The sequence below is a fragment of the Botryllus schlosseri genome, chromosome 7, assembly GCF_051294905.1.
Source record: "Botryllus schlosseri isolate E-star chromosome 7, Bs_hap1, whole genome shotgun sequence".
NCBI lineage: Eukaryota > Metazoa > Chordata > Ascidiacea > Stolidobranchia > Styelidae > Botryllus > Botryllus schlosseri.
In genome coordinates this window covers 26,411,988-26,651,839 of record NC_137242.1, presented here as the reverse complement: position 1 = coordinate 26,651,839, position 239,852 = coordinate 26,411,988, and the positions used below count along the sequence as shown (strand labels likewise).

General features: G+C 40.1%; 9 protein-coding genes and 2 long non-coding RNA genes across 15 annotated transcripts; 2 read left to right on the top strand and 9 right to left on the bottom strand.

Moving 5' to 3' along the window:
- Positions 1 to 5,833: 5,833 nt before the first annotated feature.
- LOC145443181 (uncharacterized) lies at positions 5,834 to 10,548 on the bottom strand. Its single transcript, XM_080321171.1, has 2 exons — positions 10,417 to 10,548; positions 5,834 to 9,229 (listed from the first exon to the last, which is right to left on the bottom strand). Exon 2 carries the CDS (start codon positions 8,684 to 8,686, stop codon positions 6,143 to 6,145), a length of 2,544 nt encoding a protein of 847 aa, XP_080177297.1. The 5' UTR covers positions 8,687 to 9,229; positions 10,417 to 10,548; the 3' UTR covers positions 5,834 to 6,142.
- A 6,462-nt stretch (positions 10,549 to 17,010) lies between these two features.
- Positions 17,011 to 48,405, top strand: LOC145442757 (uncharacterized). Of its 5 annotated transcripts, none has more exons than XM_080320742.1 (4): positions 17,011 to 17,437; positions 45,940 to 46,008; positions 47,368 to 47,594; positions 48,143 to 48,405. In XM_080320742.1, exons 1-4 carry the CDS (start codon positions 17,155 to 17,157, stop codon positions 48,332 to 48,334), a joined length of 771 nt encoding a protein of 256 aa, XP_080176868.1. In that variant the 5' UTR covers positions 17,011 to 17,154; the 3' UTR covers positions 48,335 to 48,405. The 5 variants fall into 5 exon arrangements, with proteins under 5 accessions (XP_080176868.1, XP_080176871.1, XP_080176870.1 ...); XM_080320745.1 differs by lacking the exons at positions 45,940 to 46,008; positions 47,368 to 47,594; positions 48,143 to 48,405 and adding exons at positions 17,509 to 17,577; positions 20,826 to 21,052; positions 21,647 to 21,907 and having other exon boundaries at positions 17,012 to 17,437; XM_080320744.1 differs by lacking the exons at positions 17,011 to 17,437; positions 45,940 to 46,008; positions 47,368 to 47,594; positions 48,143 to 48,405 and adding exons at positions 29,693 to 32,164; positions 32,226 to 32,294; positions 38,425 to 38,651; positions 39,181 to 39,442.
- A 5,364-nt stretch (positions 48,406 to 53,769) lies between these two features.
- On the bottom strand, positions 53,770 to 57,647 carry LOC145443140 (importin-11-like). The gene has a single exon (XM_080321134.1). It carries the CDS (start codon positions 57,150 to 57,152, stop codon positions 54,222 to 54,224), a length of 2,931 nt encoding a protein of 976 aa, XP_080177260.1. The 5' UTR covers positions 57,153 to 57,647; the 3' UTR covers positions 53,770 to 54,221.
- Positions 57,648 to 69,991: 12,344 nt separating this feature from the next.
- Positions 69,992 to 98,849, top strand: LOC145442563 (uncharacterized). Its single transcript, XM_080320506.1, has 19 exons — positions 69,992 to 70,309; positions 72,568 to 72,624; positions 74,010 to 74,064; positions 74,626 to 75,432; positions 77,054 to 77,098; positions 77,578 to 77,683; positions 80,819 to 80,917; positions 81,677 to 81,780; positions 84,386 to 84,532; positions 85,762 to 85,914; positions 89,908 to 90,026; positions 90,853 to 90,972; positions 92,457 to 92,593; positions 93,018 to 93,139; positions 94,172 to 94,278; positions 94,356 to 94,464; positions 95,985 to 96,077; positions 97,932 to 98,034; positions 98,514 to 98,849. The coding sequence occupies exons 1-19, from the start codon at positions 70,301 to 70,303 to the stop codon at positions 98,623 to 98,625; spliced, it is 2,604 nt and encodes an 867-aa protein (XP_080176632.1). The 5' UTR covers positions 69,992 to 70,300; the 3' UTR covers positions 98,626 to 98,849.
- A 3,022-nt stretch (positions 98,850 to 101,871) lies between these two features.
- LOC145443822 (DENN domain-containing protein 3-like) lies at positions 101,872 to 144,925 on the bottom strand. The gene is made up of 32 exons (XM_080321785.1): positions 144,791 to 144,925; positions 142,992 to 143,118; positions 142,369 to 142,438; positions 140,753 to 140,880; positions 138,537 to 138,661; positions 137,145 to 137,305; positions 135,353 to 135,458; positions 133,138 to 133,260; positions 131,849 to 131,926; positions 131,649 to 131,789; positions 131,088 to 131,230; positions 130,293 to 130,448; positions 128,840 to 128,936; positions 126,498 to 126,616; positions 126,067 to 126,203; positions 124,765 to 124,857; positions 123,945 to 124,146; positions 122,779 to 122,960; positions 121,318 to 121,475; positions 117,285 to 117,490; positions 116,334 to 116,464; positions 115,689 to 115,796; positions 114,509 to 114,595; positions 114,336 to 114,442; positions 113,413 to 113,491; positions 111,814 to 111,929; positions 109,529 to 109,674; positions 107,663 to 107,805; positions 106,561 to 106,685; positions 105,632 to 105,787; positions 104,844 to 104,962; positions 101,872 to 102,867 (listed from the first exon to the last, which is right to left on the bottom strand). Exons 1-32 carry the CDS (start codon positions 144,914 to 144,916, stop codon positions 102,798 to 102,800), a joined length of 4,065 nt encoding a protein of 1,354 aa, XP_080177911.1. The 5' UTR covers positions 144,917 to 144,925; the 3' UTR covers positions 101,872 to 102,797.
- Positions 144,926 to 144,975: 50 nt separating this feature from the next.
- LOC145443823 (general transcription factor IIH subunit 1-like) lies at positions 144,976 to 149,288 on the bottom strand. The gene has a single exon (XM_080321786.1). The coding sequence runs from the start codon at positions 149,160 to 149,162 to the stop codon at positions 147,534 to 147,536; it is 1,629 nt and encodes a 542-aa protein (XP_080177912.1). The 5' UTR covers positions 149,163 to 149,288; the 3' UTR covers positions 144,976 to 147,533.
- Positions 149,289 to 151,875: 2,587 nt separating this feature from the next.
- On the bottom strand, positions 151,876 to 171,187 carry LOC145443839 (actinia tenebrosa protease inhibitors-like). The gene is made up of 7 exons (XM_080321798.1): positions 170,969 to 171,187; positions 161,509 to 161,685; positions 159,142 to 159,303; positions 154,646 to 154,825; positions 153,503 to 153,865; positions 152,247 to 152,408; positions 151,876 to 152,132 (listed from the first exon to the last, which is right to left on the bottom strand). The coding sequence occupies exons 1-7, from the start codon at positions 171,063 to 171,065 to the stop codon at positions 151,969 to 151,971; spliced, it is 1,305 nt and encodes a 434-aa protein (XP_080177924.1). The 5' UTR covers positions 171,066 to 171,187; the 3' UTR covers positions 151,876 to 151,968.
- A 1,004-nt stretch (positions 171,188 to 172,191) lies between these two features.
- Positions 172,192 to 198,879, bottom strand: LOC145443838 (polypeptide N-acetylgalactosaminyltransferase 4-like). The gene is made up of 11 exons (XM_080321797.1): positions 198,229 to 198,879; positions 187,723 to 187,943; positions 186,683 to 186,849; positions 184,680 to 184,829; positions 184,486 to 184,612; positions 183,532 to 183,745; positions 182,663 to 182,851; positions 181,907 to 182,041; positions 180,372 to 180,482; positions 177,841 to 177,987; positions 172,192 to 176,642 (listed from the first exon to the last, which is right to left on the bottom strand). The coding sequence occupies exons 1-11, from the start codon at positions 198,499 to 198,501 to the stop codon at positions 176,517 to 176,519; spliced, it is 1,860 nt and encodes a 619-aa protein (XP_080177923.1). The 5' UTR covers positions 198,502 to 198,879; the 3' UTR covers positions 172,192 to 176,516.
- Positions 198,880 to 214,331: 15,452 nt separating this feature from the next.
- Positions 214,332 to 216,045, bottom strand: LOC145443168 (GPN-loop GTPase 3-like). Its single transcript, XM_080321159.1, has one exon. It carries the CDS (start codon positions 215,306 to 215,308, stop codon positions 214,457 to 214,459), a length of 852 nt encoding a protein of 283 aa, XP_080177285.1. The 5' UTR covers positions 215,309 to 216,045; the 3' UTR covers positions 214,332 to 214,456.
- Positions 216,046 to 221,462: 5,417 nt separating this feature from the next.
- On the bottom strand, positions 221,463 to 225,760 carry LOC145443317 (uncharacterized). The gene is made up of 3 exons (XR_013916389.1): positions 225,605 to 225,760; positions 224,135 to 224,309; positions 221,463 to 221,883 (listed from the first exon to the last, which is right to left on the bottom strand). It is a non-coding gene; the product is annotated as an uncharacterized LOC145443317 (long non-coding RNA).
- Positions 225,761 to 237,023: 11,263 nt separating this feature from the next.
- Positions 237,024 to 238,819, bottom strand: LOC145442242 (uncharacterized). The gene is made up of 2 exons (XR_013915993.1): positions 237,746 to 238,819; positions 237,024 to 237,634 (listed from the first exon to the last, which is right to left on the bottom strand). It is a non-coding gene; the product is annotated as an uncharacterized LOC145442242 (long non-coding RNA).
- Positions 238,820 to 239,852: the final 1,033 nt, after the last annotated feature.

Sequence of the window (239,852 nt, the reverse complement as noted above, 5' to 3'; positions counted from 1 at the left end):
TCTTCTGTTCTGTACAAAATCAAAATTAATTGCTCACACCAAATGACAAAATGTAAATGGGTGTGCTCAAAGTCGGGGGATGAGGATTCAGTCATGGCCATGTTCTTAAGTGACCATTGAAGGTCGATACACAAAATGTCGATCAAAATGAGAAAGGATGGTAGAATCACGGAAATAGCCGAGCCCTATGGCTCACATCACTACTTCTGTATTCCCGTTCCGACAGAGGATCATGTTAGAATTGGTATGGTAAGGTAGTGTCTGTTCTGGTATGGACTTCTGGCTGTTGCAAGATTCATCTGCAGTAGATAAATGGTTATACCAACATATGAACACAGATATTCAGCATTGAAAAGATATTGTAACGGGCAAAATTACCAGAGTGTTACAATTGCCCCTGACACGCTCGACCATGATTAATGTCTCAGTATGGTACCTTCCCGGCGATGCAAGTCCTAGTTTACCTATCATCACGGTAGACTATGGTAACATAGTTCCAGCTACATATATTACGTTGTAACCACTTGAGGTATTATTCTTCTGAACAAATTATTCCAGACCAGAAAATAGTTACTCGAGTGTCAAAATTTTTTTTTTTTAATTATTCCGGGGTTTCGCGTCATAGCTCAACGTAACTTCAGGTATGTTAGGAGACATAACTACCGCATGTGCGCTCAAAATATGAAGGCGATTTCTCCATCCTACTAGCCGTGGGTCGATTGTTACATTTGCCCCGTGTTACATTTGTCCCCGGTCTCTCCTAAATCATATGTATTTTACTTTAGGTCTGTCTTTCTATAGATAACTAACCTCCGTAGGTTAGTTATCTATAGTCTTTCATTTTGATTTATCGAGAGACGACGAGTACTCAACAATCAAATATCCACAGAAAATATATATCGGGCGATGCACGATGAAAAATTTCAAGTTGAACCCATCTGCTAAAAATACCCCATGTAATATTAATTTACGAAAAATTTCGATGATTCAGATATATAGCTGAATCCTAAAGTTAGCGTAATAGAGTTATGCTAACATTATTGGTACGTTTTATTTAATGGTAAATTGATACATACATTATCACGATCCACGGAGCAAATAGGAAAGGAAAGGACGTAGTTTAATTTTGTCCTTGATGTTTTTGCGGCTTATACACCGACTCATGATACACATACACGCGATCTGCGCATATGCATACCATGAGTACATGATGTGCATATGCCGCTGGACAAGGAAGTACAGATATAGCCTTTACAGCTTTCTACGTCATGCACCACCCCTCCATGCTATCCCAGTAATGCATGAGCGCCAAGCAGGGAAGCCATGGATACCAGTGTTACTAATCAGGTCTTTGGTCTGATCCCGGCCTGGAATCGAGCCCACGACCTACCGATCAAGAAGCAGGACGCTTAACCATTACGCTATCTTTTCATCATCATGCTCATACTAGGAAAATAGCAGAGTTGTAAACAGTCACACAGTTCGGAGTCACAAGTTCGTTTGACTTTTATAGTATAGACTTGAGTCAAGTCGAGTCATTTTCAATTCTAAATTTTATCAAATGAATCGAGTCAACGAAAACTTGTAAACAGTCACACAGTTCGGAGTCACAAGTTCGTTTGACTTTTATAGTATAGACTTGAGTCAAGTCGAGTCATTTTCAATTCTAAATTTTATCAATGAATCGAGTCAACGAAAACTTGTCACTCGAGTCATCACAAGCCTGGAAATTGTAAGATTGAAATAACTTCTAAAATTCATGTCAAGAAAAAGTAGTATTCATATGCTAATGCTACATACTGCTCCCATGAAGAAATAAGACCCCAGAATCGTGGTTTTAACTCTGATGGATCCAATCAGACGTGGATGTGGATATGTCCAGATTTTCTGAAGAACAAGTGGTCATATTTGCGTCATTCACGGCCTTTATTTAAGGCTTTTCTCAATGACGAAATATACGAGAATGACAGACCCATGATAAACCGGTATGAATTCTGTTACAACACGTCATTAGAACGTCGGTTTTCAATCCTGGGAGGTGGTGTAAAAAACTCATGGGAGAGTGACATTTGTTTTCCTAGTTGTTCTAGTTCTTGACTGCGACTATGGTTCCTTGTGCTCGAATGGTTTTGAAAATTAATTGAATAAAACATGAATCATACTGAAGTCCCATTTTTCAACATTTGTTTTGAATTCACTATTTATTTTATACACGACCATAGAAACAGCATCCTGCAAGCTTCAAAAGTTATATATCATCAAAAGGACACCCCTTGTGTCGCCACAGTTCCCTCCTGATCACCATCATCATTGATTTATTAGCAATTTTATCAGCTCAATACACCACAAAAAATGCGATACATTGAAAAGACAGGAAGATGTCGAAGCGACTTGGAGTAGTCTATGGAATCAAACACCCACCTGATATGTTTGGAGCCATAGAAAATGAACGAATTGAAGCGAACTGAACACCAAAGAAACAAGACGCGTTTACGCCATTCGAAACTTGATATATTTTCAAGACTGCCGAGGATCAGTGTGCGCCTTGCACAACACGACGTTGCTTTGTTTGGTGGGTTGGCTCATTTCCATCGTTATCGATTTATGTTTCTATGTTCGTAGATTCATTTTTACAAAGCCTAGTTGTACAGGTATGGTCGAAATAATACGAAATTATCTAACACTGGCGCGGAGCGTGCAATATTTTATTTGTATGCCTGCATAAACGATACATATTTGAACTTTTCTTATCATCCATGCTCGTCACTATGAGCATCATTTCAAAACACCACACGACTTCTATACATTGAAAAGATAGGAAAGTGTCGAAGCGACTTGGAGTAGTCTTTGAAATCAGACACCCGTCGAGCCTAGGCGATATAAATATAAGGCATGCACACATGATGGAAAGATATAAGAATTAAGGAATGACATAAAACGACCAGTGATGCAAATGAATGACGCATGTGTCGATAGGCGAGGTTAATATGTCCGTTTGAGGTCCGGTAATCCTGAGGGCTGATTAGTATCCGTACTCTTAAGTCGTCATATTGGGTAATAGGCTTCTCGAATATTCGTCTCGGCTCGAAGCCTGAAAATATTTGATTCCTTATCGAATCATCAGGTATTCGATTTTTCGCAGCCTTCCCCGAGTCTAGAACTATAGATTACAACCCACGTAGAAACGAAAAACACGTGATTGCTAGATTGCGCGTCCGGAAAAGGCTAGCATACCTACAATATAGAGCAGGACGTGGATCGGAGTCTTATTGGATATCCGGCCGGATTTTCTCATTTTTGGCCGGAACCGGTTCGGAGCCGGGTCAGCATTTTTTCTGATGTTCAATTGTTATTGAAGAGCACGGCTGTGGTAACTAGTAACAAACCACCAACCACGCGCCAGTAGCTGTCAATCCAATGCGCAAATAGATGAGCCATATTTGTAAATCACGGAATCGCGATCCGAATTTATACATTGTCATAATTTCAACACAAACATCTAGTGCTGCCAGTGAGCGACTATCTAGTACAGAGGTCTCAAACTCAAATGAGCTCGCGGGCCAATTTCCTAGTTTTGATGATGCCGCGGGCCGCAGCACCAATAATGAGGATATTCAATGTATTATTTCCAAATAGGCCTTTTTTGACGGGACCTTGTAGACAGGCATTCCACAATCATCTTAGATATGTAATTTACTATTGTAATATTCACGCTTGACACGGAAAATATTCATATTATCAAAATTTGAAGAAAATTTGTTTCGCGGCGGGCATAATTTTTTTTAATGAATGAGTTATAGACATCATAGGAGAGGATGCATCTTGCATGCACCCTTTGTGATTCTAATGAGATTTCTCGTTGCCCCTGTCCATTTTCAACACAATTTCTGATGATCAGAAAGCCCATTCACATAAAGTCGCGCATACCGCCAATACTATTTTCCAGTTGAATAAATAGGCCAGAAAAATATTCCACAGCATATAGGCCTAATTCCACAATGCATCTCGTACACCCTGATTTGGTGCTTCGTACCCCGATGGGGTCTACGGACCCTGGTTAAGAACCCCTGAAATAGAAATGTCCAATCGGCAAAGAGTTCATTGGTGTAACAGCTGTAGAGCGTACTAATATCTTTCTCGACACCGATAATAAAATGGATAAAGAGAACAAACAACACTCAACATGTAACCAACTATACGTTATGGGGGTCACAGAATGCCATTGTTGCCATACTGACCTGATTAGATAGCTACATATCCTACGCAACGCAAGCAACGATGTTGTGATATATTACTGTTCCCCATGACAGTTTCATAGATTTTTTCGTCTGCAGGAATACCAAGTCGCCGTTCCCAGTCCTAAATCCTTCTCTGATTTTACCGTTTGACCCGACTACACTCAAGTCATTTTTAATAACTCACCAAGTCAATCTCAAATCGAGTAATTTTACGAGAAGGTCGCACCACACCACACCAAATCACAATTTTCAGTCACGAATGATCAAGGGTCCTGTTTTATCATTATGAATTAGAAATGTGACGTAATAGCAGATCTTCTACTGCTACTGCTACTACTTCTACTACTATACTACTTTTAAAAGTGATGTGCTAGTGAAGTTTTACGAGATTTCAGTGATCTTTATAGTAGTTTTAGGTTGAACTTAAAGATCTTATATCTAAAAAAGATATATGGCACGTTAATATATTGTTGAATAGTTGAAATTCTAAAATGCCGTCGCGGGCCGCGTGTTTGAGACCTCTGATCTAGTACGTTTGGCATTGCAGGAAAAGGGCAGCCTTGTGAAATCATGTTCATTGAAATAAACCACATGCCAAGTTGACATAATTACTTCAGATGGGAATGGACTTGGTCTTTTAGTTCTTAATTTCGTGTTTGTTTTGTTGTTTTTCAGTAGCAGCCTGTGAGTATTTAATTTCACGTGTTTTTGTTGCAATATATCCCACATCTCGTACCCTGTGATCTACCGTTTCTGTAGTTCACTTGAAAAATATATTTGGTTGGTGTTTTTTGGGTATTCAGGTGTTTGTCGACTACTATACTATGGTCATTTACGCCAGACCGATATTCTTAATTTTCATTCCGTAATAACACGGCCCACTTCTAGGCTTTTCGTAATACACCACTTACGCGGATGAGGTGGCGAGGAGGAGCCTAGATAAACCTCCAACACTTAGGTATAGAAATTCAGAAGTCGACCTCGGTCGGACTGGAGCCCGCAACCCATTGATGTTGAAGCTGCGTATAATACCGATGCGCTATCTCGCAACACATAGAAATAGTTACTATTAGATGATTAGTATTACCGGATTTTTTAGGATCGGACTAATGCCATTTCAAGAACCCGGCCTAGGCGTCGGAGTAGAGAATTGAAAAACAGGATCGCAGTCGGTCCAGAGAATTTGTGGATCCACCCCGCATACTGCTGCAATATAGACTAAGTGGCGACTACAAATATCTTGCCCAAAATACCCGTAGGCCAGTTGTATATTGTGATGTATGACGGAGTTCAATCTAAGGCAGAGGTCTCAAACTCAGATGTGCTCGCGGGCCAGTTGTCCAGTTTTGACGACGCCGCGGGCCGCAGAATTTTTTATAGGTATTCTATGTCTTTCCAAGTAGGCCTTATTTGGTGGGAATGAATTGTCCTATTGAAAGTGAGCCGATCCAGCAGACTGGCAGTAAACACACATCGTCAAAATGTGATTTACTCTTGTATCAATTGAGGCCTGGCACGAAAAGAATCATCACATTTATACCTATTTGAATAGAATTGTTGTTTAGCTGATTGGTGGTACAAAACTTGAACACGGCTTTTAACAGTAAATTCATATTTATTGACTCAAAGAACTTTTCGCGTGCCTCTTATCAAGAGCAACCGGCACGATAAAGGATGCAGAACAGAGATGGATTCAAAACCAAATGGCGAATTGTGACGCAATAATGAAAATTTCTAAATAACATGAATGGAAATTCAACCATAGCAACAATGCGGCGCATATAGCAACAAGCAACTTCAAGAAGTACTGCCCGTGAGGAATAACATACAAATGCAATGAGACAATGCAGCAACACAGAATAAAAATTGTACAGAAATACGGACGAACAGCTAAGCAACAACAACTAGTGTGAGATTTTAAGATTATACAAAAATTCTTTCTGTCGACAAAGGACCGGGTTGTTGAGTTTGATGAAAGTGGATTCCAAAGCTGTTAAATGAAATATGGTTCTACCCTTGGACAAAACTGAAAACATGTCGTCTGAATAGTTTGAGGCGCAAGACGGGTTGTCGATCAAATGCTGGCCAATTGAAGAACTGCATGCCAACACTTGGCTGTACGATTGGGATTTTGATGTGTGTTTCTGTTTACATTGCTGAGTGATATTCTCAGAATCAGGAGACTGCGATGCCGATCTTATCCCCTTAGGAACATGCTGTTTGATACGCTCTAGCAAGCGTTGGGATGTGCGTCCCACGTACCGACTGTCACAGTGGCATTTGTATTCATATATGACCATACTTTGATGAAAAGCAGGCAGCACATCCTTTCGCGTGTTGGGCAGAATTTGTTTCGTTGTATATACAATCCTCGCATTAACAGTGTTGTAACATGATTCGACGCATGATCTGATTGATTTGGTGAATCTATTGGAAACAGAGCCAAGCCAAGGAAGGTGTATGTACACCGGGCATTTGTTAGGGCCGAAAACTGTAGGTTGTCTGAATTTGCGCATTTTCTCCGCAATGGCAGAGTCAGTGATGCTATCGGGATATCCATTTTTGGACAAAATGGATCTAATCCAATTTAATTCTGCGGACAATTTGTCTTCAGAGCAAATCATAAGTGCTCGATGCACAAGGGTAGAGATCAAATTTAATTTACGCTTTTTCGGACAAAAGGAGTTCCACCTAGCATAATGACCGGTGAATGTTGGCTTCCGATAAACTGATGTGGTGAATTGATGACCCGTTTTTTCTACCAAAACATCAAGAAACGGTAGGGAACTGTTTTGTTCTTTATCTACTGTGAATTTGAGGGATTGATGCATTGAATTTAACGTATCGAAAAAGGCATCACACTGTCGCTCACTTTGAAAAACCACAAACGTATCATCAACGTATCGATAATACATAAGAGGTTTATCAGAGTCCGAAAATAACTTATTCTCGTGGAACCCGACAAAAATATTAGCGAGGGTGGGTCCCAATGGTGAACCCATGGCAATGCCGTCAGATTGCTTATACATCATGTCGTTGAAACTAAATTCAACCGACGAAGTTGATATTTCAAGCAACTCCAAGAATATTTCCCGCGGAATTGGAGGAGGTTCAAGCTCACCATTGTAAAGAGTGTCAGCGCAAATATTGAAAGTTTCAGTCAATGGCACATTGGTAAATAAACTAACAATATCGAATGAGCTCATATATACATCATTGGGATCAAGAACGAAATTTCGAATTTTCTCAACAAATGTGAATGAGTCACTCAAGCAATTATTTGAATAAACAGACCGGACGGGTTCGATTATTGCGTTTAGCCATTTTGCTAAACTATGTTGTGCCGAACCAGACATAGAAAGAATTGGACGCAGTGGTGTATTAGCTTTGTGTATTTTCGGCAAGCCATACATACGCGGTCTTTGTGATCCACACGGTCTGATGAATTCATAGACTTCTTTAGGGATAACCTTCTGATTCTTTAGAGCTAGTAGACGACGCTGTAGTTTACCCTCATTCTTTTTCGTATTATCATTCGAACTCGATGGTCCGAGAGAAATGAACTTGGAGGAATCTTGAAGAATGCTCTCCATCTTTTGGCAATAGTCTGCTTTGTTGAGAATGACTACTCCGTTACCTTTGTCCGGTTTTGTTATATAAATATTCTTGTTGGAGCGAAGTGATTTAATAGCTTGCCAACATTCCTTGGTCATTAAAAAATCACCAACGTCAACAGGAGTTCCACAGTATGCGTGGGCTAAGTCACTCAACCTAGCTTTCAAACTTGAATACTTCTCTCGGCTATTCGCGTTGTGATGCGCAAGTTGAGCCAGTAATACTTCAAATTCGGAAAATATCTCTTCACGCTTCACATTCGTAGGCGGCATGCAGAAGTCCAAGCCGTGCGAGAGCACAAATCTTTCCGATTTCGTGAGCTCATAGTCCGAAAGGTTATGAATCAAGTTATCGTCCACATTAGATTTTCCAAATCGGTGTTGGAATAAAAATTGTAAGTTGCGTTCATTCTTCACTTGGTTTTGCTTTTCTTTTTGAGCATCAATAATAGCAAGGTAGCGGCAAAATCGGATAAGATCAAATATCGACAAAAACTCTCTGGCGTTCTGATCTAGAGAACGGCAAATTTTCCGTACGTAAATTAAAGTTGAACGGTCTTTTTCAATTTCGTCACGAAGAAATGCTCGTTCTATCCTCGGATTATGCCTAGCACGAGAATTTTCAATCCTTGCCTTCATGAACTTGGGTAGAGTGCGCATGTTGATGCAATTCGTCAAGAAGTCAATTGATGCTCGTAAAGCTCTGATTCTTCCTCTCACTTTGACTATCCGATTAAGCAACTTAATCTGAGAGTCACTGTACCTCTTCCGAAAATACTTGAATAGCTGATTGGTGGTACAAAACTTGAACACGGCTTTTAACAGTAAATTCATATTTATTGACTCGAAGAACTTTTCGCGTGCCTCTTATCAAGAGCAACCGGCACGATAAAGGATGCAGAACAGAGATGGATTCAAAACCAAATGGCGAATTGTGACGCAATAATGAAAATTTCTAAATAACATGAATGGAAATTCAACCATAGCAACAATGCGGCGCATATAGCAACAAGCAACTTCAAGAAGTACTGCCCGTGAGGAATAACATACAAATGCAATGAGACAATGCAGCAACACAGAATAAAAATTGTACAGAAATACGGACGAACAGCTAAGCAACAACAACTAGTGTGAGATTTTAAGATTATACAAAAATTCTTTCTGTCGACAAAGGACCGGGTTGTTGAGTTTGATGAAAGTGGATTCCAAAGCTGTTAAATGAAATATGGTTCTACCCTTGGACAAAACTGAAAACATGTCGTCTGAATAGTTTGAGGCGCAAGACGGGTTGTCGATCAAATGCTGGCCAATTGAAGAACTGCATGCCAACACTTGGCTGTACGATTGGGATTTTGATGTGTGTTTCTGTTTACATTGCTGAGTGATATTCTCAGAATCAGGAGACTGCGATGCCGATCTTATCCCCTTAGGAACATGCTGTTTGATACGCTCTAGCAAGCGTTGGGATGTGCGTCCCACGTACCGACTGTCACAGTGGCATTTGTATTCATATATGACCATACTTTGATGAAAAGCTGGCAGCACATCCTTTCGCGTGTTGGGCAGAATTTGTTTCGTTGTATATACAATCCTCGCATTAACAGTGTTGTAACATGATTCGACGCATGATCTGATTGATTTGGTGAATCTATTGGAAACAGAGCCAAGCCAAGGAAGGTGTATGTACACCGGGCATTTGTTAGGGCCGAAAACTGTAGGTTGTCTGAATTTGCGCATTTTCTCCGCAATGGCAGAGTCAGTGATGCTATCGGGATATCCATTTTTGGACAAAATGGATCTAATCCAATTTAATTCTGCGGACAATTTGTCTTTAGAGCAAATCATAAGTGCTCGATGCACAAGGGTAGAGATCAAATTTAATTTACGCTTTTTCGGACAAAAGGAGTTCCACCTAGCATAATGACCGGTGAATGTTGGCTTCCGATAAACTGATGTGGTGAATTGATGACCCGTTTTTTCTACCAAAACATCAAGAAACGGTAGGGAACTGTTTTGTTCTTTATCTACTGTGAATTTGAGGGATTGATGCATTGAATTTAACGTATCGAAAAAGGCATCACACTGTCGCTCACTTTGAAAAACCACAAACGTATCATCAACGTATCGATAATACATAAGAGGTTTATCAGAGTCCGAAAATAACTTATTCTCGTGGAACCCGACAAAAATATTAGCGAGGGTGGGTCCCAATGGTGAACCCATGGCAATGCCGTCAGATTGCTTATACATCATGTCGTTGAAACTAAATTCAACCGACGAAGTTGATATTTCAAGCAACTCCAATACACAAAGCTAATACACCACTGCGTCCAATTCTTTCTATGTCTGGTTCGGCACAACATAGTTTAGCAAAATGGCTAAACGCAATAATCGAACCCGTCCGGTCTGTTTATTCAAATAATTTCTTGAGTGACTCATTCACATTTGTTGAGAAAATTCGAAATTTCGTTCTTGATCCCAATGATGTATATATGAGCTCATTCGATATTGTTAGTTTATTTACCAATGTGCCATTGACTGAAACTTTCAATATTTGCGCTGACACTCTTTACAATGGTGAGCTTGAACCTCCTCCAATTCCGCGGGAAATATTCTTGGAGTTGCTTGAAATATCAACTTCGTCGGTTGAATTTAGTTTCAACGACATGATGTATAAGCAATCTGACGGCATTGCCATGGGTTCACCATTGGGACCCACCCTCGCTAATATTTTTGTCGGGTTCCACGAGAATAAGTTATTTTCGGACTCTGATAAACCTCTTATGTATTATCGATACGTTGATGATACGTTTGTGGTTTTTCAAAGTGAGCGACAGTGTGATGCCTTTTTCGATACGTTAAATTCAATGCATCAATCCCTCAAATTCACAGTAGATAAAGAACAAAACAGTTCCCTACCGTTTCTTGATGTTTTGGTAGAAAAAACGGGTCATCAATTCACCACATCAGTTTATCGGAAGCCAACATTCACCGGTCATTATGCTAGGTGGAACTCCTTTTGTCCGAAAAAGCGTAAATTAAATTTGATCTCTACCCTTGTGCATCGAGCACTTATGATTTGCTCTGAAGACAAATTGTCCGCAGAATTAAATTGGATTAGATCCATTTGGTCCAAAAATGGATATCCCGATAGCATCACTGACTCTGCCATTGCGGAGAAAATGCGCAAATTCAGACAACCTACAGTTTTCGGCCCTAACAAATGCCCGGTGTACATACACCTTCCTTGGCTTGGCTCTGTTTCCAATAGATTCACCAAATCAATCAGACCATGCGTCGAATCATGTTACAACACTGTTAATGCGAGGATTGTATATACAACGAAACAAATTCTGCCCAACACGCGAAAGGATGTGCTGCCTGCTTTTCATCAAAGTATGGTCATATATGAATACAAATGCCACTGTGACGGTCGGTACGTGGGACGCACATCCCAACGCTTGCTAGAGCGTATCAAACAGCATGTTCCTAAGGGGATAAGATCGGCATCGCAGTCTCCTGATTCTGAGAATATCACTCAGCAATGTAAACAGAAACACACATCAAAATCCCAATCGTACAGCCAAGTGTTGGCATGCAGTTCTTCAATTGGCCAGCATTTGATCGACAACCCGTCTTGCGCCTCAAACTATTCAGACGACATGTTTTCAGTTTTGTCCAAGGGTAGAACCATATTTCATTTAACAGCTTTGGAATCCACTTTCATCAAACTCAACAACCCGGTCCTTTGTCGACAGAAAGAATTTTTGTATAATCTTAAAATCTCACACTAGTTGTTGTTGCTTAGCTGTTCGTCCGTATTTCTGTACAATTTTTATTCTGTGTTGCTGCATTGTCTCATTGCATTTGTATGTTATTCCTCACGGGCAGTACTTCTTGAAGTTGCTTGTTGCTATATACGCCGCATTGTTGCTATGGTTGAATTTCCATTCATGTTATTTAGAAATTTTCATTATTGCGTCACAATTCGCCATTTGGTTTTGAATCCATCTCTGTTCTGCATCCTTTATCGTGCCGGTTGCTCTTGATAAGAGGCACGCGAAAAGTTCTTCGAGTCAATAAATATGAATTTACTGTTAAAAGCCGTGTTCAAGAATTGTTGTTGTACTTGATATATATTAATTATAAGATATAGACACCATATGGGTGGACAAATGTATGATGCCATCATAAAAGCTATCGGGTTATAATTTTGCAGCTACTATGAATATTTTGAATTGAACAGATTGATAATAGAGACTGATCTGATATCAAAACATTTTTAGGTTGAGCATTGTAATTCCAATCCAGGATTCGCGTATACTTCTGATAAGTAGGCCTAGGCTATTTATTAATCTCATGGCCAAATATCGTCAAATAATATAAATATATTAATGAATGTGTCCTAGCGATTGAAATATCGGAACGCCGAACGGCCCATTGTTGTTACATCGATGGAGCGTAACATTGCCTTTAAGTGACCTTACATAATAACATGATTTAACGAACAAAAATGTATAACTAACAGATTGCCAATGGTTTCCATAACTACTTGCTAAGATAGCGAAATACCAAGCTGCGACCTTCTGATCTATTACTGTTCCCCTGATACGCGATTAGTTCTGTTGCGTCCATGGTTCTAACAAATTCACGGCATTCCGAGTCACTCCGAGTTCAGTCGAGTCATTTTCATTTTGTCATCGAGTTAGCCCGAGTCTGAGTAATTCTAAGAAAGCTCGCGTCCTAGTCAAACTCACAAATTTCAGTGACGAATCGTCTAAGGGTCAGGTTTTGTCATCATGAATTGGAAATGTGACGAAATAGTGAATCTTCCACTGCATGGTAGCGCTTGCATTTGATTTGATAGTGAAGTTTGATGAATAGTTTCAAGCTTTCGGTGTCGTCTCGGACCGCACTAAATGCTCTGGCGGGCCGCATGCGTGTTTGAGACCTTAAGGTATCTTCCAAAATTTCTGAAACTCCCGCGTTCACAATGTTGAGTTGAATTAGTTAACATTATTGATTGAAATAATTACGTATTCATTACGAAGGCCAACACGAAAGCTTGAGACGATTTTGGTAGGTTTTAGCCTATTGACTAGACTTGACCGTTTCAACCAGCAATACCAATGAATAAGGACTATCGAATGTGTCGATCGTTCGCTACTGCTCCATACGACCTAGCTAATACCAAGTAAGTACAAAGTAGAAATTCTAGCCCCGGTTTTGCCTTAAGAAGGGTGAAAACTATCGAGTAGAATTGGAAGTAGTCTAGAATCATACCTACTTGAGTAAGTACTGCAAATAGGCAAAACCTACTTGAATACCAGAAACAGTACAAGTACTTCGTTATTGTCCACCTCTGCTTCAGTGTTATGCAGTAAAAGTATATTAGTCTTACTCCTTAGTAAACTTTTGCTTTAGTGGTAGAAATTCATCATCCAAGATTCGGTCACGAATAAGACAATTTTGTTACATAAAATATGAAAATTTTGACGGTATAAAATAATTTTTGACAACATATTTCCGTCATGTATGTAAATAGGCGTGGTCGCACATAATTTTAGAATTGCACAACTTTTCTTCATTTCTGGTTAGAATTGTCTGTCATGGCGAAGTAGTTAGGCCTGATATAACTTTTTGACTTTAAAACTGACAAATGTTTACATGAAAAAATTGATATAAGAACCATTGCCCAAGCCGTCTTGCTTCAGTTAGGATATTGTGGTACTTTCAGCATAACACCATGTCAATCTATTTGTTTCATTTGACCGTTTATGATTTACAATGAGCAAACAACGGGCCTATAACGGTGGGCCTATAAAGTAGGTTACATTATGAAAAATTTTGACTTTTTTTCACCGTCAAGAAAATCGCCCTAGTCTTAATCAACACAATTCATGTGCTGGTTAAAGATATTTTGGTCCGTTTATGAAAGGGGTCGGAAGCTTTTTTCGTCAAAGGATCCATGTTTACCCTATCATTTCAACTGTCAATGTGAATCCGCTGTGCCGTCACAATCAAAGATTCGCGACGTCATGCATAATAAAAACAATAGAAAAAAATGTTTTACACATGTTCTTTTTTAATTGATTTTTTTTTATTGTAACACTAGATAGAACACTACTAGTAGGGCTGGGCACAATGATTCGAGTACTAGCATCTGAATCGAGCATTAATTTTAATGAGAAAGTTTTACACATGTTTGTTTTAAATTGATTTTTGTTTCAAATGTAACACTCGATAGAACACTACTAGCAGGGCTGGGCACAATGAATCGAGTACTCGAATCTGAATCTACCATTAATTTTAATGATTCGAGTCGAGAAGTAACAGAAGATTTTTTCGAGTACTGGAATTATACGCTCCTGTTGGATAATCCCGCTTGTGCGAAAAATTATCGCGACGACAGATTTCGCGTCGTCGGAAGGGACCATTCACACTTTCATTTGTTTGCCTTGGAGTCGACTTTTATCAGAATACACCAGCCATTACTGTGTCTACAAAAGAAGTTCGTTAACCATCTAAAAATAGCACATCGCTCTCTTATTCTAAATTTCATGCTGGTGACGTCATATTTTGTGATACGATTGTTGATATACAATGTTACTTACAATTCTCTACTGCTGACGATTACCCCTGAGGAGTGTCAGCCGACAATATTCGGGTTCATTTCAATATGAATATACTCCTCAATTGTATTTGGTTACTGTAGCCTACATCAGTTTTTTGTAACCGAACCGCGGGGAAACTTTGCGATTTGTTTGCTGGCAAGGAATTTTAATCCTACCACTGGCTGCTGCATGCTACATCGCAACTCAAAAACGATTACAAGCATTCGGTTTTGGTGACTCTGCTTGTGTTGGCTGTGCGTAATGGCAAAATCAGTAAAGTAGGTATAAGCGGATTACAAGCGACTACTGGCTTTACACAGCTCCATGAAGTTCCATGAAGGAGCGACACAATCATATGTCGCTGCTCATGATACCGGTGAAATTAGCGTTGAGTTATTGAGTATTCTGTTGACTTCGAAAATGACTACGCGGGTTCGATTCTGGTGGCTCTGCCTGTATGGCTTGTGCGTATTGACAACTCCACTAAATCAAGAGGCATTGCTATAGGACAGTAGGTTTTGAACTGAGGATGTGACGTGACAGGATCAAAAGAGATTGCGCGATACCGTCCGTGCGTCATGGACAAATATGCCTTCGTGATCTCGGAAAGATAAAGTGTTATCTCTAATAAAAATCGAAATTAATTCCTGCCGCAAGTATAATATTATTTTATAATTCTTTCATTGAATATTCTGATTGCGTCGTCGTAAAAACGTATATTTTTTGCGATGCTAAATTAAAATAGTCCGAGCCATCAAGACAACCACGTCCCCATGTCGGTGGCGTATAATTCGTTCCTCGTCTAGTTTTCATCCTGGCTATGACTTTGGTTGACTACATGCTCGTATTGATTTCGTCATCGAAGTGACGTAAGAATTCGGTATTTTGCACGAGACCACATTGTGTCGCATTCTTTTCCTCGAGTATGATTTTGAACCGCAATAGTTACAGTAAATGGCTAGAAAGCGAACCGATCACAGGCCAAACAAGACTCATTTGCGTCATTCCAAACTTTACCTCATTCCAACCCAACAGCGGATTGGCGCCAGAGAGTTTGATAACGCGAATCTGTGTAGTGTGTTTGGAAGCTCATTCGGATGAATATCGAGAGGCCTTCATAGATTCTTCATAGGTTCTTCATAGATTCAGATTGTGTCTCACTATATTACTGTGCAGCATAACGGGTAACTTTAGAACATCAATAGTATATGGAGGAGAAAGTCGGTAAATCTCCAATTTTTTGTATATGTATGATTCTAGTAGATGTCCAACATGAATATGATTGATCTGGCAGAGCGGGTACAGCTAGTACAGGGGTTCTCAAACAGTGGGCCGCACGAGCATTTTGGAGAGAACCACAGATAGGGTTGCACTTAAAACAAAATCAATTTAAAACAGACATGTTTAAAACATGGCACTTGTTATTTCTGAAGTAACCAAGTATTTCGGCAGCGTCATATGTGGTATGCTGTTGAAAAGGGTATGTAATAAACTCGGAATGAACTGTATTTGATGTATAATTGAGGTATACTTCGGCAGGACGTATTACTGCAAATTATTATCAATTATTATCAACATCCACCACAACGAATCGCAGTGGATTGGGGATTTTGCGCCGCACGTGAATCTTTGGAGTCTGATTAAAACGTCCTGCTTGAAATCATTGTACATAATGTAGCATTGTAGCATTGAACTGAATATTCTGACATCGCAACTTCAGTAAATACAATACATATTTTGTACATGTGCAGCTTGCATATACAAAGTCTTTCTCCACCTCTCTGTATAGTATCCAATTGACCAAAGAATTGATTGAAACCGATCCAGAATGATTATCTTATTCCTCACCATAGTGGAATTAAACTATAGGTGGAACTTGAACATCTTCGTTGCATGTCTCTAGAGGTATACATTTAAATATGATAAGTAGAAGAAAATCAGCGTATTTTGAAGAAATAGACATATCAGTACCGGCGATTGCCACATATTAAACAGGACTTGGCCGCAGCCAAAAAGGGTTGAGAACCTCTGAGCTATTACCACACTAACTGCAAACCTCATATATGTGGAAATTCTATCACATATTCATATGGGGATATCACTAATAATCCGGTATCGCGTGTATCCATCAGTGCGGAACGGATCGGCAAATTCTCTGGTCCGACACCGATCCTGTTTTTCAATTCTCTGGTCCAGGTCCGATCCGGCTCAGGCCGTATCAGAAAAAGCACTGATCTGGCTCGGGTCAAAAATGAAAAAGTCCCTCCGGATATCCAATCCAGCACCGTTTCATGCTCCACCCTACGACGGTACGGTGGCTTCCGTGAATTTATAAATGTGGGTCGTTTTTTTCGCACCGCCTTGGCAGTTACCGACGCATGGTTATTAGTTATTCAATTACAAAAGTCATGCTTATTAATTAAGATCAAAAAAGTAATGATCCGGCTTCGATCCGGCTCCGGCCAAAATTGAAAAATCCGGCCGGATGTCCAATCCGGCTCCGGTCCATACTCCGCACTAGATTGTATGCGCTGTATGGACGTGTTAGATTCGTGGATTATAGTAAGTATTTTGTGCAACAGATATTAACGACGGGGAACAATTGATAACAATAGACTTATTTCCGAGCTAATTTGTGATCGAAAGGTATTTTGCACTCCCAAGTTGCATTTGTATCCTACACCCACGATGAATGCATTGACAATATCTCTGCTGATCGCATCCACCGTGTATTCGAATATCGTGTCATCGCAACCGCAACACCCATCCGGGTGCTTGAATATCTGGAGGGCGCATCAAGCTTTCTGTCCGAACGAAGTACTGTCACCGGAGGCTCCATTCGAGACCACTCAAGGCGCCCCTGGCAAGAGGGGGCCAAAAGGTGAAAAGGGCGTACAGGGTGCTCGTGGACCCCGTGGAATTGCGGATCGCGAATGGATCGCAGACGTCGTGCGAGAAGAAGTGCGTGCCGGTGCGTCATTCACAATGGATCAAACCGAAGTATACACTTGCCATTGATATTGATATTAAATACTGTTTCAGGCCTGAGGTCATGCACGGATGCTCTATCGGAAGCAAACAAGAGAATCCAACAGCTGGAGGATAGAGAAGGTGTGTTTCTATATGAATACCCTGCGTAAAGATGCGAAACCACATCTGACAGCAGGTTTTAAATCCTAAAAGGTAAAGATGCCCTCGCGCATTCTGAGTAGGCTACAACTAGCGACCATAATTTTGCAAGCTACTGGATCTCCAAAATGCGCAACTAGAACTACAACCAGAATCTAAATCGCACACTTCGTCCCCCCTCCAATTGAGAGGTTCGGGATGCGGCAGTTACGACCCTGGCTAGAACTACTCACTCACAACTAGCGTTATAATTGATTAAATAACTAACTAACTAAAACACAGCTCCTTAATAACCTATATTATAAATTACTGAACTGCAAATGCATGAGCTAAGAAATATTGGCGATATAGTCAGTATTTCAATAGGACGGGAAAAGTAGTTTGGCATCACACAACAGAAAACCGATATCACGATTCACGTCGACGCATGTTTTTTAGTTTTCATACAACTAAATTATTTTCAAAATCTGGAACTAGAACTGGAACTACTCAAAAAACAGTTAGTTTGACCAACAACTAACTAGATCGGTAGTTTCCTCTAATCTAACCGTGAACCACTTATGTTGCGGACTTTCAGCATACAAATATGCGCTACTCGCCACCCCAAACCCCTAATCAGGACCGTAACTGCCGCACCCCAAAACTCATAATTGGGGGAGGGCGAGCTCGAAGGGGGCCCAAAATTATTTCGTGAATTAGCATAAATTATAGAGTATTTTTTGAAAATTTATGCAACTTTTAAAAATTAAATTAAAAAATTAAAAAAATTTTCGCGCTATTCGCGATTTCAAGGTGCAAAATATCATGATTTTTTGGTACTCTTCCCCCAAGAAAAGAACACGAAAGATTTTTAGAAATGGACATATCGGCGTTGGCCAATACCGCGACACGACCCACGAAGACATAAAACGATTTAGGACAGTGGTTCCCAACGTGGGCGATATCGCCCCCCAGGGGGCGATTTGGCGGTCTAGGGGGGCGAAAATAACGAAGGGGGCGATAGGGGGGCGAAAATGGAAGAAGGGGGCGGTAGGGGGCGATAGCGCGTTAAAGCGGCTATATTGGAGTCGAGACCGTAACTACCGCATCCCTAACTTTCCAATTGGGGGTGGGGGCCCAAACTTATTGAGTGAATTAGCAATAATTAAAGAGTAATCTTTTAGAAATTTTTAGAGCTGCGCGCGATTTAATAATATCATACATCTAGATTTTGGGGTACCCGTCACCCAACAAAAATACGCATGATTTATGGAAATGGTAGACTTCGGAGTCGGCCATTACTGCGCCACAACGCACCAAGACATATGAAGTTACAAGCCATGTAGCATGCGACTCCGAGAAGTTTGCCAGAATGATCAGCAGCGAGAAGGCCTTAGACGAAAAGGAATGCCCTTGTGCTGACCGAAAACTTCGATATACATACAGATATGTTTAATTGTCCATAGGCACCTCAATGGCTGGCGTCGAATGTTCCTGTCTTGGCGACCTTAACCCTACAGGACAAAGGCCATCCCGCGAGGAAAAAATTATTTGCCAGTACAGAAATACCAATTTGAAATCATGTGCGTCTTTTAGTTTGGTACGTCTTGACGATTTCAATATCTTCTGACATAGCAGATATAGGAGGTCACAAAATAGCACCATGTTACGAAGTCAATATAACAACGATTCCGCCCGAAGATGTTTAATTATTATTTAGGGGTCCTACCTTTTCCAGCACACCACACTCAGCTCTACCGGTAAATCTGATTACGCGAGCAGAAAGAGGATAAAAAATTGATAGCATTATATATGCAATTCCCGACCATATTGACAGATTCAAACATGAATTATATAAATTTGTCGCGCTTCGTGCGTTTAGGCGAAATACGGTTACTCACCAAACACTACATGAAATAGGGTATAGCTGATATGTAGCGACAAAAGGCTCACAGGCTGAGGGGGTCTGGGGTTTGGTTTATCACCCTATTGGGCCAAAGACCTATGTTTGGGGAGCTGAAGAAGTGCTGTTTATATTTTCCTAATATTTGGGGGGCGATGATCGGTGTGTAGCTTCAAAAGGGGGCGATGAGTCATAAAAGGTTGGGAACCACTGATTTAGGACATATTACATGCGACTCCAAGAAGTGTGCCAGAACGATCGGCAGCGTAAAAACCTTGGCCGAAAAGGACCGCCCTTATACGCTGACCGAAAACTTCGTTATATATACAAAATACATATAGCTTTAATTGTCCATAGCCTAGGCGCCTAAATGACTGGCGCCGAATGTTCCTGTCTTAGCAATCTGAACCTCAGAAGACGAATTCCATCCCGCGGGGAAAAATTATACGCTAGTGAAGAAAAACCAATTTGAAATCGTGTGCGTCTTTTAGTTTGGTACGTTTGCCCGATTCCATATTTTTTGATATAGCAGACAGGAGGTCACGAAATAACATCATGTAACGAAGTCATACTTACGGGTCCGCCCGCCTAAGATGTGTAATTATCATTTACGGGCCCTACAGTTTCCAAGACACCTCACTCAGCTCTACCGGTAAATCTAATAAAGTGAGCAGAGAGGACAAGAAATTGATAGCAATATATATGCGATTCCCGATCTTATTGACCGATTTTATCATTAATTATCGAAAATTTTAGCGCTTAGCGCTGGCTCACTAAACACTAAACAGTACGGCTGATTTCGTGGCAAAAGCAATCAACAAGATGAATGAGGGGGGTCCGTCGGTTACCGGAGTCGGTTTATCACCCTATGGGAGTACAAGACCCAAGTTTTTTTGGGACCTGACGAAGTGCTGTTTCGTTCCTGCCAACGGGTATACGCCCGAAGATGTTTAATATTTATTGAGGGGTCCTATACCTTTTTAATTACATCTCACTCAGCTCTACCGGTAAATCTGAATACGTCAGCAGTAGGGGATAAAATTTGATAGCAATATATATGCAATCTCCGATGATACTGACCGATTTAATCATGAATTATTGAAATTGTTCGCGCTCCGCGCGTCTAGGCGGGAATGGGAGGCCCACTAAACGGACACCCAATATAGATGACAAGTAGGCCGAAAGAGCGGGGAGACAAGGGGGTCTTGGGGGCGAAGCCCCCCAGAAGTCCGGTTTATCACCCTGTGGGGGGTACAAGACCAACGTTTTGGGGGGGGCTGACGAAGTGCTGTTACGGCTCTGCCCCTAATACTTTGACTGCTTTTAAATAGAGCAAATCATTTATCAGGACTCTGTCCGGTAAAGCATGACGGCCAGTGCTTTTGGATGGAAGTGCGATACGAACGAATCAGGTTCGAAGAAGCAAGGTCGATCTGCGCGGCACGTGGAGGGAAACCGGCGATGATATATTCTGAATCGCACTACGACATGATCACAAGATACTTAAGAAGCTTGATATCGCCAGAAACGAGTGATAATATTCACGCATGGCTGGGATTGACGTTTCGGTCGCAAGTATGTATTTCCGAGCCGGTATAAGCAGACTTGGACAAATACATAATTCTACTTGTCTACTCTAATAAGGCTAATTAGGAGTGATATACCGATAATCAAATTATATTATAATTTGTGAAGTGTTTCGATGCCCCCGCTTTAATTCTAGTCTAACTTCTGGATTCCTGAACATGCCGCAGAAGAACTGTATACCGGTGCGGAAAGGGTCAATCTTGGTGCACATACATTTTCCATTCGTTTGAGAACGAAATCCAATTTCATACGAACTGAACTTGATTTTTGTTGTATTACTTTCGAATTCAGATTTCAATTCAGTTCCCCAAATTTTTGTGAATGCATCAATTCTAACTGTAATCGAATGTCGGAAAAACTGTGTATTTAATTCTAATCCTTCTAATCTAATTTGGAACCGAAACTGAAAATTGTCTAGTTGCCCAACTCTGGGTAATCACAGAATGAACTGCGCAGAAGTCCATTTCCAAACCGTGATTTCGTTTTTTGATCGAATGATCTCCTCTATAAGTGTGGTCCTCTGACAATAGCCATTTGATTGGCCAACTAAGATATGCAATAATTGTGTTTATTTGGCTTTAGTCGCGGAGTGTTCATCTCTCTAACGGAACGGGGTCTACGTACGTGAAGTGGTACACTGGTTATCCTCGCGTCGAAAGGTGTTGTACTATTGGACTCACGGTCACATCATCCTGGGATTCCAGCAGCCAGAATATGTGGAACACTGGTCCGTCGAGCAGGGCAAGGGGTGTTGTCTGCGAAAAATGATATCGTTCAGCGTTCAAACATTAGGAACATCAGTTTGCATATTTTGATGCATTTAAAATAAAGTCAGATATCCGAGATGTACCAGTCGCAAAACATAAAGTCAGGAAGGTCGGTGATGAAACTCTCGCGAAAATCTTTCGGCTGTTCAGTATCATACCCGGGACCGTAACTTCTGCATCCCAAACCCCAACAGTTCGGGGGGGAGCTCAAAGGGTGCCCAAACTTATTTCGCGAATAAACATAAATAATGGAGTATTTTTTTGAAAATTTATGCAACTTTATTCAATTTTCTGTTTTGATTTAATGTTGCCAGGTATCTTGATTATTGGGTACCCTTTCCCCCAAAAAAGTACGCTTGATTTATAGAACAAGACATTTCGGCTTCGGCCATTATCGCTCCACGACACACCAAGACATATCAAGTTTTAGGCCATTTAACATTTCCGACAACGTAAAGTGCGCCAGAACGATCGGCAGCGAGAAAACCTTGGTCGAAAAGGACTGCCGTTATCCTGACCGAAAACGTCGATATATATACATAAATGCTTAATTGTCTATAGGTGCCTATATGAAACGTCTCTGCGCATAAAAAATCCGAAGTTATGACCTTTTTCTTAGTCGTTGCGCACTGTTGTTCAAGGGACCGCGATGTGAGTTGGTGAGTGCGCGCAGTCTCCTGAAAAATCAGAGGAAACATTACGCCGAATGTCTCTGTCCTGGCAATCTGAACCCCACAAGACAATTGTCATCCCGCAGAGAAAAATTATTTAAGTCAGCGAAGAAAGTCCAATTAGGAATCGTGTGCGTCTTTTAGTTTAGTACGTTTTGGCGATTTCAATATCTTTTGACATCGCAAACAGGAGGTCACGAAATAACATGATGTAACGAAGTCATTATACCAACGGGACCACCCGAATATGTTTTATTATTATTTAGAGTGGCGGCAAGATCGCAATGTTGCAATATGATGCAGTTGATTTGTAAGTCATAAAGCAGTGTTGGGATCAAGGCACGATCTTAAAGTCACAAGTCATTTCGAGTCATTGCTCATTTTGACTCGAATCAAGTCAAGTCACACAACGGGTGATCTGAAGATGATAACCGCTGACTGTAAATATGCTGCATATCTATGTTGGGCTGATTAAAGATATTTTGGTCCGTTTATAACAGGGGTAGGAAGGAATTTTCGACAAAGTAGCCTTATCTTTCAAAAGTCAATGTCAATTCGTTGTAGCGTCACAATTAAAGATCCGCGACGTCGTGACAAAAAAAACAATAAAAAAACATGTTTTAAGCAAACATGTTTGTTTTAAATTGATTCATATTGTATATGCCACTCTAGATAGAATAGGCCTACTACTAGTTGTCGACGACGACGCAATCTCTAATCACTTCGTTTGCGGACATTGTCTTTGTGGCATATTAGCGGAGTGTGAGTAGAAGCAGACTGCACAATCGTTGTATGACTGGCTATACTATCACAGGTTATAATCAACGGGCCTAAAACATGTACTTAAAGGTAGGGCGACTTCGTCGACACCGATTACTTGATGATTTAAAATTGATTCGAATATTTTACTTCGAGCTACGATTCAATCCAGAAGTTTGAAACCCCGAGTGAAGTCGCGTTTAGCCACTTTTGCGAAGTGACTGAAGCGAGTCAAGTCAATTCATCTAAACAAAGTTGACTCGAGTCTGCCCAACACTACCATAACGTAAATATAGAAATTAGTAACCCATCTCCTTTCGTTGTTATCCAAAAAGTAAACTGGGATATTGTAATCTTGGAGAATGGCCAGATCGAAGATGGAGGAAAATAAATGCAAGGATTTTAAGGGGACTAGCAAGTCAAAAACCTAACTTGCGGATGGCTACTCCAATCACCATGAAATAATCACAGTCGCTAGATGTCGATATGCTATGCTAGAGTTATCGGACGAAACATGAGGGAAATCAAAGGGAAATAAAATTGAAATTTTGCAGTTTTTGGGTATTGTTTAGGTGAAATACGGCCATAAAGTGACAGCATAGATACAATGATAATATTTCCAATCAGAAGAAAAGTTGGATTTTTTTCAACTTTTTGAGTTGCTACTCCCCTTAAAGCTGTAATCCTCGGTTCATTATTTTCTTCACGGACATAATTGGGAGCGGGACGTGAGAAGAACGTCAAAGCTTTTGCTGGACCGCATAAAACAGCATGTCCCGAGATTTATTAGAACACGCGCATCACGCTCGGTTAAAAGCTCACCTTTGATTCATCCCCTCAACCTTGATGCTGAGCAATCAAAAGCCATAGATTTTGCCATTGGAACAAACCTGTTGGATAATCTCGCTTGTGCGAAAAATTATCGAGACGACAAATTTTGAATCGTTGGGGTGGTTCACACTTTCACTAGGGAGCTTTATTTGAGTCGACTTCTATCAAAATAACCAACCAAGGCTGTGTCAACAGAAGGAACTCATGTACCATCTAAAAATAGTAGGCTACATTGAACGGTCCCTTACTCGCTTCAACGGTACACATACTAAAACCGGTACGATACAGAGAAGAATGGCATGGCTCCGGCGCAAAGCGCCACTGTCGTTGTTGTGTGATATTATTAATATTTACTTTATGGTCAATTGGTCATATACGGAGACGTACGAAAATATGCCTTACCCCTGGCAACGCTAATGCGTTGGAACTGATATTTTAGTTATTGACATCCAAAATTTTGCGGTCTCGCCAATTAAATTTATGATTGGCCTTGTCAGTTCATAATAAACTACCGGAGTACCTGCGTAATTTATTTTTGATTATATAACTAATTTCGAGAATTACCTACGGGCCACTCAAAACGGGTAGGCTGAACCTACTAGTGAAATTAGGGTTGGCGAGTTGTTGACTATAGTCTGTTCTGACGTTGAAAATGGCTACAAAGGTTTGCCCCCATAACTGGTGGCTCTACTGGTATGGCTTGTGCGTAATGATGGCTACCTCACTAAAACTAGCGGCATCAATATAGTGCAATAGTTTTTGAACTGGGGAGATGGCGTAACAGTTACTGTGCGTCATGGACAAAGGTGATATCGGAGAACGGTGTCATCACTGATTAAAAACCAAAATTACTTCCTGTTGCAAGCATCATATAATTTTTTAATTTCTGCCTTGAATATTGCGATTGCTTTATCGTGATAAAGTTTATCTTTTGCGATGCAATATTATAATAGTCCGGTCAGCAAGATATTATCACGTCCCCGTATCGGTGACGAAATTAATTTCTCACCTTGTTTCTATTCTACGACTGAATCATGTCGACATGACTGTATACGGGTGTTATTCAGTGGCGGCTCGTCCTATAGGGCAACTGGGGCATTGCCCCACCTAAAATTCTGTTCAATAACAGTTCTTTACCATTTATAGACGCACAACAATCTATATATACCAAAATCACGGCGAAAATCGTATTCTTCTTGTCCTTTCGCTTGTAAATGCCCAAGCCCATATATAGCGAAGTCTCTGCGAAAATCGAATTCTCTTCCGTGTTTTCGCTTTGCGAATGCCTAGCCGGGGCATGCCCCAGTAGCGCTCATAACAAGCTTTCACTGTCTATTCTCTCAAATCCGCGCACAATAAAGAAACAGTGATTTACTCTCTCCTATTCATAAAATTACCGAGCAACCGGGGCAACATAGCCTGGTTGCCCTTAAGGTGTGATGTAACAATCGTATCTATATCTGAACTCGGTTACCGTCATATGCGTTTAGTCGACCTTTGCTGGTATAGGTCGATTTTGATGGTGTTTCACACCATGATAATTCTTGAAACTTGGTATGTCATGTCGTGATGGTGGTATTTATTAACACTGTCCCAAGTTTCAGGGTTTCTACTTAAAGTTTAGGGTAGTAATTCCGTTTCCGAAGTTGAGTGTGTGCTGATCCGTCATGTATCGGAAACAGATTTTACTCAAAAGCCGGTATTGGTATCCGTTGATTTTGACGATGTTCCATACCGAGATCGGTCATGACATTTGGTACGGTAAGTCTTAATGTTAGTATCGAACGCTGTACCAAGTTTCAAGTTTGTCACTGTACTTTGTTAGTGGTAATTTCGTTTCCTAAGTCGAGTGAGAGCTGACTCGTCATTTATCGCAAACATATTTTACGCAAAGCCGGTATTGGTCTCCATTGATTTTAACGATGCTCCTTACCTAGATCCGTCATGAGCTTTAGCACGGTATGTCCTGATTTTCGTATCGAACGCTGTGTCAAGTCTCAAGGTTGGCACTCAATGATTAGGGCAGCAATTTCGTTATCAAGGTCGAGTATTGCGGATTTCACGCAAAAGCCGATGTATCTGTGTTAACGCTAACTGTGTTCCATACTGAGATAGGTGATGAGATGATGATATCATGAAACAGTTCACTAACATCCTCGGTTTGCTTTCAAATATTTACTTTTATTTTATATTCTCCCATGTCACTTTCACCGTGAAATTGTGGCCTTCAGGCCATTTGCTTACAATTACAACCACTGTCAAGCGCGATAGTTGTTTCGTTTTCGATGGCGGCTAACAGCTGATCGCTTGATCAGCCTATTTCTGAGTAAATTTTACGAAAAAATCGGTGTTGGTCTGTTCGTATTAATTTTGACAGTGTACCATACCGAAAACGGTCATGAGGCTACTTCTCGATGATTTCATGTAACAGTGTACCAAGTTTTCGGCTTTCATCCACGTATTTATTCGGTAATATATATTCCAAAGGCGATTTTGCAGCAGACATATAGACACTATAGACCAGGGCTGGCCAACCTTTTCAGCCAAAGGGCCACATTCGGTTGACGAACTGTTGCGCGGGCCACTAGCCGTGCAAGGCGCGAAAAATTTTCCTAGTTCACAGGTCAATAATATTGTCACCTGACTATATTGCGGGCCTGCTGTATATCGCTTGGCTCAGTTTGCAAGGACTGGGCTATCGGCGTCTGGACATATATCGATATCGAAAGTTTCGACCAACATGCGTCAATCATTTTCTGCCTAGGTTTCATAGTCGACAGTCTTTCTGCGAGTGCAAACACAAAGTCGCATATGTTGAACGACACTATCTCTCGTAATCGCGAATATAGTTAGATTCAATCTGATATATTAGGAGTTTTTTCATTTTCACAATGGGGCAACAATATTAAAAGCAAGAAATCGAGTGACAACATGTTGCGCAAAGCGTGTAGAAATTTTTTACTTTTGATAAATCTATCGCAAATCATTCTGCTTTATTGTAGTGTACGAAGATCTACCAATATATGACTCACTCATGGATCTGCCAATGCGTCGGAACTGATATTTTAGTCATCACATCTCAAGTATTGCGGCAAGACTAATCAAATTTTCTGTTGCCCTCACAAGTTCACAATCGGTGCAATCGGAAATTATCTCGCGGGCCATTCAAAACCTTCTCGCGGGCCACGGGTTGGCCGGCCCTGCTATAGACCGTAAGCCGTATGTGTCGTATGACAGTCTCCAGCCTCAAGGCCAAAATCTTCTATGCTGTACCGGGACCGAATTTTCGAGGCTGCTATCCGTAGTTCTTCAGAATGATGTTTTGGATTCAATATGACATGTTAAATAGTATATTCATATTGAAATGATCCCGAATATTTTCGGCTGACACTCGTCAGGGGTAATCGTCAGCAACTAGTAGAGAATTGGAAAGAACATTGTATATCAACAATCGTATCACAAAATATGACGTCACCAGCATGACATGTCCAATCTATGAGATAACAATTGCGTATGTGTCCGAACTCGTTGACCTTTCCAGTTAGGCTTACGCAATCTCTCGAGTTATAGTCATTTCCATTCCTGCAGATAATTAGTCAGGTATAGTGCGAACATGAACCGTGTCGAATCTTTGTTCCGTACGCCGTTTACGCAGTTACCACACTTCAAGTCACGGCTCACCGGCAGACCTCTCGCGGCACATACGTTAAAATCACTGTTGACGGGAAGTTCGTGTTACCGTAGTGGCGTAGTCCGTACCACCAAGTTACTTGTTTACGTTGGAAAACGCCCTTGTGACGTCATCTTGATAAAAAGTCGCTTGCAGCCCTTGCCCCACCACCCGATATTGTCACGAGCCGCCACTGGTGTTATTGTAAGTCCATAGACTATTGAGCCTGGTGTTGAATTCGTATTACTCACCCAAATAATGTAATTTAGCGTGCGAAGTGGTTTGGTGCAGAAAATCATAGCGGTTAAGCGCCACTAACCCCACATAGGCCTCCTACAACAACAACAACAACAACAACAACTGGTAACGACGATGGTTCATGCTCAATTAGCTTACCTCGGTATCTTCAGTGTCGTATATTTACATCACAAATCGCAGCGTCACGTGATTTTATAAAATTCAAACCTAACGGGTTCAAATGGATATGACGTAGCATTGCAATGGTCGAATTAAGCGGAAAAACGGCTTTGTACGAATGAAGCGGAAAATCAATTGTTCATTTCATGTCATGCGTAAAGGGAGACAACGCATTAACTATACTGTACTGCTGGGTTATAAATGAATTACAGCTTCCCTACACTGTAGTAATCGGTACCGATCGCGGAAATCAATGCAATCATGCAGTTGCATGCAGCTTGGCGCATCTGAAATTCATTCATTGCGCAACAGTACAGTATTTGAAATGCGTTTCTCCGCTTAATGCGGTCAGGAGTGACCGGAACCAAAGTTTTCGAATGAAGCGGAGTCGTCTGTACATAGATTCATGCATGCGCCCATGCTGTAAATCTGCGCTTCTAAAAGTATGTGTATAATTCAGGGTTCATTGGTTCAATTTAGGCCTACATTGTGCGTGTGTCTTGGCAGATAAAAATATATAATCTGAACATTGCTTGATTGATTGATTGATTGATTGATTGATTAATTGATTGATGTATTTTGAGTTCAACCTCTTCCGCGTCGGGACACGTGAAGACATGAAATTTTGGCTAACACAGGCTGGGCAAAGTGCGAAGCCAAAAATATCAACGGTGATCAAACCTTGGACAAAATTGACCGTCGCTCGTTGGCCAAAACCTTCGATATTTATATGTCCGGTCGGTGACATGCAGGGATGTGGATTCGAAGTCGAAGTCGGTGTCGTAGTTTGGCTAACTTTTCGCTTAATGGAGTTGGAGTCTCAATTTTTTTAGCGCGCATTGTAGTCGGAGTCGGAGTCGCAGTCGTGAAAACTATAGTGGCTGGAGTCGGAGTCGTGGAAAAAATAATGACTGGAGTCGGGGTCGGAGTTTGTGAATATGACCTGACTCTGACTCTAACTTATTTTTTATGAAAACAATTGCTTTCAAAGGTATCTTTAAATTACTAAAAATATCTAAGATAGGATTTTTCTGTACCATCAATCACTGTTTTTAGTAAATTAAATAATTGTTAAATTGATGTAAATATAACCAAACGCTGCTTCCCACATGACAAAATTAAAAATATTTGTAGTGTAGCTCAGGTGCTTGGGTCGAACAAATGGTTAAGAAAGACTGCAAGTCCTATACTAGTCCTTGAATACTTGACTAAGTGCATGTAGACTGGACATATGCTATTTGATTACTTCCTAAATTTGGTCTCTGACCAATGTTTATTAGTAGTGAGAATGTATGTGCTGGTAATCAGTATATTTTGTAATGAGAAAATTAGTAAGTTACAACTCTGTATTACTTGCTGAATCATACACAAGAGCTACACTTCGACTGTTTTATCTACATGTTAATGATACAGGATTGGATATATGTCATGTTTGAATGATTCATACATTTATTGGGGTATTAGAAAGTCCATGTTATAAAAACTTATAAAATATGAAAAAGAAAGGATATTTAGAAATGCTTTCTTCCATGTTAATTGCATGGTGAATAATGCTGTGCCACAAAGAAACATTTTGCATGTCATCGTTAATCATGTGTTTAATGGTCATATGATAGTCATTTAACCGTCACAGCGACATATAATTTTAATAGTCAGAGTCGGAGTCGGAGTCAGTACGTACAGAGACTTAGGAGTCGGAGTTGAAGTCAGTATAATAAACTGTCTGGAGTTGGAGTCGGTGGTAAATTTACCGACTCCACAGCCTTGTGAAATGGTCAGTACCGAATATATAGACCAATCCTTGCAATCCGAGTAGTCAGTACTACAAATGCAGTGCAAATGCTACCCCAGGAGAAATTACTGCACCCCAATTTGAAATCGCGTTTGTCAGTCATGTTTCATAGAGCTGCGTTGCGTGCAACTGGGGTTGCATTTAAAACAAAAACCAATTTAAGACAAGCATGTTTAAAACAAGGCCCTAATTTAAAACACGTTTTTTATTGTTGTTTTTTGTTTGTTTCTTAAGCCATGACGTCACGAATATTCAATTGTGACGTCATAGTGGATTGACATTGACAATAGAATATATATAGGGTAAATATAGCTCCTTTGACGAAATATCTGTACTATTAATGTTGCACCGACTATTTTGAGGGTTCCAACCGTCCCATATTGATATACGTCGGCTATATCTGCATGGTGGTAATTGTCTGTAGGCTCATACAATATGTTTTTGGAAAGCATTTACACAATTATGGCCTAATTTTACAACAACAACAATAACAACAAAAAAACACAATTTTTTTAAAAGCTTTTTTTAAAACGCTGATCTGATTTTAACAAAGTGTTTTAAAACACCGTTTGTTTCAAATGCAGCCCTGTTTTCTATGCGTTCTCTATTTCATACATGCCCGTAAATACCTAACATATTGAAAAAATGTATTCCTTTTGATGTCTAGCTTCGGTCTGTGCCAATAAAATTAGGATTTCGGTCGAGGTCTAAAAAGTCTAAATACCATTGCCGGTAATGGACGTTATTATATTATGACAACTTCAGAACGCGAAATCACGTTGGTGGAATGCTTTGAAATAAAGACGGTGCATGAGGTCGTGACAACAACGCTAAAGGCGCACAACACGACATAATGCTGCAGAGCAATGAGCTAAAAAGCAAACCGACCACAATGCAAACAAGACTCAGTTGCGTCACTCCAATCTTTACCCCCATTTTAATCCGAAAGAGGTAGTAGCGCACGGTAGTCAGAGAACGCGAAGCTGCGTGGCGTCATTCGGATGAACATCGAGAGGCATCTGCGTTCTTCATAGATTCAGATCGTGTCTTACTGTGAGACGTAACGGAATTTGTGAGAACTTCTACTGTACATAAAAAGGAGAAGCCAGTCGAGAAAATTTCTTAGTATTGTGAACAATTTATATATTAGGATTATAGTGGATATCTTACATAAATGCCATTGATCTTAGAGAGGGGTGTAGCTGGTGAAACCGCGTATCTAGATCTTGTAAAATACTCGGCATATTTTTTGAAATGTTACCTATTCATTTGTGGATATCGGTAATACTGCATCACCTGTTCGCGATGTATGAAATTGGTAAATTTGCCATAGATATCAAGTAGTATTTTTGTGTTATAAATATTAACGTCAGTACTATTTTAGTGTGAATAATATCTTATTTTTCGGGTAATTTAAAAGAATTTGGTCAAAAAGGATTTCGCACGTCCAAGTTACATTTGTCTCCTATGCACTCATGATTAGGGCTGGACACAGTGATTCGTGTGTTAATTCTGATTATTCGAGTCGAATAGCGAAAGAGATGATTTCGAGTACTAAAATTATGTGCTCCCTGACACTAAGATCAGCTAAAATTGTAGTCTCGATGGTATTTTTCACTGTGGCAGCCTCGAAACATCGGTGGGTCGTATTGCAGCTTACGAAACTTGCACTACAAAGCTCAAAAATTAGTGGAAATGGCACATCTGTGAAGCATCATTAAATCACAGTGCTATGAAAAAACCATGGTCCAAATTTGATGTGGTATAAAATAAGTGACACTATATTCTTTTTGGTCACATAAAAGGGACATAATTAAACCTTCCACATCTTTCATACGGTTATGGCGTCATAATGAGTGATACTTGAATGTTCGACTCGACTCTCAGGTTTTCGGTTTTGTCCACCCATGTTCAATATATTTATAATCGCGGTGCTGATAGCATCAATCGTGCTTTCGAATTTCGTGTCATCCCAACAGCAACATTCTTCCGGATGTTTGAATATCTGGAGGGCGCAGCAAGCGTTTTGTCCGAATGAATTACTAACACGGGAGGCTCCCTTCGAGTCCACTCAAGGCGCCCCTGGCAAGAGGGGGGCAAAAGGTGAAAAGGGCGAACAGGGTGTTCGTGGACCCCGTGGCATTGCGGATCGCGAATGGATCGCAGACGTTGTGCGAGAAGAAGTGCGTGCAGGTGCGTCATTCTCAATGCATCAAACCGAATTATAGCCTACACTTATCGAATACTATTTTAGGCCTGAGGTCGTGCTCGGATGCTCTGTCGGAAGCAAACGAGAGAATCAAGCAGCTGGAGGAGAGTGAAGGTGTGTTTATACATAAATAACCTACGAAAGATGCGAAACAACACCAACCAGCAGGTTCTGAAATCTAAAGTTGCCCTCGCGCGGTGGGACTATAACCAGCGACCACACTTGTGCAAACTACTATATCTAATGCGTAACCAGTACCGTCAGGGTTGTAATGAATCGAGTGGCGATTGTCTGGTGACTCGGCTTGAATCGAGCCGAATCGACTCGAGTCAATTTGTCTCGGATGACGTCATATGACTTTCGACTGGGTCTACCAAGACAGGCATTTCATTGAAATTACGAAAAATAGTATAGTTATCACACTATAATATTTCGTCTATCAATACTGGTACTTGAAAATGCTACCAGAAACTGTTAAAAGTGAGGAAAATTAGAATATTATGAATTCGAAGCATTCGATATCACCTATCAGCAGAGGTTGTTACTGGTCAGTAACGAAATACTTCTAATTTTTGGAAGTACTCAAGTAGTTTTCCTCTACTTCTGGTACTTACTCCAGTAGAACTCATTTTCTAGTACTTCTACTTCTACTTCGTAATATTTTGTGATCTATTTACTTACTTTTCGCTATTTTCAGTTTGTCAAGTAAAAGTAGTGTAATCCCCCAATACGAAAGATAGCCTGAGGAATTTCGTGACTGTTTTCACGGAGTACCAACATTATATATTCATAAAAGTCAAGGAAAGCCCAGAAATTTTGTTGCACTTCGCGCACAGAAGTTATGGAATGACAAATATGTTTTCACGAAAGTATCAGTGAATATAATTTAGGTACCAGATTGTACCGATCACAACGCATTGTCGCCCACATCAAATATTTTATCACAGTAAATATGGCCCACCATAACGTTTGAAACTACCGTTTCGCAATCTAGCAATCACCTGTCATTTCGTAATCTAGCAGCACATGAGGTGTCCTGCTAATCTTGAAAATCCGGATTTTTTTAACGTAACGCCTGTTTTAGCAGATCACCTTTGAAGCTTTATGGACAATAGACATGAAATATATTTTCCGCTTTTTAGAAGTGGTATTTGTATTTTACTTTCAATTCCGAGTATCATACATACATGTTGATTGTAGAAGCATAAAAACAAGCGTAGTAATGCCTTTGTTTCCTGAAAATAAAGCTTCACTAAATTTAACTGTTACGATCCGCAATATTTGTTATCAACGTATAATAATCTTGTTGAAACCGTATCCAATACAACTTCTCCGTATTGCTCTCCGCCTAAACTTGGGGCCTTACAATATAGGGTAGGGCGCCATGCCATGATATTCTCCAAAACGGGGTCTTCTAGTAAACAAATAGTCGGTATTGCATTTTCATATCAATACAATAATTTGCATCCCATGATACGAAAGAATGCTTTTTCATTCGAAAATTGATACCTCCTATAGCAGTGGTCGGGAACCTTTTTTGTCCGAAGAGCCATATTTGCCCTATTTTTTCCATCTCAACTCCCAAAGAGCCATACATGTCAATCAACTGTTACGTCACAATTGAAAATTCGTGACGTCATGGTAGTACTAATTCGAAGTCACTACATGATGGGACTCCTCGTGCGCGCCATATTTTCTCTGTAAAAAGTGGTACTTATTGTTCGAAAATAAAGCTCGAAGCGAGAGGTAAGGCACAGACGGGCCAAGCCTCACCATCGATAACGCAATTCATCGTAGGTAGCTTAGAATATATTATAACTGATATTAATCGAATGTGACTGTCACACTGATTCCGAAATCCTAAATACTTCCCAATTCTCAAAGTATTCGGCGGTAAAATAACGTTGCGCTACACGCATACATTTTATCGCCGGTTCTACACAGAGCTATATACTTACCAATCAAGAACGTGGATAGCTAGCCGATGGCGTTGTTTTTTTTTTAATTCGAATTTGTAATTGTGGATGTCACATCCAAAGCAGTTCATTTCACGCAGTAGATCAGGAATATAATGTGTATATGAAAACTGCACTTTGAAATGGGCGTCTTCGCCATGTCTGCTATGCTCTTTGATTAATCAACGTGTCGCACAATGCAAGACTTCGAGTCAGGTACATAGGATTTGTGAGTGATATTGGCCGCCGGAGTGACAGTCACTAATATTAGATGATTTTGAAAACAGGGTGTCCGTCCGAGCCCCTAAACCCGAAGAGGGCATTGTCTTTACCTCTCAAAGACATGTTTATACTGCCCCAAGAATAATTATTTTGTCCGTGATGAAAATTTACCAACAAGTCGCTGAAATATTGATCAACTCAGTACAAAAATAAATATTTGGGAAAGAGCCATATCTTATACCCAAAAGAGCCATATATGGCTCGCGAGCCATAGGTTCCCGACCACTGTCCTATAGGATGCATCAATACGAATCAAGTTCTCTGCACCTTCTGCATAGCTCAATTTGCAGCTTTTGATAGTCCATGCGAATGAATTAAGACTTTTTTCAAAACTACCTACCTACTTGAGTAAATTTAAAGTCAGTCAATTCTACTTCGACTTCAAGTAGTTTTAGGTGGCTTATGGAAGAAGTGCTTCTACTAGTAGTTGAGTAGATCTTTTCCTCGCTACTTCTACTTCTACTTGAGTAGCTTTCTTGACTACTTTGACCACCTCTGCCAATCAGAGTTGTAAAAAGTGGGTTTCACATGACATAAACTCGGAACTGAACAGAACAGTCACGTAATGACTTGGGTGGCGAGATAGCGTAATCCACAGCTGCAACACTAATGGATTGCGGGTTCGAGTCCGACCGAGGTCGACTCCAGAATTCGTACTTAAGTGTTGGAGGTTTATCTAAGCTCTTCCTCGCCATATCATCCGTGTAAGGTTGTCTTATAAAAATTCTAGAAGTGTTACGAGCTTGCGTCTGCAGCTACGGAAGAAATATGGAGAAAATTGGCCTGGTGTTAATGACCATAGTAGTCGACAAACACCATGAATACCGCAACAAGTAAACAATGACTTGGGTTCTTACTCGAGTCAAAACACTATGACTCGGACTCGACACTCTATTCCAGTGGTTCTCAACCGGGGGTCCGCCAAGCATTTTCAGGGGGTACGCGAAGCCTCTAAATTTGAAAAATTAGTGATAACGTAATTTGTGTTTTTTTTTTATTATTGAAAGCATGAGACAGTTTTCTTTCACAATTGCTAAAACTTCAGGACTCACATTATTAGAATAGTCGTCTGACATAAAATAGCCTATCCTACTGTCCAAACTCCTTTCAATTCCCAAATTTCCAATAGTCTACTGAAATTCCTGATATTTTTCCGGATCTCTCCGAATGGAGGGATTGAAACAATGCTAAGAAATCCATTTTCCTGTGATATACACAACCACTATTCCAGAATAACTTTAAGATGAGATGCTAGATAGAAATGACGCTAGGCTGGATGTTAAATGTTCATTAAATACTCTGCTTCTCAATTTTGGTGCCATGTATGTGGCGAACACACACAACGGTGTCGTCGGAACCGATACGCGTTAATATTACACTCCTCAGCGCCTATCTTTGTGGAAATATTTTCGGCACTCGTTCATATCAAATCGAAGATGAGGATTTTCAAGACCATAGATACAGCTGCAAAGTTCGCTTCGAAATAATAAAAGTATACCCAATTTCTACATATAGGCTAATATTATGTTATTTCCACGAAAAGTCATTTTGTTGGTATTTCTCACAAGCCTACGGTTAATACACAAGGCTGATGAAGGTTGCTCGATAATTGGGCTAATTTTGAACGAAAACTTGTGGGGGTCCGCGAAATTGCGTGAAGGTTCAAAAGGGGTTCGCAAAGACAAAAAGGTTGAGAACAATAGCTCTATACCGTGATTTGGACTAGGATTTGACTCGGTGGTGAATTGAAAATGACTCGACTTGACTCGAGTCAAAACTATAAAAGTGAGATTGACTTGTGACTCGGAACCTTGTGACTTGGTGAACCTTCAAACACTAAAATTCGCCCTAAATTCAATTACGACAACTGTCATGTAACGTTAGAAACTCAATTTAATGATACCTTTTTGATAAGCTATTTGAACATGGTTCTATTGAAGTTTCTGGAAGGCGACGTTCGCGAAGTACTGTTATACGTGACATTGCAATAGGCTCTATTATAATGCAAAGGATTGCTTAATTGAAGTTTGTTTACAGGTCTCTGTAGCTTTCACATATAGCTTGTCCGAAAGGAGTTGCAGATACTTGGAAAAAAAAGGCCAGAAACTGTTTGGGCTGAGGAAAGTTACTATATTATGAATGCGAGCCATTCTATATCACTCGAGCAGAGTTGAAAAAAAGTGGGTGGAGTCGGATTGAGCTCAAAACTGAACAGCTAGTGAACACAGGGATTTGGACTCGGACACGAGTCCCAACATTATGACGCAGTCTCGACCCTCTACTCACGGACTTGTACTCGGACTTGACTCGGTGGTGAATTGAAACCTACTCGACTCAACTCGAGTCAAAACTTTAACTGTGAGATTGACTTGTTACTCGGAACCTTGTAACTTGGTTTTGATCCCCAAAGCCCATCCTCTGTCTGCATCACTGTTAGTAGCCATGGCTCTGAGCTAGCAATGGTCACAAGAACATCCAACAACAAAACGACGGTATCGCGATTTACGCCAAACGACGACACTTATTTTCTGGTTGTTCTGCAACTATATTGTTTTCAAAATGCGCATCTAGATCTAGAGCTAGAGCTAGAGCTACTCACTTTTCAAAATCCGCAACTAGAACTACTCAAAACCAGCAGTTAGATGACAGTCCACTAACTAAATCAGAGGTCTCAAACACGCGGCCCGCGGGCCGCATGCGGCCCGCCAGAGCATTTTGTGCGGCCCGCGACGACATTTTAGATTTTTATTAATTTGACAAAATATAAGTGTCACATATATCTTTTCAGGTTATAGAGGGGAAATTCCCTCTTAAATTGCTCCGAAAGCCTTAAACTATTCATCAAACTTCACTATCACATCAATTGCAGGCGCTACCATGCAGTGGAACATTCACTATTTCGCCATATTTCGAATTCATGATGACAAAACCGGACCCTTAGACGATTCTAGACTGAAATTTGTGAGATGGACTTGGACGCGACCTTTCTTAGAATTACTCAGACTCGGGCTAACTCGATGGCAAAAGGAAAATGACTCGAGTGGACTTGTAGTGACTCGGAATGCCGTAAATTTGTTAGAACCATGGACGCAACAAACTAATCGCGTGTCAGGGAAATATAGTAATAAATCAGAAGGTCGCAGCTTGGTACTTCGATAATTAAGCAAGTAGTTATGGCGACCATTGGCAATCTGTTAGTTACATCTTTGGTCGCTAAACCATGGTATTAAGGCCACTGAAAGGTATCGAGTACTGCAGTGGTACGCTCCAACGATGTATAACAGCATTGGGCCGTTCGGCGTTCCGACATTTCAATCACTAGGACACATTCATTAATATATTTATATTATATTTATATTTTTTCCACTCCTATATTTGAAGATATTTGGCCATGAGATTAATAGCCCACTTATCAGAAGTATACCTGAATCCTGGATTGGAATTACAATGCTCAACTTAAAAATGTTTTGATATCATAGATCAGTCTCTATTATCAATCTGTTGGATTCAAAATATTCATAGTAGCTGCAAAATTATACCCCGATAGCTTTAATGATGGCATCATACATTTGTCCGCCCATATGGTGTCTATATCTTATAGTTAATATATATCAAGTACAACAACAATTTTATTCAAATAGTTATAAATGTGATGATTCTTTTCGTGCCAGTCCTAAATTGATACAAACGTAAATCACATTTTGACGACGTGTGTTTACTGTCAGTCTGCTGGATCGGCTCCCTTTCAATAGGAAAATTAATTCCCGCCACATAAGGCCTACTTCTAAAGACATAGAATACCCCTATAAATGCTGCGGCCCGCGGCGTCGTCAAAACTGGAAAACTGGCCCGCAAGCACATTTGAGTTTGAGACCTCTGAACTAAATCGATAGTTTATACAAGTCTGTCCGCGACCTATTTGTGTTGCGACCCATTAGCGTAGCCTACAAGTACGCCCAATCCATCCATACTTTGACTGCTTTCAAACAGAGCAAATCATTTATCAGGACTCTGTCCGGTAAAGCATGACGGCACGTGCTTTTGGGTGGAAGTGCGATACGAGGGGATCAGGTTGGAAGAAGCAGGGCCGATTTGCGCGGCACGTGGAGGGAAACCGGCTGTGATCTATTCGGAATCGCACTACGACATGATCACCAGATACATGAGAAGCATGATAGCGCCGAAAACGACTGATTATATTAACGCATGGCTGGGATTGACGTATCGGTTGGAAGTACGTATTTCCGAGCCGGTTTTTAAGCAGACTTGGACAATTAGATAATTTTAGTTGTCTACTCTAATTATACTAATTAGGAGCAAAATGCCGATAATCTATGAATCTAGTATAATTTTCGAAATGTTTCTAAGCTCTCACTTTAATTCTAATCTAATTTCTGGTTTCCTGTACATGCTGCAGGAGAACTGTATACTGGTCTTTTGAGAATGAACTCCAGTTTCATATGAACTGAAGTTGATTTTTGTTGTATTACTTTCGAATTCGGATTTCAATTCAATTTCCAAGTTTTTGTGAATTCAGTAATTCTATCTGTAATCTAATGTGGAAAAACGGGTCTAATCTAATTTGGAAAGCTGGAAATTTTCTAGTTGTCCAACTCTTGAATAAGCACAAAATAAATCATACAGAAGTGCAATTTACAGGATGTGATTTCGTTTTTGATCGAACAATCTCTTCCATTAGTGTGCGCCTGTGGTTACAGCCATTTGAATGGCCAAATGCAATAATTGCGGTTATTTGGCTTTAGTCGCAGAGTGTTCATCTCTCTAACGGCACGGCGGCACCGTACGTGAAGTGGTACACTGGTTATCCTGTCGTCCGAAGTTGTTGTTCTATTATCCTCTACGTCAAAACATCCTGGAGTTCCAGCAGCCAGAATATGCGGAACGTTAATCCACCGAGCACGGCGCGAGGTGTTGTCTGCGAAAAGTGATATCATTCGGAGTTCAACCATTTGGAACAATTTATATTTTTGAGGCATTTAAAAATAAAGTTGGGAATCCGAGGTGTATACTGTATATGCATGCAGTCTGAAAACATACAGGAAGGTCGGCGATGATACTCTCGTTGCGGCTGTTCAGTTTCATACCATCTGCAGAATTGCCAATCTACGAAACAAAGTTGCATCGTGCGGATGCAGTACAGCTTACTGGTGAAAACATATAGAGCAGGGGAGGGTAGTAACTATAGTAGGGTTGTCCAAAATTTGGAAAATCTTACAAATCCTCCGTTGTAATGTCTTATTTTATAGATTATTGAGAAAAAAACGACACTGAGCGTGAAAGAAGCTCACAGGAAGGCCGTTAAGATTTCGTGCAAAGCGTTTGAAAGTAGCTGCCGAAGAATGGGCGTGCCACCGACCATAGAACGGCGAGAAGACTATAGTAATCACGATACAACAGCTCTTGATTGGCTAATCGGCTACGCTTCAATGACCACGGCAGCAGCAGCTTGCTGATTAGGTCATCATCATCATTGGTTTATTAGCAATTTTATCAGTTCAATACACCACAAAAATGCGATACAATGAAAAGACAGGAAGATGTCGAAGCGACAAGGAGTAGTCTATGGAATCTGACACCCACCTTGGCCTAGGCGATGTAAAGAGGAGGCATGCACACTGAATGAAGGTAAAGAATATAGTATAGAAAAAGAATGCGACAAGAAATAGGGCGGCATGTCATGGGAAGCGAGATCGATAGGTCAGTCGTGGTCCGGTAATCTTGAGGATGGACTGTATTTATTTAGTAGTAATTGCTTGTATTTCGACTTGAATGTGGACATGCTCGTCGACTGTCGGATGGCCGGCGGGATACTGTTCCACACAGTGATCAAGGAGTCTGCTACCGGCGGCTATTCTGAATGCGCATTGAATGTAGGCTGACAGATAATGATTTAGGATTGATTCAGGGTATGTTGAGGTGCGAAATACATGATGAACAAACAACAGCTGTTACACAAAAACGGCTAAAGCATGACCGCTTTATTGTGAAGGAAACCGCCTTAGCGTACATGTCTTGTTTTCAACGAGGGAAAGCATTGGCGCTTATGCAAGTGGCGGCGGATTCCTAGTTTCAGAAAGGATATGTCATTATTGAATACAAATATGAAGCTTAACAATGAAACTATAATTTGTGTGATCTTATTGGGCTCAGGTTGCAGCACATAGTTGAAGTTTTGAAAGCTCTAAGGATCGGCTGAATCAGCGGGTTATGCTTGGCCCTTGTCAGATGCTTGCATCAAACTGTATTCACTTGCAAGTGTTGTCAAAGTCCTTGATGATAACGCAGAAAAGAGGTGTAAAAGTAGGCGCATACTATGCTGGACATGATATGTCAAAGTCCTTAATAATCGCGCAGAAAAGGGGTGTAAAGGTAAGCACAGACAATGCTGCATAGTGCATAGTATCCAGCATAGTTTGTAATATCACGCATAGTCTATGCTTGCATTTAAACCTCGTTTCTGCGTCATCATTGGGGACTTTGAAAACACTTACAAGTGAATTCAATTTGCTGTAAACATTTGATAAGTGCCAAGCCTAACCGTCTGATTCAGCCGATCCCTAGAGCAGTGGTTCTTAACCTGGGGGTAATTACCCCCAAAGGGGTAACTTACCAATTTTGAGGGGGGGTAATTCATATTGACGTTTTTTATATACTTATAACGCTGCACTAAAGTATTTTCAAACGTATAAATATGAATGTGTAGGCTAACATATTTTTGAGAGCTTGTATATATATTTCGTTTCACTTAACACACCATGCCTGCTGTGATATCATGGTAACCATCAGTGATTTTGATTATGAATAACATGGCCGAATTTAGTTTAGTATAGTGCTAGGTAAATCCAATTTATTTTGAAGTAGTGCGGATCATATATTTTTGCGCATGCTGGCAAATTGAAAAACAACAATTGGCGTCTAAGTTTAGCTTTGCACCAATAATGCAGTAGCAATATTGTAGAAATATACTTGTTAGTATTGAAAAGTGTCGTGGTCTAGTTTCGTCAGTAAAGTTAAGTCTCAAATCATCAAAATGCCTTCAAAGAAACGAGTAGAAGATTTTGGAATCTTTTGAGTTCACCTTCAAAATAGATAACCAATCTCTGTCACAACGCATTGAACTTTTTGATTGAATTTCCTTTAACTTATTGCTGTGAAGTAGATTTTTTTTATAGTATTTATCTAAACGAAAAAAGTTTGCGATTGGCAGTTACACGAGATGCTGTCTGTTATCCTGATTTGTCTAGATTTCACCACTGGATAACACAAAAACAGCATCAACCTTCCCATTGACTTTATATTTTTAACAGGCATTTAGGTGTACATTATGACGTCATCTTGGCGCTGTTTTACAATTGATTGAGTGCAAGCTGTAATTTGTAATTTTTTGAAGAGGGGTAATTGCATCTCGTCATTTCCTCTTGGGGGTAACGATATGAAAAAGGTTAAGAACAACTGCCCTAGAGCATTTAAAACTTCCAACTATGTACTACAACCTGAGCCCAATAAGATCACACAAATTATAGTGTCATTGTAAAGCTTTATATTTGTATTCAATAATGACATATCCTTTCTGAAACTAGGAATCCGTCGCCACTTGCATAAGCGCCTATGCTCTCCCTCGTTGAAAACAAGGCATATAGGCTACGGCGGTTTCCTTCACCATAAAGCGGTCATGCTTTAGAAGTTTTTGTGAAGCAGTTGTTGTTTGTTCATCATGTATTTCGTACCTCGACACACCCTGAATCAATCCTAAATCATTATCTGTCAACCTACATACAATGCGCATTCAGAATCGCCAGCGGTAGCAGTCTCCTTGATGAAATTACCAAGCTGCTGCTGCCGTGCCTCATTGCAAGCATATAGCCAATTAGCCAATCAAGACCCCTTGTTTCGTGATTAATAGTCTTCTAGCCGTTCTATGGTTTCTATGGCCCGTTCTTCGACAGCTACTTTCAAACGCTTTGCACGAAATCTTAACGGCCTTACTGTGACCTTGTTTTAGGCCCAGTGTCGTTTTTTATCAATAATCTGTAGAGTGTAGAATAAGACATTACAGCGGAGGATAAGTAAGATTTTCCAAATTATGGACAGCCCTAGTAACTATAGTAATCTACTTGCTTATTCATTATGTATATCACATCATACACCATGATTGACGAAAATAAATTTAGGTGCAAATTCTCTTCCATAGTTTGCTGATTTGCATTCCATATCTCTTCGTCGCACTTTGTGAGGTAGGACTAGAGCCTGAACCAATTATCAGTTTGCCTTTGTAATATCGACTCGATTTCACCATTGGAAAGAGATATCGATATCACCCGATGGAGTAAATATAAATTCTCATATATAGTAGGCTGATCCTTAAAAATCGAATTTTGGAAAGTTGTTGATCTGACCTTGCCAAAATGTGTCGTTCGGGTAAAAAAACACCATGTGTGAAATTTAATTGCTAAAGCGTCGTATGTTTATTTTAAATCCTCTTCCCTGTGTTGTTCGTATAATTATGGTGCAAAAAAGCCCAGAGGAAGACCTGACGAAGAACTCATACTATGAATGAAAAGAGCACGGAGGGAGCGTTGTAGAATCATTAGGGTTACCATACGTCCTCTTTTAAGAGGATTTGTCCTCTTTTTGACGTTTTTGAAAGTGTCCTCGGAGGACGCCCATAAATGTCTTCTTTTGTTGAGAATTTGGTTAAATACAGGGCAAAATCCGACTGAGATACTATATAAATCAGCACAGAAGTAAGCTCCGGTGGGTATTTCGGGAGCTGATCCGAAAAGTTAAGTCTGAAAATTTTGAAAAAGTTTCCTCTTTTCATATTTCCAAAATATGGTAACCCTAAGAAACATGATATTGTCTGATAACCTGCGAGAGTCGTAAGCCTGAGTCCAACGCAAGTTGTGGCTTTCGTATATACTTAACTAGCAGTGGCGGACGCCTGATCCTGCGTTAGTTCTCGGTCCGAGAGCTCAACGATGAATGCGACGACAAGTGTCACAAATAGATGCATTGGTCGATTGAATATGAACATTAGAATAGCGTATGAGACACATGAGGAATATTTATGGATGCAAGCGTTTAAACGCAGGGATATCTAGAACTAGATACCCTTGGTTTATACATAGCGCGACAGACGATCACGTGTCGGGACGTGCAATGTACCATACTACTGTCATGGTATAAAGTTCGATGTGTTGGGTACTATAGCCAATAAGCGATTCACACAGATAACTGGTTAGGATAATATGGCATGATTATGAAAATGTGCCCACTTTAGTGTTATGATAAACTTTGCGCCATTGTCTTCTCTAGAAAGCTCTAACGTGCGTGTGCAATACTTGGGCAGGATCGAACTAGCGAAAGAACGGGGCGGTAACCGCCGCACCCCATATTTTTCGCATGCCCAGAAATGAATCTAACTGTATTCGTTGTAAAAAAACGTATAGTCATAGTATCGCTTTCGGAGAAAGTTATGGTGCTTTATACTGAGGGAGCAAATTGCGTGTGCGGGACTGTTAAACACGGTCCTTTCCGCACCAAGTCACATGAATACATAAACGTTTGACGAACAAGCGGCTGGGTAAAGTGCGGTGTCAAAAAATTAGCGGCAATAGAACCTCGGTCCAAAATATCCGTCATAAGCGGTCAAAAACGTCGATATTGATATGGTCGTCGACATGGTCGGCCCCGGATAGGCCAGTTCTTGTAATCTGAGCCCCACTATACGTATGCGGCTCGCAAGGAAAATAATAAAACCTCTAATTTGAAATTGCGTGCGTTGCGTAGAAGAGGTTGTCTAAACAGTGAACATTCTCTATTTCATACATACCCGTAAAACGTGGCCTCCTAACATTAAAAATGCGTTATTTCAATGCCAGAGATTTGGATCGTGGGATGTTAATAAAACTCAGATTTGGGTCGCTGTCTAAAATTTTAAGAACCAGTTTTATAAGGTGTGTGAATCGCGCGGGGCCCCTAGCTAGAAGCACCTGCAATAGCAACAACTTCAGACAAAGACAAGACAAAGACAATTCGCCTATACCCTTTCTAATATCAACCCGCTTCTCTATATACGCATGACTGGTCTTTCCAACCGGAGGTCACACGCACACCAGCGCGGTTACACCTGACCTCGTTTGAACTCAACTGTGGATTAGCGCAGGCTAGTTGAATAACGCGAAGCTGTTTAGTATGTTTTGATAGCTCATACGGATGAATATCGAAAGGCTTTCGCTGAATTTGCGGTCTTCCTAGATTGATATTGTGTCTAACTGTGCGACTTAACGCAAAATGTTAGAACATACTAAAAGAGAAGCATGTTGGAAATATTTTGGAATTGTTATAAATTTATATATTCGTATTATAGGGGAGGTCGGATGGATGTCATTGATTTTAGAGAAGGGTTTAGCTGGTGCAACCGCGTCTCTAAATTTTGTCAAATACTTGGCAATCTTTTTGAAATGTTGCCGATCTATATCTTTAATTCGGTATGTCACCTATTCGCGCTGGATGAAATTCGTAACTTTGTCATGCATATCAAGTAGTATATTTGTGTTATAAATATTAACGTCAGTACTATTTTAGTGGGAATAATATCTTATTTTTTCGGGTAATTTGCTAGAATTTGGCCAAAAAGAATTTCGCACTCCCAAGTTCCATTCGTCACCTATATGCACTCATGATTAGGAATGAACACAATGATTCGAGTGTTCGAATTTTAATCAAGTATTAATACTAATGATTTGAGTCGAATAGCATAGATGAGTTTATCGAGTACTAAAATTATACGCTCCTTGGCACTAAGATCGGCTAAAAGTATAGTTTCGATCATATTTTTTACTGTGGAAGCGTCGAAACATTGATTGGACGTATCGCAGCATACGAAACAACTTACACTGCAAAGCTCAAACTTTACAGGAAATGAATCTATTAACTGCCACCAAACCACAGTGGAATGAAAAGGCATGGTCCAAATTTAAACTGATATAGAATAATAGTGACATACATATTTAAACTTTGCACATCTTCCATACGGTTATGGCGTCATAATGAGTAATACTTGAATGTTCGACTCGAAGCCTAATAGACAACTCGATTTAGGATCGAATCACTCAGGTACTCGACTTTGGCCAGCTCTACCATGTTGAAAATATTCGTAATCGCGGTACTGATATCATGCATCGTGTCTACCAATCTCGTGTCATCCCAACCGCAACACCCATCCGGATGCTTGAATATCCGGAGGGCGCATCAAGCTTTCTGTCCGAATGAATTACTGACACCAGAGTCTCCATTCGAGTCCACACAAGGTGCCCCTGGCAAGAGGGGGGCAAAAGGTGAAAAGGGTGATCAGGGTGCTCGTGGACCCCGTGGCATTGCGGATCGCGAATGGATTACTGACGTCGTGCGAGAAGAAGTGCGTACAGGTGCGTCATTCTGCATCAGACCGAATTATACACTTGATAGCCGACTGCCATGTGGGTTGAATACTGTTTCAGGCCTAAAGTCGTGTACGGATGCTCTCTCGGAAGCAAACGAGAGAATCAAGCAGCTGGAGGAGAGAGAAGGTGTGTTCATATATAACTAACATACGTGAAGATGCGACATAACCTCGAACCGTTGGATCTGAAGTTTCAAAATACGCAACCAGAACTACTCACTTTTCAAAACTCGCAACTAAAACTAGAACTAGAACTGCTACTATGGTTGCATTTAAAACAATTGGTGATTTAAAACACTACGTTTAAACGTGTTACATGTTTTGAACAGTGTTTTAAAACATTGCCATTTTAAAAATAACAAAATTGTGTTTTTCTGTCAAAAGTTGTACAGCTCTTCCATACTTGTGCAAACACTTTCGAAAAAACATGTAGTATATGAGGCTACGGCTGATTTCCACCCGATACAGTCAACGTCCACAATATGGAATGGTTGGAACCCTGGAAATCGTCGGCGGTTCAAGAGTTATAGCACGTAGTTTTAGACCAGTGGTTCCCAACGTGGGCGATATCACCCCCCCCCCCCCCCCAGGGGGCGATTTGGCGGTCTAGGGGGGCGAAAATGATGAAGGGGCGACAGGTGGGCGAAAATGAACAAGGGGGGCGACGGGGGGCGAAAATAGCGAAGGGGGCGATAGGGGGGCGATGACCTTTTTTTTTAGTCAATCCACGGAAATTTAGTTCCAAAAGTATGTCAAATTAGACATCGCGGCGAAAATTTTACCTTTTTTTTTTAGTCAACCCGCCGGTGATTACAGTTTGTATGCCCAATTTTCGGTACACAAAATTTGGGGGGCGATGATCGGTGTTGACCTTGAAAAGGGGGCGATGGGTCGAAAAAGGTTGGGAACCATTGTTTTACACCATTGGTACAGAATGGATGTTCTGATGATAATGAGCGCCGACCGTAAAAATGCTGCGTTACAATTTAGACATGGTCAAACATATATTTTGGCCCGTTTAAGACAGAGGTCGGAAGGATGACTTTTTCGACAAAGGAGTCACATTTATCGCAATTTTCTATTGACCATGTCATTCCATCGTGACGTCGCAATTAAAAATTCGCTACGTCATGTCTAATAGAAAAATGTTTCAAACATGACTGATTTTTGTTTGCCCTGACTTAGGGTTACCATACGTCTGAGCTAGAAATTCCTTCACGAACATCACACAACATAACACCGGTATCGCGATTCGTGCCAAACGACGTCAAGTGTTTTCTAGTTGTGAACTATGGAGCTAGAACAACTAAATTTTACAATTCCGCCACCAGAACTAGAACTACTCAAAAAACAGTAGTTAGATGACCGTCAACTCACTGGATAAATATTTTGTACAAGTCTGCCCGCGGCTCATAAACGTAGCCTACAAATACGCCCAATCTATCTATACTTTGACAGTTGTCAAACAGAGCAAATCCTTTGTCAGGACTCTGTCCGGTAAAGTATGACGGCAAGTGCTTTTGGATGGAAGTGCGATACGAACGAACCAGGGTCGAAGAAGCAGGGCCGATCTGCGCGGCACGTGGAGGTAAACCGGCTGCGATCTACTCGGAATCGCACCTCGACATGATCACGAGGTACATGAGAAGCTTGATAACGCCGAATACGGATGATTGGATTAACGCATGGCTAGGATTGACGTATCGGTCACAAGTTTGTATTTCCGAGATGATATAAGCAGACTTGGACAACCAGATAATTCTAGTTGTGTAATTAGAGCGAAGTTTCGTGAAATTTCTTATGTCCTCGTTTTAATTCTGGGCCTAATCTAATTTATTGTTTCCTGAAAAGGCTACAGGAGAACTGCGTATACGTCAATGCAGAACGAGTCAACCTTGGTCTACAAGTAGGCCTACAGATATTTGCCATTCTCATGCTTGTGAGAATGAGAACTCTAATTTGATATGAACTAAACTTGATTTTTGTTGTATTACTTTCGAATACGCATTTTAATTCAATTTCCAAGTGTTTGTGAATTCACTAATTCTGTAATTGTAATCCAATGTCGACAAAAATTGGTGTAGCTATAATTCCAATTCTAATCTGATCTTAAAATTGAAAATATAGCATAGTGTCCAATTTACTAGCTAATATTTTCTTTTTTGTGCGAATCATATTATCTGTTATTATAGTTAGCCTGTAGTGTTAGGCATTTGAATGACCAACAAAATTGTGCACTAACTGGGGTTATTTCGCTTTAGTCGCAGAGTGTTCATCTCTCCAACGGCACAGCGGCTCCGTACGTGAAGTGGTATACTCGTGGTGGTTTTCCGCGCGCCGACTCTTGTTGTTCTATTGTCCTCCTGGTCAGGAACTTTGTGGATCAGAGCAATCAGAATATGTGGAACGCTGATCCGTCGTATAAGACAAGGGGTGTTGTCTGCGAAAAATGAAGTCGTTCATCATTCGGACCACTTTGAATTTACCGGGGCATTTCAAAATAAAGTCAGGAATGCGCAGTGTATGCAGTCGCAAAGAATTATTGTCACGAGCTTGGGCGATGCGATACTCTCGCATAAAGGTTCGACTTTTCAGTTTCATATCATCAGATGAAATGCGCCTCCGCAGATTAAGATTACATCGTGCAGATGCGGTACAGTTTACGGGTGTTACATGTGAAACCATAGATCAGAGGTGAGCAGCCGCGGAACCAGCATGCTTTTATTGAAAGTGAAATCACGAGGCGTCGTTGCTATAATTGTGATAAGGGGCAGTATAAAGCACGGCTGCTATATATAAAGATTGAATCACTAAATCAATTTAGGTGCAAATTCTCCTCGACCATTTGGTGATTTGCATTTAATATCTGCCCATCGTACTTCATCAGTTATGATTATGACTTGATCCCGACCAATTTATCGGTTCGCCGATAATATTGAGTCGATATCACGATATGGGATGGTTTTTAACCCTCAAAAAAGTCGGTTCAACGGCTGTAGTACGTGGATATTTCGTCAAAGGAGCAATATTTCTCTATTTTTTCAATTGTTGATGTCAATCCACTATGACGTTAAAATTGAATATTCGTGACGTCAGGACTGAACAAAAAAACAATAAAAAACATGTTTTGACAAGGGCCTTGTTTTAAACATATGTTGGTTTTAAACTGATTATTCTTTTAAATGCAACCCTAGATATCACACTCTGAAAGAAATATCGGTATGGGTAATTTGAGGTAAAATCGGCAACATTCGTCACGTCACTGCATGGTTGTAGAGACTGCTATAACGACTGCCATACTGGGAGAATTGATGTGCTTCTAATAACTCACAGTTGTCCACGATGCATCCTTTCTAGTTTATTTCGCGCCCAATCATTGCAATGGCTGTAATGGTAGGTATTGAGCCTATACGCCACCAGTTTTATCTCCGTGCTCTCACGATTTCTTCGCGGTCTCGCCCGCCTGGGTATTGAGCACACGACCTACCGATTAAGCATTCGTACGCTCTGTCATTACGCAATATCGCTGGGTAGACAAGTAAAGATTCTCACTCACTCTCTCTCTCTCTCTCAGTGTCTTTCTCTCTCTCTGCCTAGACCCTCCCTCAGAGCATTGAAACCTCGATTAGTTGCATCACGGAAAACGGAACACGCAGTACAAACCTACGCACGTTAGTGGTGATGACAGCTATGTGAAGTTGTGAATATGATCAACCCGCACTATTGTCACCTTTTTGCTATCACGACCGCATTTCGATTACTTAAGTAGCCTACTGCCGCATTCCAAGACATAGCCGTAATGAACTAACTAGACGTCAAATACACATGTCTATTTCCGGTGAACTCCGGACTAATCTACATTTTGATATCGGCTTACTATACGCACCGAAATCGCGAGTGGTCATGTTTGAATAGTTACTGACATTCGTTATTGTCGCGAATGAATTTCGTTATTCATATTAGTAGGTTCACATATTACTATCAAACATTTATCCTTTCTCAAACCATGTGATCAGACTCATTGATAAGATGAGTTGAGAGAGGCAGTGTTTTCGAAAGTTTAGGGCAAGTTTTAAATGATGATGATCTTTGGGTTGGCCAATTGTTAATGGTCACTTTGTTGCATGCTGTTATTGCTTGACCTCCCATCAGGATTGTCGGTATATTGGAAATATATTGGAATCCCTCGAACGTACCGGAAACAATATTTCTTTCGTGAGAAGCATCACGATTCCAAGATGGTATTTCTATATGGGGCGCATAATTTTCTTCTACTGCTCGCATCTGTACTGTGGGGCTCAGATTGCAGACGGCGCTACTATATTTAAATCGAGAAATGAAGAATGCCTATGGCAGACCTAAGCAAAGTGCGGGCCAAATGCGGCCCGCGAAAGGTTTTTGGGAACTCAAAACATAAAACCTACTTTTGAATGTTGTTGTGTGAACTAAAACCATAGGCTGTATAAACTGGATAGTGAACTGGTTTAATTTGAAGCCTGTTCATTGATATTCCACGATTACGCTGCTTATGTACCTGGCAGCATGCGTGATCCAGATTCAAAATAAAATCAATGTAGCAAAGTATGAGCAGCATGCGGTCCCGTACAAGCCTTCTTGAGGCTCTCATGGACTTTACTTCTACCTGTTCTGGTGATATAGCCTAAACTTCTATAGATATTTTTAAGTGACGAGCTAATGACCATAAAAGTTTACTAGCATCGAGATAACGGCTAATAGCCGTAAGTTCAATTCTACTCCGCGTATATTCGCAGGCAATGTAAGTCCATAATGGGTGGAAAATAGGTGAATTTACCAGATGTAAATCAGTGTTGCGGCCCTTTCATGTATCGAATTTTACCTTGAAAATGAGTTAAATTCACCATTGCACTATCGCATTACGGCTGTTCAAAAATAACCTTTTTTTCAGATTCCAGCCATTCACTTATTAAATTGTCAGGTTATCCTGAAAAATGCTGCACACCAAATTTGGTATAAGCCTCCGCAGATTTGAGTCACATTTGGTGTGCATCGTTTTTTTAGGCAACCTGACGATTTATTCACGTAGCGAGAAAGATTTGGGAAAAAAAGTTTTTTAACAGCCCTAACATTGTACATATGCTAATGGTCGTTATACGTACTTGAGCATTATTTCATGCGGCTCCACGCGTACTCTGAAGTTCGAAATGCGGCTCTGACCTCAATAAAGGTTGGGAACCACTGGTTTAGAGCCTTGAATATTTGTATACTGGAGTCAGGGGTAAACCCGTCATTTTAGTTTGTGCGGAGCAGGTGGACGAGATTAAGGATTTTAATTAAAGTCGCTCGTATGATAAAAACACGTAGACAGAGACTCGGTCAAGGAAGGGCGAATTTCAGAAGAACTGCAAGCTTCCATAAACATCATAAGGCTATTTCACCAACCTGCACAGTGCACACTGCTCTGAAGGCATCGACTATATAGACAATAAGCTTTGTACCATCCCAAATACATTTTACTGCAGGGGTTCTCAAACTGGGAGGCGTGAAAGCATCTGAGGGGCACGAAGCCGCAGTGAAACAAAAATATTTCGCGCTCGGCGCGATTCACCCCCCAGGTCATGGTTATTACACTGTGTATTGTCAGACTTTGGTATTTGAGAATTTTCTCAGCAAGGGCCATAAACCTTCCATGATATCAAACTGTCCATTGAGATTACTAGCATTCTGATTTCTCTCATTAATAACATTTTGGGATATAGCGATAAGGGGGGAGTGTCTAAAAAAAGTTTGAGAATCCATTGTTTAGTGTCTTAGAAGAACGTGGATAGAGATTTAAAGAGAGCCAAAAATGTATCATGTTTAACATTGTTTCGAATCATGACGGTAAATAAATATTTTTTAACCAGCATCCGTCCCTTTAACTCATTACCTAACATCAACAGACTCACTGAGCAGCATTTATTAACCATGTCATTTAGAAATCCAATTAAAATGTGCTGGAGAATATAGCTAAAAAATTTCACTCGGCCCGCCAACGTATTTTCTAGTTCTGATTTGGCCCGCGGAGAAAAATAATTGCCGACCCCTGGCCGATGGCATTGAATCGCGCATAGCGCGAAGAAAATTTCAAGATTATAGTTACAATATCTCAAAAATTCGGGAGTCAATTTGTAAATTCAATTTGCCTGTTGACGGCCGCCAACACATATTAACGGCCGCACATAATTGGTTCTATACGGCCGCAGGTTGGCCATACCCCCTGGTCGAGAACTGTAATCTACGACTGTAGGCTATATATGATTGACGGGGAATATCGATATATTTCTTACAGCTTACAGATGTCCAGTCCAGATGCAGCCTTTCTAGCTTTTTTCATATCCAAACATAGCAATAGCTGTTTGGAATATATAAACGCTAGGAAATTCGGGATATGCGCCTTAAGCTAGATGCTATATATCATTTGAATATGGGGGTTTATTGGTGAAGGTGCTATTTGATGTTGTTATTGGTATTTGCCTAAAAATCCGAATTCGGCCAACGCTCGTCATAAGAGCGTGTAAATCCCTCTCTAAAAAATATTTAGGCTACTACTCTCGGCTCGTATCATTACAATTCATAGGCCTACTCGAAAAAAGGACACATATTTTACAAATCGCAAAACTTATGAAATGGAACGAGACTACGGGTTAGGCCTGTGTGAAAATTTTTGACCGGAAATATTGTTATGTTACCGAATTTACTCCCAACAAAATGAAAAAAGGTCATTTGTCCGAATCCACTATACCGGGAGACCCGCTGTAAGGTTATTTTCTAATTTTTTAGTCATCCATGCAGACACGGATGTAGAAATACAGATTCAGCGTCATTTATGGCGTGTTTTTCAGTTCTGCCTGGACAAACGCCAGCCCGTCAGATCCAAAAGGCCAGAAGCGACCAACCCGTGGCCCGCGGGATAATTCTCGAAATTGGTAAAAATATTTAAAAAATAATTACCAAAACCAAAATTTGATTAGGATTTTGATGACTAAAATATCAGTTCCGACGCATTGGCGTAGCCAGGGGCCAGCCACATTTTTCGTAGATCGTCTTTTATGACCATATGAAGTACAATATTTCGCATATTAGCCGAAATCTTCTTGCCAAATGACCCACCAGTATGCAGGGGCGAGCCTCGATATATGCAGGTTACGTTATTATTGACTGAATTTATTCAATAAGTTTGAGAAGAGATTCGCGCTGCGCGCGGCTAGGTCGTGGATGGGCACTATAAATCTTATGTCATAATTGTTGTTGATTTTTATGCGTAATATTCTAAGTATTGTTTCCCCGTTACCTAATCCTATCGGAAGACTAAAAAAAGGTTAACAACATTCAAGTGGCCCGTGCAATAGTTCGCAAATCTCATGTGGGCCTTTCGCCGAAAAGGTCGGCCACCCCTGTTTTAGGCAAAATCAGGCCTAGAATACTATAGTCATCACCAATGTTCCCTCTAATCTGCGCAAATGCGCAGTGCTGACACGGTCTCTGCGCACAGAAATTATGTGTTGCACACAAAAAAATCCGAAGGGAAGACCTTTTTTTAGTCGTTACGCACTGTCGTGCAAGGGTCTGCGCGGTGAGTTGGTGAGTGTGCGCAGGCTCGTCAACAATTAGAGGGAACATTGGTTATCACTTCACCTTTTTACTTACTTGAAAATCGTTACTTCCACTGGAGTACCAAACAGATATACGACAGTTTCTGGCCCAATTTGTCGCGTGTCGTGCGCAATGACTCGAGTCAAGCCATTTTCCATATTTAAGAATATGACTCGAGCCGCCGAAAAACTGCGACTCGAGTCATTACAACTCTGTCAATATTCTCAGCTCTAACTCTGTCGCCACAGCTTGACGGTCGGCACAGAAACGAGTATAAAAGCATATTAAAACTTTTATTGTCAACAGCGCAAGCGCATTCTCACATAAAACAGCGTTCAAAATCACACTAACTTCATCATTACTCATTCCGGACAAGATGATTCGAGAGATGATTTTTTTGAGTAATGTAATTATATTCTTCTTGCCACTAAGAGTTCATTTATCAACGAGAAGTATAGCTTCAATACTATTTTCCACAGTGGAAGCCAGAAACCTAGAAATATTTTATCGCAGCATACGAAACATGTAGTGAAAATGACATATCTGTAAAGTCGTTATCTATAGGCACGATCGAAAAAATACACACTGACATTGTATTCTTTGCGTGCGCAGGAAAGGACCATATTTCAATTTTCCACATATTTCATACTCTTATAACGTCAAATACTATACTCAAAAGCCGAATACTCGAACCACTAAGTACTCAATCTTGCTCAGCGCTAATCATCACGGAGCAGACAGAAACCCTTTGAATTCCTTAACAGTATCAGAATCAACAGCAGACATGAGTTGGGAAAAATGATCATGCGACATAGCATTCCGCAAAGACTCCATTTTGACAGCGGCATACAAAGGCAAAGAAGCATAAGACACAATCCCAAGTTTTCGCATTTCCCTCTTGCGTTTATCATGCTGTGATTCAACACTGTCACCGTTGTCATGAAACAGACCATCTTCGATGTGAATATGAGTGTCTTTACCATGCTCATCGCAGACATCATACAGAATTTGCACCACGGCGCAAACAATATTCGCGAAAACGTTTGCGACAACAGGGATTTCATGGATATTTGACGATAAAGTCATCAGAGCTAACGCCAATAGCTTTCGTCTGTCAATCTCAACAACGGTGTCGATGCTATCGCACCATTTCTTGATAAAATTCTGCAGAATCGAGTCAAAATCGTGCATATGATCCTCGCCTATTTGCTTAATTATTCCCAGAAAAGTCGCGGTGCTTTTAACGCAAATGTGTGCCGCTAATGAAAAGTTAGCGGACAACAGAACCGAGTCAGAGTCGGTAAGAGTCATTTCAAATGCTCGCTTGCAATAAGCGAGACAACACAACGATAAATCTTCACTAGACACTTGAATAAAAATGGACACCAAATCGCTAAGTAAAACCAAGCATTCGTTTCGTACATCCGACGTTAAACTAGTAAAACATTGATCAAGTTTTTGCCCATATTCTTGAAGAAAAGGCGGGCCGTACAGTAGGACGTAGTTTTCTAGGATTTGAAAAGATGTCCGTAAAGTTTCAGAACCAAATTCCAAAATAGGAAAAATGTTCGTAAAAAGTAAAAAAAATTCTCGATTCGGATGTTTGCAGTGTTGCATCGCAGCTAACCATAATTCAAGCCCGTCGTCGAGTAGGTATACATGACCGGGGTTATTCAGATCTGTACTATCGCGGACTAACGGAATAGTAAGGTGATTGATGGAGTCGCTTTTTTCGCCAAGACCGTATATAAACACAATGATCATATTCATAATCGCACATTTTAACATGTCATGATTTTCTTTAGTAGCGTGGTCCCACATATTCGGGATGATACCGGATATAGTTGGGGCATAAGGGGCTACAGCGCCACCGAGTCTTTCTATAAGAAAACTGATTACGTTCAACACACGCATTTTCGTATCGCAACTTTCAACGTCAAGCAGAAGCTCATATAATCCTTGAAAAGATCCGTTTTGGTATTCTTGAAATATGGCGATGTCGAATTCGAAATCATCAAGTATATGTTGCATTGCTTGAGAAGCCGTTATCCTTACAGCCATGTCGAAGTTTTTTTGCATGGACGCGACCACAAACATGTAAAGCGAAGAACGTACGCTATCAGTTAGCTTGACTTCGCAAAATTGTGAAACCAGCCATAATACTCTTCGGTGTATCAATTTACCGTGAGCCTCATTTTGCACTGAATTCACTTCTGGAAGTAGCTTGTTCGTAAACCAATGTTCAAAATTGATATCTTCCGAAACATTGTACACAGCGAGTCCGATCATGTAGTAAACTGCTTCTTTTCGCACCATGCATTCCAACATTGAAGTACATCCTTTCAAAATAATTTGCAACATCGGATTGTTATCTGAATTAGCAACTGAATCAACACTTAAATCTTGGACTACATCAAGCATTTTCAGCAAGTTGGGCACTAGTAGGTCTGTAAATTTTTGTAATAATGTGAGAGACAGCATTTCCGCGCTAGGCCTCATGTTGTACTCCCAAGATTCTCCGTATTCATCACAGCAAAATTCTTCCGCATCCTCCTCCCAGGACATCAAATCTTGCTCTTTGAGAGGCAGGTAGTGACAGACTAATGATTGAAACAAAGTTTCAATAGCCGGACTAATTTTTGAAAAATCTGAATTTTCCAAAAATACTTCTGAAAAATTCGGATTATCGACGATCGATTTGCAAGCGTTCGTACATTTAACCACAAACTTCTCATCAAATTCGCTTTTAATGTTGCCGATGTGACTGTGAATGTACTCACAAAAGATAGACATTGTCTTTTGAGCGCCCATGTTGTATGATTGTGCTCCTACTGATAACAAGGCATCCAATATTTTGATATATATGATCGACAATTTTTTGCAATATTCACCCTTTTTGGCGTCAATAAATTGAGTTATTTTCGTTATTTCGTACAAGTTTTTGAATGAAACTTCGTACAACTTGGTTAATTTGTCTCTGTCATATTCTTGAATCATATGGAGTATTATTTTCGTGATCAACACACAGTTTTCAATGAGAGACTCTGCAAAACTGTGTTTGCTTTCGCTTTGAAAAAGGTTTGTTAGCGATTCATGACTGGATGTCCAAAATTGAAATACTCCGTCGAATGCATCATTGCAGAATTTAGAAAACACTTCCTTTGCGTGCGGCAGCTTTTTCAAAGACAATGTCTTTATTACATGCTTCAGTGCGGATAAGCATCGGGTCTGATGAAACGTGTCTTGCGAAGTTGATATTCCGTTGAACAGAAATGGCATTAAAGACTGCCATTGGTCTGGGTAGTCCATTCTCGCTATTTTGGATATCACAACGAATAATTGCTTAGCAACTTGGTTGACTGGCTCCCCCAAACATTGTAAAATATTGCTTCTAATTTCCTTTTTTGTATCGGGAGTCAATGATAATGAGGAGCAAGATCTCCAACACTTGTCAATACCATTTTTCAGGTATATAACCGACATCCAGCGCGCTGACCATTCGATATCGTGCATTCTGCATAGTCCGCTCAATTTGAGATAAAACTTTTCCTCGTTTTCTCTCTGCTTGAGCCATTCTTCGGCGCATTTGACTTTTGCTGGATCCTGGCTGGTCGCAAATTGCAGAGCTTTGATTAGCTCTTGAATATTGACGTCCATTGATCAGTAATATTTACTGAAAATTCACTATGAATTATAAAGTTATCAGAGCAAAATTCAACGCCAGACTCGGACAAGTAGATAACGCTATTGTTGTCCGATTATAGCCTACTAATTATAAAGCAAAATGCAGGTAATCCAACTCTAATTTATAATTTGTGAAATGTTTCAATTCCAATCTAATTTCTGGTTTTCCTGAAAATGCTACGGAAGAACTGTAATGTGCAAAACGAGCCAAGCTTGCTGTACAGACATTTGCTATTCTCATGCTTATGAGAACGAACAATGTCTTGAAGGTTGAAAGCTGAAATTGATTTTTGTAGTAGGCCTATGTTTCTTCTAATTCGGAATATATATAATTAGATTTCCAAGATTCTTCGATTTCAGAAATTATAATCATAATCTAATCTGGAAAGACTGTGTAGTTATAATTCTAATCTAATTTGTAAAAGCTGAAAATTTACTGCCTGCCCAAGCTCACTGCCTCATGCCGTCATGCGCGCTTGCGCGGCGCTTCTTACCATGGAATCGCACTCGGATTTGCAGATTTTAACCGGAGTTCGATTTACGATTTTGCGAAACTGGATTCGAATTTCGAACCACCGAGCAGTATAGAAATTAGAAAAGCGCTGATAGGAATTCCTTTTAACGAAATATATTGGTATAATGCCATTTTAATGATATCCAATAAGGAGTTGGTAAACCCGATAAGGCCTTCGTGAGTCGTATATTTTGTCGTGTGAACGTAGATATCAAAGTATAAATCGTACGATGTTTGGTGCGGTTGCCCGACATATGAGCATGCGACACAACGAAAAACGACAGTTTAGCATGCGACGCTATAGCATGAGGACACATTAGCATGGTAACACATGAGCATAGGGACACATGAGCATGGGGACACATGCGCATGGGGACATATCAGCATGGTGAAACATGAGCAAGGCGACACATGGGCATGGAAACATATTAGCATGCGACACTTGAGCATGGTTACACATTAGCATGGGGACTAATCAACATGGTTACACATGGGCATGGTACCAAGTGAGCATGGGGGCACATAACCATTGGGACACTTCAGCATGTTGACACTTGTGCATGGTGATATATGAGCATGGTGACATGTTAGCATGGTGACAAATGAGCATGGGGACACTTGCGCATGCGACACTTGTGCATACGACACTTGAGCATGCGACACTTGGGCATGCGACACTTGAGCATGCGACACTTGAGCATGCGACACTTGAGCATGCGACACTTGAGCATGCGACACTTGAGCATGAGACACTTGAGCATGCGACACTTGAGCATGCGACACTTGGGCATGCGACACTTGGGCATGCGACACTTGGGCATGCGACACTTGAGCATGCGACACTTGAGCATTTGTCATTTCTTAGTGTGTAGTTAACTAGCGTCAAAATCATGGATTTATACCAGTCCGAAAATGATATATCTCCCCTCCTCCAACCCTAATATCCCCCCTCCCAACTTTGATACCCATCACCTCAACACTAATCTTGGGATACCGTAACCCTAACGCAAAGCCTAATCCTAACCCTAACTCTAACCCTAATCTTGGGATACCTTAACACCTTAACCCTAACCCTAACCAACCCTAATATCCCCCCTCCCAACCCTAATACTCAATACTCATCACCCCCAACCCTAATGTTGGGATACCTTAACCCTAACCCTAACCCTAACCAACCCTAATATCCCCCTCCCAACCCTAATACTCATCACCCCCAACCCTAATCTTGGGATACCTTGACTCTAACCCTAACCAACCCTAATATCCATCCCCCCAACCCTAATCTTGGGAAACCTTAACTCCAACATGGACCCTAATAATAACCCTAACCTAACCTAACCCTAATCCTAACCCTAAGCTAATCCTAAGCTAACCCTAATCCTAACCCTAACCTAACCATAATCATAACCCTAACCCACCTCCAACCCTAATGTCCCCCCTACCCACCCACGGCACGTAAAACTAAAATAATATAACAAGTCCCGTGTCGAAATGCGAATTTGCAATCGCTTTCGTCACACAAAAGGATATATTCTTTTAGTTCGTCTGATACGTGTAAACGATTCCAATATATGTGGAGCAATGACAACCTTTATCGCTTTACCGTGATATTTGGAGCTTTTCAGACAAATCTATACGGTCACATGCTAAAGTGTCGCATGCTCAAAAGTCGCTTAAGACACGCAAGTGTCGCATGCTCAAGTGTCACATGCTCAAGTGTCGCATGCTCAAGTGTCGCATGCTCAAGTGTCGCATGCCCAAGTGTCGCATGCCCAAGTGTCGCATGCTCAAGTGTAGCATGCCCACATGCTCAAATGTCGCATGCTCAAGTGTCGCATGCTCAAGTGTCGCATGCTCAAGTGTCGCATGCTCAAGTGTCGCATGCCCAAATGTCGCATGCCCAAGTGTCGTATGCTCAAGTGTCTGCATATCCACGTGTCGCATGCTCAAGTGTCTGCATGTAGACGTGTCGCATGCTCAAGTGTCGCATGCGTACATGACCCCATGCTCATGTGCACATTTGCTCTTATGTCCCCATGCCCATGTGTCCATATGCGCATGTGTGCCCATGCTCTTGTGTACCCATGCTCATGTGTCGTCAAGGCTCATGTATCGCATGCTCATGTGTCACCATGCTCAAGTGGCACTTATTAAATTGTCACCATGTTGACGTGTCCCTATGCTCACGTGTATCCATGCTCGTGTGTCCCTATACTTATGTGTCCCCATGCTAATATGTCCTCATGTTAATATGTCCCTGTGCTGATATGTCTACATGCCCACGAGTCGCCATGACCAAAAGTCGCTATGCTCAAGTGTCGCATGCTCAAATGTCGCTTGCTATTGTGTCGCATGCTAATATGTCCACGTACCGTTTGGTGCATGTAATCTGTTGTGGTTATGATATAGGTACGGATGTAATACAGCGTACATATGCATTCATGATTATTAGCTGATTCGGAAGTCGATATACATTCATGGTTATTTCGATGATTCGGAAGTCGATAGACATTCATAAGTATTTCGCTGGTTAGGTGGAGTAGAGATATCGCATTTTGAACCGTACGTGATTGGCAATAAAGTTACAAGTCGTGGAGACAGAAACAAAATATATTCGTCAGTGTGATCCATCGAATACGTGTGCAATAGACAGGTCGTGGTACGTCAGCCAACAAGGCCGTAAGGCGTGGTTACGCCGGTCCGTCGAACGAAAGAAGAAACACAATTATACAACTACAAAAGTTCGCTCTGCGTTAAACCGGATATTGTCTTTGACAAAACGACTAATTTATTATGTATTTGAAGGTAGAATTATTAAATCCGCACAGTGCTCTTGGGCAACGTTTCGCTCTATTGCTCCCGATTCCAGCATGAGCATTGAGCATGAGCATGAGCATTATTTTGAGCATATCAGTATAGAAATTAAACATGGAACGGCAACGACCGATTTTGCAGCTTCGTTCCGCTTCGCCGGGGCTGGAGTGGAGTATTGTTTTGCGTAAGCGACTGTAGGATTTCTGGCAATCCAAAAGCTATCTTCCCGAGCGCGGAAATTATTGAATCTGGTCTTGATCGAAAGCTACTGTTGCGCCGATTCCGAAAATATAAATTAAAATATTGATCGGGCACTGATCCGCCTAGAATCTGTCCTCCAAGTCTGAAATATCGGCATTGTTTACAACAATCGGGTAACCGCAACACAATGACCACAACGATGACCCGTTGAGACTCTCCGATTGTTCGAACAATGCCGATGTTTCAAGCTTGGAGGACGGATTCTAGGTGGATCAGTGCCTGATAATTATTTTAATTTATATTTTCGGAATCGGCGCAACAGTAGCTTTCGATCAAGACCAGATTCAATATTTTCTGCGCTCGGGAAGATAGCTTTTGGATAGCCAGAAATCCTACGGTCGCTTTCGCAAAACAATTCTCCGCTCCAGCCCCGGCGAAGCGGAACGAAGCTGCAAAATCGGTCGTTGCCGTTCCATGTTTAATTTCTATAATATCAGTCTAGAAATGCAACCGTCGAATGGCAACGACCGATTTTGCAACTTCGTTCCGCTTCGCTGAAGCTTTACTCAGACTTACTTTACGGCAGCTACTGTAGGATTTCGGGCAATCCAAAAGTTGTCTTCCAGCGCTCAGAATTTACTGAATCTGGTCTTGATCGAAAGCTACTCTCGCACTGATTCCGGAAATGTAAATGAAAATATGATCAGGCACTGAACCGTATAGAATTCGCCCTCCAAGTCTAAATTATCCGCCTTGTCCGAACAATCGAAGAGCCGCAATGGGTCATTGTTATGCGGTCATCTGATTGTTCTGAACAATGCAGATTTTAGATGTTGAGGTTGAATTTTCATCTAAGTACGGAGCCTGGCCATATTTCGATTGATATGTCATTGTTTTGCAGTCATCTGATTGTTCTGAACAATGCAGATTTTAGATGTTGAGGTTGATTTTTCATCTAAGTACGGAGCCTGGCCATATTTCGATTGATATTTTCGAAATCAGTGCAACAGTTGCTTTTGATCAAGACCGGAATCAGTAAATTCTGAGCTCTGGAAGACAACTTTTGGATTGCCCGAAATTTTACAGTAGCTGCCGTAAAATAAGTTTGAGTAGGCTAAAGCTTTAGCGAAGCGGAACGAAGCTACAAAATCGGTCGTTGCCATTCCACGTTTACATTCTATATCAGCGATGGATATATAGCTCAGTGGCAGATATTGATTTCTGATAATCCGAATCCGTCCGACAGCTTGAGTCTCTGAGGAACCATCCGTCCGAATCCGAACAATCTCAACCAAAAATCCACACGAATCCGAATAAAGCCACCAAAAATCCAAATCGAATAGCTTTTCCGGAGAATCCTAATTGTACAGCTGAGCTGTGAGTAGTTTTTACAGAGGCTAAGCTTGGAGTGGAGTGGAATGAAATGAGTGAAGTACTTTAGTACTTTTGGCGTTTCGACAACTCCCCACCAACGTACTAACTATCTACCGTAATCTTCTTATCATTAGTTTAAAGCTCGCTATTGCATATTAAATTATCTTATTCAAGATCATTAAGAATGTATTCTCGTCACCATAGAGCTATATTTTGAAAAAAGCCTATTGTTGTTTTGTTTCATTGTATATGCTACAATCATATTAACAAGCTGTATACTTGCGTTAAAACGTTATTTTTCTGATCACACTGTCAACAATGAAAACCGTCCTTCACTTGTTGCTTTTTTTTGTTAACTTTTGTTTATTTCGTTGTTGTGCCACTCGACTGAGAGACGAAATCGATTAATATTATTATTAGTATTGCCAAATGAGATTCCGGCCTTGAAGACTTCAGTCGTATCGGGTCTCCGAGTCTATATACCGTGTATAGTTAGGAAAATATTTTTAAAAAATATGTAGGCCTACAAGTGGACGTGAATGTTTTTTTTTGTGGTTTACGAGTTTCCTGGATGTGTCAACAGGATTTACACTGCGCAGACTCGTTTATTTCACTGAAAAAGTTGAAAATGCATCATCGAAAAAAATATATTCTTGGGTGTTTTCAAATCTGCAAAAATCAAACCCGATATCCAAAAATAAACAGACCTGGTTATACCCATCACAGGACATCTACCGGCTACTGAATAAACCATTCAATAATTTTCGGAGCCAGAACATTGTTGACAGTGAGCTCGGGAGCTGAAGCCGAATCTATAGGAGCTCCGGAGCTGGAACTTGAGCAGTTCAAAATTGACAACTGCTTCAAAACCTGGAAAATAGCTATGTGATTTTCCAGCGCCCACTTCAATTGCTTACTTGCATTGAGAATATACTTTGTTGGGCTGATTGATTACCGTACGAATAAATCATCCGACGAAGGTATTATACAAACGGGTCAGCCGAAGATAATAATTAATTACGGGCTTGACATCTTATAAGAACCCTCACTCAATACTGCCGGTAAATCTTATTACGTGGGCAGAGAGAGAATAAAAATTTGTTAGCAATGTACATGTAATTCCCGATGATATTGACCGATTTAATAATTAATTATAGACTATTTTGGCGCTCCGGGCGTTTAGGTGGTTTAACTGGCTCACTAAACATGACAACAAGTGTCGCTGAAAACTAGCCGCATAACGTGTGGCCGGACGGGGGTCTGGTAGGTAAAGCCCCTCAGAAGTTTGGTTAATCACCGGACGGGGGGCCAACAACCAACGTTTTTGGGTGACTGACGAAGTCTCGTTTCGGTCCTGTACCTACGTGATTCCATTTGTGCAGTTTACGATCCGTCAAGACATCAAATGAATTAAAAGGTGGTTTGATTTACACCGGTGCTAGATTACAGAGATTACAGAGGCTTCTGCGCCTATGGTCGCCACACGATCATTTCGCGTGCCTCGCAAAAGCATATATATAGGCTACTCGCTGTCGATACGGACATCTGCGTGAATTGTTTCCATATTGTCATGTTTAGTTTCACTATTATCGAGCGTGTCTAATATGTTGCAATGAGGAGTCGCATTATGTGCGTGAATTGTTTCAATATTGTCCTGTTTAGTTTCACTATTATAGAGCGTGTCTAATATATTGCAATAAGGAGTCGCATTATGTGCGTGAATTGTTTCAATATTGTCATGTTTAGTTTCACTATTATCGAGCATGTCTAATACATGTTGCAATAAGGAGACGCATTATTTCGAAGGGTAGGCCTATTGGTGCGTAGCACCAAGTGAGTACGGGTTATCAACCTGGCAAAAATATCCCGTTCACCCTATTCCCTACAGAACTGATGAAACGAGCGGCTCCTAAAATTCCGATGAATTCTGACTACTTTGGAATTCAGATGTCTTTTGCTTTTGTAGCAATTGGGCTACACAAAGACACATTGTCGTAACAGCACTTCGTCAGCCCCCTCAATAATAATCAAACATCTTCGGGCGTATGCACGTTGACAAGTACGAAACCACACTTCGTCTGTCCCCCCTAAAATAATTGGGTCTTGGGCTCCCATAGGCTGATACACCTACCCCCAATCACGTTGTTTGCTTCTGCCACGAAATTAGTCGAACTGTCTACAGCAGTGGTTCCCAACCTTTTTCGCCCCATCGCCCCCTTTTCAAGGTCAACAGCGATCACCGCCCCCCAAATTTTGTGTACCGAAAATTGGGCATACAAACTGTAATCACCAGCGGGTTGACTAATAAAAAATAAAAAAAAAAAGAAGGTCAAATTTTTGGCACGATGTCTAATTTTACACACTTTTGTAACTAAATTTTCGTGTGGGTTGACTAAAAAAAAAAAAAAAGGTTAGCCGATTTGTCGCGTTATCGCCCCCCTATGGCCCCCTTCGCTATTTTCGCCCCCCATCGCCCCCTTTGTCCATTTTCGCCCCCCTGTCGCCCCTTCGTCATTTTCGCCCCCCTAGACCGCCAAATCGCCCCCTGGGGGGCGATATCGCCCACGTTGGGAACCACTGGTCTACAGTGAGCCAGCGCGAAGCGCGAACTTTTTCGATAATCCATGATATAATCGGTCAATAAGATCGGGGATTGCATATATATTGCTATCAATTTCTTTTCCTCTCTGCTCACGTAATCATATTTACCGGTAGAGCTGAGTGAGGTGTTTTGAAAACTGAAGGGCGCGTTTATATATGACTCCGTAACATGATGTTATTTCTTCACCTCTGTCTCCTATATCAAAAAATACAGAATCTCCCAAACTAAAAGACGCACACGATCTCAAATTATTATTTCTCCACTGTCATAAAATTTATACCTACGGGATGTTATTTGTCTTTTGAGGTTCAGATTGCCGAGACAGTAACATTCGGCGTAAGTCATAGTCATGTATTTTGTACATATAACGAAGTTTTCGGTCGGCATAAGGGCAATCCTTTTCGGCCAAGGTTTTCTCGTTGCCGATCGTTCTGTTACACTTCCTGGAGTCGCATGTTACGTGTCCTAAAACTTTATATGTCTTGGTGCATCGTGACGCGGTAATGGCGAGCGCCGATATGCCCATTGCTATAAATTTTGCGTATTTTTCGTGGTGGAAGAATAGCCAAAAATCAAGATATTTGGCAATCTGATATCGCGCGTAGCGAGAAAATTATTTGGAAAAGTTGCATAAATTTTCAAAAAATACTCTGTAACTTAAGCTAATTCATGAAATAATTTTGGGCCCCTTCGAGTTTGCCCCCCCCCCAATTGGGGGGTTTGGGGTAAGGTAGTTACGGTCCTGCACAGACAAAACGCTGTTACCATGACAGTGGCATCGTGCACAGTAGCGCAGAAAGAGCTAGTCCTCGTGATTTTAGGGCTGGGCAAAATCGAGTAACTGAGTGATTCGATTCTGAATCACGAAATATGCTTCGAGTCGAGCCGGGTAATCGAGTGTCACCCATTATGACGTCAGAACATGATGTAATACGTCAACGTTCAAATATGTACCGTTTATGCCCCCACAAAGAATATAATGCCTGTTATCCATCTCATTGTGATACTTTGGTATTTTTTCGGCCCTACCGATTTCACTCACTTGGTGACAATGCTGTGGGATAATCGTGACTTCAAAAATGTGCTACGTCCAGTAACCTTCGTAACTTTGTACTATATGTTTCGTATGCTACGATACCGCCAATCAAGCTTTCAAGGCTTCAACAGTGAAAATTAGTATCGAAACTATAATTCCCGTAGATAAATTAGCCTACACTGGCGAGAAGCGTATAATTTCAGTACTCGAAAAAATTATCTTTTACTACTCGACTCGAATCATTAGAATTAACGCTCGATTCAGATTCGAGTACTCGAGTAGTTTTCACCATCTTCATTACCCGGTGGTAAGGATAAAGAAATTATATTGAAAACGTGTAGCACATAACAAGCTGGGGATGGATCATGTTCTGATTGCATTTTCCGCTATTGTCAATTGATTTCTCGCACAGTCAAGAATATTGAGATTCGCTTAACTCGTAACTTGATTTTTTATGATACGAAGGTAAACACGACCATCGTTCAGTTTTCACATATCAACACCTGAAAGATCGCTGTTCTTCATTTCTTTGGCGGCATATCAGTCTGATTTCGAACAATTTGCAACCAATCAATCATCCCGCAACCATGATCATTATTATATTGCCTTCGCGCCATTCAGAGGGGGCCAGTTCGAGTTTTACTTATGCGTTTTATTTAAAATCAAGCTTTGCGATATGCGGCTCGAACACGAAATAGGTCTGTTCAAACTTGATATAGCATTTCTATTGAACACGCATATTATGATCGCAGCGGTCCATTATCATCCACATTCATTCCGTGCCATTGATGTGTGATCAAGTCCCCACCTAGACTGCAAGATGTTTTGAGTTTCGCCATCAACAATTCAATATTGACGATTTTGAAAGATGCAGAAAACGACACCTTTACCAAAAACGCAGACCATAGTCACCAAAGCCATAGATATGCGCACGTAGCCGTGGATGCGGCTCAAGTATCTCAAATATCGGCTACACTTTTGACGACAGTGGATTGTTCGATCCACCATATGTGTCAGTCATTTGTTTATCTGTGTATTTCGTTGCCATATTCACGCCTAGTTGCCTTCCCAAGTGTCGGACCGCGACGGATTCCGCACAGCAGAGTTACGGCTTTGTTGGAGTGTGACCGTAATCAGTCAGCCCGAACTAATGCAGCGTACGCCAATGTAGAGAAGCTCATAACTGCAGGTAAACGCATAGGGTATATATATATATATCGGCTTTTCAATTAGATAAAATAAAAATGAAAAGGGCAAAAGAAAACAGGAAACAAAAAACATCGAGACACTGGACTGGATAACGAATGATTCGCATATCTTTATCGATTATGATTATTCGTGATTGAGTATGATAGCAGTGGAGGGGAAGAATACACGACGTATCGAGCCGAATGGAACGTTCCGTATGCGCTCGGTAAGCTCAGCGTTATTGCCAGGCCCTGGTAAAATTACGCCTACAACGAAGCAGTGACTACCGCGGTCCAATATAGCACAGCGAATACTACGTTCCAAGAACAAATGAACATTTATCGTAATTAAGGCTTTGCAGCTTTTAACAGCAAATAAAAACTGGCAGCAAATGTCAGGAGAGAGGTCAGACGTGACGAAGCAAATATAGATCGAAACCCACGGCGACGATCTCCGGATTTACTTACGATTTCGAACTACCCGAAATATATTATATGAAGTATTGTTTATGGCGCGTAACTATGCTACGGAAGACCGACGGTTGCATAATTTAGTTATTCTTGGAGTAGGCTATATGAAACTTCTTCGAATATTTGCGTGCATATTACTATACACGCGCCTTGCTGCTGCCCCAAGTAGGTCTTGCATTAGTGGTATTTTTCGCCGTGGTTGTTCGAGCCAATAAAGCAAAGCATTCCCAGATTATAATTTACTCGGATACATTTGCAAAGTTGCGAACGACCGCACGAAACTCACAAGCCAACCTGAACATGTTGCAAAACCGCTTGTAATGATAGTTTCGCAGCATATAGGCCTGCTCGTCGTCAATTCGTCGTCACTAAATTGCTTACCCTTCTACGTCACCTTGTATTACTTTTCATTTAGCGTGCAATGTGGATGCCTCTCTCTTTCGTTTTCTAGGCCAAGATTAGTGTCTGATTCATGAGACTACCTCATTGCGACACATTCCTATCCCTTCGTTTTATCACAATCTTGACGGGTTTTGAAAATTTGATGTTTCTAAATACATGATAGAACGAGAAATTGGTCGGCATTTGAGTGAGGATATTTCATTTCAGGTGCGTAAAATTATACCGGTGGCGTGTTCAGTATGTTCACTGTCATTACGAAAGGCAACTCCTTGTTTCATTTGAATGTCTTTGAATCAACAATTGTTCAATTGATCAATTCCAATTGATCTCAACAATGGTCATTCATGTAATATACTTACGAGTCTCCTCGTATTTGATTTCTTTTGCGTACGCCTTCAACCGTTTTTACCTTTAACGCTGCCGTCATAGTACCGCTCATTGCAGCGCTTGTTATGAGCATTGCTATGATGCGAATTTCATAGTCTGTCGCTCTAATCGCCTCTTCATTCTTTCACATGTTGCTTTCACTTTCTAATGTGTTGGAATTTTTCGAGTGCTTATAATTCGTGACGAGGCACCCAAAACGTCTTCCAGTTTCTATAACTTCATCAAAACAGCAATAGACAGTTACTTGTTGTTACTGCACGAAAAACTTGCCGAAGACCTGGCAAGCAATTCCTGCCAAGGAAGTAAGATACAACCCAGGCGGCAGAAAAGCAAAGTTACTGCATCCCTGGAATACGTTTTAGTGCAGTGCTTCCCTAATATATTGGGTTTCGAAACATCTGTAAATGTTACGCTACAGTTTTCTATCCGTGTATTATATGGCACCACCAAATTTATCTTGCCATTCACGACTTCATGGCTTCGGCTGCGGCTTCTCAACGGTGGCTGTAGATCAGTGGTCGGGAACCTATGGCTAGCGAGCCATATATGGCTCTTTCGGGTATATGATATGGCTCTTTAAGAAATTTTCAATTTTGTACCTAATTTATCAATATTAAAGCAACTCGTTGGTAAATTTTCATGACGACGATAATAATTATTCTCATTGCAGCATAAACATGTCGGCGACTAACACCACTCGCGAATTCGATCTAACCACCATCGCGCGCCTAAAAATCCTGGATTGCACGATACCTTGATTGACGAAAGAGAAAAGCAGACATGACGACACTTGATGGCAAACTCATTTTTCAAATACACATTGTCTACCTACCTATCTACTCCGAGAAATAAAATGTCTTGGAAGTGACATTCACAATTAAAAATTAACTATTAAAACGACGCCATAGCTATCCATTTTCTTGATTGGTTAGTAGCTTTTGAGCACCGCCGTAAACATTACGTTACGCCAAATATTTTAGAAGTCGCGATCGACACTTGGATTTTCAGAATCAAAGCGACAATTACATTAATAATTAATTAATATCAGTGATCATAAATTCTAAGCTATTTACGACGAGTTGCGCTGTTACACACAGGTAAGGCTTGGCCCGCCTGTACGTCATCTGAGCCTTACCTCTTCTTTGGCGCTTTATTTGCGAACAATAAATATGAAAATTCCGTGATTTTTGGAATAAAAATGTTCATAATCTGGTCATTCATAAACATCGATAGAAGATACCAATAACCATTGACGGGTTCACAATTTTCTTCACTCATCCCTGACGACATATGAGGCCCTGCCTCACTTGCCTCCCCTAACCACACGTCACTGACGTATCACACGGTGTGTATGTACTGCTGTAGTAACCATGTTTGGATCCACCAACCTATGTGGGCAGAAAAATATGGCGTTCACTACGAATCCCATATATTAGTGCTACCAATACGTCCTGGATGTTCAACGGTAACGTAACAGTTGATTGACATGTATGTCTCTTTGGGAGTTACAATAGACAATATTGGGCCAATATGGCTCTTCGGTCGAAAAAGGTTCCCGACCACTGCTGTAGATAAATCCACGTTTTGAACAGGCTGTAAATGTACACTCCAAACGCTAATGCGTGTGACCTTGTTACCAATAAAGCCAAGACTTCATATAATAATATCTTATATGCAAGCCTGACTTTCTCAATAATAGTAAATTGTATATGTGTGCAATAATACTCGTTATTCCTTTCATATGTTTTTCATCGGTCGTATCTCATCGTTGATTACACAATACAACATTCGGAAATGTGTCGCGAACTGAAAAAGGCTGGGAAGTGCTACAGCTTTAGTGGGTACATAAGCAAAGAAAGATAAATGGAAGTGTCCGATTTGAGTGGAGTTATTGCGGTTAGTGGAGTCTCCCATTATTAGGTATAGTCCACACAAATCACAGCGGTAGAGTCCCGTGTTTTCTTGCTAGTCAGTGAAAACGTCTTTCGATAAAATGAAGAGAATCGAAACTGCACCCCGATATAATTATAGTATCTTCAGAGGATTTGAGAGGAAGTAGATATAACTTACTTCCGCAAATGTATAAAAAGTGGCGAGGTTTAGTCTTCACTCCAGACGCCAAGCATTGAAGACATGGCTGAGGTAAGGAACATAGCCTAAACGTAGCGAACGCAGTTTAAGTGAACATATTCCAGTAATAACATCAAAGTGGAAACAAACGCCCGGAAGAATGTGTTTGTGCACAATTTATAGCAATTTATAATAAATAATCAGCGATGAAACTGCTCCAAACTTATGAAGAGTTGATAATGCTTTTTTCAAATTGAATTTACATTACGCCATTCGTCTTCCGAAGTGAACTACTGTCGATGAAGAAGGGTATAATGAGGTAAAGGAAGATTTTTCAAAATGCAGCAAATAAAATAGGTATGGTGCACAGGTCGCCAACTCAAAACGAGTTGCGGGTCACTTTTCCAATTTCGCGGAGGCCGCGGTCATAGGAATGGAATATCGAGACAAAATAGGCTACACAGTTGAGCGGCCAGGTTCTAAACTTTACGTCGGTACAACGCCGTGCTCTCCAGCATGTTCGGTTGGCATTGTTTCCACAAAAAGTATTTATTTAAAAAGTATTTTGAACCATGGGCTGCGCAGGATACCCGAAAACGTTTTTCAGCGACTAAGGAGTCGATACATTGGTTATAGCGAGACAGTTACTAGTCTATCTTCTCCTGAAATTTGACCTTGTGGAGAAGCCCTGAGCCGTTTTTAAGCGCCTCGGTCTCGGCATTGTCTGGGTCATTGCACGTCAAGCCAATCTGTCCATTCGTATCATCTGATTCTACCTCGACGGAAAGCTTTTGCCATCACCGAAGGCGTTTCTGCTGATGAGGAATAGTGATGTCGGTCACAGGCGAATAGCTTACCTTAAAACAACAACAACAACAACAACAACAACAACAACGATATTTTGAAACTGAAATCGATTTCAGCATTTTTCGAAATCTCAGCATATCTCGAAAATATGACCTCGCGGGACGAGTGTTGGAGACCCCTGGTATGGTGGAACAAGGTTTTAAAACAGTACTGGTCACATGTGGTTAGGGAGCTAAATCTAAGCATAGAAAAAACACAAGTTATCAGTTAACAAATTAAGGAGACGACATCGAATCTACATGTATAAGAGAACCACCCTTTCGTCGTGAAATTACCGGATAACTACTGCAGATTACTGCAATAACAAAATAAAGCTAAACTCGATTCAATGAACCCTCCGTAAGGACAGCATCATCTGAAACTTTCCATAGTCAAAAGCAATACACAATCCTGTGGAGTGTGGATGAATAGTTGTCTTCAAATATTGATATAGCTTTGAATGTTCATGATACCTTGAAAAATCATCCTCCATGCCAGCATGAAACACCAATAGATCATCGTTATTGCAGCACGTAAATGAAAGAAACCTTTCAATCCGAATTGCTCAACATGAAACATTGCCCTCGTGCGTCGAGCGTTCAACGATAACAAGTGGTTACTGTGAAGTGAACGCGAACTTTTTTGAAAGGTTCTATGTTGGGGGCAGCCAACCCGTGGTCAGGGAGAAGGTTCTGATCGATCCGCTATAATTTCCGAAATTAGGCTTAAGTACACTTAATTGACAACCTGCATGTAATATATTTCGTTCTTGCTGTTGTGTTATTGCCGGCAAAGCCCACAGCAGAGAGGCACGAAATATTCGCATAGTAAAAGAAGAATATTTCGAGAAAATTCTCTAACAAAGCAATTAATTTTTTTAATTGACATGGTGTGGACTCGTTTAGTGCTGAATTTCTTTTCTAGTTGCCACGCAGAGAGTGGTCCCAACTTGAAATGCTAAGGATTTCAACGAAACATTATATGGACGTGAAAAAATGTCATAGATGTAAAATGTCGACAGTGAAGAACCTACCAAGGTTCGCAAGCGAACGTACAAATTTCGAGGTTAACACGGAAAACGCGAAAGCGAACATCACGTTCACGCGACCAGCATAGTTATACCATATGTATATCCATTACAAATTTAACCATGTTCCACAAAATAGATGGTAAGCGAATATATTTATAATGACCAAATTATACCGAAATTTGCCCACACCCGTATATTAGAGCAGCCCAACTTGAATTGAGCGACTGTTTATCACATTGGATCTAATTGCATTTGTGTTATTGTAGCTTGTGATAATCCGGAAAAATCGCTCTTCAATTTGCATGTCCGTCTAAATTAGGCTACTCATTTGGTTCCTCGTACAACTCTGTGCCCGTCGGTCACTACTGTTGCTACACCGTTGGGAATGCTCCGAGTCAAATATACAGGATAGTTAAAAGTTTTTTAACATGAACCTGATCATTTATCCTTTCAGACTTTAGATATGTCAAAAGATTTGTCCGAATTCGCGCGTGATCTGAGGCTCCATTTGGTGAGTGATCCAGTTATCTTCATTTCATAAAACTCTTTACATCAGTGGTCGGGAACCTTTTTTTGTCCGAAGAGCCATATTTGCCCTAGTTTTTCCATCTCAACTCCCAAAGAGCCATACATGTCGATCAAATGCTATTTCACAATTGAAAATTCGTGACGTCAGCACTAATTCGAACTCACTACATGGGATTCCTCGTGTGCGGCATACATTTTCTCTGTAAAAACTGGTATTTATTGCTCGAAAATAAAGCTCAAAACGACACGTAAGGCACAGACGGGTCAGGCCTCACCATTGATAACGCAATTCATCGTAGGTCGCTTAGAATTTATTATAACTGATATTAATCGAATCTGATTGTCACACTTATTCCGAAAACCAAAATACTTATCGACTTCTCAATTCTCAAAGTATTCGGCGGTAACATAACTTTGCGCTACACGCATGCATTTTATCGCCGGTACTACACAGAGCTATATACATACCAATCAAGAACGTGGATAGCTATGGCGTCTTTTTTAATTCGAGTTTGTAATTGTGAATGTCACATCCACAACAGTTCATTTCGCGCCGTAGATCAGGAATACAGTGTGTATTCGAAAACTGCGCTTTGAAATGGGCGTCGCCATGTCTGCTATGCTCTTTGATTAAACAACGTATCGCACAACGCAAGACTTCTTCGTTAAACACTGCAGTCACGACACCAATGGTTGCTGGTTCGAGTCTCGACTCTGCCATGTTTCTATGTGTCGGAGGTTTATCTGGGCTCCTCATCGCCGATCCCGCAATAAATACAGCGCCTTGAAAAGCCCAGAAGAAGAGAGAGCCGAACTCTGGAAAGATGGCAGCTAAAGACCAGAAAAACGAAGCAAGAACGCAAAAGACCTTGTGTTAATGCAATTAATGTGCTGGGCGCAAATAACCATATAGGCGATAAGCGCCAATGTTGTGAATAAAACAAACAAACAAACGCAAGACTTCAAGACTTCAAGTCTTGCGTTGTGAGTGATATTGGCCACCAGCGTGACAGTCACTCAAATTTGATGATTTTGAAAACAGGGGGTCCGAGCCCCTAAACCCGAAGATGACATTGTCCTTACCTCTCAAAGACATGTTTATACTGCCACAAGAATAAATATTTTGAGGAAAATTTACCAACAAGTCGCTGCAATATTGATCAATTCAGTACAAAAATGAATATTTCGCAAATAGCCATATGTTATACAGAAAAGAGCCATAAATGGCTCGCGAGTCATAGGTTCCCGACCACTGCTTTACATGTTGGTCACTATACTGATGGCATGCAGTCCGGAATGCTACGAGTGAATAAAATATGATACCTACTTATGAAATTTTAATATGAACCTGATCATTTTTCTTTTCAGTCTTCAAATATTTCAAACCATTCAACCGACGCCGCACGTGATCCGAGCCAAAATGGTAAGAACAAGAACCCATTTTACAGCCATTCAATCTGGATGTCGTCATGCCAAATTAACCGTATAGGATAACTCTGTAAAATCTCATGCAATTTGAGACCACAAACAATACAATAAACGTCTATGGATATTTTATCATTTTCGGCGTCTAATACTGAAATGATATTGCAATTGTTTTTTTCATAGCTTGAGCCATTGCAATTAATGAATATTCATACATCATGTTATCACTCGAATAACATTTACAGGAATAAGTAACAGTTTATTTGAATTTTCGTAATTTTGGTGTAAGTTGAGATTGCTATAACAGTATGTTTGATTCTTGAAACATCTCTCTGCATATGGACTAGAGAATTATCACGAAACACCTTCAAATCTTTTATTCAATTACACAGCTTTGGTCAGTTAGATGTGCATATTATTAGTCGCTGTTCCAATTGTCGTATTTTGTACCACCAGTAACTATTATAATTTAGTCATATGGTAGGCCCGCCGACTGTAAATTTTACAGACTAGCTCAAACACATATTTATATAACTAAATACATATATATTTATCACAGACATGTTTTGGATTCAGCCCGACAAATTACGAATACACTATCGTGACCAACCTTTCACTCACCATGCCAACGGTTACGAAATATATACTGGGTGGAAATATTTTGAAGACGGTGTTAGCCAGCAGGTGTCCATAAAGATGTATAAACAAAGTCAAAGAGCTTGGAAGGAATCTGAATTATTGAAGTCTTTCAAACATGATCATATCATTAAATTCATCGACGCTGGCGATTATAACCTCGGCCCTTTTCAATCTTACATCGTAACGGACCACTTCTCGCAGAATGTAGAAGGGTTTGTTAAGGACTGTGGCAACGACAATTTGAAGAAATTCAAATCCATCTTCCAGCAGCTACTTGATGGCTTATTCTACATCCACTGGCGCCGTGTTATTCATGGCTCCCTTCATCCGAGTAACATTGTGATTTGCCCGTCGGGAGCAGTGAAAATTTCCGATTTTGGTCATGCATCGATTGCGCCTACAACAATCGCTTCAATTGGAAACGGCTACCAACCTCCTGAGATACTTCTGGGAAACAGAGATGTAGAAACTTCGGCTGATGTCTTTTCCCTGGGAATTGTGATGGCGTTCATCATTTCTAAAGGGAAACACCCTTTCGGGGACCCCAACGAGCAGTGTTTCAACATCAAAAATAAGGCACCACCCAACCTTTCTATTATCCCCTATCTTGATCCTGAATTAGTTTACACAAGGGGTCAGGTGTCGGATTTACTTAGAATAATGCTTCTCAAAAGTCCAAGCAGTCGACCAGCAGCGGATAAAATTGCGAAGGACGCATTATTTCAAGGTAACTGCGGTTGATGTCATTTTAGTTGTTAATGTTGTTATTATTGTTGTTGTTAATTAATATCCATTAAGGATGGTTGTGGGTGTTTGTTAGTTTGGCAAAACTCGATGGTTTTGTTCTCCATATCCACTATAATTGCTTGCCTTAAATCAGTGGTTCACACCAGTGGGGAATTCCATGGTTTCTGATGGGGAATAGACGCATTTGGTAAACATTATAGCCTATACATGACAGTCTACATATTTACGGCGACACCTGCGCGATTACCGTTACCAGTAAACTGCTTTGGAATGTATGTATCGAAAATTATATTGCGTGTTGTTCACAAAAGCTCATTTAAACTCCAGATAACTAGTGATGGCGTCACAAACTCGCATCCAGCACTACCAGTATGACGTGATATAACGCTTTCGCTAAATTTTGGGGGTTTCCGGTATCGGTTCACAATTACGTTTTATGTTGCAGTTATAGGCGATTGTCTTGCGCAGCGGTGCCACTCCTAGTGTCTTAACACTAGATCTACTGTTTTTTCAGCCGTCAGTGTTCTAGTGTTTTTTTCGCACAATTTTGCTGATCTAGTGTTTTTCTGCAATTGTGCGAACAAGGAATATTCTAACATTAGACTACTAAATTATACGCTAAATTTATCGCTAATAAGGCGATTTGGTGTCTCTGGATGTGTTTGTTTTCAACAATTCTATGTGGCGGTACAGTAACAAGTATATTACGTATCAGGGTGCGCTGTGAATCCGTACTTTCGAGTGAAAGTCTCGAAAAATATCAAGAGCGATTTCGCTATAATGCTATCTCATGGCATCTTGGCTCTAATCTCTTGGCATTGCTACATTCCGCTACATGCATGGAAAGGACGTATGCTGCACATGGACACCTCCCCATTGTTTGGTTGAAGATGTAGCCTACGGTAGTGAGCAAGATGCCACACATAAGATACTTATGTTTGATCGATGGTGTACAATCGAAAGATAATTTTTATGATGCCGTATAATTCGAAAGCGATAATATTTGATTTTTTCTTACCGTGTTGAATTCGTTTCATTAATTTTCGTTGAATAATCATGCAGCATATCAATTCGTTTCAGTAATTTCCGTTGAATTTTTCCTGCAATTTACTAATCTAGTGTTTTTTCGCCAATCTAGAGTTCTTCACGACACAATCTTGTGTTTTTCCACGAATCTAGAGTGGCAACACTGGTCTTGCGTACTGGTATTAATGTTTGTCTTGTGTACGCGAACAAGCAAATAGCTGCTCCGTAATGAAAAAAGTTTTAGGTAGTGGGGAACGAAGACTAGGAATAAATCTCAAGTGGGGAATGAAGCAAAAAGGTTGGGAACCACTGCCTTGGATACCTGTCTTATTTGTTTTGTTGGTGATGCACTTTGCCGACGGCTATGGTCGACGCTATTCCTTATATGATTTCTGATCTGCAGTTGTCGCGCGGGCAACTTTCTTCGATTATAGGTTTTGAATATGATATGAAAAATGTGCGCGTGAAGTGCTGCTTCTACATTATTGCAACGCACTTGCACGCGTTTGCCTGCCATCCCAATTGTAAATAAGTTCACTGATCTGTTTGTCTTCTGAGTGGACGTTACATTACAGATAATCAAAGCCAAGGATGGATGGATATTTTCATATTTGATCCAGGTATATGGATATGCTACAATTTACTTATTTTTCACGTTGTATAATCTCCCGCTGAATTTCCAACACTTATCGCAAACAAACTACATTTTAAACGGTACCGGTACAATAGCGGATTGTTCATTTTGATATCGGGCCTAATGATTTTACATGTATCAAATAACCGGCGAGGAAAGGTGATTTTGTTTATTGCAACAGCCCAGTAATATCTACAGTTTCTATTTTCAAGTTAGGAGTTTCAAGATATCCCTGCAACTGCTCATAATCAATTTCAATGAATCCCATTACTGTGGTTTTGCACGTAATATTTCAATGTTTCGCATATTAGTGGAAAACAGCATTGCAATGAAGTCGAAAATTGCAAGATGATTCTGCTGGCATCAATTTAAAGCGACATGGAGTCGCAGCAGGGACTTGGAACAGCGACATGTTAATCAGGAATATGATGTTGCCGATCCCTTAAGCTATTTTTTGCCTTGCAGTCTTGCCAATTGACGATCGCTTTGTTGCGAGTAAAAATTATGAAGCCCATTCACTCACGGAGCTTTCATTCTGCAAGGGAGCTGTTATCATGATCCAAGAAAAACCGTATGTATCATTTGTAGTGTATATGCGTGACTATATTTCCCTTCTTCCCGCCGATATTTCTTATCTGAGCAGGGGTAGGTAGACCTACATCGAACATACAATTGAAAAGATATTGCCATGCTGATTTGGAGATGCTATTCAGATCGCAATAGACAGAGATGGTCAAAGTAGTCAACCAAATCAGTCAAATAGGGTAGAGTTTCCTAGCTTTAACTACTACTCAAGTAAGTAAGTATAGTTTCGGAAAAGTCAAAAGTACCCTTTAATGGACGACTAACCGGCAAGCTTCTGTATTCGGATATCGCAGACAGCTGTATACGTAGGCTACTGCTATATCACAGGAGGCTTCCAGTTTCGTCGTATAATCGTCAGAAACTGGTAGAGAATAAGAAAGAACATTGTTTATAAACAATCGCATCGTCCCTGGATTTATCAGAACACGTGCATCACGCTCGGTAAAACGCTCACCCTTAACTCATCCACTCAAGCTTGATGCTGACTGATCGAAGACCATTAATCGGCAAACATCTGCTGGATAATCCGATTTGTGCGAATTATTATAGAGACGACAAATTTCGTGTTATTGGGAGCAGACATGGGGTAATCGCGATTAGTAATCGTAATCGATTACGACGATTACAGCATTTTTACGTAATCGTAATCGCAATCGATTACATTCGAAAAAATCCCGAAGTAATCGTAATCGTAATCGACTACTTCCCATATTTAATCGATTTCTTTGTGAAAGAACGATTACTTTTTACTTGTACAAGAACTGTGACATAAACTGAACACTCGTGAACAAGGAAAAGATATTATACCAGTTATTGAGAGCACAAACGTCTGATTTCCAAATGCCACTGCTCATTATTACGTCAGAGGTAGCCTATTAGCTTTGCTCGTCTTTGCGTAGAAAGTGACCGCACATAGTAAATAGACATTCGATGTACATTAGTGTGATTGTAAGAAAACCCACCGTGCTGTATATCGGTTTATCAATACATTTCAGACGCCACTACCTCGCATCAGGATAATTGATCATAATCACCTCTCTGCCTAAGTTAAAATAGCAACTTTTGTATTGATGTTTGGTTATGCTTCGTTAAACTATAGAATGTAATAGTTCTAATTCTATAGTTAAATGCCGTTTCACCGTTGTTGCTTGGCGAGCAGTAGGCCTATATGGTACGAACGTACAGCAGACAAAGGTTTAAAATTTTGTACTCGTCAAATAAAACATTACGGTTTCCACAACGAAGCATTAAAATCAACAGCTGCTGATATAGATCATAACTGGGCCGTTGTTTTGCCGTTTCTCGTAATGACAGCTTGCAGCATTACATTATCACATTAAGTTGAAGGCAGAATTTTATGTTCACTTTCTGTTAATCTCATATTATTCTACTCAAAACGGTCGCCAATCGCTATTTCACGATTCTTTACTGAACATTTGGACCTGCCGCCATAGCCATCGGCTTATATACCATGTTTGCGTGGGTTGTAGCTAGAATCAGGATCAAAACAGCAAAAGCGTCCCCCAACCAAACTTTGGTATTGGGCCCCCATAGGGTAGTCAATTTTGAAGTTGAAGATTTAATTTCGTCAATAATATTGGTAATTGCATTATATTGCATTTTTAATCCTATCTCAGCACCCGATGGTCAGATTAACCTGAAGAGTGGGGGGCGTAATTCATAATTATAACGTATGGTATCTTGCAATAATTACTTTATTGTATGTTGGTAATTCGTGACCTCCGGTCTGTTATATAGCCAAAAGATATTGATTGTAGCGGCCCAAACAGCAGACTAAAAGAAAAACTTGCGTGAGACCACTGAGACGCACGCACAAATTGTCATGTCAAATGCTCTGTGGGTGCCCGTGTGGAATTTGCATCGTGGGCTCAGATTGGAAGGAATGGACTGTTAGTCACGCCCACCCAGCGCGGCTATTAACAATGGACACATACCCTAAGTTTTGGCCAATGTCTCTTGGCCGAAACTGCATATGTCTTTCGATGTGTCGAGGAGCGGTATTGACTGGCACCTAAATGCCTATTACTATTAATTATGCACGCTTTATTTCTTGAGGGGGAGACGTATGCATTTCGAAATCAAGCTATCTAGAGACATTTAAATCGCAAAGCTCAAAGAGAAATTCCAAGTTAATGAAATCTCTCGAAGATACTCTATAATTTATGTTCGTTTACAAAATACTTTTGAGTCCCTTCCAACCACGCTCTCCACCCTATTGGGGAATTAGTGGTGCGGCAGTTATGGACATGGCAAGAATGCAAATCATTGGGTGCGATAAACTATAGATAAACCGTCCTTTATAAAATGGGCAATGGGTACATTATGACGTAACAAGGAAATGTCCGTTCCATCTTTTTTAAAGACAGTTGTTATATCATTGGGCCTTTCCAGCGCAATCCATGTATTGTCTTCCAATATAACTACTACGATACAAAATAAATGTAATCGTGAGTAATCGTGATTACTTTTCCAATGTAATCGTAATCGTAATCGACTACTTCTCGATTTTGCTGTAATCGTAATCGTAATCGTAATCGCGTGATTCAGAAGTAATCGTAATCGCAATCGATTACATTCATGAAGTAATCACCCCATGTCTGATTGGGAGGGGCCGTTCACACTTCCACTTATGTGACTTGGAGTCGACTTTTATCAAAATGCACCAACCGAAACTCTGTCAACAGAAGGAGTTCGTGTACCACCTGGGAATAGTGCACTGAACGCTCTGTCAATCGAAGTTTCATGCTGGTGAAGTCATATTTTGTGATACGATTGTTGATATACAATATTCTTTCTTATTCTCGACTAATTGCTGACGATTACCCCTGCGGAATGTCAGCCGAAAATATTTGGGTTCCATTTCAATATGAATATACTATTCAATTGCACACTGAAGTTCTGTACCTCGAAGAACCTCTTTAAAACTATAAATGTGAGATTGACTTGTGACTCGGAACCTTGTGACTTGGGTACGACCCAGATATCTTTGTCGGTTAATGGGAACCATAGGTCTATTTAGTTTCGACCTGAATCGTGATCTATTTGGAATGCTGTCATATTTATAGGCCGATTATGTGATTTCGGATATTGTGTCTTGCAGTGAGGGAATATTCTGGAAAGGTCGTCACCTCCTGTCTGGGAAAATCTTGGATGTGCCAAAGTCATTCCTGATGCCGGCATCCAGCTTGCAGTGTCAGAAGTGAGTCTTTGAAAGAAGAAATATATCATAGAATAGTGTTATCGCAATATGGAACAATTCCATTCCATTGGGGGATGGAATTAGCCAACCGCAGTGAAATTTTTGTAAAAGAACTACTCATAAATGCCATTGCAGCGAAGTTGTTTGTATTATATAATCGATCTCTGTTCGGGGAATCCACCAATGATATAGTTGAATTTCTAGGCCGTATTTTAATTTCTCGTTTTGCGCAGTTAATGTTTAATGTTTAATGTTTGTCAGTTGAAGTACGCCAGTACAATGATACAATAAAAATAACAGTAAGAGAGAAGTGAAAACGTATTGATGTGTTACGAATAAGTATACCCTATGAACAGTAATAAAAGCACAATAAAGATAGGCAGGCACAGTGCCGCATCACTGAAAAACGGGCAAGCTAAAGAGCGAAGACTCATCCAATGATATGAGCTGTATACAAAATCGACATGTCGATACGATCAGCTAAATTAAACACAGGCTGTTGGCCTATGATTAATTATCATCATGAATGTTGACAACAATTCTAATTTCAATTACAGTTTTATATTGATGAACGTGACGTAAGATACAGCTATAGCAGTTTCTGATGTTGTCAGGGGATGCTTTACTTCTCACGAGTTCGCCCAATTAACATTGCCCCGACCTTCACAACTATGCTCATGAAGAGATGAATATGATGTGGATCCTGATAAGTCAGGTGCAAACGTTTTGTGGTCTTGAAAGTCGTATTTTCTATTGCAGGTGGTTTTTCGGCAGGCTGGATGTAAGGCATGCAGTGCGCTTGCTCTCTCGTAACGGGAATAAGGCCGGTACATTTCTTGTGCGAGAAAATGAGGACAGTGAAGGTAGGTAAATTCAGATGGCAGATCCACCCGCTGCCTACCTGTTCCATAACACCGTCTCACGAGATCCTAAGACAGCATCGAACTGATTAGCATTATTGAATATTGGCAATCACTTTTTTCAACATAACTGACCAAAGAACTGGACTCCATCCTATGATTTACACAAATTATACATCCATTGCAGTCGATGAATTGGGGGAACGCATTTTACCAAGAAATTTGAATAAAGATAGAGGTGGATCAAAAGATCTACCAATAATATACTATTTGTGCATAAAACCTGATGTATAGCACAATTTAGGTTTCCAATAACCACGGAGCGGCAAACTTGACAATGCCATAGATGACCTATCAATTTGGTGCCAAATTGTGTCAACCACTGCTAGTTGAGTGGAATTCAAATTAAGACGTCCATAATATATTACTAGGGTTACCTCTTATCATATTTTGGAATCGGGAAAGAAAGACACTTTTTCAAAATTTTCAAACTCAGGATTTCGGAGAGAAATCTTGAAAAAATGGTAAATTTTTCTCACTTCGTGGTCGGTTGACTAAAAACAAAGTTATCTTTCCGGCTCAGCTGTCGAAATACCCGCCGGAGCTTTACTTCGGTGCTAATGTACGGTCTCTCAGTCCAATTAGACAGTAAATTCGACCAGAATTCTCGAAAAAGAGGACATTTGGGCGTCCGCGGAGGACATTTTCAAACCCGGAGAACGTCTGGTAACCCTATATAATACGGCAATATACATACTAATAATCATGTGTCTCTTTGTCGCACGCCACAAGGACAGATTGTGTAATTTGTCAACCCAAAATGATAGAAGAATAGAAGACTTTTTGTAAAGATTATCTGCTGTGATTCTCGAGTGTGACTACTAGAGTGTCTGCATGTTTTGCAATCGATTACAATCGCGAAAACAAAAAAAAAATACATTGTGTGACTGATGTTTGAACATTATTGTCCGCTTTTCTGGTGACGGGTGAATCAACCGTTGTCTTGTACTCATTGCCAGATAACATTCCAAACCAAAAAGTGTCTACTGCCAATTTACTGTGGGGTTTAATATATTTCCTGTGATTGGATTCGGCCAACCTGCTCAGATTGTTCAAGTTGACCCATTCCGGAATTTGCAACGTAGTGGAAACGAGTTTCAACACGCTGTTCTTTCGATACATCATCGCTGGCGCCAATTGTATAGGATGATAACTAGGGCAAGTTTCTGTTGCACTCAAATCCGTGGAAAGTTACACTTATTTCTCCCAAAAGTCGCTGTATAACGTTGCATTTATCGAAAATTTTCTTGAAATTATTTGGGTATGAGATAATCGAATGGTTCCGTTGTATAGCCCAACAGTTTATGATTTGAATAGTATATTCATATTGAAATGAAACCCGAATATTTTCCGCTGACACTCGTCAGGGGTAATCGTCAGCAACTAGTAGAGAATAGCAATGGACATTGCATATCAACAATCGTATCACAAAATATGACGTCACCAGCATGAAACTTCGAATGAGAGAGCGTTCAGTGCACTATTCCTAGGTGGTACACGAACTCCTTCTGTTGACAGAGTTTCGGTTGGTGTACTTTGATAAAAGTCGACACCATGGCATACAAGTGGAAGTGTGAACAGCCCCTCCCAATAACTCGAAATTTGTCGTCTCTATAATCATTCGCACACATCGGATTATCCAACAGATGTTTGCCGATTGCAGAATTAATCGCCTTCGATCAGTAAGCATCAAGCGTGAGTGGATGAGTTAAGGGTGAGCTTCACACCGAGCGTGATGCACGTGTTCTGATAAATCTAGGGATATGCTGGTTCATGCGTTCCTGCAGACGCAGTTTTTGATTTGTAAGGTGTCTGATTGTTCCGATTCTTTCTTGGCTATTTAATCGATCATGCAAGCATTTTATGTACTTTAGGCTCGAAAAGTGCATGACAGCATTTCGCTTTTTTTTGGCACTTTCCAATTTTACAGACGCCCTGGCGAGACCAACGAAAATTAAATTTTTCCGGCATGAAAATACGGAAGAATTCGTTTTTCGCAAAAAGCCAAACAGTTAAGCGATAACACACCCCTCATCTCATTCATCCCTGCCTTGAACTGTAATTTTAACCGATTATCGAGGTTGTCGCTTCTTACCTGCACAATATCGAATGCATCGTGAAAAGCACAGTGTTTAACTAACTAAGTTATATCACGAAAACTTGACCTTGAAAGACTAGAAACAAACTGCTTTTATCAGGGCGGGCTTGGCCAGAAATCAAGCCATATATTCGCTTTGTTTCTGTTCGGGCACTGTCGTGCTAGGCTGGGGTTGTTGAGCTGCTAGCTTACAAGTCTACCGTTGCCTGATATAAGATAACATTGAGACGCATCTCATGTCTCATCACATAGCTCTTCGTTTTGCAAATCAAAGAGAATATAATCATGTTAGAAATAGTTTAATGTCATGTTTTTTAAATCACCCCTTTACATTTGGCGCAATACTTGCTAAAAGGTGTATGAAAAAGATAACATTTTTTGAGCATCGAGGAGACGAAATTTCCTGCCAAGACCAATTGAGCAAGTGACTTACATTGATTGATTTTTAAGGCAACTACTACCTATCGATTCTGGAAAATAGCGGAACGAACCTCTGCGTCAAGCATTACCCCATTAACAGCTATCAAGATGCTAAATATGGCCTGTCCTCAACACAACGATTTGAATGTTTGGATGAGCTTGTGAGATACCACCAAAGTACGTATGACTTTACCATATTATATTTCATCCAATCAATATTGATATCACACTTGGGTTTGTCGTAATGTTGGGTACAAATTGGTACATCTTCTCCTCTAGCACTAGGTGATATGATGTGAATAGACTCCTTTCATTTAAGAATTGAATACATTCCTACTTTACATTTTATGTTTTTGCAGCCTTTTTGTTGTATTCATGAAACCAGATCAGGTAGTCTCGTTGCCCAGATTCGACTTCATCTGATGACTAATATCCATGTGGAATTTATCTTTTCATGTACATATATTTCGGTTCCTGAAATTCATAACACCATCGCTTCGTATGATTGTTTCATTGTTCGCAAGGTATAATCAGAGATAGTCAAAGAGGTGGTTGAGTTTAGTCAAGAGGGCGTAAATACCAATACTCAAATACATGGATTTTGACGATAGGCCAAAACTACCTGAAGTAGAAGTTGACATCGAAAATCTTGAAAGCACTTGATTTTGTAGCTCGGAAAATGTGATTGCACTAGGCGTTGCAAATTTTTATAAGTGAATATCGTATGAGAATTTTCGCAATTCCATGATAAATTTTTGCTACATATAGGCTTATTATGAAGCGTCACTTACAGGCGACATTCCCATATTTTCACACATTGTGTGATCAAGAGACCACATAGCTTGAATCTAATTTCGTTACTGAATCTCTCTGTATAATAATGTTCGATAGGAATTGCAGGGTTCTCGATATTACAATTAAATCATACCTTAATTTTACTACTAGGTTCATCCACTCATAATGAAACTACGTGGGTGTCGGTAATAATTATGATGTTTAGGGCTTGGTCTACCGAGTCCAGCACTCGAAATTGAGTCGAGTAATAATTGCAGTGATGCGACAGTGATGAAGTACTACCCGTATGTTGGTAATCTATGCAGTAGTTGTATTGAGCTATTAATAGTCACGGAACAGTGATTTCCATCCAGCAGGTTCGCCCCTCACAATGGGGACAGAGATCTACGCAATAGTCATAGTTCAGATAAGCGAAACAATTTGTATGACATCTAGGATTATAATCAGTCAGGTAATCGATTTTGTCCTGCCCCAATTATTATGTTGTTCATTACGCTACTGCTGTGTACACATTTCTTTTGATGTGTTCGGCGTTTATTTCAATGTTCAATGTGAATATTCTTTAAGAGACCCGTTGAGTTACGAGCAATGTCTGTGACACTATTCTTCAGGTAACGTGTCTGACTATGACTTGAAAACAATCTGCCCTATAAACGAAATTCTTGCTGAAACTTCAATGATGATTGATGATGTCAACACTCCAAAAAGGCTACTACGGAATAAGGTGAAAATCAGCGACGGACATTTCGGCGAATTGTGGAAAGGTAGTCTTTATTAGATTTTTTAAGCTGGAACAATTTATGTTTGTCGAATGCATGCATGTGAAATTTTCAATGTCATAGTATACAACCTTGTTTCCATTGACGGCTACACGTCGAATACTTCTATCGGGTGACCTATGGCGTACGGTCACATGTCAGCGGATAACAGTAAAGGGCCATATGAACGCCTAATAAACCTATCTTTTTTCATTTGAATATTGGGGGACTAAGAATCGCGAAGAGACCTCGCGGTTTATGATTCGCCAATGCATGCTTGTGAAGCACATTCCTCAGGATAGTTTTTAATAGTAGAAGCAAAACGCCTGACCCCATAAATATAGGGCGGTGCGTGTCCCGGGCATAACAACCTCTCGCGACCACTTTTGGTAGAACCATCTGTATTTACGCGCCATTACATTCTGTGTCTCCGTGCTCTAAAGATTTTTCGGGGTAGCGATTCATTTTTGTGTGCCTGCACGTTTAGAATAATTCGTAATGGCAGCGAGAAGGGCATCGAGTAGACCAATTCACGACAAAACGTGAAGGTGAGTTCACATCAGCGCCATAGGGCCACAGACTGTTGGAAAACTATAAGAAGCATCAAACCAATAAAGTTCAATTTAACTGATTGTTCTGTTATAACGCAGAAGGTCATGGCCAATAATCCAAGTATCAGCTTCAGCTTGATGATATTGACGATTGGGAAATTGGGTAATACCCAGTGTTGGAATGACTCGAGTCATGACTTGACTCGAGTCACTTTGCAAAAATGACTTGACTCGACGCCTCAGAAATGCGGATTGACTCGTGACTCGGAGCAAAATTCACGAGTCAATTTCAAGTCATTAAGTAAACAATGTCGATTAAATCACCCTATATTATTATGTGTTGGTTGTTAGCGATACGCCGGTGTCACTTGTGAGAGCAACCAGTCTTCAATAATTGTAAGTTTCACTGATCATCCATTGTTACATCACAAATAAATTGAACGCTTACGAAACCACCACACCTACGTTGTCGTAGTAGCAGTAGATTTATCTAATCGCATCGTATCTTTGTTTCTTAGGCAACTTAGTGCTTACATTGCGTAGTGCTCACCTTTACCAACACTTTTGTATGATTCAAATCGAACGAATATAGTTTATGCCTTTATATTCTCACGGAGGTATAGGTGCAGCACCGTAACTGCCGCACCCCAAACCCCCCAAATGGGGGGGGGCGAGCTCAACGGGGGCCCAAAATTATTTCGTGAATTAGCATAAATAATAAAATATTTTTTGAAAATTTATGCCAATTTTTCAAAATTTTTTCGCGCTGCGCGCGAATTCAAGAAGCCATTTATCTTTATTATTAGAGGCCATTACCGCGCTACGACGCACCAAGACCTACAATCAAGTTTTAGGCAATATAACATGCGACTCCAAGAAGTGTGCCAGAACGATCGGCAGCGAGAAAACCCTTGGCCGAAAAGGTCTATGCCCTTATGCTGACCGAAGACTGCGTTCTATATATAAAATACACATAGGTTTAATTGTACATAGGCGCCTAAATGACCGACGCCGAATGTTCCTGTCTTTGCAATCTGAACCTCACAAGACAAATACCATCCCGCTGGGAAAAAATTTACGCCAGTGAAGAAATACCAATTTGAAATCGTGTGCGTCTCTTAGTTTAGAAGCCTACGCTTGGGCGATTCTATATGCTTTGATATAGCAGACTGGAAGTTACGAAATAACATCATGTAACGAAGTCATATCAACGGGTCCGCCCGCCAGAAGATGTTTAATTATTATTTGCGGGCCATCCCGTTTTCAAGACACTTCACTCAGCTCTACCGGTAAATCTAATTACGTGAGTAGAGAGGAAAATAAATTGATAGCATGATATATATGCAATCGCCGATCTGATTGACCGATTTTATCATAAATTATCGAAAATTTTCGCGCTTTGCGCTGGCTCACAATACAGTACAGATGATTTCATGACAAACGCGAACAACGTGATGGGGGGGGTCGTTTTATCACCCTATGGGAGCCCAAGACCCACGTTTTTGGGGGCCTGACGAGGTGCTGTTTCGTTCCTGCCAACGGGTATACGCTTGAAGATGCTTAATTATTAATGGAGTGGTCCTACCTTTTCAAACACACCTCACTCAGCTCTACCGGCAAATGTGATTACGTGAGCAGAGAGAAGATAAAAATTGATAACAATATAGGCAATTCCCGATCATACGGACCGATTCAATCATGAATTGTAGAAATTTTTCCGCGCTTCGCGCGCTTAGGCGACAAAATTTGATTCACTCAACCAATTCCCAATGAATATGATAAATAGCGTTAAACAGTGTATCGCCGGAGGGGGGTCTGGGGGGCGAAGCCCCCCAGAAGTTTGGTCTATAACCCTATGGGGGGCCCAAGACCAAAGTTTTGGGGGGGGGCCTGACGAAGTGCTGTTACGGCCCTGTATAGGTGGGTAGTGGCTATTGTACGACATCAATTTCTTCAACTTCTCGAGGCTTCGTATTCGATCCTTTATATTGGCTGATAAAATCAGACTGTAGCATGTAGCTATACAGTTACTCACGTATTTTATTATCAGTTATACGTGTGCGTGAGGGATACAACACCTTTTTGCATGAATATTTAACTTTATAATCGTCATTTGATTCAAGATAAATTGCCAATTAATCTATTCTTCACACAGTTAGCAAAATGTAATGACTTTGGATCATCACATATACTTCGAAAATTCAATTTGACTCGAATCGTGACTTGACTCGTGACTTGACTTGACTTGACTCGACTTGATTCGAGTCACCTCCAAAAAACGAGTGACTTGACTTGACTCGAGACACCTTTGAAAATCGATTGACTTGACTTGACTCGAGTCCAAATGTGCAATGACTCGAGATGACTCGTGACTCGAAGGTAGTGACTTGATCCCAACACTGGTAATACCTGCCATAATCTCACTCGATGGCGATTAAAATTTTCATGGAATGACGAACGTTATCCGTTCGAAGTCAAGCGGAAAATAGTTGCAGCTCATAATTCCAAATAAAGAATATATTTGCACTAATCACGATTGAAAATATATGATCATTTTCTCTTAGTTCCTAGCTAGAGGTTTTCATTGCCATCTGAGGTAATATCAGTGCCTAAAACGATACCTGCTGACTAAAAAAAGGTTGCAATACTTCCTCACAACTCTCATCACAGCCTGATTACTGCTGGGGGAAAATTATTAGCCCTCATGTCGTCCTTGTGGCTTTTGTGACATGCGGTGAGCTAGGGGTTGCATTTAAAACAAAAATCAATTTAAAACAAATATGGATGGCATTGATTGTAGCTTTACAGCGTCCTCTCGCGGTGCTCGTTCTGATGCTACTCGAATATGGGGTGTCCAGTCAATACCGAGAATGCTATTAGCGAGAATGCTATTACCGAGAAGGACAATACCGAGAATGGACATTACCGAGAATTGACAATACCGAGAATGGACATTACCGAGAATGGACACCACCGAGAATGGACACCACCGAAAATGCAATATATACAATGCAGGCGTGTTATGCACATGAACAGGTCGTGTGTGTGCATCACGGCGTGGCGACATTCGGTATCGATTCTCAGGTATAAATTTCTCGACAATGTCCGCCCCAGTAAGCTAGATTCTTGGCATTGACCATTCTCTCTCACCGAGCGAGATAGTGTAATGGGTATGCGTCCAGCTTCTCGATCATTAGGTCGTGGGTTCAATCCCGGCAGCATCAGACCAAATACCTGGTTAGTAGCCTACAACTGGCATCTATGGCTGCCCCGCTTGACACCCAGCATTTCTAGGATAGCGTAAAGGGGTTGTGCAAGACTTACGACGCTATGTCCGCACATTGCCTTGTACAGCGGCGTATGCGAATCATGGAATCATGACTGTGAATAGTCATTTTAGTAATAGTCTGTATGTGAACTCATAAAAAACATGAAATTGCATTGCCAGGAATATGGGATGGACAAACGGAAGTATCGATTAAAAAGTTGAATTTCATCGTCAACGACTTCGCTGCTCTCCACATGAAGACGCTGCGACACGAAAATATCATCCGATTTCACGCTCTGGTAAATTTTATGAATCTGATGACAATGGAATAGGCCTACCTGTGTAGAGAATATACATTTGCGTACAAAGACACTTTTCGGAGCTTAAAACTTGATTGTGTATACCAACAATATAGTTTTATCAGGATATTGATTTTAACAAAAGATCATCAGCAAATCCAGACTTTGAAATGCGGCATTTAAAAATTGAGGTTCAAAAAGAATAACGTCGTATATAAAACACAAATCAATGTAAGTGGGCAATGAGCTTGAAGAAGCATTGCACTCTAAAAATGATGTGGTCTCAAATTGAAGGGCAAAACGAAAAAAACTTCGGCCGCAGCCATTTTCTTCAGAACGCCACCGTAATGGAGCTGCGATTTATTGAAATTTCCACAGGGAATTCACGCTCCAGCAGTCACGCAGAGATGGAACTTTATATAGTTGTCAGCCGATGTTATGAAGAAAATATGGCGTACACGCCAAGGCGGTTTAGGTATCGCGTTCAGCGGAAGATGTTCAGTGAGATTTATGTCGAAATCGGGCCTAGTGTATTCTCATATATCATGAACATATTTATTCATTTTCTGTAGAATGATTTATAGATTTCATTTTGTTTCATGAGTTATTAACTCCCCATTAGTGTCAACGAATTGGACGATCGGCAACGAATATTCCCACATCACACGATGCAGATTTAATAAGGTGGACAAATGGATATACCAGGAATTGTCATAACTTGATTTATGCTGAACTGCGCGTAATATAAATCATAAGAACACTAAATTGACCCCACAATTATCGTAATTTCACGGCAAGACGCATGGACGCCTAATTTTGCTTCTAGATACCCGAACAGCCTACGTGGATTGTGGTGGAGTTGTTCGGCGTTGGAAACCTACACAATTACTTGATTAACCGACGTAAATGTTGCAACTCGATGGACTTTGTCGATATGTCTGCGCAGGTAAATATATAATAAGATAGGCCTATATGTGTGTTATTTATCGATTATGAATAAGTAAAGTATTCCAACAACATAATAACGAATAGCTCTGCACGATGAATAATTGCATTACAGGGACAGTGGTCGATTTCACTCAAGTCACGAGGTGAAATGACCTTGTTGTCGTTGCACCATTTTCCCCCATCAATCACCCATCCAGCGAGATTCCAAAACAGCATTCACAATAGATTTTGAACTTTTACGATGGTTATAGTTACTTCATTTTCTTGTACTTTCTGAATCAATACCGAGTATTGGTTTTTTGTCGCTTTTCAACTTCGAATAATTTTCTAGGGACACTGCACAGGTGATAAATAATGCAGAACACAACACAAATCATTGCAATCCTCAGCTTACCTTCTCAGTAGAGATGGTGTGAACCTCTGAAAGGTTCAGGTTCGTGTGAACGCGAACCTTTTTGAAAGGTTCTGTGTGAACGCGAACGTGAACCTCATGACGTCACGTGACGACATATTGCTAATTCCAACCCTATCTTTCAATGAAGTGATAGCCTATATTAATGTACACGATACCCAGCGACGACTCGGGCCACATATTGCCACAATGCCGAAGTACATATTGGCGTTTTAGGTCGCTAAATGTATCAACTGAGGCAATCAGATGATATAATACTCCCATAAAATCAATATCACCCGTCGCGTTGCCTACAATTTCGACGAGGACTTGCCAGGGAATATAAGCTTACGCCTTAACGGTCTTGGCCATACCGGGCAATGTATTCGGCCTCTGAGTGTTGCTACATTGATATTGAGCAGAGTGTAAAACAGGCTGTAGCCAATACCTCAGTCGCACAGATTTGGGTTTAATGATACAGTAAACATATAAAGACAAGATCCCGCACGCCTGCTAGATTTGTTACATTAAAAAACGATATCAATCTTATTGATTGGTTGAATAAGCATCATTCGCTGACTACATGTAGTGTATTTTGCCCGTGATCTTGTGTGATTGCGGGTTAAGCTCATAGCAGAGAGTCACTAAATATTCACAAACGGAAAGCTGGATATTTCGAGCAAACTTTTGTAACGAAGCAAGTAAAATTTTTGAGATTGTCAAGGTGCATGCTCGTTTTGTGTTGATTTTTTTTTATGCTGCCAGCGCCATGCATGGAGTGACCCGCAGTTAAAATGCAATAAATTCGAACCAAAGATGTCATAATGAAGTTGAAATTGTAATATATGAAAAAGGTTCACAGTGCAGAACCTACCAAGGGTCTGTTGTGAACGCGAACCTGTAAATTTCCGAGGTTCACACACAGAACGCGAACGTGAACCTCACGTTCACACCATCCCTACTTCTCAGTATCCAGGTGTCCAGTTCAAATGCAATATCATCCTGATTTTAGTTCGATAAATTGTCGAAGCAAAAACGATAAGCCGATTTCATTGTACCATTATATACATGAATACATCGCTCATCTCTAGATTGCCGATGGAATGGCCTACCTTGAAAAGATGAATTTCGTCCACGGTCGCTTATGTGCGGAAAGCGTTCTTATTGATGATCGCCGAATATGCAAAATCGACGATTACGGTTTGGAACCTGTGTCCCATATGCGACGGTGTGTAAAAAGCAGCATTTGAATTTCGAGATTTTGACCAACCGACGTAAATGCAAATTGTTTTGAATGAAATCTTCTCAATGAAACTGTTCCGTTGCTCCAATCAAATGAGGATATCGAATGGGTGCTTTATCGGGATCTCTGTCAAACGCTAAACGTATAGTTGACCCGGTAACTGTTGGTATAATAGACCTGTCATCTTTGGTGTGTAAACTATCAATCGCAACTGCAATTAATTGAAGGATGTATTGTCACGGTTGAGCGAAGCACATCATCATTTCTCTTAAGCCGTAGGAGATTAGTTGTTTGCCCTTGTCTCAAACATACCCTTACCGCATATAGACATTAGCCTATATATTTGAAGGATGTGCTAATTAATTGCCGTAATATTGTAACGATTCAAATAACCATCTCCTTCCTGCAGCCCCTTAGCAGAACGTTTCCAGAAAAATGAAGCGACAAACGAAAAGTTCACAACAAAGTCAGATGTACGGGACTTCGGGGCAGTACTATTTGAGATGTTCACCGGCCGTGATCCACATTCAGGTATTTCAGTAATGAAGATTGTGGCAACTGCCGGTTATTTATTGATAGTTTTCAGCATCACACTTTGATAGTCTACACCATGGTTACCAAACTCAAGAAAATCCCTGGCCGGACCAATCAAATGATTCCAAAATGATACCTCAACACCCATGTCCTTACTCTTGACTGGAATTCTTTATAATCAAGACTATAGATCAGGGGCGAGCAACTTCTCCAGTCGGCGGGACTGATATGGGAAAATGAAGTACTTGGCCGGCCGGATTACAGAATCGATACATTAATCGCGGTTTATCGACGTACGCATATACAAGGAATAAATCGTATTTAATGTAAACTTCAACTTCAAAGCATAGAGACCAAAATAGTATTTAATGAATTGGCTAACCTAATGTTCTTCATTAGCTGTTGAGGTGAAACAGACATCTGTCGTCGATCAAAGTTGTCAACAAGTTCGCTAAGCTCAGGCTGCATGTCGGATGTAGAATCAGTTATATTGGAACGCAGCCTTGTCTTGCTAATGTTCATGGTCGAAAATGTTTGCTCGCAAATGTATATAGACCCGAACAAAACAAGTAGTTTCATGACCATCTTTCTCAGGTTCGGAAACTTGGATTCATTCTGTGACCCATAAAAGTTTTCAATATACTTTCAGATTGGAATTAAACTGTTAGGACATAAACTACTCTGCGGGCCGCTCAAAATCCGGCCCGTGCGCCGTATGTGGCCCGCCCCTGCTATAGATAATAGTATATCTAGATATTGAACGCGAATGACGTGAGTTGGACAGATCTGAAGCTGACAGTTATCGTGCGCGGTAGATGTATACGACTGCCAAATGTAGTAAAAGTAGCCACCCATATATATGATGGAAAATTACAGAATCCCTAAAATTTATGCATTATTCACCCACGAAAATTGCTTGGGTAGCATCTTGCAATAATGGTGTCCTTCTCATTCACTAATGGCATTGCAATTTATCTATCTAATGCTCAACCTTCTCGGCTATTTGAGTTTATGTTTCTTCGTTGCAAGAAAATAAGACATCGCCGCCCGATGAATTTCCAAATGATATATTCGACCTGTTTCTGGCATGCATAGAAGAATGCCCGACTAAACGACCGACGTTCAATGACGTGAAGGTTAGCGGGTTGCTTAGATTTGTTGTGAGTTGGAATAGATCTGAAATTCTACATTGCGTTGCGTTTCATTATTATAGATGTTGCTGACTGAAAGTTACAGGAAACTTTCATACAATCGTGACCTTCAGACGGATGATTCGTCTTCCAGTGAATTTGACAGTTCCGATGACACCTTGCTAGATTCTGGTACTGTGAAGATATCTTCTATCACACATAATGATGTCGGTTTATGATTTTTAAATGATTACCAATAGAAAATATTTCCAACTCAATAAATCGACGATAATAGAATGCTCAAATATTAGGAATGTTCAACTTTTTACCTAGATCCAGCTTGGTGCTTCGTGCGACGGCAACCAAAAAGTCAATAAATTATCAGGACCGAGACTGCCATCGCCAACCCCAATAGGGAAGGCCGGTAAATCTTGAAGGGGCAGAATTATTTCGTGAAGTCGGATATTATATTATCGATTGATTATTCATGAAGTTTTTGTCTCCCATCACACGATACTGTGTACTCAAAACGTCGTGATTTTAATATAGATACCTCACCTTCAAGCGATATTATTATTATTAAAGAAATGAGTTCAACTGTGTTTACAGTTACGACAGATTGGTATATTGTTGGTATCGCTTCAGGCAGGTCTGGTGCTTCAGTCTGGCGGTGCGATAACTTCTGATGTAGGGCTATATACTGTATTAGCGACCGGCATTTCGGCTAATAAATGGTCTCAACCACGTGGCATGGACTGGACATGGTTTAATATGTATTGTAAAGTAAAGTGTATATTATACGTGCCCGTATTTTTCGAAGTCATCTCCTCTATCAGTTTTACGGTAACTCTGATCTCATTAGCTGGAAATTACCGGTAATTGAGAAAACTCATATATCGGCCTTGTTTGAATTTCACGCGTAGAGCGACATGAGAGCCTATGTTTTGCAAGGCGAAAGATACATACATATTTTTGCATTCTTTACCTAATACGGCTAATTCGTGAATGGTGCTATGCTTCTCAGGAAGAACATAGGACTGCTGAAATATGGGCCCACGTAATCCAACACATTCGCAGCGAACACATCGTTTTGTAGCAAAACTCTCACATGCTCAAGAAAGCTGTTCTGCGATTATTTTCGTTACTCGCTAATTACTGTAGTGGTGCTGTCTTAATTGTTTTTGAAGAAGTAAAATCTTGCCATAATTGTTTAAATACTTTCCAAAAAACATGTTGTATGAGCCTACGGACAATTACCACCCGACCTTTAGCCGACGTATACGATATGGGATGGTTGGAACCCTCAAAATAGTCGTTTTACCAGCTATAGTACGTAGATATTTCGTCAAAGGAGTTATATTTACCCTGTATTTTCAATTGTCAATATCAATCCACGATTACGTCACAATTAAATATTCGTGACATCATGGCCCGAAAAAAACACAATAAATGCATGTTTTAAACAAGGGCCTTGTTTCAAACGTGTTGTTTCAAATTGATTTCTGATTCAAATGCAACCCTCTACCTACTTCATTTCGCTGTTAAACTCTGGTTTACCGCGAGTGAACGTGGTCGCAAATTGCACTACTAATGTGTCAGATTGTCTCAGATATCTGACAAGAAGAGGTTTCTACGTCATGTAATGTCTCAACGGTTGTTGCTGTTCTTAGTATGCAAATATAGTGATCGTTTACTATGATCTTTTACACAAGGTCCGCAGACTCTGGAAATTCGTCACGATCACAATTCACTGCCGGTGAGGATAACAAATGCGACCACTGCCAAAATAATTCGGAGATCTGAAAGTAAGTTTGCGATCCGAAACGGTATGACAAAGTTTGCCACTGTCTTTTTCAACTCAACACGTTGGGTCGTATGGCGTTGACAATGATTTAAAAAGTGCTCGAGTCTCGTTAATATTGCGCGTCTTACATAAAACAGTATCGTGATATCCGATTCTGCGCAGGCGTCCATGAAGTCTAGAATGAGCTTTTTGCAGTCTTATTAGTATTGATAAAATTATTCGCTTTGATATGTTGCAGCTTGGGATGAGTTATTGCGAAGCAAATATTTCACGATATTTTGATTTGTCATCTGATTGAATGAAGTCGTCATTCCCAACAGTATTCCGCGATTTGCGATCTCAGCTCCTTGGCTGAGAGCGAGATTTTCGGCTACGTGATCCGTTTGCTCGTTTTGCCCAACTGCCTGTGTCCCAGAATCCGCATGAGACGAGTAGTTAAGCTGTGCTGCGGTAGATTTCCGCAAAACAAAAAGAATAATGTCAGTAATTAAAGCATTTTGATATCGGCGTTTGACTATGGCCGATGTAGCACTTAGCCCAGTGGTACTCAATCGGGGAGTGCGAGGCCCCCTAGGGGTTCGCGAAGCAATCTCAGGGGGTCCACGAAACGTCTACATTTGCAAAATGATTGATAACCTGATATGTATTTTCTTAATTACGGTAATCACTAGACAGTTTTGCTTCATAACTGATGCTAAAACGTTGAGACTCCCATCATCAGAATGGGTAGCCTATCTGAGGTGACATAAACTACTGTACAAATTCATTTTATTCGGGAAATTGCCAATAGGCCACTGATACAACGTATTCCTGTTTTTAGAGATGTTGTGGTTTATGACCAAAATAAAACTTCGGAGTTGTAAGGTCAATCAGGCTTTGACTTCAAAATGTTTGCGAGACATTTTAGATTTGAAGTTGTCCTCTCAGCTGTTCGAACTAGAGATTCCAGACTTTTCTTTCCCAACCTGTCCAAATATAGTGATCGAAACCAGGCCAAGGAATACACGTTCCCGCGTGATTGACATAACCACTATTCCCGAATATCTCCAGGAAGAGCCGGTAGGTAGAAATGACCTGGCTGGGCGTGATATGTACGGTAATAAATGGGTATCTCCATGTTGTCGCCATTATGTTGCAATCATACCTAAAGGTGTCGTTGGAAGTGTTACTCGTTAATATTACATTAGCCACCACATATCATTGCGAAAATGACTTTCAGGCACTCGTTCATATCAAATCGATTTTCAAGACACGACCACGTATTTCATGAAATACAGCTACAGAATTCGCTTTAAAATAATCAAAGTCATACAAATTTTACATATAGTATGACCATATTTTTACAGAAAAGTTTATTTGTTGTTGTTTATCAGTAGCGTAGCCTATACAGGTAATGTTTACATAAACCAGATGACGGTTGCGCGATAATCGAGCTAACTCAGAACTAAAACTTGTGGGGGTCCGCGAGGTCCGCGGGATCCGTGACGGTACGAAATAAGTTCGCGAAGACAAAAAAGGTGAAGAAACGCTGATGTAGTGTGTCCATTGTCCAACCTTCTTGGCCAAAGGGAAGCTTGCGATACTCGAATAAATGTGCCGGTCACTGCAGTGTTGATGATATTTTAGTGATATGCCAATTGCCGGAGTGCAATGAGGCCGCGGCGTTAGGAATTGGCGCTGGACGAAAGTGGTGATCTTCTATCATCCCAAATTTCGCAGATAGAGCTGACTCGAGTCATCGAACACTACGGGCGGATACCGTTGGCTATTTGGTCGAAGATATGTTTTTGTGCCTGTAGCATGGGTGAAATGATTGGTGCGATAAAAATAAAACTAATAGTTGTATTCTTTATAGGCTCAACGGACCGGACATATCGTGTACTGTACGATTACATCGCCCAAGACGGATCAGAGTTGAATGTCAAGACTGGCGACAAATTGAACCTTATGGAACACGGGTATGCTGACTTCTGTCGATTCTTCATTCAGTTGATTTTGCACCAGGCATGCCGAGGCAAAGTTTGTTAAAAAGTTCACCGTAAATGATGATGACGGCCGAGAGTAAAACGTTGAATAACGATGTAGTCCTGCTCAAAGATAGCTCTTGGTTCGTTTAGGACAGATGTCGAAAGACTTTTTCGTCAAAGGAGCCATATTGACCGTATATTTTCAATTGTCAAAGTCAATCCACTGTGATGCCACAATTAGATGTTCGTGACGGAACGGTTAAACCAATAAACATTAAAAAATCGTCTTTTGAACAACGACCATGTTTTAAGCATGTTTGTTTTAAACCTATTTTTGTTTCTAATGCATATATATCATATTGGCATGGCTTAAGAGGGATTTAATGCACTAATGGGTTTGAGATATATATATATCCGGCTTTATTTCGACTTGTCAAATCGTAAGATGACATGTTACCATTTCATTCAAGGGACGACGGTTGGAGTATGGTCAGAAGAGCCGGTGGAGGTGACGAGGGTCTGGTTCCAACTACATATATTGAGAAAGTGTTTGATTACATGAAGATGGGCGAAATTAATTAGATGTGTGAACGTTTGCTTGAAATTATTTTTGTATATTGAATTCAGTATCAGAGTGGTATTGGATTTATCATAAAATTATCATTTCTATTCTCTCAAATGTATACGCTTACAGTACGACATCGCCACGAACTGCTTATTGTTGTTTTTGGTATTGACGGCGATTCGATTACCATGGTCATTTACACCAGGCCGATATTTTAAATATATGATTCACGATCTGCCTACATTGTAGCACGGCCACTTTCGTTCAAGGCTTTTGTAAGTGTAACACAACGCTAACGCACATTACGCGGTGATCAGCAACCTTGATACACCTTCAAGACTTATAGGTTGGAATTCTCGAGTTCACCTCGTTCGGACGCAAACTCGCAACCAATTGACATTGTAGCTGTGTAACGTAGGCTGCGCTGTCTCGCCTCTCAGACTGAGTAAATAATCATCGGCTTATGAAATACTGAATCAGTCAGAATTTATTAATCTATTTGTAATTTACACTGGCCATGTATGTGCTAGCGGCAGTAGGACAAGCGGGGCGCATTGTCCAATCTATGATTCTGGGCTGTATCATCAATCAATCTTCAGATTATATTTTCATCTGCCCAAGACACACACAATGTACAGTACATATGCGATAGACATACAATGCGATGTAGTGAACAGATAGCGGGATGCCGAACGACCAACCAGTTGGGGTCTCTTGAACTGGCATCCACCTCGACCTAGTGTCCGATGTCACAGTCTTCTTCGATGTTATTCTTTCTTCGTCGGTCATTTTTTAGAAGCTATTTCTTGTACTTTTCTCGTTCTTTATCGGGCATTTTTTCTGGGCTTTTTTGTCGCCATAAGAACAGCGACACGAGAGACGGAGAGTCAAGAATAACACGGGCCGCCTGCTTGAATGGCGCCGATACTCACCACTACTCTATGTCCCCATCTCATCATTGGAACTTGATATTTATAGAGGCCACGCAATGCATATAGCGGAATTCCAGAGGGAATCGCGGTACCTGGTGCGTTTTCGCTTGAAAATGCTTATAGCGGAGGCGCGCCTTTTCTTACCCCAGTGCCCATATACCTTGTGTATAATTTCAAAGTAAGTCATAATAAAACGAGCAACGATTTGGTTTCCTCATTCATCTTGCTAGAGGAAATTAATGAGCAGTATGAGCACATGGGGCAAATTTTGATTCACTTTGTAACTATCTGGATTTTTCTCTTATAGCTGTAATTATACATTAGAATGCAACAATTGTATCTGATCATATATCGTACTTGTATCTGTTTGTGGGATTAAATCTTTATTACCAGTTGATCCATATATGAAGAGAGAATACGAATCGCATTGAATCTTTGCTGCGTAGTGTGTATAAACGCCGTTTATGGAGTTTTGCTTAGAGCAACTATATTACAGTTTGGAAGACTCGGTTTGCAAACTCCGTATCAGCCTAGATATTGTTAATTTGCGCAATCATGCCCAATTTGCCCATCACTTTATGGTCATATCGAAGATCTACGATAAATGTAGCTTGCTACGCCAATGCTTCGGAACTGATATTTTAGTCACCAACATCCCAGATAAGGCCAGGCTAATAAAATTTTTGGTTGGCCTTACAATAATTTACATGGGCAATTCATTTTTTATAATGCAGGTAATTTCGCTGGGGCCACTCAAATTCTTCTCGTGGGTCACGGGTCAGCCGCCCGTGCCCTAGAAATCCAGTAATGTCCATTCTCGGTAATAGCATTCTCGGTAATGTCCATCTCGGTAATAGCATTCTCGGTAATAGTATGGAACCGCTAGAGGTCGTAGGGCCACTTAGGAAAGAATATTACTACTAGAGTTACTGGATGTCTAGGGCACGGGCGAATGACCCGTGACCCGCGAGAAGAATTTGAGTGGCCCCAGCGAAATTACCTGCATTATAAAAAATGAATTGCCCATGTAAATTATTGTAAGGCCAACCAAAAATTTCATTAGCCTGGCCTTATCTGGGATGTTGGTGACTAAAATATCAGTTCCGAAGCATTGGCGTAGCAAGCTACATTTATCGTAGATCTTCGATATGGTTCCATACTATTACCGAGAATGCTATTACCGAGATGGACATTACCGAGAATGCTATTACCGAGAATGGACATAACCGAGAATGGTCAATGCCAAGAATCTAGCTTAATGTAACGGACGTTGCCGAAAAATTTATACCTGAGAATCGATACCGAATGTGGCAACGCCGTGATGCACACATACGACCTGTTCATATACATAACATGCATGCATTGCATACGTTGCATTCTCGGTAATGTCCATTCTCGGTATTGTCCATTCTCGGTAATGTCCATTCTCGGTATTGTCCTTCTCGGTAATAGCATTCTCGGTATTGACCGAACACCCGACGTAGCAACTCAGCAGCGCCATCTCGCGTAGGGTAACCCCTAACGCTACACCATGAAAATTTCACAGCTGCTAGGTGTCGTTATGCTGTCAACCAAACGTCACAAATCGTAGATCTAGTTTCCAGAATTTGACAAGAAAAGTAGTCCTCCGACACGCGAATCACCGTTCACCTTTCCTGATCCAATGCCTGGTTACGAAGTTGAAGGACGGACCTACGTGTCGCTTAAATTTGAAGGATTATGTTACACTCATCTTGGGAAAGTTCGTTTTGAAATTTCAAATTTAATTTTTTTTTCTAACGTTTGCCATGAACTTGTGTAGCTCACACCATGGTATACCTAGGCCAAACAAAAATTATCAAAATATAGATATGGATGTTGGCTTTTCAAAAAAAACCACGAGTGAGTAAATTACGACAAAATAAGTTTCGTACGAATTTTTGGTTTCTGATGAAGTGATGTAACGAAATTTTTCAACAGAGAAAAATGCTATTGAACATTTTCGCAATAAAAGAAAACACCAATGGTACGCCCAATGAAATTTCGCAATTTTTTCTCATTTTTTGGTGAGATAGGGCCATGACGTACAAACACAGGTATCATGGTAATATTTGAAACCAAAAACAATAATTTGAAAATTAGGATACGATTATTTTTCCAATTTTGCAGTTTGCTAGTCCAGCCGAAAATACATTTACAGAACAAGCTACTTCGTCTCAAGATATTCTAACAATATTCAAACCTTTTCGTATTCCTTATCAAATCCTTACCTTCATGCTGCGGTATCTCCAAATGCGTTGCTACAACAGACGAGTCTCCTCCACGCTATTCTGAGCTAATTAAAGCGACGCATTTATCAGTTCGCAAAATTTATTAGAGCTTTTCACATATAGTTTCAAAGATATACCAAATGTTTTTTATTCTTCCGGGGAACAATAGCGACGCTAGAAAATGTATGTAGCAAGCACGAATGTACGCAGAAACATAACGAGAATCACTACAAGGCAGGCAATATATCTCAAATAACAAAATAATCCCGGGCATCATCTCAAACGTACCATGCTCACACAAATGTTGACGCCGAGACAACAAAAGTACTATTAAAAACGGCATACTAGGTTCTACACGATAATACAAAAAAATCAAAATAATTACACCAAGTTCTCAAATTAAATCTCAAGCGATGGACGTTAGTTGAAATTCTTTGACCACCGACTAGGGCTGAGCACAATGGTTCGAGTATTTCAATCTGAATCGAGTATCAATAGTAATGACTAGAGTCGAGTCGGGATAGACTTTTTTTGAGTACTGAAATAACACCGCCCTTTCCCCAAAATTTTATTACATGCGAGAATTACAGTCTTGAGTGCTTTCTCCTTCTCGTACCCTGGACTCGGACTCACTGACTTCGACTTGACTCAGCAGTGAATTGAAAATGACTTGATTTGACTGGAGTAAAAACTATAAAGGTGAGATTGGCTTGTGACTTGACTATAACCCTGGTGATACTAGAAGACTCGACTCAAACCCAGCAACTTGAATTAGAATCATATCACTCAGGTACTTGACTTTGTGCAGCCCTAGTTATTAAATTACCGTGTCAAGTTGTGTTTGACAGTAGGAGTTCAGGAAGTTAGAAAGTACAAAAAACAATACGTCAGCAACGTATATTCGTCTTGGGTTTAACAAAATATGCAGAACACAGTGTCGTTGTCGAAGCATAGAAAATGGAACTGATTGTGATCGCACGCGTGGTTGTAATCAACAGCTTGTTTGAACTATTGCTTTTTATTCTGCCGCCAAAGGACTAATTTCCCATCGCCCTCTCCAGCGGCACTTATCATATACCTGAAAGCAAATAAAAACGAGAGTTAAATTTAAGAGTCAACGAAGAATCCAATAATGAATGTACATCAGGGGCGGGCAACTTCTTCAGTCGGCGGGCCGGATATAGGAAAATTTAGTACTTGGCGGGCCGGATTGCTGAATCGATACATTATTCGCCCATTTATCCACATTCCACATATACAAGGAATAAATCGTCTTTATTGAATGTATTTTAACGACAACGATAATGGTGAAGACAATGTGGATTTGAGAATAACATTGTCATACAGGCACCGCCATGTCTGCATCTCACTGATCATGATCAATCAACACACGGTGCAATCCCTAATTAAGATTTCAAGGCGTTCGATAGGCCCGGTTACATTAATTAGCCAAGATATCAATTCATTAAGGTTGAGTAGGCGACGGGATAGCGTTGTTGTTCAACTGCGTGTGGCCAATTAATCTCGATATTGAATTCATGCGGCCCGCGTCCTCTATGAAATTTGAAAAGTGGCCTGCGATCCGTTTTGAGTTGGCGACCCCTGGCATAAGCGGTGCCTTGCCTAAAAGTGCGCCGTGAAGAAATATCAGCCTGGTGCAAATGACCATTGTAGTCGACAAAAATGATGATAACCACAGACGGCATTATGGTTGAGTGCATCGTAAATGCCGATAATACAAGTCTTCTCGCTTCGACGAACTTACGCATAAGCTGCACTCTCGCAACGCTGCGCATACACGTGTATAATGACATACAGTCTCTAAAATTTGATGAGTAAGCAAGTAGTGCGGAATCTCGGCAGACTGGGGCCGCGGGCCACATTATCATGTAAGACGGAAAATTATCCGGGGGCCAGACAAAATCCCTTCGCGGGCCGTATGTTGCCCACCCCTGATGTACATGTACATGTACATGTACATTGTACATACTATATAACTATGTCGTACTATGTAACTAAAAATAAAGCACTGAAATACTATGAAAATGGTTAGTGACGCTGGTTCTAAATTCCAATAATCTAATTCTAATCAAATTTGTGAAATGCTCCTATGTTCTCATTAACTAATTTATAGTTTTCCTGAAAATGCTTCAGGACAACTGTATAGTGTAACGATTCAAACTTGGTGTACAGAAATTTGCTATTCTCGTGCTCAGGACCGTCAGTGCCGCACCCCAAACCCACCAATGGGGGTGCGAGCTCAAAGGCGGCCTAAAATTTGTGAATGAACATAAATCATAGAGAATTCTTTTGAAAATTTATGCAACTCTGTTGAAATTTTTGTTGCGATATAAATTTGCCATATATCTTCATTATTGGCTGATAGAAATGGGCATTTCGGCGTCGGCCGCTAACACGCCACGACGTATGAAGTTTTAGGCCATCTAATGTGCGACTCCGAGAAGTGTGCCAGCACGGTCGTTGGCCGAAAAGGACTACCCTTATGCTGACTGAAAACTTTGATACATATACATATGTGTTTAATTGTCCAATGTCCATAGGTGCCTAAATGGTTGGCGCCGAATGTTCCTGTCCTGGAAATCTGAAGCCCAAAAGATAAATGCCATTCTGCAGAGAAAACTAATTTGCTAGTGAAGAAATAACAATTTGAAATCCTATGCGTCTTTTAGTTCAGTACGTTTGGGCGATTTCAATATCTTTTTACATAGCAGACAGGAGGTCACGAAATAACATCATGTAACGATGTCATTATACCAACTGACCCCCCAGAATATGTTTATGAATTATTTACGGGCCCCACATTTTCCAAGACAACACCTCACTCTGGTCTACCGGTAAATCTGATTATGTTGCCAGAGAGAGGACAAAATTTGACGGCAATGTATATACAATTCCCGATATTATTGACCGCTTTAATCATGATTATAGAAAAATGTTGTGCTTGGCGCGATTAGGCGATACCAACTGACTCAAGTTTTATTTAACACCCTATAGGGGGCCCATGACCAACGTGTCGGGGAAATAGTGACTTGCCTGTTTTCCAGTGCGGAGATAGCGGTGACCGGACCGCCGTGAGCTTTAATCGTGGCCTCCTGCCTCGGTTCGGCCGTGTTGAAAATGATGATTTCGCCGTCCGTGTTTCCGGCCCACAGCTGCCCAAAACAAAGCAGATAACGCACATGTTATGATCATTGTTAATAATTGAATTAGAATTAAAAATGAAATGAAGACTATAATCTGAGATATATACTAGGGCCAAGTTTCCAATTTTATTCACATGGTTCCGAGTCACAAGTCAATCTCACTTTTATAGTTTTGACTCGAGTCAAGTCGAGTCATTTTCAATTCACCCCTGAGTCGAGTGTCAAGTCCGAGTCATAGTGTTGTGACTGGAGTCCGAGTCAAAGTCATTACATTCATTGTTCAGTTTTCAGTTTCAATCTGGTTCAACCCACTTCAAATCTGCTCGAGTGACATAGAATGGCTCACGTTCACGGTATAGTAATTTTCCTCGGTCTTAGCAGTTTCTGGCGCTATTTTCCCAGTATCGGGATTGAATGACAAAATACCAAAATGTATGCCTTGGCCGTCGTAGTCTCGAGTCATGTGACTTGGTTCGAGTCACCCACAATGACTCGAGTTGAAGTCAAGTCAATACAAAATTGACTCGATCATGACTCGAGTCATTGCAACCCTGATTTCTAGTGATTAAACTAACTATATGAAGTTATTGTTTTGTGTAGCTTTCACATTTCTGTGTCGAGACCATTCTCTGATACTTCCTCCAGATATACCGCTCACTGAGAAGTAAGAAAGCTTACCTTTCCGTTATACTTTAACATGCAAGTGATGCCCGTGTCGGAAATAACCCCGGCTAGTTTCGGCCTGGTTACGGCCCCCGTTCTCCGAGTGGGGTACGTACTAGAAAAGTCCACATCCCACGCGTATATTGCTCCGTGATCATCTCCGGCCCAAATCTTGAAGATAAATTATGACGCCATTAAACCAAGGAAAATTACAACTGTGTGCCCAGTTCTAACTTGGGAAACTGGAAAATTTTCAGCCTTTTTAAATTGGTTAGAATTAGAAGGATAGCTACACAGTTTTTACCAAACTAGATTAGAATATGAATTGCTGAATTCACATTAGCACGAGAATGGCAAATGTCTGAACAGCAAGCCGGACTCGTTTCGCATTGGACAGGGTTGCAGGAAGCCAGACTATTTGATATGGGAGCATACAATCATTTGACATATTAGATTAGAATTAGAATACTGGCATTTCACTTTAGTTACACAACTAACAACTACTAATATCTACCTGTCCAAGTCTGGTCAGGCCATATCACGCACGGATTTGGTCAAAGTAGTTTACATTGCAACTCGCTAGATAATTACGATTAAACTAATTACAGCAAAATACATGTAATCTAATTCTAATCTAATTCCTGGTTTCCCAGAAAATGCTACAGGAGAATTGTAATGTGGAGCAGAAAGAAAGCTTGCCGTGCAGACATTAGGCATTCTCATGCTTACGATATTGAACTTAACCTAATTCCGATTCCAAGTTTTCGCGAATTCAAAAATTATAATCTAATTTCGAAAAACTATGTTTCTGTACCTGAAATTCTAGTCTAATTTCGAGAAAAACGGTACAACTAGAATAAATCTGTGTAGCTTTAATTCTAATAGTACTCTTATTTTGGAAATCTGAAAATGTCCTAGTAGCCCATCTCTGCATGACATCCTACCTCATCTGTGTCTGCCGCGGCCATGCACGATAAATTGGCAGACTGTATGGCGGGAGATTGCCCGGACTCGAAACGAAGAAGCTGGTTGCCGTCGTAATCGCACATCACGACGTGAATAGAGGTACCTACAGCGAAAAATTGCAGAAAGATGTCATTTTGAACGCGGCCTGTGATTACTACATTGGTATTTATGGCGATCATACGCTTCAGGGTCTTGGAAAATACTTTGGATTTAGAAACTCTACAGTTCCACACCCTGATTGGCAAAAGATGGTGATTTTATATGCAAACGGCTGCTATTTTGTCATGGGAACATTTCTACGACCGAGTAAAATTGAGTACCCCAGAGATTGGAACCCAAATCGAGCATTAAGCTTCAGGCCGAGTCCTGGTTTCCAGGCATATATCGTCGTAGCTATTGACCCTTTTACACATTTTAGAAAAGTAACTTAATGTAAAGTTCTCATTTTATTTCGACCACATCTTCGCCCAGGGTTAATAGGGCTGTTGGAATAAAATTGCACATCTAACTTACTAGCCGATTAAATCGTCACGTTACCTAAAAAAAATGTTGCACACCAACTTCGAATCTATTCCGACCGGTAATCGCAAAGCTTTTACAGTTTGGAAATTTTAATTTATCATGAGAGAACCTGACGATTTAATCGCCTAGCAAGCGAGATTTGGAGAAAAAGTTTTTTCTGAACAGCCCTAACCTTCGCAACAATGTGATAAATATAAACATAGTCAATGTATTGCCGAGAAAAGATGAAAAACTCACAAAAACTTGATTTTCTACAAATTTGAAATGTGGACACAAGGTAACGTCGATTCCATAAATCCACAGGAACGATATATTTGTTACCAAAAAAAGCAACCCTTCCTACTTGATTTGAATCATTATGATTGATTCCAAATAGTATATAATTTTAACGGGACTTTTTACAAAAATTCCCATCATTATAGAACATGGATGAAGATTTGGACATGAAACGGATGAATTCTGGATTTGGATTGTAAAATATTAAATATGTCAGGAATACATGAAAAAAGGATCATAGATAAACGCCCAGCATGCTTCAAAATGCAGTTATCATCTTACAACAGCAAAGCAGCTCCTTGAATTTCATGATGGCGACCAAATGAACGGGCTCGTCGTAACCTTGGAAAGTCTTGTGGACTTGAATAGGATCGGGTTGCCAGATGATGACTTTTCCAGAGCGATCGGCGCTGGCTATGAATCCGCTGTAAGCATAATACGTTAACATCGAAAAAAGGACATCAAGATATCATGTCAATAGGGTCATACGTTAAATTTGAGATATGATGCATGATGCACTTGGAAAACCAATTACAGTTGTGTAATTAGACGAATTCGGGCGAAATTCCTGTAATCTAATTCTGCTTTTACTGAGAACTGTATTGTGTGAAACGAGCCAAGCTTGCTGTACAGACGTTGGCCATTCTCAAGCTTATGAGGACTAACTCTGGTTTGCAGGTATGTAATGGCTCGAGTCACGATTTTTTGGTGACTCGACTTGACGCAAGTCCTGTTTTCAAATGCGCAAAATGACACAACTCGAGTCGATTATTTTTATCGACTCGACTTGCACTCGAGTCATTGTGCATGACTCGAACCAAGTCATATGACTCGAGACTAGGACGGCCAAGACAGACGTTTCATTGTAACTTCGAAGAATAGAAAAGTCACCACATATTTGGTATTTTGTCTATCTGTCCTGATACTTGGAAATAGGGCTAAAAGCTGTTAAAACTGAGGAAAATAAGAATATTATAATTGCGAGCCGTTCTATATCAAACGGATTGAACTGAAAACTGAACAGTGAACAAAATGATTTGGACTCAGACTCGAGTCAAAACGCTATGACTCGGACTTGGCCCTCGGCTCACCGACTCGGACTTGACTCGGTGGTGAATTGAAAATGACTCGACTTGACTCGAGTCAAAACCACAAAAGTGAGATTGACTTGTGACTCGGAACCTTGTGACTTGGGTATAACCCTGCTGATTTGACATGAGCTGACCTTTTGAGTTTTGTTGTGTTTGTTTGTAATTCGGAATAATTTGAATTTATTTCAATTTCCAAGTTTCAGCGGATTCATCAATTTAATTCTAATCTAATTTGGAAATGTTCGATGGATTAGAAATTGACTCGCGAATTTATCCTCGACTCACAATCAATTTAATATTTTTGCTACATCGAATGCGAGTCAAGTCTTTTTACAGTTATGACTCCGAGTAGAGTCAAGGCATTCATAAAACGCGACTCGAGTCAACCACACCAGAATTGGCCAACTCAAAAATCTCCAGCTTTTCTAAATTAAATTCGAATTAAAATAATAGCTACACAACAGTTTTTTTCAAACTTTGATTAGAATTAGAATCAGAATTACTATATTCTTGACAAAATCTTTGAAAAAGAATGCAATTCAATTCAATCAAAAAGAAATACAATAAAAATTAATTTGACTCCATACCAAATCATTCATTCTCAGACGCATGAGAGCAGAAAATGCCAGTACACCAAATATCTCTCTCAGATATTAGATTAGAATTAAACTGAGGGCAGAGAAACATTTCACAAATTAGATTATTATAGTCATATTGAAAATCTAAAAACAGTACATTGAGCTTAAGCGCTCTCTCCGCACCGATTATTCGAAATTTCATGCAGGTGATGTATTTGGTGCTACGATTGTTGATATACGTTGTTCTTTCCGATTCTCTACCGGTTGCTGACGATTACCCCTGACGAGTGTCAACTGGACATATCCAGATTAATTTCAGTATGAATATACTATTCATTTGCATATTGTAGTTCTCTACCTCCAAGAAGCTCTTCAAATCAGATTAAAATAAGGTCGTAGGCGTTCGACATTATCTAGCTGTCCAAGTCACAACCCAACACTGATGTAATCCGCTTTTGAACAGTAACTGGATGATTTACTTGCTTGCTCCTATGATGTCCACAATGACGTCTTGGTGATCGTGCAATATCCTGGTAATTTTCATGGTGGCCAAGGACAGAACGTAAATGTTGCCATCTTCGCCGCCGATCCAAATTTCTTTGTGTTCAATCAGGTGCATGCAGACCTACCGCAGCAAAATGAAGAGGGCATGAAGCTAGAGCAAACTTGTACAAATATACAACTACAACTACCACTAGGACTAATCCCTCAAGAAGATTTCAAACTCGTAACTAGAACGAGAACTTCTCAGTTTCCAAAATTCGCAAATAGAACTAGAACTACTCACTTTTAAAAAACTCGCAACTAGATCTAGAACTAGAGAGAGAGAGAGAGATGATATTCTTTCTCGCCTGCACCATCGAGATGCTTTGGCGACGGAGTTGTGATACGGCCCCATGAGGTCATCTAGTCTGCGCCCCCGTTATTTTTTCTCCTCCATGCTATCCGTGATTGCTGAGCGCCTAGCAGGATAGCTGCGGATACCATTTTTCGAGTCTTTGGTATGACCCGGCCGGGGATCGAACCCACGACCTACCGCTCGAGAAGCCGGACGCATAACCATTACACTATCTCGCTCGCTCGAACCAACGATTTTAAAGGGGCACTGCACTCAAAAAATGATGTGGTCTCAAATTGAAGAGCAGAACGAAAAAAAAATTTTGGCCGCAGCCGTTTTCTTCAGAACGCCACCGTAATGGAGCTGCAATTTATTGAAATTTCCAGAGTTGCAGCAGTCGCGGCTCCGGATAATCTCTTAACCCGTTACATGGCACGATGACTTCATCGTCGCACTTGCTCGACGCGATTACGCAGAGGACGAACTTTAGATAGTTGTCAGTCGATGTTATGAATGACTCATGTCTTGCACACCAAGGCGGCGCTCAACGTACGGTGTTAGGTCAGGAGGATTTGTGTCTGGAGCTTGTCACGACTCTATAGTATTTGCCAGTTGAATGATACTGAGATGCCGTTACAGTTGTATATTGATGCAGATACAGCTGTCATTTTCAAGATGTATTATTGACTGCACAGTGCACAACCTTTGGAGTAGTGGTCTTGCGGAAGATACAGACACATGATATTTGTTAGACATATTTGCTTCAGAACATCGGCTGACAACTATCTGAAGCTCGTCCTCTGCGTGACTGCGTAATCGCGTCGAGCAAGTGCGACGATGAAGTCGTCGTGCCATGTAACGGGTTAAGAGATTATCCGGAGCCGCGACTGCTGCAACTCTGGAAATTTCAATAAATTGCAGCTCCATTACGGTGGCGTTCTGAAGAAAACGGCTGCGGCCAAAAATTTTTTTTCGTTCTGCTCTTCAATTTGAGACCACATCATTTTTTGAGTGCAGTGCCCCTTTAAAAATCTGCAACTAATTAACTGAAACACGACTAGTTAGATTTTGAACTGAATTGAAAATGAAATATTGGAGAGAGAATCGGCATTTCAAAAGTTTGGAACCCCCAGTTTTAGTTCACATTTAGCTCAGTCATTGTGCAATCGTCATCTGTCTTGTGCAAATATCACCTGTAGGCTTGTGATAAACAGCAACAAAATGACTTTTTTTTGTAAATAACATCGTACGATTCATGTTTCATTTGAGAATACTTTTGTTATTTCAAAGAGAATTCTGTAGCTGCATTCCTTGAAATACGCAGTCGTGTTTTGAAAATCAGTCGATTTGATATGAACGAGTGCCGAAAATCCTTTTCCACTAAGATATGTGACAGAGAATGTAATAATAACGAGTGCCACATCCGACGACACCTTTGGGTATGATCGCAGCATCTAGCTATGGCACCAAAATTGAGAAACATATTTTACTGTACATATAATGTCCACTGTCCAGCCTAGTCATTTCTATCTAGCCGCTCATCTTGAAGATATTCCGAAATAGCGGTTATGTTTGCATCATGTTTTCGAGTGCAATTGTCACATAAGAACCGAGTGAAATATCAGGGTAACTGAATATATTTTCAACGATTGCCACTATCTTGAGTATCTCAGTCTTTTTGCAATAATCGCAGAGACATCTTGTAATTTCGACTGCATCAACCACCGATTAACTGCTAAAAGTATACGGCTCTTCGACCGAATTTACATTTGGAAACTACCTGCGTGAATATTTTTCGAATGTTTCATTTTCTACTTCCAAATTAAGTTTGACATGTCCTGAATCACTGCTTCTTGTTATAATTTGGTAGAAGACCCCACCGAAATCCCAGCACGTACGTAGCAATGTATCAAAGATTATTCTAACCGGTTTGGTATCCCATTCCTTGATCGGTTGAGAATCCAAGTCCCAAGTCGTGGTGTCGAGTAGACGTAATTTTCCAGAATCGAGCATCGTAAATACCAATGGTGTTTCATCGATCCCTGTGGCATTTCAAGAAAGAGAAATGATTTCAGGTTTCAAATCTCAGCAATGTGTGTCGTAAATAGCAAATAGTATTTTTGAATGACACGTCGGGACAGCGATTAGAACTGTAAAGTAATCAACCATCACGGTTGCCAGCGAATCCGGCACCTGGCATCCCCTAATCCTAGTCCTAACCTACGCCTGCCGTAACACCGACAATAATTTCCCGAATATAGTACGCCCCCATGTATAATACGCACCCTTAAAATCCGTGTAAATTCTGGGAAAAAGCTTGTACCCATGTATAGTACGCACCCTGCATTCGCAGAACATGAATAGTTGTGTTTTAGTATTTGATGTCATTATGTTTTGCGATGTCACTGTTGAACAATCATGACATAACCATCGCTAATCATTATACATTAACAGCATTGTCTCTAAACGTTAGTAGATAGCAGCAGAAGTCTGCGAGGCCGGCGACGCGATAGTTCAGGCCAGCCACATCTTGCGCACGAGGCGTATTACAGATAAAAATTGCTCAAGCCAACGATTATGTCGTGCGCACCACGCCTGTAGGAGATGCGACTGTGGTGTTTAGGCCAGCGATTACATCTTGTACACATGGCGTGTTGTTAATGCGATTGTTCAGGCCTGTCGTTGACGCGATGAATAAGTGAGAATTGCCGCCCGCGCGTGCAGCAATCAATGACCTTAATTTCGCTCGCGTACGAACCGCAAACCCACTCAGCAGGAGATCGCTTGCTGTTGTGCAGCTCAGACCCTAATTGGCAACACGCTTCTAAGCTAATTGGCAGCGCGTAACAGTGATAATACGAATTACGGGGCATGATGGCTGAATGTGATGCGCGATTAAAACAAACATGAAGAATGGTGTGATTTCAAGTTATAATTCGAGGGAGGTTTTTTTCAAGGCTTGTTGCACCCATGCATAATACGCACCCCCGATTTTAGGACAAAAAATCAGGAACATTTTGCGCATTATACATGAAAAATTACGGTAATTCCCAAGCAGTTACCCAAATACATTAATATATAGTGAGTGCAGAGTGCCAAATTCCATAATATAATATTCAGCAAAACATTCATTTTCGAATTCATTATTACAATATCGGTACATCGCTTTCATAATAATATTAGTTATTACATTAACGATGCCAAATTCACCACGTGCCGAATTCAACATGCCGAAGATAGTATATCCCAATTCACTGTCATATTCAGACACATTCATCTTCAAATTTCGATGCTTGGTTTTCATAATAATATTAGTTATGACATTTTTGCTGGCAAGTTTACCTAGTGCCAAATTCACCAGGTGCCTTATATCATAATTGACGCTCCTATTCAGTCAAACATTCATTTCCGATTTTTATTAATACAATATCGATGCATCCTTTTCATAATAACAATATACTTTACATTTCTGATGCAATATTCACTGGTCACTGAAATCATGAGCCATTTATTGACAAAAGGTACCTGCTGCTGAATACGTCATCGCACAGACGCCAGATTTCTTGCTTTCTTTCGGAGATAAATCTTTTAACATCAGCAACATCTATCAAGATCATAAACGTGTTACTGAGGACATAGCGTTACCTGACCCAACGCCATATGTGACGCCTAGAGACAAATTGTTGTCTCAAATTGACAAAGATGGTAGCCTGTAAAAGAGGTGATCAAATCTCGGTGTTTTGCTCTGGTCGGTAGGCAATGTAGTCTCGTCACTGAATAAATACCTTTGACCAAGGTTGTAATGACTCGAGTCAGACTCGAGTCATGATTTTTTGGTGATTCCACTGGACTTGAGTCCTTTTTTCAAATGTGTGAATTGACTCGACTCAAGTCAATTTGAGTATTGACTCGACTTGTACTCGAGTCATTGTGCATGTCTCAAACAAAGTCATATGACTCCAGACTAGGACGGCCAAGACAGACATTTCATGGTAACTTCGAAGGATAGTAAAAGCACCCATCATTGATATTTCGTTTATCTGTCCTGATACTTGGAAAATAGGGCCAGAAACTGTTAGGACTGAGGAAAATTGCGATATTGTGAATGCCAGCCATTCTGTATCACTGGAGCAGAGTTGAAAAAAGTGAGTTGAACCGTATTGAACTGAAAATTGAACAGTGAGCAAAATGACTTGGACTCGGACTCGAGTCACAACCCTCTACTAGCTGACTCGGACTTGACTCGAGTCAAAACTATAGAAGTGAAATTGACTTGTGACATGAAACCCTGCTTTCAACAGTACATTCATCGCAGCATAATCTATTGCTTGCCTCTTAACCAGAGTGAAGAGCAAAATAAAAATCATATAGAAACAGAGATATAAATTAAAGCATGTTTAGCAATGTGGAACAAAACCTGACAATTGCAACTTGTCAACTAGACATACCTGTTGCGTTTCTGGCGAGAACGCCGTCAGCTCTCCGTTTTTCCTTTGCGACTCGAACTTACAGAGCTTGCCCATCCATTCCAAGGCCTCCAACGGTTTCATCAAGTCTGCAAAACCGACACGCGATAAAACGTCGTCCATGATCGATCGCGTTTAAGTAAAAACGAAGGCACCTTCTTCTGTTACTGACGAATGGAACGCGTCGGCTATGAGTACGTTGTGCGCGGCAGACTTCAAAGCGAGATTGTCGTCGTATTGATCTGAACAAATTTGAAAACTGAGAAAAAAACGTCTCCTTCTTCAAGAAAGACTTATAGAATTGTTTCATTGTTGCTAAATGGTCCTGGTACGATTTATTTTCATGTTACCTCCAGAGTCAAATCGATATCGGATTCCACCGATTGCCCCGGTCAGTGGCATGTCGAAGGGAGGTTTGAGGGGGTCACATGTCGAATATAGCATCTAATATTTGCTAATTTATCAGTAGGTTTTATTTTGTATAACAGTAAAACATGGTGCTTAATGCTTAAAGGGGCACTGTACTCTAAAAGTGATGTGGTCTCAAATTTCAGTGCAAAATGCAGTGCCATTACGGTGGCGTTCCAAAGAAAAAGGCTGCGACCAAATTTTTTTGCCGCACTTCAATTTGAGAGCACATCATTTTTAGAGTGCAATGCCCCTTTAATGTGATGCTGTTGTCAAATCCACATTGCCTTCCTAATCCTTGGAGGCGAGAATTGAACTACGTTGGAATCAATGTTCCCTCTAAATTTTGACGAGTCTGCGCGCACTCACCAGTTCACTGCGCGTTCCCTTGTAGAACAGTGTGTAACGACTAAAAAAATGTCATCACTTCGGATTTTTGTGCGCAGAGACCATGTCAGCACTGCGCCATTGCGAACATGCGCACCTTAGAGGGAACATCAGTTAGAAGTGACTTGCACAATTCAAATTATGCACCTAGCCATCTACATTCGCAATTGTTTGGTAGTTTGCAGCCGCTAAAATACAGGTTTGTTGCGAAACGTTATGTCGCCGCAGAATTCGAGAATTGAGTCTAGGTATAGTAGGAATGTTAACCTAATGATATCAGCCAACCAGTTAGTCTGTCGCTGAAGTTACTATCCAGGTTTATAGGAGATCATTGAACAATGAACATGCGTGCTGGCATTTGAGGACTGGTTATCCTCACGTGTGTAAGTTATAAGGAAGATATCAGTCTTATGAGGCGTATATGATGTTTCTATGACTCCCTACTCGAAGCTTACCACTTCACTCGGGATCATATCTATTAGGTACTCGATTATGCCACCTATTGTAGATGGCATCTTTTCCACTGCAAAGTTCACATACCCTGGGACCTTTTCCTCCCCGCGATGACTTCGTTAATGAGATGAATCCAAACGTTGGATCGCGACTTTAAACCAATCTTAAACGTCGGGTCTGTTCTCATGCCAGTGTCTGCAATATAATAAAAGATATCAGTGGGAATTGAAACCGCCCGTTTCTTACAAGAAGACCAATCACATTACTAATATCAATATGTTTGTTCACAATCACATTTCCTTGAATTATTTATCCATTAAACAATCAAGAAATCAATTATCTTAGTAGTAAGTTCCAAGTAATTCATATCGTTTATGGACCTCAAGGGGGGTTAAAGCAGTCACTGACATTACCAACTAAGTAGAATAAAAATCTCTACTCAATTACGGGCAAAAGTAGCAAAATAGTTTCAAAAACCAGATTTGGTCACAGTTCGAGAGAATTTCAGTGGAGATAGGAATTTTCAAAATTGCAAGTTGCATCTTCGAAACTTGCGCAAAATGATTATTGACACTACAAATAGCTGCCATAATTTCAAATTAAAATTCATTTCATTCAGTTACTGGGTCAAATGGGTCATGACCTGCTGTAGCCAATGATGCAAGTACTAAACCGACGACAATAAATAGCGAAGAGTATTTATAAATCAAAACAATTTCGATAATATCGAACTTTGTTGAATGATGTAGAGCGCCGGTGTGCTGGACAGGAAATTCTTGATTTTTCCTTCCTTCAGATACAGAACGTCTTGCAACGGAATCAGAGCCTTGCATTCTCTATTGCCGTTCCCGATGAAGAGAATCCTAGCAAACAACGATATGTTAGCGGGCAAAGAAACTGTGCGGCAGGCTATTATTTTGAATGTGTTTGCGGTCTCATAATAGCAATGGGACATGGTATATTTTTGTCTTTGATGTTTTTGCATGATATACACCGACTCATGATATACATGCACACGATCTGTGCATATGCATACCATGAGTGTATGATGTGCATATGAGGGTTGTAATGACTCGAGTCATGACTCAACTTGACTCGAGTCAATCTGTGTATTGATTCGACTTGGACTCGAGTCATTGCGCATGACTCGAACCAAGTCATATGACTCGAGACTAAGACGGCAAAGACCGACATTTCATTGTCATTTCGAAGAATAGTAAAGTAATCACATTATTGGGATTACGTCTATTGGTACTGGTACTTCAAAATGCGACCAGAAACTTCAAATGTGAAGAAAATCAGTATATTATAAATGCGAACCCTTCGATATCACCAAACAGAGTTAAAAAAGTGGGTTTAATAAGACTTCAACTGGAAACTGAGCAGTCAACACAAAGACTTGGAGTCGGACTAGAGTCATAACACCATGACTCGGACTCGAAACTCTGCTCGATGACTCGTACTTGACTCGGTGGTGAATAGAAAATGACTCAACTTGACTCGAGTCAAAACTATGAAAGTGAGATTGACTTGTGACTCGGAGCCTTGTGACATGGTTACAACCCTGGTGCATATGTAGCTGGACAAGAAAGGTGCAGAAATAGCCTTGCAAGGCTTTCTAAGTCTTGCAACACCTCTCCAGTTACTTGATATGCATCAGCTCTATAGCACCAATAATCTAACCTTGTTGTGGTAAGAACCAGACGGCCATTTCCTTTACTGGACAGGACAATCCCGGATATCTTTATAATCTCTTCTCGTTCTGGCAACGTCAGGAACTGATCGGCGCTGCCCGCCGGGTCTGACGAGCTGCGTTTGATAAGTTCAGGTGGCAGACGGCATGTATCTTCTCCGAGTGTCTTCTGAGCCTTCTTACATTCCGTCCTTAGCTTGATAACGAGAAATAAAACTTCAACCGAGAAGAATTCGTATGTACAGCACACGACCAAAAACTTACTGTTACTCTCGGGTGAAATATTGTGACTCGAGTCATTACTAGGTCAAGTTTTCGCAACTTTTTTTTTACAACTTGCGGCAGATTCCTAAATACTCAGAGGTTACGTAGTATGGATGGTGTTATAACCCGATCGAAACGGCCGGCCTCAAGTCCAAATTTCAATGCATTTAGTAAAATGTTCATAAAATCCGAACCACGGGAGTTGAGCTGACACCCAATATATCGCTGTAATCGTGAAACAGCCGCCCAACCAACTGAGCTACTCTCAAAGCGAGAGAGAAACAGGTGATGCCCCTATACCAAGAAGTGTTCTCAACTTTTAGAAAATAAAAGAGAATTTGATTTTTGAATTTGCGACTACGTCATACAAAGACCTGCTCGGGATAGAATCATCGCCTGACTGATTTCGCAAGGATATCAGGATTCTAAAATGACCTGAGTGAGGTTCTTACGATAATACAATCGAGAGTAACGACCGCTGATATAGCGATGGCTACAGTTGGATATAGCGCGATTGATGCCAGGCGTCTCGCATTCGGCGCACATACACGCGCCGTGAGTTATTCTAGTATCGACGACGTTCAATGATTCATTTCACCGCGCCGGTGTATATATTAGCTTTGTACGAGTTACTAAGTACTAGATAGTGCTTTGTCGAAACACACCTTGCTCTTGTATAACAACTAGAACTGAATATATAGTGGTTGGATTGACAGGTAGTCATACCTGCAATATAAAATACAGTGTTTCACTGATTTGAAAAAAGATTAGGTCATATTATGCAAGCCTTTTATCGATAATCGTGATGTACACAATCGCTTTGAGACAAGGGCTGTCTATTGAACAAATAGGCATTTTGAAAACCCAGTGTTCACGACATGCGCACCGCAGCAATCAGCTTCGAAGTGCACAACTCGACCGCTGACTCTACACACCTATTTTATTCGCTAATTTGACATTGGACATTGGACATTCAGCCATATTTTGCTTTTGTTCTCTACCATGGGCCAGATCTGAAACATTTTCACCAGAAGTGAAGCCATTTACGGACATAACTTTGCTGTCATATCGATTGCGCGTTGGAGATCTTGTAGCTCGTTGCACATTATCATGCTGGTAATGCTGTATTAGTATAAAAAGCAGCAATCGATATGCGTATTCTGCAACAGCGAATCTGCGCTAATCACAACAGCAAATATATTACCGCGTGTTATTGTTTGGGTAATAACATAGTAACGCGGACGTTCAAATGATTCATTTCACAACGTCGGTATATGTAATCGCTTGTCTATCCTTTGTACGAGTTAGTGCCATGTGTTGAAACTAACATTGCTGTTGTACAACACGCGCATCGCAGCAATCAGTTTCGAAGTGCGTTCGTGACCGCAGACTCTACATACCTCGATCCGCTAAATTGAAAATCGACATTCAACCATATTTTTGTAAAAGAATTTATTGCATGGCGCAATATATCATGAAATAATGCACCACGTGTGTAATGCAATAGCAAATCGAAATAATAACAAACCAGCACATCTAGCACCAACACATGGAAAAACGTAAGAAACCATTATAGCATTGGCAACTGAAGTTATTGCAATTATATTCGTTGCCCACACTGCAATGATAATAGGTCAACTGCTTTGACAGAGTTACGCCGAATTTTCTTGCCTCTCTCGTGAATCATGGACGAATAAAATACTTTGAATCAAGAAAGTGCTTTGATTAGATGGAACCGGGATTTGATGCCTGGCTTTGCTGGTCGTCAAATTTTCATAAATGACCAGCGCGTTGTGGACGGAAATCTCGAGCAGACACGAAAATACCTTTCAATACCAGAATCGCGACCGGAGCATTGATGTGCCAGTGCATTTCTTTTTATTCGCTACTACGGGAAATACGTGAAACATTTCCACCAGAAGTGAAGCCATTTACGGACATAAATTTGCTGTCATATCAATAGCGGAGATCTTGTAGCTCGCTGAAGAACATCATGGCAGTATTGGTGTATTAGTATGAATAGCAAAAATATTCAATATGCGTAATCTTCAACAGCAACAGAAAATACATTGCTAAAACCCGCGCATGTTATTTCGTAACATAATTTTACTTCCAGTTCGAAGAATCTTCTGTGCGACTAATTTTTGATTATAAGTATTCCAATAGATGGGCAATGGGCCTAACCAGCACATGTTAGGAGAAAAGATCTGCAAATGAATTTGATGTCTCGGAGATGCGCTGATTTAGGTCACGGGCGCTGGTTTATCTCACGCGCGCACATTCACGCGAACGTCGTGGCGAATTGTATTTTGCGCAAAACGTTTTTATGTATTCAATCTGCATTTTGAACAGGCTATTCGATAGTATAAGATGTTATTTATGGCTCGACGTATGCGTATTGATAATAGCTATCCATCTGTTATAGTTGTAATTGTCTACGACCAGAACAACCCAGGAAATTTTGGATTAAGTAAAGCGTGTTTGTGAAAATACGCTCAGTAATCATTAATGAGTGTGCCGTTTCGATCGGGTTAAGCTGTTAGGATGAATCTTATATTGCAACGTTTTGCAAGTTTTTCCGATTATTTATGCAACCAACTTTTTACTGAAAATATTTGGCACTATATGCGAAAAGATCGCTTGATTATTTCACTGTCGTTTGAATTTGAGGTCCGTTCTGATATGACGTACAATCGTACATTCAGGCTAGACCGCCGAGACTTATATTTTCACCGGGTCAATTTTTTCAGGCCATTGATTTTGTTGAAGTTGCCAACACTGAGTTTTGCTACAGTGCCTTGGATACGGAACGATTAGAGCAGGGGTTACCAACGTGAGGACCAGATGAGTAGCCCGGGAGCCTGTTTTAAAAATAGCAGCATTTACCAATATTCATCAGATTATTACCAGTGAGCTTTTAAATATATAGATTGATTGATTTAGCTATTCTTGTTTAAATCACACCAACATGTAACTTACAAATGACAATACATATATATATATGTTATATATATATATAAACACTTAAAATGATGATATCAAATATACTCAATTACAACTTGTTATATACACAAACACTGAACAGTGAACACGCCTCACTAATGAACATCTGGAACACTCACTCAGAGTTGCAGTGTCAAGTTACACCAGAGTACAGGGCACTAGTTGTTAGCATTCAACGCCAGGCCTCCAACTGACTGATATAGGAACAGATAACATGATGTCCAGTCCAACGCGTGACATGATTTATTTTAAAATTTGAGCTACCGTACTGCTGTTGCATAATTTTTATTAACATGTTGCGAAGTAATTCGTGATTTCTTAAAAAGTCTTGGTGGCTAGCTAGTTGAAATGAGACGTTGTGATTTAAAAGACTCTCTTTGAAGTCCTTCGCAATGTGATTCCTGCCCAGTTCTATGCATGTCACAGCGGAAATTCAGTCTGATACGGGTAAACGGCGGGAGTAAATGGTAGATTGTCGATTCAATCAGTACTTAGAAGAAGCCCTTGGTTGCAAAAAGGTTGGTGACCCCTGGATTAGAGTATCTATTATTCTAATCATTACAAGGAACTTGTCCATAAATGCAACTTTCTAGTGCTACTTTGGTGAAAATTAAATGTAACTTTTTACTGCAACTTTCCACGGAATTGACTGCAACACGAACTTGCCATATTCATTACAAATCCTGAAACTATCACTTGGTGTCGGGGATTGAAACGTAAACCGCGTCACACATGTTAAGCAGGCCATAACCCTACCTGTTGCCATGTCTGGTTAAAAGCGTTGAATATTTCGGGTTCCACTTCTCCCAGACACGAATCCGAGCATTGGCAGAGCGCTTCGAACAGGGTGTCGATAACGTATTGGTCGGTCGTCACCTCCTCTCTCTCCAAGACAAAGGCGAAAGGCTCTTTGCCTGAAATAAGCGTCAAATTACCGAGGAATATTCAACATTCAATATCTTTGTTTGATGCCTCAATTTAAAGATTTTTGGGCTTCTTTTCGAAAATTCCAAATATCGTGGTACATCAGAGAATCTGTGACGGCACAGAAAATCCAATATCTCATTCATAGTCTCAACCAGGGTGGTAACGACTTGATTGGTGACTCGACTAGACTCGAGACATTTTCTCAAATGCGTGAAACCATTCGACTCGACTCAAGTCTACTTTAGTATTGACTCGAGACTAGGACTGCCAAGACAGACATTTCATTGTAACTTCGAAGAATAGTAAAGTCACCACACGGTTGGTATTTCGTACCCGTCAGTCCTGGCACGTGCAAATAGGGCCAGAAACTGTTAAAACTAAGGAAAATTACTATTTTATGAATTGCGAGCCATTCTATATCACTCAAACAGAGCTGAAAAAGTGAGTTGAAACGGAATGAACTGAAAACTGATCATTGAACATAATGACTTGGACTCGAACTCGAGTCAAAACACTGAATCGGACTCAATCCTCTGCCAGTAGACTTGGACTCAGACTTGACTGGGTGGTGAATTGAAAATGACTCGACTTGACTCGAGTCAAAACAATAAAAGTGAGATTGACTTGTGACTCGGAACCTTGTGACTTGGTCACAACCCTGGTCTTGACCACCCAGTAGAGGCGAAGTTATTGGTGTTCAAAATTTAAGATTGAAAGAATTTGCCACCGTAAATATTATTATTTTCCAAATACAACACTTTGTACTTCAATAGCCTAACCTCGCTTCCACCAGGTGGAATTGAGTCCAATTTGCTGTGAACCGTTTTTCAGACAACCTAACAGTTTCATGGGGTGGCCAGTGAAAAAATTCTATATTTATTTTAAATAAATAAATCAAAAACACCTTTCCCCTATGGCAATGCCTCTATCGGTTGGAATTGAGCCCAAAATTGGTATGCGGCTTATTGAAAATCTAATAATTTTATCAATCTGACAAGAAAGTTATTTTTGAACAGCCTTGTAAAAACACTTAATTTTCACAATATGGAATTTGAAAAATCTGAAGGATTCTAGAGATGAGATCGCATCGCTTTTATGAGTGAAATTATCATAAAAAACTGTATGTATCACGGTAATTAAATATTAAATATCATATTCAAAAATTGCACCCAATTTTAGATTCCTCATTCATTTCGTCTTTATAACTAAAATTCTATTGCAATAGTGAAAGCAGCCCTTTCCGATCAACTGCAGCTTACGTACGTCGCATTTTATTAACAAAACACATACTCAACGAATACACGGCTGTGTTGTCATCTGTGAAGTAGGATCTCATCTGATGCCGGACCACAGACATGGTTCTTCCGGCAGATGCTTTTGTGGTAGGCGGCGTCATGTTCCGATGAAGAGAATGCTGCTGTACGGTGCGGAACTCCTGCGGGTTCAGAGCTGCCGCCACTCTTTTCAATATCCTAATAGCAAAACGTAGACGTGGTTAGTATGGCTGGACATAATTCTAGTCCTTGAATCTGATTCGAGTATCAATTCTAAAGAATAAGTCAGTTAGAGATAGATGATTTTGAGTACTGAAATTATATGTTCCTTGCCATTCAAAGTTGATTAATAAACGAGAATTACAGTTTCGATACAATTTTATTAGCGAGGTAGTCTTCAGACATCAGTTGGTCGGATCGCAGCATACGACACATACCACAAAAGCTACTCATGTTACTGGAAAAAAGGCATCTGTGAAGTTGTGATCAACCCACAACATTGTCACAAAATGCAATGAAATAAATATGGTTGAAAAATACAAAATTATCTTTAATGCGGTGAAGAACTGACATTGTTTTCTTTCTCGCACATTCCGTGCTCTTTTGAGGTGGCGACGTGTGATACGCAAATACTCAACTCGAAACCAAATACTCTAGAGTCAGGATTGAATCACTCAGGATCTATCTTTTGTACAGTGCTAATCATGAGTGGACAATGGACATATCTTTTACAATTTACAGTTAAATCTCTTGCATTCCTCACAATGCACTGCACACGCATACGACTAAAGCAAATAGAGCATAGAAATACGCCAATGTTAGAGCCATCGTTTTACTTTTTCCGTTTTCAATGGGCCAATTGTTGCCACAGTTTGCGAATACAGGTGTTGCTGAGTGAGATAGAGACCGTATGATCCGTAATACAATGTAGGCTATACTATGGTGCACAGGCTGGATAAAAAGCATTCCATTGAAAAATAGGTGTAGATTTGAAGGTTGAGCGAACATACGCGAACAAAGGGTTTGAATCCTGATATGACTAAAATTGAGTTTGACCTTAGCTTAGAATAGTGGTTCTCAAACTTTGTTAGACACGTCTCCCTTTATATTAGTGAAAAATTTCGGCTTCCAGAAAACCCCCGAGACATCGCACCACTGATACACACATACAGCTCTACCCACTTTTCAGGATAATATCTGGCGTCTTCTTTCGCCGTCGCGTTCAGGTCCTTCAAGCCCGCGACCAAATCGTTCTGCGCCAAATGATAGACTCCGCGCAGCAGCAACAGGGCGGCACGATGCAAAGATCGAAACTGAGAATTGTCGGAATCCAGTTTGCTCAAGCGCTCCGTGATCACCCCGATGCAGCGTTGGTAGAAGTGCTCTAAAAACAGGTTTCATGAGTATTTTGATGAGTCGCACACAATCATTTGGGCTGCGTTAAATCAAGTCCAGCCCTAATTGTTACACATGCCATCAGGATCAGGTCACAACAAGGGTTATCACAATGACCTCCAGAAAATTACAATAACTCATCAGTTCCAGGCAAAACATCCAAAATTGAGCAGAAAATATATCAAATTATATGCAATCTTAATCTTTACGTGACAGTTTCTCATATTACAGAATTGCACCGAATTTATACCGTGTAATTAGAAGAAAATAGCTGCCATGTTGCAGCAATTTGCATTAATAAGAATCGCGCAGAGATCAATTATTGGCAATGCTTGGAATGGCCAAGAGTTTTTCTTGAAGCGATTTGAACTTGTGTCTCAATGAAAATATCATGTAAACCAGCAATTCGCTGAAGCAAATATAAATACACTTTCAAGATGCTGGGGAGATTGTTTCATCGCTCTCCATGACAATATTGCAGCAATGGCTAATATTAAAATTCATAACGCCATGCTATTCATAATTTAACTCAGTGTTGACTGAGCTGTATTGTTCTGGCCTTGCAAATGCGATAACATACTATAAGCATATTTGGAAGGTAACTTACTGGCGTTGAAATTTGTTCCTTGCACCGGAAAACTCGGCAGAACCAGACTCAGTTCGTGCGTGTTTTCACAGACTTCTGAGCCATTTCCAGCGCCTGAAAAAATATTCCTACCTTATTTTTTGACACAAGTGAGTCGGAGTTTCACTCAACTTTCTATTAATCCAGTTGTAGTTATATATCAGCAAAATAATATCATAATTTGAATTCTATCATAACAGAATTATACTATATCTATATTGTGTAAATTTAAGTAGACTATAGCACAAACATTAGAATATTGGCTTTGCAGTCTAAGGTAATGAAAAAAAACTAAACACGGCCTCTTGGATAGGGCAAAATCTAATTACCGTAATTTTCTATGCATAATCCGCAAAATTTTCACGATTTTTTGCCCTAAAATCGGGGGGTGTGTATTATACATGGGAACAAAACGCTTGAAAAAATCTCCCTCGAAAAAAATTTGAAATCACACCTTTCTTCATGTTTGTTTCCACTCGCGCATCACTTTCAGCCATCGCGACCAGTAATTCGTATTATCAGTGTAACGTGCTACCAATTAGCAAAAAGCGTGTTGCCAATTAACGAGAGTCGTCTGCACAGCACCCAATCTCCTGCTTAATTGGTTTGCCGTTTGCACGCGAGCGAAATTAGGTCATTCATTGATTGCTGAACGCGCGCTCGGCAATCTTCGCTAATTTATAGACAGATCATGTGCGCGAAATATAATCGCTTGCGTAATCAGTCCACCTCCAACAGGCGTCTCGTGGTGTGCACGACATTACTGTTGGCCTGAGCAATCGCATCTGACCTCGCGCGCAAGATGTCGCATCACCGGCCTCGCAGGTTTTAGCTGCTATCTACTATCGTGTAGAGGCAATACCGTTACTTGTATAATGATTAGCAATCGCATCTGTAACAGGCCTGGTGCGCAAGACGTCGTATCGCGTCGCCAGCCTCGCAGGCTTTGGCTGCTCTGTACTATCGTTTAGAGACAATGCCGTTAATTGCATATTGATTAGCGATGGTTATGTCATGATTTTTCGACAGTGACATCGCAAAACAGAACAACATCGAGTACCAAAACACAGCTCTTCATGTACTGTGAATGCAGGGTGCGTACTATACATGGGTACAGGCTTTTTCCCACAATTTGCATGCATTTAAAGGGTGCGTATTATACATGGGGGCGTACTATACTTCGAAAATTACGGTAAGCACAGTACTCCGAAGTAAAAGTACTTCATCACTGAGCAGTGAGCACATCTGAAAATAACATCCTACTGTTAACCCATACTCACTCACTTATTTTTCGTATCGTTGGCGATTGCTGTATTTCGGAAAAATGATTTGTCGACAGATTGCCCGGGAAAAACATCGAGCTTCTCTTTGATGAAGAATTGAACGTGACTGAACTTTCCGAATTAGATCTCCGCGCCTCCCTGCACAAGAATAACGCGAAAACACAATTTCGTTACATGGTCTCGGCAGAATCAAAGAATGTTATCTCCATTTTTTTCAAATTCATAGAAAATCAAGTTTCTGTAAAGTTTTCATTCTTTTTAGCCATAATTTGTCTATGATTATGTTTGTCACATTGTTTTAAAGCTAATCATGGCCAATATTTGGCCGAAAGCAATTGAAAACTTTACATAAAGTTGATTTTCTCAAAACGTGTAAAATGGACATTAGCAGCTTTGATTCCACAGTGACGACATCTGGAAATAACTGCCTACCTTGAGAGTTTATTCGCCAAGATAAATTCGGTTCTTTTTTCCGCGACAGCGTTGAAATGATCTGACTTGCGGTGAAGTCTTTCGCGTATAAAACGGCGGAACATGTACGATTTGGACACCTGGATTATATTAAACGACTAGATTCATAAAAAATCCTTCCGCCCCGGGAACATCGTTCGAGAGAACTGTCATTATACCGGTAACACATGCGTTATTGGCACTGAAAATCCTTCAGACGTATGCCTACTCAATTACAATTCAAGCAAGATTAATCAGCCCTTACGTATTTCATATTTTCGGCTGACACTCGTCAGGGGTAATCGTCAGCAACTAGTAGAGAATTGGAAAGAACATTGTATTGGAAAGACGAATGTTGATATACAAAGTTCTTTTCAATTCTCGGCTAGTTGCTGATGATTACCCCTGAAGAGTGTCAAACGAATATATTCAGGTTTATTTCAATATCAATGCCATTGTATACCGGTATTGAAGTTCTGTACCTCCAATAGTCTAAACAGCTGAGTAAATATATTACAGCATAACTATATATATATATTAAGATATTAGATTGTGTTCAATTTAAAAAGGGTAGGATGACAGTAGATGGGTACATCCTTGGTGACACATCACCATTGATAGCCTGGAAAGTCAAATGCATTAAAATAAATCCATCCAAAGTGACATAGTTAGTGCATGGCTACTAGTATTACCTATGTTAGTGAGACATACATGCATGATAAGGCAATTGTGTGATATCAAGCAAACACAAACATCCGTACAAGACTGGTACATTCACATGGTCATTTTATCATTGTAAAATCATAGATAAGAAAGTAAGCCTGTTGTGTGCACAGACGCATCAGGACATTTACCCAGTGGTGAGAAGTAGATAAGGTGTTATTTCATTGCAATGACGTATATTTCTAATTCATGGTGACACGACATCATAGTTATTTATAAAACTAGCCTTTGTGCAGAGTTCATGAACTGATCACATAAGCTAGGAATCTAGGATTGCTTCCGCCTGGACGAATGATAAGATAAGACACCTGTTCATTTCCTCTGGACTCAGGACTCAGTTTGGATTTATGTGACACGATATTCTAATATTTGAGTAACGAATAATAATTTTCGGTATTGAAATTCGCTGCTTTTAGCGCAAGATGGATTCCTCCTGGAGAATGACTATGCTAAGAAAAGTTGTGTCGTATACAGAGAAACGACTGGTAATTAGGGCTGAACAAAATGATTTCAGTACTGCAACTTGAATAGAGCATTACGGTAATTCTAAAGCTTCGCGTTCAGTAGTGAAAGATTATTCACCGTTTTCACTAAGTGTTAGGAAATTTGTATGGTCGTGAAAATAACAAATCATCATTAATGTGATGTAGAGCTGACATTATATTCTTAATGGTCACAAAAAGGTGCATATTTCAACTTTCGACTTCTTTGATACAGTTGTGATGTCCTAACGAGTGAACAAATACATTATGTCACATTTACTGATTACAAAACACAATATTTACGACAAGATGCACGCAGTCCACATGACACATGACAACCACAGGCATGAAGTCGAATTTCCCAAATGTAAACATCATGCCCAAAACAAAGATCTGTTATGACATCATACAGCACCATGACATAACAAAGACATTCGAAACTTACTGTGTATTGTCATCCTCAATCCCTGGTCGACATGTTATTTACATTGAGAAACACACAAAGCATAATAGAACTAAGAGTAGCCTACTGTGCATATTATATTAGAGGCCTACTCAGACTCACTCTCAAAGCCTAATGAAATGAGATTAATACTGGAAGCAAGCAAAAAATTGATAAATGAGCAGCAGCTGATTAGTTTCTCATGTGAATTCCTGATATGGTTGACAATGCCCAATGAATTGATATCACACTTGTCAAACTACTGGATTTTCAAAACACGCAACTAGAACTAGAACTACTCAATTTTCAAAATCCGCAACTACGATTAGACCTAGAACTACTCGCTTTCAAAATCAGGAACTAGAACTACTTGAATTACCCAGTAGTTAGTTAACTATAACAAGATTGGTAGTTTGTACAAAGCTGATTTGCACGGGATAAAATATTTTAATCCGACCATTGTGCTGATACCTCTCTATTGAACTGAACCCAGACAGTCTATCACAGTTCAGCAGTCACCGAATACAGTAACAAGTGATAATAAATCAACACGATTCAATACAACGCAGTACAATAGATAACTGTGACATATTTTCGAAGGATTGCATTGTGATATCGCACACCTAAACCAAGTGAGCAATAGTGCATTGCAAGTTGCAACACAGCACGGTACGTACCTTGATGTAAAAAGGAGAATCAGTGGGGTTTATACTTTCCAAAAATTTATTCGCGTTGAATTTCTGATGTTCGTAGTCTAGATACTGCAGGGTCGACCTGAAAATTGATAAAAAAGTTTTGTTAAGTGTCAAGGCAAAAAGGCATACTCAATGGAATAAATCTCATAGATAAGGCACTCAGGTAAGACTCAAGCGGGCATCAAGCTTAAGAACAAATAATTCGGTTTCTTTCATTATATGATTTCCCAAGATTGATATTGAATTTAGTATGGTAAATATTCACACCCACCAACGAGAGAAATGCGTGTACTATATGCAGGGTCGTAGTGACGTCCTCATTTCTAAGATTTCTTACCATTTTCGAGGGCAATGTCTTATAAAGCTACGTTGTGCTTGAGAATTGCATTGAGGTCGAGATAAGCAAAATTGATAACATTATTCTTAGTTAACAGTCTTGGGTGATCTTAGTTTTTGGTCAATGTTGATGGCAACTGGTGGCAATTGCAGTAGATATTAAGGTTTTAATATACCTAATAAGTAGGACGATTTTTTTACCTAAAAACGGAAGATTTTGAACTAAAAAACCTAAAAACCTTAATTTTGACCAAACGTATACAAATTCGGTGTTTTTCCACATCATGTTAAAATTGTACTACTTATCTTCATTTCTAGTTGGAACTGTCTGTCCTTACGAAGTAGTTTGGCATGAAAAAAATAACTTTTTTGTCTCAAAAACTGACAAACTTTTACATGAAAAAAATTTCTTTTAACAAAATCTAGACCTATGAAGAATTCCAAAAGTTACATCATGCATTATGGTAGAAATAAGAAAAAAAAATTGTAGTACAACGAAAGATACTTTCCTACATTCTCGGGTGGAAAGTGTCTGTGCTTACTATGTAGTTGCCGAGAATGTCCGGGAGAAAGAACGTTCTACAGCAGCAGTTATTGGCTGACAATACTGAAGTTGTGCGTACACTGCCGGTGACACACCGTGTAGATTTATTCTGACAATGGTGCCTACATCACAATTTTTCATCACGCACATCTTGATATAAGAACCATGCAATGCCCACCCAGTCTTGCTTCAATTGGTATATTGCGGTTCATTGAACATAAGACCATCTCAACCTATTTGTTTCATTTGAATGTCTATGATTCACAATGAGCAGACAATGAGCCGTCTATAACGGTAGGCCTATAAAGTAGGCCACAAGCTGTAAAATGTCAAATGATAAGTTTGCCGACAGTGCAAAATCTACGATACAAACAAAAATCAGGATGCGAAAAAGTTTCAACTTTGTAAACAATTTCGACATTTTTTGACCTAACGATACAATTTTGACCAAATTTTGACTTTTTTTTGACATCACCCTGCTAATAAGATCCGTGCCTCAACATCATTAATAGCACATTATTCCTACAAGCCACCTGTTAGCTTGCACAACCATACCCAAATATGTCGACCATGAACTCCATGAAAATGTCCAAAATCTTCCGATTGACGCTTTGCCGAATCTCGAGATTATGTTCCCGGATTTCCTCGAGCGTGACCGGGTTGACCTGACACACCGAGGTGACGGAATTGTGCAGTTGAAAATCTCCCAGTCTGAATATAACGAAAAAGTCAAGAAAAACATTGCTTCCTCCGAGAATTTATAACTCATTTCAGATGTGGTCACAGGTAAGCAACAAAGTACATCCACTCTTTCAGAGTATTCAATACAGTTTACCTACTCGTAATACTTACTATGTGGTTCCGGTTTTCCGCCACTTCCACATAAAATACTTTTCGGCAAAACTTTTTACTTTTCAAACTTGAAGATTTTTTAGTAGAAAGCAGGGTTGGGGTGTGTTTCCACCATGCTTATAAGTGATATTCACAACTTGACAATGTTATGGGGTTGCAAGTAAACGTTGAAAAAATTTTTTTACTAAATGTAAATTGTCTAACCCTAATAGCAGGGTTGTAATGACTCGAGTTCGACTCACGTCGCGAATTTTTTGGTGACTCGAATTGACACAGTGAATTTAATAACTTGGACTCGGACGCGAGTCAACACACGACGACTCGGACTCGACCCTCAACTCATAAACTTAGACTTGACTCGGTGGTGAATTGAAAATGACTCGACTCAACTCGAGTCAAAACTATAAAAGTGAGATTGACTTATGACTCGGAACCCTGCGACTTGGTATACAGTCCTGCAACGCAGTGACCTAGGTGACAGCAACAATCATCACAAACCTGACTAATAGATTCTGGACGGCGAAATCTGGCATGCCCAATGCAAACTGACCGATACAGCCACCGTCTGTCTCTGTAGAGGTGTTGGAATTGGTTTGTATAGTGCCGTGATCCAGGTCCACAAGGAAGAGGTCGTTTTCAATCTAGAAAATCATAAGAACAGCTTTCAAATATAAATATCTTCTTGGAGGTATAGAGCTTCAATATACAACTAAAATCGTATATTGATGTGAACCCAAATATTTTCGGCTGACGCTCGTCAGGGGTAATCTTCAGCAACTAGTAGAGAATTGGAGAGAACATTGTATATCAACAATCGTATCACAAAATATGACGTCACCAACATTGAACGCTGTCTTATTTGAGATTTCATTCCATGTTGGTGACGTCATATTTTGTGATACAATTGTCGATATACAATGTTCTTTCCAATTCTCTACTAGCAGCTGACGAATACCCCTGCTGATCAACAGCCGAAAATATACTGCTTCATTTCGATATGCCTATATTATTCAATCGTATATCCCACAAAAATAGGCATGCATCCGATTACTATCTCACCATTTCAACCTGGGCCCTGTGCCTCGAGTGGCAGCCCATCATGAAAATGCCGGGGCACTCCACGAAGCCTACGATTTCGGAAAACAGCGTCGGAATGTACTGGTGTTCCCAGTTGAAAGGACGGATGTAGCGTAGGAAACACTGTAGAAACGCGAGAGTTGAAATCTCAGAAATTAATACACGGGATGACGAAGACCCACCTCCATCACGAGAGGAATCAACGTGAAGTCCGAGGAGAAGAATACGATACGCTGTTCGTGCATAATGCAGGCCAAAACCTAGATAGAAACGTATTTCCGAAATATTACATTCAGACTAGGGTTACAAGACGTCCTCCGTTAGGAGGATTTGACCCTTTTCAGGAAATCGAAAATGTACTCCGAGGACGCCCAAATATCATCCTTTTTGGAAATTCGTCCTGCTTTATAGCTTTGACAGCCAGGCAATGGCACAGGCGATACTAAAAAACAGCATGAATGGCGTGAAATCTGGGATCTGGACGTTCGAGTGCATCTTTCGGGTGTCGAGTTGAAAAAATGACCAGTTTTTCGAGTGAACACCACAGTAATTCCTGTGAAGATTTTCAAATTACTTGTTTTCTTGACGATATTATATATTTTGTGATTCTGTCACGATATGGGAACCCGAATTTAGACAGAATTAAGACAACTGCTCTGAACAGACCCTTGGAGGTCAGGAACTTCAATAGGGCTACACAATTGACCATTATATAGATGTTGAAATAAAACTGCTGAAACTCTCACCAGGGGTATTCATCAGCGGCTGGTACGGAATTGGAAAGAACGTTGTAAACCGTCAATCGTATCACCAAATATGACGTCACCCTCATGACATTTCGAATAACCGAGGCGAGCAGATAGCCAAAGCATAATGTGCTATTTTTAAATTATACACAAAATCATATAGGCACAAACAAGGTTGGGTATTTTGATAAAAGTCGACTCCAAGGCACACAATTGAAAGAAATGTACAACTTCTTTACATACATCCATTCAATGATCGTTATCTAGTAGCCTACAGTGCCGTTCAACCAGGTATATGTCAGGTTTTATCAGGATTTTAGAAGGGTGTACCACTTCCATGGGTGTACTGTACAAGGGTATGCCAGATGCAGCAACTAGAGCTCAATGCAAATAGCAGCTAATACGCCGTCTGATGACCTTTTATTGACAACAAGGCTAGACTGTTTACAATGATTTGAGTATTCAGTTAAAATTGCAGACACTAATTTGCCGTCATATATTAATCCTTACATAAGCTGAAACTGCATACAAAACCGACCACATATGTATTTACACTTGTCCAAAAGTTAAACAAGACTATAATCACATGCTGTGGCACACGTTAGGGACAGGTGAGGTCACTGATAACACCCACTGCATGTGTCGCCAGAACAAATATTATTTGCAGCACCGCGACATAATAAAGCACAACAAATAAAATATTTCGTCATAGAACAGATACTTACGTTCATGAGAACAGCTGGCTGTTTTAAAAATACAAAGAGCGGCAATCTCAAGTCAATATCGATGATGTTTTCGTGGGTAGTCGATGGCGGCAATATAACGGGTAGTGTTCCCAAGGAAAAACGCTGAAATGTAATTATGTAACTAAAAATAGACGCATGATACCGGTATACCCGTTAATAGATGATTTGATTTTTGACCGTAAGCCAACTCTACTAAGCAGATTTGGACGACTACAAAATTTTCAGCTATTACAAATTAGATTAGAATTTAAATAATAAATTCATAAAAACTTGTGAATTTAATTTAATTCCCAATTAGAAAGAATATAACAAACATCAAGGTTAGTTGATATCAAATCATTCTCAAAAGCACTAGAATGGACATATCTGTACATCAAGCTTGATTTGTTTCGCACTATGCACTTTAAACTATAGGCTACTGCCATACATGGAGCATTTTCAAGAAAACCAGAACTTAGATTCGAATTAAAATGGGATAATAGAAACATTCAAGAAATTAGATTGAAACCGTCATGTCACTAAAATTCCCGCCACCAAGTAAAAATGATCCGATATCATGTGATGTAATATCCTAATGTTTGCAGTGAGTAGCGTAAGAAAAGTGTCACTGCCTTTGTACACGCAGTGGAATTGAACCTGACATTATCAATTGCACCTCATACGATAGCGAATACAGAACATCCCTATTAAAGGGTAGAGATGTTTCACAGTAGGCTCTATTGTGAGGCAGGGAAGCGCTGGCCTAACTAAATATTATTATCATAACATAAGTCATGCTCAATCGCATCTCAGATATTTCTCAAATTTTCAGCTGTCGAAAATCAGGAATACTGATCCTGTTACAGGGAAGCGTCGCAATATCCAGTTGAATTACCCAACAATGAATTTGTTCACCGATCAGACTTCCACTGCCAGAAAATTCTAGTTCTTTTATCGAGCTAATAGAGCAATATATAGTTAATCTAATTCGAATGTAATTTATGAAATGTTTCTGTGCTTTACTATAGACTGATAATAATCTAGATAGTTCTAATTGTCTAGTTCTAGTTGTTTAATTATAGGCCTACTAATTATGGAATGGACGTCGTTTATTTTTGTCCTTGATGTTTTTTGCGGCATATACACCAACTCATGATACACATATACACGATCTGCGCATATGCATACCATGAGTGCATGATGGGCATATGCCGCTGGACAAGGAAATGCAGATACAGCCGTTACGGCTTTCTAAGTCATGCACCACCCCTCCATGCTATCCCAGTAATGCATGAGCGCCAAGCAGGGAAGTCATGGATACCGGTGTTACTAATCAGGTCTTTGGTCTGACCCGGTCGGGGATTGAACCCACGACCTACCGATCAAGAAGCCGGACGCTTCACCATTACGCTACCTTAGAGCGAATTGTCTACAATAATCTATTTGTGAAACATTTCTATGCCTTAATTTCAATTCTAATCTAAGTTCAGGTTTTTCTGAAAATGCTACAGGATAACGGAATCAAAACGAGCCAAGCTTGACGTAGAGACATTTACCAATCTCATGCTTATGATAATCAACTGTGATTTTTGTCGTATTTCCTGTTAATTCGGAATTTCGTTCAATTTCCGAGTGTTTGTGAATTCAGCAGGGTTATAATGACTTGAGTCGCGACTTTTGGTGACTTGACTTGGCTCGAGTCATTTTTTCAAATGCGTATTATGACTCGACTCGAGTCAATTTCTCTATTGACTCGACTCGTACTTGAGTCATTGTGCATGACTCGAACCAAGTCATATGACTCGAGACTAGGACGACCAAGAAAGACATTTCATTGTAACTTTGAAGAATAGTAAAGTTGCCACGTTATTGGTGTTTCGTCTTAAAAGTCCTGACACTAGGAAAATAGGGCCAGAAACTGTTAAGACTGACGAACATTACGATATCAGGAATGCGAGCCATTCTATATCACTCAAGTTGAGTTCAAAAAGTGGATAGAAATGAAAACTGAACAGTGAACTTAATCACTTGGACTCGGACTTGACTCGGTGGTGACTTGAAAATAACTCGAGTCAAAACTACAAAAGTGAGACTGACTTGTGACTCGGAACCTACAACCCTGGAAATCAGTAATTCTAATTGTACTTGAATTCGGAAATAAACAGTGTGCAGCTATCAGCCTAATTTTTATTTAGTTTCGATACAACATACTTACGATTCTAACGGAAGGCGGCGGGCAAACAACGAGCGATAGGTTGGTAACGTATTTTTCCACAATATTTCTCAGCGGCAATTTCGAGGATAAGTAATCTTTGTGCAAACTGAAAAATAAAATGCGTTAAATCGGCCGTACATTCGCAATCTCGATAAAAGTATACAAGGCAAATTTCAATCTTTTTAATATTCCCGTTCAAAGAAACTCATGGAGTTTCAATACACAATTGAATAATAATTCATAATGATATAAACCCGAATTTTTTCGGCTGACACTCGTCAGGAGTAATCGTCAGCAACTAGCAGCTAGAATTGGAAAGAACATTGTAAATCAAAAGTCATATCAAAAAATACAACGTCACTGGCTTATGCGCGATTTTTGATATACAAAGTTCTTCGAATTTTCTTCTAGTTACTGACGATCACTCCTGACAAGTGTCAGTCGAAAATATTCAAGTTTAATCCAATACGAGCAAGATGATATTATGCAATTATCATTTAAGTATGGTGGTCAGTGTTTAAAGTAGTTAGTGTTACAGTTCTAGCAGAGGTGGAAGTAGCTCCATAAATTGTGCTTGATTACAGGGTTGTAACCTAGTCACAAGTTAGTCTTACCGTACTTTTATAGTGTTGACTCGAGTCAAGTCCGAGCCATTGTGTTATGACTCAAGTCCGAGTCGGAGTCATTGAGTGTTCACTGTTCAGTTTCGAGTCAAAATCTTGTTAAACCAATTTTCTAGAACTTTGCCATGTGACATCAAATGCTTCACCTTCATAATTTACTAATGTTCTTCACTGTTAACAGTTTCTGGTCGCATTTCCAAGTACCAGTGCTAATAGACGAAATACCAATAGCGTGTTGACTTTGCTATTCTTCGAAATTACAATGAAATGTCGGTCTTCAATGTCCAAGGACATGACTCGAGTACAAGTCGAGTCAATACACAGATTGACTCAGGTCGGGGCCAGTCATTTTCCCCCACCATTTCATGGGGTTGACGGTCAAATTTGAATTTTTTTAAAGGGTACTGCACTCTAAAAATGATGTGGTCTCAAATTGAAGGGCAAAACTAAATAAAATTTCTAGCCGCAGCCGTTTTCTTCAGAATGCCACCGTAATGGAGCTGCAATTTATTGAAATTTTGATAGCAACTTCACGCGCCAGCACTTACGCAGAGATCAAACTTTATATAGTTGTCAGCCGATGTTATGAAGGAAATATGTCGTACACGGCCTATGTCTTGAAGAAATAGAATACACTAGGCCCGATTTTGACACAAATCTTCTGACTCAACATCTTCCGTTTAACGCGGTATCTAAACCACCTTGGCGTGTACGACATATTTCTTTTATAACATCGGCTGACAACTATATAAAGTTCGATCTCTGCGTGACTGCTGGAGCGTGATGTTGCTATCGAAATTTCAATCAATTGCAGCTTCATTACGGTGGCGTTCTGAAGAAAACGGCTGCGGCCAAAATTTTTATTTCGTTTTGCCCTTCAATTTGAGACCTCATCATTTTTAGAGTGCAGTGCCCCTTTAATTATTTCGTAATTAATTTAAAATTTTCAAACTACTGTGCGTTCACATATCTGGCAGTTGAAATCGAGCCAAATTGGGTGTGCAGCAACTTTTTCGGCGACCTTACAATTAGATCAGTGAATCGCAGAAATCCAGAAAAATCAATCAATCAAAAGTCAATTTTTAGCAACCCTACTGACCAATTTCTAAAATGCCAGTACGGTACTTCACATGCAAGTAGCTGCTTACAAAGTCAGCGAGATCACCCACCAGGATAAAGCGTCCTTGAAAACGCTCAGATACGGCTCGGTAGAAATGAAACACACGCAGCAGGGAACGTAGCACGAGTGCGGCCCGTGGTCGTTGCCGTTCACGATATTCCGTTTGTCGGGATTCGAGTTGATTTCTAACGACCAGTATTCAGCGCCGGTCTGAAAGTTAAATTTGAGTGTCAAATGTTAACATCATGTCATGAGAACGTATTCCTGACATTGGCATCAGTCGAAATATAATCTCCGATACATACATAGCCTACATAGTTTTCTTTTCAATAAAACCCGAATTCACAACTTGATATTTTGTTTATCTTGTTTCGCTTAGATAAAACTTCAACTTGATGTTCTGCCGAAAACTGGTTGGTACGAAACTGCCCAAAAATTACTTTCGCCGTGCTATTATCGAATTCATGTCGCGCATCAACCATTTTACAATTTTGAATATTATATTCATATTGAAATGAATCCGAATATTTTCGGCTGACACTCGTCAGAGGTGATCGTCAGCAACTAGACCTCATATTTTGTGATACGATTGTTGATATACAATGTTCTTTCCAATTCTCTGCTAGTTGCTAACGATTACCCCTGACGAGTGTCAGCCGAAAATATTCGGGTTCATTTCAATATGGATATACATTTCAATTGTATATCAAAGTTTTGTACCTCCAAGAAGCTCAACAACCAATTTGATAACAGTAAACAAAAACAAAAATCACATTTAAATTTAGTTATGGTAAGGTTACCATATTTTGGGATCCAAAAAAAGAGGCCAATTTGTACAAATCACGAATGTTAGATTACCGGACTAAAAAACAGGAGATTTGAGAATTTTGATGGGAAATACTCTGGTGTTGACTAAAAAAAGGTCATTTTTCCAGCTCGACTCCCGAAACACCCGCTTTATGACAATACCGGTGTGTGGACCAAAAAAAAGTTCAATTTTCCATTCCGAACATCCTGATGCCGGATTTCGCATCGTTTATGGAGTTTATCCGATGTCAAACCTATAAAGGAGGACATTTCGGCATCCTCGGAGGACAATTTCGATTTCCTGAAAATGGAGTACAAATCCTCCTAAAATATGACGTATGGCAACCCTATTTATGGTGCTTAGTGGAATTTTAGTTGCCAATATTATTAATTATTATTAAAATATGATTCCATCAAATTAATTATTCTACAAGGCGTGACAGTACAGCGAGTACAAAAGGTGTGTGATTATAAAAAGGTTGGGAATCCCTGTTCTAAATAACATACGCATTACAATTTGCAAGCTTCACAAACAAATTTCTGGAATCGGATGATAATAAGATGATAATACATGCAAAAAACTTGAGCATTATAAAAACACTCTACGTTATACGGGTCACAACAATAGATATACCTTGATAGCGTAGAATTGACGGTAAAACGTTAATATAACAGCGTAATGACGAAATCCATCAATGTCTGTCAGCACTGATACGTGAATTGATGATTTTTCCTGCGCTTTGTGCACCTTTGACTCATCTGAAACGGATGCATGAAATGCAAGCGTGAGTATCGTCACAAGTAAGTGGCCAAGCTCGAGTTCATGAGAGATTTGATTTACGGACATGTATTCAGACATGTATTCAGATAACGGTATTTAAAATGTATCGACCAATCAGGTCTTATGACCTTGGTTTGACAACTAGAAAATTTAGACTACAATTTGAATCACAGCTACACAGTTTTTCCAAATCAGAATTAGAATCACTGAATTCGCAAAAACTTGGGCATTGAATTAAATACCCAATTAGGCAATTACAAAGAATTACAACAAAAATTAAATTCACAAATTACATCAAAATTGGATTACCAGAATTTCACTCCAATTAGGCTAGTCCAGTTATATCCAATTCTGTCTGGAACCTTCTTATATGAAAATATAAGGCACCAAACACACACACATAGAGAGAGAGAGAGAGAAAGAGAGGTTATTCAGCGTTGTAAGTGATAGTAAATACCATCCGAACATGAGCGTATTCATCACCGAAGCCAAAATCGGAACTAATGGCCAAAAATATTGAACCAATTTAAAATAATATCATTATAATTTCTCAATCACTTGGGACTTAACGGTGCATTCAAGATTGTAATGACTCGACTTATTATGGAAAATAACTCGACTTAGGGCTATTTGCGTGTGTTTTGACTCAACTTGACTCGAGTCACCGGGCATGATTCAACCAAGTCATATGACTGGGAACTCGGACGGAAAAACGGACTCAAAGAATAGTAAGCTGCCAAATTATTGGTAATTCGTCATGACTGGTGTTTGTAAAAAAACAGCCACAATTTGTGTGAAGTGAGAAAATTGGTATATTATGAATCAACATCATCAAAAGAAAGTGTAAAATTGAGTCGGACAGGATTGAACGAGAAATAGAAACACAATGACTCGGACTCGAGTCACAATAGTGTGACTCGACTCAGCGTTGAGTTGAAAATGACTCAACTTGACTCGAGTCAAAATTATAAAAGTCGAATCAACTTGTGACACGTGACCTTGTGACTCGGTTACAACCCTGCATTCATTGTGATTGACCAGATGTTGAATGCTTACAGGACAGTATTATAACATCAATTAGCTGGATCGTACAAACTTTTGTGCACGTAAATTCGTATTGAAATCAAGTCCATGTCTATTTTCATTATAATTTGCTGCCATGGTTGTAATTCAATAAGCAATTTGGGAAGAGGATGATTAGAAAGCAATCAGCATTCTGAAATTTAGGGCAATTTTTTTACATGTCAAAAAAAGTCAAAATTAGGTCAAAATTTTAGAGTTAGGTCAAAGTCAAAATATATTTACAACCTGCATTTTGTTTGTATTTGTATCGTAGATGTTGCACTGTCGGTGGACTTATCGTTTGATATTTTACAGCTTGTAGCCTACTTTATAGGCCTACCGTTGCAGACGGCCCATTGTCTGCTCATTGTGAATCATAAGCGGTCAAATGAAACAAATAGGTTGACATGGTATTATGCTCAATGTACCGCCATATCCCAACTGAATCAAGACTGCGTGGGCATTGCATGGTTCTTATATCAAGAAGCGCATGATGAAAAATTATGATGTAGACACCATTGCCAGAATGAAGCAACATGGTTTGTCACCAGCAGTGTACGCACAACTTCAGTGTTGTCAGCCAACAACTGCTGCTGTTGAACGTTCTTTCTCCATTCTTGGCAAGCTACTTAGTAAGGACAGACACTTTCTAACCGAGAATGTAGAAAGTATCTTACGTTATACTACAACAGATTTTAATTATTTCTACCATCATACGTGATGTAGTCTAGCTACTGGAATTCTTCATAGGGCCAGATTTCGTTCAAATCAAGTTTTTTCATAAAAAATTTGTCAATTTTTGAGTCAAACAAGTTTTTCAGGCCAAACTACTTCCTAAGGACAGACAGTTCGAACCAGAAATGAAGATAAGTAGTACAATTATAACATTATGTGGGAAAACACCTAATTTGCCTTAAGGTCAAAAATGTAAAAATTTTGATATTTCAGGTTAAAATCTTCAGTTTGTTAGGTCCAAAAAAAGTGCCCTACCCATAACACAAACCTACCAGGCAAACAAACGCTCGGCATATTGCCAAGAAAATCTGTGGAGACGGGCACCTCTTCACGTCTATTGGCTTTTTTCCGCAATCTTCTCACCGACAAACCTCTTTGCAACGATTTTCCTTTAGGCTGTCTGTAAATATCAGTACATCATCTTGTACATGACACACCTACTACATACAATTGTACATAAGGGTTGTTCAGAAATAACTATTTTTTCCAGAGTCAGGGGATACACTGATTATATTGTTAGGTTGCCTAAAAAACGCTGCACACCAAATTTGGCTCGATTCCAACTGGTAGATATGAACGGTGAGTTTGGGAATTTTCAATTAATTATGAAAAATATTTCAAATGTTAGTGCCAACCCCATGACATTGTTGAGTTGTCTACAAAAATAATGTAAACTAATTTGACAAAAATCCAACCCGTAGAGAAGCAAAGTTTTTTTGAGTTTTCCATTAGTAAATTCTAGGATTACCCGTCGTCGTCTCAGGCCATTTTTGCGAATCCGAAATTTTCAACTGCAATAACTGCAATAACTTCGCTTCTACCAGTTTGAAGTGAGCAATATTGGTAAGCATTGTTTTTTTAGACAATTTAACAATTTCATGGGGAGGAAAGTCAAATTTGAAATTTATTATAAAACTCCTATACGTTCACAGATACCAGTTGGAATCGACCAAATTTGGTGTACAGCATTTTTTAGGCAACCTAGCAATTCAATCAGTGAATCCCCGGAATCTGGAAAAAAAGTTATTTGTGAACAAGCCTATTCAAGGCTACATATATTGTCTCAATGGGCAATAGACAAAGCTGGTAGAAGAAATATCATAATTCCTTAATTTGAAACATTAGGCCTACTAACCGTTTGGCAGTAGCAGAACAAAAACTCTGCTGACAAGCCATACCACAATAAATTTCACTCAAATTTGTTAATACTGGGTCCTATAAATATTTACAAAATCCATCTCCCCAATAGCCTGCAAATAAAACGGCACTGGTTTTGAATAAATCATTGTGTTAGAGTAAACGTGAATAGCTGTCTTTTGACTACACCAATGGTTGACGATGTTTGTTAACCTTTATATATTCAGAGCAGAGTAGTGATGGGCGTGCCGGTTCTACTAGCTAACTAAAATTGTTATTGAAAATGTGCGTCAAATTACTCTGTTACTGGCCATCTACGGTGTAAACTGATACATCGGTAGTAAATTTCTTATCGACTACTGTAAACTAATCTTACGACACACGCGAAGCATTGAATTGGTCAATATCAAATCCGTTTGAAATTTTCAAGGCATAAAGGAATACTTCATACGATTTCAATATGTTTGCCAATTTAGTAATTATAATCTAATTGGGAAAAAACTGTGTAGCTAATTCAGGCCTTTAGCTAGGCCCTATAATCCGAACTCTAATCTAATTTGGAAAAAATGTGTAGCTATAATTCTAATTGTAATCTGATTTGGAAAAAAACGTGTGGCTATAAATCTAATTCTATTCTTACTTGGAAAAGCTGAAAATATTACAGTGGTTCCATTTTCATTTCAAATTTATGCCGGCATAAGGAATTTTATTTATAGTTGGAAAATGCTACTGTAAAATTCAGAAGGGTTACCTGTCTTGTTTCACTATGGACGCGTTTCTTCGCTTCAACGAAAATTTCTTAAAGCTAGTCACCTGTGCGTCTGCGGAAAAACATATCATCAAACTTGTATCTGGAATAACGAAGTGCAAATACTCTCAAGGAAATATTGGGTGTTGTCAGGACTCGGGGTTGTAATGATTAGAGTCATAATTTTTGGTGACATTTTCCTAAATACGAAAAATGACTCGACTCAAAGCATGTCACGTTGTGTACTGACTCGATTTGGACTCGAGTCATTGGGCATGACTCAACCAAGTCACATGACTCCAGACAAATCGGACCTGAAACTGTCTGTTATCTGTTCGTTGCACCCAGGCAGAGTTGTTAACACGAGTTGACATAAACAGTATGACTCGGCCTCCGACTCGAGTCTCAACACTACGACTCTGACTCGACTCGATGCTGAATTCATAATGACTCGAACTGACTCGAGTCAAATCAATAGGAGTAAGATTGACTTTTGACTCGGTTACAACCCTGCTATGACTGGAACTCAGACTTGACTCAATGGTGAATTCAAAATGACTCGAGTCAAATCAATAAGAGTAAGATTGACTTGTGACTTGGCTACAACCCTGGGTGTAGTTACGTACCATTGGAGTCGCCGTTAGTGCTAATTCCTTTATCGTTGCTGTCTTGAGGTCCTGCTAGGATGTCTAGCAAATGTCCTTTGAAGTTGCAATCAAAAAGCGACGTGGTTGGCGGTTCATCCTCATAATCCTAAAGGTTTAATGAAATGTGATAAGTGGGGCGATTTTCTTTGAAATGTCAAAAAAAAGTCAAAATAAAGTCAAAATTGTAGCGGTAGATCAAAAAATGTCAAATTTGTTAACAAAGTCAAATTTTTTTGCAACCTGTATTCCGTTTGTGTCGTAGATTTTGCACTGTCGCTGAACTTATAATTTGACATTTTACAGCTGGTAGCCTACTTTGTAGGCTTGCCGTTGTAGACAGCCCATTGTCCCCTCATTGTGAATCATAAACATTCAAATGAAACAAATAGGTTGACATGGTGTAATGCTCAACGTACCGCGATATCCTAACTGAAGCAAGACTGCATAGGCATTGCATGGTTCTTATCAAGAAGCGTTTAATGAAAATTGTGATGTAGACACCATTGTCAGAATGAAGCAACACGGTTTGTCACCAGCAGTGTATGCACAACTTCAGTGTTGTCAGCAAACAACTGCTGCTGTTGAACGTTCTTTCTCCATTCTTGACAAGCTACTTAGTAAGGACAGACACTTTCTACCCGAGAATGTAGGAAAGGGTAGTTCGTTGTACTACAACAAAAATTTAAAATTATTTCTACCATACCGGTAATACGTGAAACAAAGTTTTTACATGTAAAGATTTGTCAGTTTTTGAGTCAAAAATGTTTTTTCAGGTCAAGCTACTTCGTAAGGACAGACAGTTCGAACCAGAATGAAGATAAGTAGTACAATTCTAACATTATGTGGGAAAACATCTAATTTGCATACGTTAGGTCAAAATCAAAAAAAAATTGCCCTAGTAAAAAGGGATATGTAAGCGAAGGAGGTCACAGTAGCCATTGATAAGTTAACCGCAAGTATAAGTAACGCGGTAAATTTCTCTTCAATTATAAGTAGTCACAGGGATTTACAGAGACTTGTCATTTGTCATAAAGTAGAAAATATTTGAAAATCACTCAGGTTGTAAGTATGGTATATCAACTAATGCAGCCACTAATAGGTGCGATTTCGATCTATCTACTGATCCTGCTTCCCAATTAACAAAATATGATGAAATATAAAAAGTAATTAGTTTGACTACATTACAAATTGAAGCGGAAGTGGTCAAAAACACTAAGTTTAATATACCGGCACACTGTTTGGAATATTAGCGTTTTTTAACACCGGTATAAGTGTGGACTGCGAAAGCTTATGAAAAAAGTAACGTGACCTGCTTGGGGTAAAGATTAGGCACCCTAGGATACGGGGTATCGCTCATCTACAAATCTCAAAATAATATGTCAACATAAAATCATGATTATCTAGGATAATAATAAAATTAGCCAGTATTTATGTAGCTAATCAAGTCATCCACAAATGCAGTGTGCAATTTCAGACACTAATGCCTATGTAGCCTACTATACAGGCCTACATTGCACTGTAGTTAAGTTTATCTTCAATTTCACTTAGGTTACAATCAGGACAGCAAAACAAAGGTAGGCCATATTGTGGAAAAGTATTTATCGTTTGGAAAGCTCAAGTTTAATAGCAAGGGAGCATTTAGGTCAAGATTTATCTGCAAGAATTGTTTACTGAAATCAATCCGAATTCAAATTTATACGATAGGAGAAACATGCAGGTAATACAAATAATGATAGACGAAGAAGAATAAACGGCAAAAGCATGCAACAACTGCATACCTGTCTTATTTTTCGAATTTGCAACCCTGTTTCATTATCCATTCCGACAATAACTGCGACTTCCAGCAATCGGTTCTGTAAACCAAGCGACGCCAATCCATCTCCATCCGTCTTCTTATCCGACATTACGAAGATCGATGAAAGATTACTTTACCATACTGTGCGTGTCTAAAGCACTAAAAAGCCTGAAACATGAGGCACAAAAATGCCCGTCAAATTGTATCAAAATGTGAATGCTCAGTTCTCAAAAAGGCGCTCTCGATTCAAGATAACGTGAATACTGCACAAAACAGTACCATGACCGGGTGGTTATTCCTAGGATACTGTCTCGTTAATTATCGGCTGGCTATACTTCCCACTGGGAGTGACTCACTGCTGTGTATTATGATGCATCATTAAGCCCATAGGCAACAGCCTACTTAAGGAAAGTACCTAATTCCAGTAACAGCAAGTTTACGACTAGACATATAGGAAACCAACGTAATTTGTGCCATCCAATAAATATTATGTGATTCGGGCGAAATTTCATGAATATGCATGGTAATAAGCTACAGTTAGTTAAATATTGTAATTTCGAAGCAACATAGAAGCAATCTTGCTTAGAAGGTTTCTATGATGAACAGTAACATTTTCAATTCGTGATAACAATCCAATCTAGAACCATTGCTTTTTATTTAGACACGGTATTTGCAATCAATGTCAGGTCCAGCCGAGGCTACAAAAAGCAGTAACGACACAGTGCAGCATTGCTTAAAAGGTCTCGATTGATAATAATTGCCTAACATACTCAAATTTCGAAGTATAACCGCGATATCACTGCTATTTATCAGAATCAAGTGTCAGCTACTAAGACAGGACTGCCCAACATACAGCTGTTCAAAAAAAAACTTTTCCTTCAGATTTCACTGGCTAGGCCTACTTGATAAAATAGTTAGGTTGGTTAAAAAAAACGCTACACACCAACTTCGGTTCCATTTCAACAAGTAGAAGCGAGATTCGTGTAGAAAGATTTGAATTAATCATTAAAAACAAAAACAAAAAAATTTCAAAATTTTTCTGCCTACTCCATAAAATTGTGAGGCTGTCAGTAGAGATGATGCGCACCAAATTTGGCTCAGTTCCAACCACTAGAAGGGAAGTTATTGCAGTTGAAAAATTTGGATTTGAATAAAATAGTATTTACGGTGACTAAATCTTTAATTATTTACCATAAAATCAAGGAATTAGAAATTTTTCTACTGCAATAACTTCGCTTCTAGTTCTTGGAATTGAGTCAAATTTGGTGTGCACCATCTCTACTAACAGCCTCACAATTTTATGGAGTTGGCAGAAAAATTTTGAAATTTTATATTTTTAATGATAAATTCAAAACTTTCTACTGCAAGAATCTCGCTTCTACTGGTTGGAATGGAGTCAAAGTAGGTGTGCAGCGTTTTTTTAACCAACCTAACAATTTTATCAAGTAGCCAGTGAAATCTGAAGGAAAAGTTTTTTCTTTTGAACAGCCCTGCTACACAGTCAACACAAGTAGACAATCTAAAAATTCGGTTATGCTGTGAAAACAATACAGAACTGGGGATTTGTGTGTCTTAAGGTCTGGACACATGGAGTACTCCAATCGGAATCGAGAAATAATTTTAATAATTCAAGTCGAGTAATGAGAGATGAATTTTCGAGTACTCAAAATTTACGCTCCGTGCCACTGAGAGGTAATTTATCAATGAGAATAATAGTTTTAATAGTATTTTCTACCGTGGAAGCCTTGAAACCAAATTGGTTGTATCGCAGTATATAAAACATACAGTACAAAGCCCTGCATATAAATTCCTTTTTTTCCGGATCCCGGGGATTCACTGATTAAATTGTTAGGTCGCCTAAAAAAACGCTGCTCACCAAATTTGGCTCCATTCCAATCAGTGTACGCCGACGCAGAACCAATTGAGATTTTTGAATTTATTTCGAGTTTTACTGTCAACCTTATAAAGCTGTTTAGCTGTCTACCAAAACGATGCACAACAAATTTTACGCAATTCCAACCCGTAGAAGAGAAGTTATTTGAGTTTTTTATTCATAATTCTGGGATTTTCCCCCGTCCATGCTATTTTTGCAAATCCAAAACTTTCAGCAGTAATAACTTCGCTTCTACGGGTTGGGATTGCGTCGAATTTGTTTTGCATCGTTTTTGTAGACAGCTCAACAATTTCATTGGGTTGACAGTAAAATTTGAAAGAAAAAAAATGAATTGAGCCAAATTTGGTGTGCAGCGTTATTTTTTTAGGCAACCTAACAGTTTTATCGAGTAGCCAGTGAAATTTGAAAAAAAAAAGTGATTTTTGAACACCCCATACGTGTATTAGTGGAAATGACATATTTGTGTGATGATCAACTTACAGCATTATCACAAAGTACAACGAAATAGTTGAGGTCGCTAAAAAACATCATATCTTTATTGGAGTATAGACCTGCATGAAATTATTTGTGGACGCATAAAAGGCACATACGGTGTCCCACTCTCCAGATGGCGTGACAATGAAAGATGCTCTAGTTCTAGACTCGAAGCTTATTACCCGATTCACAATCAAACCACACAGGTACTCAATTTTGAGAAGCCCTAGTTCTCATAGAAACGTCGCTTGCTACGGTGACTCAAATCAAAATCATTCCAGATTTCGCGATATTTTAGTTCAGATATTTTCAGAAAAGTGGTCCTATAAGTGAAGCAGTACACGCACACTTCGGCAGCCTATCTTCTTCTAGCCCGACTATTCCACGCGTTGAATTTCCTCACAGCGGTATCAATCATTTCTTGTATGTGTTCCGCGACGTTGACCTCGACGCGATTTTTTGCCAGAGTCTGACGGAAAGACTGCAGCTTTTCACGGTCGAAATTCAACAAGCTGGCGTTCATACGGACTAGTTTTTCTTGCAGAAAAGGAGTGTTGGCAGGGAAACAAGACCAAAAATGACGCAGAAGCTCGGACGACGACGCGTACAAATGCTGTAATTCGGTTTTGAGGTTTTCGGGGAGGATGTGGTCGATGAAATTATCATCTACACCGACTCTGCTGCGCGAATCTTGAGATAAATCTTTCAAAGCTTGACTGGCGTCCGCGGAAGTTAATACTTGCGAAAAACGTGGTTTGTACGAAGCGCATTGATTCACGACGGCTTGCAGTCCTTGCGACAATGTCTTGTTGTTTAATTCGCTGTGCGTCTCACTCAAAACAGTCGGACCATGGCTGTACCGGTCGGAATGTTGCAGACTTAAAGTCGAATTTACAGTACTTGATACGTCTGCCAAATCATCACACACAGTAGCTTCATGCAGCTTAATCCTTTTAGTGACCACTTCATTATTTTCTGTGCCATTGTTAGCAATTTCTTTGTCATTCTGGCTTATTGACGAAGTCAGCACCATTGCGCTTTGATGATTGAATCTTTTTATGATTGCTTGATTTTGAATCTGCGTACTCGATTGTTTGGTTTTGCCTGTCGGCGGTAAAGTTTCTTTGCTTACTCCATATCCTTCTGCTTTTGAAAAGTCTTCCACCTCCAAATTTAGAAGATTTACAAATGGGTCTTTCAAACCGTTTTTCATCAATGACAGTAGATCTTGATTATCTTTTTTCACGCAATCGGAGAATAAATCTTTGCTGGTAAGGTTTACGCGATCACGGTGGAAGTAATGAGATTGGAAAAAACTGATCCAAAATTCTTTTTCTGTCATTTTATCTGGGACTTTATCAAGATACTTTTTACGTACTGCCGGGAAAGTGCGGAAAATCGATTCAATTTTGTCCGCTGTCAGATTATATCTTAATCCATTACATCCGTCAGATTGAGGTTTAACGTCAGCCAAAAAAGAGGCAGAAACGCCTACCGGTTGTTTTGTATCACCTATATTTTTAGCGGATAGTTTATCTGCGTGTGACGCCCAGAATTCTTCAGGCGTTATAGCTTGTGTGCTGACGAGATCTTTGTACATTTGAAACATTTCAGGGTCTTCCTGTAGCAATCTGTTTTTTTCTTCTAATTCTTTATCGATACGGCGACGAAATCTAGGCAGCATTTCAGCTAAAATGTCTTTGACTTTATTGCGCTTCTCTTTGGCCGCATTTTGATCGGATTCCGCGAAGTGAAACGTTCTGGCTTCTCCACTCAGAAGCACAATTTGTAGTTGTATCTTCGATTTTCCTTCCTGGCTTACTTTCTGGCATTTTATGTCCGAATAAGGGTGACTGACATCGAATTGATCTTTGCTCTGCGGACACCACGCTATACGTTCGGACATCAAATATAATACTCCATCTCGTTTTTTGTAGCGGACCTGACTAGCCATGAAATGGACATCTTCTGCCGATTTCGAAGCCATCTAATTGTATCTTGTTCAATCTATTACAAATTTAAGGACTTGGTGACCTCGACGCTTATATTACGAGTACCGCCAACAACGGGTAATAAAAGAATGCGGACTGAAAGATAAAAATATAACAAGGGGAATACCCATATCCGTGAAAGTTGCAAAGTCGCTCGAGTGTAGAAAACCTTATTATTAGCGTCCTCGCGTTTTATGAAGCTTTTTATCACTTCGAGATACTATAATATTTGCATTACAAAGACAAGATAAGTCCAAACGACAAAGTGAATTGAATTAATCAATTGCACTCCCACCATAGTTAAAAATAATAATAAAAATAAGAAAGAAATGATAACACCATCATTACGTAGCGATGCCATATTTTGGAAATCTGAAAAGAGGACACTTTTAAAAAATTTTCAGACATGCAATGCTGGAGGACAATCCTGAAAATGGTCATGACCATTCATGACCTGAAAAATTGACCATAGTAATCGATAAACACCATAATACCACATACAGCAACAACAGCCAGCAGAGAGAGAGAGAGAGAGAGTCTTTATTTTCATTAAACCAAAATACATAACACACGGCCGTGGTGGTGGTACAGAAAATATGCATGCACAGTATTCGGTATTAGATTAGATAGGAATGATCGATAAGACCGTGAAGGTCATCTAGTCTGATCACGCCAGCATCAAACAGGTACACTTGACTCTAAACAGTCTGGCTGTAAAAAATGTTACAGTAGTTGAAAAAAATAAAATAGAAGAAAAATTAAACGATGGTAGCAAATGATCAATGAAGCAATGTCTGGGCGAGGTAGGGCAACAGTATTAGTGTAGCGATAATAGGTGATCAAGTAGGGCTTTTTTTGAATCTATTATAGGGCAATTCACGGATATGTGGTGGTAATGCATTCCAGATGATAGGTCCCGATGTAGTCGATGGACCTCTTAGTTAAGTTGCTATTGGGTGGGGGTAAGTAGATGACGAGGATCTCGTGTAATGGGAGTGGACATTTTTAGCAGGCATGAAAAAGTCATCAAAGCATATCACATTTACCGATGTTTCGGTCAGGGATATCTAGAACTGGAACTAGAACTAGTTCTAGATATCCCTGGTTTCGGTAAATGGATTACCATGTTAAAATTGCCTCTCCACTGCCTCTCTACATACTTTACTGTCGTCTCAAACGTTTGATTAATTCGGTTGATTTATTTGCATCTCGTAGTTTGAGAAATTGTGCCCGTCAGAATAGTCAGATGGTCAGAATCAAATGTTGTTTCAAATTGCGGCAGCAAAGCTTTTCATTTTTTTTTGTATTGATTTGGTCATGTCATTGGTATGAATGACTTGAGACCGAAATTATGAATGATTTGTATCTAACTGCGCAACTGCGCAACTGCGCATAGATGACGAAGCTACAACAGCATGAGCTGTATTTTTTTTCAAATGAGCACTGAAAGTTGGAGTTCTAATCTAAAATCACAATTGTGATTCTAACTAACAACTAAGTCATTTACGTTTTGATTTTCTTCGATATTTAGAAACCGAAACGTTTCTAAATACGTTGGTTTCGACTTTCGAGGACGGGCTATTGCGCCAGCAATAAAATATTTATCAATATTGATATAGCCTACGTCACTCGATGCCTTGGCGGGCCGCACAAAATGTTGTCACGGACCGCATGCAGCCCGCGCGCTGTAATTGCTGCCTACCCCTGCGTTATCTTGTCGGTAAATGGGAAACCCTCCATTGATTGATATGGTGATATAGGCCTATTTGACCCTAGGAACAGGACCGAAACAGCACTGCGTCAAATATAAATTTGTATTTCTTCACTCGCAAATATTTTCACCCTTCGGGATGACATTTGTCTTGTGGAGTTCAGATTGCCAGGGCAGGAACATTCGACTCCTGCCATTTAGTGCCTATATGGACAATTAAACATATACGTATATATATCGAAGTTTTCGGTCAGCATAAGGGCAGAGTCCTTTTCGGACAAGGGTTTTCTCGCTGCCGATCGCTCTGGCACACTTTTCGGAGTCGCATGTTACATGGCCTAAAACTTCATGTCTTAGTGAGTCGTGGCGCAGTAATGGCCGACGCCGAAATGCTTATTTCTATAAATCACATGCATCTTTTTTCCTGGGGAATTGTACCGAATAATCAAGATATTTGACCACTTGAAATCGGGCATAGCGCGAAAACTTTTGAAAAAGTTGACTAAATTTTCAAAAAAATATTCCATAATTTATGTTAATTCACGAAATAAGTTTGCGACCCCTTCGAGCTCACCCCTCCCAAACGGGGCGGTTTGGTGTGCGGCAGTTACGGTCCTGCCTAGGAATATTTCACCACTGTTGTTGGTTTCCGTTTATGTGATATATAATTTCTCCCGGTCGTTGAGCTAACCCTGGGTGATATTCATCTCGCCTATAGGCTAGTCGAGCCTGTTTAGGCTATCTGGTAGCGATGATTGATAATCTTCAGCTTGACGTAAAATGCATTCGGCAATATTAATATACATTTCGCGGAAATAATCTTGAACTGAACTAATGACTTATCAGCAATTGCAGAATGTTGTAAATTACATCAAATGTCACCCTACTCAAAATGCTTCCGTGGCCCACTCGCTAAGAACCATAGTGTGCTACTCGTCATGTACGATGTAGGTACTTCTGCGTATTTCACATCCTCGGCGTTGCATGAATCAGATCACTTGACATCAATGAAACATTCGTATTCATGCAAACATATCGTATATCCAATATAATTTTTTTTCTTCATAAATCAAGGATGGTGTCTTGGTTGTTCACTGGCATCGTCGATAACACTCCGCGGGCGATTCGAATCTGTTTCTGTTCCCTCTGCAGCCCCCGTACACGAACTCGTCGCATTTATTCGTGGTCCTGTTGTAGGCATAACGTAGCTGGAACCCCAAACACGGACCGCGTGCACTCTTCTCAGCGCATCCAACTGCAAAATGAAATAATTACAGTAGCTATAGTCATAGCCAAAACATTGTCTGAAAATACACGGATATGGGCATTCAATGCAGCATGAATATCATAGGCTTGAAGCGCAACTTACTGCAAGTGTTCTGGCACATGGTACTCGTCAGGAATCGATTCCGATTTCCGCCCATACCGCGGTAGAGGAAGGCCTGGCACCGCCCAGACGCGATATTATACCACCATCGTATCGCAGACTCGTTAGACCGAGTTCCTTCGTCGAGAGATTCGGCGCACGGGCCTAACAATAAAAAAGCGGTATCAGTATCTGTTTATTGATAAATTGATCAGATCATAACACTACAAGACCGCGATGCAATGAAAAGATTGAAAGGTGTCGAAACGACTTGGAGTAGTCTTTGAAATCAGACACCCACCTGGACATTTTAAACATTTGATCGCTCTTGAATTAATTTTTGAATCTTTTCTAAACGTCCATCTCATATACGGGACATTTCCGTTGTCGTAGGCCAGATCTTATCAACTGGGGTTCACACTAAGCCCAAGGGATCAATGTTTTGTTTGGTTCGAAATAATGTTGTAGGCCTAAAGTTGATATTAGACAAGCCTATGTGTTTATGGGTCATACTTCTTCAATTGGATTCAGAAAATGAATATATGAAAAGCGCCCGAGCGAGTATGTTTCAAGTATTACATTTGGTCGAGAGGGCGCACACTCTCAGCAGCTAATAGGTGGTGGTTATACTTTAGGATTTGCGTGGTGGTCTTTTTGGCTAAAGAAAAATGTAAAAAGACCACCAATAGGTGCAAGTAAACCAGTTGCTCTTAACGTTGGCTTCAGCGACCCCCTGGTTTGAAGTTTCAAGGGGACGGAAACACTCAGTGGCAATATGGGGGTGCTGACGAAAAATAGCGTATCAGTGGATGCTGTATAGTAGGCTAGCTATTGTTTGGCATAGCTATAGCGCTATATATCCCGGAGTTCTTGTTGCGAATATGTCTTTGAAAAAGATTTTTCAAATTTCAAGCTTCGCGCGAAATGTATCCGACAATGTAATGTTAGCAGTACGTTTGTACAAATGCATTGGTTATTACAATAGGTGTAAAATGTTGATTAAGTGCCTCATGCGATAAGGCTTTTAGTTCGCAAAGTCTTCCTTAGCACACTTCCATTGCACTATATCCCATGCGCTTGCTTGTGAGCAAGATTTCAAATGAAGTGAACTTAATTTTTGTTGCTGATCATTCCAGTAATTCAATAAAGTATAAGTTTTTTTCTTGCGACTTCAGTAATGCTAATGGTGATCAACTTGGAAAAGCTGCGAAATTGCTAGTTGCCCAAATCTGCCTGCGAATTTACGATATTGAACTCACTTTTTTCAGGGCAATTCAGATTACACTCCTCCACGCTTCTGAAGTTATTCGCGTTACCCCCGGTTCCGCTGTACGCGAAAAACTTACACGCCCCGGCCCCCACATCATAATAAAACCTATCCTGCGTCTCGGCCTCGTTGGTACGCGTCATCATCGCCTCCCCGGCTTTCGGTAAGCTGCAAGTGTTGAGAACTTGCGTCTTGGGGCATTGCAACTCGCACTCGACTTTGGAGTCGAAATTGTTGTCGTTTCCCAGGCAGCCTCCGTAGCGGAAGGTCCGGCATTGGCCAGACACTTCGTCGTAGTGCCATTTGGTGACGTTGGATTGGCAAGGGCCGTGGTCGGCTGGGAATCTGCATAGGTCTGAAGAAATTGATGCGATTGTCAGTATTAGTTTATCGACAATTTCAAGACACTACAAGACTGCGATACAATGAAAAGATAGGAAAGCGTCGAAACGACTTGGAGCATAGTCTTTGAAATCAGACACCCAGCAGGGCTGAGGCGATGTAAAGAAGAGGCGTGTACACTGGTTGGAAAGAAATAATGGAAAACATAAAAAAAGACTAGTGAGCAAAAGTAATGGGGCATGTGGCGATAAGCGAAGTCGATATGTCAGATCGTGGTCCGATAATCTTGAGGGCCGGATAGCCGGTGAGATGCTGTTCCACACTGCAGCTCCGGCATACTTAACAGAGCGCTGCGTTTTCTTGTATTCCGTTCTGATCATATGGTTCGTCGGCGACGCGCATGTGTTGTAGGCTACTAGTGCACTTTTGATTCCGGAATGAAGTAGTCGTTACAATTTGTGGGAAGGTGGCCGGAAAGGGACTGATACATAAACTTGGCAATTTCTAGCTTCCTCACATCTTCTATGTTTAGAACACGAAGTATTTTGAGTAGCGATTAATCAGTTTCACACTCAGACGAGCCCTTGAAGTCTCGGCAATGATACTGATAATCTGATTTTGTAGGTTTTGGAGTGGGTCAACTGTATTCTTGTGGCAGTATGCCAGCAAGGAATTTCGTATTGTAACTTAATTTAAGAATCACTGATGTAGATCGACGACCTTTGTTTAGTTATCAGCTCCCAAAATCTTGCACTCTTGGTACTAAAAAAAACTAGGAACCACTGCTACGTACCTTCGAGCGGGCAACTCTGCTTGCATTGGTCCTTCGTTTTGAAGTTATTGTTATTTCCATTTTCGCCGCTGTACACGAACGGCTTGCAGCTCCAAGACCATGTGCTGAAAACCCATCTAATATCGTAATTCGGGTTCTGAGCGTTGCCGGAGAATTCCTTTTCGAGACATATGTCGTTTGCTGCGAGAATATGCGTATACCCGTTCGGTAAAATGAATGGTAAAAAGAAAATTATGTGGACAGCAGAATAGGTGTATAATTTAGGGTTGGGAGCAATGATCCAAGTACCGTAATTTTCCGAATATAGTGTGTGCGCCCCCCTCCCCCCCCCCCATGTATAATACGCAGTACGCACCCTTAAAATGGCGTGTAAATTCTGGGGAAAAAGCCTGTACGCATCCTGCATTCGCAGTACATGAATAGTTACGTTTTAGTATACGATGTCATTCTGTTTTGCGATGTCACTGTTGAACAATCATGACATAACCATCGCTAATCATTATACGCATAACGGCATTGTTTCAAAACGATAGTAGATAGCAGCCAAAGCCTGCGAGGTCCGCGACGCGATAGTTCAGGCCAGCGACGACATCTTGCGCACGAGGCCTATTATAGATGCGATTGCTCAGGTAAACGATTATGTCGTGCGCACCAGGCCTGTTGGAGATGCGACTACAGTGTTTAGGCCAGCGGTTACATCTTGCGCACATGGCGTGTTGTTAATGCGATTGTTCAGGTATAGAAATTAAACATGGAACGGCAACGACCGATTTTGCATCTTCGTTCCGCTTCGCCGAGGCTGGAGTGGAGAATTGTTTTGCGTAAGCGACTGTAGGATATCTGGTAATCCAAAAGCTATCTTTCCGAGCGCAGAAATTACTGAATTTGGTCTTGATCGAAAGCTACTGTTGCACCGATTCCAAAAATATAAATTAAAATATTGATCAGGCACTGATCCACCTAGAATATGTCCTACAAATCTGAAATATCGCCATTGTTCAGAACAATCGGGTAACCGCAGCACAATGGCCATAACAATGACCCGTTGCGACTCTCCGATTGTTCGAACAATGCCGATATTTCAGACTTGGAGGACGGATTCTAGGTGGATCAGTGCCTGATCATTATTTTAATTTATATTTTCGGAATCGGTGCAACAGTAGCTTTCGATCAAGACCAGATTCAGTAATTTCTGCGCTCGGAAAGATAGCTTTTGGATTGCCAGAAATCCTACAGTCGCTTACGCAAAACAATTCTCCACTCCAGCCTCGGCGAAGCGGAACGAAGCTGCAAAATCGGTCGTTGCCGTTCCATGTTTAATTTCTATAGATCAGGTCTGTCGTCGACGCGATAAATTAGCGAGCATTGCCGCGTGCGCGTGCAGCATCATCCAATGACGTAATTTCGCTCGCGTACAAACGGCAATCCAACTCGGCAGGAGATCGCCTGCTGTTCTACAGCGCAGACGCTAATTGACAACACGCTTCTCTCTAATTGGCAGCGCGTAACACTGACAATACGAATTACGGTGCATGATGGCTGAATGTGATGCGCGATTAAAACATACACGAAGAAATGGTGATTTCAAGTTACGTTTCGAGGGAGATTTTTTTCAAGGCTTGTTGTACCCATGCATAATACGCACCCTCGATTTTATGGCCAAAAAATCGGTAAAATTTTGCGCATTTACTTGAACCTAATATTAACTCTAAGGATTCGAGACGAGTAGTGAGTAATGCTTTTTTTTTTCGAGTACTGAAATTATACTCCCATTGCCACTAAACGGTGGCAATGTATCAACGAGAATTATTGGTTCGATACTATTTTCCACAGTGGATGACTTGGAATCTCTGTTATTCATATCACATCATGCGAGACGTAGTGCAAAGCTTCACACGTTAGTGGAATGACATCTGTCTAGTCGTGACCAACCAAGAGCACTGTCACAATGTTCAATGAAATAGAGATGGTCGAAAATATCGAAATTGTCTTTGTGGTCGCATAAAAGCTACACATTTGAATTTTACACACCATTTAAGCATTAAGTGTTAATCGAATACCCCACTGGACTCGAAGGCAAATTCTTGATTCAGAATGGAGTGCTCGTATCATTGTGATCACCTCTACTCATGATATTACAGAAACGTGAATAAAAGTCTAAGAAATCAGTAATTATGTTAAGCACTCGATTTTTACGATTGTTGATATACGATGTTCTTTTGAATTCTCTATACTAGTTGCTGACGATTACCCCTGACGAGTGTCAGCCGAAAATATTCGGGTTCATTTCAAGATGAATATACTATTCAATTGTATATCGAAGTTCTGTACCTCCAAGAAGCTGTTCTATTTTTATTGTGTAGCCTATTATGAGCCATCCCCTAGATTTGGCAGGTCTTAGCCGCGACTAAGTATTCGATATTGGGTCAAATTTCTCGTGGTTTATTCTAAGATCGTTTGCAAATGTCCGACTGCCAGTGAAGAGCGTAATGCAGATTTGTTTACAATCGTTTTCTGACTTCATCGAGATTCGGGAAAAAGTTACGTTGCCAAATCAAACACTTCCCGTGACAACACTTCTGTTCACGTTCTGTTGCGTTGTTGTGTTGAGTATTTAGGACTTTCTCCGAGCGTAATGCAATCAAACATTGTATATTCTTTCTGACAGCATTTCTTGCAACAAGTTATCACAAGGGCAAGTTTTTATTGCACCTAAATCGGGCGAAAGTTCCACTTCATTCAGGGCATCTGGTTGTTTCGTTTCTTTCGTCGCTTTTCAATCGATCATGAATACAGTTTGTGTTTGAAACCTACATGCCAGCATTTCGCTGTCAGCTCCAGCAGAGCTGTAAAATTTGGTACTTTCCCATTTCACGGACGGCCTGGCGAGACCACCGAAAATTACATGTTTGCCGGTACGCAGCAAAAAATTAACGCAATGTGGAAATAATTTTCCGCAAAAATCCGAACAGCAAAGCGATAACCCATAAAACAAGGCAAATACCACGTCCAATCCCCCCGGTGTGCAAACTTGACCCAAGGCATTGCAGCAAAACTCAGTATCGGCGATTTTAACAGAATCAATAGCCTGGAAAGGTGACCCAGTGAAAATGTAATTATCAGCGGTTTAGCTTGGGCGTCCGTCAAAGGGAAAAGGACCTCAAATTCAAACAACTTTGAATCAATCAAGCGATATATTTATATATAGTTGAGGCACTGCAGTGATTCGCTGTGATTTTTGAACTTCTAGCCTGCAAGCCATTGCTTCATAGATAACATTAAGGTGCAGTTAATCCATCACATAGCTCTTTGTTGAGCAAACCAAAGAGAGAAAGCTCCTAGAAATAGTTTCACAGCATGTTTTTTAAATCACGCCTCTACATTTTGCGCAATACGTGATATAAGTTGCAGTAAAAACTGACATGAAAAAACACTAAAAGTTGCAAAAAGTTGCAATATAAAACTTCTTCAAACAGCTTAAAACACCATATTACATGCATTCTGAGTATTTAGGAAGCTCCCGGAAGCTGTAAAAAAAGTGGCACAAGATGCAAAAACCTGCCCTAGTTATCACTTAGACTGGGCGATAATTTCTGGCATTCCCAAAACGCTACAGGAAAACTGTATAGTACGTAACGAGCCAATCTTGCTGTACAGACATTTTTCAATCTCGTGCTCATGAGACTGAACTCTTGATTTGATATAAGCTGAGCTTGATTTCGATTCCAAGTTATCGCGATTTCAGTAATTCTAATTCGAACCTAGCTTGGAAAAGCTGTGGAGCTATAATTATAATTCAAATTATTCATAATAATAATAATTCAAAATAAACTGTGTACCGAACATTTTCATTCTACTCTAATTTGGAAAAAGTTGTGTCACTATAATTCTAATTCTTATCTAATTTGGAAAAAGCTGTGTAGCTATAATTCTAGTTCTAGTCTAATTCGAAATAAACTGTTTATCTATAATCGTAATTCTAATCAAACTTGAAAAAGCGTGTACCTACAATTCTAATTTTAACATAATTTGCAAAAAGCTGTGTAGCTATAGGGTTACCATACACGTCCTCTTTTAAGAAGATTTGTCCTCTTTTATGACTTTTTTGAAAGTGTCCCCGGGGGACGACCAAATGTCCTCTTTTTTGAGATCTTTGGTTGAATATAGGATCAAATTCGACTGAGATACAGTGAATCAGCACTGAAGTAACGTTCGGGTCGGTATTTCGGGAGCTGGGTTGGAAAGTTTGAAGTATTTTTCAGTGAACCGACCACGAAGTGTGTAAAATTTACCATTTTCTCAGGATTTTCCTCCGGTTTTGCTAGTCTCAAAATTTTGAAAAAGTGTCCTCTTTTCAGATTTCCAAAAGATGGTAACCCTATGTGTAGCTATAATTGTAAACATAGTCTAATTCGAAATAGACTGTGCACTGTGCAGGTATCATTCTAAATTGGGAAATCTGAAAATATTCTAACTGTCCTCCAACAGCTACTTACCATCTGGGCAAGACCGTCGGCATTCTTCAATGCTGTCAAAGTTGTTGGCGTTCGGCTCACAACCTCCAAACGTGAAAGGCTGACATTTGCCGGCATCCTTATTGAAGAAATAAGCGGTCTTCGCGGCCTCGCACGGGCCGACCTTTTTCGGCAGACTGCAAACTACAATTGAGAAGGATAATTGAAGACAGATTCAATCTTCTGTACGAAATTGGGGTGGAACCATCGGAAATAGTGGAGCTATTTGAGATTACTTTGCGATCGGCATCTGTGCAATCCACCCTTAATTGTGCAAAATAAATCCGAGCCATTGATCTCGTAACTATATGAATTGCCGATTTGGCAACCAGATATTTATAGATAATTCGAGTTGTCGCATCAGACCAGAGGTGGTCAGTAACGAAGTACTTCTACTTTTTGAAAGTACTCAAGTAGTTTTCCTCTACTTCTGGTACTTACTCAAGTAGATCTGATTTTATCTACTTCTACTTCGTAATATTTTGTGATCTACTTACCTATTTTTCGCTGTTTTCAGTTTGTCAAGTAGAAGTAGTTTAATCCCCAATACGAAAGATAGCCTGAGGAATTTCGGGGCTGTTTTCACGGAGTACCAACATTTAATATTCATAAAAGTCAAGTAAAGCCCAGTAATTTTGTTGCGCTTAGCGCACAGTAGTTCTGGAGTGACAAATATGTTTTCAGGAAAGTAACAGTGAATATAATTTAGGTACCGGATTGCTTGGTTTCGCTCACACCGCATTGTCGCCCAAATCAAATATTTCATCACAGTAAATATGGCCCACCATAACGTTTGAAACTACCGTTTTGTAATCTAGCAATTACCAATCATATCGTAATCTAGCAGCTCATTACATGTCTTGCTAATCTGGAAAATCCAGCTTTTTTAACGTTACACCTGTTTTACCAGATCACCTTTGAATCTTTATGGACAAAAGACATGAAGAATAGTTTTCGCTTTTTAGAAGTAGTTTTTGTATTTCACTTTCAATTGCGAGTATCATACTTTGAGCTCTAATTACTTGCAGTTCTTTTGTCTGCAGAACATACATGTTGAAGCATAGAAGCAAGTGTAGTAATGCCTCTATTTTCCGAAAATAAAGCTACACTAAATATAACTTTTACGTTAGACAATATTTGTTATTAACGTATACCACTATCGAAAAGTGATGAAACCGTATCCGATAAAACTTCTACGTGTTGCTCTTCGCCTAAACTGGGGGCCTTATAATGTGGGGTAGGGCGCCATGCCACGATACTCTCTAAAACGGGGTCTTCTAGTAAACAAAGGGTTAGTATCACATTTTCATATCAATAATATAATTTGCATCCCATTATGCGAAAAAATGCTTATTCTGTCGAAAATTCATACCTCCTGGGATGCATCAATACGAATCAAGCTCTCTGCATCTTCCGCATAGCTCAATTCGCAGCTTTTGACAGTCCATGCGAACGAATTAAGACTGTTTTCAAAACTACTTATTTACTTGAGTAGATTTAAAGTCAGTCAATTCTACTTCTACTTCAAGTAGTTTTAGGTGGCTAATTGAAAAAGTACTTATACTCGTACTTGAGCAGATTTTTTTCGTGGCTACTTCTAATTCTACTTGAGTAGCTTTCATGACTACTTTGACCACCTCTGCATCAGACTAATTAGTGCGAAATACCGGTATTTAATTCGAATCTAATTTGTGAAATGTTTCTACGCTCTAATTTTAATTCCGATCTAGTTTTCCTGATAATGCTATATAGGAGAACTGAATCGTGCGGTACAAGACAACGCATTTACTATAGTTCTTACGAGAATGATTTCTTATTTGTTTTGTTGTATTCCTTTATGATTCGGAAATCGATTCAATTTCCAAGTTTGTTTGTGAATACAATACTTCCAATTCTATATTAGAACCCTCGAAATCGTCGTCGGTCCAACAGTTATCTCACGTAGTTTAGATCATTGTTCGGGAATGGATGCTCTGGTGATGATGAACACCGACCGTAAAATTGATGCATTAAGAGGTAGTCTTGGTTTAAGACATTTTGGTCCGTCTATCACCGGGGTCCGAAGACCTTTCGTCAAAGGAGCCATATGTATCCTATATTTTCAATTGTCATGGCCGAAAAAACATGTTTTAAATAAGGGTCATGTTTTAAACATGTTTGTTTTAAATTGATTTGTTTTTTAGTTCCCGCGATCGGTTGCTATTTATTCGCCCAGTTGATACGATGATTTCACACACAAAGGCGATGCAAACATACCCTAAACTACTTTCCACTCTACGTAATCGAAAGAAGGAATCTTGAAAAGCTCAAACTAATTCTAGCTCTCCAAGTTTGATCAATTGATCATACCGTTTCGGCATTTTCTCTGGCAGTCCGCCAGATTTTCGAATCTGTTGTTATTACCCCCGCAGCCCCTGTACAGGAACGGTCTGCAAACCGCTTCTCCTGAGTCGTAATAGTAACTCGGGGTAAATTTACATTCGCACCCGGCCTGGCACGAGCCTTCTTCCATCTCTTCGAAACAAGCTGAAAGGGAAACAGTACGATTGAAATGAGGCCATCAGTGCCTAATCAGTATCAGGTTAATGATATTTTCATCATTTCAAAACCCCACAAGACTGCGACATAATATGATAGGAAGGTGTTGCAACGACTTGGAGTAGTCTCTGAATTCTGACACCAACTCGGGCCTAGACGATGTAAATAACAGTCATGCGCACTGGATAAAAAGAAATAAGAGTGCCATAAAACGACTAGTGATGAGGCGTGTGTCGATAGACGAAGGTAATATGTCAGATCGAGGTTAATCGACACTAGATCCCTTCATTGTGTTAAATTAATCTGATCGTTAGGTTATGGCACGATAAACAGTACTTGGTTCGTTTTAATACAATATGAGTGACTATGATGAAACAAAGTCGATCCAACCATTCATAGGCGCCGAGTTACGGGGTGGCGGCCACCCCATATAGTAGGATTAAACGCCCGCCATCTGCGATTTTAAATCATCAGCTCTGTCAATTAGCGAGTTCGTGGTAGCGCGTAAATACCAACTATTTACCATTAACCATTACGCGCGCGAATAATTGAATACGCAGCTTCGTCGGCGACGACGAACTAGTGCTTAAAACACTCCAATAAATTGTAATCAGTGATTACTGATTAATCGTAATCAGACAATCGAATCAGCCTCGTTTACGACGTCGATTTCGACACGCTTGCGCTGAGAAACACCATCTTCTCTCTCGACCAGACGAGCGAATTCACGTTCTCCTTCTTTTAATGAAATTGTATTTGTGAATTGTGACCATATTCGTTTGCAAAATAATTCTTGAGTTAGTTCCGTGATAGTCTCTTTAATTGGAGGCTTGGAGCGCGAAATAGGACAGTGTGTTTGTGCATGCCTACGAATTGAAAGTCATTCATGCGCAAAGTGCGCATCTTCATTACTCTAACAAGGCTTTGGGAAATGCAACAATGCAGCTCAAACGTCGTTATAATGTACAAACAATTGTCGCGATGTCAGACTTGGAACCCCATTGTGCTCTACGCAAGTTGAGGAATTACTGATTAGATGCGCGCTTTCTCGTTTGCTATCATCTGTAGGCTACTAATTCTTGTCTGCTTTATACACTCGTATTCCCTCGGCGTCACTTGTCACTGTTTGATTTGCTATTAATGCTGCGCATTGTGCAGTGAGCGGCGTGGAATTACGTTGTCAAATATTGATGCAACACGAGGTTCTCGGTGGAGCAAATTTTGAATTTATTCGATTAGTTTGAACGGGAACCTTCTATGTTCCAATAAACTTCGTTGCTGGGCGGACTGTATCGAGCGCAACCATATCGCGGATCGAATTTCAAATCTTTGGGATATGTATTTCTATTGATAAGGTCGGGGCATGCGCCCATATTGCTCTCACTGCAATAACACGTGGATAATTAAAAGCGCACCATTTTACGATCAAATTCGACTGGCTGATCGGGGCCTGCGTAGACTGTAGGCCCCGGGCTGATATATCTTGCGCGTTGTCGGCATTAAAACTCCAGGTGCGTAGCCAATGACTTTCTCATTTATAACTAGAAATCCCGTCCTTTTGAAATGCCAATTCACTAATTCGTATTATCGATGCTGCGTGCTGCAAATTAGCGAGAATCATTAATTTGTATGCGAAATGGATCATCGATATCTCATGTGCACTATCGGCGGTGGTTTGATTTAGCGCTTCCGCATGCAGGCCTGCTACCGTCCGCAGGAACACTTTCACCAAACAGTAACCAACTCTGAGTGTAATATTGTTTGTTTTTATGTATCTTTTTGATTAAAACTTATGACCACGTCTGAACAAATTGCGCTCGTTGCCATTGCCGAATCTGGGTATTTAGGTATGACTAGCGGTCTAGCCAGGGTTGCAATGACTCGAGTCATGACTCGACTCGAGTCAGACTCGAGTCGCGATTTTTTGGTGACTCGACTTGACTCGGGTCATTTTCTTAAAAATGAAAAATGACTCGACTCGAGTCAATTTGTGTATTGACTCGACTTGTACTCGAGTCATTGCGTATGACTCGGACCAAGTCATATGACTCGAGACTGAGTCCAGCAAGACAGGCATTTCATTGTAATTTCGAAGAATAGTAAAGTTATCACACTATTGTTATTTCGTCTATCAGTACTGGTACTTGAAATGCTACCAAAAATTGTTAAAACTGAGAAAAATCAGTATATTATGAATGCGAAGCTATCGATATCACCGAGCAAAGCTGTAAAAAGTGGGTTTCACATGACATTGCCTCGAAACTGATCAGTCAACACAATGACTTGGACTCGGACTCGAGTCAAAACACTATGACTCGGACTCGACACTCTACTCCGTGACTTGGAATCGGACTTGACTCGGTGGTGAAATGAAAATGACTCGACTTGACTCGATAGTCAAAACTATAAAAGTGAGATTGACTTGTGACTCGGAACCTCATGACTTGGTTACAACCCTGGGTCTAGCGCACCCTGTAATTGTAATTATTGCAGGTTTGCGGTATGTCTGCAATTTCGTTATCAGCGCAGCCTTGCCGCCCGTTTGTACAGTCCGACAAAATTGATCACTACTATGTACTTCGCACAGCGTACTGATGCTGATTTCAGTAAACTAACGATCCTTATTAGATGTACAAATTCGACCTCATCGTTGGAAACGCACCCTGTAATTGTAATTATTGCAGGTTTGCGGCATGTCTGCAATTTCGTTATCAGCGCAGCCTTGCCGCCCGTTTGTACAGTCCGACAAAATTGATCACTACTATGTACTTCGCACAGCGTACTGATGCTGATTTCAGCAAACTAACGATCCTTATTAGATGTACAAATTCGACCTCATCGTTGGAAACGCACCCTGTAATTGTAATTATTGCAGGTTTGCGGCATGTCTGCAATTTCGTTATCAGCGCAGCCTTGCCGCCCGTTTGTACAGTCCGACAAAATTGATCACTACTGTGTACTTCGCACAGCGTACTGATGCTGATTTCAGCAAACTAACGATCCTTATTAGATGTACAAATTCGACCTCATCGTTAGAAACGCAGATTTCATCGCGCGCTCTGAGAGACACCATCTCCTATCGCGATTTGACGGCCCAATATACGTTCACCTTCTACACATTAAAGTGCATTATTTGCATGGATGAGGGCCGCAAGCCGCGTTTAGAATATTTTGTGAACCATTTTTGTGATAAATATTCTCGGAGCGCAAAGTTGAACGGTGTTTTATTGTGCGTGACTGCTAGTTGGAATTTATTCCAGTGCCCATAATATTAATCCAATTATGCTTTGCGAACGTAAATCGGGAAATGCAGCAATGCAGTCAAAATCGATGTTTTAATCAGCAACCAATTGTCGCGATGGGAGCTACTCAATACTAAGTAATTACTAGGGCAAGTTTTTGCAACTTTTTTTTACAGCTTCCGGCAGCTTCCTAAATACTCGTAAGATATATAAAATGCTGTTTTAAGCTGTTTGAAGGAATCTTATGGTGCAACTTTTTGCAACTTTTGTCCATTTTTTCATGCAACTTTTTGCAACATTTTGCAACTTTCTCGATTTTTCATGAAAGTATTTTCGATTTCGGTGAAATACACGACCAAATTCGACTGAAACACCGTAAATCAGCACCGAAGTAATGCTTTTACATGTATTTCGGGAGCTGAGCCGGAAAATTGACCTTTTTTTTAGTCAACCTAGCAAAATGTGGTCAAAATGCAACTTCTGCAACTTTGTTCAAATTAAAAAAATAAATGCAACTTTCTCAGGTTTTTAGTGCAACAACAACTTGCCCTAGTAATTACTGATTGGCCGCGCGCGTTTGTAATCATCATTCTTGTCTGTTTTTTCGTGTTCCAGAATTGTCGCGCCGTGTTACTGCTCAGTCCAGCCACGAACGATGAGTGCGCGGCAATCAATGACCTAATTTCGTAATCATCTCAGCCGGAGATCGCGTTGCATTGTGCGATGCGATATGCGTGCACAGACGAATCTCGCTAATTTGTCGCGGCCCCGCGTAACACTGATAATACGACTTGTTGAATTGCAACTGAATATTAGCGTCGGAATGGTCATTTCAAAAGGACGGGATTTTTTGTTTCAAAAGGAGGGGGTTTCAACGCCCCCTGGCTACGCGCCTGCCGCCACCCCATGCAAAAATAACAGCCGGCGCCTATTTATCCATTAACAATCGACAATGTACTCATATAAGGCCGCGTCTGCCTTGTATTTTGCTTCCGTAAAATAGCGTCTGTCTAAAACGGAATGACATGGGAAGGTTTTCTGCATATAGCTGAAAGCTTTTCGCTTCTCAGTTCGTACTGCTTCGTGGAGTACGTTTATCCGGTGAAAACAGCCTTTCAGCCCTCGACGAATTACTGTATTATTTTAACCTATATGTGTGTTTTACTCTACAATATAGAAAATACTAATTCTTGAATGGTTTGGTATCGAAACAGTACGATTCAATACAACTTGAAAGTATAACTAACGCGCGTTTTATGTGAGCAGTGCTGATTTCTGCCGTACAGCGAAGCTGCAAACATAGCAGATTAGCGGCATTTTCAATGATTTAGAACCAATTGATTTTCCGCTGAATTCGGAGCGGAGCGAAACTTTCCGCGCAGTCGACTGTACTGTACGACGTACGTGCGGTACAGATAATACATGGAGTTCGGGTCTCAATACAAAACTATAACATACCGCCAAAGTCCGTAAATATAGAAGCATTGAACGGTCAATTTGATACCCAACTACTGATCAATTAAAATGAAAAACATATAATGTAGATTGTAGATTAGGAACCTATAAATCAGGGGTGTCAAACTCAATTCATGCCAAAATGATACGTTCAAATTCATTGCTACGTTTTACAGTGCAATGTTTCATTATTAACAAGCCTGTACATTGTACACTGTACATCAGTGGTTCTTAACATCGCCTCCAGCGCCCCCCGAGGGGCGCTGGCGATTTTGAAGGGGGCGGAAACGCTCGGGGGGCGATATGGGGGTGCTGAAGAAAAATGCTTTAGATGATGTGGTAGTAGGATATATTCTTAATGAGTATTCCGAACAAATTAACATTCCACAAAACATGTCAAGCCCCGAAATTTTTGGTCGCGCTACGCGACGTTTCCTGTTTACCTATATGTAGTGGGTTATTATAATTCATATACAACGAATTGCGCGCACTTTAGAACACCAATTTCCCGTTACTTAAAACACTGCCGTCACACTTGCTAGGGTTATTTTCAACAAAATGTTTCAAATTAGGTAATATATCCCTCAGCGCACAGCGAGTGAACATCGAAGAAGGAGGCACTGTATATCACTTTTGATTGAGAGTGAAAACCCTTGTACATAAAATTAGTTTTGACGCTTTGTGCGCGAAATGAATAACTAAATATACTTGTATTTGAGAGCTATAAAATCAAATCGTCAGAATATTTCGTCATCGTATCAAAAAGGATGATACTATCTCGTGTTGTGGCCCACAATCTCACATGAACGTTATATAAGCTAAGTTGATTTGTTTGGAATACATTCATGGTAAAATTAATAACTGGGTACTGTAGTAAATTCAATGTGAGCAGATATATGCATCCAATTCTCAGTTGACTTACTTATAGTTACACAAAGCACTAAGACAAAATCCAATACAACCTTGATTTGAACCTGAATATGCCACAGACAATTATTATATGGTTTATTATAGTCGAATGGTCCTCGAGCGCGATTAAAGCGCGAAATACTTCCAATACCAAAGTCCCAAAAAGACCGACTGAACTTTGACCTCTTGCCAAGACCGAAACTGCTGCAACCCAAATCCCCAATCGGTTAGCTCGGAGGATGCCCTAAATTATTTCGGTGAATGAACATAAATTAAACATCATGTTTTTACGACTCCCCACGATGCACGTAGACATATTAAGTTCCGGTGAATATGGGACTCCGAGAAATATGTCAAAAAGATCGTCAGCGAGAAAACCTTAGCTGAAGAGGATTGCCCTTGTGTTGAGCGTGAACTTCGATACATATATAAGTCTAATCGTCCGTAGGTGCTTAAATCGCTCGTGCCGCATTATCATGTCGTCGCAATCTGCACCCCCAGGGACAAATGACAGTCCTTACAATATGTGGAGGGGGGCGCTGGAGGAAAAAAGGTTAAGAACACTGCTGTACATGTACAATTGTACAGTGTACCTGTACAGTTTTCATAATACTACGGATCACGGGGACTCCATTCTAGCAATGTTATTCAATATTCACAAACAGAGGAATTGACATAAGTACATTGATTTGTCGACTACATTTATAATTCCCTTAAACAGTGGCTGTAATATACGGTGTCATGACGATTTGGGTTGGCATAACTCTACGAATTTCTGTACTACACATCGGGTACGTTAAAGAAATTCATAGAAATATGAATGTGCTTTGAAAGAATCACATTTGATGGATATATAACCAAATGGCTTGTGAGGCTGGAGAGACTTTGAGTAAGATGTTATATAGCATGGACACGAATGTTTGTTTGGTATTCCTTGAGCAATGCGTTGCTCACGTACAGCGCTTTCGTCATTTTCAATTCACTACCGAGTCAAATCCGAGTCCAAGTCAGCGAACAGAGGGTCGAGTCATTGTGTTGACTGCTCAGTTTCCAGTTCAGGTCTTGTTAAATCCACTTTTTATAACTCTGATTGCTGATATCGAATGGATCGCATTTATAATATACTAGTTTTCCTTGCTTTTAGCAGTTTCTGGTCGCATTTTCAAGTACTAGTACCAATAGACGAAATCCCAAAAGTGAGTTGAGTTTACTTTACTATCCTTCGAAATAACAATGAAATGTCGGTCTAGGCCGTCTGAGTCTCGAGTCACATGACTTGGTTCGAGTCATGCGCAATGACTCGAGTTCAAGTCGAGTCAATACACAGATTGACTCGAGTCGAATCGAGTCATTTCCGAATTTTGAGAAAATGACTCGAGTCAAGTCGAGTCATCAGAAAATCGTGACTCGAGTCATTACAATCCTGGTGAACATGCCTTGATAAATTATTCCTTTGTGAGTATTTCTTAATAAAAATCTCTAATTTTTTATAGACAAGTGCTTAATAGCAAAATATTTTTTACATTTTCTCAGCATTGCTCCGCGGGCCGGATGAAATGTTTGACACCACTTCCGTAAACAGTTGCACAATCAGGGCCGTGCCGACTTGCGCTGTGGCCCAGCAGCGTACCATATCGATATTGGGTTCGCTGAAAACACGGATTTCCGTCCAATATAAGTCTACGTATTCGGGGTCAATAGCTACAAATGGACAAGAACGCCGCATGCGTCCGCGACTTGAAAGTGTCACCCGGGCACTCTTTTGTTGGAGTTCGTAATAGGGCGAAGCGGATCGACAAATTTTCTGGTCCTACTCCGATCCTGTTCTTTAAAGCTCTAATCCGACTCCGGTCAGACTCCTAGGCCGTATTCTAGAAATGACCGTGATCCGGTGCGAAAAAATCCGATAATATAATGATTATCTACTCACATGATGGTATCGAATATTGATTGCAACAATGGAAACATGAAATTAAAAACTCAAAGACCAAACCCAACCCTTATCTGAAGTAATTATGCCAACTTGGACTTAACATGTGGTTTATTTCCATGAACGTCTCGCTTGCCGTATCAGAAAAAGTACCGATCCGGCTCCGTTCAAAAATCCAGCCGGATATCCAATCCGGCTCCAGTCCATGCTCCGCCCTAGTTCCTATGTCAGTGGTTCTCAACCTTTTTTTCGCGGACCCCTTTGAACAATTACGGACCACGCGAACCCCGCAAGTTTTAATTCAAATTTACCTCAATTATCAGGCAACCGTTATCGGTTTTGAACACAGTAACTGTAGGTTAGTGATATCAATCAGCAACAAAATGCCCTTTCTTGAAAATAACACCACACTATTTTATGTAGAAATTGGGAAGACTTGCGTTATTTCAAAGCGAATGCTGTAGCTACATTTCTTGAAATACGCTGTCGTATCTTGAAAATCCGCACCGTCGTGTCATTTACACAAACATAGGCGGTGCAAAATGTAATAGTAACGCGTAAAGCTTCCAAAGACACCTTTGCGTAAGATTTCAACATATATATGGCACCAAAATTGAAAAACATATTTTTAATAAACATAAAACGTCCAGTCAAGTCATTTCTATCTATAGCAGCTCATCTTGAAGTTATTCTGGAACAGCTGTTATGTATATCATAGGAGAAAATGAATTTTTGCAAACAAATTTTTTCCAAAACCACAACAAAACATCTCTTAACAGCAATATGTTTGTATCAATGGGCAATTGGAAATTTGGCAATTAAAATGAGTTTTCACAGTAGACTATTTTATCTCAGACGGTCATTCTGTTCATGTGAGTCCTGAAGTTTCAGCAGTTATATGAAGCGATACTTCCTCGTGATTTCTATAATTAAAAATATACCAATTAGGTTATAACCAATGTCCTATATATATTACCATTTCTATCCAAACCCTCTCTAGTCGTGTATTGCTAATGCTATAGTAACTTATCACTGTATCAGTTATCACTGTATTTTGACTTGGAATCAATGTCAATTGCCAAACTCTTGTATGTTTGCAATGTTATTATTATTCTCGCCACATTTGAAATACGGCGTCAAAGTTAATGTCAATGTGTTATCGTTTCGTCGCTGTGACGACAAAATCGACATTCAGCGCGAACTGAAGCGTATTTCTCAACAATATTGCACTGTAGTTTCGGTCGGTACTATTGTGCTATGCTATTATGTACGTTGCGTTGCTGCAAAAGTGAATACGGTGTTAAATTATGGCAGTATATTGAGTTAATTTCAAAGGGCGTTTGATGCTTGTCCATTCCAAGTTATCATTTTTTTAGTTTTTATTACGTGTGTAATGTGTATGTTGTGTATGCTTCCTCTTTACATCGCCTAAGCCCGGGTGGGTGTCTGATCTCACAGACTACTCCAGTTCGTTTCGACACCTCCCTATCTTTTCATTGTATCGCAATCTCGTGGTGTATTGATCTAATAAAATTGTTAATAATAATAAACTGAACTTGAATTTCAATCTCATAGTGACGCCAACAACATCAATCCTAGATCTACAAATGCCCCTATATTCCCATTGCCTTATAGATACCCTAAAAGTTATAGTAGCATAGGTCAAACTAAACTAGTACAATTCGTTATCGCGGCATGTAGGCAGAAAACGTAATGAATGTTAATATCAACTTACCGCTGGGCTTCACTTTGTTGAAAATACACGTCGCCGGGTTGAACAGCAAGGCTGATAAAGCTAATGCGCCCAACATGATGGGCTGCTTCTGCGACATCACGACCAGCTAAGGATGGAGGCCTGCGACAAGCGTCAAGTTCTAAGTATTTAATAACAAGACGCCCTTGACTAGAAATGCATTGAAACTGAGATTATTGATGACTGAAAACTTTAAAGGGTTCCCTAATAATAGATGCGAGATCATGTTAAGCCATCATACGGAAAAATAGCCTGAGGCGTTTCAATAAGCCAAATCAATTTCTCACCAAAGGCGACCTTAAATCGAATCTCATTATGACGAATGACTGCGATACGCGTACGAGAGACCATACGTAACTATCAACTACAATTACAACTTCCCTAGGCACTTGCCGGAAATCGTCACACACGGACACTCCGCACGGTACTGGTCCGGCCAAACCAAAACAAACGATGACGTCTTGATATACGATATTGGTGATGCTAAGATTAGCAACCTTCGCAGCGAGCAAGCGTGATCGAGTGCTGGAATGGTATTTGGCTACAGGCTACAGCGAATTCGGTATTATAGGCTACATGGGACAATAATCATTACGGTCGAAGACAAACTGTGCCTCGTAGGTGTCATCTCATAGTAGCCTTACTCGGGAAAAGCCGAGTTCGATTTTCAACTACAAACATCTCAGTTCCATTCATCCTCTCTATTTGAGCTTTCCGGAATCTGATTAGTATTTCAGTATCTGCAAAAACTTGGACATTGAATTGAATTAAAACACAAATCAAGGTATGTTCATATCAGATCAGAGTTCACACCGGGATTAGATTAGACTTAAATTGAGAGCACGGAAAATTTTTACAAAATAGATCATAATTAAACTATGTATTTCGCAGAAAGCAGTTCATTAATAGGCCTACTATATTGTCCTGGTTCTGATTAATGACTAACAGTACAGTTTTCAAGGATTGCTGCGAAGTAGGCCTATACTTCAATGATACTAACTAAAACATTGTCCTTGTGAACCCTGCAATCCTCAATGGCTCATTTTCTAAGCTAGTAAGCGAATCGTTGCACCCAACACCCTGCAGTAGCGTTTCTATGACCCTAAACTCATTCGCATTAGACGCTACGTGATGTTCGACTGGTGTACCCTCGCACTAAACAACTGTGGTGTTTTGAAGGTAAGAAAGATAAATATACGAAAAACCAGTGAGCAGTATTATTTATCATTTCGCGGTAATTCTACATCGATACTAAATCGCACCCCACGGCAATGTGACAGTGTCCATGTTGCAAATATAACATTCACCGAAACTGCGATAAACTGTAGGGGTATATATATCTCAAAGCGATTGCAAATTATTATTAATCGACAGTTACGATACTATATTTATACGCGGGGAATAAAATAGACTAGTCGCTGAAATGTTGAATATGAGGGAACAATTTTCGTATCAGCGCGACATATGGGAAAGGTACCAATAAGCTATTTTGTCATTATCTTCTCGTGTTACCTACATATACGATTTGTAATATTTGCAGTCTGCTAGTAACAAAGTATCTATGAATTGTGATACAAAAAGTTTACGATGCACTTCAAGGTTACCTTGTTGCGAGTGCAAGGCAAAAATTTAGAATAATGTATGTCGGTCCGGAATTGGGTTGCATTCAAAACAAAAATCTATTTTTGAAAAACATCCTTAAAATATGGCCCATTGGCCCGATTTAAAACACGTTTTTATTGTGTTTTTTATTTATTTATTTTTGAGTCAGGAGCTCAAGGACATTGTGACGTAGCAATGGATCGACATTGACAATTGAAGATACAGGGTAAATAGGGTTGCTCGATGAAAAAGGCTTCCGACCCCGTCTTAAACGGACCGAAGATATCTCTGACCAGGACTACATCGCAGCATCATCATCAGAACATCCTTTTCGAACCAATGATATATGTGCGCTATAACGGCTGAATGAAGATTTCGACGGTTCCAACCAGTGTTGCCAACCTCGCGGTTTTCCCGCGAATTTGGGCTTGTCGTTTTCGCGATTCGCGGTTTATTTTCAGGAGTCGCGGGTTGCTTGTTTTTGGGCTTGTTTGATTTTTTATCAAACATGTATGGTGAGCCTGTTAACAAGTTGTATTTGCAGTTTTTGACACCAATCTTGCAACAATTCAACAAAATCAACAAGCTTTTTCAGTCCGAATCTGGAGATCATCTAAAAATACAGGATTATCTGTTACTATTCTTTCGCTCGTTGGTGTCAAGGTTTGTGATACCCTCGTACAAAATGTTTGCTGTACCGACTTTAAACCGACGAAATGCATGCTGGAGCGGTTTAATGAAAGCATGTTTCACGACACTGTGGATGTTGGACAGGAAAATGACATCTTTTAACATGTTAGGCCTATATCTGAGTGAATTGTATTGTAAATACAATGTTTTGCATTCTAAAAATTGTTGCTTGTTTTTGGGCTTGTCTCGGCTGAAAATTCGCTTGTTTTGGGCTTGTGGCTTGTGGCCTGTGGCAACACTGGTTCCAACCATTCCATATCGTATACGTCGCCTATATCGGGGGCATGACTATACAACGTTTGAAAAAAACGCAATTTCATTTTTATAAAAAGGCATTTTTAAACACTCTTTAAAACACATTTTAAACGAAGTGTTTTGAAACGACTTATGTTTTAAAATCAACCCTAAATGTAACGGCCCGGATAGAGTGGCTAATACAAAACAAGCATTCATGACATCCATGAAATGAATCCTTGAAAATCGAGTTAAAATACAACTCAATGATGATCAATAAGCGTAATCACTATTCAAGCAGCACGGGGTCTATTTGGCTTTACTGAATGCCCGTCTAATGTAGGGAGATAAACTGCTAATATATAGACTAAAGTACATTCATTCCAGTACATAAATATGTATAAGCGCAATATATGCTGCTAACATGAATAGGCGACTAGCAATACAGTATTCACGACAAAAGATTTCGAAATTCAATATTGTACTGAGCAGACTAAATATATCATACAACTATAATTTCCAAAACGAAAAATTGAATAATGTATTCTTATCGAAATGAACCCGACATATTTTCAACGGACACTCGTCACGGGAGCCGAGAAGATTCTCGTTTATTTCAATATGAATATATTGAAGTTCTGTATCTGCAAGAAATTATTCAAAACGAAACATATTGGTAACGTTACAATTTCTACAAGATACACTCAAGACCTAAAATAAATGCATGTTGCGACAGTGGGAGCTACATGCAATCGAAATTTGGAATTATTTTCATTGAAAAGCAGGTCAATTTTTCGGAAATTTCCCACATTTGGTTACTGTGACAAGACTTGGACAACTAGAATATTTTCAGATTTACCAAAATATTATATAAATATAGTTTCACAGTTTTATTTTCAAAAAAGATTATAATTAGAATAACCGTATTCGCGAAAACTTTTAAATTGAACCAAGTTGAGTTCATATCAAACTAGAGTTAGTTCTTATAAGCATGAGAACAGACATTAGTCAAAAGTCTGTACAGCGAGCTTGGCTCGTTACGCATTATACTGTTCTCCTGTAGCATTTTCAGGAAACCCAGAAATTGGATTAGTATTAAAACGAGAGTCATGGAAACATTTCACTAATTAGATTAGAATTAGATATTACCACCATTTCGCTCCAATTATTGTACTTAGACAATGTATTTATCTGGTTGTCCAGGTCTGCAATCTCCGGCAAATCCCAGTTACCACAAGATAGGTCAAGCACGTGACAGCTCTTCCACGGTGCTGCAATTACTAATGTAAGCCTCAAGAATGGAACCATGTCGACAAGTTGCACATTGTAAATCGAATCAAATCGCAAGCCAGATCTATACAAAGAAGGGCATGGGGTAGTCGCAGTTAGCACATATCCACCACATTGCTACGAATGACAGCCATAATGTGCACGAGCCCGGATGTACGAGTTCATAGAAATCCGCCGCTGCAATGTGATATGTAGTCATCTGCGTGGACTGTGTTTATCACGGGGTGTCATGGTGCCAATACAAGTCACGCGATGACAGCGTACAGTAACAAGCCTTGATAAGGAGATACGCGTCTTTTATGCGATCACAGAGAATATGATGCCAGTTCTACATCACATTAATGATATCTGTTTATAGTTTTTCGACTGTAACTATGTCATACTCTACTTTGTGACAATGCTGTGTGTTGATGGCGACTTCACAGATTTGTCATTTCCAGTAACATGCATAGCTTTGTACTACATGTTTTCGTATGCTGCGATACAACCCATCGAGTTTTCAAGGAGTTCCATTGTGGAAAATAGTATCGAAACTATAATTCTCGTTGATAAATTTACTCTTAGTGGTAAGAATCTTTTAATTCCATTATTCGTCATCATCTCTCTCTAATTGACTCGAATCGCATTAATCCGAATCTTGAGTACTCGAATCATCGTACCCCGAGCTTCTCACAACACGCCCAGCAAGTGACGCTTACCAAGGAGATGCAATTATGTACTAGATTTCACAGTGCGTATCAATTCAAGGGTGAAGAGTAGAAGGGAATAAACACGTATTGATTTGACATCACCCTACTTCAGGTTCGCACTTCTTGCATATTGCACTTGGGGAGGAAGAGTGGATTTCGATCGATTTTTATAGTCAGTAAGAGCGAGCAAAATAAAGGATAGTGGACATCAGCGTGTCATTACGCGGGTTACATTAATTTTACGGGGAACTATTGCAATGCCATCAAGTACTATTTCGAATCATTAGGGCCCCTACTTCCCAGTATAACGAGTTTAACACTTCCAAACCCTCATTTACTTCAACTTCAATGGTCCTTTTTGTGTAAAACACAGGAAAGACGATTGAGCATGGATCAGTTCGATTGCTGTAGCTACACTCTTACACTGTGATTTTACACCCAAATGGTGGTAGGCCTATGCAGAATCAGAGCCTTATAGATCAGAATTATACCGCGGCGTAAATCAAACACAACATTTCAATCCAAATGATGCTTGACAAACTAAAACAAGCACAGGATGTAGGATTTATTACAATGCTTTGCAGCACGAATCAATCACAGCCGTCTCTAGTATTACAGTTGGTTTCAATATTGCCCTTTCACGGACCCCAGTTTAAGAACCCCTTCAGTGTGTAGCTCTTACTGATAGAAATAAATGAGAATGTAGTTTTTCCCGTTGGTAAATTGAAGGTTCGATCAGATATTTTTCAAGAAATTTGGCTGCTAATTGTTGCAATGTACATTGTGAAGGGATTTCTACCAGAAGCGTCATTAGTTGTATCAAATTATGTAGCAAAATGTACGCTTTGAACACTACTAAAACTATCTGCGCGCAGGCTACCACGTTTATATGAAATATCTGGTGTCGTTAACCAGCCTTTAACCAGATTTCCGCTTGATATGTCACCCCCTCCTGAATCTTATAGGCTTTTGACTTGCGGCCCGGAGTCGCTACCATGTCGTTGTGCTGATGATAGTACAATTTCCTAGTCAGTTATCAGCGCTTTATGGCGCCATAATTGAGCCAGCGTGTCGAGGCATGGCCGCATTTGAATTGTCATCTCAACTGCTTCCATACAGCGACCGGTGTCCAAGTGTCGGAATTGCCCACTCTGTTATTGAAGACAATAAAACCAAGATTAGATTATAGCAATGAATTAGTTTACAGCAATAGGCTTTATAAATGGCAATTTAATTGTAGACTTTAGAGTACGTACAACAATTATTAGCGTAATTAGAGAAATTAGAACAAAATGCCGGTAATCTAATTTTAATCTAATTTGTGAAATGTGTCTATGCTCTCATTTTAATTACAACCTATTTCTGGTTTTCCTGAAAATGCTACAGGATAACTGTATCGTGCGAAACAAGCCAAAAATGGCGAACAGACATTCGCCATTCTACTGGTTATGAGAATTAACTCGTTATTGGATATATGAACAGAACTTGGTTTTTTGTTGTATGTCCTTTTAATTCCAAATTTCATTCAATTTCTACGTTTTCGCGAATTCAGTATTTTCAATTCTCACCTAACTTGAAAAAATTGTCCAACCACGCTTCAATAAAAGTGATTTGCTCAACTTATCCGAGCAATTTGATCGACTTTTATGTGGTACGAGTTTAATGGCACTATATCAACTCCACTCAAAAGATCCCGCAGCCAAAAGCAAATATTCGGGAATTACTGATCTATATTCGGCTATTGGTGTTTTTCGTGGTAACGTTTGTACTCGTGTCAGATATAGCCTACCTAGCACACCCACAAACTACTAAAAGTGATACTTAGAGATAGCCCGCAACATTGTATACATCTACTTTATCGTAGTACACTCAAGTGGATTACACCTACTTGCAATACTTAATCGATTGGTTACATCATTAGACTACTTTCAATTCTGCTCAAGGCAAAACTATTTACTTTTTGATTTTGTAAAGTAGAAAGTAGTTTACGGGTATGTTTGCATGTGTAAAATTTTATTAGCATTTGGACGAAATAGCCCACGCATGACTGCATAGTGCATATTAATTTATTTTCGAAAATCACACCTATTAGTCGGGTGGTTCCCAACGTGGGTGATATCAAATCAGATTTTTCTTCTCATAATCATAAGAATAGCAAATGTCTGTACAGCAAGCTTGAGTCATTTAGCGCGACACAATTCTCCTGCAGCATTTTCAGGATAACCAGAAATTAGATTCGAATTCGAATTAGCGCTAAGAAACATTTCAAAAACTGGATCAGAACTAGATGATCGTAATTTTACTCTAATCTATCTAGCGGTCCAAGTCTGATAATCAGCTTACACATACCTGCGTGAATTCCCATTTCTGTGCGGCCGGCACTGATCCGTGCGGGTAAATGCACGATTTCGTTACAATATTCGACCCACTCGGCTCTAGACACAGTTCTTTAACGAAGTCTTGTCGTATTTCTCCTTGCCGTGTGAGCATGTAATCCTGGAATAGAAACCATCGATCAATACCGGGGTTACTCAACTATTATATTAAGCAAAGGCCCAGTTACAAAAGTTTAAAATTTGCATGTCCGTTACGACTCTCATGAATCTACATTCTACAGTCGCACAAATGTAATCAGGTATAACTATCAGTGATGAGCGGATAGTGCTTTTCGAGACTCCGAATTCCTCCGACAACTTTAGTGTCTGAGGAACATTCCCTCCGACTCCGTAGAGCTCAATCCCAGACTCCGAGATACTCCGATGAATCTCGTCAAGTATCCGAAACAGTGGCAAGCATGGTACATGGTACACATGGTACAACATGGTACATGTGATCATATGGTTGGCCTCATAGTATTGTTTACTCTCCAGTCCAGGGCCGTAACAGCACTTCGCCAGCCCCCCCCAAAACTTTGGTCGTGGGCCCCCCATAGGGTTATAAACCGAACTTCTGGGGGGCGAAGCCCCCCAGACCCCCCTCCGGCGATGCCCTGTTCACCGCTATTTATGATATACGTTGGCTGTTTGTGTACTGAATCTGCTTTTGTCGCCTAAGCGCGCGAAGCGCGCGAAATTTCTAGTATTAATGACTGAATCGGTCAGTATGATCGGGAATTGCATATATATTGTCATCAATTTTTATCTTCTCTCAGCTCACGTAATCAGATTTGCCGGTAGAGCTGAGTGAGGTGTGTTTGAAAAGGTAGGAACACTCAATAATAATTGAACATCTTCGGGCGTATACTCGTTGGTAGGAACGAAACAGCACCTCGTCAGGCCCCCAAAAACGTGGGTCTTGGGCTTCCATAGGGTGATGAAACGACCCCTCCATCACGTTGTTCGCGTATGTCACGAAATCATCTGTACTATATTGTGAGCCAGCGCGAGGCGCGAAAATTTTCGATAATTTATGATAAAATCGGTCAATCAGATCGGCGATTGCATATGCTATCAATTTATTGTCCTCTCTACTCACGTAATTTGATTTACCGGTAGAGCTGAGTGAAGTGTCTTGAAATCGGGAGGGCCCGTAAATAATAATTAAACATCTTAGGGCGGGCGGACCCGTTGATATGACTTCGTTACATGATGTTATTTCGTAACTTCCAGTCTGCTATATCAAAAAATATAGACTCGCCCAAACGTAGGCTTCTAAACTAAGAAACGCACGCGATTTCAAATTGGTATTTCTTCACTGGCATAACATTTTTCCCAGCGGGATGGTATTTGTCTTGTGAGGTTCAGATTGCAAAGACAGGAACATTCGGCGCCAGTCATTTAGGCGCCTATGGACAATTAAACCTATATGTATTTTGTATATATAACGAAGTCTCTGGTTATGAAAGGGCATAGACCCTTTTTGCCAAGGTTTTCTCGCTGCCGATCGTTCTGGCACACCTCTTGGAGTCGCATGTTATGGCCTAAAACTTGATTGTATGTCTTGGTGAGTTGTGGCGCGGTAATGGCCCAATACCCAAAATAAAGATACACGGCTATACTCGAAATCGCGCGCTGCGCTTGCATAAATAAAAATAAAATACTCTATGATTTATGCTAATTCACGAAAAAATTTTGGGCCCCCTTCGAGCTCGGCCCCCCCCCCCCCGCCAATTGGGGGGTTTGGGGTGCGGCAGTTACGGTGCTGCTCCAGTCCCCAATTGCACTGCATGGTTGATTTTTATGCACTTGACAATCATTTTTGCATGTTACCCGTCATGTTCCAACTTTACAAGGTGTCAACTGTCTGTGTTTTGGTTTGTAATCATATCATAATCAATAGTGTATTCTCGTCAGAGCTATCCAAAGATATCGGGGACAAAAGTTACAATACTCCGAAATTCTCCGAAAAAATATCTGTAGTAAACTCCGACTCCACTCCGACTGTCACAAAATCGGAAAAACTCCGCTCCGAATCCACTCCGACCCCCCTCCGATGCTCATCACTGATAACTATACAAAATCCGGTAAAGCGGTATTAGCAAAAGCAATAAGCGAGTGTATATGTAGTTCGGTTAGTCATAGCGGTAGTGGGAGAATTTGCAGTTTTGTATTAAGCTAGTTCTTTAAATCTAGGTTCTAAAGTGGTGGGTGCGGTGCGAAGGCAGTGGTGAAGGTATTCACTTTATAGTCATAGAGATGCGAAATCTATTCTTTATAAAGTTCGTGCTTGAAAATCCTTACTCACTGCACTGTGTTTGTTGCAAATCAACGACAAAATGAATTTGTTTTTGTTAAAAAGCTAACTCTAAATACTGAGATAAGGTCAAGATGCAGTACTAAAAATGTCGGCATTCGGACCACCGTTCACCAGTTGAGGAGGCGTAAATAAAACTACATTAACTGCTCATATAGTGCGGAAAGTAAATCAGTTAATTCACACACCTGATTACCGCCTTGCCCGTGGCAAACGTACAAGCCTGTCTTTACTCCTAGCTGTCCGTTTTGGTTGCCGGAGTCCATGCAATACCTTCCGTTTTGCGCCTCGCTATGCCACTGTAATAGGAAATCACATAGATAACGACTCATCCTGTTTAGTGATCTGAAAACGTCATTATAGATGAATTTGCAATAGGCGACAGGCATGGATATAGGGACAACCCACAAAAAGCAATAAGAAGACATCAATTTTCAACGATTTAAAGAATGTATAGGAGGGGGAATTAGATTAGAATTATTAAACTCGCGAAAAATTTTGATCAAATTTTTACTTACATTAAATTCCGACTTAAAAATAAATACAACAATGCCTGCACACCAAGCTTGGCCCGTTTCGCGCTATACGGTTCTCCTATAGCATTTTCGGGAAAACCACAAAAATTACGACGCTTCATTTCTGCAAGCAGGTGTGTCCCCATATCACAAAAGACGCCGTACAGTCGGTAGTTGAATAATGTGACGTTTGCAAGTCGACCGATCCCCAACCGCGACTTTGGGTTGGTAGCGAACTGAGCGTGACCGAAGACTGGGAGAGATTAGCGACTCATGTTACGCACCTCGCGAACGGTAAGAAGTATTTAACAATCATCGATTGCGGTCCAAGCAGGTGCGCCGTGTGGAGAGAGATCAAGGACGAATCGGATATGGTGATTACGAAGGCTTTGGAAGACATTTTCTCGAGATACGGGCCGCCTCGACAATTGCTGTGTGACAATGCGCAATCTTTCCGATCGCATCGTTTGAGACAATTTTGCAATGTCTGGATTTGGAATTTAGATGTGCATATCGACCGTCGGGAAATGCGATCATTGAGCGACACCACAGAACGATCAAGACCATGAATGCAAGAACGGGAGTGAGTATACAAGAGTGTGTTTTTGGTATAATTTGTCTTCGCAGTGTAGCACGGACTTGGTACCGACTGAGAAGATATTCTCACGTACATGGCGTAACCCCTTCCTGGAATCGTCAGAAGAGACGACCGTAAGCCGATCCGAGTCCAAGGTGCACGACTTGTCCGTTGAAGACCATGTCTGGGTGAAGCCGGCGAACAGCCGATGCACGACAAAATGGAACATTGGTAAGATTACTAACATACTTTCAGATCATAAAGTGGAGGTTGACGGCATCCCGAGGCACATCGGTGATGTGAGAAGAGTTAGTCATACGCCAAGTTCGGTATTCCGTGATTCACCCAGAGTACCGTTGACGTGGATAACTGCCGATCACTCGCCAGAGGATCGTGAAGGTGAGGCTGATAGAGCGCGGCGCGGCGAAGAGATCGCACAAGAAAGTGGTGTGACTCGAGAATTAGTTCGAATGGTGTTGTTTGATGATCGTGAATATTGGGACTCAGAGCTCGTGTGATCCGTGTAAATTTCTGCTGTAAATTATCATCCATAGGCTACTTTTATGACGTCAACACTCGCGTTGGCATAAATCGTGCTATGGTGATGTTATAAGACGCGATCTGCGCTCACCTCTCCTGCCAGCACGATATCGGCAGCCGGCGGTGCGTATAGATCCGGATAGATGTTGTTGAGGTACCATTCGAAGCTTTTACATCCCAGATCTTTTCGAAGCTGCTTGCGCGCTGTCAAATCCCCGACAGCCACCTGAACATACCGTAGATAATTGCAGCATAATGAAAATATCAGCTTCTCGGCATGAGCGGATTCTCGCGGTCAAATCAAAACAGATTGTGGGTCGGATGTGTCGGGTGTGATTTAAGGTAATCTGAGATCAATTTTGCCAAAATATAAGGTTTGTCATGAAATTATGGTTGTGGTAAGCTTACAGATTCTAACCAAGACACATTGCAATCAACTATTTCTTCAGTCTGACTGAATGATTGATATTCCAAGATTTTTTCACTGCTGTATTGAGTGGGTAAAGGATGGTTTATAGTCTGGCCGAGATTTCTTTATACAAAAACTAATGGGTTCCATTCTTGGACATGGACAATGTAGGCTACATATTGACCTTTCCGGACATGAAATGGTTTGAGAGTGATTATGCTATAACAGGCAAACAGAATTCAAGTGGGTATGGACTTCGATATAGGCATGAAATTACGTGAATGTGGATTTGAACATAAACCTAAAATCAGGAACCGGAATTGGATATCCCTCATCTCTAATGAAAGTACAATCCTATTCATTCAGCTCCAGCGGTGTCAATCACAATCGACCCGGACACCAACAAACTATCGATGCATAAATCGGTAACAGCCTTACACGTTTCGCTCTGGGATTCCGCCTGTAATACTGCGCGCTGTATTCGTCCATCCAGACATCAGCCACGCGTCTCACGTTACGAACGATAACATTGCCGCCGCCAGGATGAGTGTAGGGCGCCCTCTTACGGAACACATGCCCGACGTGAGAACACGGATGTGTTTCCAAGGTTCCTCCGCACATCCATATCTGAAAGACACACACAACATCAGTATGGGGAGTTCCACTTCATTTTGGACACGCAGTGGCGATAAAGATAACTCGACCCAAATCTGTTTTGTTCCTACATGCTTTACTATGGGACTGGGCTAAACATGGACCTAATTTCGTGTCTTGACGTACAACGAGAATGGTGAAAGTATCCATATCAATATAAATCATCCATATGGATATCAAATAGCTGTTAGCCGACGAAAATGATGCTATTTATATATATAATATATTGATAATGAAATAAATCGATGGCTACTTTGATGAGCTCTGCTTGTAAACTATAATAAATAGATGAATATTCCCGGTGCAGCAGTCGAAGATTATAGTTCCCTAGCTCCTTACTGCCATGATGAAACGTCACGGAAATGTCCTATATTCTCTATCTGTAATGTGTGATACCGATATTTCTTTCAGAGCGTGATATCGCCTCGATATGATCGACGAACCGATAATAATCGGTCGGGATCTGATGATATATTCTATACTAGTTCCGAACGATTACCCCTGACAAGTGTCAGCCGAAAATGAACGGGATCATTTTAATATGAATATATTATTTAATTGGATATTGAAGTTCGGTACCTCAAACAGCATCTTTAAATACACAGCTCATTCCATTTACTATTTGACATGAATTGGAGTCGTGATATACTTACCCGAAGCGACATTTCGATGTTTTCGCCGCCCCAAACCAGCATCTGGTCGTCGTACGAGCCCAGAAAGTAAAAGTAATCTCGATCCATGGCGAACAGACCGCCGGCCATCGTGGGCGAAGTGATCGGGGCGTCGTTGGGCTTTCCAGCGGGGCGATTTTTTTGGGCCGCCCAGTTGAAACCGAGGCTCCAGCCGAGTATTCCGACTTGTACGTGCCTGCAAACGATTTTTGATAGTGTAACTTACACTTTATCGCAACCATGTTAGCCAAAGGCTGTTTGGTCAGTTATGAACAGAGGTCGTCATGTTAGTCATCGTTATTACTCAAGTAGAAGTGGAAGTAACTCCGTAAATTCTCAAGTACAAGTAGAAGTAGTGAAATACAAGTAAGTAAAAGAGTAACTGTTATAGGCCTGGTTTTTCAGGGGAACCGAAACTGTCAAGTAGAAATAGCAGTAGTTTGAAACATAACCACTTGGGAAGGTCACCATACGTCCGCCTTTTTCAAGAAATGTCCCCCTTCGTCCAAATGCCCTCCTTCTTTGTAGTTTAAAATATAAAAAAAAGACCACAAATTACGTGAAATGCGGGCTGACTTAACGAGAGACTGGTCTTTTGAGAGTAGACTTGGAAAAATGACCTTTTTTTAATCAACTCGTCTAATATAAACTATAAACGGGTATTTCGGAGTGGAGTCGGAAAGTGACTTTTTTTAGACAACCCAATGACATTAGCTGTATAACTTTGAAAATCACCCGTTTTCCCACCCGCTATAGCAACTTTTGCGGCCTATGAAAAGTGCCCTCGTTTATAGATCTCAAAATATGGTAACCCTACTTTACATATAAGCATACTTAGATTTCTTCTTCAAAAAGCGTTACAATGCGTTGGACAACGCTGCTTTAGTTTGCGAAGGGACTACGCTGATCACCTTCTACATTAACCACCCATATTACTTGGCACTTGTGAATCCCATAGCGAACGAATCAGAGTCGATGACTTCGATAACAGGAGTCATTACGACAGTGCGGTCCTCCCCTATCCGCTCCAACAACGGCTCCAACCAGCCAACGGCGCATTCACCTGTACGGCGCATAAAACAACACGTTGTCAGAAACGCAGAAGGTCAAAACGATAATCGACATCTTACAGTGTGCGTCTAGAAATGTGAGGACGTCTCCTGTACTTTCGGCCGCGCCAGCCAGTCTGGCCCGGATTAATCCGGATCTCTCAGGCATCCGAACAACGCGTACCGGGTGCAGAGTTTGCACGTAATCGTCCAGTTTGCTTTGTAAGTGATCTATGAGAGATAGAGAGAATATTACAAGGGTTTAAAAATGAGTGACTACTGACCATACAGGCCAGAGTTGGACAGATGGAATTATCTACTTTTCAAAGTCAAATGCAGGCAAACATTCATTAACATATAAATAGAGAGAGAGAGAGATATATGATATTCTTTTTCGCCTGCACCATCGAGATGCTTTGACGACGGAGTTGCGATACGGCCCCAGGAGGTCATCTAGTCTGCGCCCCCGTTTTTTTTCTCCTCCATGCTATCCGTGATTGCTGAGCGCCTAGCAGGATAGCTGCGGATACCAATTTTCGAGTCTTTGGTATGACCCGGCCGGGGATAGAACCTACGACCTACCGCTCGAGAAGCCGGACGCATAACCATTACACTATCTCGCTCGGTCCATGTATACCAGCAATATACATCACACCAGAGGAAGTCACTAACGAAAAACAACTGCAGTAGGTTACTTGTCAGAGCTTCCATTTTTTAGAACGGACTTGAAGTAGATTTGACACGTCTCGGAAATAGTTAGCCTACGTCTACTTGTAATTGAATAGAAATTTATATAAGGACGCCAATTTTAAGAGTTCCCATCCATAGTTAAGTCAGCCTCGTCAGTATATCCATAAACATAATTGCGGTTAACCTAAGGCCAGTACCAGGAAACATAATTCAGTAAAGAATATTAGGGTTTACGCAATGGCCATACGGATGAGTCAAAATCGCAATAGGTTCTAGCTTGACTTAGCTCTAATACATATTAGGTATTACGCCGGCCCCGTCTATCCCATTGTACAAATGAGGATTTTGCGCTTGCACAACAAATTCTTCGCTGTATCCGTCCAAATGGGCTTGCTAAATACCAACTTTTAGGTCATTAATGCTAACGAAGTACCGAATGTGCGTTGCTGGCTAATTTATTGAATCGAAAACACAGCCTACATATTTGTTCTGTGGAGATTATATAGCCTACACAAAAACACCGAACAGTAAAATGCTTAGTTTGATGCGGTAAACATGTCCATTCTCAATATATGTATACGGTGTACCACAGAACGAAAAATCCTGACTACACATATTCAATTACTTACGCACGATTCGTGAGTTTCAAAACCACAATGTTTCACGGACTAACGACCAGCCCAAAACTGGATGTCAACAAATATGATGCACTATCGATTAAGATTCCATACGGAATTATGCGGTGATCTTAGCCTGCAGAATATTGATGAGATGAAATAGTCACTAACAGGATGTGTTGTAATTGATTTCCTAGTTAAGTATAGAAGTGCTTTCTGAACCAAAACAAAACTGTTCCAGTGATATTGAACAAAGTTGCAATTTAAGACGGTAACAAGTAGAGCTGAGCAACACCGAGCACCCGAGTGATTCTGAATCGAGGGTTACACTTCGAGTCGGGTCGAGTATCATTCCCTATGACTTCACGTCAGTATGAAAGATGTGGAAAGTTCTAACCTTCTATGCGACTACAAATAATACAAGGCCAGTTCTACATCACATCAAAGATTATGTGGTCTTTTTTCGACGTGCTACGTGCTACTATTGCGCATGATTATAAAAGTTCAACAAAATATTCAACTGGAAGTATTTTCGTGCTGCGCGCTATGTACCTTCAGCTTAAAATTACTGCTCTGTGCTCGGATTTCCATATTTGAGAAGTGTTGGGTTGGGATTGGAAATATTCTGGTTGCTATCTGTAATATTTCTGAAATGACGATAAGGGGACGCGAAATTTTTCATTGTCACCAAGGGGGGCGTGTCGAAAAAAGTTTGAGAAACACTGCTCTGACGGTACATGAGACAATTAAACAATTCTCCCACCACTTAATGCATACCGTGTGTGCTGGCATCATCAACGAGAATGATTTCCTTGAGCAGAACTTTCGGAGAGTTTTCCAGCACGCTGTACACGGTCCTCAACAAAGTACACCACGCCTCGTTGTGAAACACGATTATTACAGACGTGGTAGGCAACTTTTTTCTCCATTTTCTAGCCCTGCACCTGAAACGACACAGTGGTTTCGGTCTGACTTGGACAACTAGATAATTGTAGTTGACTAATTTGACTAATTTGAGCGAAATGTCGGTAATCTAATTTTAATCTAATTTGTGAAATGATTTGTGCTCTACTTTTATTTATCATCTAATTTCTAGTTTCCCTGAAAATGCTACAGGAGAACTGTGTAGTGCGAGACGAACCAAGCTTGGCGCACAGACATTCGCCATTCTCGTGCTTATACTACCAGAGTGAATTCGGCTTTGATAAGAACGGAACTTCATTCATGGTCCGAATTTTCGCGAATTCAGTAATTCTAATTCTAATCTAAATATAACAAGAAAACGGTCTAGCTCTAATTCTAATTATAATCAATTTCGAAAAAAGTGCGCAGCTATAATTTCAATTATAATCTAATATGAAAAAAAACTGTAGCTATAATTCTAGTTCTAGTCTAATTTGGAAAAAAGACTGTGTAGCTATAATTCTATTCCAGTCCAGTTTGGAAAAAATGTGTGGTTATAATTCTAATTCTAATCTAATTTGAAAAAAAAACTGTCTAGTTACAATTCCAATCTAATCTAATTTAGAAATGAACTGTGTGGCTATAATTCTAATTTTAACATAATTTAGAAAAAAACTGGCTAACTACAATTATAATTCTAATCTAATTAAAAAAAACTGCGTAGCTATAATTCTAATTACAATCTAATTTGGAAAAACTGTGTAGCTATAATTCTAATTCCAGTCTAATTTCGAAATAAATGTGCGGCTATAATTCTAATTCTAATCTAATTTGGAAACGCTGAAAATTTTCCAGTTGTCCAAGTGTGGTTTTAGCGGCATAGTGACGACCGACATAGTATTTTTATCACGTACTCTTGGTCCCTTTTATCGCCCAAGAATCGATGTAGCGATATTTTATCGCACACGTGCTGGTTGAACGCGTGCCTATCCCATCCTTGCTTAATGAGAGCGGACTCTGGTTCGGACGGGTTGTTAATTTTAACGGCTTTTCCATACTCGCCAGGGCCTGATGGAGACGTGCGCGGCTTCTCAACCCATGGTTTCAGCTCGTCCGGAGTGTAGACATCTTTAGACTGAATAAACAGGTACATTATTGCTAGTTACTTTACCTACGAGACGATCAAAAGCGACCGATCGTAATCGTGATCGTAAAAATGTCGAAATTGTTCGATTGTGTATCAAAATTTGACATTTCGCATATGATATCATTCCAGCCCAGGGGTCGCCAACTCCAAACGAGTCGCGGGTCACTTTTCAAATTACGTAGAGGCCTAGAGCCGCGTGAATTCAATAGCGAGAGAGTGAGAGAAAGAGTGTCTTTATTTTCATGCAACCAAAATACATAACAGACGGCAAAGATGGTGGCACAGAAGATATGCATGCATATTGCACAGTACTCGGTATTAGATAAGAATGATCGATGCGACCTTGAGGGTCAACTAGTCTGATCACACCCGCATCGAACAGTTACACTTGACTCTATACAGTCTGGCTGTAAGAAATGGTAGTTGAAAAAGGAAAATAAAATATCGATATAAAATAGGCTACGCGCAGTTTGACAACCACCTCAGCACAACGCTGTGATCTCCAAGATAGGCGGCGATCATGATTGCCACAAAGAAATAATATTATATTAAAGAAATACAAATACAACAAAAAATATTATGATCGCCAGTCACCACTTTCATGACATGACTTAGCGGCATGAGTCTTCGTGACTCCTGTTCTAGCTATGTAAAGGGGTTGGATACAATGGTTTGAGAACTCAATTCTGAATCTAGTATTCATTCTAATGATTTGAGTCTATTAGTGATTATACGTTCCTTGTTAATAGGCTACATCAACGAGAATTATAGTTTCGATAGTATCACAATGGAATTCTGTCTATCTCAATTATTCGTATTACAGCACACAAAACATGTAGTACATGACACCGCAAGTTACTGGAAATGATATATCTGTGACGGCCTGATCAAAACCCCCAGCACCAGCATTATCACAAAGTGTATTGAAAAAGACATGGCCGACAAAATATCAAATTAATGTGGTGCAGAACAGGGTTGTAACCAAGTCACAAGGCTCCGAGTCACAAGTCAATCTCACTTTTATAGTTTTGACACGAGTGAAGTCGAGCAGTCCGAGTCCAAGTCAACCAGTTGAGGGTCGAGTCCAAGTCATGGTATTATGACTCAAGTCCGAAACCACGTCATTGTGTTGACTGCTCAGATTCCAGTTAAACTTACTTTTTATAACTCTGCTTTGTGATATTGACTGGTTCGCATTTATAATACATTTATTTTCCTCGCTTTTAGCAGTTTGTGGTCACATTTTCAAGTACCAGTACCAACAGACGAAATACCAATAGTGTTGTTACTTTACCATTCTTCGAAATTACAATTAAATGTCGGTCTTGATTGTTACTCGAATCCAAATACTCGATTGGGTATCGTAAACTCAGATACTCGGTTTTGCCCAGTCCAAATTTTCAGTCAATGGTGATGTCATTGGCACTTTGAGCAATAAATACCATAGCCCATTCATTCCAGACAGTGGTTCTCAACCGGGGGTCCGCGGACCACATGGGTTCGCGAAGCAATCTCAGGGGGTCCGCCGAGCCTCCAGATTTAGAAAATGTGTGGCGATAACCTAATTTCTATTTGTTATATTAGAGAAATCAAGAAGCAGTTTCGCTTCATAACTGCCAAAACGTAACGACTCACGCAAACAGAATGACCGTCTGAGATGAAATATTTTACTGTGCAACCTCATTTTAGTCGCCAAATTGCCAATAGCCTACTGATACAAACATATTGCAAAAAAGTCCATTTTTTCCTGTGATATACATGACCGCTATTCCAGAATAACTTCGAGATGAGCTGCTACATAGAAATGACTATAGGCTGGACGTTTTATTGCCGCCATGTATGTTGCATTCGGGCCCAAAGGTGTCGTCGGAAGCTTTACGCGACATTATTACATCTATATTTGTTAAAATTAATGGATTTTCGGCACTCCTTCATATCAAATAGACGGCGTGGGTTTTCGAGAAAGTGTATTTCCAGAAATGCAGCAACATAATTCGCTTTGAACTAATAAACGTCTTCCCAATTTCTAAGATAAATAGTATGATGTTTATTTCAAGACATGCCACGATTCCCGCCAACACTTTTCAGCGGCTAAGGAATCGATATTGGGGTTAGCTAGACAGGATACTTGCTGGAAAACTATTTCCTCATACAGCTTGATCTTGTGGGAAGCCCCAAGTCGTTTTAAGCGACTCGGTCATGGCGTTGTCTCTGCCATTACACGTCAAGCATATGAGCCAATTCTTCCTCCGCGGAGTGCTATTATATTGGGCAGAAGAGAATAGCTTATTTTGAACAGCAACAACAATATTTTAAATCTGAAATCAATTTTAGCATTTCAAAAATCTTTTAAAATCTCATATCAGGTCGCGGACCGCAAAATATGACCTCGTGGGGCCGCATGTTGGTGACCAATGTGCGTTATTGGTATTTTACGAATATAATTCGTGCTCCGCATATTGAAATTTGCTATGCCACAAATTCACGGTAGCAAATTGGCAGTCTGTCAACGCGCCGCTGTAGGCCATTCGTATCACAGGAAATTAAAGTTTAAAGTCAATTTACATCGCGAATACACTTGCTAGCCTGGAGTATACTCTGATATCTCGCCTATTGAATACGCTCACACTTGAGATATGATTTGTTCTGAACAGCCAAGGTTTGGTTACCAGGTCATAAATAGAGTCATTCATCTGTTACATTATGCATATCACAACTTGACATTTGCTGAACTGTTGTCACGAAATATAAGATAAATGCCAACCCACTTCAAAAGAGACTGCAAGCTACGTATTTCAAGTACGTATTAGAATTCGGCACATATATATATATTTATGAGTATGATATATCACTGAACACTGAGTTGTTGAGATCGCGGCCAGTGGACCATTGGCAGTCAAGAATTTTCAAGCACTTCATTGCGGTTTGGTTGGTACGAACTGAATAAGAAAAATCAATGTGTGAGATACGATAGCATAATTACAGGGCTGAATTTATTTCGTAGCAACTGCTCGAATTTCCTCATCAATAATGTGAACAATGAAAATCAGGGTTGTGGATACGGTTGCATTTAAAACAAAAATCAATTTAAAACAAACATGGTTAAAACATGGCCCTTTTTTGAAACAGGTTTTTTATTATTATTATTATTTTTTTGTTTGTTTTGTTTTTAAACCAGGACGTCACGGATCTTTAATTGTGTCGACAAAGTGGATTGACATTGGCAAATGCAGTGTAAATATGGCTCCTTTGACGAAAAAGGCTTCCGACCCCTATCTCAAACGGACCAAAATATCTTTAACCAGAACCACATCGTTATGCAGCAGTTTTACGGTCGGCGGTCATCATCATCAGAACATCCACTCATACCAAATATTCATATCTACGTGCTGTAAATGTTGAACTCAGTAATGGAGAAAATAGCCGTTTATAGAGGAAAAAGTATCCTCATCTCACTTAAAACAAGTCATTTGCATACAAGACGACGATTTCGAGGGTTCCAGCCATTTCACACGGTATACGTCGACTTTATTGGGTGAAAATCGTCCGTGGGCTTTTACTACATGTGTTAATGAAAATATTTACACAATTATGGCATAATCGTACGAATCAGGTCGCGGGCCGCAAAATGTGATCTCGCGGGCCGGGTGTTGGTGACCTCTGTTCTACATACTATAAATACCTTACCATGCGCCAAATGAGTTTTCTCTATACGCTGTTGCGGACTAATTTTTTCCCTCGTTAACGCCGAGACCAGACTAATATCCATCACTGAAATGACATACTCATCACTGACTACAATTAAAACCCGGCGTATGTTACCGGCGTATATTACCGTACAGCAGACGTATCCATCTTTCCAAGAAAATTCTGACCCTCCAAACTCAGTAATTGGGAACATATAGTCGTTTATAGAAGGAATAGTATCCCCATCCCATTTAAAACAAGTTATTTGCATCCAAAGCATTCAGCAAATGTCGCAAATGCTGCAGGTTAATAAGATATCATATGCGTAATATCCTCAAATTCGTGAATACGAGTGCTATGATTTATGTACGTGGACGTGTCACAGATTATCCTAGTAGCATACCAATTATTTTAAAATTCAAATTTAAATATGAAAACCCGAATTCATATCTAGCTAGAATTCGAATCGAAGCCCTGTAAACACTCTCATTGGATTGTATTTAGGATAATAATTCGGAATCACCCGAATAAAATCATGGGTTCGCGAACATCGGATATACAAACGCCATCCGAAGTTGAATATTTGGGCCATTTCAATTCCTAATTCATGCTTATCTCCGACAGTGGTAGGCAATACTATTCGAAATACTTCCAGCACGTCCTCAATTGGTTATGATTAATGACAGCTTTTACTTGACAATTTTCAGTTTATTAACCAAAACGAGGCCTACAATACTTACTTGTTTAATTACTTGTAAATCACGACTTCTAATTACTTTACTTCTACTTGGGTATACCTTGACACATCTGATCTCCGGTGAGGATAAATTTGAGACATGAAATTGAATGGAAACTTTCCTATCATTACTTGATGAGAAAATAACGCAAATTTAATTGAATAGCGAATGAAATCGGATAGTCAAATTTGGACTGAAAAGACTATACATGTAAATGGCAGACGGGTAGTGACGAAATAGGAAAGCTAATTTATTCCCTTCCCATCACAAAATTAATGCTAATAAATAGATAGTTATGCTCGGGAACGGAACAGAAGTGAAAATGCTCGCAAAAAAACTAGTTGATTCGGACACAGCAGCGCGATTCTTATCGTTACGTTGTGACACAATAAACAGTACTCCATTCGTTTTAACACAAGATGAGTGAATATGGTGGAACACTGTCGATCCATCCATTACCAGTCGACAATGAACTCTGCCAGCCTGAAAGTCTCTTTTACATCGGTACAATGTCTTCTGTCTTGTAGAACAGAATGGCGTAGAAAAGTGTTCTGCCTTGCCAAAAGCGTTTTGCTCTTCCTTTCCTACTGTTTCGTGGAGTACGTATATCAGGTGGAAATAGTCTTTCAGCCATTGAAGAATTACTGTATTTTACACAGTAATATAGAAAATAGTATATATACATATTCTTGAATGGTTTGGTATCGAAATATAGCACTGTACAAATGTACAATACAACTTGAAGGTATATATTTTATGCGTTTTATGCGATAAGTGCCAATTACTGGAGTATAGTGTTGTCGCAACGTAACAGTATTTTCAACGCGCGGTCTGCCTTTACGCACGACCATGTAACGAACATTTGATTTTCTGCTTAGCTATAGGGTGCCTTATTTTGAGATCCGAATAAAGGACACTTTTTACAAATCACGAAACTTGCAATATCGGGCGGGAAAAGGGTTTATTTGAGAATTTTCAGAATTAGCGTCGACTAAATAAAGGTCATTTTTTCAGAAGGGCCGCTCTAACTTAATTTCGTGGTCGTGGTCGACCTTTTTGTAGCTAATCCTTGCCGTCACTACCGCCCAAACCAGATTTCGCGTCATATACGGCGTTTTTAGCTGCGCCTGTACAATTGCATGGCTGTCAAAGCTATATAGGAGGGTGAATTGCCGAAAAGAAGGACATTTGGGCGTCCTCGGATGACAGTTTCGATGTGTTGAAAAGGAGGACAAATCTTCCGAAAGGAGGACGTACGGTAACCCTAGCAAAAAGCCGTATCTCAGCTTAATTCGGCCGAAAGTGACCGGAGCCAAAGTGTCCGAATTAAGTGAAGTCGGTTGTAAATATACAGGCCTATCAAGCACAATACAACAATGATTTCTATATCGCTAGGAAGATTATATGTACTGCTCTATTTGCACTATATACATGAACATTGAATATTGAACAGTGGCATACTGCTGTACTGATGGATCACAATCATGGAACAGTGTTATTTACACTAAGCAAACCGCTGTTCGTATCAACCTGGTTATGCAAGATTAATCTCCCACGTCGCCGTTACGATAAGATCGCGATAACATGTTAATAGCCCAAAGGGAAATATACAAAGTAATCTGATAACGCTTGGATGGCTACACTCAGTCGATACCTACATATGATATATTTCGACTTAGGGTTTGAGATTGTAGGTCTACTAATAGTATAATCGATATCGGTAACATCTAATCTGATATGTTTTAACCTCTTAAGCGCGCGTTCTCTTTGAGATTGCATGGCAATTTCAGCACTGTGTAATGTGTATAATACATTGGCGACCAGAAGGAAATCAAACTGTCGCAACAGGAATTATCCGCGATGCTCGATATGTAGACGGATATTGCCTCGTACGAGTCTTGACTGTTGAAATGTAGTAGGATAGTAGGATAGTAGGATAGATTTGAAAACTTCAAAAATGTATTTTTATGCTACCACAAACAATATAATGTCTGTACTACTTCACATCAGTGCTGGGATCAAGTCACTACCTTCGAGTCACGACTCATCTCGAATCATTGAAAATTTTGACTCGAGTCATGTCAAGTCAATCGGATTTTCGATGGTGACTGAGTCAAGTCAAGACACTCGTTTTTGGAGGTGACTCGAGTCAAGTCAAGTCACGAGTCAAGTCACAATTCAAGTCAAATTGAATTTTCGACGTATGGGTTGGGTATGAGTGATGATTCAATGTCATCACATTTTGCTTGATTCGTGAAAGACAGATTAATTGGCAATTTATCTTGAATCAAATAACGAATATACCGTTAAATGCATGCAAAAAGGCGTTGTATCACTTACGCACACGTAGATAAAAAAAATACGTGAGTAACTGTACTGTACAGCTACATGTTACAGTCTGAAATTATCATCCAAAATTGAGGATCGAATACGATGCCTCGATAAGTTGAAACAAATTGATATGGTACACTACACTACCCACCCATCAACGCATCCGTGAGAATATAAATGCATAAACTATATTCGCTTGATTTAAATCATACAGGAGGGTTGGTAAAGGTGAGCGCTGTGCAATGTAAGCACAGAGATACGTTGCTATTACATTAATCTACTATACTAACTACTACGACAACGTAAGCCATGAGTAATCCAATTCGTTTGCGGTCATTTTATCTGTGATGTAACAAGGGAAGATCAGTGAGACGTACAATCAGTGAATGACTGGTTGCTCTCACAACTGACACCGGCGTTTCGCGAACAATTCGAACATAGGCCTATACCAGTGGTTCCCAACCTTTCTGTCTTCATTCCCCACTTCAGATTTATTCCGAGCCTTCATTCCCCATCAGGACCGTAACAGCACTTTGCTAGCCCCACCAAAAAAACGTTGGACTTGGTCCCCAGAACCCTCTCAACCCCGCTGAGCCTGTACGCTTTTTCCCTGCAACTTAACAACTACATTGGGTCTACTGTTTAGCGCGTCGACTTATTTCGACCAAACGTGCGAAGCGCGAAAAATTTTTATAGTGCGTGTTTGAATCGGGCAATATGATCGGGAATTGCATATATTTTGGTATCAATATTTTATCCCCTCTCTGCTCACGTAATTAGATTTACCGATAGAGCTGAGTGAGGTGTGCTGGAAAGGTACGACCCCTAAATAAGAATTAAACATCTTCGGGCGGACCCATTTGCATATTGACTTCGTTGCAGTATGCTATTTTGTGACCTCCTTTATCTGCTATGTCGAAAGATATGAAAATCGCCAAAACTAAAAGGCTCACACGATTTCAAATTGGTATTGCCTTACTGGCAAATAATTTTTGAAAAAGTGGCATAAATTTAAAAAATACTTCAATTTATGTTAATTCACGAAATAATTTTGGGCCAATTCGAGCTCGCCCCCCCCCCCCCCCGATTGGGGGGTTTGGGGTGCGGCAGTTACGGTTCTGTTCCCCACTACCCAGCACTTTTGTCGTCACAGAGCACCTATTTGCTGGTTTGAGTAGACAAGACACACGACCACACAAGTACGCAAAATCGCCTGTAACTGCAACATAAAACGTATTGTGAACCGATATCAGTAACGCTCAAATTTTCGCGAAAGCGTTATTTCACGTCAAACTAGTCATGCTGGATACGTTTGTGACGCCATCATTGGCCATCCAGAGTTAAAAATGAGGTTTTGTGAACAACACGCAATATAATTTTCGATGCATACTTTCCAGAGTAGTTAACTAACGGTAATTGCGCATGTGTCTACGTGAATGTGTAGACTGTCCTGTATATAATTTTGAACAAATGCGTCTATTCCCCACCAGAAACCATTGAATTCCCCACCAGTGGGGAATTCCCCACCGTTTGGGAACCACTGGCCTATACGATACAGCGATTTAATCGACACCGTTTACATGATGACTTGAAATTGACTCGTGGATTTTGCTCCGAGTCGAGTCAAGTGATATAAAAAAAATTTCTCGAGTCATCCCAACGCTGCTTCACATGAAAGATAATTTAGCATTTTTCAACTGTGCCTATTTCATAGCACTTTGTGACAATGCTGCGGGTTGATCACAACTTCACAGATATGTCGTTTCCGATAACGTGGTAGCTTTGTACTGCAAGTTTCGTTTGCTGCGATACGACCAATTCAGGTTCAATCATCAGAATAAATAGCCGATTCAGCTTCGAGTACATTGAAGCAATGGCACGTGGCGCCGATATTTCACAAGACTCGTAGGAGGCATCGATCGTCCTGTCGTATTGACTTTATGCATTGTAAATATCTTCATCGTGAATATGTGACTTTTGTTCTAATCCTTATTTGGCTACTTGCATTAGTTTTGAGTATGACCACAGAGATAAAAGCGACCCAATCTCGAATTTGAGTAGCAAAAATACAATCACACTCATTCACACAACATTGCCAGTAGGTAAAACACTGCTAGCAGGGCTGAGCAAAATCGAGTGAACGAGTGATTTGATTCTGAATCCAGCGTTACGCTTAGAGGTCAGTATTCGAGTATCACTAAATTAAACGCTAGCAACATCAGTGATGTATAAAGGTCAAACGCGGACCTCTTATGCGACCACAGAATTGAATTAACAGCTCTAGTCTACACATAGGGTTACATTTAAAACAAATGGTTGTTTAAAACATGTTTGAAACTATGTTTTATACAAAGGCCTTAAAAAAAATTGTATTTTTTAGTTGTACAATCATGCCATAATTGTGCAACTACTTTCCAAAAACATGTTGTATGAGCCTACGGACGATTACCACCCGCTATAGCAGACGTATACGATATGGGATGGTTGGAACCCTCGATAAGGTCGGTTCAACAGCTATTGTATGTTGGGTTGGTAGATAGATCACTGGTACGGAATGAATGTTCTGATTATGATGACCGCCGACCGTAAAAATGCTGCTTGACATTGAAGTCCTGGTTTGACAGGGGTTTGAAGCCTATTTCTTCAAAGGAGTTATATTCACCCTACATTTTCAATTGCAAACAACAATTTTCATCGTTATATTATCTCTGAGTGGCAAGTAGCATAAATTTCAGTACTCCAAAAATCATCTAACTCGAATCAAAAGAATTAACACTGAATTCAGATTCGAGTACTCGTCGAGTCATTCTGCCGATACCTATAGTTGTAACCCCTATGGATCGAATTCAGAGTGTATGTGTATTGTGTAACCATGTGTCACCGACACCCGGACCGGGATGTCATATTTTGAGGCTCGTGACCTGATTTGATATTTCGGAGGAACGCTAAGTTAAAATTTTCAAATGCTGAAATTGATTTTAGTTGAAAAATATGGTTGTCGTTGTTGAAAATAAGATATTCTCCTGTGTTCAACATCACTATTCCTCATTAGCTGATATGAATGGGCATATTGCCTTGACGTGCAATGGCCCAGACACTAAGACCGCGACGCTTAAAAAACGACTTGGCGCTTTCCCACCAGATCAAGCTTTGCGAGAAGATAGTTTCGCAGCAAATACCATGTCTTGCTAACCCCAATATCGATTCTTTAGTCGCTGAGAAGTGTTGTCAGGTATCGTGCGCAGTTCATAGTCCAAAACAGAATGAAAGTGATGATCATGATACTTTTTGTTGTATTTGTATTTTTTATAATATAATATTTCGTTTGTGGTCACTATGCCCGTCGCCAATGTCAGAAGGCACGGCATTGTACTGACGTGAAGTTTTAAAAACGTGGTGTTAAACTGTGCTGATCTCGGCCTCTACGAAATTTGAAGAGGCCCTCGACCCGTTTTGAGTTGACGACCCGATGTAGAACATAACTGATATCCCTGCTGATATTGCAACTGTGTACTCACATATTTCTCCAAGTACGGCTTCCCCGTAAATCTCCGCACTCCTGGATTTAATTCCTCATCATTGACAGCCGGTATTTGAACTAACGGCTCATTACGCGCGTCGGCGTCCGGCAGACCGTCGTCGTTTTGACTGTTTCTTCTGTCAATTTTTAATTCTTCTTCGTGCAGTCCCTCATCGCTATCAGACAAGCGGGTGTAGACAAGGAAATACACGCTAACTACGGCTAACACTGTTACTATCGTTTTCAGACGTGACCTTCGATAGAACCGCATTGGTTTGTATGATAGGTGCACGACGCTGCTAAAGCAGGTCGCCCAAATTTGCTTATAACCTGCGTCACATGAACAGAAATATAGAGGCAATTCTTACTTTAGCAACTTAATTTGACTATGCCATTATATCAAGAGTTCGAAGCGTCATTGCAAATAATAGTCTTTCATGTCGGCAATTCTCATAATTTGAATTTCTACATTTGCCTACCAGCCTGCGCGATAAAGACATGTATAATGTATATTGTATGAGCAATTCTGAAGATATTGCTTCTAAAGTAACATGGCGATGTTGGGAATTCTTAGGCATTGACACTTACGTGTTACTTCAGTAGCAGATGAACATACACATAATAAGCATCGCTTAACATCAATCGGTTATAATTTGCATTATGCATAGAATGGTAGGGTGGTAAACTCTCGAACACCTTCAAGATATTGACAACTAAATTTTCGGCTTTTTCTAATTCGGTTAGAATTAGAATTATAGCTACACAATTAGATTAGAATTAAGTTTACATAACTAAACAATTTTTTTCAACGTATATTACAATTGGAAGTACACTTGCGCAGTTTTTTTTCATTCGATTATAATTATAATTACTGTATTCCCGAAAACGTTTGCAATTGAATTAAAAAGATATACAGCCGACATCGAGTGCAGTTCGTATCAAATCGGAGCTCATTACCGTACGCATGAGAATGGCAAATGTCTGTAAATCAGGCTTGGCTCGTTTTGCACCATACAGTTCTCCTGTAGCATTCTCACGAAATCAGATTGGAATTAAATATAAAGCGTAGAAACATTTCGCACATTAGATTAGCATTAGATTAGCGGCATTTCGCTTTAGTGAGTCGAATCAGACAACTAGGATTATCCAGTTTACCAAGTTTGCTTCTCCAAAGCAGGAATGCCTGTGAACCGGAAACGAATTTCCGATAGGCAACAACTGAGTTTGAAGCTGAAATAGGTGTTTTCGATACTGGCATAAGATACGTAATCACCAGATTATACAAATTACAGATACAAATACACTCACACACTCTACACACATAAGAAGAGCGGTAACTGCTATGAAGAACTGCGGGAATGAAGTACGATTTAGCGGTGGCGGAATGCCTATTAGCTATATATTCTTTTAGGTTCAGGTAGCCTACGTAATTACGGTATTCTGCGCTAAAATCAACGAAATGATGTTCAACAGGATTCAAATATCTGCGATTAAAATGCCGATCATTACACATTTTACATAATTTCGATTTTGTACTCGTCAATTTCGATTTTGTACTCGTCATTTTCGATTTTGTACTCGTCATTTTCGCAGCGTACGCTTGTCGATAAAGAGAAGAGCTCGATAAACTTGATCAGCTTTTGATCCACGCAGATCTATACAACCAGCCAAGATTTAGCTTTTTCAAAACGAGATTCGAATTATAGCTACACACGTGTTTCCAAATTAGACTAGAATTAGATTTATAATCACACAGTGTTTTCCTGATTAGATTGGAATTGGAATGACTGAATTCGCGAGAATTTGGGGTTTGAATGGAGTTCACTTCATATCAAATCATATTTCATTATCGTAATCATGAGAATAGAAAGTGTCTGTGCAGAAAGCTTGGCTCGTTTCGCACAATACGGTTCTCCTGTAGCATTTTCAGGACAACCAGAAATTAGATTTGAATTGAAATTAGAGCAGAGAAACATTCCACAAATTAGACTCGGATTAGATTTAGAGGAAGTTACATATCACAACGTAGAGAGAGAGAGAGAGAATTTTTTATTCATCATCGCAAAATAACAAAACAGGCAACAAAATAGCATAAACTTCAGAATCACGGACACATACGAAAAAATGGTTACAGTGTCAATTTCAAAGCAAATGAGAAGTGTACGAATACGATTTACAGTTCATAGGATTGGCCAATATGTTTTACGATTGCAAGATGAAGCTGCAGCGAAGTGATCTGTTGATCATCGAGTCTACTGCAGCTGATCGAAGTAAACTAGAATTTTAGATTAGAATTTGATTACCGGCATTCCGCTCTAATTAGTATATAATTAGACTACAAGAATTATCTATAGTTATTGATTTCTTGTTCCAAGCGAGTCGCGCGGGGTATGATCGACTTGAAAATGTGGTAAATTAATCATCGCTTCAAAATCTCATAAGATTATACGGCGGGAAGGTGTCGAAACGAATTGAGCACATCAATCAAACATCCCACTCGACTCACGATAACAATAACATACACGATACATCGAAACTTTGCGCCGCCATCGAGAAAATGAAGTTGTGATCAAACGTGAATATCAGTCTACGAAGGCCCTGCAATGTTCCTAAGTTGCATATGAGTGACACAGCTAAGGTAATTATTGCAAACTCTCACCGACTTGGACAATTAGATAATTCTAGCCGCCTAATTTGACTAATCTCAGCAAAAAACCAAAATACTAGTAATGTAATTTTAATGTAATCAAATCTATGAAATGTTTCCAGGTCTCATTTCTATTCTAATATAATATTCCTTTCCTGATAATGATACAGGAGAACCGTATGGTGCGAAACGAGCCAAGCTCAGTGTACAGACATTTGTCATTCTCGTGCTTATAATCAACTTTGCTTTGCTATGAACTGAAATTGCTGTACGTTGTCTTTCTTTGTAATTCGAATGTAATTCAATCTCCAAGTTTTGCGAATTCAGTGATTCTAATTCTAATCTAATTTGAAAAAGATGGAACATTTGCTAATAGTTCAAATCTGCTTCGCATTCAAGTAGGCTGAAAGGTTGCGTGATTTTCGAAATAACGGTCTTGTTATGATATCATAAAAGGCAGTAGACCGTAATTTCGATAATTTTACACTTTGCCTCACAAGAACTCAGCGCTGGCGACCTATGGTATCGTATTTTGCAAGATACTGCATTCGCAGCTGGAGTATGTATTGAGGAATCCAAATATGGAAAGCTCCCTGATATGTTAGGGTTACGATCAGACATGGGGTAATCGCGATTAGTAATCGTAATCGATTACGACGATTACAGCATTTTCAAGTAATCGTAATCGCAATCGATTACATTCGAGAAAAATCCAAAGTAATCGTAATCGTAATCGACTAATTCACATATCTAATCGATTTCTTTGTGAAAGAACGATTACTTTTTATCTGTACAATGAATATGACATAACCGAACATTCGTGAACAAGGAAGAGATATTATACCAGGTTATGGATAGCGCAAACGGTTGATTTTCAAACGCCACTGCTCATTATTACGTCAGAAGTATTAGCTTTGCTCGTCCTTGCGTAAGAAGTATCCACACGTAGTAAATATATATTCGATGTACATTGTTGTGTGATTGTTAGAAGAGTATAAGCCATGCTGTACACCCCAGACACATCCCAGACGCTACTACCTCGCAGCAAGATAATAATCACCACTCTTTCTAGTTTCAAATAGTAACTTATGTATTGATGTTTGGTTATGCTTAGTTAAACGCAGTTTGACCGTTGATGCTTGGCGAGCAGTAGGCCTATCTGTGTAGTATACGTATGTATTGTACGTACACCGGACAAAGATTTGAAATTTTGTACTCGTCAAATAAAACATTACGATGGTTAAAATCACCTGCTGCTGATATATCATAACCGAGCCGTTCTTTGCTGTTTCTCGTAACGGCAGCTTTCAGTAGCCTATCTGTATCAAGTGTAAGAATTTTAAGTTCATTTTATCTTATTCACATATGACTCTACTTGAAACGGGCACCAATCGTTATTTCACAATACTTCACTCGAAATTTATACCTGTCGCCATAGCCATCCGCTTATGCACCGTGTTAGCGTCGCTTGTAGGCACAATCAGGACCAAAACAGCAATTCGTCCCCCACTCCCAACGTTGGTATTGGTAGGGTTGTAACCAAGTCACAATGTTCCAAGTCACAAGTCAATCTCACTTTTATAGTTTTGACTCGAGTCAAGTCGAATCATTTTCAATTCACCCCCGAGTCAATTCCGAGGCCAAGTCAGCTAGTACAGGGACGAGTCCGAGTCATAGTGTTTGACTCGAGTACGAGTCCAAGTCGTTATGTTCACAGATCAGTTTTCATATCAATCCGGTTCAACCAACTTCTTTCAACTCTGCTCGAGTGACATAGAATGGCTCGTATTCATAATAAAGTGATTTTCATCAGTTTTCACAGTTTACGGCCCTATTTCCAAGTATCAGGACTGATAGACGAAATACAAATAATGTGGTAACTTTACTATTCGAAGTTGCGTGCAATGTCTGTCTTGGCCGCTCTAGTCTCGAGTCATGCAAAATTACTCGAGTACAAGTCGAGTCAATACAAAAATTTGGCATTTGGCATTTGCATTGTTGGGGCTCAGATTGGAAGGACCGGACTATTCGTCACGCCCACAGAGCGCGCCTACTGACAATGGACGCATACCCAAAGTTTTGGCACAAAGGTCATTCTTTGGTAGCACACTTTGTTGGAGTTGCATGTTGGCAGAAATTGCATACGTATTTCGGTGTGTCGTGGCGGGGTAATGACCGTCCCCGAAATGCCTACTCATATAAATTATGCTTGCTTTTTTTCTTGAGAGGGAGAGTTATGCATTTCAAAATCAAGCTATTTAGAGACATTAAATCCCGAAGCTCAAAGAAAATTTTCAAGTTAATCAACTCTCTTGAAAATACTCTATAATAATTTATGTTGATTTACGAAATACTTTTGAGCCCCCTTAGATCTCGCTCCCAGTCCTATTGCGGAGTTTGGGGTGTGGCAGTTACGGACCTGGCAAGAATGCAAATCGTTGGGTGCGACGAATAGTCCTGCATAGAGTTAGGCAATGTGTGCATTATGACGTGACAAGCAAATGAAGTATGATTTATAAAGATAGTTGTTATCTCATTAGACCTTTTCATCGCAAGCCTTATATTGTCTTCCAATATCTCTTCTGAAATTAGTTTTAAGAAGCAAAACAAATGTAATCGTGAGTAATCGTGATTACTTTTGAAATGTAATCGTAATCGTAATCGACTACTTCCTGATTTTGCTGTAATCGTAATCGTAATCGTAATCGCGGGATTCGCAGGTAATCGTAATCGCAATCGATTACATTCGTGAAGTAATCACCCCATGTCTGGTTACGATACGTTCTCTTTTAAGAGGATTTGTCCTCTTTTTTGACTTTTTTGAAAGTGTCCTCGGAGGACACTCAAATGTCCTCTTTTTTTTGAGATTTTGTCCTCTTTTGTTAGAATGTAGGTTAAATAAGTGGCAGAATAGACTTATCTACAGTAAATCAGCACAGAGGCAACGCTCCGACGAGTATTTTGGGAGCTGGGCCGGAAAGTTGACCTTTTTTATTTTAGACAACCACCTGATAATGTGAAAGAAAAACTGTATTTTGGGCGCTGAGCGAGAAAGTTGGCCGGAAAGTTGACCTCATTCTTTTTTAGTCAACCGACCACGAAGTGGGAAAAATATACCATTTTTTAGGATTTTCCTCCGGTTTTGCAAGTTCTGAAAACTTTGACAAAGTGTCCTCTTTTAAGATTTCCAAATTATGGTAACCCTATAATGTAATCAACATTTATGTAATCCGTCATGCCGAGTTCATTGCAGCTAACATCCGTGCAAAGCACACGTGCTTTGAAAGTCGATTTAGCGCCAGATAATGCGACATGCTGCATGGGGCATTTTCAAAACATAAGGCCAAACCCACGCCGGTACAAAAGGCTGATGAATTGTCCAAATATCAGTATCGTCGATAGAAACGCGTTTGTTTGTAGATAGTCCATCTATAACTACTAGGACAAATAGATAACGATAGTTGTCTAATTACGTTGAGTAAAATGCCGGTAAATAAATTCTAATCTACGTATGAAATGTTTCAATGCTTTCATTTCAATTCCAATCTAATTTCTGGTATTCCTGAAAATGCTACAGGAGAGCTGCATAGTGCGAAACAAGTCAAGCTTGGTGTACAAGTACATACATTTGCCATTCTCGTCATATGGGTATGAACTGAACTTGATTTTCGTTGTAATAATTTCGAATTCAAATTTTGGCGAATTCAGTGATTCTAACACCAATCTCAACGGGAAATTCTAAAACTTTTCTAGTTGTTAAACTCCGGTCTATATCCACCTATATACTGTATAGGTTTCATAGGATCTTTTGTGGCAAATCTCGTATATAGCATGCGTAATAAACCAGTTTCATCGGCCGTCGACTAGGCCTACCTCACGGTTCGCATGTCGAAATTGGTTATCAGCCTATTCCCATATTGGACTTTCAATATTGCTTTTCGAAAGTACAACCGCCCCGTGGGAGTTTATTGCAATAAGCGGGACAAAAATATCAGAATAGTTCGCGTATATTTGTGAGAAAGTCACAGGTTATGAATATGGCAATATGTCACTTAGTTCGCGTCAAGTCTACGTATGGGTAGGAGTCGAACGTTAAATTTGAATGCCACCTTCAAAGTCCTTCATAATACGAGCCAAATGATCGTGACAGGCCACAGCTTGGGACGGCACCGCCAAATTTTACAGATAGACACAATAAAGTGATATGGCATGCAGTGACGTAACGATTATGACGACATCAATATCAATATACTCCTTTCCAATAATCGCAACTGACAATTTTTGGCGGAAGGGGGCGTATTTTTCTAACACAAATTACGCCAACTTCCGTCGATTCATGAAAGAGAAACTATAAATTTATTATTATCATGATTAATCGTAATTTTACTACACACTGATTAATATTGCTGTCATAACACTTGCAATGCGCCAATGCCCCATGGCCTATAACACATACGCTACATCGAGATAGCCGTTCAAGTTTAACTGCCGTAGTGTCCTGATTGTAGATAACATGTACGCTCGCTCTTTCTACGAAGAAATAATAATAATTTCAACAGGTCATAACGCGTACCGATTTCTGAATGAAAAGTCCAATCAAGAAGCCATTAGTAACTATATTCCAGACGGTTTTTTAATATACTACCGAGCAATTTCAAGTGCCTCCTTATACCTTATTAAGACGACAGTGACAAGTAGCAGACACTTGCATGTCTGCTATGACACGACCTCTGCTTCTATAAAGTTGTAGATTACACACTCTGCAGTGCGCTTGATACATGGTTTGTCTCCGTCTGCCTGATTAGCTCATGCAAAATGAGATAGTGTTTTCACATTGACTATTGAATCTCTCATTACGTCTGATTATATCCTCGGGTTCTATAGATACACAACGCTGTGTCGCAGATCTTTGATTCAAGTCAGCGCGAGAATGAAATACCAACACAAAAGGTTTCTCTCACGGCGGATAATAGCACTACAATGTGTAATCTGCGTTTATTGCGATGCCACGTGCTCGAATTCCTCGGCTATTCATATACCTATGTGCAAAAGAACTGCGTAACGCTAAACAAATATTATATCAACGTCGGGTTGTCGATTAGGTCTTGAATTCGACAGCGTACTATGGCCTTACAGCCTTGCCAATGACTGAATGAGCAGGAAACACTTCAAATTTTCGTAGCCACAAGATAAATTGAATTTGGACCGTTGTGCAGACAAATATGCTAGATTATTGCTTGCCACTGTTAGTGACATTGTATAGGCGTAGCGCACATGCGGCTACTAATTAGTTCGTTTTTAAGCCAAATAATCACCTACGTAATTGGATATTTCAGGTTTAATCTCGTGGACGCCCATCCAGATTATACAAATTAGGTTAATATCTAATAATAAACATGTGTTTCCTAATCTGATGCTCTAGGTTAGGCGAGGTTGAAAGCATCGGGAACGTGTCACCTTTAATACGCTTACCAGTCGTGACATTTGCAACTAATTTCCAAATAAATAACAAAATAGAATTTAGTCAGGTACTTCACATGTTAGCACGGTGGCCGTGGTATAGACTTGGACTAGATAATTCTAGGTGTCGAATTAGACTAGGTAAAGCGAAATGACGGTAACCTTATTCTAATCTAATTTTCTATGCTTTCATTTAAATTATAATCTAATTTTTGTTTGTCCTGAAAACGCTGCAGAAGTCTGTCTCGTGCGAAACGAGCCAACCTTGGCGTGCACGTGCATACATTTTCCATTCTCGAGTTTCTGAGAATGGGTAGTGATTTGATATGTACTAAACTTTAATCAATTTCCAAGTTTTCGCGAATCCAGTAGTTTTAATTCTAATCTAATTTGAAAAATAAACTGCGTAGCTAAAATTCTAATTCTAGACTAATTTAGAAAAGCTGAAATTTTTCCATTTGTCCAAGTCTGATCACGTGCCCGTTAATTTATGACGTGCTAGATGGGTTGATTTGCTATTAATTTCGACTCAAATTGATTCTGAAGCGTCCGTGATACTCAGATAGAATAACCAAGCTTTTTATTTATGACAGCACATGTTACGTGGACACTTGCAGTTTTGGATAGTCACCTAAATAAATTGATGTCATACTAATTATCTTCCTCTCTCAACTAGGCCTATTCTGAATTCGTGAATGCCAAGTATTATTGACGACGAAATTCTGCACAACCTATGATCGCTCCATTGGTAGCTTATTTCGCGTGAGACCTCACTCTAAACCAGGATGTGGTTCAGAAGACAATAGAAGACATTATACGTATCACGAACCAGGATATGAATTCACTATTATAACAGCGAGAACGTATGTAAACATTTATCATCGTGATATCGTCACAGTGGCCGCAGTGGTCGACCACTTTCGAAGGGTTACTTAGATGTTGCAGGATATGATATAGGACAACAGTGGATTATTCACCGACATAAACTGAGAAATGAAACCACGGCAACCGTCTGACACATCCAAAATGCTACATGACTATATCCAGCCGGCTTGAAGTTGGTTGAATGAGCGAGGGTCTGGCTGCGTGTGGAATCTGTGTTGGTAAACGATATCTATTTCCCAAAAAATTCATTATCTGCTCCCCGTGAAAATTCTTTAGCTGCAGTTTGAATACGGTGGCTTTCTGGGGGGAATGGTTACTTCCAAAAACATTTTCAAACTCTTATCATTAATTTTAGACCACACATTATGTAGAGCGCATGTTTGCCACTTTAAACTCATCAAGTAAATCTTCGTACAGTGCCTGTTATCAACGTAGAGGTACAGCCATTTCACGAAATGACCGTGGTGTGGGAGAGCGCAAGATCTAGTCGTATGTGTCGCGTAGACCAGTGGTTTTCATTTCTCAACCGGCAGCATCCCGTCTGAGATGTGTTCAAGTTTTTCAAGCACTCGGGTCTAATGTCTGCAGTGTGTTGACGACTCTCTAACACTCCGTTGTCATGCTTGGGGCGTCGAATCTGCACCTCGATGGTCAAGGCACCTCGATGATACAGACGAAAACAAACTGAATTTATCCCTGTTTGCGATTACGCATTTCATTGGTTAATCCTGATTTTAGTAAGCATTTGTAATCAAGCCTTTTCAGATAGGCTGTTCTCATCGCTATATAAAGCGTCTGCGAACCACTTATTGTTGGTTATTTACGTTGTCGCAAAATTAATTGTAAATTTTACATAATTACTTACCTACCCTCCTCGCTTTGGTCCTACGTTATTAAGTTCAATCGGTCGTATGCTGCTGTTGCTGTACTAAGTCACGAAGTGTCAGCTATCTTCATCAAGTTATATATGTTGCTTTTGCTGTACTCCCCGTACCTGCTATCTTCATGCAAGTTGTATGTTGCTGTTGCTTCACTATTCATCAGCTATATTCATTCGAATCCGACTTGAGCGTGTTATTGTGGTATTGAAGTCATGGAATACGTGCATGAATTACAATGTTCATTGTTCAGCATTCGTAGATAACCCATAGACAGGCTTCTTAGCCTATAATCGTCAGCGTAGGATTCAGAATGTCGCGCAGAAACACCCCCTATTCAAACAATACCGTACAACGGTGGGACGGAATGAGCATAACGAGATGGTGGCGAATATGTGCACAACGTTTGCTCATAAGATCCAGAATCTAAATTTTCATTTACTACAATTTGTAGTACAGTAATACATCTCCGCTTGGGACACAGTCCGGAAAACCATAGGCCACGACGTAGGATATAACCTAACCATGGCTTATCTCAGCGGTTCCTAAATACGGTGCTAGCGCCCCCTGGGAGTGTCCGCGACGTTGAATTGTGCTCGAACTACAAACTGGGCGATTATGGTTCGCTGAAAGTAACTGGCTGCGTTATGAACTATGGAAATCCGTTTATAAAACCTCAAAATATTATCTCTATTTGTGCACCAAGAACAATAGCGTCATGGAAGAGGTGTCTTGCACGATTTTATCCCTTGATTGCTTCTGACCTGAAATTCCACAGAACTCTGACTCTGACATAGCCTACGTGTACCGTGTTGCCCAGGAACTGGCTCAACCTAAAAAGGCCATAAGCGCAAGCGTAGTCTGAGTGTGCATGTGGAATAATCAAATCAATTTTTTTGTCGTGGATATGGCGTCTGGTACCTCGATCGTTGCCCATGGTGGCCTTTGTTGGTTTATCACATCAGCAAACACCAGCTATACAGCAGGTGGGGGAGCGAGAAAGCAAATGAAGCCTTAATATTTATCAGCCTTCTAATGGCCCCGTGTCTGATCGCATTATATCCTATTTTAGCATATCTATTTATTCGCACAAATGTATGCTTCTGTCCAATCCAAACTGAACATTATTGAAGACGTTGAGAAATGATTTAGGGCGTTCTATTTGAAGCACAGTCCGATCGACCTATGTCGGTCTTCGAGCAGACATCGACAACTAGCATTGTTCACAGATAAATCCAATATTCAAAAGATATGGCGTCTAGCCTAAGGCGCAGTGCCAAAACCTCGGAACATTTATACTTGAACGGCTTTAGAGCCATTGTTATGCTTGGACTTGAAATAAACTAGAAATATTGCATCTGGATACCTGTATATAAACTATATGATAGAGTTACCATAGGTCCTCTTTTAAGAGGATTTGTCCTCTTTTTTCACTTCTTGAAAGTGTTCTCGCAGGACACCTAAATGTCCTCTTTTTTGAGAATTTTGGTTAATTATACGTGGAAATTGATTTCCAAAATATGGTAAGCCTAGCCCTATGAAATCTATTCATATTCCTATTCTAGTAGTGGAAGATAGTTATCTGACTGACTATTACCACGTTGTGACGTCACGATGTTTTCCCTCTAATGATAGCTCATCGGTCATCATATACCGATTACAATATTCTTTCAAAGTGTGATATCGACTCGAGAACATCGGCAACCCGATAAATCGTTTGGGCCCTAATTTCAACTAGACTTGTCGTAGGGTTACCGTATTTTGGAATCCGCTTTAGGGCACACTGATCTTCCTTAGTCTGTGGGTGGAAGATCACCCTAGAAGTTGTATTGATCACCAAATAAAGACTCAAGCTCATCGTTTTTCTACTAAATTTTCGGTTGGAATTGGAAATGTGGTCTTTTACCCAGAGGTGGTCAGTAACGAAGTACTTCTACTTTTTGGAAGTACTCAAGTAGTTTTCCTCCACTTATGGCACTTACTCAAGTAGATTTGATTCTCTCTTAATTCTACTTCTACTTCGTTATATTTTGTGATCTACTTACTTACTTTTCACTATTTTCAGTTTGTCAAGTAGAAGTAGTTTAATCCCCCAACACGAAAGATACCCTGAGGAATTTCGGGGCTGTTTTTACGGAGTACCAACATTTAATATTCATAAAAGTCAAATAAAGCCCAGAAATTTTGTTGCGCTGCGCGCACAGTAGTTATAGAGTGACAAATATGTTTTCACGAAAGTAGCAGTGAATATAATTTAGGTACCAGATTGCTTGGTTGAGCTCACACCGCATTTTCACCCTTATCAAATATTTCATCACTGTATAGTGTGTATATACGTCCCACCATAACCTTTGAAACTACCGTTTCGTAATCTAGCAGCCCATGACGTGTCCTCTGCTAATCTGGGAAATCCAGCTTTTGTAACGTTACACCTGTTTTAGCAGATCACCTTTGAAGCTTTATGGACAAAGGAAAGGAAAGGACGTAGTTTATTTTTGTCCTTGATGTTTTTGCGGCATATACACCGACTCATGGTACACATACACACGATCTGCGCATATGCATACCATGAGTGCATGATGTGCATATACCGCTGGACAAGGAAGCGCAGATATAGCCTTTACAGCTTTCTAAGTCATGCACCACCCCTCCATGCTATCCCAGTAATGCATGAGCGCCAAGCAGGGAAGCCATGGATACCAGTGTTACTAATCAGGTCTTTGGTCTGACCCGGCCGGGAATCGAACCCACGACCTACCGATCAAGAAGCCGGACGCTTAACCATTACGCTATCTTGTCGGCAGACAAAAGACATGTGGAACATATTTTACGCATTTTAGAAGCGGTCTTTTTATTTCACTTTCAATTCTGAGTATCATACTTTGAGTTCTAATTACTTTCAGTTCTTTCGTCTGCAGAACATACATGTTGAAGCATAAAAGCAGCTGTAATAGGTAATGTCTCTATTTCCCGAAAATAAAGCTACACTGAATATAAATTTTACGATCCACAATATTTGTTATCAACGTATATTAATCGCGCAAAGTGTTGAAACCGTCTCCGATACAACGTCTCCGCATTGCTCATCGCCTAAACTCGGGGCCTTATAATATGGGGTTGGGCGTCATGCCATTATATTCTCTAAAACGGGGTATTCTAGTAAACAAAGAGTGATAGTATCGCATTTTCATACCAATACTATAATTTGCCTCCCATGACGCGAAAGAATGCTTAGCTTTTTCTGTCGAAAATTGATACCTCCTGGGATGCATCAATACAAATCAAGCTCTCTGCACCTTCCTCATTGCTAAATTTGCAGCTTTTAACAGTCCATGCGAAGGAATTAAGACTGTTTTCAAAACTACTTACTTACTTGAGTAGATTTAAAGTCAGTGAATTCTACTTCAAGTAGTTTTGGGTGATTTATGGAAGAAATACTTCTACCCTTGGTAGGTAGATTTATTTCGTCGCTACTTTTACTTCCACATGAGTAGCTTACTTGACAACTTTGCCCACCTCTGCTTTTACCTCATCAAAATCCTCCCCCCGCCCATTTTTTTCTGGCTGCGCCCTTGGCTGACGGTCAACTAGCTACTGTTCTCTAGTAGTTCTAGTTGCAAAATTTGGAGAGTGAGTCGTTTTAGTTCTGCGGAGTAAAAGTGAGTAGTTCTAGTTGTGCGCTTTACAAAGTCAGTACGTAGTTCTAGTTGCGCATTTCGAAAATGTAGTAGCTTGTAGATGTCTGCTCCGTTTTCTATGCCAGTGGGTACGTACATCCAAACATCCATATAGCACCCGTCTCCTACAGCGTGTTGATAAGATCAAATGACTCAACACATCAATACCATGAATCTGTCCACAGATTTTAATCTATTCAAAAACACAGCCAGTCATAGAATTGATAGATGGACACAAACAGCATAAAATGTTTGGCACAAATGCATAGGTGTAGCCAGGATGAAAATTTTGAGGCGAAATCTTCAAAATAATGTTGTTAAGCCACAAATACCGGTATCTGTTGTGAAGTGGTGAGAACTGCTATCACCAATCCAGTGTACAAAATTATAAGGATGCATTCGCCCCCATGACCAGTGCACTTGGTACATGCCACTACAAAAATCATGAACTTTGTGCTGTATCATCAACATAACACATTTGAGTAACTGGTGCAGTTTCCGAAAATGTTGCAAATACATCACAATTTTGATATCTCAATTGCCAAACTTTTCAAAAAAAAATTGTTCAATTTTGACAGCACAATTTAGCAGTGTAACAGAGTATCATAAACCGGGGTAACTTTGGACTGAAGGGTAACTTTGGACACTAAGCAGTAAAAGATTTAAATGGTTATGGACCAGGGTTGCCGCTGGATCTCCTATTCTTTTTCGTGAGGCAACAGTACCACAAGTAGTCTCGATAAAAGGTGAGTTCATTTCACTACAAGATAAACTTGACCCAACATTGATAAATTAATGGAGGGGGTCAATTTCAACAAAATTGATGGCCAATAAACTTCTTACAACCAAACATAGATAACATGTGATTCATGGATTCAAAACTTGGCAGCAGATACCTCTAAGTAGTCTTAATCCATGGCAAAAATCTCAGTGGGCTCACCCTTAAATCAATGCAAGAAAATGTGATGTATAAAGTTACCCCATCAAATTTTATTAGAACGGGGTAACTTTGGACAGTGAAAAATGGGATATTTAGAGCTCTGGAAAGTGGCTGGTTCATCTGTGTCTAAGTGTATCGTCAACTATATTCCTGTATGACCGGCCTGACGGCTTCTCAAAATGGAATAAGAAGGTTAATAAATTAAAAGTTTGCCTAAATATGAAAAAATGGGTAGGCAATGAGCCGAGAGATTGTAATCGGGTGTAAGCTACTTCAAAAACTTATCACATACTCCTGAAGATGCGCCTGCTGAATATGGGATATCGTAAATTACGACAAATATATCCATCAGAGAACATAGGAAAGGGAAAATGTATCTTTTTAAGAACAGTAAAATATTTGAAATGAATCACGATAACACATACTTAATGTTTGCTGTCGATTGCTGACACCACCAGTGGTATATCCCTCATCACGATATGTTATTTATAAGTCCCAATTGGTGAAGGCATGAGGGAAAATTGAGATGAGGTATGAATAAAGGGGTCATTAGCCTTCACAAACTACCTAATTTTTCTTTTCGGGGAGGGGCGATTAGGTAAAAATCATGCAATAGGCCAGACATATACTATACTCATCGTGTCTTACCAAATAAGCCTCATTTACGAGGTTTCATAAACAATAGAGTGTAAAGGCATACAAAAAACGACATTGTCCAAAGTTACCCCACATGCAGGGGTAACTTTGGACACGGATAATTTATAAAAATAAGGTACTTATTTATGACCATGAAGATTTTGGATTAGGTAATTTTACTCTTCGCCCCATGACCCCTGAAAAACACAAAACTTGCCTTCCCTACACCCTAGCATTTCCAAGATACAAAGCGGAATTGTTGAAAATTGTCCAAAGTTACCCCGGTTTACGGGAGTTAACACATTTGCACACAGTATTCGTAGACACAATTTGGTTAATTTTGATCAATAAAATTTGTTTTTTGAAATTTTACCAGTCCCCACGCTAAAAAGGTTGAGAACCACTTACCGATCTAACCCATCTCAACAAACAACAACCTGTCGAGATATGGTCAACATCCACATGTATCCCTAGGGCTTCCAAGTTTCAATAGCCCAGTAATATTGGGGTTGACGTGGACACACTGCCAAGTGCCGGGGAGGAAAGGTAGTTGATATATCATAGAGCAGCGCAAACCGGTTACTCGAGCCATTTTAACGCAGAGAAAAAATAACGATTTTGAGGAATCATGCTACGCCGTACTGCTGATTTGAGTACTCCAATCTGCATCGAGTATTAAATCAAATGATTCGAGTCGAGTACGCTCCTATCCACTAAGACTCAATTTATCAATGAGAATTTAATTACGATACTATTTTCCATTGAGGAAGGCTGCGAACCTTGATAGGCCACACCGCAAGGCTACGACCGTTAGTGGAAATGACATATATCTATGAAGTCGCGATCAACGCACACATAGCCACAAAGTGCGATGAAATAGGGATGGACTTAAAGATACCAAATTATCTCCAACGTAATGTAGAACTGGCAGTATGTTCTTTGCAGCTGCATAAAAGTTACACATTTCAAATTTACTCATTCATACTGTTTCTGTTTAATTTCATGATTGATACTCGGCACCTAATTCTCTACTCAGAATCAATCACTCGGGTACTCGATTTTGCGCAGTCCTATTTTAACGCGGCATCTTGGCTTTGGTTGGCTCAGTCACGCTCATTCACATCACAACGATCATCTTCATCATCATATTCATAATCTTTCACTTTAACTGGTTGGTCCTCATCAAACTGTAAAGCCGTATCGATATGTTGCAATAAAACGTTGATCGAATTTTCGCTGCTACGATCAAACATGACAAATCGTACCATACTATAGTCGTCGATTAATTGGCATAGAGCTTCAGTGAGCTTTCTATACTTTTTGTCGTGATAGGTGTCACACATCTCCGCTAAAATTAGATTCTGCAATTCCGGATCTAGGAATTTACGCAGTTCCTTTTTTGAGTTTTTCGAAAGCTTGTCGACTTTCGTCATAACGCTGAGGTGAGTTATCTCTAAATTTATCATGCACGATAACGACGTTAGCATGCCGGATATGAATTTGCTGGGATCACCGAAAAACTGGGAGTCGATCAAAAACACGCCGCAAACTCGAACGTCCCAGTTTGAAAAATGTTCGACTAATGTTTTCATGACAGGAAGGTGTGTGTAGAGTTCGATCTGTCCAGGGCAGTCAAACATGAAGTAGCTGTCTTCTTCTGCATCATCGAAAAGCGACTCTCTGAGCCATTCCATGTTTTTCAAGAAGTATTCCATGCAAAAGATAAGGCCTCCGTTAGGTCCGTATTGTAAATCCTCATCTTCCATGACGTCATCGAGTTGAATTAGTTCTCTTATGTCGAGCGCAACCGGATAATCGAAATATTCGGCAGCCGGATCGAGATTAACAACGAGACAGTTCCTTTTGATGACTTTGAAATGCTCGGCCATTGTAGAGCAGTATGTGCTTTTGCCACTTCCAGCAGGGCCCATTACCAATTGGGCATAGTGCGGCATTTTGAGATATTCTCTGAGATCACAGTATACACAAGTAGTGCTATTCAAAAAGAGAGAAGGATTAAACTTAGCCGACTGTAATCATGGTTGCATATAACCCTCTAGGTTCCAGACAATGACGACTACATAATTCTAGTATATTTTAGTAATATATTCATGGCATCCTGTATGGAATCGGTGTCCTGTGCTCACACTATGTTTTATTTTTTCATTATATTACTTGACCTTGGAGAATCATCACTGTTCACCTGATAAATCAGGCAAAACGTACCGAGATTCCAGTAGGGCATAGCACAAATATATTGAAACCAGAAACCTTATTCGCTGATGATTGCCCCTGAAGAGTGTCAGCTCAAAAAGCTTCGGTTTCAAGATATTTATGCTATGAATATATTACTAAAATGTATATCAAAGTTCTGTACAACCCAAAATGTATCTTCATAATTCAGTTACCTAATTTTATTGCAAACAAGATGCCAGTAATCTAATACCAACATAATTTGTGAAATGATTTTATGCTTCAATTATATTTTAGTACAATACCCGGTTTTCCTGAAAATGCTACGTCGGAGAACTGTATAGTGTGAAACAATCCAAGCTTGTCACACAGGCATTTGCCGTTATCGTGCATATGAGAAATTTAGAATGAACTCTGATTTAATATGAACTGAACTTCATTCTTGTACTTATTTTCAATTCAACTGCAAGGTTCAGTAATTCTAATCTAACCTGGAATAATATATGTAGGCACTAGGAATAATTAAGTCGAAAATTATCAACCAGAGTTGTTCAACTATAGATAACTAACCTACGGATAGATGGGCAGCACGAGAGTCACGGTCGAGTGATGCGACAACGGCAGATTTGTTGTCGCTTCATAGCATGAAACGGGAGCGTAATTGCTAATCCCATAGATGACGACCCGAGCGCTCAAATTAAATAAAGTTGATCTTATTTGAAAGCTACAGTCGCGCTGATTCTGATAATATACATTAAATTTTCATCAAGGCAATGGAACCACCCCGAAATAGCCTTCAAAATATGAAAATCGGCATTGTTCTAAAACAATTGCAACAGCGCAGCACAATGACCATAACAACGGTCCGTGCGTGGTTGCGATTGTTTAGAACAATGCCGATTTTCATATTTTGAAGGCTATTTCGGGGTGGTTCCATTGCCTTGATGAAAATTTAATGTATATTATCAGAATCAGCGCGACTGTAGCTTTCAAATAAGATCAACTTTATTTAATTTGAGCGCTCGGGTCGTCATCTATGGGATTAGCAATTACGCTCCCGTTTCATGCTATGAAGCGACAACAAATCTGCCGTTGTCGCATCACTCGACCGTGACTCTCGTGCTGCCCATCTATCCGTAGGTTAGTTATCTATAGTTCAACCATAGTGTCCTATATGGTGTCGACACAAGCAAATCGCACGGTTCAATGAAATTGTATCACGTCACAGTTTCCATTTGGCTACAGGCAATTTGACGGTGATTTTTGACCGGCTTGCCGAGCATTAAATTTGATGAATCGGGTATCAATCGAAAGCTGACTCTGCACTGATTACGAAAATATAAATTTTATTCCACTCGTGGCCCTGGAACCCCCACAATCTGCCCCAAATTATTCATTGTCGAGTAGATTGGCAGTGTGACGCAACAATGCTGTCTGGCGAAACGAGAGACTAGCTCAAGAGCAAGGATGTGGCCGAGCGGCGAGAGTGGGATCAGCTGACGTCGCGGCAATAGCGATGTGCAAACGCGCCACAGAGAAACGCTGCGCTGTTGATGCTTTTTCTATGCGTTTCGGTACAAGCGAGCACACACCAGCCTTTCCTTGACTTGTAAGGGTAGAACTGGGTCCACGGAATGTATTAGGGCCCTACCAATTTTCGCGCAATATCCTTCAGCTGATAATGATATGTAGGCTACGTCTAAGTAGTCTACATTGGATATGTCAGATTATTATGATATCGATTGCCTTAGCCCGGTTGTTGCGTAGGGCTTCATAGACACGTCGCGCTGTTGATGGCGGGTGTCGATACTTTCTATAGTCGCTTTTATGGTTAAGTGTGAGCAAGGAGCATTGAGCATGAGCATACATTACAAGCTTTTATTTGATCCGTATGGGTAGGACTTGGTCCGCGGATGCAGCAGGTAAAATGTTGATTGTTGAATAAAGTTTATCAGCAGGAGTGTCGAATTAAACTGGTATCGCTGTCCGGATTCAATCCGTTACTAGAAAGCTTGCGGGCCATACCTGCCAAATGATTCCAAAATGTTACCACCAAATTCATACCTTTGTTTTTCACTGGAATATATCTGATATCACTATAAACGTTGACGTTGGAATTTGGTTTAGCATTTTTCAATCACCAAATAGTTTTTTTGAATGCCGGGGACCTTTTGCGTCAAAAGTAATACAGTGGTATCACAGATATTTGAATTATATTCATTCTGTAGCCTGTATATATATTCCTAATGTAACTTACGTAAAACGGATTTGCAGTATTTTTTTCGCATCTGTGAATAACTGAATGTCCATTGTCCATTCGGCCCAACAGAGTTTGCACTTTTTCGCCTTCTCGGAATTTGGCAAGGTCACCGACGTGGTGCTTATGGGGACTAGAGTGAAAACTCAACACTGTAGTTGTATTACTACAATATGATATATTTACATTATCTAAATTTGCTGTCTTGAGTGAATCTTATTACTTGAAAGTATATTTTTCTTACTAGAAATATCTCTAACAGCTGAAGGATTGCGCGAAAATTGGTAGGGACCAAATACATTCTGTGCGGACCCAGTTCTACCATTACAAGTCAAGGAAAGGCTGGTGTGTGCTCGCTTTTAGCGAAGCGCATAGAAAAAGTATCAACAGCGCCACGCATCTCTGGAGCCCTACGCAACAAGCGGGCTAAGGCAATCGATATCATAATAATCTGACATATCCAATGTAGACTACTTAGACGTAGCCTACATATCTCTATCAGCTGAAGGATATTGCGCGAAAATTGGTAGGACCCTAATACATTCCGTGGACCCACTTCTACCCTTACTAGTCAAGAAAAGGCTGGTGTGTGCTTGCTTGTACCGAAACGCATAGAAAAAGTATCAACAGCGCAGCGTTTCTCTGTGGCGCGGTTGCACATTGCTATTGCCGCGACGTCAGCTGATCTCACTCTCGCCGCTCGGCCGCATCCTTGCTCTTGAGCTAGTCTCTCGTTTCGCCAGACATCATTGTTGCGTCACACTGCCAATCTACTCGACAATGAATAATTTGGGGCAGATTGTGGGGGTTCCAGGTCCACGAGTGGAATAAAATTTATATTTTCGCAAGCAGTACAGCGTCAGCTTTCGATTGATACCCGATTCATCAAATTTAATGCTCGGCAAGTCGGTCAAAAATCACCGTCAAATTGCCTGTAGCCAAATGGAAACTGTGACGTGATACAATTTCATTGAACCGTGCGATTTGCTTGTGTCGACACCATATAGGACACTATGGTTCAACTCTGTCATCCATAGATACTGCTCACGAATGCCAACTCCGGATGGAAGAAAATCGCTTAATCTGGTGTCAAAAATCGCTAGATGTCGCTAAATATTGAGAAAAAAGCGCTAAAAAATAGCGCTAAATCTGCATTAATTGCTAAAGGTGGTGAATTGAACCAATATATCAATACATTCTTCTCAGCTATATTTTACTCGTCTGGGGCCAAAGTCTGTTATCATATTTCTAGTTCATAATACGTAATAGTCATCTCTAAGCGGGACAAAACGTGCAGTGCATTTCGATAAAGCAGATCACTTTGCATAATGATCGCTCTGCGTGACCAACTGACCGCTGACCAGGTTTGCAGGGATACCCGCTCACTATGTAAGCGTGACACGAACTGCCCTTCTACGGGAATTTGAGGTGAACAGTCTCCTAGATAAACAAGTGTCTTGCTCGATGCGTCCGTGAATACGTGATGCGATACACCGTAGAAAGGGGCTTGATTTCTATAAACTGAAGCATGCGACTAGACACACTTGTACACGGCATGCGACTTGCCCCGACACAATACAATTTGAACCGGATTTGCCAGCCACTATAAGATAGCGAATTTAAGAAAATATTCCGATGACCAGCCTACATATCACTTCACTTATAGCGGCTGCCGGCCATCCAAATATTTAACTATTGCCTTATCCACCCAGCTTAGGTAGCAATTATTAGGTATGGCATTTGCCCGCAAAATACTATCAAAAGATGTTGTTTTACTGTTAGTCAACAGCGCGTATAGAAGATCGTGTTTTTTTTGGGGGGGGGGGAAGGGGGCGGATATTCAAATCCGCTTTCCCTGGCGGATTCGTGAACTCGTGTAAGAGTCCGCAACGAAATCCTTATTTATTCATTCATCTGACGTGATTCTCATATAGCCTACAATTCTTTTTTCGAGTGTTGTGGGGGAGGGTGATTTGAAACCTGCTCTCCCGTTTGATCTCGATCAAATTTGGTGTGTACAATGGTACATAAATATCACTGACACGGTACGAGTTGTGTTATAATACTGTTACGTATCCTGTAGGTGTGAAAAGTTCGTTAGAAAATATATATGTCTTGGATCCAGTGTTGGGATGACTCGAGTCATGACTTGACTCGAGTCAGACTCGAGTCACCTTTTTCGCATGACTTGACTTGACTCGAGTCACTTTGCTAAAATGACTTGACTTGACTTGACTCGGCGTATCAGAAATGTGGATTGACTCGTGACTCGGACCAAAATTCACGAGTCAATTTCGAGTCATCAAGTAATCGGCGTGGATAAAAATCACTGTACCTTGCATATATTCGGATTGTTCGCGAAACGCTGGTGTAACCCGTGAGAGCGAATAATCATTCAAATATTGTGCGTTTCACTGAGTCTGGATTGTTCTCTCACAAATAAATTGACCGCAAACGAAGTGATCGAAGCTTACAGCTTACGTTGCCGTAACTCGAGTACTAAAGTAATAAAATAACGAAATGTATATTTCTGTTCTTTGTTCTTACCTTAACCAAACCTCTTGTCTTATTGAAATCGAATATAGTTTATATAGTTCTCAACCATTGGCGCAGGCTCGAATTGTATCATCAATTTGTAAATGGGTAATGTGTTGCATCTTATCAATTCGTTTGTCTATTCTCTATATTGGCTGGTAACTATAAACTGAGGCTATGCAAATACGTAGTTTAACAGTTCCACGTATATGTGAGCGATACGGCGTCCTGTTGCGAGTACATTTAACTCGTTTATCGGTTCGGAACTAATGACCACTCAATCTGTATTTCCGACAGCTAGCAAATTGCAATGACGTAATCATGCCTAATACTTCGAAAAGGCAACTTGACTTGAAATGTGACTTGACTCGTGACTTGACTTGACTTGACTCGACTTGACTCGAGTCACCTCCAAAAATCGAGTGACTTGACTTGACTCGAGTCACCTTTGAAAATCGATTGACTTGACTTGACTCGAGTCAAAATGTGCAATGACTCGAAATGACTCGTGACTCGAAGGTAGTGACTTGATCCCAACACTGCTTGGATCCGGCTGCCCCTATAGAAGCTCGCGATTTCGCGCGGGTTTTAGGGAAGGGTGTGGAATATGGATCCTTTATTCGTCCGGTGTTGGCGTTGAAAATTCACATATAGATCCTTGTATAAACCCAGCAAACACTCGATGTCCAGTTGACTTCCGGTGGAATTGCCGGCAGGACGTCCGGTAACTTACGGCCGTCACCTCCCTGGAGTGGGTTTGTCGACAACTAGAGACGTCCTGTCTGCCCCCTGCGTACGTCCGCAATGACGTGTTGTGGACATGAAGCGACCCCTCATGGACGCGGCTGACCTAGCCTGGACGTCACGTGGTTCCCTATGGACGCGCCTGACGTACTGTGGACGTGACGCCACTCCCTATGGACGCCAGTTCACGTACTGTGGACGTAACGCCACTCCCTATGGACGCCAGTTCACGTACTGTGGACGCGACGCCACTCCCTATTGACGCCAGTCCACGTACTGTGGACGTGACGCCACTCCCTATGGACGCCATACTCCATGATTTCCATGATGACCTCCTCCACTTCGATACCTGCTCCAACTACATGAAATCCAACATCATATAAGCTCACAAACTGTTCATGTTGGATTACTGGAAAATTGCAAATTACAAGTACAACGTAATGAACTATTATTATTTAACAAAGTATATAAAGATTAAGTGAAAATTCGATCACAAAATTACAAATATATGAAATAAATGTGTCACATGAATTTTGGTAACAGCAACTAGTTCTAACATGACAAACATTCCAATTGAGGTGCATATGAGAAATTTGAAAGAAACGTGTCACAGTAATTTGACAAAGGACAACTGTAAAGACAATTAAAAACAGACCTAAGCAATCATAAGTAGAAACTACCATTGCAAGACGTAAAATGATGCATCGGTTGCACCGCATAATGTTAAGAGCGCGAGCGCGTATTCGTCTTTGGCAATAAACTTGGTTGCAACAACAGGTTTCTTCTCAGTCCTTGTTTCGCCTGAAGCACATAAAACAATGTCAGCAAATAGTTTGTAGATCCACTCTTCATAGCACATGAAATATGTGTCAGACTCCATTATATATTTCCACTTGCAGTAATTGTGATTTGTCTTGTAAATCGCTACTTCCATTTGTACTCGAGTGTGGATAGCTTCTGAACTAGCGATACGGAGTATGCAACACGCCAATCAAATTAACTTGTAGCAACACCTAGGGTTGTAATTGTAATAACTCGACTAGAGTTGCGCTTTTCTGATGACTCGAGTCATTTTTTCAAAATTCGGAAATGACTCGACTCGATTCAATCTATGCAATGACTACGGTCATACGACTCGAGACTCAGACCGATATTACATTGTAATTTCGAAAAACAGTAAAGTAACCACACTATTGGTATTTCGTCTAATGGTAGCGGTAGCCTACTTAAAATGCGACCAAAAACCGTTGAAGGTGAAGAAAATTTGTAGCCTATATTATAAATGTGAACCGTTGATATCACCGAACGAAGTTATAAAAAGTGGATTAAACAAGAATTTAACAGGAAACTGAGCAGTCAACGCAATGACTTGGACTCGAGTCATAATACCATGACTCGGACTCGACCTATACTCGTTGACTTGGACTTGACTCGGTGGTGAATTGAAAATGACTCGACTTTACTCGAGTCAAAACTATATAGGTGAGATTGACTTGTGACTTGGTTACAACCCTGGAAACATCTAAAGGACATACTTGAGTATTTTTCAGAAATTATGCTTTCACATAAAGTAGTTTTGACAAGCCTTGTAAATCACTGCTTGTACCAGAGTGGAAATACATGGCGTTACTACCACTTCTACTCCATTGATGACACTACAAATACTTCTACTTGAGTGCTGAAAACAACTACTTTTGTGACCATCTCTGTTCAGAAGCATGCACCTACGACTACATGCCATAAGTCTCGACATTTCGACTTCGTCCACTTTTTGAAACTCCAGTAGCCTACTCTTCCGAACTTCACTTTCTACTTACACTTGAAAGGTAGTTTGATGTCTTGTAAATCGCTATTGATACTTCAGTACTAACGACGACTACTCTGACCATCTTTGTTTGGAAGTAACCACCTACAATAACTAGGGCTGGCCACAATGATTCTAGTACTTGAATCTGAATTGAGTATTAATTCCAATGATTCGAGTCGAGTAAGTGAAAGAAGATCTAAGTTTCGAGTACGAATATAGAATCGAAATTCTAATTGTCGGTAAAGTATTATATATTTTCAGTACTCGAAACTATATAATACTTTACGGGGAATTAGAATTTTGATTCTATATACCACTGTGAGGCCTTGAAACCTCGATAGGTCGAATCGCAGAATACCAAACATGTAGGACATATATAGCTACGCATGTTCGTGTAAATGACACATGTATTGTCATAAAGTGCAATGAGCTAGGTTAAGGTATGATCGAAAATTTACCAAACAATCTTCGATGTGATGTAGAATTGGTAATTTCGTCTTTGAAGTTGCATACAACTTGTCATCATTCACAATGTTGTGACATCATAATGAGTGATACTCGAATCGAAGATAAATACTCGATTCAGCATCGAATCACCCGGGTACTCGATTTTGTCCAGCCCTAACAACAACGTGCTAAAAGTATGTAATGCTACCAATATAGTTTTTGAAACTTCTTAAGTACATACTTGTGTAGGCCTACTTTTCAGAACTTTCCTGCTTCTTTTAGAAGTGATTTTTACAAGCCTTGTGAATCGCTAATTAGCCTATACTGGAGTACAAGTTAACAGCGTTGCTACTACTTCTACTCAAGTGCAAACGATGATTACTTTGATCACCCCTCCAACTATTGAGTGTGCAACGGTCTGTGGACATACAAGCATGCGACATTATAGGATGCGACACATGAGCATGTGAGTTAAATTACGGGTTACGGTTGAATTTAGGCTTGGGTTAGGTGACGCATGATAAAGTATTCCATGCTCGACTGTCGTTTTTATTGTGTCGCATGTTCATATGTCGGGCAATCGTATGCAACACATCGACCAAATCTACTTTTTGAAAGTAATTACTTGAGCATATTTCAGAACTTAATTTTCTACTTGTATTTCAAATAGATTTGACACACCCTGTAACTTGTTACATCTACGTGTGTATAAATTCATGCCGTTACTTCCACTTCAGTACAGAATATGATTACTTTGCCTACCTCTGGTTTCCAAATAGTGTATTCAACGTTTTATACCTTCAATTGCTTTTTGACTTTTTCCCGAGCATGATGCAGCACCGATTTTGTAGTGTAAAAGCAACGCTTGTTCTAGGTGGCAGTAGTTCTTCCAAACGATGTCGGCCCCAGTCTACAAGGCATTCTTCGTACAGCCTGCTTGACGTTGTTGCCATTAATTGAAGACATTGTCGATCTAGAAAATTTAAATAATTAGAATAGGTGTAGTGAAGGCATTTGTCAAGAACTCAAGCCAGTTATCTATAACATCCTGTTAAAAAACAAAAACAATGGTGTACAAGCTCGGCTATTCGCACATTCTACTCACTAATCAGTAGGGCTGGGCACATGAGTACTCGAATCTAAATCGAGTATTAATTCGATTACCAGTGAAACTCGGGCCATGGTGAATTCGGCCCATTGAACTCGGCCTTCAGAGGTGAACTCAGCCTAAACCTAAGCCCTTCCCACCCTAATCTTGGGATACACCGAATTCGCCATGTGCGATCTGATCCTTGACGTTCTGCACTCTTTGTCAACATTATACAGCTCCGTATGTCTAATATAACATTTTATACATCCGACATACGATACCGCCCCCTGTGAGAATAACATTCACACGACATATCCACCACCACCAATTCGCCATTGCCTTCAATTATTAATACAATTCACGAAATTTATAATAATTTGTATTGACAAAGTCACCATGGGCCGAGTTCACTGGTCACCATTAATTCTATTGATTCGAGCCAAGTAAATGACTTTTTCGGGTAGGCCCTCTGAAATTATACGCTATTGGCCACCAAGAGTACCGTTATCAAATAAAATTATATTTTTGATACTATTTTCCAATGCATAAGTAGCATACAAAATACGTAGTACAAAGCTATTCACTTTAGTTGAAATGACATATCTGTGAAGTCATGATTAACCCACAGCATAGTCACAAAGTGCAATAAAACAGGTATCGGTCGAAAATACACCAAAATATCTGTAATTTAGTGTGATGTAAAACTTGCACGGCATAATTGTATGTTCTTAGTGGAAACATAAAAGATACGTTTTCAACTTTCCATAATACTCATACTGTTATGATTATAGCATCATAATGAGTGATTATCGAATACTTGACACTTAACACCGGATTCAGAATCAATCACTCAGTTGCTCGATTTTGCCAAGCCCTACTAATCAGAACAGAAGTAATGCGGCCAATCTGAGATATCTATAGAAATCATGCATACCAGATTAGCGTCACTGTGAATTATGGCACACTTGGATTCAACGAGACATCGAGTCGTTGTCGTAGAGTTACAATGTCAAAATATCATGCAGCAATTTTGAGCACCACTGGCGAAATCCTGATCGGGGGCCCCCGTCACAGAGTCTATTTGCGCATCATTTATGACACTTTTTTCAGGCTAATTTAATCACTGATTAATGAACATGAACAATAATAATTCCTCGTAGCTCATCACTCCAACTTACATGATTCAACTTCTTAATCCATGGACAATCCACGACTGCAATGCGTTGCTCCGAAGTTGAAAAGTACTATATAACATTGCCTGTTCAATATTTAGACTCCTGCTAAAAATGAAGTGCTCAATGTTGTATACGCAGACCCAGGTATGCCCCTGCCTCAACCGTATGAAGAATCCATTGATAATAAGGGTCTATAGTGTGCTTTCTCATTTACGACAACATGACTCAGCAATCAGTTTTCCCTAGGGCCCATCTACTTTGTGAATGTCGCTGTAATGTAGGCAATGTTATTGTCGTGCAATATATTTTGTGAATGTCGGCACAATGTTGCCGTGCGCAATATACTTATTGGAAGGTAATGGGCGAAATATCTAAAGATCAATGTCAACTCAACGTCTGAGAAGAATTGAAAATTCAAATGGAATAATTATCTACTTTCACCCATTTTAAACTTTCATATTAATACATGACGAGGAACGTGCAACATATCCAATGAGCTAAATGCGACTATAATTTTTGCGACTACTATTTCTTACCAGGGATTTCAAGATATCATATAGATAAGCTATATGTAAATTATAAGTTATCGTTATATTGCAAGTTACAAGTAAGCATTTTAAGTATGTTGCACGGTGACATTGCGACAACCCGTCTTCCTCATGAACATGTTAAAATTCATGTAGTTTATAATTGGTTTAGCGTTGGGGTATCATTAAATTAGGCTGAGGTTAAAGTTCGATTAACTATAATGATTGCTCCTAGAATACTTTAACATTAAACTAATATTAAAGCCATACATTTTGACATGTTTACCGAAAGCCTCGATTAGTATCAATGGTTAATGTTGTTGTGGACACAACATAAAATTACAACAAATACCATAATAAATATGCCAGTCAATGGGATGCAAATATTCATTAGCATAGGTACAACTATATAGTTTTCAGCCACAAATTCAGCGATCTCACATTCCGTAAAGGAACATCCTATAATACACTTTCAAATTATGTACCTATATAAACTAGGCTATAATACATTCATCGATGTTGCATCTGGTTTGCTGGATGGATCGTGCAGTCTTTGGAAATTCTTTTCATATTATATACACATCAAGCAGTAAGTTATTTATTACAACAACATGAAACCCACTGTGCAGCAAATTGAACGATGATTGCATATTAAATATTATCACCATTATACTCATCGTACAAGTACTGCATAAGTTTACGATTAGCAGCGGGTCGATTAGTTTCGTTCGTACAGGATAAACCGCGGCGCAGACGTGCCACTATAATCATAGTGAAATTCATTACGGTATATCGCAGTTAATGATGATCGAGGCTGTTGCTGTTTAATAAATATAGCACTCAATTATACCAAGCTTCCGTGCTCTCTGCCTTTCCAGTACTCATGACAGCGACAATATCAATAATAATCAATTGCACGCACAATCGATCCACGCCGTTAAGTATCTTATTCTAACCTAAACCATTCCTGTGATAAATCCGTCACTCCGCCATTACTACAAAACCTGCTCTGGCAAATTCAAATTGAATCACGTGCGCATGCTCTGCTCGCCAGACAGAAGAACGCAGTATTTTGGTTTTATGGTTGAATGAATTTCATGCAACAGGCGTGCTCGGCTCGACACTCGAGACTCGAAAGGCGCCATATGCATTATCGCTGGCCTCTTGCGCAGTGCGGCCGTAATTATCGATAATAGCCGGGCAGACTGAGTAGTTCCGTGATTGGAATAGTCACCATACCATTATTACGGTTGTCAAGTTTTCATGTCGGAAGATTTCACATGCATTGGGTATACGGTATATTTGAAATAACATATTTTGCCCTGATGTGGACATTTCGATCCAGTAATGTCACAATAAAATAGCTGTTTTGCCTCTATCGTACATTATATCTCTAACAATGTGCGATCATCGATAGCCGGGCTTCTGAAGTTCCGCGCGATAGAAAGTCATCGCCATATCATCGATCAACATTCTCGTATTCACTCCGATAGATTACAAAATGGTGAAATGTATCATGAGCGTATTCAGAAAACTTATTTTGCATTGATTGCACATTGCACACTTGAATTCATAGAAACGATTTCCACGTAGGGACATCCTGACGAACTCCTGTGTAGGTGGCATCCAGGCATCGCACCATTATGACATCCACTGGAATGATAATTGGTGACTAGCATAGGAGCATTATAAAATTCACTTCCTCTGGTAGTCACCTGGAGTTACATAAATTGACGTCCAATGTTGGGCATGCTGAGCAAGTCCTCCGTAACTAAGTGTGGGAGGTGGGACGAGTGGGAACAATTGTGGACATACCAGTAACTCCATGGGATATCGGGTGTTTGCTGGGAAGCATTGCATTTGGGAAGAATGTTCGTGCTTGATAGTAAAGTGTGGGGCCTGAATTATTCAGCATTTTAACCATAGTTCACCGAACATGACACTTTAGATTCCTATGACTGGAAAGTTGTGGCCAACTTCACTCTCACTACGTGACATGCCAGTAAACGTTCGTATTCATGGCAGATTGCTGATCAGTGACGCCGCTGTGGCGCGTGGATTATATATCATCGCAGTCTGCACTCTGGTGGCCGGTATAGCCAATGCCGTCGTTGGCCAGAACTGATCGTTATTAGATATTATCGGTAAAAAATCGCTAAAAAATCGCTAAAGACTTTTCAAAAATCGCTAGATGTATCGCTAGGCGCTAGATCCATATTTTTTCGCGCTAAACCGGATGAAAAATCGCTAGTTCTAGCGCGAAAATCGCTAAATTGGCAACACTGCTCACGCTCAACGCACAGCACTATTGCGCAATCCACGGACACGGATCAGTGACCAAGAAAAACAACCGATAGATATCGACTATTTTACAATTTATAACAGCGACAACCATCATTGGGTTATAATTTTCATCTGAACAAGTTACACACAATGTACAATGCGATGTAATGAACAGATAGGAGTAGGAGGATCCCGAACGACACGCATCAGTAGCGATCCTATACTCTAACATCCACCTCGGCCTAGAGTGCCCGATGGTGAGTTCTTTTCGAAGTTGATCTTTTTTTTGAAGCCGGGGCCGTTTCTACATTCTTTCCATTCCTTGTGAGTGCTTTCTTTCTTCGGGTCTTTATGGGCGTTTTTCGCCGTAAGAACGGCGACAACGGGAGAGAGGAGCCCAGATGAGCCCAGCGTTGGGATGACTCGAGTCATGACTTGACTCGAGTCGGACTCGAGTCACCTTTTTCGTATGACTTGACTTGACTCGAGTCACTTTGCTAAAATGACTTGACTTGACTTGACTCGGCGTATCAGAAATGTGGATTGATTCGTGACTCGGAGCAAAATTCACGAGTCAATATCAAGTCATCAAGTAATCGGTGTCGATAAAAATCACTGTATCTTGCATATCTTCAGATTGTTCGCGAAACTCTGGTGTAACCCGTGAGAGCGACAAACCATTCAATAATCGAGCGTTTCACCTCCAATGTTCTTTCACAAAAAACTGGACCGCAAACGAATAAGTGATCGAAGCTTACAGATTACTTTGTTGCAAACTAGTGGTAAAGTGATTTACAGAATGTCTATTTCCATTCTATTGTCTTACCTTCACATAACCTCTTGTTTTATTGAAATTGAACCCGAATATGGTTTATATGGTCCTCAACCATTGGCGCAGGCGTGAATTGTATCATATCAATTTGTAAATGGGTAATATACTGCATCTTATCCATACGCTTCTCTATTCTCTATTTTGACTGGTAACTATAAACCAGGGGTGGGCAATTATTTTTCTCCGCGGGCCGAATGAGAAAAATGAATATGTTGGCGGGCCAAGTGAAAATTTTTAGCTATATTCTCCGGCGTATTTTAATTTTATTTCTAAATTTTTTCAATAATCTTCGGCTTCGCGCCACCCTTCTGATGCTTTCACGTCTCCAACTTCGAGAACCACTGCACCGAAATGTATATGCAATAGTACAAAGCCTAATTTCTTGGTTGGGGCATTCCGAGCAGTGTGCAGCCTAAATAGCCTTTATGTTGAGCGAAGCTTGCAGTTTTTTTGAACTTCGCCCTCCCTTGACCGAATGTTTCGTGTTTATGTCATAATGCCGACATTAAGATCATTAATCTCTGCAACATGCTCGGCGAAAACTAAAAGGACAGGTAAACTAAATGGACTGGTTTACCCCTGTCTCCAGTATGCCAATATTTGAATTTCAGTTTTCGACATTCTTTTTTTTGGCATGCACCTTAGTCCTTTATGGGTGATAGATATGATGAGTCATATAGTAATCGTGAGTAGAGCCCGACCGATTATCGGCTCGCCGATAATATCGAGTCGATATCACACTTGAAAGGAAATATCGGTATCGGCCATTGGAGGTAAAAAAATATCGACCATTTTCGTGACGTCACAACATGGTGGTAGGGAGTCAGAGAAGACGTGAGGTCTTCACTGCTTGTCGGTAAATGATAAAAATAAATGGCCAAGCTGCATATAGTGCATACAGGTCAGTCTGCGTGTTTGTGTGAAAATATACTTTCCCCGTCATGCCCCACTGACTTCATGGGAATCCCCTGCTACTATATGTAAATAGATCGCTTGATTATTTCACTGTCGTTTAAATTTGAGGTCCTTTCTGATTTGACGTACATTCGAACTTGACCGCCGGGTCAAGTTTTTCAGGCTATTGACTTTGTTCAAGTTGCCAACATTAAGTTTTGCTGCATTGCCTTGAATATAGAACGATTCGAATATCTTATACCCTAATACTTTCTAGGCACTTGTCCATAACTGCAGCTTTTGATGCAACTTTTGTGGAAATTAAATGCAACTTTTCACTGCAACTTTTATGAAAAATAAGTGCAACTTTCCACGGATTTGACTACAACAAAAACTTGCCTTAATTCTTACATTTTGTACTCGTACCACTGCTCAATTCATTTACCGATGATGCATGCACGTGATGACGTGATCTCTATTCGTACATGGTATATAACCCAATGCCTATCGTATATTTAGTAGAATAGACTCATGTGTGATTTATTCGTACAATATATCTGGAAAAGGCGATAGCCGTGTGTTTAACTACTAGTCAAGGACTCAGTCGTCAGGACGTTCGTCTCACTTCCAGTATATTTGTAAGACGCTATCCGTAGACCACGAATTCGCTGTGTACCCTCGCAGGCTATACGTTATATAACAGTAAGCCAGTTGCTCAAGGGTGAACTCTGGGCATGAGAAAGCAGCTATTGTCCCTGACCTCGACAGGGATGGTCAGTAACTAAGTATTTCTACTTTTCCAGAGTAGTCAAGTATGTTTTTCCTACTTGCGCTAATAATTACTCGACTGTTTCCATATATAGCCTAATCATGTTCCTGCCTACTTGGACAAATTACTCAAGTGGTTATCATTTTGGACTACTTACACTCAACAGTTTTCAGTTTTTATGGCAAAACCAAGCCGAAATACTTAGTTATTTACCGGATTGCAATTCGCTTCTTCTACTGTACTTGACTATAGAAATTACGACGACGCCTCTACTTCTACTTCAGTACCAAATACGACTAATTTAACCTCATCTAGTAGTTGATATTTTTCTGAATTACCTCCGGCCATGCATTGAGGCTTGGTACTGAAGACTTTTTGAAAGGTTATCAGTAAATTTGGAGGCCCCTAATCCTCACCCCCCCTACCACAACGTCTTTAACTTAATCGAACCCCGAACCGCTGACACAAAGCTAACCCCTGTTTTAATTTATTCTTTACGCGGGACTCGACTTGAAAGACGCTTTAGTACTCCCTCGACGCAGCTGACTGGATTATCCCTAAGGATCGTATCGCTGCAGCCTGTAGTATATTTTTGAATGTATTTTTTACTGAATAAAAACTGTTACTCTCAACACTAGCCTAAACCAAAGTAATAAGTGCCGAAGTCACTGAGTGCCGTATAACTACACTTCACTTTATTACTCCGTGAAATATTCATTTCCAAATTTATTAATACAATATTTTTGCATTGATTTCATAATGATAGTTATTACATTGGAAGTGTCAAATTCACCAACTGCCGATTTCAACGTACGGAATTCACTGCAACCGTTTGAAATAGAGGCGCATTGCAGAAACTAATTCAATTCACTTCAATACACCACAAGGCTGCGATGCAATGAAAGATAACCGAGTTCAAGTTGACAGTCAAAACAAATACAGCAGAAGTAAACAAATGCGCAGTCACTTTCATGCACTCGAAATATATAATTTTGTTTTGATTTGGTGGATTTCCATTAAAGAATGTAATTACCGTGATGAATATTTGGTACATCGACGAGCGAAACACTGCGTAGACAATGAATCAGCAGATTCGTATTTATGACGTGTTCATATTCCGGCGGCTTCACAGTAGTTTACCACTGTGATTCTAATAGAATTCTCGGGAATTATATATGTTCATGTGAAACACAAAAAACAGCAGGGGCATCAGGGTAATTTTCAGTTTATAATTTTTACCAGAATTTAGAAAACCACTTGCCAGATTTTACAATATTTTTTTGTGACAGGTTATCGGGATACCTGATCAAGAATGCGACTCAATCAGTAAACACAGGTACCGAACTGTAACACAGATTTGCAATAAAAATGGTTTGAAATAACTTAGGAATATGAACAGACCAGAATCACAACCAATTCGATGAAATATCGCGTTGTTCAATACATAGTCTCACTTGAATTTCCGACAAACTCGATACATATATAATTGAAGAATTACCCATGTTGGGACCCTAAAGGAAGACATTCATCCCCATTAGTGGACGTGAGTACCCCTAATAATGATTTATTCACGATTATTAGGCTTCGGAATAACTCAGGAGCAGAACAGAATCGAATAAAATTCGGTTGAATATCGCGCCTTTCAATACATAGATACACTGGAATTCATGACAAACTCGATACATATATAATCGAAGAATTACCCATGTTGGGACCCTAAAGGAAGATATTCAACCCCATCAGTAGACGTAAGTACCCCTAATAAAGAATTATTGACGATCATTAAGCTTCGGAATGACGAAGGAACAGAACAGAATCCGAATGAATTCGGTAGAATATCACCTCGTTCAATACATAAACACACTTGAAATCCCGACGAAATCGATACATATATAATTGAAGAATTACCCATGCTGGGACCCTAAAGGAAGATATTCAACCCCATCAGTGGACGTAAGTACCCCTAATAAAAAATTATTTACGATCATCAAGCTTCGGAATGACGAAGGAACAGAACAGAATCCGAATGAATTCGGTGGAATATCGCCTCGTTCAATACATAGACACATTTGAATTTCCGACGAAGTCGATACATATATAAATGAAATATTACCCATACTGGGACCCTAAAGGAAGATGTTCAACCCCATCAGTGGACGTAAGTACCCCTCATAAAGAATTATTGACAAACAATAAGCTTCGGAATAACTCAGGAACAGAACAGAATCCGAATGAATTCGGTGGAATATCGCCTCGTTCAATACATAGACACATTTGAATTTCCGACGAAGTCGATACATATATAATTGAAATATTACCCATACTGGGACCCTAAAGGAAGATGTTCAACCCCATCAGTGCACGTAAGTACCCCTAATAAAGAATTATTGACAAACAATAAGCTTCGGAATAACTCAGGAACAGAACAGAATCCGAATGAATTCGGTGGAATATCGCCTCGTTCAATACATAGACACATTTGAATTTCCGACGAAGTCGATACATATATAATTGAAATAATACCCATACTGGGACCCTAAAGGAATATGTTCAACCCCATCAGTGCACGTAAGTACCCCGAATAAAGAATTATTGATAAACAATAAGCTTCGGAATAACTCAGGAATAGAACAGAATCCGAATGAATTCGGTGGAATATCGCCTCGTTCAATACATAGACACATTTGAATTTCCGACGAAGTCGATACATATATAATTGAAATATTACCCATACTGGGACCCTAAAGGAAGATGTTCAACCCCATCAGTGGACGTAAGTACCCTTACGAAATAAATATTGACAAACAATAAGCTTCGGAATAACTAAGGAACAGAACAGAATCCGATCGAATTCGGTGGAATATCGTGTCTTTCAATACATAGACACACTTGAATTTCCGACAAAATCGATACGTATATAATTGAAGAATTACCCATGTTGGGACCCTAAAGGAAGACATTCATCCCCATTAGGGGGCGTAAGTACCCCTAATAAAGAATTATTCACGATCATTAAGCTTCGAAACAACTCAGGAGCAGAACAGAATCGAATTGAATTCGGTTGAATATCGCGCCATTCAATACATGATACACTGGAATTCCCGACAAACTCCATACATATATATTCGAAGAATTACCCATGTTAGGACCCTAAAGGAAGATATTCAACCCCATCAGTGGACGTAAGTACCCTTACGAAATAAATATTGACAAACAATAAGCTTCGGAATAACTAAGGAACAGAACAGAATCCGATCGAATTCGGTGGAATATCGTGTCTTTCAATACATAGACACACTTGAATTTCCGACAAAATCGATACGTATATAATTGAAGAATTACCCATGTTGGGACCTTAAAGGAAGACATTCATCCCCATTAGGGGGCGTAAGTACCCCTAATAAAAAATTATTCACGATCATTAAGCTTCGAAACAACTCAGGAGCAGAACAGAATCGAATTGAATTCGGTTGAATATCGCGCCATTCAATACATGATACACTGGAATTCCCGACAAACTCCATACATATATATTCGAAGAATTACCCATGTTGGGACCCTAAAGGAAGATATTCAACCCCATCAGTGGACGTAAGTACCCTTACGAAATAAATATTGACAAACAATAAACTTCGGAATAACTAAGGAACAGAACAGAATCCGATCGAATTCGGTGGAATATCGTGTCTTTCAATACATAGACACACTTGAATTTCCGACAAAATCGATACGTATATAATTGAAGAATTACCCATGTTGGGACCCTAAAGGAAGACATTCATCCCCATTAGGGGGCGTAAGTACCCCTAATAAAGAATTATTGACAAACAATAAGCTTCGGAATAACTCAGGAACAGAACAGAATCCGAATGAATTCGGTAGAATATCACCTCGTTCAATACATAAACACACTTGAAATCCCGACGAAATCGATACATATATAAATGAAATATTACCCATACTGGGACCCTAAAGGAAGATGTTCAACCCCATCAGTGGACGTAAGTACCCCTCATAAAGAATTATTGACAAACAATAAGCTTCGGAATAACTCAGGAACAGAACAGAATCCGAATGAATTCGGTGGAATATCGCCTCGTTCAATACATAGACACATTTGAATTTCCGACGAAGTCGATACATATATAATTGAAATATTACCCATACTGGGACCCTAAAGGAAGATGTTCAACCCCATCAGTGCACGTAAGTACCCCTAATAAAGAATTATTGACAAACAATAAGCTTCGGAATAACTCAGGAACAGAACAGGATCCGAATGAATTCGGTGGAATATCGCCTCGTTCAATACATAGACACATTTGAATTTCCGACGAAGTCGATACATATATAATTGAAATAATACCCATACTGGGACCCTAAAGGAATATGTTCAACCCCATCAGTGCACGTAAGTACCCCGAATAAAGAATTATTGATAAACAATAAGCTTCGGAATAACTCAGGAATAGAACAGAATCCGAATGAATTCGGTGGAATATCGCCTCGTTCAATACATAGACACATTTGAATTTCCGACGAAGTCGATACATATATAATTCAAATATTACCCATACTGGGACCCTAAAGGAAGATGTTCAACCCCATCAGTGGACGTAAGTACCCTTACGAAATAAATATTGACAAACAATAAGCTTCGGAATAACTAAGGAACAGAACAGAATCCGATCGAATTCGGTGGAATATCGTGTCTTTCAATACATAGACACACTTGAATTTCCGACAAAATCGATACGTATATAATTGAAGAATTACCCATGTTGGGACCCTAAAGGAAGACATTCATCCCCATTAGGGGGCGTAAGTACCCCTAATAAAGAATTATTCACGATCATTAAGCTTCGAAACAACTCAGGAGCAGAACAGAATCGAATTGAATTCGGTTGAATATCGCGCCATTCAATACATGATACACCAGACATGGGGTGATTACTTCATGAATGTAATCGATTGCGATTACGATTACTTCAGAATCACGCGATTACGATTACGATTACGATTACAGCAAAATCAGGAAGTAGTCGATTACGATTACGATTACATTGGGAAAGTAATCACGATTACTCACGATTACATTTGTTTTGCTTCTTAGGACTATAATCTTAAAGAATATATTGGAAGACAATACAAGGATTGCGATGAAAAGGCTTAATGAGATATCAAATCTCTTCATACATCATGCGTCATTTGCTTATTACGTCATAATATACCAATTACCCAACTTTATTGGGATGATTTATCGCACCCAACGATTTGCATTATTGCCAGGTCTTTACCTGCCGCATCCCAAATTCTTTAATAGGGTGGGGAGCGTGCTCGAAGGGAACTCAAAAGTATTTCGTAAACCGACATAAATTCTAGAGTATTTTCGAGAATTTAATTAATCTTGAAAATGTTCTTCGAGCTTCGCGATTCAAATGTCTCTAGTACAGGGGTCACCAACGCGGACCAAATGAGTCGCCCGCGGTCGCTGTAGCAAATATTCAAATGAAAGATTTGAAAGTTGAAGCTGGTTTCATATGAGCAGCAGTAGAACATGGGTCGGCCGACCCCAAGGAACATACGAACGCAGTCGCTCGGGGCATTGCTCGTCTTCGCCCACGCGGTGGCTCAACAGGAATCTATAGTTAATATTCCCGAGTCTCGACGCGGAGATTAGCGCTTTGGCGCGCACTGCAGCAACGCAACTGAGCCCGGAGGAAATGGTGTGAGTCCTGGCGAGTGAACGTTTTTTGTTCTTGGCAAAGGGCGGAAACCCGGCCCAGTGCTCTGATTGTCTTACTCCAAGTGAAGAAATCCAACTGAGCACGGATAAACGGCGGAAGTAAGTGGTAACCTGTTGGTCGTCGCAATAATCAGTACACACTACACAAGAAGTATCTTTTTGTTTCAAAACGGTTGGTGACCCCTGCTCCAGTAGATAGCTGGGTTTGAAACGCATACTTATCCCCCTCAAGAAAAAACATGCATAGGCTATTTTATGGGAACATCCATTTCGGAGCCGGTCATTACCGCGCCACGATCCCACAACACACCAAAAGACATATGCAGTTTCAGCCAACACGCAACTCCACGAGATGTGATACCAAAGAAATACCTTGGCCGAAACTTAGGGTATTCGTCCATTGTCAATAGCCGCGCTGGGTGGGCGTGACTAATAATAGTCCTGTCCTTCCAATCTGAGCTCACAATGCAAATGCCACCCGGCGCATCCACATAGGAATAAAGCCATGACAATTTGCGTGTGCGTCTCACCAAAGATATTCTTTTAGTCTGCTACGTTTGGGCGAGTACAATATCTTTTGATTAATCAACAGACCGGAGGTCACGAATTAACAACATACAATAAAGTAATTATAACAATATACCAGATGCTATACCCCAGCTCTACAGGTAAATCTGACACTCGGGGCTGAGAGAGGTTAAAAATGAATAGTAATCTAATGCAATGACCAATATTATTGACGAAATTCAGTTTTGAAAATTGACCAAGGGTTGGACTGGGGGACGAATTGCTGTTGGTTCTGATTCTAGCTACAGCCCACGCTAACATGTCAGGCTATATAAGCGGATGGTTATGGCGGCAGGTCCAAATGCTGAGTAACGAACCGTGAAATAACGATTGGCGCCCGTTTCAAGTAGTTATATGAGAATAAGATAGAGTGAACATAAAAATTCTGCCTTCAACTTAATACAGATAATGCGAGCTGCTGTTACGAGAAACGGCTAAGCCCGGCTCGGTTATGATATATATCAGCAGCTGTTTATTTGTAATGCTTCGTTGTGGAAACTGCAATGTTTTTTTATTCGACGAGTACAAAATTCCGAATTGTCAGGTGTACGTGCGTACGTAGGCCAACTGCTCGCCAAGCAGCAACGTTGAAACTGCGTTTAACTAAGCACAACCAAACATCAATACATAAGTTACTATTTGAGACTATGGGCAGAGTGGTGATCAATATCCTGCTGCGAGGTAGGGGCTTCTGTAGTGTATTGATAACCTGATATACACCACGGGGGAGTTCTTACAATCACTCTTCAATGTCCATCGCATGTCTGTTTACTATGTGTGGATACTTCTTACGCAATGACGAGCGGAGCTAATACTTCTGACGTAATAATGAGTTGTGGCGTTTGAGAATCAGACGTTTGTGCTATCGCTAACATGGTATATTATCTCATTCTTGTTCACGAATATTCAGTTTATGTCATAGTCCTTGTACAAACAAAAAGTAATCGCTCTTTCACAAAGAAATCGATTAGATATGGGAAGTAGTCGATTACGATTACGATTACTTCGGATTTTTGTCGAATGTAATCGATTGCGATTACGATTACTTCAAAATGCTGTAATCGTCGTAATCGATTACGATTACTAATCGCGATTACCCCATGTCTGTGATACACTGGAATTCCCGACAAACTCCATACATATATATTCGAAGAATTACCCATGTTGGGACCCTAAAGGAAGATATTCAACCCCATCAGTGGACGTAAGTACCCCTAATAAAGAATTATTGACAAACAATAAGCTTCGGAATAACTCAGGAACAGAACAGAATCCGAATGAATTCGGTAGAATATCACCTCGTTCAATACATAAACACACTTGAAATCCCGACGAAATCGATACATATATAATTGAAGAATTACCCATGCTGGGACCCTAAAGGAAGATATTCAACCCCATCAGTGGACGTAAGTACCCCTAATAAAAAATTATTTACGATCATCAAGCTTCGGAATGACGAAGGAACAGAACAGAATCCGAATGAATTCGGTGGAATATCGCCTCGTTCAATACATAGACACATTTGAATTTCCGACGAAGTCGATACATATATAAATGAAATATTACCCATACTGGGACCCTAAAGGAAGATGTTCAACCCCATCAGTGGACGTAAGTACCCCTCATAAAGAATTATTGACAAACAATAAGCTTCGGAATAACAGCAACGTATCTCTGTTTCTTAGACGGCTCGATGCTCACATTGCGCGGTGCTGCTCTTTACCAACCCTCTTGTATAGTTTGATTCAAACGAATATGTTGATGCGTTTGTATTCTCATGTATGTGTAGATGGGTATTGTATTGTACAATATCAATTTGTATCACTTCTCGCGGATTCTTATTCGATCCTCTAGTCCAGTGGTTCTCAACCGGGCTCTACGGAACCCTGGGGGTCCGCGAAGCATTTGCAGGGGGTCCACGAGACCTCTAAATTTGCAAAAGGGTGGATTTTTTTTTTAATTACGGATATCACGAGGCAGTTTCACTTTATTACTACCAAAACTTCATGACTTACATAATCAGAATGACCGTCGGAGATCAAATAACCTACACCGCGAACTCAATTTAATTTTCAACAGCCTACTGATACAAACATATTGCTGTTCAGAAATGTTTTGTGGGGGTTTGGGGAAAGAATAAAAAATGGAAGTAGTAAGGTCCATCACGGTGATTTCGTAGTATTTGCAACTATCCACATTCATCTGTTTTGGTTCTCAAACTAGGATAGGTGAAAGCATCTGAAGTGGGGCGCAAAGCTGCACTGAACTGAAATTTTTTAACGCTTCGCGCGATATACATGCCGTTGGTAGTTATTGCTCTGCTTAAAACTTCAGATTTCATATTTTAGAAATCTCTCTTCGACAACCATAACCTTGCATGCTATCAGACAATCCGCTGGGAATGTTAGCATTCTGGTTGCTTGATCCCTAGCATAAGGTCGATATTTGCAGGCAAGGCAGATAACGGTTACTCGATAATCGAGCTAAATCCGATCTAAAACTTGGGGGTCCGCGGGGGTCTGTGACAGGTCCGCGGGGGTCCGCGGAGACAAAAAGGTTGAGAACCACTGCCTAGTTCTGCTGATACTACCAGACTGGAGCATTCAGCTACACGGTTACTCAGGTATTTA

Bases quoted from the DNA above. Each gene is read 5' to 3' on its own strand.
- LOC145443181 (XM_080321171.1), bottom strand. From the start codon at position 8,686: ATGAATTTACTGTTAAAAGCCGTGTTCAAGTTTTGTACCACCAATCAG.
- LOC145442757 (XM_080320741.1), top strand. From the start codon at position 31,879: ATGTTCAATATATTTATAATCGCGGTGCTGATAGCATCAATCGTGCTT. The intron at 32,165-45,939 runs GTGCGTCATTCT...ATACTGTTTCAG, and splicing joins GCGAGAAGAAGTGCGTGCAG to GCCTAAAGTCGTGTACGGAT. The intron at 47,595-48,142 runs GTTTGTATTTCC...ATTTCGCTTTAG, and splicing joins GATTGACGTATCGGTCACAA to TCGCAGAGTGTTCATCTCTC.
- LOC145443140 (XM_080321134.1), bottom strand. From the start codon at position 57,152: ATGGACGTCAATATTCAAGAGCTAATCAAAGCTCTGCAATTTGCGACC.
- LOC145442563 (XM_080320506.1), top strand. The intron at 94,279-94,355 runs GTTAGCGGGTTG...TCATTATTATAG, and splicing joins CGACGTTCAATGACGTGAAG to ATGTTGCTGACTGAAAGTTA. The intron at 96,078-97,931 runs GTAAGTTTGCGA...TATTCTTTATAG, and splicing joins AATAATTCGGAGATCTGAAA to GCTCAACGGACCGGACATAT.
- LOC145443822 (XM_080321785.1), bottom strand. From the start codon at position 144,916: ATGTCGGATAAGAAGACGGATGGAGATGGATTGGCGTCGCTTGGTTTA. The intron at 111,930-113,412 runs GTACCTTTTGTC...GAAATGCCACAG, and splicing joins GATGACGTATTCAGCAGCAG to GGATCGATGAAACACCATTG. The intron at 102,868-104,843 runs GCAAGTCACTAT...ATTTGCTTTCAG, and splicing joins ATCTCCGCACTGGAAAACAG to GTATATGATAAGTGCCGCTG.
- LOC145443823 (XM_080321786.1), bottom strand. From the start codon at position 149,162: ATGGCTTCGAAATCGGCAGAAGATGTCCATTTCATGGCTAGTCAGGTC.
- LOC145443839 (XM_080321798.1), bottom strand. From the start codon at position 171,065: ATGTCGCAGAAGCAGCCCATCATGTTGGGCGCATTAGCTTTATCAGCC. The intron at 159,304-161,508 runs GTATGATCAATT...TCTCAATTGTAG, and splicing joins CCAGAGAAAATGCCGAAACG to TTTGCAGTCTGCCGAAAAAG. The intron at 152,409-153,502 runs GTGAGTTCAATA...TTTTATTGTTAG, and splicing joins TCTGAATTGCCCTGAAAAAA to GCCCGTGCGCCGAATCTCTC.
- LOC145443838 (XM_080321797.1), bottom strand. From the start codon at position 198,501: ATGCGGTTCTATCGAAGGTCACGTCTGAAAACGATAGTAACAGTGTTA. The intron at 184,830-186,682 runs GTATGCATTAAG...TATCTCTCATAG, and splicing joins TGATGATGCCAGCACACACG to ATCACTTACAAAGCAAACTG. The intron at 182,042-182,662 runs GTAAGGCTGTTA...CGGTATGTTCAG, and splicing joins GGAATCCCAGAGCGAAACGT to GTGGCTGTCGGGGATTTGAC.
- LOC145443168 (XM_080321159.1), bottom strand. From the start codon at position 215,308: ATGCCGCACTATGCCCAATTGGTAATGGGCCCTGCTGGAAGTGGCAAA.